At 44.7% G+C, this 231,511-nt stretch overlaps 2 protein-coding genes and 2 pseudogenes across 5 annotated transcripts; all 4 read left to right on the top strand.

Moving 5' to 3' along the window:
* Nucleotides 1-41,277: 41,277 nt before the first annotated feature.
* TGM3 (transglutaminase 3) lies at nucleotides 41,278-162,686 on the top strand. Of its 4 annotated transcripts, none has more exons than XM_037811501.1 (16): nucleotides 41,278-41,663; nucleotides 42,914-43,014; nucleotides 45,286-45,387; nucleotides 77,887-78,006; nucleotides 134,129-134,293; nucleotides 134,635-134,877; nucleotides 135,484-135,602; nucleotides 136,964-137,092; nucleotides 139,487-139,664; nucleotides 139,771-139,906; nucleotides 148,605-148,708; nucleotides 150,977-151,222; nucleotides 155,240-155,548; nucleotides 157,904-158,061; nucleotides 161,570-161,703; nucleotides 162,132-162,686. In XM_037811501.1, the coding sequence occupies exons 6-16, from the start codon at nucleotides 134,670-134,672 to the stop codon at nucleotides 162,277-162,279; spliced, it is 1,869 nt and encodes a 622-aa protein (XP_037667429.1). In that variant the 5' UTR covers nucleotides 41,278-41,663; nucleotides 42,914-43,014; nucleotides 45,286-45,387; nucleotides 77,887-78,006; nucleotides 134,129-134,293; nucleotides 134,635-134,669; the 3' UTR covers nucleotides 162,280-162,686. The 4 variants fall into 4 exon arrangements, with proteins under 4 accessions (XP_037667429.1, XP_037667428.1, XP_037667430.1 ...); XM_037811500.1 differs by having other exon boundaries at nucleotides 45,286-45,548; XM_037811502.1 differs by lacking the exon at nucleotides 45,286-45,387.
* Nucleotides 51,067-52,830, top strand: LOC119516142 (annotated as a pseudogene).
* A 17,757-nt stretch (nucleotides 162,687-180,443) lies between the features above and the next one.
* LOC119515265 lies at nucleotides 180,444-185,037 on the top strand (annotated as a pseudogene).
* A 12,545-nt stretch (nucleotides 185,038-197,582) lies between these two features.
* Nucleotides 197,583-231,142, top strand: TGM6 (transglutaminase 6). Its single transcript, XM_037811136.1, has 13 exons — nucleotides 197,583-197,589; nucleotides 209,578-209,751; nucleotides 210,287-210,529; nucleotides 211,271-211,389; nucleotides 212,685-212,813; nucleotides 214,199-214,376; nucleotides 214,933-215,071; nucleotides 217,248-217,351; nucleotides 217,430-217,672; nucleotides 224,575-224,916; nucleotides 228,278-228,432; nucleotides 228,693-228,826; nucleotides 229,668-231,142. The coding sequence occupies exons 1-13, from the start codon at nucleotides 197,583-197,585 to the stop codon at nucleotides 229,819-229,821; spliced, it is 2,121 nt and encodes a 706-aa protein (XP_037667064.1). The 3' UTR covers nucleotides 229,822-231,142.
* Nucleotides 231,143-231,511: the final 369 nt, after the last annotated feature.

The following is a 231,511-nucleotide window of genomic DNA, read 5'->3' as shown; positions in this document are numbered from 1 at the left end:
GCGCTGTCTCTCCCTTGAGACGCTGTCCCCCAAGGGCAGTCCCCTCTGCCCGCCTTGCTCACTGCTGATTCCTAGCACCCGGAGCAGCGCCTGCCGCCCAGTGGGTGATCCATAGAGACTGGTTGAGTGAATGACTCCAAAGCCGGGTTTCTGCTCTCCCTTGGACAGTAGCATGTATGTGTACATGTGCGTGTGCTGCTCAGGCCAGGAGTGGCAAGTCAGCTGGGTCAGTCCCCTGAGATTCATTTCCTGGGGTGCAGGCAGAGTTCTCGCGGGGTTGGATGAATTCCACATGCAGCATCAACACATTACATAACCTGGCACTGGTCAGGGGTGAGAGGGGCAGGCAGGGCTTTATTCTGTGTTCGCCCGGAGAAGCTTCCCCAGGCCACATCACATGCTGCCAACCCTTCAGCTTTGTGCTCCCTAATCGCCCTGACGGGGCCCACCACCCATTCACCCGGCCCACTGGCTCTGAAAGGAGCTGTGTGAATGCTTGGGGCCTGGGAGGAGCTCAGGCCTGTTATAACCTGATGCTTCAGCCCCACCTGGGTATTGGTGACCCTGGGAGGCCAAGCCTCACCTGTCCACCTGCCCACACATGCCCAGGGCTCCAGGGGCTCCCTTGGGGACACTGCCTGTCCACCTGCTGAGCTCTCCTGCACAGGGACTCACGGCCTGAGCTACCTCAATGGGCACAAGGCAGAGCCTCCAACCTTCCCTTACCCGCAGTGACCCAGGGCAGGTCACGTGGCTCCTGCCGGCCTTGGCGGCCTCCTCCATAAACCAGGGGACCTGCCGGTAACTCATCTCACAGAGTCCTGGGGAAGCATGCACGTCAGGGGCCAGACTCCTCAGAGGTCACCGCACAGTCACCGTCATTATTAACACAGTCACCGAAGCCTTCTCTCAGCCAAACCCGTGCCACCTGCTGGGGATTCTGTTCCATCCATTCATTCAGCTTCTGCTTTCTTGGCACTCAGAGCCAGTGCAGGGATTCAAATAAAACTAGGCAAATAAAAGCATATACCAGGCAGTGAGCTCTTTGAAGAAAAAGAGATCAGGGTAATGGGATAAAGAAGGTCTGGGTGGTCAGGGTGGGCTCCCCTGTAGAGGTGACATCTGAGCAGCGATCTGACAGCTGTGTGGATAGCTGGGGAGGAGGGAAGAGCCGGTGCAGATGCCCTGAGTGGGAGGAAGCATGGAGAGGAGATGAGAGAGGAGGCACCAGAATACGCTTTTCCTCGGAGTGAGATGGAGTGCTTTGGAGGGTCTTGAGCAGGGTGACAGCATCTGGCTTCCATTTTTAAAGGGTCCTTTGGTTTCCATGTGGGGAATAGATTGGGTGGGGGCTGGGGTCTTGTAGAAGCAGGCGGGTCAGGGGCCATTGCCAAAACCCTCATAGGGGCGGTGGTGCCTGGGACAGGCCAGTAGAGACGAAGGTGTGAGAAGTGGCCAGAGTCTGAAGGAAGATTGGTGACAGGTTGGATGGGGGAGGGGCATGGGGTCAGGATGACAAGATGCAGTGACGACAACCACTGACCCCTAACACCTCTGGGTGATGTCCTTGCATGCAGGAGATATCTCCGCTCTCCACAACACCCCTGGAAGCAAGCCATCCCTGTCCTCACTTTACATTTGGAGGACCTGGGCTCAATGAGGAGGCGACGTGGTCCATGGACTGTGTTCCGGTTTGCTAATGCTGCCGTTTTGCAAAACACCAGAAATGGATTGGCTTTTATAAAGAGGGTTTATTTGGTTACAAAGTTACAGTCTTAAGGCCATAAAGTGTCCAAGGTAAGACATCAACAATAGGGTACCTTCACTGGAGAAAGCCATTGGCATCCGGAAAACCTCTGTTAGCTGGGAAGGCACGTGACTGTCATCCGCTAGCTCCCAGGTTGTGTTTCAAAATGGCGTTCTCCAAAATATCAGTGTCAGCTTCCAACGGCCTTCAAAATGTCTGTCTCAGCTGCAGCTTCTCTGAAGTCCTTCTGTTTCTGAGCTTTTATAGGGCTCCAGTAATTAAATCAAGACCCAAGCTGAATAGGTGGGGCCACACCTCCATGGAAATAATCCCATCAACAGGTCATACCCTAATCAAATGTGTTACTAGCCACAGATTCATGGAAACAATCAAAAGGTTCCAACCTAATCAACACTAATACGCCTGCCCCCACAAGACTGCATTAAAGAACATGGTGTTTTGAGGGACATAATGCATCCAGACTGGCACAGGCTGTGTGCCTCTGTCTTGGCACGGACTCAGAGTGTCACCACTCACTTCTCAGAGTTGTCCCTTACAGAGGGTAATGGCCACCGCCGGTGCTCCCCTCTACCCCTTCAGCTTCTCAGACTTTTCCTTCTTGGTACATGCAGGACTTTCCTTTGAGAAAAGATGCTTTCTAATACCGTCTCCACCACACTACAAAGTTAGTGACATTCCCTGACTTAGGATGCATCTGTGCCCCTTCATCTAAACATGCCCATATCTCCATTCTGATGTCCCAAGAGCACCTCAAACTCAACAGGTGGAAAACTGAACTCAGCTGCCCTTCCTGCCCCCTCCTCCATGCTCTTCCTCCATCCCCTGATGGCAAGGACACCGCAAGCCACTCTCAGCACTTGGCATGTATTAGCTTACGCTTCACATCCACTCTCTGAGGCTGGCACCAGGGGGAACCGCATTGTACAGATGAGAAAACCAGGCTCCAAGAAGTTAAGGGACTTGCCTAAAGCCACCCAGCAGGTGAGTGGTGGAGCTGGGATTTGAACCCTGGCAGCCCTACTCCCAAGTGTAGCCCCAGGCCCAGCTGCCCACCAGGCAGGTCTGTGGGGAGGCAGAGGCCAGAGGTCCCCAGAAGGCACGCAACAGTGTTAGCTCTCTGACCCCTGCCCTCGCACCAGGTGCGGCTTCCAGGACGGCTCTGTATGACTGTCACTCCCGACTCGGCGACACACCGTCACTCTTCCTGTTTCACAGATGAGCAAACCAAGGCCGAGAGCCATGGAGTAATTGGTCATTTCGCACAATCAGAAAGCGGCCGAACAAGGGCTTGAACTTGGGTCTGACTGCTGCCATGCTCAGCTGCTGCACACCTAGAGGAAGACAGTTTCTTCAATGCCTTTTCTAAGTCGGGGCTGGTGGGCAGCAAACCCCGATGGACAGCAGACCAGGCTTTCGAGGAGGGGTGGAGGAGTCGATTCCAAGGCTTATTCAACACTTTGGGGGTTTCTTCTGGATGAAAAAACAATTCATTATTGAGATGGCCACTGTGTTCTGCCACCTGAAACATCGATAGCCGAGGTAATTGGGGGCCTCTGTCTGGCCACTCTGTCCCTGGAAAGGACTTTCAGGTAGATTTCAGCCGGCTACGCTGCTTTCTACTTAGAATGTAAAATGCATCTGTGAAGTGTTTTTGCTGAAGTGGGAATAGGTAATTGATTTTTTAAAGAAGACGACCTTTCTGGGCTCTGGAAAACGCTTTCAGGTCCCTTTCTTATTTTTCTGTGCATGAAGGCAATCATCAGTTCAGCCCACCACACAGGAAATGGGACTCACTAATTTTGCACAACAAATGTCTCACTGTAGCATTTTCCTCATTGCAAGAGAGATTATTGTATCAGCTTGTTTCACATCAGAGAAAGAGGAAAAACCAGGCCCTGACTTAAACAGGAGACTGGGGCTAGAGGTTCCACAGGGCTTGGGAAATTCCCGCTCTGCCTGTAGATCCCTGTGTGCCGCTGGGCTAAATCCTTTCCCTTTCAGCACTTTAGTTTCCTCATCTGTCCAATAGTGATCATTTCCACCAGTGGTAAGGGGTAAAACCAGCCACAAACAACCCCCTCCCTCCGTCCACGCTCTCTGGGAATCTCTCCCGCCCTGACTCTGGACTTGGCCATGCAACTTGCCTTGGCCAATGGGCCAATAGCAAACGTGATGGCGAGCAGAGGCCAGAAAAGCACGGGTGTGTTAGGACTCATCTTCCTTTGCTTCTCTTGGGAACTGAGACCACCTTGTGAAAGAGCCTCCTGCAGGGTGAGAGGCCACAGAAGATAGACATGATCCTTCCCAGCTGAGGCCCCCAGGCCACCCAGCCTGTCGACTGCCAGAGTGAGGACAACCGAGAACGTCTAGTCCTAGGCAACCAGAAGGCCTTCCCAGGAGACCCATAGAATTGTGAGAAATAATTGCTTATAATTTTCATGCACTGAGTTCTGGGGTGTTTTGTTCCACAGCAGAAGCTGATACCTTACCTCTTGGTCTTGTAGCTGTTAGATTCTTTGGTAGCAAGTATCAGATGCCAAGCCCCGTTCACTTGAGTTAAAGGAGAATTTATTTAGAGATTATTGGGGATCCCGGAATTGAGGTGCAGGCTGGAGAGCCTGGCCTGGAATCAGGCAGAAACCAGAATAGTAGTGACCTGACTGCAGGGCCCGCCTAGGGGACGGGCAATGCCACCAAATCTTCCATCCTCTCATCGTTCCACTCGGTTCAAGTCCCATTTGGCTGACTGAGGTGCAAGCCCGGCCTGTGATTGTATCAGCGTGGTGGGAAACAGGGCCCGAGGAGGAGATGTCCACAGTGCGGTGAGTGCACAGAGCGCCTCTGGAGCCAGCCTACCTCGGTTCAAATCCCAGTCCCACCACTTACCAGGAAGTTGGTCTTTCTCCGAGCCTTTCTTCTGCCCTCCATAAATGGTCTGGAGGAGCATGTCTATCCGGGTTTTCTGGGATGATGAAATGAGGTGAGCTGTGTAAAGTTCTTAGAACAGTGCCTGGCATCCAGAAAGCACTCCAACATTAATAGTGAAATTCTATATAAGGAGGGCAGAACTACAGAATTTAGCTTGGGAGATAAATCATTAAGACTCCATATAATGGACTAAAGGTAGTTCCCCTAGAGGAAATCAGGGCACCACTGGAGAGAGAGAGATGGATAGTGGGTGAGCAGAAGTGACAACTGTCCCTTCTAAGGGTGTGAGGGCTTAGCTCCATCCTTCCTGTAACTGAGCATCTATTGTGTGTCACGCGTTGTGCCCAGTGCAGGGAGGACAGCAGTCAACAAGACAGGCCTGGTCCCTGCTCCCCTGGAGCTGACCTTCTAGTTCAGGGGGCGGCTGATAATTAACACACGAATTAATAAAAAGCATGACGACTTCCGGGAGCACCAAGTGCCAAGATGAATGGAAAAGAAAGGGTCTGGGTGCTACATAGGTAGTGCATTTGGGTTGAAAACCACTCACAGTGCCAGTTTAAAGGGAGTGACTTAGCACTTTGACCAGCTGTTGCTTGGTGTGTGCAAAGTCCCTAACAAGGAGCCGGCCTCCTGTGGGCAGGAGGTAGATACTATTTCACATTCCCCTCCTGGGGCGCAAGGGAGCAGTGAGAGGGTGGGGGCCAGGACCCCTGGCTTCTAGTCCTTGCTGGCACCTTAGACAAGTCCCTGCCCCCTGTGAGCCTCGGGTTGCGCATTGATGTAATTATTGAATGGGTCAGCAATTTTTCAGAGACACTTTAGCAACTTGTGAGACCCAAATAAATTGAATGCAAGTGGGAAGGAGTAGCAGAGTCCCACTTGAGAGCTCAGCTTCTCTTTCCCCTCCCCTCCGAGGCCCCTGAGACACCGCTGCTGAAACCTGAGGCTCCAAGGAATCCCCCCTGCAAACCACAAGGGTAAATGAATGCAAGTGCCATCGTCTTGGAAGAGACAAGCATGGCTGGAATCCTAGCTTTGCCACTTCCTTGCTGTGTGACCTTGGGTCAGTCACTTGACTTCCCTGAACCCCCTGCATCATTCTCCAGTGGGGTGGGAACTAGGAAATAGGTCTGGGTACAAAAGCCCAAGCTCTGCCATTGACTTGCTGTGTGTCTTCTCTGAGCCCCAAACTTGATGACAGATTGGGATCCCCTATTCTGCCCTCTCCTGGGGCTGCCTCTCCAGGGGCATGACAACTTATGGAGTCCCAAAGCACAGGCCTACCCCCTCCTTCATCCCAGGCTCAAGTCGGGGTGAGAAATCCAGGAGGCCACTGGCAACCTCCACAGCACAGAAAGCAGGCCAGCTGGTGGGCGACTGACCTTGGAGCTCGGGCCTGAGCTGAGGCCTGTTGCCTGGCAACAGCCATCATCACATGCCGTGGGTGGTCAAGGGCTCCGGAGGTGGCCACATCCCCAGCCCAGATCAGCCTGGGCACAGGAGGGGGCTGGTGGGGAGTCCTTGAAGCCTTGGACAGGAATACTTCCATCTGTTGGGGTATTTGCATATGGTCCTCCCCACCTCCAGCCTTCTAACCCTTTCTAGAAGAGCCAGGTACTAGGTAGTTTCTACTGCATTAGTTTTGGCAAGAAAGAGCAAATAAGGACCGCATCCTCATTTTATAGGTAAGGAAACTGAGACAGCCTGGGGGAGGGCCTTGCCCAAGATTGGGTAGTGGGTCAGCAGCACAGTCTGTCAACCATGCTGATGACAGGGAAGGGTGGAGGGTCCCGAGGGCCTGGGCAGGTTGCAGAACAGGTTTGGTGGCAAGGCGGGAGGGAAGGAGAAGGTGAAGAGATGGTGCCTGTGGGTCTGATAAGCCCCAAGGCCTGGTGATGGCAGGTCCAGAGTATGCTTGCAGTGGAGCCCTCCGCTCCCCCAACCCAGAGGGGAAGTGGTCAAGGTGTTGAGCTCCTTGGGTCCTGCATGGCATGTGGGTTCAGGCTCTGGGAGGCCATTCCTTGGTGGACACACTCAGGAACATGGACTGAGAAGCTTCGAGCCTCTGGGTACTAACCCGTTTCTTCAGCTACCACCTCATACCTTTCTTGGCCAACCCACCCTGGATCATGAAGCTTCCTTAGTGCTTCAGGCTATTGGGCAAGATCACTGGATCATATATTTCCCATACCTCTCTGCTTGCTGTTTGTCTTCACAGATTAGTCCCCCTTTCTGGATGCTATGTGGATTTCTAACCCTCATAATGGGTATCATTATTCTTTTTCTACAGTTGAGGATAGATACTAAGGCTCAGAGAGGTTAAGCAACTTACCCAAGTTCACACAGCTTGGATGCAAGGTTATCTTACTGGAGTTTGTTATCTATTCTTATCTATTCCATTTATCTATCGCAGCATAACAAACCACCCCATAACACAGTGACTTAAAATTGCAACATGTCTTTTGCTCATGAATATACCATTTGGTGGGGACAGCTTACCTCTGGTCACATTGGCATTAGCTGAAAGCTGAGGGTGGAATCATCTGAAGTCCTTATCCGTAATTTCTTGGGGGGCTGGTGCCAGCCATTGGCTGAGACCTTAGCTGAGCGGGCTCTCCAGGGGGCCCCGGCTTCCTAGCAATGTGGTAGCAAGAGGCCCAAGAGTCCATTTTCTTCTTGCCCCATGTGAATTGGGGGTGAAGAGCTGCTTGGAGCTAACGGTCCCATATAGAGCAGAATGCTCTGTTTCTGAACCCTGCAGGGCCCTGGGTGAGCCTGGAGACTGGCTGATTCCAGAACTTTTCTTCCAAAGGCAGGGGAGGGAGGAGGGACTGGCCTCAGAGGTCTGAGCAGGTCAGACCAGCCAGGGGCCTAGATGGAGAGCCCCAGGCAGAAACAAGCCTTAAAAATGCAAAACGTTCCTGAACAGGACACCATAGCTGCTCCCACTTGGAATTCTAGCCCTGTTTAAGCCAGGAACCCAGGAGCTGCCTTTGCCTCCTCTTCTCACCTCCACTGCCAACCCACCTCCAAAACGTATCTGAGCCATCCCCTTCTCCCCAGCTCCACGTCCGCACCCTGGTACCTGTTACCACCTGCTCCTGCCTTCTCACTATCTACCTTGGCCCAGTTCCAAAACATTTCCCACCCAGCAGCTAGAAAGTTTGTAAATCTATTAATCAAACATCCATCACTCCCCTGTTCAAAAACCTCTGAGGGCTTCCCATAGAATTAAAACTCATTTTTGCTTGGCTGATTCCTTCTGGTCTTCTGGGCTCAGCTCCACTGTTACCTCCTTCAAGAGGCCGTCTCTGACCACCTGGTCTAAATTAGCGTCCATCCCTGTTAGGGATTGAATTGTATCCTCCAAAAAGACATGTTCGATTCTAACCCCTGGTCTCATGAATGTGGTCCTATTTGGAAACGGGATTATTGAAGATATTATTACTTAAAATGAGGCCAAATTGGATTAGGGCGGGCTCTAAGCCCATATGACTGGCGTCCTTATAAGAAGAGGAGATTTAGACACTGTTCCAGTTTGCTAATGCAAACACCAGAAATGGATTGACTTTTATAAAGGGATTTATTTGGTTACAAAGTCACAGTCTGAAGGACATAAAGATAAGGCATCAACAATAGGTTACCTTCAATGGAGGATGGCCAATGCCATCCAGAAAACCTCTGTTAGCTGGGAAGGCACGTGGCTGGTGTCTGCTGATCCTGGGTTGTATTCCAGCTTCTCTCTCAGCTCCTGTGCATTCTTCCAAAATGTTGCTCTTGGGGCGTTTTATCCTCTCATAACTTCTCCAGAGCAAAAGTCTGCTTTCAAAGGCCATCTTCAAAATGTCTCTCTCAGTTGCAGCAGCTAGCTAGCAGCGAGCTCCTTCTGTCTGAGCTTTTATAGGGCTCCAGTGAACTAATCAAGGCCCACACTGAATGAGCAGGGCCACACCTCCATGGAAACTATCTAATCAAAGTTATCACCTAAAGTTGAGTAGGTCACATCTCTGTGGAAACATCCAATCAAAATGTCAACAAATCAAAAAGATTAATCAATCTGCCCCCACAAGATTGCATCAAAGATAATGGCATTTTGGGGGCCATAATACATCCACACCGGCACAGAGAGAGCAGCAGCCATATGATGGGGCAGAGATTGAGTCATGCCGTAGATGGCCTGCAAGCCGCCAAGAACCCTGCAGACTTCAGAGGAAGCGGGGCCCTGCCAACACCTTGATTTGGGACTTACAGCCTCCAGAACTGTGAGATAATACATTTCTGATATTTTAAGCTCTCCAGTTTGTGATATTTAATGACAACAGCCTCAGGAAACCAAGACACCCCCCACCTTAGACCATTGCTATGTCCTATGACAGCACTTCATTTATTTGTCAGCTTGCTTTTTAATCTGTCTCTCTTCTACCCAACTCTGGCGTCACAAGAGCAGGGACCTCATGTGTCTTGCTCACCACTGCCTCCCAAGCATCTGGAACAGGGCTTGGCACAGGGTAGACACTTCATAAACATGTGTGAATGAGTGAGAGAGTTGAAGGAATAACCAGGCCCATAGAAACCTTTCCTGACCCATGTACGCTCCAGCCCATGATCAGACACTCTCCCTCACTTGCAAACACATGGACACACACATGTGCCTGGTTCACACCTTCTGACACTGCTAGATACATCCCGCCCAGAAGCTCTGAGAAGTTCCGCTGCTTATCACCACGGCTGCTGCTGCCCTCTGCTGGATTGGTTGGGGAAGTGCAGCCAGGGTCTTGACAAAACAGCTGTGAAGCTACATCTCAGGCTAACCCCAACCCTCCTTCTTTGAGAGAACCAGGGTGATTCCACGTCCTCTGCCCACTCCTGAGTCTGCGCTCCCCACCCTGGTATCTGGCCCAGGGCCTGGACCTTGGCAAGTGTACAATAAATGTTTTTTAGACACAGGGTTGAAATCAGATGTTAAAGGCTTTGAATGCCAGAAAGACAGGCTTGGAACTGTGCTTTGGAAGTGTTAACCAGAACAAGTCCATCCATCCATCCGTTTGTCCATCCATCCATCCTTCTGACTGATAGTGCTTTAAGCCTCTTTTCAATGCCAGGCTTGGTAGTAGGGCCTGGGAATACAGCAGTGACCAGAAGGAGGTGAGGTCGGCCTTCGTGAAGCTCATGGTCTGGAATAACATGGGTGGGAGGGGGGATTTGGACACAGGGACATCACCCCAGTCCTGGGTAAGGTGTGTCCTGGGGCTCCATCAAATAAGCCCCCAGGCAGAGCAGAGGTAAGTGTCTGCCCAGCCAGTGATGTGAGAGCAGGTGCTGGGGGCAGGGGCAAGCTTGGGGGTCCTCAGCCCCCTTTCCAGGTAATGAGAGGCCAGCTGCCTGACTCAGGAGATGCATCCGTTGATTTTTTTTCCAGTTCACTCAAATAGATGCAAATGGAATGCAAATGTATGCAAGAGGTCCTTAAGCAAGTTACGTTAAATAAATGTATTATGGTATGCCTGCTGCACTTACAGTCAAACTCAGCATTTAGGTTGTGACCAACATGAAATCCTGAACCGATTTTACTATCAGACAACATAATTGCTTTGGAGACAAAGTGAGGCAGAGGCCCAGGGACCCAAACACAGCGTATGGGGAGATGTGAACACAGGCAGGTGTTTGTAGAAGATAACTGCATTCGGTGTGTGCAAAAAGAGGAAGGGGAAGATTGCATTCTCAGCCAGAGCTGGAGCATCAGTCCTTCCTTTGGAGGAACAAGGATGAGAAGTTAGAGGTTCTGGGTACTAGTCCCAGCCTACTTTGGTAACTGTGTTACTCCTCTCTAGTCACCTTCCCAAGCTGTCTACACACCTTGTGTGATGGGTACAACAACAGGGAAGCACGAAGGAGATGATGTGTCTTGGTTTGGCCTTCCCAGAAGTAGACTCCGAGACAAGGATTCCTGTGAAAGTGACTTTCTGTGACGTGTTCCCAGGAGCAGCTGGGATGTGGAAGCAGGACAGGGGATGGAGGGGAGCCAAGCAAGAGTCTGTCACCAAAGTCCCACTTTGCTTCCGTCCTGTGGGGATGCATGGGGGAAAGTGTAGGTCACACCTCAGCGTGTCCCATTTGGGGGGCCAGGGAGCTGGGATATTTATGCTCCTACACTCATCATCCCCCACCCCTGGAGAATTTCCAGACTCTTCCAGCTCTCCATGCAGGCAAAGCAGGATCTACCTGGCTGACAGCAGCCCTCTGACGGAGATGCAGGTGCTGGCTGCTGGGAGGAAAAACAGACTGGGAGACAGCAAGCACAAAATGGGACTCAAGGGGTCATCTGTTACAGGAGGTGACGTGCTTTGTAAATTGTGACATGCTGCCCCAGGGCCTGATCTGGGCTCCCCACCGAGCTCCCTGATCACTCTCGGGCAAATCATTTCACCTCTCCAGGTCTATTTCTTCCTGGGCAAATGAAAGCCACCATACACGGGGATTGTCATGAGGGCACAAAGGGTTGAAAAATAGCAACTATTCCCAGGGGGAGGCTATGGGGAATTAGGCACCTTCACACCCTGCGAGTGGAAGTATAAATTAGCATAACATCTAGGGAGGGCCAGGTGGCAATATCTCCCAAAATTACACACACAGATCCTTCCACCCCACACTTTTATTTATAGATTTTGTCCTACAGATAAGCACATACACACATGAAACACCATATCTGCATGTTTTATCCATTGCAGCACTGTTTGTAATAGCAAATAAATTAAAACAACCTAATTGTTAAATAAATTATGTACATTCTATATAATGGAATACCATGCCAAAAGAATAAATAAATAAAGGAACAAGGAAGCACTCTCTGTACTGTTATGGCATAATATCCAAGTCCTAAATTAAGTTAAAAATTAAAAAGCAATATATATATATATATATATATATATAAGATACTTATTTAGCCAACTCTTATATAGTCAGGAATTGTCATGGGTGCTGTGCAAAAGTGAATTCCCATTGTCCTCCGACCAATCCTATGAGATTGTCATTACTATGCTGTCCATTTTACAGATGAGAAAACCTGAGGCACAGAGAGGCTAAGTATCTTGACCAAGGTCACGCAGCTGGTAAGTGGCAAAGCTGGGATATGAAGGGGGAGGGGCTCCCAAATCTGTGCTTTTTATCCCTGTGCTATATTTCCTCTCTATAGCCGGAGATGACTCTTAACCAAAAGTAGTAAATTTCTTCTCCTGGCTGGTAGTTGGTTTGAGAAGGGACAGGACCCGATTCTGGCCAATGGAATGTGAGGAGATGTCTGCTAGGGGACTTCAAGGAAGTGCTTTCTCATTGATCAAAAGAGATGTGCAGAGGAGACAGTCTCCTGTTTCCTGATGCTGTTGTGAGACAACAAACATCTTTACTGTTTGAGGCAGTACAGACAGTGGTTCTGGAACTTGAGCAGGCATCAGCATCATCTGTTAAAACACTGATTGCCGGGTTACACCCCCAGGATTTCTGATTCAGCAGGCAAAGCCAAGAATTTGCATTTCTAGCAAGTTCCCAGGTGATGCTTATGGTGGTTGGCCTGGGGCCCACACTCGAGAACCACTGGTTTAAGGCATTTGGAGTTAGGGTTTTGGTTCCTTGAAGGCTAAAGCATCCTGATGTATCCTGTGTCCTTGAGCTGCAGGTGCCTCCCAAATCCTTTAGGGAAGGGGAGGCCGAGAGGTGTGGGGGTCAGAGAGGCCACACAGGACAGTGGAAAGAGCAGTGGAATAGGAACCAGGAGTCCAGGATTCTCCCTCCTTCCCTCAGTGACCTTGAGCAATTTATTTCTTCCCTGCAGGGTCCGTTTCCCCATCTGTAAAATGGGAAGGAGGTCAGATGAGACTACCCCAGTGCTCTGGAAACAAACAGACTGCCCTTGGGGATTCTGACAGCTTCAAGTCAGGTCCCCTGCTTCCGTGCCATCATCTGCTCTCACTCCCTCTCTCAGACCCTGGGGAGGCCTCAGGCCCCTGCAGCATCAGGCGCTGGGAGGCAGAGACAGGCTCCACGGTCATTTTTAACATATTAAAGTTCTGAGTAGAAAACTCATTTGGAGCCTTTGTTTGTGCTGTGAGGAAAGGGGCCAGAGCCAAGGCTCTCCCTGCAGTGGTTTTGTCTCCCCTGCTGGAGCTGGGCTGCTTCCCAAGCCAGCATCTGAGAGGGGCGCGGTGCCCAGGCCCGCGGTGGGGGCTCCTCGGGGTTTCTGAGTGTGAAGGTGTTGAGTAAACACAACTCCTCCCTGGATGTTCAGTCACTCACCGGGTACTGGCCTCGTTCGAGTCTGCCAGGTTCTCCCTGTCTCTTGGAGCAGACTCTCTCTGGTCTCTCCGTGTCCAGTCTTGCTCCCTGCGCCCCGCTGCCCTATGTCAACACCTGCTGTGGCCTTTGGATAAAGTGTAAACTCCTCAGCAGGGAAGACCCACAAGGTCCTTTGCAATCTGGCCTCTGCCACCTTCTGTGGCATCCTTGTGCCCTCTACACTCCAGCTGGACCAAAGCTAGTCTCCTGGGTGCTCCAGTGCCCTCGCCGCAGAGCCTTGGCATGAGCTGTGTCCCCTGCCCGGAGCGCACCACTTTCCATCCTCCCTCCCTCCACGCAGTCCCTCCAGGTCTCGGGGTAGAGGTCACTCCAGGCGGAACGGGCTACAGGACTTGTGGGACCCCTTATTTGGATATCCTGAAGAATTTCAAGATGGCAACAGCCACGCATTAAACCAAGCACAGGGCCCTTCTGGGCCCAGGGTCGGCCCCAGCTGTCCCCCACCCCCAGGGCCTCCTCTATGCTCCACAGCCCCCTGCATGTCCTTCTGTCTCCCAACTGATCCCCTGCGCTGGAGAATCTGTTTATTCCTTCTGCTAGACTGGGAGCACTGGGAGGCAGTACCCACCTCCATCTGGTTCCCTGAGGATCCCAGACGCCTGGCACAAGCTTGGCAGAGTAGGCACTCTGCAAATACTTGTTGAATTGTCATTCAATCATAAACAATGATCTGCTCAACAAATATTTTTCCAGAGCTTCTGATGTGCCAGGCCCAATTCTAGGCCCTTGGGCCACATCAGGGAACCAAAGAAAGACCCCGGCCCCTGATGAGCTTACATCTAGCGAGGGAGAAACACAATAAGCCTCCTAGGCTGAGCCCACAGAGGCGGCCAAGGCGAAGCTGTGTGTGTAAGGAGACCACTTGGGAGTGGCAGGAAGCACCAGAAGGGGCGTGGGGAAGTGCAACCAGAAAGGGAAAGAACCATACAAGGATGTGAAACTGAGCAAATTACTGCTGTGAGCAACTGGGGTGCAACACCACAGGGGAGTTCTGGGGGACAGCATCCCTTTGTGGGCACTGGCCTGGCCTCTGCAGGCCCAGCTCACTCCTACAGCCAGCTGGAGTCTCCAGGCAGAGTCGCAGGGGAAACTAGGGGCAGAGAGAAGGACAGGAGGGTACTGAGGGTGTATGGACATGCTACAATATCAGGCATGTGGTGTGTGAGACGGTGGTAAGCAGAGCAGGGTGGGGGGATCAGGGTGTGGGTGGGGGAGGGGTGGCAGAATTCCACCTGCTGGCCTAGAACTGCACCCACCTCTTCAGCCCACACCCGGCCCACCACCCACCTGTCAGGCCCATCGTCCCACGCTCCAGTGTTTTCCTTTAGCCTTCAATTTTGGCAATAAATTACAATTTCACAGGCACCGATAACATGAGAGATGAAGACTAAAATTGCCAGAGACTTTTAATTTGGCTTCTGACACTTCCTCCACTGGCCCAGCTGATTTCCTGGAGAGCCCTGTCTACTTCTCCCTCGGGTCTGGGGCCCCAGAGCCGAGTCTCCCTGCGCCCCCAGGGAGCAGCCTCCAGGAGGCGCGCCCCCACCTTCGCTGCCAGGACCTGGCCCCACATGTTCCTCTGCTCAGCCCGGCAGGTGGCGGAGGGAGGGCCGTTCACCCTGTGACGTCATCGCGGCGGCTGTCAGTGTCCGCAGGGAGCACAGCCCCCGGGACCGTGAAAAGTGGCCGCTCCTGCAAATTCCGCTTGTCTTGATTTTGCGCTGATTCGCAGCCCTGGGCAGAAGCAGGATTTGGAGGTTCATCCCAGCTGCCGCACAAGACCAGGGTTCTCCCTTGCTCCTGAAGCACCGGAAGGGACTGAGTCACCGGTTCCCCTTGAGCCGGCGCCTTGACCCCTCCGCTGCCCCCACGCAGCAGGTGCACAAACCAGCCGTTCACAGCGGAGCGCGTGGAGCCCTGCCACACACAGCGGGGTGTTTTCCAAGCCCCGTCGTGCCCATGATCTCGTTTGCCCCCAAAACAATCCTACAAGTTTGTCAGGAGAAGCATTAATATTCCTCTTTCAGAAATAAGGAAGTGGATGTTCAGGGAGGTTACGGCAAGGTTACCCGGCTAGCAAGGGACTAGCTGGTCTAGAAGCCAAATTTCCTTAGCTTTAATGCAGGCTTTCTGCATCATGTCAAGCTGTGTCTGCCTTCCATGAGCCTTCTAGTGAGGATAAGATCTTGGGAAACCGTTTTTTTAACTTTTTTTTATTGAAGTATAACAGATTTTTTAAAAATACACAAATCCTAAGTTTTCAGCTCAGTGAGTTTCACAGAATGTACACTTATATATTCCAATGTCCAAGTCAAGGAACAGATCATTTCCCCCATAAATTCCAAACCTGTGCCTGTACCCATTCACTATCCATGATCACATCTTTAGCCTCAGAGACTAACCCTCCTAGAGTTTTCATTCTTACAAAACAAACAAAACAACAATAACAACAACAACAAAAGAACAAAACAGACCAACCACAGTTTCCAGGATGCACATAATTTAATGAAAAGAGCACTGGGCTAGGGGTCAGGAGAGTTGGAGTCTGGTTTTGACTTGGTCCCAATCTTGCTGGGTAACTTTGGGCATGTCACCTCTCTTCCCTGGACCCCAATTTCCCCATCTGAAAACCTCTGATTTCCTCAGACCTCTCTGCTTGGAACTGGAGCTGGAATCCCTCTCAGTGGGCTTGCTGTTGTCAGTGTCCTCAGTTTCAGGTTCTCTATGAGACTCGCACCCTGCAGCAGTGGTGGCCTGGCCACCTTCCATGCTGACCCCTGGTAATTGGCCTGGAAGGCCTCTGCAGGGCCCAGGCTCCGCCTACGTGTGCCCCCTGTGGCAGTTGCTAACAGAAGTCCATACTGGGGGTGAGTCATGCTCCAGACGAGAACTGCTAATGCCTTTTAAGGATGAGACAGCGCTCACAATCACCAATGCCTGCTTACTTTTACTGAGTGCTCACTTAATCCTGGGAGCTCTGCATGTCTCATGTATATCTCATTTTGTTTCTCAGCAATCCAATGAGTAGGTATTCCTCTTATCCCAGATATAAGTTAGGGATCCCTTTGGCTGCAAGTAAAATAACTCAATTTAAAAAAAGAAATTTGACTGTATCATACAATGAAGTGAGGAAGGCAGTTCTGTATCTTTGCAGCAGCTGAAGGGTGTCATCTGTGACCATACTTTTTGTCTTTCTGCTCAACCATCCTTGAGCTGTTGTGGTCAGTTGCAAATGATCCCAATTATTTTGCAATTCTTCCTGCCAAGAGACGGAGTCTATTTCTACACCTCTTGAATCTGGGCTGGCCTTGTGACTATCTTTGGTCAACAGAATGCAGTGGAAGTGAGGGTATGAAAATTCCAAGCCTAGGCCTCAAAGGACGTGGAACTTTCTCTCTCATCCTCTTGAAACAAGCCTGAGCTAACCTCCTTAAGGACAAGACACCTTACGGAGCGGGAGGCTCAGCCCTCCCAGCAGAAGCTCCAGACATAAGAATGAGCCCAGGCAACATTATGTGGAATGTGGAGCAGAGATGAGCCATCCCCACAGAGCCCAGCCCAAATTTCAGACTGATGGAATCCCAAGCAAATAAATGAGTGTTGTTTTAAGCCACTAAATTTTGGGATGTTTTGTTAGTTAGCTAAAGCTAACTGATAAGCTGGTTTGCTTTTTGTCCTTAGATTTGTCATCTGTCTCATGGTTGCGCAATAGCTGCTGCTGCAGCATAGAACCAAAGTCAAGGCAGGAAAAAGATCACAAAGGGACCGTTTTCTCACATTGCTCTTCTCTTTCATCAAGGACAAAAATTTTACTCAAGAGCCCTCACACTCAGGTCCTAAGCTCACTCCTCACTGACCATTGGCAAAGGGACACAGCACCGTGGTGGATACCCCCACCATGATTCATCTCAGAGGGGCTCACTGTCCGTGAACATATTGCTGCCTGTCCCAAAGCCAAGCAAGTTTGGGCTCTGCTGGTGAGGAAGAGGGGAGGGACAGAAGAGTGTTGGTGGGTGATCAATAGTGACTGCCACACCCATTTTACAGGTGGAGGAAACTGAGGCTCAGAGAGGTGCCACACAGCTGATGCATGGCAGGGTGAGTTTTGAACTCAGGACTCTCTGCCTTTAGGGCCCAGTTTCTTAATCACCAGCTCACTGAGTTGGAGAATGACAGCTCCAGAAGGATCCTCAGAGAACATCTCTTTCTGAGGGTTTCAAACTCTGCTCCACAGTGCCCTGGATTCTGTGAAGGCACCTCAAGGCCACCATAAGAGGTGCTGCCCTGATCCATTATACATATTGGGGATCCTATGGAAATTTGGTTTGGAGAGGAGATTCCAGGCCTAAAAAGAGATCAAAAAACACCAATCTAGGCCATTCCCTTTATGTGACAGCTGGAAAGATTGAAGGAAAGGTCCAAAGTCACCCAGGTAAGATCAGGTTTCCTTGATGTGCATCTTCAACACAGCTTGCCTGGAAGTCATCAGTTTGTAATGATGTGTTTGTGAGATTATCTGATGAGCATTTATCTCCCCCAGTAGACTCTGAGACCCAAGAGGAAGGACCACCTATCCCTGGCTCACTGTTGTAACCTCAGAGCCTGGTACAGCCCTAGGCTCCTGCAGGCTCTCAATCAGCACTTTTTAGATATCTGCTGAATGAGTTAAAAGCTGAGGCAGGACAAGAACCCGGGTCTTTGGTCTTCTCACTCTTTCCTCTGACGAAGATTTAGGATACGATGGATTCAAGAGGACTGAAGGAATGGGATGTTCTTAAATGTTGGCTACAAAGGGAGGCTGAGCCCGATTTTCTTCATCAACCAGTATTTATGGAGGGTGTGCTGGTTTGAAACAATTATGTACCCCATAAAAGGCCATATTCTTTTTTAATTCTTTCTTGTGGGGGCAGACTTATTGTGGGTGGGACCTTTTAATTAGGTTGTTCCATGGAGATGTAACCCTGCCCATTCAAGGTGGGTCTTAATTAGTTTACTGGCCTCCTCTATGAGAGGATAAAAGGCAGAGACATTTTGGAGAGAGCTGAGAGATGCTTAGAAAGAAAAGGACCAGTGACATTTTGGAGACAGCCATTGAAACTTGAAACAGGAGAGAAGCTAAGAGATGAAATCCCGAGTTTGCCCCTGCGAAGCTAAGAGAGGCTCCACAGACGCTTAAAGAGAGAAAGCCATCAGAATCAGAAGTTGAAAGCAATACAACCTGAGAGCAAAGGACCAGCAGACACCAGCCATGTGCCTTCCCAGCTGACAGAGGTGTTCTGGACGCAAGGTATCCTCTTGTAGATGCCTTAGTTTGGATATTTTCATGGCCTTAGAACTGTAAATTTGTAACCTAATAAACCCCCTTTATAAAAGCCAATCCATTTCTGGTATATTACATTTTGGCAGCTTTAGCAAACTGGAACAGAGGGTTTTATAATAGATAGAGGAAAGTGTGTGCTCCTGGGATGGTTTGGGAAGCATGGATGGAGGAGTGAGCACTGCACAGGGAGTCAGGAGCCCTGAGCACTCCTGAATAGCTGCTGGAGAATTATGTCAAGATAAGGAAGTTCTTTAGCTGCTCTGGGCCTTGGTTTCCCCACCTAACAAATGGAGGTTTGGAGTAGACAGGGTGGTTTCTAAGTCCCTTACAATTCTGATATCATGGAATGATAAAAATAATGGCCTCCATTCCCTGGGCATCACATACCATACTAGGAGCTAGGTACACAGTATCTGCTTTAATCCCCCCAAAAGCACAATTTTAGATGAGGAAATTGAAGGTTTAAGAGGAGACAGGACTCTGTCCTGGTCTCTAGTGTGGCATTAGCAGATCTAGGATTTGAACCCAGGGCTGTCTGACCCAACACCTGTGCTCTTTGCTCTCTGTGTCTTTGTTCCATGAGTCTATGCATCTAGTCAGGGCAGAAGGAGAAAATAGGTATGATAACCTCAATCTCCTTGCCACCCTACTGCATCCAGTTTCTGGGGTGAATACTCCTTATGGGATACCCCAGAACCAAGGACACAATGAGCCATAGGACTCAGGTGGTGAGCTAGAGCCTCATGGGACATATGGTGACGTATAGTTGCAGGTCCTGCCCTGAGAGAGCTCACAGTCTCAGCAAAACAAACTAACCACACAAGGGGGCTTGCAAATGCCAGATGAGAGGCCTAACTGGGCAAGTCTGCCAGAGCTCAGTGGAGTGGGCCTCCCTGAGGGGGATGAGTAATCTAGGAAAGCTTCCTGGAGGAAGCAGCCTCAGAGACTGAGCCTGAAAGATTATGTCTTTGTCAATTTCAGAGAATGGAATCACTCTTGCTAATTTCTAAAGAAAGGAATTTATCCTAGAGTATTAACTGGCTTACAAATTGTTGGAAGAGTTGAAGAAACTGCCTTTTAAACTCACCTTCCAGGAACAACTCCCAAAGCCAAACCACAGAACGAACTGGTTACTGTCCCAACCACAATAAGGAAGTCTGCCAAAGTGAGAAACAGCTGCTCTACTTGCCTCTGCTGCGACCGGCAAGGCAGAGTGAATGCCTTGCATCCTGTCCCTCTCCCAACTTAAATGAGTTCTAATTGCGTCCGGCACAAGTGTGTCCGATTGCTCAAAGGGTAATTGCATCCAAATCCCTAGCTGCAGGGGAGTCTGGAAAATGTGTTTCTAGCTCTCCATTCTCTGCAGTACAGAAAGGCCCACTGGAAGGAGGTTCAACTAGACATTGATAGAACTTACCAGTGAAACCTCTTGGGCCTATAGTATTCTTCGTATAAAGGTTTTTAAAAACAAATTCAATGTCTTCAATAGATATAACACTATTCAGATTCTGTGTTTCAACTTGTGTCAATTTGGAAAATTGTATTTCCCAAAGAATTTGTTAACTCTGTCTAAAATGTTGAATTTGTTAGCTGGTCAAGACTGAAGCCAATCTCCTATGTCTACTATGCGTGAGTAAACTATGTTCTCCTCACTGCTGAGAGATGCTGGGATGGTTTTCACATTTTTGAATCAAACTAGGTCAGCTGCCAAGATGTTGACAAGGTACAAACGGTTAAGGAGACAGGCCAGAGGCCTCTCTGTGGCTTCCCAGACCATTACCAGCTCCCCATATTCATCCATTCACAACTGCAGAAGCTAAAACGTCTGATGGGTTGGAGGGCCTTAGTGTTTCTTGAGTGTGGTGGACACCTTTGGGGACGATTTCCCTAATATTCTCTGGAAACTGCTCAACCACCTAAACCATGGGATAGGACCCAGGTTGTCGTGTTTAAGCAATGTGACCCCATCCCACCCCCCACAGCTGATTGGACCAGGTGTAGGCACCTGATCCTGGCTGAACAATGAAATTCTTTCCTGGGAATATTGGTTTGGGATTAAGAGTTAGTTTGGGCTGTTCTATTAAATAAAAGAGCTATAAAAATCTTTGCAGCTCTTGGTGGCCATGGTAGAGAATTAGAGAAAGCCAATTTGCAGAGAAAGGAGAGGACAGTAGACAGGCAGAGATATATGATGCGTGACATGGAGAGAGGTTCTTGCAAACCTTGTCCTCAGAGCTTCAGGTGAAACATTTCTATCCCTGTAATTCCTTTTTCCCTTAAGCTACTTTGCAAGGGGTCTCTGTTATTTGCAACCAAGAATCCTAACTATTGTAATGAGATACTGTAAGACAGCGGGTTGGAACCAAATGCTTATGGCCCCAAAAACACCTTCACAATCTTCCTTAATTCAGATATTAGAACAAAGTGCAAATGACGTTCATGGCAGAAAGAGAGAGGCCAAGAACTATTTCCTCTGCTGGGCACTTTCACATCTGTTATCTTATTATATCAGAGTTCAAAGTGAAAAATAGATCCACTAGAAATGATACATAACAGGGATTTATCATAGTGAGTTGATCTTACATAATTTTGGGAGTTGGCTTAGTTTCTACATAGTTGTTGCTTTTGTGTCCAGAATTGGGCCTGAAGTGAGCAGGGCAGGCAGTTGGGAAGGAAAGATAATCACAAAGTGGGGAGGAGAACAAGGAAAAACTGGAATGCACAAGGATGAGCTGGAATCCATGTCAGTCTCTCACCATTTCCAAGCCCCGAACTTTAATGATATAGGCAATCCACAGGAGAAGCTGGTCACTTTGCCACAGAGCTGCCCAGGAACATGGCCCCAGATTCAGAGAAATTGAAGGAGGAGATCCAGGAAGAACTACAGGGCTGGCTGCATCCCAAGGAGATCCACTGGAAGTGGACCCAGCTGGTGCCCCATGATGACAGGGCGAGCCGGAAGATCTGCTCACAGTGCATGAGCTGCGGCAGCATCCGAGTTTACACCAACCTCTCGAGCATGAACAGGGCCGTGGCTCCACACCCACCCTTCACGTCTCACACGAACTATGGCCAACCTTAACCCTAGAAGTGGGAAGGAAAGGAAATGCTGGGAAATGAGGCTGACATCATATGGAGCTACCACATTAATCCAAACCTGGTGGTTATGGATTACTCTTCTATTTAGTGGAGGGGAAACTGAGGCCCATAGAGGTGAAATGGCAAAGGCCATATAGTGGGAGGCAGCTGCGTTGAGAAGCAGGTCACCTGTCCCAAAGTGTGAGCGACTGAGGGGTTTTCCTGGAGAAGAGACTCAGACTCAGGCAGATCTGGCTGCAGAGAGCACCTTCTTGCAGCCACCTCTTGGGATTATTGGGCAATCAAGTGAGAGGACAGACGGAAGCTGGTATGAAGTTAAATAGTACATGTGCAAGTTTGGATGTGTTGTGTCCCCCCAGAAGCCATTATCTTTGATGTAATCTTGTGTGGACAGACCTATCACTGTTAATTAGATTGTAATTCTTTGAGTGTTTCCATGGAGATGTGCCCCACCCAACTGTGGGTGATGACCCTGATTGGATAATTTCCATGGAGATGTTGGCCCACCCATTCAGGGTGGGTCTGAATTAAGTTACTGGAGCACTATACAAGATCAGACAGAAGGAGCAAGCTGCTACAGCCAAGAGGGACACTTTGAAGAAAGCACAGGAGCTGCAGATGAGAGACAGTTTGAAGATGGCCATTGAAAGCAGACTCTTGCTCTGGAGAAGCTAAGAGAGGACAAATACCCCAAGTGCAACTAAGAGTGGCATTTTTGAGGAACTGCAGCCTAGAGAGGAACGTACTGGGAGAAAGCCATTTTGAAACCAGAACTCTGGAGCAGACGCCAGCCGCATGCCTTCCCAGCTAACAGAGGTTTTCTGGACACCATTGGCCATCCTCCAGTGAAGGTACCCGATTGCTGATGTGTCACCTTGTACGCTTTATGGCCTTAAGACTGTAACTGTGTAACCAAATAGACTCCCTTTTATGAAAGCCAATCCATCTTTGGTGTTTTGCATTCTGGCAGCATTAGCAAACCAGAACAGTATATATATTATATTTTCAAATTAATGGGCTCATTTATACATGCTCTTTGTGGATAAGTAAAAAGAAGATGAAAATCCTCTGCACTCTCACCCCGAGTAGGTATACATGTAAAGACGGATGTGTCAAAGGGGAGGCAAGCTAAGACTTTACGGTTGGCTGAGCTTTGCCCCAAATATCAATGCAGAGGATCTGGTAAGTGCTGTTGGACCATGGGGAGCTACTTTTCTCTCAGGCCAGTCAGAACTAAATAGCTTCAAACTAATGTCTAATGGTCCATCCTCACCCGGCCCCCAATCAAGTGCCCAATCTCAAGAATTAATCGAGTTAATGAATTCCACCACTCCACAACTAAATGTGCACGTAACAAGGTGAAAACATATTGTATGAATACTTGGCATCAGAATTTTTCCAATGGGGAGTAGAAGTGGGGAGCTCTGTTTCTTGGGAAAAATACCTTGAAAAATCGTTAAAGGTGGAAGATGAGGGCTCCAGAGTTAACAAGAGTCAGAGCACCAAGAAGAGAAAGCCCAATGGCTCTGCCTCAGACATTCACTTGGCTGAGAATTTTGTTTTGCTCCAGGGAGGGAGCAGGAGAGGCAGGAGAAGAAAGCAGAGAAGGGAAGGGAACAAGGGGCCCAGAGATGGTGGGCTTAGACTGGGTGGGACAAAGGGCTTGTAGGTAGCCCCTGGACTGGGAGGCTGGCTGATTTGAAGAACAGGGAGGAGTGATGTAATTTGACATTGCTTGCAGGATGGCAGACAATGCAACTCCTCCCTGCAACTCCCACACTTTAGTTAAGTCTGCCATTTTCACAAAGGCTTTATGCGAATTGAGTTGCTTTTCTTCATCAGGGGGTGGTGGTAGAGAGGACAGAGCAGTCTGGGGGAGGCATAAAGAGAGGAAGAGGCTGCATGTCACATTTGAGACGACTCATGCGTAACAGGGATACCACTTGAGGGAAACAGAAGACCTAAGCCAGAACTGACTTTGAGGGCTCCGGCCATCCCCCTACCCTGCCCTGGAAATTCGCAGACACTGTAGGGAAATCTTTAATAGAGCTTGGAGCCAAGGGTTCTTCTAGTCAATCTTATTTAGGTCTGAGGAAGTAGGGAGGCCCAGCTAACACAGGAGTCGGATAAAAACATGATTCACAACTCCAAGCCCCATCCTCCAAACAAAACAGCTGCAGCATCTGAAGAAGTTTGGGGTAGACATACCCAGGAAGACTACATGCCCAGATCCATGGTGTAGACCCCAGTTTGTCTAAGCCAGTCTCAACAGTTCTGTTCCCCCACTTGCCTGGCTAATGAGGGCCTTGTGACCCAGTTCTGGCTGATGAGCTCTCAGCAAAAGTCTGCTGAGTTGGTATGGAATGGGTGTGGGGGTTCCGAGAGCTTTTGTTTTCTCCTTTCTCCTGTCTTGAACACAAATATGCTGGATGGTGTGGTGGCAGCCATCCTGGTACTATGAGGGTAAAGTCAAAAGAATCACAGTCATGTCTCCTGACATAGTTGAGCCACTGAACCAAAACCAGCAGCTGCCTATCTCTGGTCTTGTTATATTAGAAATATAAACTCCTACTGGTTTATAGCCACTATGGTCAGATTTTCTTTCTTGCACTGAACACATTTCTAACTGGTACACAGGTGGATGAAGGAAACTGCTCCCCAAATGGCTTGGTTTCACTCATGTTTGAGAATTAAAGACAAATTCAGAGAACAATTTAATCAGATGCCTGGAACCAACAGGTTCAGCTCCAGTCCTGGTGGAGAATAGAAAAGAACTGCCAAATCTCATTACCGAAGGCACAGAACAACCCTCTAGTGAAGCATCAAAGTTAATGGTGTGTCTCAATCTCATCCACCAGCAAAGCCAAGGCAGCGAAATGAAGCCAGTGATTGATGCCACCACATCAGCTGTTAGCTTGCTATGGTTTTAGTCCCTTAATCACCAACGGCTTCAGGATCCCACTGGAGAAATGGACGCTCAAACAGGAGACGAGAGCACTGAGAAAGGGTATGCAGCCTCTAGCTTGCAGGCACAGGAGCAGACTTTCCTGGACAAGAAAAATCAACAAGAGCAGGAGACTGTTGTACTTATTTTACATATGAGAAAAGACACAGTATGAGAGTTCGATGGGCTTTGTGCTTAAATTAATTGATTCATCCATCAAACACTTACTAAGTGCTTACTGTGTACCAGGTCCCATGCCAGGTCCCAGTGAGATGCTCTGTCTGGGTCTAGTGGGGACAATAAACCATGGATTCAAATAACTGCAACATAAGCCAAAGGCATTCTGGCAGTCTTGATAGAGGAACAAACTGCACAGCAGTCTGGGGGAGAATGCTAACTTTGACTTTGCACTTCCAGAAGATGGGAGGAAATTATTCAACTCAGTTTGGCAATTACTTTTGGGGCACATATGAAGTGAACATAAACAAAATAAATGGAAAAAGAGGGAGGGGAACTGATTTATTTACAAGAACAGGGACTCTGTTTCTGACAGGTCCCCCAAACCTAGAACATGTCGAATAAATACATTTATTAGGCACCGACAGGGTTTGAGAGGCACCAGGTTGGAGCTGTTTGGCATATGGATAGGGAGGTTATTGCCATTTTTCAGAAGAGGACCGAGACCCAGAGAGGAGAAGCATTGCCCAAGGCTTCATGGGAGTGCTAAATCAGGATTTGAACCCACGTGGGTCTCAATCCCAATCCAGGCTCAATCCACGACGCTACATACTGACTCCTTCTACCAGTCAGGACATGTTCAGGAAAATGGATTGAAACTGGCTTAAGCAGAAAAGAGGATTTACAGGACCTTGTAACCAAAGAGTCACCCAGACCTCTCAGCTGCTCTTGCCTGGAATTTAGCCTCTGCAACATAGAGCTGGGAGTGGAGGATGAAAATGTGCTAGACTGTCTTTCCTGGGAGTTTCTGTGCCCCTACGCTGTGGTCTGTGGGAAGAAGGAGCCCATGTTCCTGGCTGCACCCACCTGGGGCAAAGCTTCATCATGCTGAGCTGGGAAGCGGAGATGAGGGAGCCAAGCCTCCAATGGTCCTCACCTTCTGTGAAATGTTTCTTCATTTGCTGTAAGTCCATAAGACAACCTTCAGAGTCTTGAAATGGTTGGTTTATGAAAAATAATTGTTGCCAGTTATAGCTGTTTCACTGAGGAGAGGGTCTGCAGAACTCATACCCTCCAACATGGAACTTGGATGTTCAAATTAGCCAGTGCTGGAGATTCCCTGCTTATGACTATTCTCCTCCCCCCACCGCTTTCTCCTCCTCCTCCTCCTCCTCCTGAAGCCTTAAAAAAAAGATTTCTGCATTTTTCCCCCTTTCCCCACCTTCCCAACTTCTTTGACTTCTTTTATGTGAGGTTAAAAAAAAATCCTCATTGTTGTATGCTTCTATTACTTGTAGCTTTCCTGAACTTGAGGCCTAAGCCAAGGCTAGCAGAACTTTTTCCATGTACAAAGGTGACAACAGGTAATGCCCAGCTTAAAAGGCAGTCAATCGCAATACCTATAACACTCCAGTGCTTTTTTCCTGTTTAATGGCAAATCTCTCCCACTGGACTGTGATCTCTGTAAGTAAGGATCCATGTCGGATTTCTTTCTGTATTCCCACTGTCCAGCACAGGGCCTGGTGCTTAGCACAGGCATGGAAATTTAGCAAATGAGCGAATGGCTGTTGTCAAGGCAGCTTAAATACTTTAGGACTATACGCCCTTTAGCCTGCCTTCCACAAACTTCCCAGACCCATTTTGGAACTTTGCACAAAAACCGACCTACCCAGCCAATCCTATTTATTTCTGCTGCTGAAATGTCTGATAATGTAGGGGTTAGACAGGGTTTGAATATTTTTTCTACCACTTTGACTAATAACCTTGGGCACAGGGGTAGCTTCTCTGCATTACAGTTTTTTATCTGTGCAATGAGAGCTACCAGTGCATTAAATTTTATAATAATAATAGCTAATATTATTGAGTGCATACTGTGAGTCGGACAGAACCTTTGCATGGGCCATTCCCCTGTCTAGAAGGTTCTCCCTCATCATCTTTCCTCCTCTCCACCTTTTAACTCCTGCTTGTTCTTCACTTCCTTGGGAAAACTCTCCTCATCATCCCAGACTAGATCAGGTCCCTCCATTCGAGGGATTTGGGGCACCAGGTAGCTCTCCTTGCTGCACATTTATATTTTGCTTGTATGATTATTTGGTAGTATTTGGACTTCAAGCTTCAGGATAGATAAGGGGCATTGCTTGTTTTCGCTAATCATTGTCTCCCTAGTTCCCACTTTAGAGCCTGGCACCTAGTAGGGACCCACTTCATATTTTTTTGAATGAATGGATGAGTGATTGGTAAGTGCTTCTGACCTAGATTACAGCCACAGCCATCATCCTTGGCCCAACGACAAGCATCTCTAAGCTGTGTCTACTCAGTGCAGCTGGTTTCTTCAGCCAAATATGTCACGAAGCCCTCATTCATGTGATTAATTTAATAAAGATTTATTTAGTTCCTCCCATGTGGAGGAACAAAACAAAGTGGCGAACAAAACAAAGTCTTTGTTCCCTGGTACTTACATTCAGATTGGTCAGGAGCATGAAATAAATAGATAAATATATTGAATAATGTCTGATGAAAGGAAATTAAAACAGTAAGTGTAGAATTGGGTGGGAGTGGGCAGCCACTTTAGCTAGAGTGGCCAGGGTGGGGGGCCTTCTCTGACGGGGTGGCATTTGGGCAGAGACCTGGATGAAGTGACGGAACAAGTCCTTGCAAAGCCTCGAGTTCAAGCCCTCTGGGCAGAGGAAAGTGCTGCTGCACTGGCCTGAGCAGGGAGTGGGCTCAGCGCCTCCAGAAAAGGGCAGGAGGGGCGAGTGTCTGGAGCAGAGGGCAGGGGGATGTGGAGAAGGTGAGGGCCGCTGACAGCCAGGAGGCTGACAGCTGCACGCCTTTGTCACTGCACATAAATTGGTTTGGAGTCCTTCCCTTTGAGGTCCTGCCAGAAGCCTGCACTGGGAGACAATGGAGCTGGAAATGAGTGTGTTCAAGAGGCCACGTGTGCCCACTCGCCAACACCCTCGGGATGGGTCAAGCAGGCCCACGCCGACACGATCACTTAGGACACACTTCTGTGGAAGCGCTTCTGGCTTCGGAATGATTGTTTTCAAAACAGAAGCACTTTTTGAAGCAGCTCCTCCTTCACTGCCTTATGTCAACCCATTGATTGAGTGCACGGGCTGAACTGGAGAAGTCAACCAGGAGATGAAGAAAATTCCCCAGAAACTTCGAGGCCAAGAGGAGTCTTGCAGTGGAGTTTGCACCAGGGGTTACAGGTAACTACACCTCCCCCAACACCCCCAACCTTGGGTAATCTAGGTCGGTGGTTCTCAAGCCTGAGTCAGCATCAGCATCACCTCGCAGACTTGTTGAAACACAGAATGCTGGGCCCCACCCCCAGAGTGTCTGATTCACAGCAGGTCTGAGATGGGACCTGGGACTCAGCATTTCTTATAAGTGACCAGGTAGTGCCAGTGCCACACTGTGAGAAGCACTGTTCTAGCACAAACATTCACCACCAGCAGGGTCCTCCTGGATCCTTCGCTGGAGCCAGTTTCCTTTCCTGGGCATGCCTCCGCACCTGGACCAGTTTTCTGGAGTTTCTTCCTTTCTCCTTTGGAGCAGAACAATCAGATGAGATCACAGGATCAAATGTTTAGTTCAGGGCCTGGCTCAGTGAACATCAGTTCTCTTTCCCCTGGTCTCATGGGATTTCAGAAAGGGCTGAACTCAGATTCAGCAGTGGGGTGGGCTCCAACGAGCCACTTTTCTCCAAACCTCAGAGTTTTCATGGGAAAAACAAGGGTGGCTGGGCCTGATTTCCCCAAGGCCCTCCTTTCAGAGAATCTGAACTCAGAGCGACCATGGGCGGTTTCACTTTAGCTAGCACACCGCCCAGCAGGGACCTGGGTCCCGACCAGCCAGGCCCCAGCCCTCCTCTCCAGCCCCTCCTGCAGCCACCACCTCTGCACACTCGCACGTGCATCTGCACGCCCCCTCTGTTATCACTATCTGCAAGGCCCTTCTCACCTCCTCCACAGAGATGTGGACACTCATATGTCTTCCCAAAGCTCTCTCTGACCACCTCCTCCTCTCTGTAGCCGGACCCCCAGGTAGCATCTTTCATTCCCTTCAGCACGTTCTGAGAGGCTGCTGAGCGAGATGGGTCAGAGGCCTGGTTCCAGAGGTGCAGAGCCACATTCGGCCCCTCAAAAGCCCTGCGGCATTGGGCAAGTCATGCAGCCTCTCCAGGGCTCAGTTTTCTCCTTTCTAATATGTAGGTAACAATAGCTCCCACCGCGTGGACTGGCTAGGAGGATTCCAGGAGTTAATCTGCCGTCAGAACAGTGCCTGGTACAGAGAAGGCATGGAATCGATCTCGGCTTTGCTTATTGGGGGGCCATTCCGGAGCCTGCTCAGGAGCCTTAAGCCTCCCGCAGCACTGGGCACCCGAGGCAAGGAGGACTTCTGTTCCCCACCCAGACCTCCGGGATCACAGTCTGAGGGTGCGGGCGAGGCTCCAGAAACTCCATTTTCCACCAGCGCCTCTGGGTGATTTAAAAAAAATTTTAGAACAGTTGTAGATTTACAAAAAAATCATGCAGAAAGTACAGTTCCCATATATATGCCCCACCCCCACCCCCAGTTTTCCCCATTATTAACATTTTGCATTAGTGTGGTGCATTTGTTATAATGGATGAACCAATATTATATTAACAGAAGTCTATCGTTTACATTCAGGTAACTCTTTGTGTTGTACAGTTCACTGTTGTTTCCTTTTTTTAAAAAGATTTAATTGTGCTAACATATATACAATACAAAATTTCCTATTTTAGCCACTTCCAAGTATACAGTTCAGCAGTGTGAACGACATTCACCATGTTGTGCTACCATCTCCTCCATCCATCGCCCAGCACTTTTCCATCTCCGGATGATGTTTTAGGCACAGAAAAGCTTGAGAACAAGCACTTTGGGGTCAGGGGAGCCCAGGTGTGAATCTGTCTGAAGCACTCAGTTCCAGCCAAATGTCAAGCAAGGGAGCCTGGGGTGCCGCCCTGATAAAGGGGGTACATAAGCCCTCAGTCCAGTGCCCGTGGCCCCTGACTGCTCAGTGACTGTGGCTGTGCTGTTTCCACGGCCCCTGAAGGCTGAGCCCCCCACTCGGCCGGACTCCAGACACCTCCTCCACACAGTAAGAACCGGCCTTGGATTCACCCAGACTCCAATGGGCTGGCCTGTGGCTCTGTTCTCTCTCTTTCTTCCTTCAGCCCAGGTAATTGAGTGTCCTGCGCATGAGGAGCCGGGATGTGGGCCTAACAGAGGGGGACAGAGCTGACCCTAGTGAAGGAGACAGAATCACACGGATATTTTATACATGTAACCTCCCATTTTAAGAGCCTTCTGAAGAAAAACATTCTTTCTTTCTGTTTGAGCGCAAGGTCTGGATATAAGAGAAATGGCGGAAGTGAATGAGTGAAGCCTTGGACGATGACTGGTGGAGGAGGTGGAAGTGCTGCTAAGGGGTCTGCAGTGATAATTTCTGCCCAGAAGCCCCCCGTGGACCAGTGACAGGGAAATGCTCTCTTCCTCCTGCCTTCACTGACCCGTCGGCCACCTAACCATCCACCAGGCTTAAAGGCCTTTAAAAGATGGGACCTGAAATCTGCCTTTGGTAAGCTCTCTTATTTCCATGTTTTGTTTTTTTTTTTTTTTTGAAATTATTTTTTTTCTTTATCTTCTCAGTTGATGTTCTCTTGGAAAAATTTCAACCCAGTCTCAGGCTACTCTAAGAAGAGGGTTCTTCTCTACATTTTCATGGGATAATAATATTCACTTAGTAGTTAACTTACCTTTGAATTGTGCTTAATGGATTAGAAACCACTTGCATGATCAGCCCCGTATGCACCAGTGTGAGACCCTTTGCTCCCTCAGCTTCCACCCAGTAGAAGGCTCCACTGGCAGTAGGGGCTTGGGCCACGGTGCTGGGTGGACCGTGGTGGGATGGGAGCCTATGACCATGACTGTCATCTTACTTTTATAGTTGGAAACTGAAGACAGAGAGATAAAGTGGTCTGTCCGAGGTTGCCCAGCCAGACCCTGGCATAGTCTAGGCCAGAAGGCAAACGTGGAAGTCATATCTTTGATGACCCAACCTGGAAAAGAGCATGGGGCAGGGGCCTGGCACTGGGAACGTGAAGAGTGGGGATTCCCGGGAGAATGGGATGGCTTTAGTCAGGGGACTTGCTTTGAATCCAAGCTCTGGGTCCTGGCTAAGTTGTGTGACCTCTGGGCTTCTCATTACCCATCTGTAAAATGAGGGGGGTGGGGGGGTGGATTACAGCTATTGAGCAGGACCATTTGGATTAGAGGAGACCACATGTATAAAGCCCTTGGCCTACAGGAGGAGTTGGTACGTTACTGCCTCCACCCCCCACTCCCATCCAAGGACACTCTCTGTCCTCGCCAACCTCACGTGGGCTTTGGTGGTGCAATGAACATACTCTTCACTCTGTATTGAAGAGAGTGACAGGTATCAAAGAGCATAACACAGTTTCTTTGTTCTCCAAATTTTGAAAGAAAGAGACATCAATTTCTCAGTTGCAGTCTCCCTGGCACACCCTGGCTGTTTTCCTGCAGAATGAATGACAAAGCTGATTGCTACTTGACTGAGAGGAGGTGGAAAAGGAAAAATGGGGTGGAAATTTTGTTAAGGAGCAAGCTCTTTGAATTTTAGTACCAGGATGACTTAGCATCAAAGAGCTGCTGGGTAGGAGGCCTATTGGGAGTCTGCTTCTGGGAGCTTCTGTGCTGTCATTTTGCTCGCTTAAATTCTGCATTTCAGCCCACTCTGCCTCTATTGATCTGCCTCAGTCTGACACTCCTAATCCCAGGAGCTCTAATTGACTCAGATGGATGAGTGCAAGGTAAAAACTCTTCAGGCATGGTTTGGGGACTGTTTATAGTGAAACTGAACGTGAACCAGGGATAGCATAGAAAGAGCACAGTTTTAGAGACAGACAGTATGGTCATTCTCTGCATGACCTTGGGCAATAATGGGACACTCCAGGCCTCAGTTTTCCTGCCTGTAAAATAGGGTTTATGCCTGTGACTTCCTAAGGTCATTGCAGGGATAAACGAGGCCAAGTGTGTGCAGTATCTACAGCAGTGGCTGGCTTTGGAGGCAGAAATTTTTGACAAGAAATCTCTGCATTCTCACAAACATTTTTATCACACCAGAGAAAATGTCTGAGTGCTGAAATGCCAGGTAACGCCCATGGCTCTGGGAGCAACGCAGCACTGGTGACATCTGCTGTCAAATTTCAGATTCACCACTTCCTCCAGGGCATTACAAATCTAGCCTTTGTTCCTGCAGTCTGCGATCTAAATTGAGAAAATAAGTTATGATCATGATGACTGGAAAACGACTTTGTATTAAGGCACTTAGAATGTGGGTTCGATTCTCTGGCTTTAAATGCTGATGTTTCCATCAGTGATAGCAAATAAACATGTGGAGGCAAGAGCTGATCAATCGTTTAATTCCTTTAAAAAGCAACAAGACAAACAGCTTCCCTAAGTCAATGTGGCACAGCATTTAATTTGATGATGTTGTTTAGAGACTCTATGCGTTGTATTGTGATCTAAAACATATCACCCGTTTATGAGAAGAAAACCGAAAGACAAACTACCAGTTCCCAGGAGAGAGGGAGGTGATGGTGGGGGTTGATAATAAACACAAATTCTATTCCCAGCAGAGAAGGGTGCAGAGGCCCTTGTATGATTAGAGAACCCTAAAGAGAAAAGCCTGGTCTGCTCAGGCACTGAGATGGACTCAGAAGCCCTGGATGTCAAGACCTGCTTCTGCCACCCATTTGTTGCACGTCCTGAGGCAGGTCTCCTCACCTGCCAGGGCCCATCTCCTCCTCCCTAACTGAGGAGCAGTCATTCCTTTTGTGCCTGTTTCCCTGGGCTGGGGCGAGGGTCTGCCGAGAGAGGGCCTGCCCGGTGACGGACAACCAGAATGGGCACTTTATACCTCTGATTTCATTTAATCTTTACCAACCCCCAGTGAAGTTTGTGACTAGCCCAAGGTCACAGAGCTAAGGCAAAATGAAGCCAGGATTAGAACTCTAGTCTGCATGCTGTCACCATGAACTGCAAAGGAACAAAATACTATAAATATTGTGGCTGTATGTGGCCGCCATGAGGTTGGAGTGAAAAAGAGAAAAATATTTGGTAATTCACTTGTTAACAAACAGTGATCTAGGCATCAGGGTCACGGTGACATATGAGCATCGTGGAGGACAAGTGCAATAAGCAAGTAAGTAAAACAACTTTAGAGAAGGGTGGTTGCTATGAAGAAAGTAAAACATGAATTTTCAGTGATGGGGGTGAGGGGGAGCAAATTTCAATTGAGGCCAGAGAATACCTGTCTGAGGAAAGGACTTCTGAGCAGAGATTCAAGAACCAAGTGGGAGTCTCTGGGGAGGTCAAGGGACAGCAAGAGCAAAACCTCCAAGAAGGGTCTAAGCCTGGCTCATTAAGGATCAAGAGGAGGCCAGTGTGATTGGACCTCAGCCAGCAGGCGACACGAGACAGGAGCAGAGGAGGAGGCAGGTCGGTGAGGGGCCCTTATAGGGCTAAGCGAGGAAACTAGATTTGTGTTAGGGGAGGGGAGGAGTGAGAGAGGAGGGTTAATGTTTTAGTTCATGTGAATTCTAAAACTTAATTGATTTATTGTTGAACAGATAATATAAATTCAGAAGTACCAAAAGCTAAACAGTCTCTTTCCCACGGTATCCCCCACCTGCCCAGCAATTCTCCCTGGAGGCAATCTAGGTGCCAGTTTCTTTTGTTTTCTTGGGCTATCGCATGCATGCACCATCATACACACACAGGCATGCACACACACAGGCACGCACACACACACTTCCTCCCCCCCCCTCCCCTTTTAAATGGCAGCACAATATTCACCCTATTCTATGCCTTGCTTTTTCTCTATCTTTCCTGAGGATCATTTCCATCTGTACTGGGAGAACATCTCATCATTATCTTTTTTGTATATCTGCATAATATTGCATTGCATGGGTGTTCTGTTTATTTAACCAGTCCCCTATTGATAGTCATTTAGGTTATTTCCCTTGAGGGTTTTAAGAGGAAGTAAAAATCTGACTATTTTAGAAAGCTCTCTCCGGCTACTGGAGGAAAACAAGAGTGAAAGTAGAAGCCAGATAGGAAGTGATTGCCATTGTCCAAGAAAGAAATCTGGTTTGAAGCAGGGTGATGGCACTGAGTGTGTGAGAAGTGAGTGGATGTGGGCTTACTAGCCGATGGGTTGAATATGGGGGGTTAAAATGAGATTGAGGTCAACATCTGGGCTTCAGCTATTGGGGGGATGGTGAGAATCCCTTATTCTTTCAATAGCATTTCATGTCTGACTTCTGCAAACAGAGCAGGTGGTAAAGGCAGGGGAACTAACAGTAAAACATGGATTCTTTGCATGAGACTCTTCCTTTATGTGGCAAAAAAAGAGTACTATATGTACTAAATGTAACATAACACTTATTTGGAGTTTTCTACCCTCCATATTTGAATGGAGTCAGTCCCTCATACTGACTGGGAATTCCCTCTGGTCTGATCTCACCAGCTGCTCAGTGACCATCCTCAGGAATCAGCCCTGGGCCCTTGGTCCTCCCCACCTACATTGTCTCCCTGAGCAGGGGTGGGGTGGGGCGGGGTGTTTTATTCTGCTCTGTGGTTTTTGTTGTTGTTGCTGTTTTAATTTTTTTTTTATTGTAATAACATATCTACAGCATGACATTTCCTATTTAGCCACTTACGAGTATACAGTTCGGTTGTGTTCATTATATTCAGTGTTGTGCTGCCATCACCATGCCCTGTGGTTTTCAATGCATCTATATGCTGAGCCACAGATTCCTGTCTTCAGCTAGACCTCGTCCCTGAGGTCTCCCTGGAGACTTGTATATCCAACTGTCTCCTCGACATCATCACTTGGCTGTTTAATAGACATCTCACACTTAACATGTTCCTCCACTCACAACTCTGTCCTTCCCGGGTCTGCTGTATGTCGATAAATGGCAGCTCCATCCACCATCCACCAGCTGCACAAATCCAAGATAACATATTTGATCTCCCACCTTCTCTTCTACAAATGCTGTGAATTCTCACTAGAAGTATCATCTCAAATCCATCCATCTCTCTTCATCCTCACTATCCATACCTATTCCAAACCTCCATCACCTCTTGCTGGATGAGGCTACTCCAGGAGCCTCTAATCTACTCTCTCTGCCTCCATTCTTGCCTTCCTGCACATATCCGCCAAATAGGTCTTTTCTAAGGTATGTCAGCTCATGCCAGTCCCCTGTTGAAAACATCAATGTTTTCCCATCACAGCTCAAATGACAGTAAAAGTCTACCCAACTACCTCCAACTTCCTCCCCTCTCCTGGGCTCTTTGTGCTCCAGCCACAGGGACCTCCCTTCCATTCCCCAAAAATGTTCCTGAGTCCCTGCCTCAGGGTGTTTGCACTCGCTGTTTCCTCTGCCAGGGAGGCTCTTCTCTTGGCTCCTTGCATGGCTGGCTCCTTCTCAACCTTCAGGGAGTCTCAGCTTGAAATTTGCCCCCTCAACTTGATCTAAAGCTCCCCCTCCGACCCCCTAACTCTCTGTCACATCACTCAAATGTGCCTCCTACACTGGTAGGAGTGGACCACTTTTCAGTTTGCCAACTCTGAGGCAATCAGTCCTGCGTGAAATTCTGAAGCAATTGGCACCATGTTTCCCATTTGTTCCCTTGCTGTTTTAATCCACTTATGGATTAGCACTTTGATCTGACTCTGCTTGGCACACACACAATAAATGTCATGATAAATGTCAGCCAGCTTTATTCTATTTCCTTCACAGAGGGTTTCAGTAAAGATTGTTTGATTGACTCATTAACTTTTTCTAATTCTATGCCATTTATGAGAAAAGTGCCATGAATTTCATTTTGATAAACAAAATAATTTCTCCCAAATGTACACAATCAGTTTGGTGATACGTGATCTTTCTTTCTCCATTTCTACTTCCAGCAGAAGTAGCTAAAAGGCCGAAAAACAATATTTCCATGTATTTTAAGGAGTTAGTTATTAAATTGTTTTATCAAATTCAAGTTTCTAAAAACAGATCCTCTTTGATGTGGAAGAAATACACAGAACCACACAGAACCACACTAAGTGACTTTAAATACCTTGACTTCAAAGACTACCACATATCACACTGCTGAGTAGTCTCAGGGGATACAGTTTCCTTCCAGAACACCATTTCATTTCAGTACCACCACTTCAACTCCTTAATCAACAGCCAGAGATGTCCAGGAGATGCGGTGTCAGTAGGAAGCCGTCTTAGAGATCAACAAAATCCATCTTCCTCCTTTGTCAGATAAGAAACAAACAACTGCAGTGTTGGCACTGTGCCTTCCTTCTCAGAACAGTTATGTTCCCTGAATCATGCATGTTGCATGTTATACATAAAGTTCTATGCTGATTGCATAAGCATGCTGTTCTAATGAATCATCATCTACTCCATTTGTAGAGTGCTCTACCTGTATAGTATACAAATATCAGTGTTCTCTAAAGTAGGGTACATGGGGTATGTAAGATGATCCATTAGGTGGGAGAAGAGAATATTAGGATTTATATTTCTGGTTATGTTCATTTAAAAATAAGACAGACATTAAGTTTTACTAATATTTACTATATGGCTGGACCTGAAGCCACCTTTGGTCTGTCTGTCAGTCATGTGTCATGTACAGTAAATGGAGTGCTCCCTCTCAATCATTTCTCTTTTTTTGCAATTTTACTGAGATATAATAATATAACATACAGTCATTCAAAATGTACAACCAGTTGTTCATGGTATCATCATATAGTTGTGCTTTCATCACCACAAACTTTGAACATTTTCATTACTCCAAAAAATAAAATTACAATTAAAATAAAAAAGAACATCCAAAACATCCCATTCCCCTCCTCCCCACATTGTTCATTTACCTTTTAAAATACAGTTTAATTGACATATATTCACACACCCTATAGTCATCCACAGTGTACAATCAATTATTCACAGCACCATCATACAGTTGTGCATTCATCACCAGAATCAATTTTTGAACCTTTTTCTTACTCCAAAATAAAAATAAAAGCAAGAAAGGACCCCTAACTCTTTCCATCCCCTCCATCCCACCCTATTCTTTAGCTAATTTTTGTCCCCATTTTTCCATTCATCTGTCCATACACTGGATAAAGGGAGTGCAAGCCCCAAGGTTTTCACAGTCACACAGTCACACTATGCAATCTACATAGTTATACAATCATCTTCAAGAATCAAGGTCACTGGGTTGCAGTTTGACAGCTTCAAACACACTTAGCCATTCTAACACACTAAAGACTAAAAGGTGATATCTATGTGGCGCATAAAAATACCCTCCAGAGTGACCTCTCGACTCCATATGAAATCTCTCAGCCACCAGAACCTGATTTTGTTTCATCTCTCTTCCCCCTTTTGGTCAAGAAGACCTCTCAACCCCGCAGTGCTGGGTCCAGACTCATCTCCAGGAGTCATTTCCCAGGTTGCCAGGGGGATTCAGACCCCTGGAAGTCACATCCCACATCCCAGGGCAGTGAGATCACCTGCCGAGTGGGCTTAGTGACCCCTCTCACTCATTTCTTGACCTTCAGCATATTGTCAGGTGTTCCTACAGATCACCAACAGGATTAATTTGATGGAACTTAGATATTTAAATGGTAGAATTTTTTTTACTGTACTTTAAAAGTTGGCTGTATATGGTTCCATATTTTTTCCTAAGCGTCTACTATCAAGTGAGTATATTAAAAATCAAAAATAAGTTTATACTATTTTTTAAACATAACCTTATGGTTTGCATATATTTTCATTCTGGTATATGGAGCTCCACCTCATTTTTCCAACCTGTTCTTTTTAACACCCACATAGAATAGTCTTAAAAGTAATTTGTTCCTAAAAAATTCACAGGGTGAATTTTCATAAATAGAAAAAATATTATTTAAACTGATGGTTCACAACTACTGCAAGAGTTAATAAACAAAACGTATCTATGATTCTCAAAGTTATGAAACAATTTTAAATGGAATAAAGAAAAAAACAGAATAGAGACAAAGGAACATGATTGCAAGAGATTTGCCTGGGATGTCACTGCTATAAACTAGAAACTTAACTACAACCCACACTAACTATACCTCTGTGGAGATGACTGTGTGATGGCTGCCCCCAAGGCTCAAAACTGGTCCTTGTCAACACAATGGAATTCCTTGGAAACCAAAGAGAGGGTATTAAATGCAACTCTTCAAAATGTCAAAATCTTGAACTTGCTTGGGCATATTTTGGGGTAACACTCTTCTCCATAATATGGATGTACCATAATTTATTTCCCAACTGCCCTATTATTTGGGCATTTGGGTGTTTCCGTATTTTTTTGCTAGATTTTTCCTTGCATGCTCCTCCATCCACACCCATCTGATTTCCACTCTCAACACTCCACTGAAGACTTTCCTTCCTCTGAATTCCAACATGATCTTTGCTCCTTGGACAACTGCGATAGTCTCCTTCTAACTGGTTTCCTGGCACTTACAATCCCCCTTCCAATCCATTCTCCATGCAGACACTGTACAGTGTATTCTTAATCTAATCACCTCACTCTTTATCTTGGTATTCTTCCCTGGCTTGTTGCTTTAAAGTTAAGATGCAAACTCCTTAGCATGGTCTGCAAGGCCTTGTAGGACCAGGCATATACCTGCCTCATTCATCTGCCAATATCCTCCCATAACCCACTTCATTCTGGCTGCACTGGCCTGCTTTCATCCCCTCAGAAGAGGCAATGACTTTTCTCATTTCAGGGCATGGGTTGATCCATCTGCCAGAACACCTTTCCTCCTCTAGGCCTGGCAAACTCCAATCCATCCTTTACATCTCAGATTAGAAATCACTCTCTCAAAGAAGCCCTCCTCCATGACCCCCACTTGTCAGGTTGCATTGTCCCAGCAGAAGCCTGAGGTTTTCTTTGCAGTGCCCATCACCCCTGTAGTCATCAGCATGATCATTTCATATGCATCTCTCCCCCTAGACTAAGAGCTCTGAAAAAGCAGAGGCCACATGGAACATGTTTATCCCTTGTACCCCCAATGCCTAGCCCAGTTCCTGGAGTAGAGTTGGCACTCAATAAATATATTACTGAAAGAATAAACACCTTGCATTTGGCTGTTCCCTCCATCTGGAAGGCCTTTTACATTCTCGCCATCTGGCAAATTGAGGCCAGCCAGCTCCCATATCTCCCTGATTAGACTGTGAGTTCCTTAATGGCAGGCCTTGTCTTCCCAGTGCCCAGTAAAGGACACAACGAGGACACACGCACACCACAAGCCTGCCATTTGAAGCAGTACGTTTTTATTTCACTGTGTATCCAGGTTCTGCCCTGCTAATGGTTCTTGAGGATAGAAACAGATAAAAAGTATCACTCTTCTGTCCCATACATAATAACTATTACTAGTAGAAACAAGTAATACAAAATAAAACTGATGATGGTTAAGATGGAACATGCTAAATTTGCTATTTAAAAAAACCCAGAAGTATCACATCTTGAGGGTAACAGAAAACTGCAGAAACTAAGGCTCATCAGATCTGTATGAAATAAACAATACAAACTAAAACAGATTGCCCATGTAAATTTTTTTTCTTTTTTTATTAAACATTTATGGAGGACTGCAACTGGCAAATTTGAGACCTGCAAAATTTTACCAAACAAAATTGAACTTGGTGGTGTCAATGCCCTCCAGTAAAATACTACCAGGAACACAAGTGTAGTTGAACATGTTGGGTTTATTACTCATTGCAGCAAAGTGAGAACAGAAACCATGAGGAACCACAGGTGTTTCAGTAAGAGGGTGTTAGAAAGCACCTTTTCCTATAAGATTTGAACTGTGTTTTGGTGATTTGGGGAGGGTCTATAGAAGCAGGGGTTCACTCTAGTTGGGATGCTGTCAGAAATGGGGACAATTATATGACTGAGTATCTCAATAAACTTAATCTACAGGGTGGACAGACAAGAATGAGGATAAAACTGTAATTGGTAAAGAAATAGCAGTCCCTCATTTTAGTCAAGAGACAGGGATGTGTGGTATTTTGTGGGTGGTACAGTGACCTTGTCTTTGTCTTAGACAAAATTAAGAAATAGCCTTGCTTTGTCTGATTTTATCACGCTCTCAGAGAGAGTCTGTGAAATTATTATGAACAATAGAATAATATGGCCTTGTCTTGAGTGCTAGGCCAGCTTCTGGATGTCAGGGACTGATTTTTTTTTTTTTTTTTTTTCAGTAAAATAATGGTGATCTAAGAAACCTTACAATGACAGAAACCAAAGTAAAATTTGACATAAAAATATTAAATAAGTCAAATCTTTATTATGAAATTTATAAGTAAAGAAAACCACTCAATGAAAATAATTTCCGTAAAATAAAAATGGGACTGGATACTGTTTAACTATACTATACTAAAAAATTGATCAAAGAATTAAACCAGCTTAATGGCATTGGCTCTGGAAAATTCTTTTGCAGCAATTCATCACTGTTGATAGAATCCTAATTAAAATTACTGGATTCCAGTTTGGGTAGAGACACAAATTGCTGGTGTCTTTGGAGAGCAATTTGGGCACATCTATGAAAATTAAAATTGTATTTGGCTTTTAACACAGCAATTTTACTTTAGGGATTTATTCTACAGGGAAAACTGCACACGTACACAGAGGCATATACAAGGATATTAATATTACTACAGTATTGTCTGTAATACCAAAAGATTGGGAACAAAAATAATGTCCTCCAGAAAAGGACTGGTTAAATTGAGTATGGCACATTATGGTACACCCATGGTACCGAAAACTAGGCAGCTATGGAAAGGTCAAAAAAAACGCGCAGCGACCTTCGAACATCCTCACCCCGCAAAGAGGACAGGAGGGTGAAATCAGGAGGGGTCCCAGGAAGAGTGTCCAACGCCGAAAGCAGTCCCCCACCCCTACTGCCCTAAGTTTCCTAGCGCGCTCTGGTGTGATTCCTTCGCTGCAGTCTACCGACTCGTTCCTCGGCCCTCTTCTGCTTTCCGCATCACCATGGCAACCAGGGGCTACCGGGCACTTGTGGAGAGAATATGCGGACAAGAACTGAGTAGCTTCGGCCCTGTACACCCTTGGAACTCGGAGCGCCCGGCGGAACCTGTGCATCCCCGAGGCCCCGCTCCACTTATTGGTCGGTGGCCGCAAAGCGGCGGCGCAGGCCGCAAGGACTTTCTCCCGGATTCTAGGAGACCGGAAGTGCCTTGGCCGGGGTAGAGGGAAGACCCACGCATTCTCCCTTTTCACTCGTTTCCTCGATCCTGGGCGCACGCCTGCAGCTACAGGACCCCCTTCTTTTCCCGCGCTTCTCTCCGCGCCGTATCACCATGGCAACCTGCGGGCTAGCTGCAGGCTTTCCGGACACACCGCGTGCGCCCACAGCCACCGGGCCCCGCCCCTTCCGGCGCTTTCCCCGGGATCCCGGGGGTCCTTCACCATGGCAACCAGGGCGGAAGGGATGTGGAAGGCTGGAGTGTGAGCGGGAAAGTAAGGGCGGAGAGAAGTGTGCCAGAAAGTACAAGGAGACCGACTTCTGTTTTCACTAGTGGTGGGGGTTTGATGGGTGCCCGTTTGTGGTGAGGGGGCAGGGCCTGGCGGCGGAGCGCCCTCCGCTGTGGCAGAGCCCTTCCCTGGAGGGATGGTGCTGGTGGGAGCTCGGGCTTTCTGTCTGGCCGCCAGCAGGGGGCAGTAGCGGCTCGCGGTGCGCGGGGGATCCTGGCGCGGAATCCAGGGATGGGACGCCGAGGTCTGGAGACGCGAAGGGCCTTCCATGCACTCAGATCCAACTTCCAGCGCGACCCTTGGTGCGGACTCTGCCTGACACTCTTTGTGAACATTGCCCAGGTGCTGGCCCACCTCGCGCCCAGGCTGTGTCTGCAAGCTCTGCACCTAGCAGCGTAGCTACTGGTCAAGAGCACGGGCTCTGGTTTCAGACTGCTTGGGTAGGTTACCCCCTCCGAGCTCTATGGGCCTCATCTGAAAATGGCCATAATGATGGCCATTATCTTAGGGTCGCTTTAAGTATTCAACGACGTAATGGGACTTAGTACAGTTTATGGACTAAGTTTCTACACATGATAAATGCTCAATAAATGTTAGCTGCTATTAGGCAACCTTGGGCAAGTTAAAAATCCCAGTGCTTCAATTTCCTCAATAGAAAGTGAGGATAGTCATAACACCCACCTAACACAGTTGTTAGGATTATAAGAATTAATATGTGTAAAGGGCCTAGAAAGTTGCTAGCCACTTTGTATTTTAGTGCTTTCTCTTATGGTCATGATTAAATTATTATCACAATTATCGCCTGTTGCTTGTGAAGTTGGAAAGGATTGCTTTTGTCCTGCTACCAAGGACTTTTAGCCTCCAGCTGGACTGCAGGTGTATTTGCTCACATTATCTTCCTTTCCTTCTCAAAGTTTTTCAGCTTTTCATGTGGTCAAAAGAGGCAGCATGATTAACTTAAAAGAGCGCTGGGCATGGGAAAGACTTTGATCTGGAATATGCTACTAGTTATTTGTGTGACTCTGTAAAGGGCCTAGAATGTTGGTAGCCACTTAGTGTATTAGTGCTTTCTCTTATGGTCATGATTAAATCATTATCACAATTATCACCTGTTGCTTGTGAAGTTGGAAAGGATTGCTTTTGTCCTGCTACCAAGGTCTTTTAGCCTCCAGCTGGACTGCAGGTGCATTTGCTCACATTATCTTCCTTTCCTTCTCAAAGTTTTTCAGCTTTTCATGTGGTCAAAAGCGGCAGCATGATTAACTTAAAAGATCGCTGGGCATGGGGAAGACTTTGATCTGGGATATGCTACTAGTTATTTGTGTAACTTGGGCAAGTCACTCACAGTTTCCTCATCTGTCTCTAGGGCTCTTTCAACAAAGGTTGCCTGGTACTGTTATCTGTTTATTATATATGTTTTTTAATGTGTTCAGTAAAAATTAACTAGCGCTGAGTATGTCAATGAGTCTCTAAAATAGTAAGAGATAGTGACATGCTATGAGGAAGTTATACATGAGATGCTATTAGGATTCTGAGAAGGGAGAGGAAGTTTCTTCATTTACACTTTATATTTGTAATAGGTAGAAATGCCAAGAAGTTTGGGGGTGAAATGAGAATATTTCCAACCCCTACCCTCCTAACAAAAAGTCTAGAAAGATGAATTTTCCTCCTAAGGCTTTTTTATTTCTAGGTAGATAGCATGCACCTAAATGCATTGCTGGCTGCTGCTGTGAATTCCCAGACTTGAACTCCTGGACTGAACTTTTCCACCAGCTGAAGCAGGAGCATCTGGTAATAGTAGTTTTCCTTTTATTTTGTTTCCAGAAACCCACCCCTAACTCACCAGAGGATAAGGTCCCGACTCATCCTGTGTGTTAATCAACTAGGTTCAGGGGGAGCAGGATTTCATGGAGATTACAAGCGTTGGCTTTGAAAGTCAGAGGGGATTTGAGTCTCTGTGTGACCCTGGATAAGTCTCGAAGCCTCAGTTTCCTCATCTTTGAAACGAGGATAGTAACTCAGGGCCTTTGTGAGGATTATATGAGATATTGTGCGTAAAGAGTTCAGCAGCACTTAATGCATAGAAAACGCTCCAAAAGTGTTAGCTGCTCTCTTTGTAATCATAATTGTTATCATATTGTTAACTCACCAAAAGCAGGGTAATCTTTTGTAATTTTTTCTTCTCTGTATTGCCTGACACATCTAGGCACCCAGTATATGTGTGCTGAATGAATGAGTCCACACAGAAAACAGAGCAAAAGTGAATTTCACATTGACCTAACAGAAGATAACATTTCTTGAACACTTGCCATGTGTCAGAAACTGGGTTACATCTCATTACCTTGTTTAATACTCAAGTTTGATGTCCTTGTCTAGACTTTGGATTTAACTTCTAAGCATTGGCGTCACCAATTCACAGTCCAGTAGCCAAGAGTGACATCTGCTGGGGATTTACGTCTTATTTCCATAATGAGGCTGACTGCAGCATGATTTCTGTATCTACGCTAAGATAGGAGTCTGGTGTCATGCTGACGTCAGGCCCTGTGCTCTCATCTCCCTGGGGATGAGCTGGCTTCCTTGATGCAATTTCCTCGTGGCTTTTTAGTGGATTGCTTGACATTACACTCCTGAGACAGCAGGGCTAAATGGGAGTTTAATGCTGCAGCCCCACAGTTTGAAAGGGCCCGTTTATCACAGCGATAATGTCACATTGGATTCTGCCTCTCTGTAGCCAGTTTCAAAGGAGTGCAGCAGCTGTAAGCAAGAGAAAGACCAGGGAAGGTCTTTTTGCTGCTTCTGATCCCTTCACTGTATTTGAGTTTGGGGCTAAAGAAGCCTTTAAGGATCATCTAATCCTTTGTTTTGCATTCTGTTCTATGGGGATTTTAGGATTCAAAGCAAACCCCAGGGGTGCTATTTGGGAGAAGTACCTGAGCAGGCAGAACTTGGAGCATCCTACCTCTGGCTCAACCACAATGCACTCAGGAACATCTTTGGAACGCCAAGAGGCATGTTTCTCTCTATTCTACAGTAGAAACTTTGAAAGCAAGTCAACATGATCTTCAGAAGCTTTGAGCAAGACGTCTGTGCCCTTATTTGTTCACTCATTCAGCACACTCAGCACATTCCCTGACACTGTACTAGGTGCTGGGGATATGACATTGAACAAAATGAAGATCCCATGGAAGCAGCTTACATTCTATTTTGCTGTCATCAGTAAAAATATATACAATGTAGTGCCTCTCTGAGAAGGTGACCTTTGGCAGGGACCTGAAGGAAGTGGGTGATAAACGGTGAAAGAGCTGTCTATGCAGAGGGAATAGTATGTTCAAAGTCCCTGAGGTAGGAAGCCAGAGTAGCTAGAGAGGAGGGAATGATGGAGGCAGTGGAAGGAGAGAAGAGGTGGTGGGAACTAGATTAGTAGGACCTTAAGCACCTGGAAAGGACTTTAGATTTTGTTCTGAATGAGGTGGGAAGACATTGGAGGGGTGTGAGCAGAATGGCATGACCTGACTGATAGAACCATTCTGGCTACTGGGTAGAGAACAGATTTGGGGGGGCAAGAGTGGCAGTAGAGGCCAGTAAGGAGGCTAGTGAAAGAGTCCAGGTGTGAGATGATAGCTTGGACTGGGGTGGTCGAGTAAAAGGAGGAGAGAAACAACTGGATTTGGGGTGAATAGTGCTGATAAGTTTTGCTGCAGAGTTTCATGTTGGGTGGGAGAGAAAGAGAAATCAAGAATGTCTCCACGACATTCATCCAGGCCCGAGCACCTGGATGACAGGTGCTATTTACTGAGGTAGGGAAGATGGGAGGAGCAACTGCAGATATTAGTCAGTTTGCCAGTCTATCTGCTTTTCATGAGAGAGAAGGAATTGAAAACATGGTGATACTGGAGGGTCTGAGACGGGAAGAGTATTATATCTGAAATTTTTCCATAATGGTGATTTGCCCAAGGTCGCACAAGCTAAATCTAGAATCTAGATCAACTGATCCCAGCTGCCATGAACCCCCTAGTGCCTGCTAACTTGAACAAACTTTAATTTCTTTTGGCTCTACTTTAGGTCCAGGCAGCTGTGACAAGAGACACTGGGCTGCCAGTGGTGTTTTTTGATGCCCAGGTGTTTCCAGTGCTGTGACAGAGTTTGTGTCATGCAAATGAACAAGTAGGTCGGCTTTTCCTTTTCTCCCAGTAGCACACTGGAAGCAGAATTAGAAACTGGCATACATTTGGAAGAGGATGTTCAGAATGGCCAGGGAACTGAAAACCATACCCCAAACAGGGACAGCTGATGGAACTGGGAATGTTTACCTGGAAAAGACTCAGGTGAGACTTGAGTGTTGTCCTCTGATGACCGAAGGGCTCTGTGAGACCACCTTCCTGCTGCTGTCTGTCTGCTAGTTCCAATTACGTAGGATTTGTGGTTGTCCTATAATTAAAGTATTATCCTGTGGCTCTTGACGGGTTTGATTGTATTTCCCTTTGGAGGAGGAGGCATCTGATCTGAGATGAGGTCAACATTCCTTGTTACCACAGTTTTACCAGTGTCTGATTGATTTGTTTCCCAAACTGAAACCCGAAGCTTCCTAGGGGGTCTAAAAAGTTTTAAACTGGGTCTTTTGGGACTTGACCTGCAAGGAGATGAGATTGTTCCCACATGGGCACGAAATAATGTGGGGACCTTGCAGGGCCTGGAGAGGAGCCGAGAGGGAAGAGAGCTAGCTAGATGAGGTGCCTGGGAAGCTAATGCCAACCATGGAGGCTCCATGCTGGTAGCTTAGGACAAGATCTGTCCTTTGGATGGTTCTGTCAGTTAGGAACGTGTACAGCCACAAGTAACAGAGTACTACTTCAGGTGCCATTTTATTTTTTTAAATCAGGAGTTTATTTTTCTCACATGACAAAAGTTTTGAATTAGGGCATTGCTGATACTGATTCAGTGACTACACAATGCCATCAGGACCTCAGACCCTTGTATCCCTTCTGTCCCTTCTTCCTTGGCAAGTTCTCATGGCCACTAAGTATCTGCCTCAGTTCCTGCCAAGGAACCTTTGTTCAAGGCAGGAAGAAATGGAAAGGGGGGAATGGGCAGCACCAACTGGGTCTGTCTCTTTTTATCAGGAAAGCAAAAGCATTCATAGAACCCCCACCATCATCCTGATCCCAGCAGCCTTCCACTTGGTCAGAACTGTACCCCATGACCATACCTGACTGCAAGAGAGGCTAGAAGAGTGAGTATTTAGCTTCGCCACCTCTCCAGTGGAGGCAGGCAAGGGAGAAAGGGGTAGGGCAGCCCTGTCCAGTAGAAATGTAATGCGAACCACATTTGTAATTTTACATGTTCTAGTAGCCACATTAAAAAATATGTAGGAAAAAAACTGGTGATATTAATGTTTAAAAATGTATTTTATTTAACCCAATACATCTAAAATCACCAGCATGTTATCAATATAAAGTTGTTAACTTTTTTTTTTCTGGTACAAAGTTGTCAGAATCTGATGTATATTTTATATCTACAGCACATCTAATAGCCACATTTCAAGTGCTCAGTAGCAGCTTATGGCTCAGGGCTACTGAATTAGACAGTCCCGGGTAGACAGCCTTGCTGCAGCTACTTTGTGGCTCTTAGTGTTTTCTGAAATTTCTTTCTTATTCTCCCAGTTGAATTTGGAGAATACCACCTTGTCTCAGCCTACTGAAGAGAAACAAGAAAAGGGAATTTTGATTTGTGTTAGGGCTAGAGTAATAAAGTAGGGGCAGGAACATCTTGGAGCCAGGCAAAGGTGAGAGAGAGTAGAATTCAAACTTTGAGAGCCTCCAGGGGAAGACATCATGGATGGATGGAAGGAAAGGGACAGCAGGAGGTGGGCTGATTGCTGGAGTGATGAACAGGAAAACTCCCAAGGCAAAATCAAAATAAAAACTCTACTTTTTTCTGATTGCAGAAGTAAAATTTTTGTAGAAAATGAGGAAAACCAAAGCACCCAACATAAAAGGTATCCATAATGCCAGAGTTAGCCCGGTTAATAGTAGATTTTTTGTTAATTTTTCCATCCTTACATATATACACACACACATAGACACCTATAAATGTACTTTTGAACCAAATTGAAATAATTCTTTGTGTCATATTTTGTAAACTTTTTTCATCTTAAAATACGTTATGAACTCTTCCCTGTATTGTTAAATATTCTTCTAAAATAGGATTTTTGATAATTGTGATTGTCTAGGGTTGTACAGTTTGGTGTTTATAAACAATGTTACTTTAACATCTGTACATAAATCTTTGTGCACCTTTCTTATTTTCTGGTTCAGGGCATATTGATATTTTAAGGCAATCCATGCATGTCATCATCTAGAGGGTTTGTACTAATTGTGACTACAAACAACAGTGTAGGCCAGTGCTCATTTTAGGAGAAAAACCTTTCTAATGGGTTATCCAGACAAAAAACTGGAGGCAGTGAACTCCGTTGTGAGAACTGTTGGAGCATAGGCTAAGCATTGATCTCAGCTCTTTTCCTTACCAGCACCCAAGCAGCAATTATGATGGCTTATAAAAGAAGTGATTGTCTCTCCCTTGTCCCCTGGCTGGACATCACAGGGCTGGGTTCTTTGGTGGAGGAAACACTGTAGAAAGAGATACTGCACTAGGGCCAGGGCTGGGGTAAATGACCTTTAAGGTTTCTTTCAATTCTAAGGATCTATATATGATACTTTTAATTTTCAGACCAGTTGTCCGTATGAAGTTTCTGTGCTGATTCTGAAATATGGTCTATATTCTGCTTGTGCGTGCTGTCAGGAAAAAGGGGTATGGTGATTTCCTCAAGAGCTTTTCTCAAGATATGAATCCTTTTGAGGTAGAAGAGTTTCTCCCAGAGGATGGAAATTGTGTGCTAAAATCAGCATCATGTTGTTCAGATCTTCTATACCCTTGCTGATTTTCTGTCTATTAGTTCTATTATTTGCTGAGAATAATGTCTGTTTCTTCTTTCAGATCTATCAGTTTTTGCTTCATGTATTATGAGGCTCTGTGGTTTGGCATATACAGATTTAGGTTCATTATATTGTCTTGGTGGATTGATCCTTTTATCATTATGTAATGTCCCTCTGTGTCTCTAGTAATTTTCACTACTCCAAAGTCTAGTTATATCTGATATTAATATAGCCACTCTGGCTTTTTTAAAATTAACGTTTGCATAGTATATCTTTTTACATTTTTTACTTTCAGCTTACTCATGTCAGTGAATTGTAAGCAGACGGTATTTGGAGTGTGATTTCTTTTTTAAGCCCACTCTTCCGATTTTTGTCCTTTGATTTTTGTATTTAGAGCACTTTATATTTAAGGCCATTATGTTAGAGCTTAAGTCTGACATTTTATTATTTGTTTTCTGTTATTTCTGCTGGTTCTCATTCCTCTGTTTTCTCTTTCCTGCCTTCCTATGGGTTACTAGAACTTGTTTAGGCTTCCATTTGATTTTTGTACTGTTTTTGAGAGTATCTCTTTGAATCGTGTTCTTAATGGCTGCTGTAGGTTTTATACTATGCACATGTGACTTTACCACTTCATGTGGTAAAACTTCCTTCCATTTAGGTACATTTCTCTTAATTTACCAAGTTTCTCTCTTTTATAATTTCTTTTCTATTTGAAGAACTTCCTTTTGCCAGTCTTTAAGGGTAGGTCTGCTATTGTCATATTCTCTTAGTTTTCTTTTTATCTGAGAATGGCTTTATTTCCTGTTTATTCATGAAGGATAATTTTGTCAGAAACAGATGTGCTTGACAGTTCTTTTATTTCAGCACTTGAAAAATGGTGTGCCACTTCTTTTTGGCCTCCATGGCTGCAGATGAGAAATCTGCTACCATTCAAATTGGTGTCCCCTATAGGTAATGTGTCGTTCCTCCTTGCCTGCTTTCGAGACTTTTTGTTCATCTTTATATTTCAGAAGTTTAATTATGATATGTCTTAGCATGGATTTCTTTGAGTTTATCTTGTTTGGGGTTCGCTCAGCTTCTTTAATCTGTGCATTTGTGTCTTTCACCAAATTTGGGGACTTTTCAGCCATTATTTCTTTGAATACTCTTTCGGCCCCATTCTCTCCTCTCCTACCAAGACTCTGATGCTATGATTATTGGACATTTTTTTGTAATTTTCCCATAAGTCCCGGAGGCTCAGTTCATTTTTTTTTTCAGTCTAATTTCTCTCTTTGTTAAATTTATTAAATTTTTTTGATCTGTTTTCAGGTTCACTGGCTCTATCCTGACATTCTAATATTGAGCCCATCCAGCAAGTTTTCATTTCTGTTACCTTTCAGCTCTATATTTTCCATTGTTTATTTTTAAAACAACTTCTATTTATTTGCTGAGATTTTTCTAATTTTCAAAATTTGTTTGAAGAGAATTTTTGTAACTGATTGTTAGGCTGTTTTGAATCTTTTATTTACCCCATAAAAGACTGTGTTCTTTAATCTAATCTTGTGGGCACAGGCCTATTGTGGGTGGGAACTTTTGGTTAGATTATTTCCATGGAGATATGACCCCTCCCATTTAAGGTGGGTCTTAATGAGTTTACTTACATCCTCTATGAAAGGATAAAAGGCAGAGATATTTTGAAGAGAGTTCAGAGACACTTAGAGAGAAAACACCCAGAGACATTTTGGAGACAGTTATTGAAACCAGAAACAGGAGAGAAGCTAAGAGATGAAATCCAGAGTTTGCCCCAGAGAAGCTAAGAGAGGACTCCCAGATGCTTAGAGAGAAACGCCCTGGGAGAAACAAGCAAGGACGCTCAGGAGCTGAGAAAGAGAAACTCAGACAGAAGCCAGGAGACATTTTAGAGAAAGCAACAGAAATGAGAAGCTAACTCCAGGAGAGGCCCAGCAGACTCCAGCCATGTGCCTTCCCATGTGACAGAGGAACCCCAGAAGCATTGGCCTTTCTTCAGAGAAGGTATCATTCTATTGGTGCCTTAATTGGGATATTTTCATGGTTGGAACTGTAAATTTGTGATCTAATAAACCCCCATTGTAAAAGACAATCCATTTCTGGTATTTTACATTCTGACAGCTTAGCAAACTGGAACAATTTTTGAAACATTTTTTAACAACTACTTTTAAATTATAATGTCAGATATTTCCAATATCTAATTTATCTTGGTGTTGGTATCAGCTGGCTGTCCTTTATCATTCAAGTTGTGATTTTCTTAGTTCTTGGTATGATGAATGATTTTTTTATTGCATTCTGGACATTTTGTCTATTATGTTAGGAGACTCGGGATCCTATCTAAATCTTTTCTTTTAGCAGGCATTCACCATGCTTAGGTTTAGCACACAGACCTTGTCCTTTTTTGTAGGTGGCAGTTTCAATAACCCTCTAATTTCCAGAATTTTGTATTGTTTTTTTGGTCTGTTAGGTTTATCTGATGCTGCTGGGGCTACACCTGTCTCTGCTGGTTCTTCTCGAGGGAGTCTCAGGACTGTGGGGACAAAGAGGCTTCCTGGGCCAGATAGTTTGTTATGTCAGGGTCCTGGGTTACCTTCTGTCATGAAGACATGAACTGTCTTCAGTTAACTTTTTTTTAAATGCAATTTTATTGAGATATATTCACAGACCTACAAACCATCCAAAGTACACAGTCAGTGGCTCCCAGTATCATCACATAGTTGTGCATATATCACCCTGATCAATTTTAGAACATTTTCATGAAAAGAAATAAAAATAAAAAAAGAAAACCCAAAACATCCCATATTCTTTATCCCCCCATTTTATTGACCCATAGTATTGGTGTGGCATAGTTTTACCATTGATTAAAGAATATTAAAATAATACTGTTGAGTCAGCTCACGTGCTCACCACAGCAAGGAAGTGTCTTGGGCTGTCCTCCCCTCCGCCAAGGGTGCCAGGCTGCCTGCCTGAGCTGGTACCACTCCGCACTCTTCACCGCCTCCACCTCTGGGGCCATAGCTCACCTCGCAGTCCTCATACACACCATGACTAAGAAGGGCAAGAAGTCCTTAAATGAGAGCCTGGCTGAGTGAAGCTCTTCGACTACAGCCCAACCACCGGAGAGTTCCTGGGGTGCACTAACAAGAACTGGGTCCATGAAGTGCAATTTTCTAAGAATCACCTGCTCCTATTCTGGGTCATGCCTCAGCAAATGCTCTGCTTGGAAGACCCCACTCCATCCCACTTCATCCCAGGGGAGAAGGTTTGATCTTGCTCTTCTACCTAGTCTTCTCTGGATTCCTGGCTGCACTCTTCACATTCACAATGTGGTTCATGCTTCAGACTTTGAATGATGAGGCTCCAAAATGTTGTGACCAGATTCCTAGTACAGGACTTACGGTTTTTCCAAAACCGTTTACTGCATTGGAATATACAGTCAGTTTGTCTGATTCAGGTTCCTATAAAGCATACATTGAATGCTTTACTAATTTTCTAAAGCCACATGATTTAGAAGAACAGAAGAATTTCACAATCTGTCCTGATGGAGTACTTTTTGAACAGAAGGGCCCAGATTATCATGCATGTCAGTTTCCTGTTCACTTACTTGAAGAATGCAGTGGTATGAGAAATCCTGATTTTGGCTATTCCAAAGGAAAGCCTTGTGTTCTTGTGAAAATGAACTGAATAATTGGATTAAAGCCTGAAGGAGAACCAAGGATAATGTGTGTTCCTAAGGACAGAAGCACGGCAGTTTTATCAACTTATCCTCACAATGGAATTGTAGACTTAAAATATTTTCCATATTATAGGAGAAAACTGCATGTGGAATATTTACAGCAGTAGTTGCTGTCTAGCAAGACTTTAGCTCTAACAGTACCAAGAAAGAGATGACAGTTGAGTGCAAGATTAATGGGTCACCCAACCTAAAAAGCCAGGATGATTGCGTTGAGTTGTGTTCAAAATCACAGTGAATGCATAGTATTAGTAGGATATTTCCACAGAGTAAATTTCATGTTGCCTTGTCTTCATTTTGTATCAGTTGGACCTGCCATTCTAGAATTATGATACCACCTTGGAGAAAGGTGGGTTGGTACATGACACTGGGGTAATATCATAATGTACTTCTAGATCATAATGTTCAGTGTCCTCTGAAGTAACTGCTTGTTGCCTCTGCTGCCCTGTGGACCAGTGTAAAGACGCCGTGTTAGGGACTGGTAAATGCCTGATTCAGTACATGTATGATGGGGGTCTTGTCCTGTTTTTATGTGGTTTAATTGCCAGGTGTCTAAAGCTTAATGTGCTGTGCCCTGTAAATATTTTATGGATTTAACACTGGTTAACTGTTATATTTTGATGCCAATAAATTTTAGGGATAAAATGATAAAAGAATAAAAAGTACCTGAGCTACATCAAGTGGCTTTATAGCTGCAATAAATGTGGTTGTGTGGAGACTCCTGAGGTTCTGTATGTTAAGGAAGATAAAAGAAAATAAAAATCATTTGAAAGTGTTTTCTTGGAAAGAAAATATTACTGTTAACTATAGCCCATGGTTGCAATAGGTACATCTTCCCCCATATACTCCTCTATTATTAACTCCTTGTAATAGTGTCATGCATTGGTTCTAGTACATGAAAGAACTTTTTAATGTTTGTTAGTCACAGTCATCATCCACCACAAGATTCAATGTGTTATACATTCCTATGTTTTAACCTCCAACTTTCCTTCTGGTGACATACATGACTCTAAACTTCCCCTTTCCACCACATTTACCCACAGTTCAGTACTGTTAATTATTCTCACAATAACGTGCTACCATCACCTCTATCCGTTTCCAAACATTTAAGTTCAACCTAGTTAAACATTCTGCACATTTAAGCAACTGCTCCCCATTCTTTAGCCTCATTTTATATCCTGGTAACCTGTATTCTATATTTTATGTCTGTGAGTTTACATATTATAATTAGTTCATATTAGTGAGATCATACAATATTGTCCTTTTGTGTCTGACTTATTTCACTTAACATAATGTCCTCAAGGTTCATCCATGTCTTCAGTTGCTTTTTGTAAGGCCACCCAGTCCTCCTCCGCCTTCCCTTTCTTTGCTGCTGGTGCAGTAATTGCTTGCTGAGTGGCCCTCACAGTTAACTCATTGTTGTGTCTGGCTCTTTACCTATCCGTTATGTACTGTAAAATGCATCTTCTTATAATGGGTTGGAGAGCTAAGCCCCATTACTCTTTTCAGAGCTCATGACTGATTGTTGTGCTGTGTTCAGTCAAAAGTCTGTATTTGACAGTGTGCCAGTTTGAATGTATTATATCCCCCCAAACACCATTATCTTTGATGTAATCTTGTGTGGGTGGACCTATCAGTGTTAATTAGATTGTAATTCTTTGAGTGTTTCCATGGAGATGTGCCCCACCCAACTGTGGGTGGTAACTCTGATTGGATAATTTCCATGGAGGTGCTGGCCCGCCCATTGGGTAAGTCTGGATTAAATTACTAGAGCATTATATAAGATCAGACAGAAGGAGCAAGCTGCTACAGCCAAGAGAGACACTTTGAAGAAAGCACAGGAGCTGCAGATGAGAGACATTTTGAAGACAGCTGTTAAAAGCAGACTCGCTCCAGAGAAGCTAAGAGAGGACAAATACCCCAAGTGCAACTAAGAGTGGCATTTTTGAGGAACTGCAGCCTAGAGAGGAAAGTCCTGGGAGAAAGCCATTTTGAAACCAGAACTTTGGAGTAGACGCCAGCCACTTGCCTTCCCAGCTAACAGAGGTTTTCTGGACACCATTGGCCATCCTCCAGTGAAGGTACCCGATTGCTGATGTGTTACCTTGGACACTTTATGGGCTTAAGACTGTAACTGTGTAACCAAATAAAACCCCTTTTATAAAAGCCAATCCATCTCTGGTGTTTTGCATTCCAGCAGCATTAGCAAACTAGAACAGATAGCTAGGCAGTTCGCATTTGAAAGCATACCAAGAAAGCAGAAAAAATGCAATTGAAAGCTTCTTCTCTATCATCCCATAGTTCCACAAAAGTTCTGGGCAGCACACTGAGTGGGATCCCTTTTCCTCCTTATTGTGAACATTTCTTAAGAATATTCTGAGTTCTTATGGAAACAAATAGGGGTATGTCACACAACATCTTGACAGATTCCTGCCATGATTTTTGACATATTTTTATTTCAAATATAAGGTCTAGTTGTCTATTATTTTCCTTTTGTATCAACACAGAGATTCTTTCCTGTAAAATACTTACTTTTACAACCCATGTGTCCATTAATGGATGAATGAATAAAGAAAATGTGGTATATTCATAAAATGGAATATTATTCAGCTGTAAAAAGGTGTAAAGTGCTGTACATGCTACAGCATGGAGGAACCTTGAATATATCATGATGAGTGAAATAAGCCAGCCACAAAAGGACAAATATTGTATTATTTTGCTTATATGAAATTCTTAGAATACGTAAATTCATAGAGACAGAAAGCAGAAAAGTGGCTACCAGGGATGCGGGGAGGGGAGAATGGAGAGTTATTGCTAAATGACTATGAGTTCTGGTTTGGAATTGAAATAGTCTGGAAACAGATGGTGGTAAAAGTTACACAGTATTATTGATGTCCTTAATGTCAAAGAATTGTTCACTTAAAGTGATTTTTATGTTATACATATTTACTACAATTAAAAGTAAATTAATTATTTTTAAAAAAATTTACTTTTAAGGAGACGCTTTTGGGTTTGGTTTTGTTAAGGGCCTGTGGCAGAGCAGGCGTCCCCTGCCCAGCATGGCCTGTCTCCTCTGAATTCTCCCCGTCCTTTGGGTTCAGCTTGCATGTGACTGCTCCTGTAAAGCCTTCCCTAACTGCTCCTGCCCAGTGTTCTCTCTTTTCTCCAAAGTCCTAACCATAATATCTGAATCATGCAATTATATACTGCTTTAGTGTCTCTCTTGCAAGGGCGTTTATTTAATTCTTGCTTAGTGTTTTATTTAACTCTATTTTAACTCCATTTAGAATAAAATCCAAAATGTTTATCATGCTGTACAAGGCCCTATACAACCCTGCTACCCTCCTACCTCCCCTCCTCTGCCTTGGACACATTGCCCTTCCCTGCCCCTGAGATGCCAAAGCACACACACTGATGGAACTCCAGGGCCTGGAACAGCGCCTGGCATAATAGGCACTCAATGGATATTTGTTGAATTAATTAATAAATGAATCTAAATAAAGTCTGTTATCTTGCCATCAACATGTATTTTGTGTTTATTTTAGAACTTTGGGAAACAAAGTAAAATAAAAAAGGCCCCACATAATTCCATATTTGAGAGACAAAACATAATTTATACTTTTTTGTTATTTTTTGGATTTCCTTTTATTATTTATGGTATTCTGGTTGTTTTGTTTTATATGGTTAGGTTCACAATATGTTTTGTGTAGAATTTGATCTTTTTATGTGCATATGCCTTGCTTTTCCTGTTATATTTATTTATTTACGCTGCTCCTTATTCCAAAAAGGATCTGAAGCTCCATGAGATATCTGTTTACAATATTTCTTTTGCCTGCAGCATGCTTACTCCCACTAAGTGGTTATGGAGTGAACGAGCAAGGCTGGGGAAGCTGGGTTTCTAGTGGCGGGCAGATGGCTGTGTGACTATGTCCCATTCTAGGAAGCAGCTAGTAACTCCCAGCTGTGTCAGTGGCATAGTGCCTTTCAAACTGAGTTATGTCTCTGGTGGTTTGTTTGCAACCATCTGTCTTTGCCTCTCCTTTCTGGAAGGGAACACGTTTGAAGGCCTGGTCACAAGGAGTGGCTTCTCTCTAGACCAATTGAGACTCATTCCATACTGCAGATGTGTACTGGCCAAAGAAGCTCTTTGCCTGAGAAGAATGTTAAATCCCAGCCCAGCAACTGGGATGTATCTTTTCCTCCCTCCCTCCCAAGCGCTAGAGGCATGCACTCCTCACTTGGCCAAAACTGTCATAACCCTCCGCCCTACCAAGCTCCTGAATCCTCTGGCTAGGAGGTTGCAAAAAGGATGACACGTGTGGGCTTCTCTGAAGCCAGGGCCCTAAAATGATGCTTGGAGTTACTGGCATAAGTGATTACACTACACTCCCTAGTCACAGAGTCCTTACCCAAGCTATTCCCTTCTCAGATACATTTGTCTTTGTCTGTCTAGCACACACACCCCCTTGCCTCAACCTGCTGTCCCATCAGATCTCAACTCAAATGTTACTGTTTCAGGGAAGCCTTTCCCATACCCTGGAATTCATTATGTTACCTATTAAATGTTTTCATAGCAAAGCACTGTATCCTTTCTTCCTTGCACTCACTACAGTTTAATAGAGTTACACATTTTTGGCTGCTTTTACTCTCCATTAGACTGTGAGCTCAAGGAGGGCAGAGACCATGTCTATTTTTTCTCACTGTGTTTCTGGTGCTTGGCACAGTGCCTTGAACGTGGTAGTGTTCAATAAATATCTTTTGGATGAATGAGTGAATAATGGACATTTGGGTTGATGTAGTGAGGAGTACTGGTTAAGAGGGTAAACTTTGGAGTCAGACATCCAGAGTTTGAACCGAGCTCTGTGACTTTTGGATAGCAACATTATCTCTCTGTGTCTCCATTTCCCTCTCCATAAAATGAAAAAGATAATACTTCCTATCTCGTAGTGCTGTTATGAAAATCAAATGAGGAACCTGTGTAAAGAGCTTCAAGCAAAGCCAGACTCATAATGAATCCTCAACATACATTAGCTATTATCATGACTTACATTTTCTGCTTTTGGGGGAGGGGTCATAGAAATACTGCTGTAATGAATATTTTACAAATATCTCGATGCACTTTTGTGAGCATTTTGGTAAGTGGGGTTCCTAAAAGTTGAATTGTTGCATCAGAAGGTTAATCTATTTGTAACTAATTTTTGTGTATAGTGTGAGGGAGACATCTAATTTTGTGCTTTTCCAAATGAAGAGTTACGGGAGGCTGACACCCTGTTGGTTTCAGGATCTGCAGCAGTTAAACACTTAGGCATGTATTCAGTGGTGGCAAGCATTCATTTAAGGCCATTAGAGGATACCTTGATGGAAAGTTGTCTCAGCTCCCTATGGTGCACTTTATCCCTCCTGAGGCTCACTCTGAGTTGCAGGGATTAGGGGTTCAGACTGGATTAGAGGGATCTGTATCTCCCCATGCTTGAGCTTTTATTACCAATCATGTGGGGAGTCAGGTCATTAATACAATAGCTCCCATCTCTGCTTTACACAGTTTGCTCTGTAAATGCCTTATAGCCTAGGTTTGATGTCTGGGTTCTTGTTATCAGGATTTTAGCTATGCCAGAGGCTTGCCATGCAATGGAGAAGCTTTCCAGTCTAGGGCCTCCCCAGCAACAAGCTCAGCCATGGCCTCTCACACTAGCCAGTTGTCCCAAAACCATTTACTGATTTCTTATAAATTTGGGGCAATTTCTGGACCCTATTCGGTTCCTGTAGGTCTGTAATAAATGGTCCCTCATTCCACCCGTCATTTCTGTTGTTCAAGAAAATTTGGGCTATAGTCTCATCCCAGAAAACCTGAGAATCAACCTGTCCAAACTGTGCCCCCGACCCCTGCCAAACATGCTTATCTACATGCATGTGCACCATCCCCACACAGGCATGCACACACACACACTCTCACATACACACACTTCCCCTTGGATTTTATTGGAATTATATTGAATCTATGGTATACTTTGGAGAGGATTGGTTTCTTTCCAATGCTGAGTCTTCCCATCCTAGAACATGGAACATCATTCCTTTTATTCAGGTCTTTTCTTCTATGTTCTTTTTTTAAATACATTTTTTATTGTGAAATTTAACATATATACAGAACAGTGATAACATTCAAAGTACGATTTAACAAGTAGTTAGCAAATTTCAAAGACTGTTATGGGTTATAGTTCCACAATTTCAGTTATTTCCTTATTGTGATGTATAACATATATACACAAAGGTGATAACTTTCAAAATATGATTTAACAAATGGCCACATAGGCAATCTCAAAGAATGTTATGGGTTGCAGTTCCACAGTTTCAGTTATTTCCTTCTTGTGAAATATAAGATCTAAACAAAAAGGCGATAACTTTCAAAGTACAATTTAATGAGAAGCTAGTGAGCAAATTTCAAAGACTGTTATGGGTTACAGTTCCACCATTTCAGTTATTTTCTTCTAGCTATTCTAACACCCTAGCATCTAAATATATATATTATTTTTATCAGTAAAGTTTTATAGTTCCTGTATATAGGTCTCAACACATTTTGTATTCCTTGTTGCCATCGTCAATAGTGTCCTGTTTTTTCCCCAGGTACTCAGATCCACCAATTTTAATGTTTTGCCACATTTGATGAATCATTCTGTCTGTCCATCTATCTGTCCATCATCTGCTTGTCTATCAATTTATCTTTCTATTTTCTAAACATTTGAGAGTAGGTTGTATACATCATGTTTCTTGAACACATAATACTTCCATGTATATTTCCTAAGGATATTCACTTATGTAATCACCTTAAGTACATTTATCATGTTCAAGAATATTGTAATATAATATAATAATATAATATAATATAATATAACAATATATATATAAAGCCTATAGTTTATATTCTAGTTTTTTCATATGTCTCAGTAATGTCCTTTTGGGTCTTTTCTCCTCCGTTATTAGATCCCATCCAGTATTATGTATTGCATTTACTTTCGCTGTCTCTTTAGTTACTCTCTCTTTTTTTAAAATTGTGAAAACATATATACAACATAAACTTTTCCATTTCAACAACTCCCAAGCATACCATTCAGTGGGATTAATAATATTCCCAAGGTTGTGCTATCTTCACTGCTGTTATCAGAACTTTCCCATAACCCCATTCAGAAACTCTACATCTGTTTATTATTAACTACCCATTTCTCCTCTTCCCCATCCCTGGTAACTTATAGTAACTATGAATTTACATATTCTAGCTATTTCATATAAGTGGAATCATATATCTATCTCTTTGTGTCTGACTTATATCACTAAACATGATGTCTTCAAGGTTCACTCATGTAGTAGCATTTATCAGAACTCCTGTCCTTTTTATGGCGGAATAATATTCCATCAGATGGATATACCATATTTTATTTATCCATTCATCCATTCATAGACGCTTGGGTTGCTTCTACCTTTTGGCTATTGTGAATAATGCTGCTATGAACATTGGTATACAAACATGTATCTGAATCCTTGTTTTCCATTCTTTTGGATATAAACCTAGACGGTGATATGGTAGTTCTATGTCTAACTTTTTGAGGAACTGCCAAACTGTTTTTGACAGAGACTGCACCATTTTACATTATGACCAACAATATATAAAGGTTCCTATCTCTCTACATCCTTGTCAGCACTTGTTATTTTCTGTTTTTAAAATAATAGTTATCTTAGTGGGTGTAAGGTGGTATCTCATTGGTTTTATATTTGCATTTCCCCAGTGGCTAAAGATGTTGAGCATCCCTTCATGTGCATATTGGCTATTTTTATATTTTCTTTGGAGAAATGTCTATACAAATTATTTGCCCATTTTTAAATTGCGTTGTTAGTCTTTTTGTCACTGAGTTGTAGGCATTCTTTATTCTGGATATTAAATCCTTATCAGATATATGATTTTCAAGTATTTTCTCCCATTCTTGATAATGTCATTTGATGCAGAAAAGTTTTTAATTTTGATAAAGTCCGATTTATCTATTTTTCTTTAGTTACTCATGCTTTAAGTGTAGACTCTGAGAATTCATTGCTTAATACAAGGGCCTGCAGATATTTCCTTATGCTTTCTTCTAAGAGTTTTATAGTTTTAGCTTTTATATTTCTGTTGTTGATCAGTTGGTTATTGCTGTATATAGGAACACCATCTTTTGCTCTTGCTACTCATGATACGAGGTGAAGTGAGAATGTCTAAGATGGATGGCTAAGCTGATTTTAGTTGCCATGTTACAAGCAGAGTGCTAAATAAGATACTGTAAACAAGCACTAATCAGGGATCAGAATGACCTCGGGGTTGTTCACAGGGTGTGGAGTACATAACTTGTCAATAACATCTTTACTTGGTTTGGTTGCTATAAAACATTGGATACAGGTTTATCTTTTACTTCACGAACATTATTCCTGAACAATGCAGGTTGGCTTACACAGTCATTTAAAATCACATAAGGAAGGTGGTACTGAAGTATCTTTTTAGATAATCCATTTTTATCTCTCTTTTTTTTAATGTTCAATTTCCTTAGAATGCTTTTCTTAAAGCATGCATTACCAGTTTTACCTAGGGATTTGCAATCACTCAAACTATCTTTTGACCTTTGGTCTCTATTATCAAGATAATATCCTGTAATGCTTCTGTTCATTCATTTATTATTTTTAATATAATAGCTTTATTAAGATATAATTCACATTCCATACAATTCACCCACTTAAGCTGTACAATTCAGTAGTTTTAAGTATATTCACAATATTATGCAGCCATCACTATAATCAATTTTAGAACTTGTTCATCACCCCCAAAATAAACCCCACACCCATTAGAGGTCCCTCCTCATTTACTCCCCAAATTACCTCCACCAGCCCTAGGCAACCATTAATTTACTTTCTTTTTATATAATTTGTCTTTTTTGGACATTTCATGTAAATGCAATCATAGAATATGTGACCTTTTGTGACTGCTTTTGCTTAGGATAATGGTTTTAGGGTTTATCCATTTTGGAGCCTGTATCAGAATTTCATTTATTTTCATTGATGAATAATATTCCACTGTATGGATACAAAATATTTTGTTTATCCATTCATCAGTTGATAGAAGTTTGGGTTGTTTCCACTTTTTGTCTATTATGGATAATGCTGCTGTGAACATTCGTGTGCACATTTTTGTGTGAACATATACTTTTAGTTCTCTTGGGTATATACCTGGGTTTATATGTGTGGTAACTCTATGTTTACATTTTGAGGATATGCACAACTGTTTTCCAAAGCAGCTGCACAATTTTACATTTCCATCAGCAGTGTATGAGGGCTCTAGTTTCTCCACATCCTTCCTAATACTTATCATCTCCTTTTTGATTATAGCCATCCTAGTCATCCTAGTGAAGAGGTATCTAATTTGTGGTTTTGATTTGCATTTCCCTGATGTCTATACCTGTACTACTTCTTTTTTTTTTTTTTTTTTAAATCATCATTTTATTGAGATATATTCACATACCACGCAGTCATACAAAACAAATTGTACTTTCGATTGTTTACAGTACCATTACATAGTTGTACATTCATCACCTAAATCAATCCCTGACACCTTCATTAGCACACACACAAAAATAACAAGAATAATAATTAGAGTGAAAAAGAGCAATTGAAGTAAAAAAGAACACTAGGTACCTTTGTCTGTTTGTTTGCTTCCCCTACTTTTCTACACATCGATCCATAAACTAGACAAAGTGGAGTTTGGTCCTTATGGCATTCCCAATCCCACTGTCACCCCTCATAAGCTACATTTTTATACAACTGTCTTCGAGATTCATGGGTTCTGGGTTGTAGTTTAATAGTTTCAGGTATCCACCACCAGCTACCCCAATTCTTTAGAACCTAAAAAAGGTTGTCTAAAGTGTGCGTAAGAGTGCCCACCAGAGTGATCTCTCGGCTCGTTTTGGAATCTCTCTGCCACTGAAGCTTATTTCATTTCCTTTCACATCCCCCTTTTGGTCAAGAAGATGTTCTCCATCCCACGATGCCGGGTCTACATTCCTCCCCGGGAGTCATATTCCACGTTGCCAGGGAGATTCACTTCCCTGGGTGTCTGATCCCACGTAGGGGGGAGGGCAGTGATTTCACCTTTCAAGTTGGCTTAGCCAGAGAGAGAGGGCCACATCTGAGCAACAAAGAGGCATTCAGGAGGAGACTCTTAGGCACAAATACAGGGAGGCCTAGCCTCTCCTTTGCAGCAACCGTCTTCCCAAGGGTAAAACTTATGGTAGAGGGCTCAACCCATCAAACCACCAGTCCCCTATGTCTGTGGTCATGTTAGCAACCATGGAGGTGGGGTAGGCGAATACCCCTGCATTCTCCACAGGCTCCTCAAGGGGGCACTACATCGTTTTTTTTTTTGTTTTTTTTTTTTTTCCTTGTTTGTCTTTTTCTTTTTTTTTTTTTTTTAACTTTCCCTTCTTTTTTCAAATCAACTGTATGAAAAAAAAAAGTTAAAAAGAAAACAAAAAAAAACAAACATACAATAAAAGAACATTTCAGAGAGACCATAGCAAGGGAGTAAGAAAAAGACAACTAACCTAAGATAACTGCTTAACTTCCAACATGTTCCTACTTTACCCCAAGAAAGTTACATACTATAGCAACATTTCAGTGAACTTGTTCCTACTACATCCATCAGAAATTAACAGACCATAGTCATTTCTGGGCATCCCCAGAACGTTAAATAGCTTATCTGTTCTTCTTGGATTATTGTTCCCCCTTCCTTAATTGCTCTCTACTGCTAGTTCCCCTACATTCTACATTATAAACCATTTGTTTTACATTTTTCAAAGTTCACATTAGTGGTAGCATATAATATTTCTCTTTTTGTGCCTGGCTTATTTCGCTCAGCATTATGTCTTCAAGGTTCATCCATGTTGTCATATGTTTCACCAGATCGTTCCTTCTTACTGCCGCGTAGTATTCCATCGTGTGTATATACCACATTTTATTTATCCACTCATCTGTTGATGGACATTTGGGTTGTTTCCATCTCTTGGCAATTGTGAATAATGCTGCTATGAACATTGGCGTGCAGATATCTGTTCGTGTCACTGCTTTCCGATCTTCCGGGTATATCCCGAGAAGTGCAATCGCTGGATCGAATGGTAGCTCTATCTCTAGTTTTCTAAGGAACTGCCAGACTGACTTCCAGAGTGGCTGAACCATTATACAGTCCCACCAACAATGAATAAGAGTTCCAATTTCTCCACATCCCCTCCAGCATTTGTAGTTTCCTGTTTGTTTAATGGCAGCCATTCTAACCGGTGTTAGATGGTATCTCATTGTGGTCTTAATTTGCATCTCTCTAATAGCTAGTGAAGCTGAACATTTTTTCATGTGTTTCTTGGCCATTTGTATTTCCTCTTCAGAGAACTGTCTTTTCATATCTTTTGCCCATTTTATAATTGGGCTGACTGTACTATTGTCATTGAGTTGTAGGATTTCTTTGTATATGCAAGATATCAGTCTTTTGTCAGATACATGGTTTCCAAAAATTTTTTCCCATTGAGTTGGCTGCCTCTTTACCTTTTTTTTTTTTTTTTTTTTTTTTTTTAATTTATTTATTTATTTTTTTTTTTTAATCATCATTTTATTGAGATATATTCACATACCACGCAGTCATACAAAACAAATCGTACTTTCGATTGTTTACAGTACCATTACATAGTTGTACATTCATCACCTAAATCAATCCCTGACACCTTCATTAGCACACACACAAAAATAACAAGAATAATAATTAGAGTGAAAAAGAGCAATTGAAGTAAAAAAGAACACTAGGTACCTTTGTCTGTTTGTTTGCTTCCCCTACTTTTCTACACATCGATCCATAAACTAGACAAAGTGGAGTTTGGTCCTTATGGCATTCCCAATCCCACTGTCACCCCTCATAAGCTACATTTTTATACAACTGTCTTCGAGATTCATGGGTTCTGGGTTGTAGTTTAATAGTTTCAGGTATCCACCACCAGCTACCCCAATTCTTTAGAACCTAAAAAAGGTTGTCTAAAGTGTGCGTAAGAGTGCCCACCAGAGTGATCTCTCGGCTCGTTTTGGAATCTCTCTGCCACTGAAGCTTATTTCATTTCCTTTCACATCCCCCTTTTGGTCAAGAAGATGTTCTCCATCCCACGATGCCGGGTCTACATTCCTCCCCGGGAGTCATATTCCACGTTGCCAGGGAGATTCACTTCCCTGGGTGTCTGATCCCACGTAGGGGGGAGGGCAGTGATTTCACCTTTCAAGTTGGCTTAGCCAGAGAGAGAGGGCGACATCTGAGCAACAAAGAGGCATTCAGGAGGAGACTCTTAGGCACAAATACAGGGAGGCCTAGCCTCTCCTTTGCCGCAACCGTCTTCCCAAGGGTAAAACTTATGGTAGAGGGCTCAACCCATCAAACCACCAGTCCCCTATGTCTGTGGTCATGTTAGCAACCATGGAGGTGGGGTAGGCGAATACCCCTGCATTCTCCACAGGCTCCTCAAGGGGGCACTACATCGTTTTTTTTTTTTTTTTTTTTCCTTGTTTGTCTTTTTTTCTTTTTTTTTTTTTTTTTAACTTTCCCTTCTTTTTTCAAATCAACTGTATGAAAAAAAAAGTTAAAAAGAAAACAAACATACAATAAAAGAACATTTCAAAGAGACCATAGCAAGGGAGTAAGAAAAAGACAACTAACCTAAGATAACTGCTTAACTTCCAACATGTTCCTACTTTACCCCAAGAAAGTTACATACTATAGCAACATTTCAGTGAACTTGTTCCTACTACATCCATCAGAAATTAACAGACCATAGTCATTTCTGGGCATCCCCAGAACGTTAAATAGCTTATCTGTTCTTCTTGGATTATTGTTCCCCCTTCCTTAATTGCTCTCTACTGCTAGTTCCCCTACATTCTACATTATAAACCATTTGTTTTACATTTTTCAAAGTTCACATTAGTGGTAGCATATAATATTTCTCTTTTTGTGCCTGGCTTATTTCGCTCAGCATTATGTCTTCAAGGTTCATCCATGTTGTCATATGTTTCACCAGATCGTTCCTTCTTACTGCCGCGTAGTATTCCATCGTGTGTATATACCACATTTTATTTATCCACTCATCTGTTGATGGACATTTGGGTTGTTTCCATCTCTTGGCAATTGTGAATAATGCTGCTATGAACATTGGCGTGCAGATATCTGTTCGTGTCACTGCTTTCCGATCTTCCGGGTATATACCGAGAAGTGCAATCGCTGGATCGAATGGTAGCTCTATCTCTAGTTTTCTAAGGAACTGCCAGACTGACTTCCAGAGTGGCTGAACCATTATACAGTCCCACCAACAATGAATAAGAGTTCCAATTTCTCCACATCCCCTCCAGCATTTGTAGTTTCCTGTTTGTTTAATGGCAGCCATTCTAACCGGTGTTAGATGGTATCTCATTGTGGTCTTAATTTGCATCTCTCTAATAGCTAGTGAAGCTGAACATTTTTTCATGTGTTTCTTGGCCATTTGTATTTCCTCTTCAGAGAACTGTCTTTTCATATCTTTTGCCCATTTTATAATTGGGCTGTCTGTACTATTGTCATTGAGTTGTAGGATTTCTTTATATATGCAAGATATCAGTCTTTTGTCAGATACATGGTTTCCAAAAATTTTTTCCCATTGAGTTGGCTGCCTCTTTACCTTTTTGAGAAATTCCTTTGAGGTGCAGAAACTTCTAAGCTTGAGGAGTTCCCATTTATCTATTTTCTCTTTTGTTGCTTGTGCTTTGGGTGTAAGTCTAGGAAGTGGCCTCCTAATACAAGGTCTTGAAGATGTTTTCCTACATTATCTTCTAGGAGTTTAATGGTACTTTCTTTTATATTGAGATCTTTGGTCCATTTTGAGTTAATTTTTGTGTAGGGGGTGAGGTAGGGGTCCTCTTTCATTCTTTTGGATATGGATATCCAACTCTCCCAGCCCCATTTGTTGAAAAGACCATTATGGCTCAGTTCGGTGACTTTGGGGGCCTTATCAAAGATCAGTCGGCCATAGATCTGAGGGTCTATCTCTGAATTCTCAATTCGATTCCATTGATCTATATGTCTATCTTTGTGCCAGTACCATGCTGTTTTGACAACTGTGGCTTTATAATAAGCTTCAAAGTCAGGGAGTGTAAGTCCTCCCACTTCGTTTTTCTTTTTTAAAGTGTCTTTAGCAATTCGAGGCATCTTCCCTTTCCAAATAAATTTGATAACTAGCTTTTCCAAGTCTGCAAAGTAGGTTGTTGGAATTTTGATTGGGATTGCATTGAATCTGTAGATGAGTTTGGGTAGAATTGACATCTTAATGACATTTAGCCTTCCTATCCATGAACATGGAATATTTTTCCATCTTTTAAGGTCCCCTTCTATTTCTTTTAGTAGAGTTATGTAGTTTTCTTTGTATAGGTCTTTTACATCTTTGGTTAAGTTTATTCCTAGGTACTTGATTTTTTTAGTTGCTATTGAAAATGGTATCTTTTTCTTGAGTGTCTCTTCAGTTTGTTCATTTCTAGCATATAGAAACATTACTGACTTATGTGCATTAATCTTGTATCCCGCTACTTTGCTAAATTTGTTTATTAGCTCTAGTAGGTGTATCGTTGATTTCTCAGGGTTTTCTAGATATAAGATCATATCATCTGCAAACAATGACAGTTTTACTTCTTCTTTTCCAATTTGGATGCCTTTTATTTCTTTGTCTTGCCGGATTGCCCTGGCTAGCACTTCCAGCACAATGTTGAATAACAGTGGTGACAGCGGGCATCCTTGTCTTGTTCCTGATCTTAGAGGGAAGGCTTTCAGTCTCTCACCATTGAGTACTATGCTGGCTGTGGGTTTTTCATATATGCTCTTTATCATGTTGAGGAAGTTTCCTTCAATTCCTACCTTTTGAAGTGTTTTATCAAAAACGGATGTTGGATTTTGTCAAATGCTTTTTCAGCATCTATTGAGATGATCAATTGATTTTTCCCTTTCGAGTTTTTAATGTGTTGTAATACATTGATTGTTTTTCTTATGTTGAACCATCCTTGCATGCCTGGAATGAACCCCACTTGGTCATGGTGTATGATTTTTTTAATGTGTCTTTGGATTCGATTTGCAAGTATTTTGTTGAGGATTTTTGCATCTATATTCATTAGGGAGATTGGCCGGTAGTTTTCCTTTTTTGTAGCATCTTTGCCTGGTTTTGGTATTAGATTGATGTTAGCTTCATAAAATGAATTAGGTAGTGTTCCATTTTTTTCAATGTTTTGAAAGAGTTTGAGTAAGATTGGTGTCAGTTCTTTCTGGAAAGTTTGGTAGAATTCCCCTGTGAAGCCATCTGGCCCTGGGCATTTATTTGTGGGAAGATTTTTGATGACTGATTGGATCTCTTTGCTTGTGATGGGTTGGTTGAGGTCTTCTATTTCTTCTCTGGTCAGTCTAGGTTGTTCATATGTTTCCAGGAAATTGTCCATTTCTTCTACATTATCCAGTTTGTTGCCATACAGTTGTTCATAATATCCTCTTATAATTTTTTTAATTTCTTCAGGATCTGCAGTTATGTCACCTTTTTCATTCATTATTTTGTTTATATGGGTCTTCTCTCTTTTTGATTTTGTCAGTCTAGCTAGGGGCTTGTCAATCTTGTTGATCTTCTCAAAGAACCAACTTTTGGTGATATTTATCCTTTCTATTGTTTTTTTGTTCTCTATGTCATTTATTTCTGCTTTAATCCTTGTTATTTCTTTTCTTGTACTTGGTTTAGGATTGGTTTGCTGTTCATTTTCTAGCTTCTTCAGTTGATCCATTAGTTCTTTGATTTTGGCTCTTTCTTCCTTTTTAATATATGCGTTTAGTGCTATAAATTTCCCCCTTAGCACTGCTTTTGCTGCATCCCATAGGTTTTGGTATGTTGTGTTCTCATTTTCATTCGTCTCTATATATTTAGCAATTTCTCTTGCTATTTCTTCTTTAACCCACTGATTGTTTAGGAGTGTGTTGTTTAACCTCCAGGTATTTGTGAATTTTCTAAGTCTCTGATGGTTATTGACTTCTAATTGTATTCCATTGTGGTCAGAGAATGTGCTTTGAATAATTTCAATCTTTTTAAATTTATTGAGGCTTGTTTTATGTCCCAGCATATGATCTATTCTGGAGAAAGTTCCGTGAGCACTAGAAAAGTATGTGTATCCTGTTGATTTGGGATGTAATGTCCTGTAGATGTCTGTTAAATCTAATTCATTTATCAGATTGTTTAGGTTTTCAATTTCCTTATTGGTCTTCTGTCTGGTTGATCTATCTATAGGAGAGAGTGTTGTGTTGAAGTCTCCCACAATTATTGTGGAAACATCAATTGCTTCCTTTAGTTTTGCCAATGTTTCTCTCATGTATTTTGTGGCACCTTGATTGGGTGCATAGACATTTACGATTGTTATTTCTTCTTGCTGAATTGCCCCTTTTATTAGTATGTAGTGGCCTTCTTTGTCTCTCAAAACATCCCTGCATTTGAAGTCTATTTTATCTGAGATTAATATTGCTACACCTGCTTTCTTTTGGCTGTAGCTTGCATGAAATATTTTTTTCCATCCTTTCACTTTCAGTTTCTTTGTGTCCCTGTGTCTAAGATGAGTCTCTTCTATGCAACATATTGATGGTTCATTTTTTTTGATCCATTCTGCGAATCTATATCTTTTAATTGGGGAGTTTAATCCATTTACATTCAACGTTAAAACCGTGAAGGCATTTCTTGAGTCGGCCATCTTATCCTTTGGATTATGTTTGCCATATTTTCCCTCTCTCTATTAATATCCTTTATTGTACCCATACCGAATCTCTTTAGTACTGAACCTTTCTCCAAGTCTCTCTGTCCTGTCTTTGTTTCTCTGTCTGTAGGGCTCCCTTTAGTATCTCCAGTAGGGCAGGTCTCTTGTTAGCAAATTCTCTCAGCATTTCTTTGTCTGTGAAAAATTTAAGCTCTCCCTCAAATTTGAAGGAGAGCTTTGCTGGATAAAGTATTCTTGGCTGGAAATTCCTCTCACTCAGAATTTTAAATATATCGTGCCACTGCCTTCTCGCCTCCATGGTGGCTGCTGAGTAGTCACTACTTAGTCTTATGCTGTTTCCTTTGTATGTGGTGAATTGCTTTTCTCTTGCTGCTTTCAGAACTTGCTCCTTCTCTTCTATGTTTGACAGTGTGATCAGTATATGTCTCGGAGTGGGTTTTTTTTGGATTTATTCTATTTGGAGTTCGCTGAGCATTTATGATTTGTGTATTTATGTTGTTTAGAAGATTTGGGAAGTTTTCCCCAACAATTTCTTTGAATACTCTTCCTAGACCTTTACCCTTTTCTTCCCCTTCTGGGACACCAATGAGTCTTATATTCGGACGTTTCATATTATCTATCATATCCCTGAGGTCCATTTCGAGTTTTTCAATTTTTTTCCCCATTCTTTCTTTTATGTTTTCATTTTCCATTCTGTCATCTTCCAGGTCACTGATTCGTTGTTCAACTTCCTCTAGTCTTGTACTATGAGTGTCCAGAATCTTTTAATTTGGTCAACAGTTTCTTTAATTTCCATAAGATCATCCATTTTTTTATTTAGTCTTGCAATGTCTTCTTTATGCTCTTCTAGGGTCTTCTTGATTTCCTTCATATCCCGTACTAGGGTCTCATTGTTCATCTTTAGTTCTTTGAGTAGCTGCTCTAGGTGTGTCTCTTCTGGTCTTTTGATTTGGGTGCTTGGGCTTGGGTTATCCATATCGTCTGGTTTTTTCATATGCTTTATAATTTTCTGTTGTTTTTGGCCTCGTGGCATTTGCTGACCTTGATAGGGTTCTTTTAGGGTTTGTAGACCAGTTGAAGTCCTTATCTCTAATTTATCAGATCTACAGCTTCGTGGAGTACACTTTCTCTAACTAACCAGCAGGTGGCGTCCACGAGCCACCTGTTCTCCACAAGCCAGATCTCCCCTGCTTAGCCTTTTTGGTGAGTGGGGGAGTGAGTCTTGTGGGGCCCAATTGGTGTCCCAAGCTTGCGTGTGTAGTTGGTGTTGCCTGCCCTGTATGTGGGGCGTGTTTCTGGGCAGTCGGGGAGGGGGGGTGGCCCTAACAATCAAATCTCCCTGATGATCCTAGAGTTTTAAAGCTACTGCAATAGTCTAATCCTTCTGTTCAGTCCTGCCACAGTTTGTCTCTGCCACTGACCCACAAGTCTTTGGTATTGGCGTATGGCTCCTGAGACTTGCAAGTGGGCCCCTCTTCCAGGCTGTGCACCCCGGGTCCTCTGTTGAGGGATGACTGTGCTATGTCGCAGGTGAGTGCCGTCCCCCCCAGGGCAGTTCTGGGCTGCTGGGCTGTGTTGGGAGGCTCCCAGTCTGCTCAAATGATGGCTGAATGGGGCTCTGTTAATTCACACTGCTCCCCCTTCCCAGCTCTGGGACATTCAGCTGAGGTTGCAGGGAAGGCTAATGTCCACGCCCAGTTTTGTGGTGTGTGCCTGTTATTTGAAGCACTTCCGTCACACTGGGTTGTCTGGGGCAGCTCTGGGCTATGGGGCTGGCGATGGGCAGGAGTGTTTCCTGTCCACCAGGATGGTGGCTGTGAGCGGACACCCCCCTTTTCTTGGGAAGTTGTGTTGTTTAGTGAATTTTCTCAGCCACTGGATTATTGCCTTTTGTCTCAGAGCTCTCTTAGTTCTGCTCTTGACTTGACGTGCCCAAATTTCAATTCTTTGAAGCTTTCTGTATTGAGCTTCTTAGAGTAATTGTTTTAGAAAAAGCAAAAAGGATTTAAAAAAAAAAAAAAAAAAAAAAAACGGCCCTCCTCAGAGATCTAATGGGTTATTGAAATGCTAATAGACAAAGCAACCAGGGCCATTAAGGAAAAGTGCCCAGGGCAGAGAGATCAGCCTTGCTTCGGGATTTGCATATGCCCTTCCCCTTTCTGTGTTCACCAGAACTCCAAAAATCCTCTGCTTTTATTTTGGAGTTTTTTCGTGTTGTTTTTTTTTTCTATGCCTGTCTCCTCTCTGCTGGGCTGGCTGCTCTCAGAGTCTCTGGTGTCTGGCCTCAGTCTATCTATGGTTGGAGTTTGAATCAGTAGAATGAGTTTCCGGTAAGAGCAGCCACTGCAATTCTCCCTTCTCCTTCCTGGAGCTGACAGCCCCTCCTCCCCCGGGACTGAGCCTGGCAGGGAGGGGCGCGGGTCCCCTGGCCGCAAAAACTTACAGATTTCGCTGATCTCAGCAGTTCCACGTTTTCATGAGTGTTGTATGAAGTATGCCCAAAGACAGATTGCTCTGTGGTGTCCAGTCCACTCAGTTCCTGGCTTTTTACCTACTTTCCTGGAGGAGTAACTAAAACATACAGCTCACCAGTCTACCATCTTGCCCCGCCTCTGTACTACTTCTTGAATCTAACATTTAAGTGCCCTCTTTTGCCTCTCCTTGGAGCTACCTGCGCTGGAATTGTGATAGGGGTCTCATACTTAATTTTTCTCTGCAGATTTCAGAAGTCCACACAACTAGGCAATTTGACATATGATTGTTGTTATTCTGGCAGAAGGGGGTAGGACCCAAACAGAACCTCAGGATGAATGAAGCGTCATATCCAAAAAAGATAATTGGTTATTTAGATATCTTAACTAACAATATACCCCCTTTAGAGTTATTTAAAAACTCAGCACTAAAACAAGAAATGAGCTATTTTTCTGGAAGCCCTCATTAACCATTAATTCCTAGTATCATAAGAAGAAAATTTTTTGTGTCCTATCTGACATGAAAATTCTGCTTGTAGACTGTAAAATTTTCCATGTACATGTACTAGTTGACTAAAATGGAAGTGTTAAAAGTAGATGGGTGAGGAGGAATTATGGAGAGTATACCTAGGATCAAAGTTGCTAAACCAAGGATACAGTGGCCTATAGGACTCAGATGTCTTAGAGAACAATCTCTAAGAGGAAAAGAAAAGGGAAAATGAGTGGCAAGTTAATAAAAGATAAGAAGGAAATGGGAGAAAAAGTCACAACTACTGTTGGTGGGGAACCTCTAAGACTTAAGCTTGGAGATTAAGGAGAATTAGAGGGTCAGAAAGCCTTAGCTGTGGTGAGAAACAATAATAATAATAATAATAATAGTAATGGCTGCCTTTATTCAATGCTTGTTATGTGAAAGGCACAGACTAAGTGTGTCATGTGAATTATTATATTTACTTCTCATAGCCCTCCTATTTTACAGGCCAGGAAATTGAAGCTCAGAGAGACTGGGTAACCTATTCAAAGTGCATCAGTGGCATTTGAAGCCAAGTCTTTCTGGCTTGAGAGTCCCGCTCTTAACCATCCAGGAAACCATCATTGTTTCCTCAGGGTAGTGAAAGGTAGAGGGAATATTCTAGTTTGGGTAGAAATAGAATTTAGGTAGAACTAAGATTTCCTGGTTATTTCTTAGTGAACTCTCAAGAGAAGGGCCTAGACAAGGCTAGATTCAGATAACTGAATCAAATAATTAAGACTAAGGATTGTCTATTGTATTTTTTGCTGTGTAACTCAACTTCTTACTTCACACAGGTGCTAAAATGCAAATGCATAAAAAGTACTGATAGATCTATGTTTCTAGATATATGAGGTACACTGTACAAAGATATAAGTGGTAAAAAGGATAAAAATGGTGGAGGGACAGAGGGGCATAGGAAAAGTATATGAATATGCCATCAAAGTTGGTATCAAACCAAATATGATTATTATATATTTAGGATGTTAAAATTTAACCCTATATTAACCACAAAGAAACTAAATGAAGAATATATCCAGATAGAAATGAAAAGGCACTCAATACGATGCAACACACGAAAAAGCTAATAAATACAAAAATAGGCATTAACAGAAATGAGGTACAAAAATGGCATAAGACTTACAAGGCTAAATAGCAAAATGGCAGAAGAAAGTCCTGTATTATCAATAGTGGCTTTAAATATAAATGGATTAAACTGTCCAGTCAAAAGGCAGAGATTGGCGGAATGGATAAAAAGGTATGACCCAACTATATGCTGTCTGCAAGAAACTCATCTTAAATTCAAAGATACAAGTAGGTTGAGGGTGAAAGGATGGAAAAAATATACACTATGCAAGTAGTAACCAAAAGAGAGCTGGGTTGGCTATATTAATATTGGATAAAATAGACTTTAATTCAAAAAGTTACAAGGGATGTGATGGTTAGGTTCATGTGTCAACTTGGCCAGGTGATGGTGCCCAGTTGTCTGGTCAAGAAAGCACTGGCCTAACCATTACTGCAAGGACATTTCATAGCTGTTTAATAAACCAGAAGGCTGGTTTATTAAATCATCAGTCAGTTGGTTGCATCTGTGGCTGATTACATCTACAATCAATTAAGGGAGTGTCTTCTTTTGCAATGAGAGAATACAATCAGTTGGATTTAACCCAGTCAGTTGAAGAATTTTAAGGGAGAAGAGAGAACTTTCACTTCTCCTTCAGCCAGCCAGCCTCTCCTGAGGAGTTCATTGAAGACCTTCATTAGAGTTGCCAGTTTACAGCCTGCCTTATGGAATTTAGACTGGTGCATCCTGCCCTACAGAATTTGGACTTATGCATCACCACAGTTGCATGAGACATTTTTATAAAATCTCATATTTACAGATATCTCCTGTTGGTTCTGTTTCCCTAGAGAACCCTGACTAATACAAGGGACAAAGACGGTCATTATATACTGAAAGGGGACAATTCAACCAGAAGATGTAACAATTATAAATATAAATGCACCTAACAGCAGAGCCCCAAAATAGATGAAGCAAATGCAGATATGAAGAGAGAAATTGATGGTTCTACATTAATAGTGGAAGACTTTAACATACCACTCTCAATAATGGATAGAACATCTAGTCGAAGATCAATAAGTAAGTACAGGACTTGAATGATACACTGAATCAAATAGACATATATAGAACACTGCACCCAACAAAAACAATACACATTCTTCTCGAGTGCACAAGGATTATTCGCTAGGATAGATTATATTTTGGGTCACAAAATAAGTCTCAATAAATTAAAAAATACTGAAATCATACAATGTATATTTTCCAACTACAACAGAAGGAAGCTAGAAATCAATAACAGGGAGAAGTGGAAAATTCACAAATATGTGGAAATTAAACAACATACTCTTAAACAGTCAGTGAGTTAAAGAAGAAATCAGAAGTGAAATTAGGAAATCTCTTGAGGCAGAAGAAATGAAATGAAAATACAACATACTAAAACTTATGGGATGCAGTGAAGGCAGTGCTGAGAGGGAAATTTATAACTCTAAATGCTTAAAAAAGAAGAAAGACTTCAAAACAGAGATGTAACCTCAAAACTGGAAGAATTAGAAAAAGAAGAGCAAACTAAACCCAAAGCAAGCAGAAGGAAGGAAATAGAGATTAGAGATAAATGAAATAGAAAACAAAGCAAAAGAAAAAACAATAGAGAGAATTAAAAAAAAGTTTGTTCTTTGAAAAGATCAATAAAGTTGACAAACCTTTAGCTAGACTGACAGAAAAAAAAGAGGATAAAATAACAAAAATCAGAAACGAAAAAAAGGGACATTACTGTGGACCCTGCTGAAATAAAAAGGACTATAAGAGGATACTATGAACAGCTATATGCCAATAAATTAGACAACCTAGATGAAATGGACAAATTCTTAAAAGCAAACTACCTACATTGATTCAAGAAGAAATAGGAGATCTCAACAAACCAATTACTAGTAAAGACATTGAATCAGTAATAAAAAACCTCTTAACAAAGAAAAGCCCAAGACCAGATGGCTTCACAGGGGAATTCTACCAAACATTCCAAGAAGACTTAACTCCAATTCTTGTGCAAACTCTTACAATAAATTGAAGAGGGGTGATGAGATGGTTTGAAGAAAAGATCATATTCTTAAAGCTAATCCATTCCTGTGGGTGTGGACCCATTGTATGTAGGATCTTTTGGTGAGTAGGATTTTAACTTGAGATGTGACCCACCTCATTCAGGGTGGATCTTAATCCTCTTGCTGGAGTCCTTTTATAAGAAGATAAAAGAGAAAAGCTCAGAAAGAAAGTCACAGATGGGGCAGCAGAAGCTGAAAGCAATGAAACCCAGGAGAGAAGGACTATTAGACGTCTCCATGTGCCTTGCTATCTGACAAAGGAATCCCAGATTGCCAGCAGCCTGTATTCAAGGGTTATCTAAAAAAGACTACAGTTTACAAAGACTTAGATGGTCTTTATAATTGTATATAGGAAAATCAATTACCTACTTTTACATACATGTTTGAAATTGTGCGTGAGTAGCACTCTTGCTATGCACTTTGTATCCCAATAAGCTCGCATATCTGTAGCTGAGTAGAGTTATTACTTTCAAGATTGGTGATGTTGTATTTTCCTGGAAGGAGTGACGAGTATTCTGGAAAAAGTAAAAAGAAAAGACTATGTAGCCAATGTTAAAGCTCTAGCAAGGAACTCAGTCTCTTAGATGATGAGGCATCGACAGTGAAGGGCTTGCTAGGTTTTGTCTTTTACCCCAGCTCATGATGATGTCTTACAAGGAAGGTACAGAAGCAACAAAAACTATGACTTATAACACAGAAAGGCCATCAAAACCCCACATTTCTTAAAGAAGCATTGGGACTTTGGCAGTTTTCAGAGCAGATCCAGCCCAAGGAACCATTGCTAGTCTGAACAGCTCCTCCCAGAGACACACCTTTATGACTGAGAATCTCTGGAACCAAGGCCTGGCTGGGAGAGTGGGCAGATTCCTGAACTGGACAGCTGGGGGATAATAAAGATCAAAAGTCCGTATGCGTCACTCTTTACTTTGAGGCCACTTTAGATTCTTGAATCACCCTGCACTTCCTTCTACAGGCTTGGTGACTTTCAGCCTTTGTTTCGTCTGTTGCGATTTGTCTCGGGAGAATCCCAAGCCATTCTAATATAGAACAAATCACAGAGTCACAGACTGTCAGAATTACTAGGCATTCCAGGTCATCCAGTCATCACCAAGCATTTTGTTAAAGCTCTCATAGATGAGTAGCTTGGTTTTAGGCACGCTACAGAGCTAGTAAGGACGTAGTCACGAGACAGGTGTAGCTTTAGGGTCACACCTCATTTGTTCCACACCTTTTTACTAAGAACCTCCAGGCTTTTTAAAAAATTAACTTTTAGAGTTATCTCTTCCTTCTGAACTGTGGCAGAGAGAGATTGAGGATGGTGAGGAGTACAGAAAGGTCATGTTGATTTAGATTTTGAGTGTATCTTCCAGGTTGCCCCCACATGAGGGAAGATGTTTCAGGGGTCCCCAAGACCCACCTCCAGTTTCAATGATATTTTAGAAGGACTCACAAAATTCAGAATATACTTGTACTCATGGCTAAGATTTATTACAGCAAAAGGGTATAAAGCAAAGTCCGCAAAGCAAAAAGGCACATGGGGGTAAAGTTTTGAGGAAACATGCCCAAAGTTCCAAGCATCCTCTCCCAGAAGAGTTGCTGAATTCCTCCAGCAATGCATTGTGACAATATGTGTGGAGCACTGTCTACTGGGGAAGCCCATGACAGACTTGCACCCAGGGTTTTTACTGAGGGCTGCTTATGCCAGCACCCTCTGCCTACCACATACCAGAATTTGAAGGAAATTCCTAGAAGGAAAGCATGTGTTCATCATAAACCATTTTGTTTCCACAAACATTCTAGGCAGAGTGAGCCACTCTTATCATTTAGGGAAATTTTCATATCAATGTAGGGAACTGTTTATCAGAGTTCCAGATGCCAGCCAAGGGCTGACCTTGAAAGGAGGCCTTTCTAATGATAGCAATCTCAGCTTGCTATGTGAACTTTTCTGAACAGCAGAGTAAAACGTTTCATTATTTATTCTGTTACAACTTATTAGGTTGCCGGCAGTAAGGTAAATGTGATGGTTTATCATCATCACTGTAAGTCCTGGACTCATATTTCTAATAGGTCATTCATCACTACCTGAATGCCCTAAAATACCTCAAACCCAGTATGTCCAAAACTGAATTCATTCTCTCTCCCCATGTTCTAGCTCCTTCTTTTGTGTACACTTCACTAGTGAATAGCCCCTCCATCTCTCTTATCAATGACGTTATTCTTAACTTCCACCTTGTTATAACTTCCATAACTAATCAGTTGCCAGGTCCTGTAGATTCCACTGCTTAATTATCTCACAAAGTTCTTCTTTATTCCTTAGTTCAACTTTTGTCATTTCACTCTAGGATGGTAACTTTTTAATAGGTCTTTCTCTATAATCACTCACTTTTATTCCAGTCCTCTTCCATAAAGTCCTGCCACCAGAGTTCTTTTCATTTTTTCTTTTAAAAAAAATAATATTTTTAACTTCTTATTTTGAAACAACTTGAGACTCACTAAACTATTTTCTTTATTAGAAAAAGCAATATGTATACTTTGTCAAAATTCAAATAGTACCAAAGGGTATGCAATGAAAAACAAGTTCTCTCTTTCCATATTCTCTGTCTCTTCCCCAGAGGTACTCATTGTTGATTGTTTGTCATCTACCTTCCAAAATTTTTCTCTGCCTGTACAAGCATGTGTATGTAGATATATTCTTAAAGCACACACACTCTCTATACCTCATACAAAGTGGAAGTATACTGTACACACTGGTTCACACCTTGCTTTTTTTCACTTAATTTGTTACCTTAAAGATCTGTTCCTGCTGATCTTTCTCATATTTTAAGGAAGGTACCATAGCATTCTATTATATAAATATGATTCTAATTTAGTCAGTTCCCTCTTGATGGCTATTTAAGTTATCTCTAGGATCTTGCTATTCTAAAGAGTTATTTTTGAAAAACATGGATTTGATCATGTCCTTCCCTAGCTCAGACATCTTAAATGATTTCTCATTGTTTGCAGCCATTCCTGCAGCTGGGAACCAGGGGTGCAAGCAGGTTGCCAGGGGTGATACCTGAGGCCACAGGAGGAACAACGGCTTATCTTCTTGGCACTCCTTTTACAAAAATGGTCATTGAGCTGGTAAGTTATTAAAAACTCTATTATAGTGTAGAATATGGAATTATCATGAATTTTTCTGATGACAGCAGGATACTTCCAAGAAATTCATGGAGGATTCTTCCAGCTATACTCCTAGATTCTCCTAAAAGCTCATGTTTTCCTTTCTTGCCTAGAGGACCCTAGTGGAAAGTTTGAGGAGCTGAGTCTACAGGATACAGTCAGAACTTCCTAGCATAGGTTTGAGACTCCTCACAATGTTTTACTTTGGTCCCATACTATCTTTTGGTCCCATCCTTACCTGATGTTGCTCCCCATGTGCTGTTTCATGCACATAGAACTACTTGCTGTTCCCTGATTCCCTTTGCCTAGAAGGCTTCTACTCTAGTCTTCTATCCATAAAGTCCTGCCACCAGAGTTCTTTTCATTTTTTCTTTTAAAAATAATATTTTTAACTTCTTATTTTGAAACAACTTAAGACTTGCCAAACTATTTCCTTTATTAGAAAAAGCAATATGCTCATCCCTGACAGGCAGTACAGCCTAGAGCTGAAAACCACGGACTCTGGAGCCAGGCTACCTGGGTTTGAATCCTTCTGTGCCATGTTTCTAGCTGTGTGATCTTGAGCAAGTTACTGAGCATCTCTGAGCCTCAGTGACCTTGTTTGTAAAAAACAGGTACTACAGGTACCTGGTAAGCTTATCATGAGATTTAAGTGGGTCAATCCAGGTAATGTACTTAGAGCACTGTCTGGCACATAGTAAGTACTATATAAAGGTATTGTTAATACTATATCATTTTTATTATTTGAGGTTCCGTTTCTATAATTCTCCCTGGTACCTTCTTCTGCCTTCCCATAACACCTGCTTATAGTACTTAGCACATTATTTTGCAGTGACTTTCTTTGTCCCTTTAGGCAGTTCTCTTCCGTAGAGAGGAGACCTTGTCTTATTTATCTTTATATCCCCAGAATTTAATAGTAGATATCAGTTGATGTTGAGCAAATGTTAACTGAATGAGGTAATAATTATGATAATAATGGTCTGAATTCTTACATCTGTTCTTATTTCCGTGTCTTGTCCATTGGTTTGGGCAATAACTGGTGATTTTTGTCCTAGAGGGGCTTTTAACAGCCTCAGCAGGGTTTGTAAGTGAAAACATTACTGCAGAAATAATTTACATTAAACTGTGTTTCTCCAAAAACAGTAGGTAGTCTCCAAAAACAAGTTCCATGGATAAATAAATTTGAGAAATTCTGGGTTATGCAAAATTAAACAGAAGTCTTTAACATAGGACTTACTAAAAAACCTTTACTGACATTTTTGGGGGAGATGGGCGGAGTGTAGGGTACCGTTAACAAATTTTTTAAACTTTTTTGACCAGAAGACCTTTTTCTCACAGAACATTTATCAACATCTAGTGGAACTAGTTCTATGGAATGTAACTGATGAGAAAGGACACTAACTTGGCCTTATTCACTCTGTAGCTGACTAGCCTGGGGCATGGGAGTGCCGCAACTGTGGCGCCATGTGATTGCCAGAGTCCCAGGCCTGTAGAGCCTCTCTAATTCCCTTCTAAAACACTTGTCGAGGAATGGATGTGGCCATTAACATGCTCAGGGATGACATAATGAGTTTCTGTCATGTATACTGACCAAGAAAACAAGATTCTTGCCCTCAAGGAACTAACTAGGGACTCAGAACACATAGCAGCACACAAAGCCTGGTGTGTTTGTTATAGAGAATGTGGGGCCCTCTGCTGGCTGCAGGGAGCTGGGAGTCAGAACATTCTCAAGGAGAAAGGGACTTTAGTCTGGTACAGAACTCTCAAGGTCTAAGTGGAGAGATAGCAGTCCAAGCAGTGATAATTATTATTATTATTATTATTTAGATCAAACAGTTAATGACAGACTGGGAGCAGTATTTTCCATTACTTTTCACTACCTCTGAAGCTCAGGTCTCTGAATCAGAAAATGTATATGCACAGAAAAGTGAAACTAGGGAAGAATTTATTTCATGTAGCTGCCTGAGGTTCCTGGATTTGTTCAGAGCATCATGGTTTGGATATTTTTTCTGTTCCCATTTTCCAATCAATGGCCCCAGACATGTTTCTCTCTCAATCTCTCTCTCTCTCTTGCTCTTGCTCTCTTTCTTTTTGTTTTTTTTTTTTTAAATCTATCTTCTTATAGCTTCTGTCTTTGACCAGTCTTGACAAAGATGTTTGTGTCTTGAAACATGCTGCTGTTTCAAAGCATAGCACATCTTTAGAAGCCAGAGGGCCAGATTCACTTACCTGTGGTTTACCAGCCAAGTAATTGCTGCTGGGAGGAAAGTGACATGGTGAGAAAGTGCCTTCAGAATGAGAGTTTGCAGTCCTGTGGTTCCTGGTGTTCCATGTAAACACTAAGCAAACAGGAATGTAATAAATGTGCAGCAGATTAGAATGAAATAGGCCACCCACTCTTGCTCCAGGCTCCTCTCAAGCCACCCAGCCTGCTCATCCGGAGCATAAGGCACACTGGTGCTGAGTGCCAAGGAACTAACATCAACTCCCCAAGAACAGTGCTGCCCACCTCGCTCTCCAGCTTGACACCCCTCAACAATTCCTCTCTGCTTTCTGAATACTCTGAACCCTGCTGATGTTCTATCATGGATTCCAGCCTGCCTTAGTCAACTTATCTTCTGACCTCTCTATGCTCACCCCTACTCTGCTAAGACCATGCACCATGCTTTCCCCATCTTGGAGTGTGTGCTACACCTTTCTTGGTCTTCTGCCTTTGCTTGTGGAAATCCTATGACTTTTCCAAGACTCGTGAATCATTCAGGCTTGGGTTCAGCTGCATGTAAGAGAAGTTCCTCTATATTGGCTGAACCAATAGGGATTAATTTGTCTCATGGAACAAGAAGTTCAGAGGCAGGCAGTCCAGGGCAGATATGGCTGCTCAGGTACTCCATCATACTTCCTACTCCATCATACTTTCTATTCCACCTTCCTTCGTGGAGTAAGAAAAGCTTTATACAAGGAAGAAATAAGAATTGGAAGAAGCAGCCCTAGAAGAAACTTGCATATATCTCATTGACCAGAAAGAAGTTATCTAGCCACCCCAAGCTGCAAGGGAGTCTAGGAAAGTTTTTAGCTTTCCAGCCCTACTAAAAGCCAACTAGAAGGGAGTTGGAAAGAGTGTCAGATGATCTAATATGTTTTAAATGCTACCTCCTCCCTGAAGCCTTTTCCAAACATTTTAAAACTTTCTTTGCTTTAGTCTAACATGAGTCTAACATGTAAACCCTTTTCAGACACTTATACTTTGCCTTGTGTTATCTACTTGTATTCTCTTTTCTTTAGGATTTTAAGTTTCTCAAGGGTGATTATTGCATCTTTCACATGCTTATTTCCCTTGCAGATTCTTTTAGATTGACCCATGATTTTTGCTTCTTTTTTGTGTGTCCTTCCTCCTCTTCTTCCTTTCCTAAAATGCACATAGTATATACATCCCATAAGCATGTGTTAATTTAAACTGAGTTGAACTAAATAGGGAATGATGGCATGATTATTGGAATGGGCACTGGGTTTAGAATTGAATTCTGAGTTTATTGTGTGACTTTGTGTGAATCACATGACCTTGGATCTCAATTTCGTCATCTGTAAAATTAAGGGATTAGATTAGATTGTCTCAGAACTTTCTTCCAGCTTTAAGAACCCAGGGACTTTTATGAATGGAATTGATTAGCCATTCTAGGAGGTAGGTACTCTAAGGAGATGGAGCCCATTCAAGCTCATTGAGAATGGAGGAGGTGGAGTGTGTCTCACCTGTCTTGGCAGTTTATGAGCACAGGCCAAGTCCAGAGGGACAGAAGGTAAGTGGCACTGAGGAGACTGGCCCAGAACAGCATGGATCAGGGGGCTGAGAGTAAGAGGCCTGTGCCATTATAAGTAGGGAAGAGCAATCTTAGAAGGTCATGTTTCAGGAAGAGGAGACCTCAGATCACCAATCTTGAAGCCCTCTGAACCTTACTTCCTAATAACAAGAGGTGGGATCTCACTATACTTCAAGCAATGTATGTAAAGCGGAATGGGATTGCCAGTGTGTCTCATATTCCTACATGGAACAGGGAAGCAAGACTTACGGGTTGACTGTACTCTGCCTGTGAACGGGGATTTAGATTCCAATCTATAAAAGATAGGCATTGGCATATATCACTGGAGTTTTTGTTGTTTGTTAAGTATAAAAATGTTCAAAAATTTGTTGTGGTGATAAATGCACAATTATGTGATGAAACTGGGAGCCAACACTGGTTTTTAAATCTTTAGCACTAGGACAAAAATAGTTTAAGAGCTTGAATGGTTTCCTCAAGCAGTAAGCCTGATCTTGGTGAGAAAGACTTGATGATTCATGGAGCTCCTGAAGCATCTGTATCTCTGAATACTCCTGTAGCCACAGTATGAACATCACTAGACTAGGGCACCTCTAAGTGCCCTCCCTGCTGTCTGACCCCAGGCCTTTTGGGGCTATTGTTACATTTTCCCCCAAGTTTTCCAAGTATTGGCATTTTTTTAGAATGAAATTGAATTAATAAGGTATCATCAGGACCTGTGATCTCAGACTGACATGTTTCATTCACCTCTGTACATTGCTTGTTTCAGATCATTCCTTATTCTCTTAATTGAAGTTTTATTTGCTCTTCCCCACCCCAATACAGGCTTTGTTCTTCTTTTGTGGCCTTATACACACACTCATTCACGAGACGCTATGACAAATACAGCCACTTCTATCCCTTGTCTCCCAGTTTTGTGAGTCACAGGTGGTCAGTGAAGCTGCTGCTGAAAAGAAATCTCACACCTGGACTCTACTCAATGCCTTGCCTCAGAGGTGGAAGTTTGCTGACTTAAATACTTTGTTTTTGTGGTCTCCTGGGGGAAAGACCTTTCTTTGTTGGTTTCACGAGTGACCTGCCAGGCCAGTTTCACAGGGGTTCACCAGGTAGTAAAATGGCCATAACCTGTGGTTCTTCCTCCTACTCTTTCAACTTAGTAATAACAACAACAGCAGGAACGACAACTATGATTACGACGACACTCCATATTTAGAGAGTGGCTCGTTTGTAGCAGGAATTGAGCTAGATGCACCACATATATTACCTTTAATCTTTATAACTTTAAAAGGGAGATATTATGGCCCCCATTTTGCAGATGAAGAAAGCTCATGGAAATTAAGTCCCTGTCCGAAGTGGCCCAGCTAGGACAAAGTAGAGCCTGGATTCAAACCTAAGTCTGTCCAATTCCAGCACTCATTTTTTTCTAACTCTCCATAAAGAGACAGTATGCCTTTTGGGGGTGTTGAGTGTCTGTTTGATAAATAAAAGGAAGAAAGCAGAGAAAAAGCAATTGATAACTTTGAAACTATTAAAACTTTACTTGGAAATTAGGTGAGACCAATTTTAAAGTCAAATCTTATTTCTAAGGAGAAAACACAGGTTGACATAGGTACAAATGCATCCATGTGACCTTGTATAAGTCTTTGTAACTGTCTGAGCCTCAGGTTCCTTATCTATAACACGGAAGAAGCAAGGCCTGTGTAAAGCTGCTGTAAGCAATGGATCATCAGCTCCCCTGGAAAACCCAGTCATTTTCTCAGAGATTTTCTCAAATGAATATTAAGTCAAGGACAGATAATTATAATAGCTAATTTAGAGCTACAAAGTGCTTTGCAGTTTACGAAGTTCATTTCTATCCATTAGCTCATTTAATCCTCCAGACAGCCCCATGAGGCAGGTGTTGTCATAACTGGAACCTTTAGCTAACAACAGATCAATGAATGTTGATTGAACACCCACTGTTTTGCCCGATTATTCTTGGATCTGAGTGGGATACAGATATACAGAGATGACTAAAATGTGGATTGCATGTGATTTTTATTTTGTTTTATTTTCATTATCTTCCCACAATGAACTAATCATTAGAAAAGATTACTCCCCACCAAAAGAAATACAAGGTAAGAAAAAAAAAAGAGTCCCCCTAAAGAAGGAAATTAAAGTCTAGTGGAAGAGACAGATATGCACAGTGAACCAAAATAGATGACAGATCATGGTAAGTTTTATCAAAGAAGTACAGACAAATGGGGCAATTAATTTTGACTCTAGGAGCAGGGGGCTTTTAAATGCTCTGTGAATAATAATCCTAGTCCAGTCTACCTCACAGAGTGGTTATAAAAGTTCAGCAAAATGGAAAAAAGCTCTGAAGTCCTGTATATCTGTAGCCAATTATTATTATTTCTGCTCATGTTTTCCAGTTGAGTTGGGAATGTTAGTTATTCTGTGCCCCTGGGGTAGCTGTGCTGTGCCAGGGGATGTTTGAGGATTATCCACCGAGCAATTCTTTGGACCCTTGAACTCATTTTGGGCATGGCACCCCAGTAGCTACTAAGTTTAGTCCTACTACTTTGACTCTTAACCCCATTTCCTTTCTTTGTCTCCAGCTTTTTGCATCTTCTCTCTTCCTTTTCCTTCTTTTAAACTTCTTTAATCCTTCTCTTCCTTTTTCCATAATGTTTTTGGGGTCCCCAAGACCACCTCCAGGTTCAGTGATTCAGGAGGAGGTCTCACGAGGCGCAGCATATGGTTGTACTCACAGCAATGATTTATTACAACAAAAGGATACAAAGCAAAATCATCAAAGGGAAAAGGTACATGGGGGTGAAGTCTGGAGGAAACCAGACACAAGCTTCCAAGAGTCGTCTCCCAGTGGAGTCACATAGGATGTACTTAATTCCTCCAGCAAAAATTGTGATAACACATGTGAAATGTTATTGACCAGCCAAGGGCCAACCTGGCCAACAGGTATTTCTAGGGAGAGCCGTCTCAGACCTGCTATGTTAGCGCCTTTCTGCACAGTCTATCCCCTTGACCCTTGGTCAAAATATCTTTATATCAAAATCATTATACTTGGACCCTTTGCTAATTTCCTAGAGCTGCCATAATAACTTACCACAAATGTGGTGGCTTAAGACAACCCAAACTTATTCTCTCCCAGTTCTGGAGGTTAGAAGTCCGAAATCAAGGTGTCAGTAGGGTGCCCTCTGAAGGCTCTAGGGAAGATTCCTTCCTTACCTCTTCCAATTTCTGGTGGCCCCAGGGTTTCCTTGGCTTGTGGCAACATAATTCCACTCTCTGCCTCCATCTTTGCATGGCCCTCTTCTTTCTGGGTGTCTTTGTCCTTTCCTCATCTTATAAGGACAACAATAATTGGATTTAGGGCCCACACAATCCAGTACAATAACACCTCAAGCTCCTTAATTATATCTGCAAACATCTTATTTCCAAATAAGGTCCCATTACAGATACTGGGGGTCACGACTTGGGCATATCTTTTTTGGGTAAACTATTCAACCTACTATAGACCATTCAGCAGCGTGCCCTTTAGGGATCCTGGTTAGTTAAAATAAGTCCCATTAACCTTAAAGGTCTATGTTAGAAAGCCTAGTGGCTTTCTTCTTAAGTTTCTGTATGAGTCTTTTTACCCAGCCCCAGGCATCAATTCAGGCACACACAACTCTGGCCAGTAAGTTGAAGTTGACCTAAAAGCCTTCCAGGGCTAAGGCAGTATCACGACAGTTAGGGCACATATATAAGAAGTTCCAGATGGCACACACAGTATGCAAATTGTTGCAAAATACAGTATGCAAATTGTAAACAAAGAGTTTATGATTGTTAGAGCACCCCAAGCAGGGCATACATTGGTCAGGGAGTACAGGTTAGCAGGGCCTCCAGTGTGGCCTTGACATTCACCCTAGACTTTCCACCCTAGACTTTTCCAATTCATTCTGCCCGGTTCTTAGTTTCAGAGGTTCTGCCTGGTCTACCATTTTTAAATTCCATGGGTAACTTTTGCCTCTCACAACAGACAGTAAAATCAGCTGCTGTTTCATATCATGCATGACTCCATAGCCACCAGGCTCACATGTTCATAATCTGCCACCCCTTCAGCTGTCCCTTCCCAAACATGTGTTCACCATATCTCAGAGTCAGGGTCATTCTAGCAAATTCCACTGCTGACACCCTGTGGTGGGGGTCCCCTAGACTACCCCCAAGTTCAGTGATTCACTAGGAGGACCCACAGGATTCAACATGTAGACATACCCACAGCTATGATTTATTACAGCTAAAGGATACAAAGCAAAATAAGCAAGGGAAAAGAAAGTGCAAAAGACGAAGCCTGGAGGAAACCAGGTGCACACTTCCTAGAGTCCTCTACTGCAGGACATGCTCAATTCCTCTAGCAAAGACTGTGACAACATGTGTAAAAGGTCGTTTACCAGGTGTGCTGGTTTGAATGTATTATGTCCCCCAAAACGCCATTATCTTTGATGTAATCTTGTGTGGGCAGATGTATCAGTGTTGATTAGATTGTAATTCTCTGTGTGTTTCCATGGAGATGTGCCCCACCCAACTGTGGGTGATGACTCTGATTGGATAATTTCCATGGAGGTGTTACCCCACCCATTCAGGGTGGGTCTAAATTAAATCACTGGAGCCATATAAATGAGCTGACAAATGGAACTCAGTGCAGCTGTGAGTGACATTTTGAAAAGCAACCGAGAGTAACATTTTGAAGAGGGGCTACAGCCAAGAGGGACACTTTGAAGAATGCACAGAAGCTGAGAGAGTAGCTGCAGATGAGAGACAGTTTGAAGACAGACATTGAAAGCAGACTCTTGCTCTGGAGAAGCTAAGAGAGGACAAACACCCCAGGAGCAACTAAGAGTGACATTTTTGAGGAATTGCAGCCTAGAGAGGAACGTCCTGGGAGAAAGCCATTTTGAAACCAGAACTTTGGAGCAGATGCCAGCCATGTGCCTTCCCAGCTAACAGAGGTTTTCCGGACACCATTGGCCATCCTCCAGTGAAGGTACCCGATTGTTGATGACTTACCTTGGACACTTTATGGCCTGAAGACTATAACTGTGTAACCAAATAAAACCCCTCTTATAAAAGCCAATCCGTCTCTGGTGTTTTCCATTCTGGCAGCATTAGCAAACTAGAACACCAGGGGAGTTCACCTGAACCTAGGAGGGCAAGGTTTTGATCTGGAGTTGGTCACGTAGACACCCTCTGCCCAGTACGTATCCAGACTCCAGACCCCCAGAAGGAATGCAGGTGTGCAGCATAAACCACATTGTTTGCAGTTTAGCTCAGGGAGCCACTCTTATGATATAGGCAGTGGTGGGAACCCTGCTTTAAGGTAAGTTCCCAGATGCCAGTCAGGGTCCAGTCTTGCAAGCAGGCCTGCTACATTAGCTCTTTTCTGCACACACACTTAAGAAAGAAGGAAAGCAAAATAGAACACATTTATCTGGAGTCCCAGCTTGTTTTGTTATTGTTGTTATTTTCAGTAAATTCTATTATATGCCCTGGAAGAAAATGGATTCAAGCCAACATTTTCTAGCAGTGTCTCTAGAATAAGTCCACTTATTCTCAAAACACATATACACAAAGCCCCACAAATGGTCTGGCTTTTGGAAAATTCTCCAAAGTGTGCCATGCTGTTGCACTTCATCATGGATAATAGCATAAGCAGCCCATTCTCCTTCTAGCCTTTACTACTCTGGCCAGCATTTCATCTCTTCTACTCTTATGGGAGTTTGTGCTTTTCCTCCATTATAACCTTCTAGGCTGGTTTGGACCGAGGTTGTGCTCACATGTATTTCTCTTTGAAGGCAAGAACTGCAGCTCGTTCATGTTGTATCTGGTGCAGTGCTTAGCTGAGCAGCTTGGGAGCCCAGGTAATGCCCACTGGGTTATACTGAACTGGCTGGGGTTCTCCAAGTCCACTGTGCTCATTGGAGAAAGGAGGTCAGAGTCTTAAAGAGTGCTGAGAAGTTGTCTTAAAAATCATCTCTTCCACTTCCTCCTAAATTCACAGGCTGGAAATGTTTCAGAAAATTGATGAGGAAAAAATTATAGCTCATTGATTTCTAATTATAAGTGTTTCATGCATTTTTGTTATTTTTCAAAAAGCTTCTCTAGTTTGAGTTTTATCCCCTCCTAGTAGCAGAAGATACTAGTCTTGCTGCAATGGATCTGTTTTGACAAATGTAGTTTTTTGCTTTATCTTAATGTTAAAAGTATCTGTGATTTGTTTTAGAGCCCAGTTGAGTATAATGATATATTAGATTTGGAATGGACATTAGAAGCTATTGAGTCCAGTTTCCTGCCTCAGTCCCCTCTCTGACACCTTGATGGTTAGCCATATTGCCTTTCTGTTTGTCCATCTGGACAAGTCTCTGTTTGGGTTCAGGACATTGCAGCTTTGGGAGAAATGTTATTTCTATTAAGCTGCAGACTGCCTCCCCTGCCACTGCCCCCTAGATCTTGTCTCTGTCCTCTGGGGCTACGCAGAGTACACCTCATCTCTCAGGCAACCCTTCCTTGGCTTTAAGCTGTGCGGCTTTCAACCAGCCAATTTTGTTTTAACATATAACAATCATGAAGAGTCCATGCATTTTGCCAGCATAGATTGAGTGGTGTTGGCGGAAAAATGCAGTGTAACACATTTGGTTCAATCTAATTGTAACCTACTACACGTTGTCATGGTTGAAGAAAATCATTTTAAAGAAAACATCCTCTGTCTCCATTTATGTGAAATTCTAGAAAAAGCAAAACTATGGTGAAAGAAAGCAGACTGGTGGTGGCCAGGAGTGAGGGGAGGGTATTGGCTGTAGAGAATAAGGGAACTTTTTGGGGTGATGGATATATTCTGTATCATCACTGTGGTGGTGGGTATACTACTATACACATTTGTCAAAACTCATCAAATTATACACTTAAAATGGGTGAATTTTATTCTATGTAAATTGTAGCTCATTAAATAATATGACATCTCTAAAGAGAGAGAGAGCAAGTACACCCCTTTCTCTTCCCTCTGCCATAAATTGTTTTTGTATTGATGGAAATGAAGATATGGAACCAAAACAAGTTCTGATCTGCCTTTTTTAAAAAAAAAAATGTAAAATGTATTGAAGTATAACATGCATCCAGAAAAGTGCCTAATCACTAATGTACAGCTCAAAGAATTTTCACAAAGTGAACACATCTGTGCAACTACCACCTAGATCAAGAAAAAATATTACCAGAACCCCCAAATCTCCCCCTTGTTTTCTCTCCCAGTCATTAATCCACTTCTCTAAGGGTAACCATTCTTCTGATCTCTAACACCATTATTTGTTCTGCCTGTTCTTGAACTTCATATTAATGGAATTGTGTAGCATATTCTCTTTTGCGCCTGGCTTCTTTGTTCATCATTATGTATGTTCATCATTATGTATGTATCCATGATGTTGTGCATAGTTGTAGTTTCTTCATTCTCATTGCTGTGTAGTATTCTAGCTGTGTGAATAAACATCTAAAGTTGATGGAAATTTGAGATCTTTGGTTTCTTGATCATTCTTGTACATGTCTTTGGGTGAACATATGTATGCAGTTCTGTTGTGTATACCTAGAAATGGAACTTTTGAGTCATAGGGTAGGCATGCATTTATTACATGCTGCTAAACACTTTTCCTAACTTCCATTTTACACACCCACAGCAATGTGTGAAAGCTTTAATTGCCTCACATCCTTACTAACACTTGGAATTTTCTATCTGAAAATTGTAGCCATTCTGGTGGGTGTGCATGGTATAACACTGTAATTTTATTTGTATGTCCTGATGACTAATGAAGTTGAGTGTCTTTTTAGATGCTTCTTTGCTGTTTAGTTATTCTCTTTAGGAAGGGTTTGTTTAAATCTTTTTCCCATTTTATGTTGGGTTGTCTGCTTTTACTGATGTGCTTTTTAAAATAGCAATTTTCCCCTAAATGGTAATATGGTAGTGATTTTTATAAAAAGTCTTTTCGGGCACAAATCCACAGCTTCTTTATTTCTTTTTTTTTTCCCCAGAAAAATATAGTGGAGTCCTAGAAAATGATGAAATATCAATCTTAGAAGGAACTTTGGAGAGCTGCTAACACTCCAATTATAAATTCCATCTAGAAGACTTTTGTGGGATACCTACCAATCTTGTGTTAGGTTCTTGCCTCTAATTAGGAAAAAAGATAGGAAACGAGGAGCCAGGCACACAGCTAAGTTAGATAATAATAAACCAAGAGGAGGAAACTGAGACGTGGAGAGAGAAGGTGGTTTATTTAAGGTCACACAACCACAGCAGATCCTTTTACTAAAGCATCCAAAACAACCGTAGAGACTAGGAACACATTTTGCTGGAACCCGAAGAGGTTTTTCCAAGTCAAGCTGACCCAGACTTTCTCAACAGAGCCAGTGAGAAAGCCTTTGCTCATTAAAATTCCACTCTTCCTCAGGGTCTAGCTCAGATGTAGTATCTCTTGTGAAGCTTTTCTGATGTTTCCATCAGGAATCAGTCTTTTCCCATTATCTCTGTTCTGGGTTGGGTTGTAGCATTTACTTAACTCTGTCTTGGACTATTTGTATATATGTCTTATTTCCTGTTCTAGGTGGTAAGCTCCTGGGAAGGTAGGCTTGGCTTGTTTCTTTTTGTAGGAGAGGAATGGGGTTGGAAGGAAGCTAGCATAAATCACTTGCACAGTAAAAGTTTGAATTGAATTGCATTGCCTCCAAGAAGAGAGGGCCTCAGGAACTGTGTATTTTGTGAAGCAGCTGACAGACATGTTCATATTGAATTGATAGATGTCTTTATTTTGGAATAGCTACTCTTGTGTTTTTGAGGATGGAATCACGGGCCCCAGAGTCTCAGTAATCAGAGGAAGAAAGAAGCCCTAGGGTGGACTTTCCTTGGTAGAAAGGGCTATGAGAGCTGCTTGGGAGGCCCTGCCATGCTGAGAGCTGGCAGCTAACCTCTTTCATGCTCCTACACCTGCTGTGGTCTAGTGTAGACTCAAGAGGCTGCATCTGGGGCAAGACTGGAGAAGACTGCCTTGGAATTCCTAAGTATGCTGACACAGGCCAGTGAGGATTAACTGGGAGAGTAAGAAGAGCATAGTGAGGGGAGACTGAGCCCCTCTCCTGCCTCCTTCCTTCCTGCACCTTGCTCTAGGGCCCCAGGTCCCCAGTTGGCAGCCAAGAACTGCCAGGGTGTGTGCAGTCATCTTTCTTCAGCTTCCCTTGTGGTCTTTCCTGCTCTGCCCACTGCTCCACCCCCAACCCTCCCAGCACTCAGGGTGACTGTATGTGGTGAGGCACAGGGTGTGGGGGAAACTTGCCCTGTCATCACTCAGGCAGGGCTTAGCCTTGGAACAAAGAAGTACTTGGAGTCCCCGGGACTGTCATGTGCCAAGATTCCCATTAAGGAAACAGGCCTGACCTCAGAAGGAATTTCTTTGGACTTGGGAGTATGGGTAGACTAAAACCTTTTCTAACAGCCTGATAAATCCCTGCAACAGACTTAGAAGGCCTGGGGAGGAGCTGTGGCCTGCGTCCTTCTACCTGACTCCTGGTTCTTAGAGGGAAAGCTGCTGAGTAGGGAAGGGATAAGGGGAAGAGGAAGGAGAGAATGAGGGCTCACAGAATCCTAGGTTTCTTTTTTTAGCTGATTAATTCCTTATGGTCAAAGTAATTGAAAAGAAACAGAAAACCAGAGAAGTCAAATAACTGACTAGTGACAAAAGTTGGGCTAGAACCCAGAACATGAGATATGAAAATTGGTAGGGAGCCAGGGATGGAGAAAAGCAGATTATTGATAATGACCACATGTCAGGCACTGTTAGGATTTTGCATGCATCACCTCATGTACCCTGCAACCATCCTGTTAAATCAACTTCACATCATTGTACAGATTGAATCACATAAAAAAAAAAAAATAAGCACCTACCATATTGCCTGGCAGTGTCCTCAGCACTGGGAATATAATGAGGATTAAATAGTTGTGGTCCCTGCCCAGAGAGCTTAGTGTGGAGGCTAGAGTTACCTTGAGAGGCAATTATAATGCATTATCTGGTTACAAGAGGAGTAGAGTACAGTGGGAGCACTTGGATGGATCCTAACTTAGACTTTGAGGAAGTTAGGGAGGGTTTCTTGAAAGAACTGGAAGAACCTGGAGTAACTGGAGAGTGGTATGTCAGAATGGAGGTGGGTGGGGAGGGAAGATGAAAAATGAGGCCAGAGTAGGAACAGGCACCCTAGAGGACCTCATAAGAAGTTTGGATTTATCCTAATATCAGTGGAGGCCAGTATTGAAAAGTTCTAAGTGATGAGATGACAGGATTGGATGTCCCTGTTCTCAAGATGACTCTGGCTTTGGTGTGGAGAGAGGACTGGAGGGGACAGGACCAGAAGTAGGGAGATAAGACAGGGACTACGGGAGCCATCCACAGTAGCAAGAATAGTAGCCTAATCTAGGAGAGTGTCAGAGTGGATGGAGAGAAATGGATTAAGTCAGGAAATACATTTAGGAGACAGAATTGACAGGACTCAATGATTGATGGCCAACGGGTTGGGAACTAGAAGAATCCAGGGTGACTCCCAGGTTCTATCTTGGCAGCATTGTCAAAATGGTGCCACCATCTACCCGACCACCCAGATGAGAGAAACGGAGCTACAGATGTTAAGTAACTTATCCAGAGTCAATCAGCTCATAAATGGTAGAGCTCAAATTCCTACTCTGTCCCTGATTGACACCTTCCTAATTCCACTGATTTCAGAATTTTCCTATTCATAGTTGCTGAGCCAACAGCCATGAACTGTGAATGGGGGGTACTTTCTGGAGCTGTGGGATCCTGAAATGGTTAGTATAGGTTGTTTCAAGCCTCAGTCATTCATTTGAAAGAACAGTTTGGATCCTCCCCACCTAATTCCCTGGTGTGGGGAGCTATGCACTATTCCAAAAGTCAGCTTGGGTTAATGGAAGAAGCACTAACCTGGGTTAGGAGACCTGGATTCAAGACCTGTCACAACATATTCCTTCTCTGGTTCTCAGGTCTTCACCCAATCATAGGATGATGAGGAGGTTGGGCCAGATAACTCTAATAGCCATTTTAGCATTAACTACTAAGATTCTACATGTCTGGGGAGCAGGGAATATGCTTACACATGTAGGGTTACAGGCTTGAGGCATTTTGGAGCCCATTTAGTTCAACTTTCTAAATGATATGTTTTTCTCCTCTCAAATGGTCCCACCTGTGATCTCTGTAGGTTCAGGCATGCACAAACCCCTAGCAGATTGGGGTGTGGCTGGAGATAAGCATTTGCAAAATCTTTATAGGGATCCCAGTGTGCAGTGAGGATAGAGAACCAATGTCTAAGAGGATGCTGGGAAATCACTGAGGTGTGTATTACCCACAGGAAGCCAAGGAGCTACAGTTCTCAGAGAAAAGGTCTGGGGGCCTCCACGAAATTGAAATCAAGTCCTGAGAAGAGTCAGGCATACCAGAGCAAGGAAGGAAGTGAATGCGTAGCTGCGAGTTAATCCCAACTCAGTCCTAGTGCCACAGAAAAAGACAGGTAAGGAGTTTTAACTTTTTCCCCCTCAGTAGCTCCTCTTCTTAAATTCCCTTAAAGCACCTTCTCATTTCTTGGCTCCTCATGGCCTCAGGGTTGGTATTGTTGCTCACCGCTGAAGGTGAAGTGATTCCTACAAATCCTGTGAGAGAAGAAGACATAAAATACTCTAGGTTGTTCAGAGTAAGGTGAGATTATGTCCAGTCAAGAGATCAGGGAAGACTTTGTGAAAGCAGGATTTTATGAGTGATCCCTCTGCTCTTAATAATGACTTCAACTTCATCAGTGAGAATCTGTCAACAAACATTTACTGCACGCCCACTGTTCTAGTTTGCTAATGCTGCTGGAATGCAAAACACCAGAGATGGATTGGCTTTTATAAAAGGGGGTTTATTTGGTTACACAGTTACAGTCTTAAGGCCATAAAGTCTCCAAGGTAACACATCAGCAATCGGGTACCTTCACTGGAGGATGGCCAATGGTGTCAGGAACACCTCTGTTAGCTGGAAAGGCACGTGGCTGGCATCTGCTCCAAAGTTCTGGTTTCAAAATGGCTTTCTCCCAGGATGTTCCTCTCTAGGCTGCAGTTCCTCAAAAATGTCACTTAGCTGCACTTGGGGTATTTGTCCTCTCTTAGCTTCTCCAGAGCAAGAGTCTGCTTTCAATGGCCGTCTTCAAACTGTCTCTCATCTGCAGCTTCTGTGCTTTCTTCAAAGTATCCCTCTTGGCTGTAGCAAGCTCGCTCCTTCTATCTGAGCTTATATAGTGCTCCAGTAATCAAGGCCCACGCTGAATGGGTGGGGCCACACCTCCATGGAAATTATCTCATCAGAGTTACCACCTACAGTTGGGTGGGGCACATCTCCATGGAAACACTCAAAGAATTCCAATCTAATCAGCACTAAAATCTGCCCCACAAGATTGCATCAAAGAATATGGCTTTTTCTGGGGGACATAATACATTCAAACCGGCATACCCACTCTGTGCCAGGCACTATATCTCCTATGAGATGCAAGCAGGAAAGATACAGACTGTATCAGTAGGGTTCTCCAGAGAAACAAAACCTTCACGATAGACAGACAGATAGCTAGCTAGACAGGTAGGTAGTAGGTAGGTAGGTAGATAGATAGATGGATAGATAGATAAAGAATTGGCTCACGCAACTGTGGGAGCTGGCAGTTCTGAGCTCCATAGGCAGGCCACAAGCTGGAAACTCCAATAAAGGTGATGCTGAAGTTGAGCCCTGATTCCCCAGAGGAAGCTAACAGACTGAAATTGAGGCAGAAATTCTTCTTTTTGATCTCTGAAATCCTCAGTTCTGGTTTTTGATTGGATGAGTCATCTCCGCATAGCTGAGAGCAATCTCTTTTGTTGATTGTAGATGCAGTCAACTGATTAGAGATGCAAATCAGTAACAATCAGGACAGTGATTGCCTGACCAAACAAGGCAACACCATAGTCTAGCCAAGTGGCATGCAAAATTAACCATGATACAGACTTTGCCCTTCAGCCTCCAAATTAGAGGAGGCAGCAGACAAGCAGATATGCAAGCACTGTGCAGAAGCTCTGGGAACCCAAAAAACAGCCACTGAAGCTCCAGTCACATAGTCTGTGAAGGCTTTCCTGGAGGAGATGGCACTTGAACTGTGTTTTGTGAATTATGCACGTGGAAAGTTGTGTGTGTGTGTGTGTGTGTGAGTGTACGGAGGGTAATAATGATACCATTACCTTCCAGATGGTCATATCCACCCATTATTTCATTTGGTATTAAAATGGTGGTTGTTGGGGAGCTCACATATTGGTGTTTTGTTTTGGTCCTCCTGACCCTTTTATCTTGGAGGGCCTAGTATGGAAGGCTGTCCTCATCATTACAGAAGGAGAGTCAGAGGATTCCGATTGACAATCTCAGTGTTTATTGAAGGAATCTTTTGTATGGAGGGCATCTCCATCCATTATCGTACTCAGTGTATCCAGTAACCTGGGAAATAGATGGGATTTCCTCCATTTTATAGAAGAGGAAGCCCAAGGCATGGGCAGATTGACTTCTCCATCAATACTGATCTACTTAATGGCAAAGTAAGGGCTCATCATCATTAAGTGGTTTCTGAATTAAAGTGAAGACTAGATTAATAAATTATCCTCCCAAATTAGGCTTTCTTTTACCATATCTGCTGTTATATACAGACTTAAGGGATTATATTATTTCTTTCAGTATTATCATTATGTACCTCACCCACTCTCTGCTTAGTCCCAAATGTTTGGCCATCACATGGGTAATGACACTTAGATTGCTTTAGTTGGTTTGTGGATAATTATAATCATGTCATCTTAGCAAGCTTCTCTTACAACCACTTAATTCCAACTTAGAAGATGTCACAGCAGAGCCAGTGCTGTCCAGAGTTTGTACATAAGGTCAACTTGACTCATAAATAGGAAATACAGGAATTTCAGAGCTGCAGAAGCTTCTTTTCAGTTGGATTTCAAGCAGTGGCTCAGAGAAGTGGGCACTTAACTTTGTCAGAGCTCCCTAAGTTTTCTAGCAGTGTTAATAGATTTTAACAGGTATAGGGGTATGTGTGTTCAAGGTAGTTTGCTCCCAGTGAATTTGAGTAGAATGTAGAAATTTGTGAAAGATATATCCTAGTTCAAAATACTCTACTGTGAACCAGCTTTCAGAAAAATTGGATAATTTTAGATGTTTCTTTGTAATAACAATAGAGGTTGCTCTGCTATAGGGAGAAAAATCATGGCTGCAAATTTTAGATGAAAGGGAAAGCCACCATTAGATTATTGAAGTCACCAGGATTTCCTAAGAAAATATTTCTTTTCTCTTTGCAGACCTTGTCTTTTATTTCCAAATATATCCTGTAAATTTGGTTCTTAGCAAATGTTCATGAAGTTCCCTCAACCATAAGTAAATACACATGATCCTGTTGGCCAGTATGCCCTCTTCTGGCACTGATCCTGTGCTCAGCAGACATTTGAAGTGCCCACTCTATCTCAGAGACTATGTAGAACCTGGAAATAGCAAGACCAGGCCCTCACCCTGGAGAAGCTCAGCCTAGGGGTGAACTATGTACAAGATGATAAGTGCTGTGATGTAAAGAGAACACCAAAGAGACAGCAGAAAAAGTCACTATGGAAGTTCAGGAAACCTCTCATGGGAGGTGATCTTTGAGCTGGGGTTTGAAGTTTATCAAACAGAGGAGCTGGAGTATGTTCTTTAACTATAATGCAATAAAATTGGAATTGGAAAAAATTAGTTAAAAACTTAACCATAGAACCATAGTTAACATCCTCAACAGTGAAAGATTGAAAGCTTTTCCCCTAAGATCAGGAACAAGACAAGGATGTCCACTTTCACCACTGCTACTCAGTTGGCTATAGAACTGGAAGTTCTAGCCAGAGCAATTAAGCAAGAAAAATAAATAAAAGGCATACAGTTGGAAAGGAAGAAGTAAAACTTTCACTATTTGCAGATGACATGATCCCATGTATACACAAAATCCTGAAGAAGCTACAAGAAAGATACTAGAGCTAATAAATGAAATCAGCAAAGTGATGGGATATATGATCAACATGCAAAAATCAGTGGTGCTTCTATAAACCAGCAATGAATAATCTGGCAAATAATAATCTGAAAAGGAAATCAAGAAAACAATTCCATTTCCAATAGCAACTAAGAGAATCAAATATCTAGGAATAAATTTAACCAAAGAGGTAAAGGACTTGTACACAGAAAACAAGAAAACATTGCTGAAAGAAATTAAACAAGACCTAAATAAATGGAAAGACATCCGGTGTTCATGGACTGGAAGACTAAATATTGTTAAAATATCAAAATGACCCAAAGCAATTTAGAGGTTCAATGCAACCCTAATCCAAATTTCAAGAGTCTTCTTCACAGAAATGGAAAGGGCAGTCATCAAATTCATGAGGAAGGGCAAAGGGCCCTGAATAGCTAAAAAAAAATCTTGAAAAAGAAGAATTAAGTTGGAGGACTCACACTTCCCAATTTTAAAACTTATTACAAATCTACAGTAATCAAAATAGCATGATTCTGGCACAAGGACACACATATAGACCAATGGAATTGAATTGAGAGTTCAGAAATAAACTCTTATAACTATGGCCAATCGATTTTTAACAAGGGTGTCAAGTTCACTCAATGGGGAAAGGATAGTCTCTTCAATAAATGATGCTGGGAAAACTGGATATCCACATGCAAAAGAAAGAAAGTGGACTTCTCCCTGATACCATATACAAAAATTAATTCAAAATGGATCAAAGATCTAAATATAAGGCTACAACTATAAAACGCCTAGAAGAACACATAGGGGAATATCTTCAGAACCTTGTGGTAGATAGTGGATTATTAGACTACACTGAAAGCACAAACAATAAAAGAAAAAATAAGTTGGACTTCATCAAAATTAAAAACTTTTGTGCATCAAAGACATTATCAAGAAAGTGAAAAGACAGCCTACAGAATGGGAGAAAATATTTGGATACCATATATCTGATAAGGGTTTAATATTCAGAATGTATAAAGAACTCCTACAACTCAACAACAAAAGACAAATGACCCAATTAAAAAATAGGGCAAGGACTTGAATAGACATTTCTCCAAAGAAGATATACAGATAGCCAATGAGCACATGAAAATATGCTCAACATCATTAGCCATTAGGGAAATGTAAATCAAAACCACAGTGAGATACTACTTCCCATCCATTAGAAAGGCCATTATAAAAAAAAAAAAAGGGGAAAATAACGAGTGTTGATAAGGATGCAGAGAAAAAGGAGCCCTTATGCATTGTTGATGGGAGCGTAAAATGGTGCAGCCACTGTGGATAACAGTTTGGCAGTTCCTCAGAAAGTTAAATATAGAACTACCATAGAACCTAGCAATCCTACTTCCAGATATATACCCCCAAAATTGAAAGTAGAGACTCAAACAGGTATTTGTACCCCAATGTTCATAGCAGCATGCTGCACAATAGCCAAAAGGTGGAAGCAATCTAAGTGTCCATCAAAGGATGAATGGGTAAACAAAATGCATGTATGAAAAGGAATGGAGTTCTGATTCATGCTACAACATGCATGAACCTTAAAGACATTGTAGTGAGTAAATGAACAGACACAAAAGGATAAATATTATATGAATCCACTGGTATGAAATAACCAGAATGTGCAAATAATAGAGATGCAAAATATATAACAAGTTACCAGGGCTGGAGGTGGAGTGGAGAGTTGGGAGTTGATGCTTAATAGGTACAGAGTTTCTGTTTGGGGTGATGGAGAGGTTTTGATAATGACTGGTGGTGATGGTGGCACATCATTGCAGATGTAATTACCATGCTGAATTGTATACTTTAAAGTGTATAATGGGAACTGTTATGTTGTATACATGTTACACCACAATGAAATTTAAAAAAAAATTTGCCGTAGAAAATATCTTCAAGATACTAAGTTTGCAAAAGAGGTGCGGAACCATAATTACAATACGTTACCATTTGTTTCTAAAAAATGATGAAAATGTATAAAATATCCCTGGAATAATTTAGAAACTGGTGACAGATATCTGGGGTACCAGAGAGAGGAGAAATACTTTTTTAAAAACTTGATTTCTAAAATTAAGGTTTATTTTACGTTTAGTGGAATATTCACCCCTTTTCATATAAATTTCTTCAAGTTTTGACAAATGCATATAACCATGCAACCACCACCAATGAAGATACATGCATACATACATACATATGTTCACATGTAAAGAGATTTATTATGAGCAATTGGCTCACTCAACCATGGGGACTAATTAAGTCTAAATTCTGTAGGGCAGGCTGCAAGCTGGGAACTCTGATAAAGGTGATGCTGAAGTTGAGCCCTGATTCCCCAGGGAAGCTGGCAGATGAAATTGAGGCAGAAATTCTTTGAAATCCTCAGATCTGGTTTTTAAGACTTTCAACTGATTGGACAAGGAGACCCTCCACATTGCTGAGGGCAATCTCTTTTGTGGTTGTAGAGGCAATCAACTAATAAGAGCTACAAGGCCATTTGTGAAATACTCTCACAGTGACAATCAGGCCAGTCCTTGCTTGACCAAACAACTGTACACCATAACCTAACAAGTTGACACATGAAATTAACCATCAGAAGTTGCTGGAGAGAAGAGGGAGGGATGTTTATTGTTGTGAAGAAAATTATTTGTTACATTACCTTTGCTCCCTAGGTTCTTGGCTAGATATCTTCAAAAACTTCTATGGAACAGATCACACTAGTGTTCAATAGAAATATAATGCAATAATACAATTATAAAAATGTTCTTTCATGAATTGTCACCAAGGTACCACACTAATGCAAGATATTAATAATAAGGTGGTAAATGGGAACTCTGTATTTTATGAATCACTTTTCTGTAGGCCTACAACTTCTCTAATTAAAAAATGAATAAAGAAAAGAAATATAATGTAAGCCATAAACGTAATTTTAAATTTTCTAGTAGCTACACTGAAAAAGTAAAATGAAATAGGTGCAATTAATTTTAATCAAATATTTTATTTAAGCCAGTATATCTAAACTGTTTTCATTTCAACATGTAGTCAAAATAAAAAATTACTAACAAGATATCTTACAATATTTTCTTTCTCACTAAGCCTTTAACATTCAAAATACACTTGCAGTCCATTTTTTGGAACAGCCAGATTTCAAGTGCCAGTAGCCACATGTGGCTCATGGCCATCATATTGGACAGTGCAGGACTAGAACTTAGTTAGGCTTGAGAACAGGCACTTCATTTCTGAAGAGTAAAACAGCTAAAAAATTGCAGAAATCTAAATTGCTTCTTGCAGAGTATAGTGAGGGAGAAAAGTGAACATCAGAATTGGATTCATTCAGCCATTCATTCAGCAAATATTTATTGAGCACATACTCTGTGACATGTGTTTTGGTGTATCCTCTGCAGCCAACACCTTAGTGACTTTGGGCAAGTCATTTCTTTTCTCTATCTTGGAGAAAATTAAGATACTCATACGGGAAGAAATGTTTGCACCAGCTGGAGGAAAATACAATTATTGGCTTATTGTTGGAGTTTTGAAAGACCATCAGTGCCAGTCACTTTCATTGATTCAGTTGATGAAGCTCTTACAATCCCTTTATTATTAATATAAAAAAACAACCAACCCTGTAGGATTTTACTGGGAGGAATAAATCACATGAGTCTTACCCATGGAAATGATGATTTGTCATACTGATGGTGTCACCCAGGACTCCGATTTCTTCATCAGTGTCTTATTGACCATCCTTTTAGGGAGGTTATAAAGGAGAAATTATAAACCAAGTCATAAATCCCTTTGTGACTCTAGGTGCTTTGTAAATGCTAAGTAATCATTACTGTCCATCAAAAGATGTCTACGCTGTATTGCAAGGAGTGGTTCTGGGACTGTCTCTGTACTGTCATTAAGGCTTGGAAATGTCACACTCATTAATTTGTAGGTGGTTATGATTTATCAATGACTGCAGCTTAAACAGGAAAAAAAAGGAAGTTGAGTTACACTTCCTGGGAATAGGATGACATTAGCAATATAGACAGGCTATTAGGTGATATAAATTTACAACTTCTGTATCAGGAGAGTGACTTTACACAGGTATTTAGAAAAGAGAGTGAATGACACTTGGAAGACAGAAGTGTTGGAAACTTATTAAGTAGATAATGATCAGAAAATCAGATACTATCACTTGTGGTTGCTGTCCAAACTAGCATTAGTAATTGGGATGTATGGGACAGGTAAAGACTCGGCAATTGCTAACCCATGTTCAGGTGATAAGCACCAAAAAACAATCCCTGATGTTGGTACCTGGTCTTTTAGCTTTAGAAAATGCTTTCACAAACATTGTCTCTTCTGAGCTTCACAACAGCTTTGCATGTTAAGTAGACTGTGGCTCATCAGTTAAGTAATATGGTGAAGGTTATGGGACTAGTGAATGGCAAAGATGAGCAGAGTTTTTGTTTTTGTTTTGTTTTGTGTTTGTTTTTTCTTCGCCACACCTATCTGCCTTCCTAAACTGCCCCAGAACAGAAAAGTGGCCCTGATGCCTTATATAACTTAGGGCATGTGTGGTGCTTCTTAGAAGAGTGTATAGAAGTCCTAGCAGTAAAGCATACTTTCATCAGGTTGAATAGAATTGAAGCATTTAAGGAGATTAGCCTCCACTCTCCCACAAATGCATAGACTTCAAGTTGGACCATTTTCCTGTAAAAGTTCTCCCTTGAGATCTTGTTTCTGGACATTCACCATTTAATATTACTGGGGGAAATAATCACACTTTCCTTGTATGGGTTCTCATGAAGTGGGGATTTGGGGGGTATCTCATGTCTCTCCAATCTTTCCAAATCACTTACATTTCTGGAAATCAATTTGTTATTCACTCTCCAGAAGAGCTGGAAAAACTCCAGATTGGCATTTTGCTTCCTAAACAGCCCAAGGCAGAATGAAGACAGAAGTGAACAGTAGCCAAATTTCTAATCATCTACTCAAGGAACCAACTCAAAAGGATTAGTCTGTGGGCCTCCAATCACATGTCTAACATAATGCCAGCTTGGCAAAGAAAATGGGAAAAGTATATGCACTGAAAAACCCTAAAGGAACACCTGATATTGAAATCACAATCTATGGGCCAGATGTCTCAACAGAGAAGAGAGCGCTTATTTATTCTCAAGGGATTCCAAGACTGAAGAGAGAAATCTGTATCTTAAGAAATGGCTCCACAGAAGTTTAGAACTCCAGGTGTTTATTTCTAAAGACCAAAAGGAGGAATGACAGAGCCAGTGGTGAAGGACAGGATGTACTTTCTGTGAATTCAAAGGTGTCTGGAGAAAATGTATAGATCATTTTCCTTCAGTTAGGATTCAGGCACTGCCGGTTAACCTCTGCCGAGAAGGGCAAACATCTTATCAGGCATTTTTCAGAGTACAGATTTCCAAATTGAAAGAGACCTTAAGTGACCATCTAGTATAACACTCCTGAACCAGGCCAACTCTCTCCAAAATATTTCTGTCACTGTCATCATGCTTCCATTTGTGGTGGGGAACTCACCATCCTTTGAAGCACTGTCTCCCTTTATCTGAGTTCTGGAAAGTGTTGCCATTATGTTGAGCCCATACTTGCCATTCAGGTATGGGAGCCCTTTCCAAACAAAGCTAATCCCTTTTTAATATGGCAGTCCATCAACTACTGAAGACTGCAAAAGTGATGCTTCTGACCCATGCAGCTAAATATCTTTAAGCTAAATATCTCCATCACAGAGTAGTCCTTAAAACATTCCAGAGAGGATTGGGTTTCTAGACCTGAACCTCCTGGCTTAGTTCCAGGAGTGAAAGCAGGACTTCAGAGATGGTCTGAATGGCAGAGGACCCTTCCTCTAAGGGTGGTTACTTAACACGACCTCTGAGCTCAGAAAAATGACCTCTGGGTGGGAGGGAGGGCAGAGTGGAATGATGTTCTCTGACCTCAAGGACAGAAGCTTGAGAACTGGGAGGGCCCGCAGCCCACAGAAGCTGGTCCAATGCTGAGTTGCCAATGCAATTGGCAGCACCGTTTCAGTCAGGGCCAGGGCCTAGCTCCTCACTTGCAGCTGTGGGCCTAGTAAAGGGTGAGGGGCTGCCTTCTCCAGAGGATCCCTCAGGGGCAGACAGCCTCTCCCTCCCTGCATGTCAGGCAGCAGCCCTATCAGGCTCACTCCTGCCCCAGCAAGTTAGCTGTAGTTTACACTCTGCCAGCAGCAAGGCCCGCCCATCCTGGGCTTCAAGTCTCTTGAACACAGGTTTTATAACTTCAAGAGAGAAAATGTGCCTGTAAATCACCAGGGACTAAAAGGGGCAGGGGCATTGAGGGGTAGTCCCAGAGTTGGCAGTGCTTTGACCTTTGACTCCGAGCTCCCTTCCATAGAGCATCCACAAAACTTTAGAACTAAAAGAAGCATCACATACCTCCTTTTTTGTAGGATGTGATGTAGAGGCAGAGGCTAGAAGGGAACCTGGGACTCACATCGTAGAATCTGGAGCAGGCAGTCTTGTTTTTTCTAGTATCTACTGTGAAGGCTCCATAGCGAGAGGGCATTTGGTAAGGGTGCGTCCCCAGTACAAATAGCTTAAGAATCACATTGAACACTAGCTCGGGGTTAATAGTTAGAGCATGCCCACCATGTTAACCCATGTTAACCCATGTAACATGGGTTAACTTGCCACTGAGATCTCTTTCAGCTCAGACATTCTGTGATCTAGGGAACTGCTGATGGTCAGGCACCCTGGGAATTTATTTAGCCTATGTTACAGAGGGACTTTAACCAGGATTAGCAGAATTAAAAAGGCATCTAAAAAAAAAGGCATCTAGGTGCCAATTGCTTCTTTGACTATCACAAGAGAAAGAAGAGTTTTGAGGATGGGACTGGAGGCAGAGTCATCCCCCCCACCCCATGGCTCTGCTGTTGACAATGGACGTGTGGGTAAGGGGGCAGATGCCAAGCTTCTCATGACGCGTGCTGTGTGTAGCAGGAGCAAGGGACCTTGGAGCTGTTCTCCATCCAAACCGGGTTCAGGTATTGTCCCCCGCCCCAGCTGCCTCAATCTCATTAAGCCACACCCCCTGCAGTGTGGTTTTCTCTCCACTGTGTCCTGTTACTGTGTCTTGTTTACCCTGGTGCTTGGAACATGGTAAATATTCACTTCCTTCTTAACCACTGATGAAATGGGCAGAGCTACAGGTTTGGAGGTTGCAATGTGTTTTGAAATAACCCTGCTTCAGCTTGTTGTATTAATTGGGTAAGTGTCTGGCCTCCCTTTTTATGCTTAAAATAAAGGAGCCAGATTACATGAGTATTTTCCAAACTGTTCTATAGACACTGATTTCTTTGGTATTTTGCTGGAACACAAACAAAAAAACCAGTCTCCTTGGGTAATATGGGTGATGTGGCATGCTACAGCTCCCTCTTGGAGAGTCACATGCACCTTAGAATATTAAAGTCTCTGAGAAGTCCTACAATAAAGACATTCCTTCTCCAGACCTTTTACCTACAAAGGGGGGAGTCAGATTAGATAGTCTGTGAAGTTCCTTCTAGTACCAGTTTCCCCACTATTCTGACTTCTCTGAGTGAAGCCCTTGGTTGACCAAATATGTAACTCAGACATGAAGTAGATAGGGGAGAAGGAAATGGCTTTTCCAGCTGATGTTTTAAAAAAGAGACAGTGAGTGAGAGACTGAGCAAGCTGAGGTATCTCTACATATCATCAGTTGATAAATTTCAGAGTCAGCAGGGCCAAGCCTTTCAGATATTTAAAAAAAAAAAAACAAATTTATTCCTTGGGTGTCTGGTTAATGCTGGCCTCATGGAATAAGTTGGGAAATGTTCTCTCTTATTTTTTGGAAGACTGTGAGGGATTGGTGTTAATTCTTCCTTAAATATTTGGTGGAATTCAACAGTGAAGCTAGTGGAGCCTGAACTTTTCTTCAAGGAAAGTTTTAAATTACTAATTAAATTTCTAAACTTATTATTACCCTATTCAGATATTTTATTTTTCTCTTGAGGCAGTTTTGGTAGTTTATATCTTTCTAGAAATTTGTCCATTTCATCTAAGTTATCCAATTTTTTTGGCATACAGCTGTTTATCATATTCCTTTATAATACTGATTATTTCTGTAGAATCAGTAGTGATGTCCCCTTTTTATTCTTGATTTTAGTAATCTGAGTTTTCTCTCATTTTCTCTAGGTCATTGTTGATCAGTCTAGCTAATGCTTATCAATTTTGTCAATCTTTTTTCTTTAATTCATTTTTATTGAGATATATTCACACACCATGCAGTCATACAAAACAAAGCATACATTCAGTTGTTTACAGTGCCATTATATAGTTGTGCATTCATCACCAAAATCAATCTTTGACATTTTCACCACCACACACACAAAAATAATAAGAATAAAAATTATAGTGAAAAAGAACAATTAAAGTAAAAAAGAACACTGGGTGTTATTTTTTTTTTCTTCCCCCATTTTTCTATTCATCCATCCATAAACGGGACAAAGGGGAGTGTGGTCCATATGGCTTTCCCAATTACAATTGTCACCCCTCATAAGCTACATTTTTATACAGTCGTCTACAAGATTCATGGGTTCTGGGTTGTAGTTTGATAGTTTCAGGTATTTACTGCTAGCTATTCCAATTCATTAGAACCTAAAAAGGGTTGTCTATATATATATTTTTTTTAATCTTCATTTTATTGAGATATATTCACATACCACGCAGTCATACAAAACAAATCGTACTTTCGATTGTTTACAGTACCATTACATAGTGGTACATTCATCACCTAAATCAATCCCTGACACCTTCATTAGCATACACACACAAATAACAAGAATAATAATTAGAGTGAAAAAGAGCAATTGAAGTAAAAAAGAACACTGGGTACCTTTGTCTGTTTGTTTCCTTCCCCTATTTTTCTACTCATCCATCCATAAACTAGACAAAGTGTGGTCCTTATGGCTTTCCCAATCCCATTGTCACCCCTCATAAGCTACATTTTTATACAACTGTCTTCGAGATTCATGGGTTCTGGGTTGTAGTTTGATAGTTTCAGGTATCCACCACCAGCTACCCCAATTCTTTAGAACCTAAAAAGGGTTGTCTATATTGTTTGTAAGAATGCCCACCAGGGTGACCTCTCAGTTCCTTTTAGAATCTGTCTGCCACCGAAGCTTATTTCATTTCCTTTCACATCTCTCTTTTGGTCAAGAAGATGTTCACCATCCCACGATGCTGGGTCTAGATTCCTCCCCGAAAGTCATATTCCACGTTGCCAGGGAGATTCACTCCCCTGGGTGTCAGGTCCCACGTGGGGGAAAGGGCAGCAATTTCACCTGCCAAGTTGGCTTAGCTAGAGAGAGAGGGCCACATCTGAGCAACAAAGAGGCACTCGGGAGGAGGCTCTTAGGCACAATTATAGGGAGGCCTAGCCTCTTCTTTGCAGCCACAGTCCTGCCAAGGGCAAGTCCTGTGGTAGGGGGCTCAGTCCATTAAACCATCAGTCCCCTATGTCTGTGAGCACATCAGCAACCATTGAGGTGGGGAAGCCCAACATCCCTGCATTCTCCACCAGCTCCTTAAAATATTTTAACACTCTAATCATAGAACTAACTATAAAGGATAAACTGGAATACATTCAAGTTAAGTTATAATTACAAAAATTCTGTTAAGAAACTGAAAAGCAATATTAGTTTGGGAAACAACATCTGCAACACATATAATTCATTTAAAAAAAACTTATATACAGAAATATAAAAATAAGTCTTTCATATCAATAATAGGAAGACACAAAACCTAATAGAAAAATGGGCCCTTCGTAAAGCAAGATATTCAGATTGCTCACAAATATATAAAAAGGTGCTCAACCTTGTTGTTTTAAGGGAATCTCCATTTCTGTGAACTTGTTCCTACCATACCCATCAGAAATTAACAAACCATAGTCATTCCTGGGCATTCCCAGAATGTTAAAATTACCCACAATAGCTTATCTGTTCTTATTGGGTTATCGTTCCCCCTTCATTAATTGCTCTCTATTGCTAGTTCCCCTGCATTCTACATTATAAACCATTTATTTTAGGAGTGTGTCGTTTAACCTCCAGGTGTTTGTGAATTTTCTAAGTCTCTGATGGTTATTGACTTCTAATTGTATTCCATTGTGGTCCGAGAATGTGCCTTGAATAATTTCAATTTTTTAAAATTTATTGAGGCTTGTTTTATGTCCCAGCATATGGTCTATTCGGGAGAAAGTTCCGTGATCACTAGAGAAGAATGTGTATCCTGGTGATTTGGAATGTAATGTTCTATATATGTCTGTTAAATCAAAATTCATTTATTAGATTGTTTAGGTTTTCAATTTCCTTATTGGTCTTCTGTCTGATTGATCTATCATAAGAGAGAGTGATGCATTGAAGTCTCCCATAATTATTGTGGAAACATCCGTTGCTTCCTTTTAGTTTTGCCAGAGTTTGTCTCATGTATTTTGTGGCACCATGACTGGGTGCATAAACATTTATGATTGTTATTTCTTCTTGTTGAATTGCCCCTTTTATTAGTATGTAGTGGCCGCCTTTGTCTCTCATAACATCCTTGCATTTGAAGTCTATTTTATCTGAGATTAATATTGCTACTCCTGCTTTCTTTTGGGTGTAGCTTGCATGAAATATTTTTTCCCATCCTTTCACTTTCAATTTCTTTGTGTCCTTGTGTCTAAGATGAGTCTTTTGTATACAACATAATTGATGGTTCATATTTTTGTATCCATTCTGCCAATTTGTATCTTTTAATTGGGGAGTTTAATCCATTTACATTCAACATTATTACTGTGAAGGCATTTCTTGAATCAGCCTTCCTAACCTTTGGTTTATGTTTATCAGATATATTTTTCCCTCTCTCTCTTATTGTCCTTTAATGAACCAATATTGAATCTCTTTAGTACTGAACCTTTCTCCTTATCTCTCTCTCCTTTCTTTGTTTCTCTGTCAGTAGGACTCCCTTTAGGATCTGAAGTAGGGCAGGTCTTTTATTAGCAAATTCACTCAGCATTTGTTTGTCTGTGAAAAATTTAAGCTCTCCCTCAAATTTGAAAGAGAGCTTTGTTGGATAAAGTATTCTTGGTTGGAAATTTTTCTCTCTCAGAATTTTAAATATGTCATGCCACTGCCTTCTCGCCTCCATGGCGAGTCTTAGTCTTACATTGTTTCCTTTGTTTGTGTTGAATTGCTTTTCTCTTGCTGCTTTTGGAACTCGCTCCTTCTCTTCAGTATTTGACGGTTTGATCAGAATATGTCTTGGATTGGGATTATTTGGATTTATTCTATTTGGAGTTCACTGGGCATTTATGCTTTTTGTATTTGTATTGTGTAGAAGGTTTAGGAAGTTTTCCCCAACATTTCTTTGAATACTCTTTCTAGACCTTTACCCTTCTCTTCCCCTTCTGGGACACCAATGAGTCTTATATTTGGATGTTTTGTTTTATCTGTCATATCCCTGAGGTCCATTTCTATTTTTTCTATTTTTTCCCCATTCATTCTTTTGTTCTTTCATTTTCCGTTCTGTGAAAATGAAAGAATGAAAGACTGATTCATTGTTCAGCTTTCTCTAGTCTTGTTCTATGGGTATCCAGAATCTTTTTAATTTTGTCAACAGTTTCTTTTATTTCCATAAGATCATCTATTTTTTTTTTTATTTACTCTTGCAATTTCTTCTTTATGCTCTTCTAGGGTCTTCTTCATGTCCTTTATATCCTGTGCCATGCTCTTGTTGTTTGTCTTTAGTTCTTTGTTTAATTGCTCCAAGTACTGTGTTTCCTCTGATCTTTTGATTTGGGTGTTTGAGTTTGGTTTTTCCATATCATTTGGTTTTTTCATATGCTTTAAAATTTTCTGTTGTTTTTGGCCTCTTGGCATTTGCTTTACTTGATAGGGTTCTTTTAGGATATGTAGGATTATTCAAAGACTAATCTTTAATTTGTCAGATCTACAGCTTGCAGCGTACAGTTTCTCTAACCAGCAGATGACGTTCGCGAGTCACCTATTTCTCTCAAGTCAGTTACCCCCAACTTTGTCTTTGTGGAGTGTGGGGGTTTGATTCTTGTGGGGTCCAACTGGTGCACCAAGTTTGGGTGTGTTGTTGGTACTGTCCGCCCTGAATGTGGGGCGTGTGTCTGAGTGGTTAGGGAAGCAGGGCAGCTTTAACAATCAAACCTCCTGGAGATTTAAGGCTGTTGCAAGAATCTAAACCTTCGTTTCCATCTTGCCACAGATTGTCCCTGCCGCTGACCCACAAGTCCTTGGTATTGGCGTACGGTCCCTGGGATTTCCGAGTGGGTCTCTCTTCCAAGCCGTGCCCTTCTAGGGCCTCTGCTGAGGGAAGGTTGTGCTATGTTATAAATGCACACCATCCCTCACGGGAAGTTCTGGGCCACCAGGGCATGTAGGTGCGTTCCCAGACTGCTGTAAGGATGGCTGTATGGGGCATGTTAATTTCCCACCTTTTCGCACAACTCCGCCTTCCCAGCTCCAGGACAATTAGCTGTGGATGCGTGAAAAGCTATTGTCCACGCCCAATATTGTGGCACGTGTGTGTTGCTGGAGACACTTCCTGTCACACTGGGTTTTTTGGCACGGCTCTGTGCTGTGGCACTGGCACTGGGCAGGAGCGTTCCCAGCCCACCAGGAAGATGGCTGCAAGGGGCGTGGTTATTTTCCCCTTTCGGCTCTCCACTGCCTTCCTCGCTCCAAGACAATTAGTAGTGGGTACACGAAAGGCTATCTTCCATGCCAGATATTGAGGCATTTGCACAGCCCATTCCTGCCACACTTCACTGTGCACTTCTCGCTGCCATATCTGCAGCCACTTTTGGGTTTTTTAAAAAAGAACTAGTCCACCTCCAAACACCAACCCACGGTTTTCCCATACCACAGCATGGCTGCCGGATATTCAGCAGGCTTACTCACTCGTTTCAGAATGCAGACTCCTGGTTTCACCAAATGCACAGTCCCTGTGGATTTAGCAGACCTTGTCCAGCTGGTGCATCACTGGAACTGGTATTCTAGGTCACTTTCTAGCTTTTATCTAGTATTTTTCACGGAGGTGTTTTATTGCCCTCTCTCTCCTAGCCACCATCTTAGGTTCTTCTCTGTTAATCTTTTCAAGTAACTTTTGGATTCATTTCTTTCTTTATATTGTTTTCTATCCTCAATTTTTTTTATCTATGCTCTAATCTTTGTTATTTTCTTTCTTCTGCTTGCTTTGGGTTTATTTTGCTCTTTGTCTAGCTTTTTAACATGGAAGGTTAGATTATTGATTTGAGATCTTTCTTTTTTAATATAGACCTTTACAGCTATAGCTGTTTTCACTGTATCACATAAGTTAGGGCATGTTGTGTTTCATCTAAAGTGGTTTCTCTTTTCTCTTGTGATATCTTCTTTCACCTATTATCTATTAAGGAGTGTGCTGTTTAATTTACACATACTTGTGATTTTCCCAGATTTCCTTCTGTTATTGATTTCTAGTTGATTCCATGTGATCAGAGAATATATTTTGTATAATTTCAGTTCTTTTAAATTTATTGAGACTTGTTTTATTGCATATGTGTTGTAACCTGGAAAACGTTCCATATGCACTTGAGAAGAGTGTATATTCTGTTGTTTTTGAGTGGAATGTGCTATGTATGTTTGATAGGTCTAATTGTTTTATAGTTTTGTGTTGTCTTCTGCATTCTTGTTGATCTTCTGTCTAGGTGTTCTTTCCATTATTGAAAGTAGGATATTGAACTCTCCAACTACTATTGCTGAATTATCTATTTCTCTCTTTAATTCTGTCTGCTTTTCCTTCATGTATTTTGTGGTTCTGTTATTAGATACATATATATTTATTTATTATGGTTATATGTTCATGACAGATTGATTATTTCTAGTAATATTTTTTGTTTTAAAGTCTATTTTGTCTGGTGTTGGTATATCCTTTCAAGATCTCTTATGATTGCTTTCAATCTGTTTGTATCTTTGAATCTAAAATGAGTCTACTGTGGAAAGTGTATGATTGGTTTGTGTGTGTTATCTAGTCTAACAATTTCTGCCTTTTGTATTTGGATTAATGGGCTTAATCTAATTACATTTAATGTTGTTATTCATGTGGATTACATCTGCCATTTTGCTGTTTGTGTTCTTTATGTTTATGTCTTTTTTTGTGCCTCCTTTACTGCCTTCTTTTTTATTAAGTGGATATTTTCTAATGTAACATTTCAATTCTTTTAATGATTTTTAAACCATTTTTAAAAATTCATATTCTTAATTGTTGTTTTGGGACTTACAATATACACTGTAACTTACGAGAATCTACTTCAAATTTATACTAACTTAATTCCAGTGAGATGTAGAAACTTTGCTCATATATAGTTCTATTCCTTCCCCTCCCCTCTTTTTTGCTATTATTGTTATATTACATACTGTGTCTGTGTATGTTGCAAATCCAAGAATACACTGTTATATTTATTACTTTATATACTTTTGTCTTTTAAGGAAAGTGAGAGAAGATATGAGAGCAGGCATATATTTATAGAGTTTTTTTTCAAATAATCTTATTTACCATTTCTTTTTATTTTCATTTCTTACTGTGAAATTGAGTTACTCTTTATTGTCATGTTATTACTTCAATACAGCTTTGTTCCCCCCTACCTCCTTTGTGCCATTATTGTCAAACATATTACATTTCTATATGTTATAGGTGCAAAAATACAATTATATGATATTGTTTTATGCAATTGCTTTTAAAATCAGGCAAGAGTAAAAAAGGAGTAGAACTATGTGATTATACTGTATTTTATATTTACCTACATAATTACATTTATCAGTGCTCCTTGTTTTATTTTTGTGGATTCAAATTACTGTCTGGTATTACTTGTTTACAGCCTGAAGAACTTCTTTTAGTACTTCTCTGAAGTCTGATCTGCTGCCAACAAATCCTCTCAGGTTTTGTTTATCTGGAAATGTTTTTAGTGCCATTCAGTGCCCAGAGACTCCTTCTCTATAGAGGCTTTAGTAACCTTCTTCAAGGCTCCTGGAGTGTGTGAACCCATCTTGAATGGCTTTTAGTTGTCAGTGTACTTCCAGTGCGAGAAACTGCTCTTCTCAGCTCCATGCTATTGCCATTAGAGTGGAAATTGCTGGCTACATACTGGGATTTACAGGAAATAGAGGCTTTCCCAGGCCCTGAGGCCATCACCCTCTGTACCCAGCTACCTTAGGTCATGAAAGCAGTACCCCACAAGCTTGGCACAACCACCAAAGCCTTCTTGTTAAAACAGAAATGGTACCTACAGGACAGAACCAAACCTAGTGTTTGGGCAAATCCCACCCGCAAGAGGGTCTGGCTCCCCCAGTCCTCAGGCCCTTGCCTGAGGTACTAGAGGAAGTCACCACTCTCCAGAATCCCTTGACTACCTGGGGAGTGTCTTGGGATCAACTGAGTGAACAGCAAAGGGAGTTCTTATACTTTACAGACAGTATATATGCAATACAAGGCTCTTGAACGAGGCATTCAATAGCACTTTTACCTTCCTTACCAGCCTCAGGCTACAGGTCTCACAGCACACTCTCACAGAGTGCACTTAAACATGTTCAAATCCAATTAAATAAAACATGGGACATATCAGTCATCAGTCATACATCAAAGAAAAAATGTAATGAAAAGTCTGATTTCTTTTCTATTATTTGACTACTGACAGCTCCCAACTCCCAACCCTCCTTCTTCCCCTCGTTCCCCACATTTGGGCTAACGTAAAGAAGGCCTGCATATCCTTTCTTTTGGGGCTGGTGGGAAGTTCAAACCACACAAGCCCTAGCCACCTGTGGGACCTTTTACTCCAACCCCATCTCCTAACCCCGTAAAATTCTGTCAGTCATCCTTTCTTGCTCTCTCTAACCATTTTTGGACCTACCTAGGACCATGCCCTGCTCTCCCCAGAGAGTCTCATTATGTGAGTAATAAATCTCTTCATACCTTCCTGGAGTGTGTGTGGCATCATTAGTCTCCATATATAAACCAGTTTGGAGGGGGTGTGGTCATTCCTGCCTTCAATGGGTTGACGATGATGGTAACAAATTAAATATGGACTATTAACACCCACAGGATCTGGATATCCTGTATATTATGTAGCATATTATGAACTCTCTGGTTTATGGACTTCCCCTTGACTGGGAAATCTGTTCCTCATCTCTTACCATCAGTCCTGTGCAGTCACGGAGAATGAAAGCTGCATCTGGGTTATTACGAGGGAATCTGATGAAAATGGTGATGTTTTATATATGCTGTGTTTCCTGTCCTTTATTCTTTCACAAAGCTGAAAACATAGTTCTTGGTTCAGTTTATTATGTCCTAATGAGTTTATCTGATAATATCTTTATTTTGCCTTCAAACAGTTTTGCTACATAAAAGATTCTTGGTTGACAGTTTTCTTTCAGCACTTTGAATATATCCCCCCCACCATCTCCTGTACTCCACTGTTTCTGATGAAAAGTTAGCTGTTAAGTTTATTGGGGTTCCTTTATACTTGACAAATCTTTTTCTCTGGTTGCTTTTAATATTTTCTCTTTGTCTTTGTCTTTCAACATTTTGAGTATGATGTGTCTGGGTGTGGATCTCTTTGTGTTTATCCTGGATGTGTGAGTAAATATTTTTCATCAAATTTTGGAAAATTTTGGCTATTATTTCTTTAAATATTTTTCTCTTTCTCCTATCCCTCTGGTACTTCCATTACATAAATCTTTTGTGCTTAATGGCTACACCCACATTTTTCTTAGGCTCTGTTCATTTTCCTTCATTCTTTTCTCTCTATTTTTTCAGGTCACATAATCACTATCAGTGTATCCAAGTTCCATAATTCTTTCTTCTGTCGGCTCAAATCTACTGTTGAGCTCAACTAGTGAATTTTTCATTTAGATTATTATAACTTCTCAACACTAGAATTCCATTTTGTTTTTTTTTATAATTTTTATCTCTTTACTGGATATACTTTATTCAATGAGACAGTATCATCATGCCTGCCTTTAATTCTTTAAAGCACGATTTTCTTTGAAGTCTTTGCTAAACTCCAACATCTGGGCCTCTGAAAGGCAATTTCTGTTACCTGTTTTCCCCCATGTATGTGTCACATCTTCCTGTTTCTTTCCAAATATTTCTTTTTTTAAAAAAAATTGGACATTTTAGATAAAATATCATAGCACTCTGGATATGGAATCCCCTGGGCTTGTTGTTTGCTTATTTATTTGTTTAGTGACTTGACTAGACTAGTGAAGTCTATTTTCCCCCACGCAATGCAAGCCATCTGATGTGGCTCCTTAGAGGCTTAACTTTGGGCCTATGCACATCACCCTCTCCCACCCTCAGTAATGACAGTGATTTTAGCCAGATTCTCTATTTCTGTCTCTTTCTCTGAGCTGCCTTTTAAGTTTCTCTCATGTCTGCCTCTGTTGTTATCACTCCTAGACCTTAGCCTCCTCTAATTGCTATTTGATTGCTCTTTTGTCTTTTGACAATGCACTGGGCATATATTGCTCCACAATCTGATCCATTTAAAGGTAGGTCCCTTTGCAGGAGCAGGATGTTTCCAGACTTGAGGCTTGCTCTGGCCCCAAAGGGCTCTTCTTAGCTGTCTCTTTCCCTGGTTCTCTCTGTTAAACTCCTAGCTGGTCCACTGCTCACTCCTCTTAATTGCTCACCATCAAAATCTCTACTGTTTTTGACAATACTGTAGGCATGAACTTCCCCATTCTCATTTCCAAATAAATCTCTTCTTAGGGAGAGCTGCAGAGCTCTCTGTTCTCATAGCCTGCATCTCCTCTTGGACAGAACCTCTGTGCCACTGCATCAGAACAAGAGGTAGGAGCAGTGACCCACTTCTCCCAGAGTGATACACCTGCTCTACAAGTAAGATGCTGGTCAGAGATGAGAGCATCTGGCCTTCTCAGCTTGCTTCTCCTGGCATGGAACCTCTGCCTTATGAGGAAGCTGGGGCAAGGACAGTCAGGACCCAGTGTCTTGCCTGCTGTACCTGGCATAGAGCTTTCATCCTACAAGTGGGGGGGTGACTAGGGGAAGAGAGCCCAGCCTCTTTAGCTGTGCCTGCCCAGAATAGAGCTTCTGCAACTTAAACTTGGGAGTGGGGGGATGAGAGAAACTGGTGGCCTACCTTTCCCAGGATGAAACCAGAGACCCTAGTCTGGGAGTTGGGGGAAGGGAGCCCCATTTTCTTGGGTGCTGACATAGAGCTTTCATCACACTGAGCTGGGGTGTGGGTTGGGAGAGGGACATGACTCTTGCTGTTCTTACTGGAATTTAGTAGATTTTCATTTAGCAAGAAGAATAAAATCCCTTGTTTGTTTAAGTCACTGTTCCTCAGGTCTCTGTTACATGTAGCCAAATGAAATTCCCAACATAATATGTATTCAGTTTAAAAAAAAAATCAATGGATGTAGAGAGAAAAGTCAGTCTCTTTATTTCCTTATCCATCAGGCTCAAAAGTCCCCTCCCCAGAGAAATACCACTGTCAGCAACTTTCTAGATATTGTCTAAGCATATACAAGTATAATTGTGTATATGTCTATTTTTTTCAAGGTTTCATTGGTGATAATTTAAATCTAGAATCCTAAAATTTAAGAGTTGGAGGAAAAGTGTATTAAGATAATCTTCAGAGATTCTCAGTGAAGATCATAGAATAGGTGGAGGTGGCTACACTGGTTGACAATCACTGGGTGTAATGAGAGGTGGTTTTGATGAGAGTTTGTAGAACATGTGATGGTATGGAGGCTGTCTAAACCCCTCATTTCACAGAGGTAATGTTCCCAAAGTCTCCAAGTTAAGTTAGTGACAGCACCAGGACTAGACTCCAATTTTCTAGGTATCTAATTTAGTTCTCCATTTTCACCCAAATGTAATTTTTGAGGACAGAAGCTCTGAACCAAAGGAAGTCCTGCTAATTGCCTTGCTGCAGGGCAGATGACCAAGATAAGGCTAAGCATTTGGGGCTTGTTGGAAGCAGACAGTGACCAGGAAATTCCTGAGTTGCGTTGACGCAACTAAATAATTCCATTTTCTACCCCCTTCCCTGTGCATGAGTCCTGTGAATATTGCCACATCACAAAGAGCCAGTCTTGTTTGGACTTTCCAGACCTTAACGTTCCAGAGAGGTGAACAGAGCCATTTCCCAGAACTTCCCTCCCTTCTTCTCTTCCGGACTCTCTTCTAGTAGGGAGGGTTCTAGCATCATTTGCAAGTCACTCTTCCAGTTTAAAGCTATTAACTTCCTTGCTATAAAGGCCTTTGTTGTGCCAAGACAAGCCCTGGCCCTCTGCAATTTATAGCTTTCTTTATAGATGCATGAAACTAAGATCTAAATCTGCAGTATAGGGAATTCGTATCTTGGCCTTAAGAATTAAAGAAACTTTAGTATTGGATAAATTTGGTCAAGAACAAAATTTCTAATCAAATCTATTCAATAGCCAAAACCCAGACTATAAAATAATACGTTGATAAGTCCTCTAGTACTGAGTCCATTTTTAATAACCTCATTCGGTATGTAATAAGATCAATTCAGAATGGAAAATGCACCCTTTGCACTCTTCCGTAGCTACTTTATTTGAAAAGATTGAAGAATAGATGACTAAGCATGATGGTTAGATAAGTATGGCAGGCTGGGCTAATAGGAAATTGTTGATCATTTGTGATCAAGCCCCTTCCAATGTGCTGCTCCCTGAAAACACTCACTCTTTGCTGTTTCCTTTTTCTGCCGAGAATGCCCTTTCTCCCAATCATTGTTTGTTCATACTTATCTTTTAAGGCATGACTCAAATGTTGACTCTTCCATGAATTTTTTCTTGAGGTTTCCTCCCATTTTCTTTGCCTCTTACAATATTTATACCTTATTTCGTATTATAGTCAAGTGCTTTCTACTCTCATCTCTGTTAGATTGTCAACTCTTTAAAGGCAGGGACTCTATTTTTTAATACTTTTTAAAATAAAATAAAATAAAATGTTTTTCTTTCTTGTTAGATAATTTATGCATTCTCATTATAGAGACTAGAAAATACAGGCAAAACAAAATTAGAATATACAAACTATTTGTATTTTTGTTTGTTTTAATTCTTTTTCCTTAGAGCAGTTGTATGTTTATGGAAAAATCATGCAAAAAATAGAGTTCCCATATATAACCCCCACCATTCTAGTCTTTAAAAATTCCTATATTTGCTATAAAGATATAACTTCTACCAAAATTGGATCATACTATACATAAAGTTTGTTTGGTTTTTTTTTTTTTAAGCCTATAGCACCCAGTATTCCCAGGCCGTCTCCCATCCAAGTACTAAACCAGGCCCAACCCTGCTTAGCTTACAAAATCAGGTGCATTCAGGGTAGTATGACCACTGACTACATGAAGTTTTCACATCTACTTTTTATATTGCAATATATCATTAACATCTTTGCTAATATATGTTGTTTTTTGTTTATATAAATATATGCTCATTGTAAAAGATTGAGGAACTATAGATTTACATAAAGATTCAAGTAAAAAATCCTTTAATTGCACCACCCAGACCATTTTTAACATGCTAGTATATAGTCTTCCAGATTTTTTTCTATGAGAGCAAGTGTGATCACATTCACATATATTTTTAATTAAAATATGTTCCTTCCTACACACCATTTTGTTTTTTACTTAATGTATCATGAACACCTTTTAATGTCAAATAATTAAGCTAGCTATAGCATCCTTTTACAATCCTGCATAAATAATGTGTGGATCTACCACAATTTAATAAATGTCCTATTATTGAACATTTATATTTTTTTCCAAAATACTTCTTTGTATTAACAAATTGTATGGATCCTCCTGGTACATGCATTTGTATATGTACACTTTTATGGATTTTGATGCAAACTGCCCTCCATACAATGTTTATTTTTTAATTTCCAAAAATGTCTAAAGAGAGCCTTGCACATGGTGGGCATGATAAATATTGGATTGATGGATAAATGGATGAATGGAATCTGGACAGAAAATTCCTCCCCCACCTAGTCTTTCTTCTGTTCCTTCAGGACATTGGGGGAAAGTCCGTTTAGTCTTCAGGCACAGTGGGAGGGGCACGGATTAGAGGCAGGATATGTAGAAACGAATCCCCCCAACTCTCTGGTCACATTAAAGCTGAGAGGGGTTTGAAGATGCTGGGTGAGGAAACAGGCCATGAGAGGGAGCACCTTGTCCAGAGGCTGCCTGTTGGTGGGCGGCAGGGCCGGGGCCAGGGGGGGTCCTGTGAGTTGTCGGACTCCAGACCAGTCAGTACCCTTCCCCACTGACCACACTCCCCTGGAAAGCCCATCAAGCCTGTCCAAACTGGTGGGTTTCTCAGTAAATCACATTTATACTCAAGAGGCTTATACTTTGTCAGAGGGAAGAAATAAAGCAAAGCACTGCATCTACAAGTTATGATAAAGCATGCAGCACACGTGATTTTGAACTTTTTTTCCTGAAACCCACTTGTTATTAGAGCTTAAAATGAGGTGGAGAAGAAGGAGCTTGAGATTTAGAATCCAAAGTTTTAGATCTGAGTCTGACCTCTGCTAAGATGCACAACCTATCTGGGCATTCAGTTTCCTCCCCCTGTAAAAATGGCAGTTGTACTGGCATCTACTTCATAGAAGCCTTGTAAGGACCAGGTGAAATGGTAAATATAAAAGCCAGTCTTGTCAATATATTATACATGTTCCACCATGTTAATAATATTTGCTGCTATTGATAACATCAAAAACTATTTCCTTAATCTTGCATGCCCAAGCCCATCAGCCTTTCTAAACTGAGATGGTGTTTCTCAACCAAGAGAGGTGACTAAAATGGCAGAGCAGAAAAAGCAGGGTTCGGGGAGTTGGAAAGCCTACATTCTAGTTCCAGGGGCTTTGAGCCTCAGTGTTTTCATCTGTAAAAGGAGGAAGTTGGACGAAATGCTCTCTGCACTCTCTTCTGGCTGTGGAATTCAGGTCAGTTAGTCTGTGACCTTAGGCAAAACCGTTTCCCTCTCAGGCCTCAGTTTCCTCATCTTTAAAGCGAAGGGGTTGGGCTGGATGACCTTTCTGGTCCATTTCTTTTCTGAGAAGTTATAAAATCACCGTGACCTGCCCTTTGTCATCCCCATTCTTTAGTGCACAACCCTTGCTGGTTGTCATAGCATGTTCCCATGTGCAGGTGGTGGGCTGTGGTTTCTTTTCTTCTCTCTGTTTGGTTTTTCAGCTGCATGCTCAAAAGTGGCCGAATGACCGCATGGCAAAGAAAATTAATACTTCCTTCAAGAGGCCGCAGGCGATTTGCCTTTCCCATGCTGGAGGATTAATGGTCCCCATCTGTGTATGGGTGGAGCCAGGCCTGTCCAGCCTTTGCCCCCACTGTCCCCAGGCGCCCTCTGCAAATGATCTGATCCACAGTCTTCCTGAGGTGAACTGCTCTATTCCCCATGTTTTCCTCCTGCCTGGAATGCCTCTCTCCAGGATCTTTGCCTTCAGGGTTTATCTGCATTACCTCCTCCTCAATAAATAGCCCTTCCTTATCTCCATGACAAGAATCAAACACTCTTTTTGAACTCTTTTGACACTCTTTTTAGTTCTTATTTGTTTCTGTCTCTTTTTTGTTGTTGTTAAAGTTCCCTTGCTCCCTGTCTTCCCCAGAAAAGGGTAAGCTTCTGAGGCTGGGGTCCCCTGGCGCTCGCAGTGGGCCTTACGCAGTGCAAGCAGGCATGCAGTGAAGGTGTGCCAGCGGGGAGTCTCAGGGATTTACAGACGTCTCCTCTTCCTTCAGGGTTTCCTTTTGTTTGCTGGTTTTGGGGAGAGTGGAAGATTTGGGCCTAACCAGATTAAAGTCAAGCCTTCGATATTAGTCCCCGAGGGGTGCTGCCTTCCTGTTCAGCCTGAATTACTAATAGCGTCACAACCAGGGTCACTAACAACAGTCTCCTGAACAAAGGACCCAGTTGCGAGCTTCGCGGAGGCTGAGATTTCCTGAACCTGAGGGTTCATCAGAGCATAGTAGTTCCAAGTGGGGACTCTGCAGGATAACAGATCTGGATTCAACCACTAGTTTTACCACCTCTTTGTTGAGTTATCTTGTCAAGTTACCTTCCCTAAACCTCTGGCTTCTAATCTGTAAAATGGAAATAGTGATACCTATCTGTTAGGGTTGCTATGAGGCTTAAAAGTTAACTGATGTAACACTCTTAGCTCCGGGCCTGGCATCTCCACAGTGAGCCGTCAGGAAAAGGACTAGCCACATGGATGAGCACACTCCCCTCCTGAAGGGCCCGGCACTCACAGATTGAGCTGCTTGCACTGTCAGGTGCCTGATGCACGGCACAGTGGGAAAGTCGAGGCACTGCGTCATCTGCAGGGGGCTTGTACATATGCCATCTCATGATTCCTCACCATACCCTGGTGGGTGGCAGTGTAGGTAGCATTAAACTCATTTTTCAGAGGAGAAACCTGGCGTTCAGAGAGGCTAAGTGATTTGCCCAAGGTGGTTCAGACAGTTAAAATGTGTCCCTGAGACTTTCTCCTAGTTTTCCGTGTTTCCTTATGAATCCTCTTTCCACCTTACACTGGAATGATCAGGAGGGGAGGCTTGCTTTGGCCTTGATGGTGATGGGACCTGGACACATAAGGAATAGGGAAGGTGTTCCAGGCAGGGGCACTTTATGAGCAGGTGTAGAGGGAGGGGCAATCATGTGGGGCTCTAGGAAAAAATATTAGACATATTCTTCTGAATAAAAGAGTCCATGTAAGAGGAGTAAAAAATAATGGAATCAAGGTTCAAAATGTTCTGGAGGGCCTTGAATGCCGGACTAAGCATTTGGGGCTGAAATGGCCCATGAGGAGCCATTAAGGATTTCAGAGGAGGGTAGTAGCCTGATCCACTGGGACACAAACATAGTGAGAAGCCTCCAAATTGTGACTTGTCAGGAATGGGTGAATAAGCTGATGTTTAACCTAGAAAACAGAAGACTCGTTGGGAGGGAGGAGGGTGTTTGCAAGACTTGGGGGAGAAGATGGTCATTGTGGGGTGAAGGAAGAAACAGAAGGGGTTGGGAGGCAGTGAGGGTCAGGGCATAGGAAGCTCTAGCAAGACAAATTCCAATTAAAATGAGGAAGTTTCTGGTGCTTTCAATGCACTCTAACCCAAGTTTATTGAGAGTCAGTTTGAGAATGGAGTAGCGATCGGTGTGGAGGAGGCCTCTGCCCTCATGGAGCTCATATGAAACAGGGAACGATATACCTTAAACAGAATCACCCCCAAAACTAATGTTATAGCCAAAGCTGTCTGCTTCAAGAGATGAAAATTCCCTATCTTTGGAGTTTTTGAGAGAAATGTATCAGGAAAGGGTATTCTTGTGTTGGGGACTTCTCAAGTTCCTCCAAGTCTAAGATCCTGTGCCACTACATTTGTTGTGAAATCCTTAGCAATCCTAAATCCCTTCTTTGGAGGGAGAAAAAAGGCAAGTGATCCATTAGCTTCTCCTTTGAACATTTGCATGTTCCATCTTAACTAGAGTCTGAGGCACAGAGTATAGCCAAACAAGAATTTCATCCTGCAAGCAGCTCGGTGACTCCACCCAAGAACTGAAAATCATTTAGCCGAAATTGTGACATCGGGTGCAAATTATAGTCCGCCTGCAGGTTAGGGCTGTGACTGCAGCTGTGGTGCAAGCCACGAGCAGCTAACATTAAGTTGACTCAGGGCAGGCTCAATGGAGGCAGTTCCTGCTGAGTGTGAGTTAACAGATGCAGGCCAGGCTGGCTGGAGCAGCAGTGGCGGGAAGGAGAGAAGCTGGCCCTTGTGTTTGTTCAATGCTTCCCTGTCTACAGAGGGGCTTCATAGCAACAACTGCGTCCAACTGCCTCATTACAGTCCTGTGAGGTGAATGCGTGGGATGGATAAGGAAACTGAATCTCAAAGAGGTTGAAAGGATTCGGCCAGGGTCACATGGTGGGCAAGCCACAGAGCCTGGCTTTGAACCCAGGTCTTCTGATTTCAACTCAGGACATCTTTCTATGACACCACAGTGGGCCCAAGACTGAGCAGCTACAGACCCCTCCAAGGGAAGACCAAGTGGCCTTGCAACCCTGTTCAGACTTGTGGGTCGCATTTCAAAATCTGCAACACTTGGGGCTGTCTGTACGTTACAGATAATATAGGTACTATCAATATGAACGTGTAACACTGAGCTGGGCCAGATGCTGTGTAAGCACTATACATTCGTTATCGCCTTTAATTCTTACAGCAATTCTATCCCAATTTTACAGATGAGGACACAGAAGCTGTAGAGGTGAGGTGACTTGGCAAAGCCGTAATTTGGGCCCAAGTCTACATGACCCCAGGGTTCCTTTCCAAAGGCTGCACTGTCTCCTGGCACCTCTGCAGGTTGCTTTGCCCAGTTCACTGAAAGGAATGCCCAAGGTCCAATTCTTTGCGACTCCCAGGTCAGTAATAATGAAAAGCAAAACCCTTCTTTTCATTTACACTACAGAGCACGTGCACATCTGTTCATCACATTTGATCCACACGGCAGTGGTCCAGGCTTTCCAGCATGCCTGACTCAGCATAATGAGGGTCTCGCCCAAAGTCACAGCTAGTGCTGCCACAGGGGCCAGGACCCACACTCGCACCTCCTGATGGTGGCCAGCACCCTGCACCATAGTGTCTTCTTGGCTATCTACCAGAACCAACCTGGCTTGCATTCTGCCTTGCACAAGTGCAGCCTCTGTCTTATTGCCACCAGAGGCCCGGGGAAAGCTGCATGCACACCACACGTGGAAGCAGCAGGCCTTAGAGAAGAAGTGAACAGGCTCTGGAGTCACTTACAGATGGGCATGAATCTCAAGTCTTTCTCTGGTTGCATAGACTTGGATAGGTTAACCTGTTGCTCCTCACTGTAAGAAAGGAATAAAAATAGTACCTGAGTTGTAGTGTTGATATGAAGATGAAAAACGGTAATATGTATGTAAAGTGGTTAGCCAGTACCTGCCCACAGTGAGCACTAAAGTAATCTTTCCATCTTTACCCTGACTGATTGATTTGCTTATCCAAAAATATGTGTGTTCCTGCCAAGTGCCAAGTCCTGTGCTAGGATCTGGACGAAGATATGGATCATATGTAGCTCATGCCTTCAGGGAGCTCACAATCTAGGAATGGGGACAGATATAAACAGATAGCTACAGCACAGCATGATACAAGGAGTAATAGAGATTCTAAAAAGTGCCAGGTGCTGTGGGAGTCCAGAGGAAGAAAAGTTAATTCCTTTTTTCTAATCCACCTTTCTGTTCCATCTCACCTTTCTCAAGATCCAGCATTCCCACCTTCTCCCTAAAGACCCAACCTTGTCATTATGGTGCTAAGTCTTCATTGCCCACCCTTGAGAACTTTCTGGTTTGCCATGAATCCTTGAAGCATGACTTTAAAACAAAACAAACAAAAATATCAAGATCTCTCTTGCTAATCACAGGAAACCTTGATATTTATAAATATCCACAATGGGATCTTTTGAAAAATATATTTCTTTAAATCTAACAAAAAAACAAACAAACAAGCTAAAAGTGTAGAATATCAGAGCCTGCTGATACCAACATTTTTTTTTTTTGAGGGGAGAAATGGAATTTTATTACTGAAAGTATGTCCTTCCGCTTGTATAATACACACTTACCCCCTACCAAGGCTTCTAAAGTCACATCCCATTACAGCATCAGCTGAAGTCCAGAATCTTGTCATTTAAACCAGGTTTAGGTGCATATGAGTCCCTCAAGTATAATCCCTCGATTATAGTTCAAGTACCTTTCCTCTTCATCTGATAACTTTGAACTAAACATACTCCCCATTTTTTTTTAACCAAGAGGTTCAATGAGTTACCCTCCAGTGGCAGACAGAGTATGTGACAGACCTGGGATGAAACCATGTAACAACTACCAGTTTAGCTCCAGTTCCTGCTGCCTCATTAGAAAGAACTGATATCACACACACACACACACACACACACACACAGCCCCCTCAAAACTGGACTCAAACTGACCTTTGATCCCAGATGATATCTGGATTTAACCCATTGTGGCACACTTACAAGCACTCTCCATTTGCATCATCTCACTTGATTATTCCCCCAACTTGGTGAGTTGAGAAGGGTAGGCATGATTATCCCCAGTCACAGCCAAGGCTGCCGTGGCTTCCAGATTTCGTGATGGCCAAGCGCCCAGCCAGCATGGGAACCAAGGGTTTCTCATTCCAAATCGCACATACTTTCTGCTGTGCTGCCACCCTGAACAGTAAACTGTGATGAGCAACTCCGTGTCCCTTCTGCATGTGGCAAATGCTAAAATGTGTGTATGGTGAGGAAGGACTTCACAATGTTCTGCTTCTGGGCTCTGCTGAGACATTTCTTTGACCCAGACAGGACTTCTCAGCTTCAGCTAGGGACGAGACACATAGAGAAAAGCATGGCATTATATCCTAAACCCTGAGTTCTGGGAAGTCATAAAAATGAATTATTTGAGTATCTCACCAGCCCTCAAGTCCCCGAGCTGGTCTTGCATAAGCAGGATGACCTTCCATTGGGTGACAAGTATGTCGTAAGTGAAACGTTGACAGGTGCTACAGGAATGACTTGGTGCCTCGCCCACCTCATTAGAATTCTAATTGGGGTGTGTAGGAGAGGCCTCTATAAATGGTAAGGCGCTCCCAACAACCTGTCTCCCCTGTCTGTGCCATTCTCAGACAAGCCCAGAGAAGAGGCAGAGGAAGGTGCAACATGGCTGGTGAGTGCAATGAATGGCATCTTCTCTGCAGGATCCCAGCCTGGAGCCCATGCTTCCCCTGGGCCAGCCCAGAGGGAAGTGTCCAGCCCAGGACGGCTTCCCTGGGGGGCTCCAAAGGCTAGATTCTGGTATCTGAGGGTTCTGTTTGGAGGTGGTTCTTTCTCAGTGGTTTCCTAGTCCCTCTAGCACATTCCCAGTGGGAGGGAAGAGGCTCTGTTGTTCGCAGAGTGGACAATGTTTAGACCACAGTCCTGAGTGATGGACAGGATGTTAAACGCAGCTGGAAGTTGTGTTCCCTTGGATAGACAGACAAGTTTGCCCTGTTGGTTTTTGTGTTTTTTAAACACACTGTTCACCACCCATAAAGTGAAGCCAGCTGGCACTTGCTTCCTGTGATTCTCAGTGCACCTTTGCCCAGCTGTCAGTAACATAGGCAAAGAAAAGCACATCTCAGAGCTATAATAAAGGAAGGGAGTGAGAGTGACAGCCTGCAAGTGGAATTAAAAGAAACCACTGGCATCACCGGAATGCTCCTTGAGTAAACTGCACATCCGGAAGCCCCAGCAGGCTCATTTGAAAGCAACTTGATGAGCTGAAACCACCCAGTAGCAGAAGGAACAGGTGTGCCACAAGATTGTCACGGTCCTTAACAAGCAGTACCAGGGAAGGAGGATGAAAAAGAACAAGAAATGCAGGTTCTATAGCTCTGCGGTTACTGCTGAGGATCTGGGCTCTTGTTAGATAGCACCCTTGCGGAGAAGCGTGCTAATTAGTGCCTGTCACGGGTGCTTAGCCCTGATGGGATGATAGTGCCGCCGAACCCAAACAAGGCATGAGCCAAACAGGTGAAATATTGTGAATGGCAGTGAGGACCTCTGGAAAGCTTGCCAGAGGAATCTCTGAGCAAGATGCAAAAGGTGAGCAATGGCCACTTTAGAAATCACAAAGACCAGGACAGGCTGGCTGCCAAAGTGGATGCCCTGCCCTTGCTCCACATTTCTTGCTGTGAAAACACAGCATTGCTGGGTTCCTAAGAAGAGGAGCTCTGGATCCTGTAGACTTTAGCAAGAGGGGATGGATGGTAGCTGTCATCCAGGCCATCCTTCCTTCTGTACCCTCCGCAGGACAAGGAGGCTAAGGCCCAGGAAGGGGTAGAGACTACCACAGTCACACAGCAAGCTGGTAGCAGAGCTCAGACTAGGTCCCAGGAGTGCCTTTCCACTGTGTCCTGTCACCAGAGCTGAGTTCCAGTTGAGTCCATGTCACATCTAGGCCAAAGGAAAGTGGTGTTGAAGCTGGTTTCTCTTTTGAGCTCTGTTATCAACTGCTTTGTGTTTTCCAAAACAAGTCCTTTCCACTCCCCAAGGCTCAGGTTCCCATTTGCAAGATGAAGGGCTTGAAATAGATGAACTTTCAGGCTCCCTCCAGGACTAGCTTCTCTCTTTCCATGAAAAGCAACCAAGTACAGAGAGTGGGTGGGCCAGCATGTACTCCCTGCTGGTGGTGAGCAGTGGGAGGTGCTGTGCACCCCCATCACTCTACAGGTCCCACATGACCAGCCCACCTATTGTGGGGCCTGCTGTACATTACTTAGGGGTCCACAGTGTGTCAGGTGCCTGGGATTCATGGAGACGTTGAGTTCTCATATCTCAGCCAACCAATGATATTCTAAGATGACAACAGACTGTGGACAAAGGTGGGGAAAGACAGGTGAATGCATCTGTTACCTTAAATTTGTCACTTCTGCAGTTCCTAGCTTAGCTCCTTGTCTGTCAGCCAGTAAGGGCTCAATAAATGTTTCTTGAATGAACGAATTTACTTATCAGGGACCCAAGTGAAAGGGCTATTCTAGGTGCAGTGGGGAACATGGAAATAAATGAGATGTGGTCTCTGCCTGCAGCAAGCTTACATTCTGATGGTGCTTGATAATGCCAGTTCCTAGGTAAGTAGCCTACAAGGTGGACTGTGATTGGGCTGCATTAGAAATATCAACCAAATGCTATGGAAGTAGAGAGGAGGAGGGGAGCAATCTTGGTTGGGGTTTGGGATAGGGAAGACCTGAGGAGTAGATGGCATAGGGTCATGGGAGAAGAGCTGGACTTGGTCAGGAGTAGTTTTGTGGGGTGAAGTGTGATCTAGGCAAAGGGTACAGGAAAATGAATGTGGGGAAGTAGGCAGGTGTGATCCGGGGAATTATCAGGGATATATGTGTGCTGGCTGAGCACAATAAAAGTTTGGAACTGATTTGAGAGGACTCTGTTCCAGCTCCTCATGTAAGGTTCTTGTTGGAATCAGCTGGGGTTCAGTTAGTCCACCTCTTGGTGGAGCAGCAGCCTGGGCTGAGGCTGGGAATGGTGGTGGTGGAGGAAGGCCTGGCAGTGTCCCGCACAAAGTGGCATGGCTTCCACTGCCTGCTGCCCATCAAGGCTGGAGCCCCAGGGGACACAGGGGAAGGGGATACATATTGGGCCCAATGTGGAGAGGAAGTGTAGCTTCCCATCCTCAAAACCACTTGGAGGCCCTGGATTAGGAGACAAGGGTGTAGGCAAACACCTCTGCCTGGGGGAGACCAGAGCCCCTGTTTTGTGGACTAGCATCTCTGTCCAGCTGAGTGGTGAGTTTCTTTTCTGGGCAGGGTGCTGTCCTAGGCTTCAGGCTTCAGGGCCTTACCTTCTACAGGCCTCATTTCCGCCGTCTCTAGAGGACAGGTAACATTCTGGGCAGGTGGGTCTGTCACAAAACATGTTTCACAGGAGCTGGGACATCAGTGGCTCTTTCTACTGAGAAAGCAGTCAGGAATTCCTCCTGGCTTCCCATCTCCTTCCCTTCTGTAAACCTTCTAGCAGCTTTCTGGGCTTTCCTCAAGCTTGGTAGCAGCCTTTTGTTTCTGCCACCTGGACCAGAGCAATATCTGGGCCTTTCTGGAAAGCAGATCACCCCTCTGGGGTCAGAGGCTTGTGGCTGCAGCTGCTGAGTGACTGAAATGAGGAGGAGCTTCCTTCCGCTCCTCTCCAGCTCCAGCCACATTCTTTCACTGGCAGCAGAAGCTGCTCCCTGTTTATATAGAGAGATCTGCCAGCAGCTTCATCCCGCTTGGAATAAGCGCTGCCCATATTTCAGTTTCTTGTGCTGTTGAATGATATACAGGTATGGGGTGGCAGAAGAGTGACGAGTGCAAGTCCAGAGGCAAACTCTTGGATTGCATCTCAGCTCTACCCCTTACTAGCTCAGTGACCTTGGGCAGCTGACTAAACCTGTGGCTTAGCCTCCTCATCTCTAACTTGGGGTTGGTTGTGGTAGCCACCTCAGAGGTGCTTGGTCGGCATAGCATTTTATTACCTGGGAACTTTCATGAGCCTGTTTTCTGCTTACTTTTGGGGTCTTAGGAAAATCCCTATCAGATTAAGTCCATCTTCTAACCAAGGACCATTCCAGTGTTGCTAAGAGTCTCCCTAGCCCTCCAGCCCCACACATACATTTCCAGGCCCCCAGTTCTTGTACCTGTGTGCTCCACTTGTTAATCTCAGGTGACTTCTCGGCTCTGCCTCCATCCTACTGGGCTGGGCTCTGCAGATGGGGCAATCGTCTCCTCCCGAGGGCCCTCATGCCAGGCTGCGGTGTGCAGTGGAGTTAGGAAAGTATTTCCACTGTTAGATTTGGAGGGAACAAGACCCTGGAGTCTCTGGTAGGGGCTGAGGGATGAATTCAGGAGTCTGTGTTCCCTTCTTAGCCTCAGTTTCCTCGTTTGTTAAAAAGGAACAGTGATTCCTCCCCAGCCTCCCTTCCAGAGCTGCAGTAGAGCACGAGTGAGACCATCAGGGTGAAAGGACTTGGACGGGTGTAAAATGAGATCTGGGCCTAGTCAGTCCTGGCTGCAACTGTTTTTAAAAAGTTTTCTCAAAAGAATAGAAAACAGGTATTCAAACAAATACTTGCACACCAATATTCATATCAGCATTATTACAATAGCCAGAAGGCAGAAACAACCCAAATGTCCATCAACTGGTGAATGGATTAAAAAAATGCAGTATATCCATACAATGAAATATTCAGCATAAAAAGGAATAAAGTACTGATTCATTCTACAACATGGATGAAACCTTAAACACATTATGCTAAGTGAAATAATCCGGACACAAAAGGCCACATATTGTGTGATTCTGTTTATATAAAATGTCCAGTATAGGAAAATCCAGAGACACAAAGTAGATCAGTGGTTGCCAGGGGCCAGGGGGAGGAGGAAATGGAGAGTGACTGATAATGGGTGTGGGGTTTCTTTTGGGAATGATGAAAATGTTTTGGAACTAAATTGTGGTAATGGATGCACAATTGTGAATGTACTAAATGCCATTGATTGTTCACTTTAAAACGGTTAAATCTATGTTATGAGAATTCTGCCTTAAAAAAAAAAAAGGGCAGTTTCCTGGAAGTTAATATATACAGCCTCAGCCTGCAGTTCCTGGCCAGAACTTAGTCACATGACCATCGAGCTGCAGAGGGCCTGGGAAATGCAGTACCTGTTAATATCAGGGGGATGGAGTGGGATGGGGTGGGTATTACCAAGGAAGAAGGAGCACATGGAGCTGGGGATAGGCACTCAGCAGTCTCTGGCACACCAGGTTGCTGGTGGCACTAATATCCTAGAGCAACAAATCTGAGAAATTGCCCCAGGCCTGGCACCAAAGATGAAACAGTAATGGACAGGGAATTGCAAGAACACTGAAGCACGAGTCCAGCCATGTCTCCCTGTAGGTGACTCATGTAACTCTTAGGGCCTCCCTGTCCTCTCATCCAGAATGAAGGTTAGGAGTGTGTGCTCTGTCTCTCAGGTTCTTTTTCACTCTGATGTTTTTTGAAATGTGTAAGTTGGTGAATCAGTTGTAGGGACGATGCAACTCCCCCTTCATCCCTCCCCATCACCCAGGCTGGTGCAGAAACGGCCTCAAGGCTCATAAATATACACAAAGCCTGAAGACTCCAGAAGAACCTTAGATGGCTATCTGCCTTTTCCCTTCTAGAACACCTCTGGCAGAGTGACTGTAATTAGTACTTTATCAAGGGGTAGAGGGGCAAAGGGCCCTGGGCAAGCCACAGGCAGGATCCTTGGATCCTAGATCTATGGGCTGGCAGAGCCAAACTTTGGTCAGGGTGGAACAATGACTGAGGGAGGCAGCCAGGGGAAGATGAAAGGTTTAGGAAACCTCACCGGAGGCTTTATAGGCATGCATTCAACCACTCCTGCATCAAAAGCAGGTCGTCCGCCTTTATTCCCCATTCCTGCAGTTGCTCTTTTGAGACACATTTCCCCCTTCCAGGTGCGCTCTCTCTCCTATTTGTCAGGATGCAAATGCCAGGGCAAGGGCAACACATAGTGAGAGCCCCTCCCCACCTAGAGTACCATCAGGACTAAAGGTCCTAAGTGGGACCCCCTTCCAGAAGGAGCACTGGGGACAATGGTGACAGGATAGGGCAGGAGATTTGGAGTCTGTAAGATCTGGATTCAGAATCCTGGCTCTGCCAAGTACTAGGTTTATGACCTCAGACAGGAGGCCTCTTTGAGCCTCAGTTTCCAGTTTTTGTAAGGAATTCATCAATGAATTCATTGAAGGAAATTGTGCACTGTGTACTCTTAATGGTAGTTGACATACAAAACACTGATGACAAGTGTGAATTCCCCTTCTCTCCTTTCTGGCTCAGAGAAGCTTTACATATCCCATCACATCCTAATGGGAGCAAGGCTCCTTCATGCCAGGGCTTGGGTCTGGTGGTAAAAGAAGCAGAGACACTGAGGGAGGACTCTGGGAGCCAGATTCTCATGAATGCACATCTGGATTCCTCCATGTAGGGTCTGTGTGACTTTGACCAAGGCACTTGGCTTTTCTATATCCTGTTTTTCTCCTCTATAAAAAAGAATAGAATATTAAAAGTGCCCACTCCCAGGATTGTAGTAAGGATTTAATGAGCTGATACATGTAAAACACTTTGAATAATGATTGGCACCTATTAGATGCTCAGCAAACATTAGCTGATATTGCAGTCATCACCCTCTCAGTCTCCCCAGGGCCTGACCTTGGCAGGGGCATAAAACGTGCCTGCATCTCCTTTTTGCAGGCCAAGCCCTACTGGGAGGGAAGGTGCCTCTGTGGCCAGGGCATGTCACAGCTCAGTCTTTTCCTTGTCGTTCTACCTAAGGACCAGCCATTGGTCTCTGGGATGGAAGGGAGAGGCCTCTACTAGTGACACACTCCCAGCAAATAGTGCAAAGGATGTGAGCCTGTTGGAGAGAGTGCAGGTGCTGGCTGTAGGTGTGACATCCTCCTGCCCCTCTTTCCTCACCCTGGCCTTGGCAGCGGGATGTCTGGAGACATAACGTGTGCTCTTAAAGAGCTCGTGGTCTTAAAGAGCTTCACCTGGGGGAGAGGGGTGTGCATCCTTTTAGGTGGGGGTGAGGGCGCAGTATCCCTGGGGAGGTTCATGGGGTCTCATATTCCATAGAGCCCTTCATTGTTCTAAAACAAATGGCAGAGAGTAAAGCTCTACCAAGCCTCCACTGGCAGGGATGCCCAGAAGGGAGTGAGCAAGGTTGGTAGGAGGCAGTGTTGGAAACTGCTTGGAACCATTGCCCTAGAGAGCCCTAGCATCTAGCAAGCGAGCTCTGCACACGTTGTTATTGAGTGCGATGTTTACCAGAGTGCCTAAGATCTGGGCTGTCCCCATCTGGTGTTTGTGAGCTTACACAAGAACGTTCATCTTCTTTCCTCCCTCCTTCTGTCCCTCCTTTCCTCCCTTTGCCTTTCCCTTAATTCAGTAGATACTTGTTGAATGTATGACTGTTGGGTTTCCCTGAGTTTGTGCTGAAATTTATTAATTTATTCCTTCAATAACTAGTTGAATGGATGGATGGATGGATGGATGGATGATGGATGGATGGATGGATGATGGATGAATGGATGGATGTTTAGTACTCTGATGTGGTGGCGGAGTCACCTGCTGAGCCCCTCTCTCCAGTGCTTGGCTTATCACACCAGGGAGCCTGTACTTCACCTGACAGAGTCTGTCTGACAACCCTCTGCCTGGTCTCCAAAGCTACTTGGGTAGGAGTCCCCACCCCAGCCCTGCCCTGCTGCCACACTCTCTCTCACTTCCCTTTCTCTATTCTCCTGTACAGAGCTTCTCCTCTAGCCAAATAGTTTACCCCCCTTTCCCAAGCCTTTGGGGCCTCTCTTTCTACTATCTGGAATGCAGGCTGCTCCATTTGCACCTGTCACAATTCTTTCTTCCTTCAGGGACCATCTTGGCATTTTTAATGAAGCTTTACCTGATCCCTGTGCCTGACTGTGATTCTTCCTGCCTGGGTCTCTCTTATACCTTTTATTGGGGGAGATCGGGTTTACCCAGTTCCAGCATTCATTAGTGTTCTATGCTCATCTTACCCGCTGCTGAAGTTCTTTGATAGTGAAAACTACATTCATACATTTTTACACCCCCAACATTGTACCTAGCATAGTATCCTACAAGTAACAGGTACACTAGGTGCGCTTACTGAGTGAATGCCCCACACTCATCTTTCCTTATGGACTGAATCTTGAGTTGTAGCCTTGAAGGCCATTGTGTGACAATTTTTTAAAAAAACTTTTTAAGGTAGTAACATATGCAGTTCAAAATTTCCCATTTTAACTACTTTAACTGTACATTGTAGTTGTATTAATTATATTCACAATATTGTGCTACCATCACTCTGCACCTATTAAGTAATAACCACCTACCCCCTACCCACACCCTCCTACCCCTCAGCCCCTGGTAACCTATTATCATCTCTAGAAACTTGCTTCTTCTAGGTATTTTGTATCAACGAGATCATACAGTATTTGTCCCTTTGTGTCTGGTTCATTTCACTCAATATAATGTCTTCAAGTTTTCTCCATGTTGTTGCATGCATTAGAACTTCATTCATTTTTACAGTTGAATGATATTGCATTATATATATATATATACACCACATTTTGTTTATCCATTCATCTGTTGACAGACCTTTTGGCTATTGTAAATAATGCTCCTAGAAACATTGGCATACAAAGTGACATGAGCTTTGTGTTTGTTTTGGCCATTCCTTTGTTCTTCCATTCATTTATTCATCTAGGCCCCTACTGCCATCAAGCAATGTGCTAGATATCAGAATATAAAGATCAAGAAGGCACAATCTGATGGGAGTGACACACCTGTATAGAGGAGATTGAGTCTTGCACTTGGACATCTCACCACTCTCCCCTCAGTAGTTGGGGCCTCATTGCAAAGACAAAAACCAGTTTGGTTGGCAAAGGAGTGTGTGATGTGACATCACAAACATAACTCTATAAGGACAAAAATTTCTCAAAAGGTTTATGTAGACTAAACTCCTCATACACCATAGCATCTCTCAGAGTCCTGTCTCACTTCCAAAATCATGTGCGTCTCCTAACAAGCTGAGAAGGAAGGGGCAGGAAGGTCTTTGTCCTTGGGGTCTCATGGGCCTTTGATCTCCTGTATACATCTTTCACCAGTGAGCATTTGAAAGTCTTCTCTGGGCCAGGGATTTCCCAGTCTCTAGGTCTTGAAATGCTGCTCAGAATCATGACTGTCCTTCCCAGCAAGAGACGTCAAGGCCAACATCAAGGTATTGCTAATACAGAGCAGGTAAAGGATACATGGACAAACATTTGCTGTGTGTCAAAGTGATAAAAGATACAGGGTGGAAAGAATGCAAGCCGCCAGTGCAGTGTATTTGAAAGAAGTACCCTCCTTTCCAGTTTTGTTCAAGTCCCCCTCCACAAAAGTAAAGAGCAGTGCTCAAAGTGCACAGAGCTTGGGTTCTGTGGTCACAGAGATGGGGTGACCAGTCCTCCTGGTGGGTTGAATGAAGTCTCAGTGAGCATTGGGCTATTTGCTGAGGGCTAAGTGTCAGTTGACTGGGTAAAGGGGGAGAAAACCTTCTCAGCAGTGGGAAGAGTATGTGCACAGGTTTGGCTGTCCAAAAGGGCAGGGCATTTTCTGTGAGCTTAGGTTATGTCAGCTGGGGGATCTGAGCCTGGAAAGGTTGAATGGGAACAGGTTGTGAAGTTCTTGCTATGCGGGTGCAAGTCTTTGGTTTTTAATGTCATAATTCCAAGTTTGGCTCTGCCCCAACTACCCCCTCCTCAAAAGCTGTCCCTTTGGCAACTTATACCTTTCCACATGCCACTGTTCCTCACCCCCTCAGGACTTCAGGTCCTTCTTTCTGTCTCACTGCTTTAGAAATCACGGGTGTTGACTGGCAGACGAACTCCAACCGGCAGGCGCATCACACCAACAAGTTCTATGGCCAGGAGCTGATCTTACGGAGAAGCCAAGAATTCACTATCACATTGAATACTCAAAGCCCTATCTCTGAAGAAAGTCTGAAGTTCACAGTTTCCACAGGTACCTACTTACCCACCTGAAACTTGAGTAGCCCTTGGGGCTGTGCATCTACTTGGTGGTGGTGGTGATACTGGGGTCACTGGGCCTTGGGCTACAGGCCAACTCTGCCATCGACTCAGAGTGACCTTGAGCACATTGCTGCCCATCTCTCAGCCTCAGAGACATCATCTTCAAGTCAAGAGGGTTTTGGCCTATGTGGTCTGTCAAGTTGCTTCCAGTGCTACCGCATGCTGCTTCATTGGATGACATCTCTCATAGAGCCCCTGAGGTTGTATTGGAACTGACCTCTCACAGCCTGGCCAGCACTCCCTGGTTCCCATTGTCCTCTGTCTTCTTAACAGGGCCTTCCCCCTCAGAGTCTGCCAGGACAAAGGCCATGTTTCCACTCTCCAATGGGAATAGTGATGGAAGCTGGAATGCAGCACTTAAGGCCAGAGAAGAAAGCTCCCTGACCATTACCATCTCCACTCCTGCCAGTGCGCCCATAGGACAGTATCTGCTGGAAGTTCAGACCTCCTCCCGGGGCAAGGTCTACTCTACGAAGCTTGGGACATTCATACTGCTCTTTAATCCCTGGGTGCAAGGTAGGCATTTAACCACCACACTTACTATCAACCAAGCAGAGCCCATGGAAAGGAGAGGAGGGCAATGACTTGCACAGGTTCAGGTTTGATTAGAGAATGTTTGTGGGCTGTGGAAAGAGCACAGAAGCTAGAAGTCAGAAGCCGTGGGTTTGAGTTCCAGCTCTACTGCTGAGGAGCTATTTCACTCTGGGCAGTTACTCTGAGTGTCAGATTCCTCACCAATAAATGGACATATCCTCTAGAGCTATTATGAGGTGCTCTTGGGCTTTATCAAACTTCTTAGTATGTTGTAATTATAAGGGACAATTACCCAGTAGAGTTCTCCCATATGGAGAGAGCTTCCTGCTTGAAGGAGCAGTAAGCAAATGTCTCATCCCTGGGGCCTTGTTTCCAGATACTCAGGTCATCCCAGCTTCTCTTTCCAGCTCATAGTTCCCATATTCTGAGTTAGAGCTCTTACAACCCAATACCCCATTTCTAGGTAAAGGTTGGGGGGAAGGCTGAAGGTGGTGCTTGCCCCCAAGTCAGTCCTCAGGAGTGGGAAGAGGACTGATGTCTCTAGTCCTTTGTAGAAATCTCGTCTGATATTTTTTCTATGTTAAACAGCTGACAGTGTCTTTATGAATAATGAAGCTGAGAGACAGGAGTACATTCAGCAAGATTCTGGCGTCATCTTTGTAGGAAGCACAAATCGAATTAACATGGTTGGCTGGAACTTTGGACAGGTAAAACGGTGATAATGAGGCTGGGGGTCCTGTCCCTATTTCCCAAGGAGCTCAGCAGCAGGCCCCACCAATAAGCAGAAGATCCCATTATCTGTCCATCTGCCTACCCTTCTATTCATTTCTTCCTTCATTCAGAAGACAGTTATTGACCACCTACTATGCATCAGACCCCAAGCTCACACTGAGAATACAAGAGACGAATGAGGAGTTAAAGAACTCACAATCTGGTGGGCAAGGCAGACATAGAATTAAATCAGTGCAATGAAGTAGTATTGGTGCCATGACACAAATAAGTATTATGGCCAGTGGAAGCACTGGAGACAGACAAGAGTAGATTTGGTGTCTGTTATCCATTCCATGTAAAACTGTGGTGAAACTTCCTTGATTGGGCGCTCAGCCTATCAAAGTCATACTTTCTTGGTCTATACCTTGAGGTCTGTACCTTGGCTCCCATCTCAATCCACAAGATCCCAGGTTTGCTTAGCCTAGAAAACTTACAGAGATTCCCTCCACCTTTTCTTCTTCCTAGCAGATGAATAAAGTCACTAGAGTGAGGTACCTTGGGCAGGTGCCATGGATAACCAAAAGGGGGTGGGCAGGTGGGCGCTCTACATATTTTCAGACCCCATTCTCTAGTCAACCCGAGAAATTCTGCATTCATCATTTCTATGTTGGGTTTCTGTGTCAAATTTCTTTGGAAGGAAGAAGAAAAAGTAGTAGAATAAAGGCGTATAGTACACCTAGAGATGAAAGGGGTGCTATTTTTTATAGCATGGTCAGCGAAGGCCTCTCTTAGGAGGGGTCATTTGAGCAAAGACCTGAAGGAGGTGAGGGGGAGCCATGTAGATATCTTGGGGAAGAGCATTCCAGGCAGAAGAAACAGCAAATACAAAGGCCCTAAGGCAAGTTGAGAAGCATTGACTCAAAAGTCTTATTTTGTGAAAATAGCTTCAAATACCCCTTAAAGTGAACTAGATCTTTATAATTGGTGCCCAAGGAATCTAAATAATGTGCTCAAGATCATAGACTATCAGAGCCAGAAGGAAACTTTAAGATCAGCTTGGCCGGATCCCTCATTTTAGAGATAGAGGCACAAAGTCCAGATAGGCTAAGCCCCTTGCACTGGAGTCTGCGTCAGCAAGAGGGGCTTGGCTGTGCCAGGCTCCCTCTGCTCTCTCTGGGAAGTCAGAACAGCGCATAGGGAGAGCTCTGTTGGCAGGCTCCTCCTCAGCAGCCGCCACTCAGTTTGGAAGGCCACGAGATGGAGGGACCCAGGCTGTTCCTGCCATTCCCGTACCTTTCATTAGCCTAGACTACTTGTCATTTCCTTCTTCCCAACAACTGGTCCCATTTTTGAACAGTTTGAAGACGACATTCTGAACATTTGCTTCTCGATCCTGGATAATAGTCTGGATTTCCGCCGTGACCCTTCTACAGACGTGGCCCGCAGAAGTGACCCCAAATATGTTGGCCGGGTGCTGTCTGCAATGGTGAGTAGTAGGAAAACGATAATAACTAGTTGTTACCAGTGATCAAGCACCAACTATGGAGTAGGCACCTGCTCTCCTTAATGTGTCATCTCATTGAAGTTTCACAAAATCCAGGTAGCAGCTCCAGGCATCCCACTTGGCAGGCAAACATGGAGCATGAGGCTCCTCTAAGTTCAAGGCCTTGTCTGAGACATGTGGTAAGTGGCAGAGACAGAGCTGGATCCAGACCCACCCCTCCAAGCCCAGGCCCTTTCCAGTCTGTCATGTGGCCTTTCTCAGGAAGTGCTGGGCATCCGGGAAGGGGGCCGTAAGGGAAACTTGCAGCATTAACCTCCTTTGCTCTGCTCCACCAGCGTTTCCGGTCGTAGGATCAACCTGTCACAAAGTTATAGGTTAAAAAAACTAAAAACCAAAGAGAGTTCTTTAACTTTTTCCCTTTAAAACTAAATAATTACACAGAAGTGTCTAACTTTTTCTTTCTTTTAAAATACAATAACTGGCCAATGAACTAAACATTTCTTGGTCTCTTTACTTTCAAGTTACATAATTTGCAAGCTAACAAACTAGCTCCCTGGTTAGAAATTTGAACCACTCTTAGACTGCATGATAAATATCTGGAGGTAATTAGAGAGAGCTTCTGGTAAGAGCTGAATCTTAAACTGGGCCTTGAAGGAAACGACTAGGGTTGGAGTAGGTCGGTCCATAGAAGCTGGAGGCACTGGGCTGACCAGTGAGGATCAGAGCAGCCAGGGAAGTGCAGGGAGAGAAAGTGGAGCTTGAACTGAACCTTCAAAACCAAGTGGCTGGACAACCATGTGGCCTGGGAGAAGCACGATTAAAACCAAGGCAAAGACAAGTGAAGCTGGGCGACTTCTGAAGCTGTGCCACCCCAGCCCAGGAGAGAGTGGGTGAGGCAGCTGGCTCCTGCAGCTGCTGACTCATCCTACCCTCAGGACAAACCACTTCATCTGGGTGCCAGTTTCCTCAGTTGCACCTCCCTGATGCTCTCTCCAGACCTCCCGCTTGGGCTGGGCCCTGAGCTAATGATGACATGTGCAGGGCTTTGAAATGCTCAGCTTTCAGCCAGAGATGACCCTGCTGATTACCACTTTGGTGCTAGAGCACTGGTGACTCAGGAGCTGGGGATGGGCTGCTCCATCTTCCACCTCAGGGAGGCGGCATCTTGCCTGATTCTGTGATTACAGCCCAGGCCCTGCTGAAAGGGGGCACAGAGTTCACCCCCAGACTGGGGAGCCTGTCCAGTCTCTCTATGCTCACAGACTTTGCCACTTTTAGAGTCTCCCAAAGACAAGGAGTAAGCATCACAGACTCTCAGGCTGGGGAGACTTGGATAGCGTCACCCAGCCTCTTGTTATACAATTGGGATAAATGGCCACCAAAGTTTCTTAGACTCTGAAAACTTGACGACTGGGAGACACCTTGGAGGTCATTTGTTTCTAAACTTCCCTGTACTGGAAGATGAAGAAACAAGGCCCAGAGAGATGACTTGACTTGCCCACGATCCTAAGCTGACAAGTGGTGAGGCTGGGCTGGTAACATAGACTTCTTCTTTCTTTCTCTTTTAACATTTTGTCATGGAAAAGTTTGGACATACACAAAAATGGACAGAAAAATATAAAGAACTCCTATGTATCCATCACCCAGCTTCAGCAATAACCAACTCAAGGCCTGTCTTGTTTCATGTCTGACCCCTCCCCCCACAGATTATTTAATAAATCCCAGGCATTACATCATTTTACCTGTAAATATTTCAATATGGATCTCTAAAAAATAATGGAACTTAGACTTCTTCATTCCCAGTCCAACATTCTTTTCACACTGCATCATGGTTGTGTTAATTATGCTAAAACTGTGCCCCAAATTGAATGAATGGATGAATGCATGCGTGCCTGAATGCATGAAAGAAAAGCAATGTTCCATCTTTATTCTTTCCAAGAAGTTAGTTGCTAAAGTTCTAAAGTGATCTTTTTAGAAGACCAGTATACCAAAAGAGAGTTCCAAACTATGGACAACCAAGTTGGACATCTGTGATGGCACAGGAGCTCTGGGGAGAAGTCCTCTGCCAGCTGGATTTCCAGCCCTGCTCTGCCACTGCTAAGCATGTGAGCTTCCTGCAGGTGATTGACACATAGATCAAGGGCATTCAAACATGACCCATTAGTCAAAGCATTTTTAAATTCAGAAACATTCGATACAATTAAGGGATTATTATTATAATTATTATCCCCAAATCATCTAGAAAGACACAGAAAAGTCCATCTGATGGCTCCCTGGCTTTGTTCCTCATCTCCCCACCTTGTCCCCTGAACTCTGCGTATCACTTTCTGTAGGAAAGGTATGGTGCTGACTCATTTGGGGTTTTATCCTGCCCAGATCAATGGCAATGATGACAATGGTGTGGTTTCTGGGAACTGGAGTGGTGATTACACAGGTGGCCGGGACCCAAGGAACTGGAATGGCAGTGTGGAGATCCTCAAGGAATGGAAAAAATCTGGCTTCAGGCCTGTCCGATTTGGGCAGTGCTGGGTCTTTGCTGGGACCCTCAATACAGGTACCTGGGGTGTGATATCTCTGTTGGGTCAGGGGGAAGCAATATGGCCAACCAAGGGACCCCCTCTACCACAGTCCAAGTCCTCAGACTGGCCCTTGATTTGCAGCGCTGCGGTCTTTTGGGATTCCCTCCCGGGTGGTCACCAACTTCAACTCAGCTCATGATACAGACAGAAACCTCAGCGTGGATGTGTACTATGACGCCATGGGAAACCCCCTGGACAGAGGCAGTGACAGTGTGTGGTAAGTATCTGACACTTTCCCTGAACCTAGGACAGCAAGTCTGAGCAGCATCTTGCTCTCACTCACCATTCCCCAGGGACCCAGCTCCAAACGAGAGTTGGGAAGCAAGTAACATGTCAATTCATAGTTTAGAATGGAAATGCCGAAAATGCCAATTACACATTGAGCAAGACCAAAAACACTTCTCAGTGTTTTGCAATGTCTGATGGTCTGTTCTATCTTGCTGTTGGTTAAGGGGTCTAGTACCAGTGAAGGATACAGTTCATGGGCTCTGCAAAATTGTCCTGAATTTATGGAATCCATTAGGCCCTAAATACTTTGGAAGATAAAAGTTAAAACTTGATTTTCCAGTAAGAAATATAAATTTGTCTCATTCCAGGCCTTGCATATGATTTATAGACTTTCTTAAAGAGTAAGAAAAGCAACACATTTTCTATTATGCATATATCCTTATTATGTACCTTGGTTGATAGAATGATAAGATAGAAGTTAATACTGGGATCTAGCTGAAAGTAGAAAACTTCATATGTAATTGGGTATATATATTGCTAACCATAAATATGCCACATGCATGTGTGTTTATACTAATGCATGCACATATATAATTTATAACTGATGCCAACCGGAAGTAGGTTATGTAAAACCTGTAGACATATATCTTAAACTGAATATAGCAGTATATGCACACAAAAATATATGTCATTTCAGCTATTTAAGGTTATACCAAATATGAAGCTATTACAGATGACATCTGAAAATAATTTTACCTATGTATACACATAGATATCTTTTGTGCCCATATATATGAAGCACCGCAAGCTTATGTCAATAATCCATTGTTTTAATCCATTTCAAAGGATATACACAGTCACATAATCATTCCCACACATATATATGGCTAAATAACATTATAGCAGGCATCACCTTATTTCCAGATGTTCAACTTTGAGATAGCTTATATAAAATATTCTTTGTTACTTATTCCCAGAGTAAGTAGATCTAGCTTTTCTGAAATGTGCTTAGTATAACTAATAGAATAAGATAAAAGGAAAATAAAAATCAAGAGAAAAAGCTGTTAAAAACTATGCCAACAAGTGAACTGAATTCTATAAGCATCCCCCTTCTCGGAAAGGGAACAAAAATTATATAATTCACCCAAGGTCACACGGATTCCAGGGCTTAATGAGGAAGAAAAGGCTTATGTTAGGATTTCCTTTCTTGATCTGTACATACACAACTTTCTCCCTAATGACATTCCTCCTTGTGGCAAGGTTTTGTTTTCCAGCTTCTCATAAATGAGTGTCTTTTCTTCTCCCTGTTTGTTTTTTTGTTGTTGTTGTGCCTGAAATCCCATCACAGCCTGTTCTGATTGTTGGGGCAGGGCCATTCCTGGCCTTAGTCTCCTCCACAAAAGAAGGGGATTGGTCAAATGAGACGACTGATCTTTGGGGTGCCTTTTGGTGTCATCCTTCTGTGATTATCCTGTGCACTAGGGACTGTGGGTGGCAGGAAAGCTGAAGATTCAGTTTCTCCACTTAAAGAATATATGGTGCTATGAGGTGGGGGCAAGGCGGCACCTTAGTAGAGGCTAATTTGCGACACAGGCTGGTGTGCCATGCACCAGGTGAGTGATTCAGACAGTCAGCGCCTTGGGCAGTCAGGGAGGCAGGTGTCAAGGAAGACTTCCTAGAATCAGAGAGGTAGGGCCTTTAAGCAGAATTAGACCCTAGTCTCTTGGTTGCCAGTTCAGGCTACCACACCCACATCAGCATAATAATTCACTCTAAATATAACAACCTCTGGGGCAAGTATGGGCTGATGGGGACATTCCAGGGTGGTTCCACTGCCACTTCTGTTGGCCTCATGGGAGAATGCCAGGCCCAGAAGTTCTGGTTGTTCCTGAGGGTCCCTGTCACCCATCACTCTCTCACTACCACCCCCTGCCAGACTTTTGTGAACCCTTCTCATAAAGTAGTAAGAATTGATGGCCCCTCCCTGCTCCAACCCCTACAAGCTGTGGGGGTTTAAGGGGGACTGGGGAAAGGACCAGCACTGGAGGGTATGAAGACAGGGAGCCCTGAGCCCCATTTCCAGTTCCACTGCCATCTTGCTGTGGGGCTTGTGCAAGCCACTCCAATTTTCTGGTCTCAAGTTTCTCCATCAGTGTAAATCTAACAGTTGGCCTAGACTAGATGATCATTTTAGTCTCTTGCCAGCTTGAATTTTTTGACTCTCTGCAGCCTTCAGCCCACCCCATTTTTTGTCTGAGAGCTACCACCCCCCTAAGGGAGCCATGCCGACTCTTCTACCTAAATCCCATCCATGGAGAACCTAAGAGTCATTTTCTGCTTTGAGTGAAAGAAGTCATCTGTTATTATAAGGACACTTGAGCATAGTACTATCTGGGTTTGAATAGGAAACCTTAGTCTGAAACTCTGTATGTTGCAAATGTCGATAGAACACTGTCCAGATTTGCCTAAAGTAACAGCGTGTGAGGATCAAGTATGGTAAAGCACCTAAAAGTGCTGAATAGTAATAATAATAACAGCAACTAATAATTCTATTTCTCGATTGATGTGTGCCAGATACTATTCCAAGTGCTTATATCTACTCCTCAAAAATGATGAAGTAGGCACCATTATTTTCATTGCATTTTATAGATGAGGAAACCAAGACACAAAAAAATTGAGTAATTTACCTGAGGTCATGTAACTAGAAGGTGGAGCTGAGATTTGAACCCAGGTGGCTCTGTACATTATAAAGCATCATAGAGAAAACAAAAAATGTTATTAATACTGGCTGATGTTTGAGAAATCTGACAGCTCTGACCTTGAGATGTCCCAGAGGAGGTTGGCTGGACTCTATCCAAGGTTCTGCCCTTTCAGGGGCTGAATGAAAGGATCCCTTGGAAGCCAACTCAAGTGGAGAACCTGGGTTCTTTGGTTCACACTTAGGCAGCAAATACCACTTCTTTTTAAGTATAAACACTGTCAGGAGGTCAGTGGAGAGAAATGACTCCGGCACAATGTGAATGACTTTCCAATAGAGGTGGAGCACAGGTCTCCTTCCACAGGTCTCCTTCATACTTGGGAAGGGCCTGGAAGGGACCTTGGAGAGGGACCTGCTTATTTTATAGATGAGAAAGCAGAGGTCCAGAGAGAAGTAACTAGTCTGAGGGCAACCAGCCAGAGACACATAGGCACTCTAAGTGTTATGTCATCACATAAGTGCTTAACTTCTCTGCACCTGTTTCCATCTGTAAAGTGGAGGGCTAGATCAGGGGACCTCAGCAATTTCTTGCAGGTCTTTCTTTTAATCACATTTGCAGCATCTACTGGGGTAAATTTTCTTCTAAACAGCTTTGCTCATGGCAGTGGTTTGACTTAAGAGGCTCTTCTTCAGAGTCAGGAATCTTTTGGAGGAGCTTAGTTTGGGGTACTTCTACTCAATTCCCTTCTGGACTTCTATGAAGAGGTCTCCAGGGCCTGTTCATTCACTAAGCAGCAACCTAATGATTTGGAAAAAATTGGCCAAGGTTATCTTTATCTTGACACTTCTGGCTTATTTTCTTAATTCATGTGGCTTGATCCCCAAATTTCTAGAATCACAAACCTAATTATTTACTTCCAGGTTTTATAGGGCTCTGAAGTAGAAGGCATGTGGGGACTGCCCAGCCGTGTGGACAGTGTATCCCCAATACGGCCTGAGCCCCTGGCTCCTAATTTAATCTCACCACAGTCTCTGCCTCTAAATCCCAGCCTCCCTTAATACTTAGCCAGCCTCCAATGTACTAGAGCAGACCCGTAGTGAGGAAACTGAGGCACCACGTGTGCCTAGGCTGCCGAATAGTTCAGTCCAAAACATGATTAAGCACATACCATGTGCCGACCCCTGCACTGGGCCCTGGGCAGCAAGAGGAGGAACCATGCTGGAGAAGCTCATAGCTCACAGCTGCATAACAGATGATGGTTATGGGAGGGAAGAAGAGAAATAGTAGAATTATAAACGAGACTCCGAGGTAGCACCAACGTATGATTGGCACTCTCTGGGCATGTCAGGAGAGATTTGGAGGTTGCAGGGACATAGTATCTGAACTGCATTTGGAAGGACAAATAGGAGTTCACTAGTGGAAGGGGTGAGGGGTTGGAGTCACCTTCTAGGCAGGGTCTTCTGACTTTCAAGTCCATGACTTCAAGGGTAAGCTTAACCCAGTCACTGTCTTTAGGGCAGCTTCAGAAATTATATTAGAGTTAATTTGGGTGGGGGGAGCTAGGAGAGGCAGCAATCTGTATCTTTTAATAAAAGCCTCGGGTAGTTCTGATGCCTACAGCCTACGCTTTGTCTGAGCTCCTACTCCTGAAACCCTCTAGACAAGAACAGAGCCCAAGGTGGGGGCAGGGGCTGAGGTGAAGGAGATGGAACCAACCAGGCACTTAAACTAGAATTTCCATAGTGGTACCCTTGGGCACTTGAAAGGCACACGCCCCAAATACTGTGTGAGAAAACCAGCTGACTTCCAAATGAGGGAGGAATCAGGATGTATTTGTTATCCTCTTAAATTCCCACCTTGCGAATAAATATGAACGTATAGCTATTTAATAGTATTTTCCCAACCCACTCTTCTCCCAGGGTTTACTTCCAGGAACAAAATGGATGTAAAATTTGTTGTTCTTACCACTTTGTCCTCTCTTCTATGCTGCTTTCTCCCACCTAGGATCATCTAAAGCCACCTGTAATCCCATCATTCACCTATTTTAACAGTGGATAGTTTGCTATCTGATTTTTTCTCTATTAGTGGTTATTGTTTATAAAATTGGGATTATCCATTTTACAAGGTATAAGTACAAGACAAAGCATATGATAGATTCATCCTACTTTTTCCCACACCTGGAAACCAGCCACTTCATATATTTTGAATCAGGCGTTGATGACTAAATATTATCGTATGAGCGTTTTCCCCACGTCATTAAACAATCTTCAGAAACATGATGTTAGATGCATCATGCTCCATTGTATGGTTGAACCATGATCTCTTTCCCTGCTGTTACCAATTTTATCTGTTTTCCTTTTTTTTCTATTATAAATAACACAGTAATGATCATTCTTATATGTAAATCTTGGGCACATCTGTGATGAGTCCCATAAGAAAAATTCCTACAAAATGCATATCCTGGGTCAAAGGGAATAAAACTGTTAAGGTTCATAACATTGCTAGCTGTTGCTTTCCAGAAGGGTTGTAGTGATCTGTTTTCCTCTAGCAGTGAACAAGAGCTCTCTTTCTTCCCATTTGTGTCATTAGCTGGTACTATTTTTAATATTTGTTTGTTCACCTCTTATGACCTCACCACTTTCTTCTTTTTTTTCAAGCTGTCTCTTTATATCTCCCCTTGTTCCCTAAAGGGTGTAGCAGGGTCACATGGAACATGATGAGGACTTGAGGGGTGCTTCTAACTTCTGACACCCACACAGCATAGAGCCCTCTCGTATACACACACCTTATCTGGGCCCTACAGGAAGCCTCTTACAAAATACAAAATTAAAATAACTTTTTATTGATTATAGAAGTATACACTCATTTTATAGCACTTAAATCAGAAAATAAAGAAGAAGAATCATTTGTAATCTGGCTACCCAAAGGGAAACACTACTAATGTGCTGGAATAGATCCTTTCAATTTATCTGTGTGATTTTTAATTATCCAAATGAGATCAAATTATACAATCTATTTTATAATGTTTTAGATCCTTCTATTTCAGTAAATAAAAATTTAGACAGACAGTACAATTTGGTAGTTAAAAAAATGTGAACTCTGGAGCCCTTCTGCCTGGGTTTAAATTCCACTCTGCCTGTTTACTCCCTGGGAGACCTTGGAGAAGTCACTTAACTTCTCTGTGCCTCAGTTTCCAGATTTGTCAAGTGGGCATAGTGATTATTCCTATTTTATGGGGGTGTTGCCAGGATTAAATGACTTAATATATATGGCAGTGAAGACACTTAATAACATAGAAACGCTGTGTTAGTGGTTATTATTTACATAATATACATATTTTAATATATTCATTTATTTTCTAATCATAGAATTATAGAACTATTGAGTATAGCTCATTATAGAAAGTGGGAACATTACAGAAATAAATAATGTAAAATGTTAGTCTATATGCACCAAAATCTGTCCATATACACAATATCTACACCAAATAGTTAATAGTGGCTAAGACAACACAGTTATTGGAGACCAACTTTCTATGGCTTTTTGTGTATAGTATTTTAAATCCAAATGTGTTCATTATATATATATATGTATACACACATACACACTACTTTGCAATTTGCTTTTCTTACTTCATGATATATTTTAGATATTTTTCCATCTAAGTACTAGATTTCCTCATTTTTTTGACAGCTGCGTATTTCATTCCATGACTGTGCCACAATCTATCTATTTCCTCATTGATGAGCTTTTCCCCCAATATTTTTGCTATTACAAACAATGCTGCAGAGAACATCTTCACATGTATATCTGTATGAAGTATGAGCTTTTCCATAGGAGAAATTTCTAGAAATGGAGTTTCTGGCTCAGTGGGTATGTAGATTTTTAAAGGGTTTTCATACTCATTGCCAAAATGCCCTCCGGAAAGGTCATACCAATTCAAACTCCCACCAGTGGTGTATGCTAGTGCTTGTTTCCCCACATGGTTTCAACAATGAGTATCATCGTATGTATGCTTTAATCTTTTTCAGTCTAAGTGTAAATGGTATCTCTTTGTCATTTTTAATTTCCTTTTAGTACTCATGAGGTAAAACCTATTTTCGTATGTTCATCGATCTTAGAAATTCCCTGCTCAGTGTTCTTTACTGGAATAATTTCTACTGTTATCAGTTTACTGACTGTCATCAAGTTTATTGACTCTTTCCTCTATCATCTCAATTCTGCTATTAAGCTTATCTATTGAATTTTTTATTTCAGATATTGTTTTTTTTCCGGTTAAACATTTCCATTTGGTTCTTTTAAAAAATATTCTCTATTTCTCTGCTGAAAGTTGCTCTCTTTCATTTGTTTCAAACATGTTTTCCTTGACTTCAATGAGTACAGTTATAATAGTTGCTTTAAAGTCTCTGTTAATTTCAACATCTGCATTATTTAAGGACTGTCTCTGTTGATTGTCTTTTCCCTTGAGGATGTCATGTTTTTCTGGTTATGTTGTATGTTGAGTAATTTGGCTTCTCTCCTGGACACTGGGCAAGTCTGGATTCTGTTCTTTTGTTTTAGCAGTCTAACTTGGGTAGCCGCGGACTGCAAACTCATCTCACCTGTGGTGGACAGCCGCTCACCTCTCCGTTCAGGTCTTTTATCTTTAATGGGCTGTCAGTAGTCTGCCACAGACACACGGGATTCAGGGGTCTGCCAGAGGTTTGGACAGAGTTTATATATGAATTTGGGGTTCCCTTTCTCTAGCTCTTTCCTTTCCAGGACTCACCTCTCATTCTCTAGTGACCCTGGTTGGCCCAAGCTCTGTTCCCAGGCTCCTCAGGTGAGAAAGATGTGGGCTCTCTGTTGGAGTTTTACAGCCCTGCACTTTACCACACCTGTGGCCTATCCTTAGGGCCAAGTCACGAAAAGCACGACTCACTCAAAGCTAGCCACTTCCTTCAAGTTTTGACTCCCCTCCAAAATCTTCCTGCTTTGTTGACTGTCCAGAGCCCTCGGATTCTGTTGTTGTTGTTTTGTGTGTGTGTGTGTGTTTTTTTTTTCAGAGTGCGGTGTTGTTATCTAGAGAGGGTACATCTGTTAAAGAGCTTGCTTCTCCATATCAGAAATTTTTTATGTATTAATTTTTGGGATGTATGTAGGTTTAGTATTTCTACCTAGTCAGCTTTATCAGTCTTTTCCATTATAGCTTCTGAAGTTAGTATTCTGCCTAGATCTGTTTTCTCCACCTCATAAGGATAAGGACTTTTTTTTTTTAAGTTGGATAGAACTCAGGTTTATGTTGGACTTGTAGTTTCTTCAAGTTGAACTGAAAACTGCCAAAGCCAGTGCTGATGATTGACAGTGGGCGTGGAGAGGAGGAGAGAGGAGGGCCGAATCGAGGGATGGAATGACTAAGACTTTGGCTAATTGGCCCTGGTGAGGGAGGGGAGGAGTGACAGTGACTTCCAGTTTGGGAGACAAGGTGAACAGTGATGAAGGACATTTTAGGCCTGGTATTTATAATTCTTCACTTGAGATTCCAGTCCAGAGTCCTGGTGGCTCTGAGCCAGACCTGTCATTCCTGCTGCCACCTCATTCATAGTTAGTTCACACCAAATGCGGAGGTGTCTCCCCACAGGATACTGAAGGGAAAGCCGTGTATGTTTGCCCCCTGAGTAGCTGGCTCAAACCTAGATTAATTCTGCTCCTCAGAAAGGCCGTCAAGTATGATGGCCAAGGTCCTAAGCTTTGGAGTTAAGTATCTCTGGGTTCAAAGTTTGGCTGTGCCACTGTTAGCTGCTTCACCTCTCTGACCCTCAGTTTCCTCTTCCTAAGGCTGTGAGGATGTGAGGTGATGCTCACAAAGGTTTAGCACAATAGCTGGCATGGAGTAAACTTACCTGATGAGTATTGGGTGCTGAACTATCAGGTCAGAGACACGGTGCTTTGCCACTCACTTGCTGTGGGGCCTTGGGCAAGCTCTGCATTCTGTGGTTCTGTCTTCAGGAATTTCCATGTCTGGAATGAAGGCTGGTTTGTCCGGACTGACCTGGGCCCCTCGTACAATGGATGGCAGGTGTTGGACGCGACTCCCCAGGAGAGGAGCCAAGGTAACCCCTCTGCCGGCCTGCTGACTCCTGACCCTTCTCTGGCCTTGTCCCTAAGTCGTGGGCCTCTCTTAATTATTTCCAGCCATGGACAGCAGCTCAGGGAAGTAATCCAAAGTCCTCTCTATCTCTGGAATGCACAAGGATTAAAACAAAAATATTTTTAAAATAGATTTTCCACCTAAATTGGTTTGGCTTGGGCTGCTATTTAAATGCCTTCCCTGCACCCACACTGGCATCTCTGGTGATTGGTGCCGTGTAGGAGGCCCTGGCACCTGCCAGGCAACAAGGGAAAGGAGCCTTTGTCTGCCAACAATGATACTCCTGAGCTGCCACCAGTAACCTCTCCTGCACAGACCTGATTCTCCATTGCCCTGGGGATTTAGTCCCAATTCCCCGGCTCAGCTCAAGGCCTTCCATGCCAGTGTCCCACACTGCCTCTCTCATCTCCATGTCTGTTCCTCTGCCAAGCTGAGCTCTCCTGCAGACAGGCTGCCTCACCCCACCCCAGGCTGTGTGCCCAGGATTTCTGCTCTCACCCCTGCCCTCTCCCCCTCCTCTTCCACCAGGACTTGGATCCCAGGCTCTCTGAGAGCTTTTCCTCTTCCCTCTTCTGACCTCTGGAGCATGTATTGTCTGTTATGCTCACTTTGAGTTGTTTCTTTCAAACTTAAAAAAAAAAAAAAAGAAAGAAAATTAATAATACAAGAAATATGTGCACAATGTTGAAAAAATTCAAGCAGTTCTAAAAGGACATACAATGAAAATCATGAATCTCTCCCGTCCTCAACACCTAGTCCCTCTATTTCAAGCCATGCATGTTACTAGATTTTGAGGTAGGTGGGATAACCTTCCAGATATTTTCTAAGCCACTGTTTTTCAAACTTTTAATTGCAACCCATTAGTGAATGATAGTGGGTTGTGACCATCTTTTTTTTTTTTTAATGAAAGAATGGAATAGAAATGAAAATTAAAGAAAAAATAAAATAGCAGGATACCTTGTACATAGTAAGAACAAATATTATTCCATGAAACTTTTGTTGCAGGGTAATATATGTGTCATGACGTAAATTGTATTTCTTTCTGGGATTGATGGTACAAAAGATGTTGAAAGTCATTGTTCCAAGCATATAAAAATGTGTGTGTTTGCATCTTTTTTATTGTTTTGTAAACAGGTATGGGATCATACTCTTCTTTCTATTTTGTATCTTGCTTTTTTTTTTCAGCTGGATACTTCATGAATGTTTATATATATATGTATGTATATGTATGTGTATTATACACACACACATATCTGAGCATATAGATTATGTGCTAGAGGAGGGAAAGTGATGCCCAGTGCTTGGGGAGCTCAGAGGAGTAAAAGACCCCTGTAGGTTGGGTTTTCAGGGAAGTCTTCCAGGAGTAGGAGGGCAATGAGTAAGAAGGTAGAATGATTTACAGAGGCAGAAAAGAGGCAACAGCCCTGAGCAAAAGGCAGCAAGATTTTCCTCTTTAGGAAACAGACGGAAGTCAATCAGTCAGTGCGGATTGCACACCCATGGAATGCGGGATGGACGGTCCTCTGTGCAGGTGGAGTTTGGCCAGGGTGCTCTTGCAGGGAGACAGCAATAGCCCAGGAGCATCCGTGCTGGGTGCCAAACAAGTGGGGCAGACAGGCAGCACCGAAGGAGCCTGGGCCGTGTATTCATTTCCTGGGCTGCTGTAGTAAGGACCACCAACTGGGTGACTTAGAACAATAGCAATTGATTGTCCCAAGTTCTGGAGGCTGGAAGTCCAAAATCAAGGTATCTGCAGGGCCATGCTCCATCTGAAATGTGTAGGGGGAGAATCTTTCCCTGCCTCTTCCTAGCTTCCGGCAGTGCCTGGCCATCCTTGGCGTTCCTTGGCTGGCAGCTGCAGCACTTCACTCTCTGCCTCTGTCTTCCCCTGGCCTTCTCCCTCTGTATCTGTGTCTCTGTGTCCACATTTCCCTCATCTTATAAAGACACCAGTCATTGGATTTAGGGCCCACCTAATTATACCTAAATTGATTACATCTGCAAAGATCCTAGTTCCAAACAGAATCACAGTCACAGGTAGTGAGAGTCAGGACTTGAACAGATCTTTTTTGGGGGCCACAATTCAATCCACAACAGGGAGGTCAGAGGCAAGTGGGGTTGGGGGTGTTGTGGAAGGCTTTCTGGAGGAGCAGGCCCTGGGTGGGCTGTTGTGGATGGGCAGATGGGCCTGGCCTGGGCATGCCCCCAACCTCTGCATCCTGGCCACCAGGGGTGTTCCAGTGTGGCCCCGCTTCGGTCTTCGCTATCCGAGAGGGCGATGTGAACCTTCCATTCGACATGCCTTTCACCTTCGCGGAGGTCAATGCCGACCGCACCACCTGGATTTACGATAAGGCCACCGGCAGCCAGAAGTGGAATTCTTCCGACACTCAGTCCGTGGGCAAGTACATCAGCACCAAGGCCGTGGGCAGCTACTCTCGCGTGGACATCACGGAGAAGTACAAGTACCCAGAAGGTAAGAGGGTCACCTGTCCCAGCCAGGCCTTAAAGGTGGGGAGGAGAAAAGGCCTCATCCTCCTCCTGCATTCTCAGCCAGTTCTGCCTGAATGGTAGGATTACTTTCTGGCATCTCACAGCCAACTCTCCAGACTGTTTCCAGTGGGGTCAAAGGCGTCATGGCAGATGTGGTACAGTCAGCCTGGCTGTGTCCCTTTCCACACTGGATGTCTGGTGTGACAGCATCACGGGGGGAAATATTGGCCCCCACAGGAGGCCCCAAGAAGAGTCAGTCCACTGTCCCGGCCACGGAGAAACAGGCAGGAAACCCCATCTGAACAAAGAAATAGGCCAAGAACCCCAAATACGGGGACTGTGCCCTCTAAGAACTCAGATATGGGGTGACCTCGCTGTAAAGTGATTGCCTGAGTCCCTGAAATCTTCAGCACCCATGTGTGTGCTAGTTCCCCTAAGGTCACCTTAGAAGACTGGTTGCTATGGGGCTGCCTTTACTCAAATTGCATCTGTTGCTCTATTTCAGAAGTTGTTTTCAGAGCCAGCAGCTTACCTCTTTGAAGAGTCCCATTGGTGACAAACGGTCTCTGCATTTGAGTGCAAAGCTCATTTTTAGAAATGGCCTACAGTAATTTAGAGCTGACTCAACCAGGCCACAGTCATTAACAGGGTCAGCATTTTATGCCTAATGAAATGCTTTGTCGATTCAGTTAATCCTCACTGTTGGTTCTGAGGGGTCAGGAAAAGTGTTCCCATAAAGAACCCTAAAGCACCGTGCAACTGCCAGCTGTTGGCAATAGCCATGTTTTACAGAATAGGGAAACTGGGCACAGGAGATGGGGTCTGACTCCACAACCAGGTAGGTGGTTCCTCTGGGTAGTGCATTCGTGGACATTTTGAAGACCATCTCCAGGTTAATGAGACTGGGGGCCTCAATATGGCCCCCAATCTGGCCCTGCAGGCGATTCCCAGGGTTTGCAGTCTAACAGACCTTCTCTCAGTTAATAAACATGTACTGAGGTCCTACTGAATGCCCGGCTCCATGCTGGGCCATGGGGATGCAGCAGAGAGCACTGCAGAGGGGAGCCTTTGCCCTCAGGGAGCTTACAGATCCAGGAGGAGGTGGAGGAGGCAGATGTATCAAGTATTTCAACAAGTGAGGTGCTGTGGGAGCAAGTATAGCGTTCCAGAGAACGAATCACCTGGGGCAGACAGTGAACTCCAGGCAGGTTTCTTTTTTTCTCTGATTCCTAGTTTCCCCACTGAAATGAGAATAGCAATGTCTGTCTTCAGTAGGGTTGAAATAAGCTAATATACATACAGTGCCAAGTCCAGTGCCTGGCGCATAGTAAGACTTAATAAATAGTAGTGGTGAATTTTATCAGTTTGAACATCTGCAGCCTCCTTGGAATAATGACCTCCCAAGATGACTGTTTTGCTGTGCACTGCTTATGTGGATATATGATTCTGTAAAGTTCCTTATCTTACCTGACCTTCCTGCTTTTGGGGGGCTCTTGCTGTTCCAGCTAAAGTCCCTAAGCAATGGAGAGAGGCCAGGTTGGGTCAAGTGTGAGGGTGGGGGGCAGTCCCTGCAGGATCCTGGCAATGGTACAGCCCCTGCATGACAACAGTGCTGATCACTCTGCCTCTTGTTGTCCACTTCTTACCCAAGGACACCAACTTGTGTCTCAAGGCCCCTGGGGAAGGGTGGTGTGGGAGAAGCTCATAAAACAGGTTGCTAAGCATTTGCAGAACAGCAACACCAAAGAGAGAAAACAGGAGCAGGAAACTTAGTCTTGAGTAAGCCCAGCAGGTGACCTACTAAGCTCTGAGCCTCATTCTGCAAACACACCTGCTTTGAGGTCCTGGACAAGAAAGACTCTGATCCCTGCACAGTCCTCAGTTCTGGGTGTGGACTCACAACTCAACCAGGAATGGGAAGGAAGGCACCAAAAGGAGCCCAGCCCATCGAGGGAGCTATCTGCTTGGGTAATCTGGTTGCCTGCTTCCTTCAAAGTAGAATATTGTGGAAGAAACCTTAGGCCAGGGCTCCGGACACCTGGGGATACTTCTCCCCTAAGGGCCTTAACTCTAACAATGGACTTGGGTGAGTTGGGCTCTAAGGTCTCTGCCAGTTGTAACACGTAACTTATGGGAAAAGGCTCACTAAGTTGTAAAGTGCTTATAATAGGTCAGCTGGCACCCTAACAATTTTACAGGTTTGTTGGGGAAAAGTTGGAGTGGGGGGCATTGCCATAAGTGTGGTCTGAAGATATCAACACAGTCGTCCTCTGTGTACTTCTGTCTGTGTTTCCGGAAGATCAACACCTTTCCCTTCTTAGTAGGCCACAGCAGGGGCCGTACATGAACTGGGAGATCAGCTCTGGCTCCAACGCTTGGATATGGTCACTCAGCTCTCAGCTCCAAGGAGCAGTGGCCTTTCACCTCACGCACGGTCATTTGCCGCCACTTTCAGCAGCAACCGTGACCCTAGTTAGACTCAGCAAACCTGTGCTTCCCTTCAACCCAGATATTTTTGAAACCTGAAGTTTCTTAATCATTTAAACTAATCATGACTTGAGAGCCATCCCAACCATGTGAAGTTTTCTCTCTCATAGACTGATGGACAAAAGTCGCTACTCCCTCAAAGTGACATAAGTCGGAATAGCATGCTGAAGCGGTTTTAAAGATTTTTTTTAAATGAAATCAAATCCTAAACTGTAAACTCTTTTTTTCCCCCATAAACTCATTTCAGCCTTTTCAGCTCTAGGTTTTGTCATTTATTTTTAAATGATCTTTGTGTTCTTTAAGTCTTACAAAACACTTTTGTCAAAAAAAAAAAAAATGTAATTAACCTACTTATAAAAATAAGCAAATCTAACATGACCACAGACATAGGGGACTGGTGGTTTGATGGGTTGAGCCCTCTACCATAAGTTTTACCCTTGGGAAGACGGTTGCTGCAAAGGAGAGGCTAGGCCTCCCTATGGTTGTGCCTAAGAGCCTCCTCCCGAATGCCTCTTTGTTGTTCAGATGTGGCCCTGTCTCTCTAGCTAAGCCAACTTGAAAGGTGAAATCACTGCCCTCCCCCCTACGTGGGATCAGACACCCAGGGGAGTGAATCTCCCTGGCAACGTGGAATATGACTCCCGGGGAGGAATGTAGACCTGGCATCGTGGGACGGAGAACATCTTCTTGACCAAAAGGGGGATGTGAAAGGAAATGAAATAAGCTTCAGTGGCAGAGAGAATCCAAAAGGAGCCGAGAGGTCACTCTGGTGGGCACTCTTACGCACACTTTAGACAACCCTTTTTAGGTTCTAAAGAATTGGGGTAGCTGGTGGTGGATACCTGAAACTATCAAACTACAACCCAGAACCCATGAATCTCGAAGACAGCTGTATAAAAATGTAGCTTATGAGGGGTGACAATGGGATTGGGAAAGCCATAAGGACCACACTCCACTTTGTCTAGTTTATGGATGGATGAGTAGAAAAATAGGGGAAGGAAACAAACAGACAAAGGTACCCAGTGTTCTTTTTTACTTCAATTGCTCTTTTTCACTCTAATGATTATTCTTGTTATTTTTGTGTGTGTGCTAATGAAGGTGTCAGGGATTGATTTAGGTGATGAATGTACAACTATGTAATGGTACTGTGAACAATCGAAAGTACGATTTGTTTTGTATGACTGCGTGGTATGTGAATATATCTCAATAAAATGAAGATAAAAAAAATAAGCAAATCATCAAGCCATACAATAATTTTATGTAGGTTCTGATAAAGCTTTGCCTATAGCTTCTTCGTAATTTATAGCTGATGGGAAAGGCACCAGCTGATCTGTGCACCTCATGTTAAAGAAGGTGACATGGAGACCCCAAGAGTCTGGACACTTGCTAACAGAGTTGTTGGTACAGCAGCAGAGCCAGTAGCCACCCCAGACTGCCCTTCTAGGTGAGGCTCTGTTCTCTATATCAGTTGCTCCCACCTCCCTAAGATGGAATCTCCTTTCCCTGCACACAGGTTCCAGACAGGAAAGACAAGTGTTCCAGAAGGCTTTGGGGAATCTTAAACCCAGCCGAGAGTTTGGCCCAACATCTGCAGGGGCCTTGGGAGCAGCGGACCGGAATCCCAGCATCTCTGGGAGGTTCAAGGTCGTTGGCATTCTGGAAGTGGGCAAGGAAGTCAACCTGGCCTTGATCCTCAAAAACCTGACCAGTGACTTGAAAATGGTGACAGTGCACATGACAGCCTGGACCATCGTCTACAATGGCACACTTGTCCACGAGGTGTGGAAGGATTCCGCCAAGATAGCCTTGGACCCAGAAGAAGGTAACTCATCCTAGATTTGTTGGGGCACTGTGCATCCAGGCCTCTAGATGTTCACTTGCACCGGATCGTTCCTGTGGGCTCAGTGCTAGTCAGCTGTCCAAGGACAGAGCAGCGAACGACTTCTGTGTTATGCCTCGGGTTGTGATGCTTTGAAGTGGCTGTCCCTATGAACAATGCAATTCAGGGTGGTGCCGACCAAAATCTTTTTACTCCCTGGGGGAGGAAGGAGGGAGGTGTCTGCGGTTAATGGCCACAGCAGCAGTGCACCTTAAAGGCATATACCAGTTCACACAGTTTGCTCTTCATTTGACCTTCTAAATAAGGCAGATTTCAGTATCCCCATTTTAGAGGCAGAAACTGAGGCTTAGAGAAATTAAATGACTTGTCTAAGAGGTTAAGTGTCACAGGTAGTGAGTGGCAATGCTGGGCATTTGGTCCTAGTTTTCCTGATACGAGCGCCAGTGCCACCCCCTTCTTTTCCATGTTGTCTTGCTGCCACCCCTCCATAGGCCACCCTCCCTCAACCCCCATCTCACTCTCTGCAACCAATCATTTTTCAGGTTTGACCCTGGAACGAACCACAGGGTCTTGAATCCTTGGCCCACCTCCCTCCAAAGCTGCCAGTGGTGGGTGGAGTTTCTTGATTCCTGATGACAGTGACAACTTTTCTCGGAAGTCTGAGCATTTGGGAGGAACAGTGACTCCTTGCCCCTGGGTGGCACGGGTGGGAAGGGATCAGGGTGGAGCAGAAAAAGATTGGTGCTGGGGAAGGATTAGAATGCAGGTGTGCACACAATAGCAAAATCCTCCAAGCGGTTATGAAAAGTTGGGAGACTTACAAAGCAGATTAACAAGGGTGGGTGGTTATTTGCATCCCATAACAAACTAATAAAAAGTTGATTAATTATACAGCCCATCTTGAAAGAATTCTTTCTGCAGAGAAACTGAGCTGTGTGACATCTGTCAGAAGGCAGCATCCCCTCGCAATCTGTCTTCTGGCAGACTCTTAGGAGAAATCTTCTCAGTATCAGAAGTAACTGCCTGCTGCTATTTACCTTCAGAGCTCAAAGGAGGAGCTATTTTCATAAGCCAAAAATAATTCTCATGAGGGAAATGGTTAAGAACATAAACGTATGCAAGAGGTAGCAGAGGGAGAGGGGAAGGGGCAAGGAGGCAGGGGAGCGGGGTGCGTGGTCCTGACGCTGCCCCCAGCCGCAGCGTGACCCTGGGTAGGTCCCCTTCCCCTTCTGAACCCCAGCATTCTCTGGCCAAGAGGGTGGGACCAGCTCCCCAAAGAGCCCGTTGATGCCAACTTTCTGGCAGGCTTGGCAAATTCCTCCTGTGCAAAAAGCAGAGGCAGCGTCCTCCTCGCAATCTTACCTCAGCGTACGTGACACTAAGTGCCAGGGCACCCCAGGCCACCCCACAGACGCGTGACCGTGTCGGGCAGAGGCGGCGATGACACACATGAGGAAAACTGTTGAAAGGCAGCCTTGTCCTCGATATGAGTGGGGGGGGGGGATCCCCGTGGGCTGCGTTGCCAGAAGAGGGGCCTTGAAGCTTGGGGAGGAGCCAGGTGAGTGGAGAGAAGCTGAGGGGGGTGTCTGCATCGGAGGGAACCGTGTGAGTTCAAGCATGGAGGTGAGAAACTTGCCTGTTTCGTTGAAGAAACTGGGAGACAAGCTGAAGGTTCTTTGAAGGGAGCAGAGGGTTGGGATGAGGTGAGGCAGGCTCAGGTAGAGGGGTCTGAAGTCTATTCTGAAGACAGTGGGGAGCCACAGAAGATTTTTGAGCAGAGAGTCATGATTTAGAAGGAAAAAAAAAAGTCTTAGAAAGCCTTGTGGGACTGGAAGCAGTGGAGACTAGAGTTGGGGAGGTAGTTTGGAGCTCTGCTGCAATAGAATCCGAGGTTATTAGATGGCCTGGTAGGAGCCTAAGCATTTATTTAGCCAATACCCTGGCTTCTCTTCGTAGTTATTACTGTTGTTGTCAGTGTTATGATGATGATGATGATGATGATAATGATGGAGCAATCAGTTAACATTTGTATACTTCCCTTGGCCCTTTGAAGGAAATTTGCCCTTTAACACTTGTTAGAATGGGAAGGAAGCAGCAGAAGCTTCCTGGGAATCTGCCCATCCAGACTGAGTCCTGTCTCTCTCTGGTCCTGCTCTGGGGCCCACATGGAGCAAGGGGGTGTTTCCTACAGGGCCTGGCCTGTGGGGGGCTCAGCCATGCCCTGGCTTACAGATACCCTTGATCAGCTCACATGACATGACTCAGCAGCAGCTTTTGAAGACTTTAGAAGCCAATCCCCCTCTCTCTGATCTCTGCTGCCTTGGCTTCTCTTCCCAGAAACACAGTACCGTGTGAAGATCCCATATGCTCAGTACGAGAAGTACCTGAAGGCAGACAACATGATCCGAGCCACGGCCATATGCAAGGTCTCTGATGAGAGTGAGGTGCTGGTGGAGCGGGACGTCATCCTGGACAACCCCACCCTGACCCTGGAGGTAAAGGCCCACCAACGTGGGCAGGGATACAGGGAGCCTCCCATAGCCAGTCAGCCCCCATGAACCCCACCAGCCTTCTGTGAGCTGCAGGCCCCACCACCACCACCACCCCGTCCTCACACACACAGACACACAGACACACACACAGCACAAATGCAGGTCCTTTCTTGCTGAGAGAAGCCAAGAACCAGCTCAACTCAGGTCCAAATGATCAGCCAAGCACTCCCACTCGGGCCAGTATTCTTGCTCCCTGTCCAGTGAGACAGGTGAGCACATATGTCTGGCAGCTTCTTGGTTCTGGTTCCAGGCACACTGGGGAGATCGCATGAGGAGGGGCTGGGGGACACACTTCAGGTCACTCCCTCACACACTCACTCAAATACTGAGCACCTGCTGTGTTCTGGGCGTGCCAGGCTGTGGAATCACAGAGAGGCACAAGCCATGGGTGCTGCCCTTGGGGAGCTGATGTGTCCTTTGACAGCCCAGAGCCCAGCCCTGGAGGCGTTTGTGTCACAGACGGGAAACGGACATGGCTCTACCCTGTAGACCCCAGAGTTACCGAATCTCAGATTCTTAGGAGCCCAGTCTCCTGCTCCCTTGCCCTGCCATTTCATACCTGGGTAAACTGAGACCCAGAGAGGAGAAGCCAGTTACTGCCAGAGCCAGCGCTGGGCCTCAGGTCCTAGGACCACAAGTCATCATAGCACATCAGTAGGCAGCAAGTGCATCTTCAAAATGCATCAGAGCTCCGGTTGAGAATGAGGACTCCCTCTTTCTCTGCTTTTGAAGGACTTTCTTTTGTCTGCGGCCTCCCTCCCAGGAGCCCAGGCATATAGGGGCTTGCAGGACTATGGGAAGCCCTGGGCGCCACTCATCCCTTCCTTAGCACTGGGCTGGGAGCATCTGTGCTGACTCCAAGCCTGTAACTCCCTTCCAGCCCCTGGGCCCTTCCCCTCAGTTCAGGGTGGAGGACGCCACAGGGAGGCAGCACAAAGCTGAGGGACAAGAGGCTCGGCAGGGACAGGCGGGGACAGGCAGGGACAGGCAGGGACAGGCGGGGACAGGAAGAGCTTGTGGATCAGGCCCCTCCCTCTTCTGCTGAATCTACCACCTGCCCCAGCTGTCCAGGGAGTGATTGCATTTTCCTGTCCAGTCACAAGTGGCTCCAGCTTCCTAAGCCCCAGACTTTTAGAGGAGCCAGATAATTGTAGCTGCCCTACCCTGCCCCACCCATCCCTAAGCTGCACCCCAGCTGCTGGGGTTCTTGACCTCAGAGTGAGGACAAGGGAACCAAGGATCCTCGCCAGGCTCTCGGCCCCAGGGCGCTTCCTCTGATGTAGGGTGCTGGTTTTCCCACGCAGCGCACCTCCACTTGTGCCTTGCACCATCCTTGTTGGTCTGGATAGTGCTTCAGAATGGGGGTGGTCCCCTACTTCAGAAGCTAGGGAGTCCATCTGGGGGAAGCAGAGGAGGACAGTAGTTCAGACTGGTTGGTGTAACCCAGCAGACCTGGCCTTGTATCCATGCCACCATTTACCAGCAGTGACATTGTGGGGGTCCCTTAGTCTCTGAGTCCCAATTGTTCCAACTCTGTCATAGAGGTAATAAAAGACTTCCCTGCAGGGTGATTGGATTGACAGACTCCAGAGCGTTGGCGCAGGACTGGGCAAATAGTGCTAAACCCTCAGTAGATCTTTTGACAAGGCTGAGGATTATGCTCAAGGCCATTCTGGGAGTTTTAGGGAGTTTAAAACAAAATATCCACTTGGAGGTAGGACTTCTTAATTCCCTTCTGAGTAAGAAATTCCGTACTGCCTCTTGTGTGTGTGTGTGTGTGTGTGTGTGTGTGTGTGTGTGTGTGTGTGTAGCTGCTTTTTACAAGGTACACTCAACAATTCAATGAACAAAAAATGTTTTGGTGGCCATTACTGTGAGATCCCCTGTTTGTGCTAAAGTGTGAGAAGGACAACATTGAAAGTATGTATAGCCCAGAGATAGACCAGGAAAGAGAGGACTTGTCTCTTTCTGGAGGTTGGGAAAGAATTGCAGAAGGAGGACATCAAAGCTAGGCTTTGTAGGATAAATAGGAGTTTCATAACAAGACCGTTTATAGTTAGGCAAGAACTTGTGCTTGCACAATTTTAAAGCAATTACCTTGGGAGGCACTAAACAAAGCTTAACTTTTACAAACGCTTTTCTTTTTGGGAACTATCCACAGGTATAGACTTATACTTCACCCTCCAAATCACGGCATACGCTTATAATGAGTTCCATGGGAGAAATTACGGATCGTGTTCTCCTAAATGCTTCAACTATTCACAAATAATTGGTATTGCAGGGCCTAGTGAAAAGAACAGACTTTGGAACCAGCTGTTTACTAGTGTGCGAACTTGGCCAAGTTACTGAATTAGTCTGCACTGCAATGTATGACTATAAAATGGCTGCTGTGAGGATTCATGACAAAAATAAAAACCAAACCAACAAAACAAGCAACCTCCAGTGATCCTCAAAAGAAGAAAAGAAATCCACCAGACATACAATTGGAATTTATTTCCAAAATGCTTTCTTCCCCATCCACAATCCCCTTTGGTCCCCTGCAGTCCAGGGAGGAAGGAAGGGTAGAGAGGATTGGTGCCCTTCATCAGATGAGGAATTTGAGCCCAGAGAGATGGCATGTCCTCCCAGGGTCACGGCTAGTTCCCAGCAGAGCACAGCAGCTTGCATCATTTAGAGTGAATAGTCCAGGTTGTTTTTCTGACCTGAAACCCAGGCTTCCCCTTCTCTGACCCCTGACCCCTGACCCCTGAGCCAGGACGATGCTGTGTTGCAGCCCTGCCCAGAGCACACTTAGCATGCTGGGACCCTCTGGGCTCCAGAAGTTTAGAAGGCCGTTCATAGACTGGAGTGCAAGCAGAGAAGAGTAGCCCAAATCGAGCCCGTACCGCATCCAGTGAAGAAGAGTAGAAGGCACTAAGGCTGCCAAGCCGGGTTGCGCAGGCTCAGAGGCCTGTGGTCACCATCTTCAACGCCTGTAGGACCTCCCAGGGAGGCAAAGTCAAGGCTTTAAGGGAATAGACAGGACCAATGTGTGGGAAGTTCAAAGAAAGTAATGTTATTAAAGTCATTATAATTTCTTAATACTCAGCAGTGGCCTGCAGTGGAACTGGGCCGTCCTTGGAAGCAGGAGCTCCTCCTCCCCTCGCTGGATGAACTGGAGGAGGGGTCTGGGCTCCGCTCCTAGCTCCTGGCCCCTGCCCCACGTGCTTCTCTCTGAGTGCCTAGGAGAGGACAGTCATTTCCTGGTGCCACCTCGCCTGCATGTTGGGAAGCCTCTGCCACCACACATGCCTGGCACTTAGTGAGGACAAATAAACAGCCCTCCCTTCCTTCGTCCTCAGGGACATTTTCCCCATCACTAGCCTCCCGGGCCAGCCCCTTCAGTTCCCACCGAGTGGCAGGCAGGGGACAAGAAGCCAGTGTCCTGACCCGGCTGCCCTCTTCTCCACAGGTGCTGCAAGAGGCACGAGTGCGGCAGCCTGTGAACGTGCAGATGCTCTTCTCCAACCCCCTTGAGGAGCCAGTGAGGAACTGTGTGCTGATGGTGGAGGGCAGCGGCCTGCTGCGGGGCAGCCTCAAGATAGAGTGAGTCCCAGGCCTGAGTGGCCAGGGCAGTGATAGTGGGAGGGGCTGCAGGGCCCACCCAGCCGCCCCTAGCCTGGGGTTCACATCCCTCGGAGGGCCTGGGAACTGGAGAATCCGGTGAGAGCAGAAAATGCAAATATGCACACGCACACGCATTTGCATTTGTTTCAGGGTTCACTAAATTTGAACTGGGGAGGGCTGGGGGCTGGTCCTCAAGGCTTGACTCATTTTGGAGATAATAAGACCCCAACTTCTGCTGCTGAGATGTCCACAGGGCTGGAGGGGCACAGTGACCCAGGGAAGCAGCTGGAGGGAGGAAGGAGTGACCTTGACCAGTGCCCCACCCCCCAGAGTAGGACATGAGGCCCCCTGCAGCCCGAGGTCTACATACCTAACCACAAATGCTGACTCATGCCCTTCCCCATCAGTGTGCCAGCGCTGCGCCCCAAGGAGCGGTCCCGGATCCGTTTTGAGATCCTGCCCACTCGGAGTGGCACCAGGCAGCTGCTTGCCGACTTCTCCTGCAACAAGTTCCCTGCAATCAAGGCCATGCTGTCCATCGACGTGGCCGAGTGAAGGGCCCCGGTGGCCCCCCACACAAACTCGGGTAACAAAGAGCAGGGAGGGCTCACCTGTGGCATGAGTCCCCTGCCCATGCGGTCTAGCCTGGGAGGCCCACTCCACCCCCCAGGGCTGCCTGGACAGGGACCTCCAGTCTCCAACCCCCACAGCACCCCCTGCACCCTCCCAGGCTGGGGCTGGCCCCCCTACCACACAACTTGATCACGTTTGCACATTCTCCAGCCACTTGACCCAGGGTCTCTCTGAATGGAGACGGGGGAGAGAAGACTGTCTGGACTGTTTGCTGCCCCAGCCTGCAGTTAGGACACACCCGCTCCCCCGTCAGGCCGCTGCGGAGACGGGAATGGCCAGTCACCCGCCATGGCACTCACCTCCTTACCCTCAAAATAATAAATGTTAAAAAGTGAGAGATCGCACAGCCCGGATTCCCACTGACTGTTCTTTCACCTGAGGTGGTGGAGAAGGAGGGAGAGGGGCTGGGGCCCTGTCCTTCTGGAGAAGGAATGAACGTGCAGAGGCCTTGTTCTGCCAGTTCCAATAGCCAAAGGAGTGGGCTTGTTCTATGTGGCCCAAGTGCAAAATAGGGAGACAGGTTTCAAGTCAATTTAGAAAAATTCTCTAATGTGCTATCCCAAAATAGGTCAGGCTGGTTGGGAGGGAGCACCCTGCCATGACGGGGTTCAAGCACTGGCTGGGGGGTCGGGCAGGCTCCCTGAGGCCCTCCCACAGACATCAGCTTCAGGGTTTTTGCTGGAACCTTTTCAGAGCAGGCTGTCCGCTGGTGGCCTGGCCTCAGCTCACCCGGGCTCGTCCTCCCCATGCTGCTCTCCTCGGCCTCTGCCTCCCACAGCCCAGGGCAGGGGACGTGCTGCCTCAGCCAGCCCACAGCTTGTTAACTCAACTGGAACCTTCTCTGCCTTCAAACATGCTCTGCTGGTTTCTCATTCTTTGTTCCTTAAAATAACCCCAAGCAGATACCATAGTTTTCCTGTCGCTTGTACTAATTCCATTTTGGCAATTCTAACTCACTCCCTGCACTTAAGAGACCAGGCAGCTAAAGGAAAACCTCGACCGCACATCCAGCTCATCGTTCCTCCCCTGCACGCAGCTCAGGCCCACCCCGTGCTCGCAGAAGGAGGCACAGCCTATTTCTTGTCTTCCCTCTCTCTCCTCCCCTCCTGTTGTTCCATCCTTCTGGGTTGGAGCAGGGAGACAGAATTAGAAGAAAAGTGACCACAGCTCCATTTCCAGTGCCCTCTGTAGCCAGCGTTCAAATGCAGGTTTTTCTGCAACCCCCCCACCGTGTTCCCTGACATGGGCGACATGCCCCTTAGCTTCTGTCCCTGGAGGTACCCCCACTATCTCTCACCACCCTGGGAGGAGGGGGGCTTGAACCCAGTCCCCTTTCATGGGGTCAGCTGGCCCACAGGAAGCTTGCCCAACATCACCCCCCAAGCAGTGGTGAGCCCTGGTGAGCCGCCCCGAGCTGCCTCCTCTCCTCCTCCTGCCATCTTGAGTTTCTCCTGCCCCAGCCTCCCACCTCCAGAATTCTCCCAGGGGCAGCTGACATCTGTCCACTGCTGCTCCCAACATCAAGCTCTCCCAGAAATCCTCCCCAGGCCCCACCCCTGGTGGCTGAGTGCAGCTGGGCCTCTGAGTTCTGCAGCACAGCAGACTTCTAGCTACCCAGTAAGAGGCCTTTCTCTCCTCCCTGCAGGCCCCGCCACTCTCTCTGAGGAGATCCGTGGGGCCTTGCCCTTGACTCGGCTTGGGAATAGGGGCATCCCATTTCTCCCCAGAGACCCTACCCCAGTCCCAAATGAGGCAGGCTGGGTGAAATCGACAGGCATCTGCTCTGGTTTCCAATGGAAAGAAAAGTGTCCAGAGATATCCATTTGCTCTCATTTATGATTTACCTGAGGCCTGCCCCAGACTCTTGTCCCCTTAAGCATCAGCCTCATCAGCAAATATTTCCTGAGGACCTACTTGGTGCCAGCTCTGGGCTGAGCCCTGGGTCCAGAGAAATTAAAAACATGGCCCTACCGTCGGGTCTCCACCCTCAAGAGAGACTCACAAGGTAATGCATGCACCAGCTGTAACATTGACCAAACTCAACTGAGCTTCAGCTGAGTGATTCTATTGCATGTAAATTATACCTCAATAAAGTTATATAAAAAGCCTAGAAGAAAAACCCATGTAGAATTTCTATCCAACCCCAGCATATGTGTCTTGTTAGAGTTGTATCTAATAAAACCCTACCACCTCACGTGGTTTCTGAACAGTCTTAGCAATAAACAAGGGGGAGCAGGCAGAGGCTACAACACTACATTTATTTCTGGTAAAAATGAAGCTGGAAGTTGTAGCTTAGTATGAGATGCACGTGGGCCTGTCGGTAGACCCCAGATGCAAATGGGCCTACTAGCTGGACCCCACAATCAGATGGTTTGCTGTGTTGGTTAGGGTATGTACTCAGATGCCATAGCAGAGACACCCCAAGTACCAGGTCTTAAACAAGGCAGACATTTCTTTCTCCCTTATGTAAGAGCCCAGGCAGGCAATTCCGGGACCCAGCCTTCTTTTATCTAATGCCTCTGCGACCCTCAACATGTAGCTTCTACTTGGTGGTTCAAGCTGGTTGCTCCAGCTCAAGTCTTCAAGTCCACAGGCTGTCCATCAGGAGGGGAGAAGAGGGGGACAGCTGGGTACCCTTTTCCCATATGTGAAAGTTGCACATATTACCTCTGCTCACATCCCCTTGGCTGGCACTTAGTGACAGGGCCACAGCTAGCTGCAAGGCAGACTGGGAAATGCAGTCGCTAGCTGGATGGCCATTTACTCAGCCAATATTCAGAATTTCTATTACCATAAAGAGACGAGTAATAGATATTGAGGTAAACAGCAGTCTCTGTTACCCTTCCTCACCAAGACACGGGCAGTGCTGGACTGGGGCTGGGCTCCCTTCCATGGGGACAGGGGGACAAGAAACCCGGAGGAGCCACAGGGAAACCTCGAGCCAAGAGGAATAGTGGATAGCTGAGTAGAACATGCCTAGTTCTTCCCCAGTTTATCCAGTAAGTGAGCCCCGCTGCCGCCCAGGGGCAGGGGGAAGCTGCGAGTGTGCCTGCAGAGGATCTGTTCCTCATGGAAACCAAGAGCGGGAAAAGGCCTCTTTCCAGCATCCTTTCTCCTTAGCTCCTTCCAAATCTGGACGTCCTTGAGGGTGGCCTCAAGCACACAGCCTCAGGCATGCTCTTTTTTTCTTTTTTTCAAACTTCTTTTGTGAAATAGATATACAAGAAGGTGATAACTTTCAAAGTATGATTTAACAAGTAGTTAGAGAGCAAATTTCAAACAATGTTATGGGTTACAGTTCCACACTTGCAGTTATTTCTGTATTGTGAGATGTAACATATATACAGAAAGATGATAACTTTCCAAGTACAATTTAATGAGTAGCTATAGAGCAAATTTCAAACAATGTTATGGGTTACAGTTCCACCATTTCAGTTATTTCCTTCTAGCTATTCTAATACCCTAGCACCTAAAAAAATAAAAAATAAAAAAAGTTTTATATAAAGTTTTGGTATTCATAATCCTTTATTAAATTCTATCTTTTCTGTTGCTACCCCTTCCTATAGTTTAATCCCTTTCCCTTTCTTCAGGGATGTCTAGGCAGTGACCAATCTCACTTGTCTATGTTAAAAAGGGGTGTCAACATTATGGGAAAGGGGGAGGCATCTGGTTGATGTTCTTGAACAGGCTGTTGCCTCTGGGTTTTGGGACTTAGCTGGCATAGGAGCTCTCTAGAGGATTTAAGTTTCTGAAGACTAAACTTAGTGAGTGAAATTTTTATAGCATCTCAGATAGGGAAAAGAGTATATTCTTTAGGGTTTTGGGGACTGCTGTTGATTTAGACTTGTCCTACTATGGCCATTTGGCATATCTACCTGAAGCTCGCACAAGTGTAACCTCCAGGTTAGCTTCTCAATGCTATTTGAAATCTCTAAGCCACTGAAACCTTATTTTGTTACCTTTCTTTTCCCCCTTGTGGTCAAGAAGAGATACTCAATCCCTTAATGCCAGGGTCAGGCTCATTCCTGGAATCCATGTCCCATGTCACCAGAAAGACTCACTCACCTGGAAGTCATGTCCCACATATTGGGGAAGGGTGATGAATTTATTTGCAGTTAGCTTAGACAGAGAAAGGCCACATCTGAGCAACAAAAGAGGTTCTCTGGAGGTGACTCCTAGGCATAATTATAGGTGGACTTAGCCTCCCCTTTACAGCTCTAAGTTTCACAAGAGCAAGCCTCGTGATTGAGGGCTTGACTTATTAAGTAGGGGATTCCTAATTTCACATACCATACATTCTGTCCAAGACAATGTCTCACATTATCTTCACTTAGTTATACAATCATCATCACTCTCAATTTTAAACAATTATCATGACACAAAACACCCCAAAGCTCTTATCAACCCCTAATTTTTTATCCCTACTATTTGTGTGGTACTAGTAAGGTATTCCTATTGAATATAATCCCTAGTAATGCAATAGGCAGTTTTTCCCATATACCACTCTGTTGTTAACTCTTTGTACCAGTGTCATACCTTAGAAGAACAACATGCAAGCACTTATTTATATTTGTACTGCTAATCTGGGGGAAACATGCCTTTAAAAACCATTTTTGATCATGTTTGTCAGGTGTACTCTTTTGAAAATATCCTCCCTGGACAGATCTCTGCCCTTTAAAACTGGATTTAGTGTTCAGAATCAGACAAAAGCTACCCAGATCCCACCTGGTGGGAAATTAAAATGAGACTCAGTTGAAGCAAAAAAAAAAAAAAAAAAAAAAAAAATACTGGAATGCATCCAGTGGGTTCATGGCAAGCAGATGCCAAGATGGGGTTAAAAGTACAAGAGATTTATTGGGGGTTATGCCTATTTTTTTAAAAAAAGAGTAAATCTTCAGGCCATGATGCAGGTCTGAAATCTATGAAAAGAGAGGCAGAAGGAAGGGCTTGGAATAGCCACGGGGCAATGCCTAGAAAATCTCAGCCAGCCCATGGGGAGCTCAAGTGCAACGTCTTTTCATAGAGAGCCCCCACATGGGGCAGAAATGGCCATGCTCTGCCACTGACTGAGGCTGCCCTGGAAGGTCCTGGCCTCAACTGGAAAACTGAGGCAGGTCCCAAAGGCACTGCAGCTGCAAGCTATCAGTGACCTGTGCGTTCGTTGCTCAAATGGGTGCATTCATTGTTGAAGGGAGAGCTGAGTGTTGCCCCTCCATGGCCCGTATGTTGACTCTTAAAGGCAATTCTGATGCATTTGTAAACCCCTCAAAGATGGAGACCAGAGTCGATTCATCACTGCATTCTTTACCCAGGCAAAGAGACCTTACCAGGTGCACACGGGAGACCTAAGGCATGGATGAGTGTGAGTGTTCAAGGGCGCATTTGCTCTCTGCAATGCCTTTCTTTGAAGGGAGCAATTCTGATTCATGTGAACCCCTCTTAGTATCATTTGAATTGTCACTTATTGAGTCCCACCCCTTACATATTTGGAGACAGAATGTTCATCACTGCCCCTTGAGAATGCTTACTACGTATGAAGCCGCAAGCCAACCACTTTCCCTGCAGTATCTCATTTAATCCTCCCAACAAACCCATGGGATAGGTCCTAATATACCCTGTGTTACCTTTGAGGAAGCTTAGGCTCAGGGATGTTAAGCCATCTGTGCAAGATCACAGGGGCATGAAGTGGAACATTAGAGCTTTTCTGTTAGCACAGTGCTCATGGGTCAGAAACTTTTGGCCTACGGTCCTTTCTCCTTCTTTCTTGCTAATTGAATCTTGATTTTGTCAAGAGTCCAAAACCAAAGTGACCAACCTTAGAGGACGAGCCCTGATTCTTCTAAAGCCACCATGATAATCCTATTCCCTTTTGCCATGATTGCCTCAGAAGTGGACATGAGGCCCAATTCTAGCCAGTGGGATGTAAGTTTGCTGACAAGCTTTTGGGAATGATTTTCCTTCCTGATAAAATAGAAATATAGGGAAGGGAAGCCCTGCCCCTTTGTTTCTTTGAATGGAGTCCTATAAGGATAATGTCTGGCACTGTGGAAGCTATTCTGAGAATAGAGAGACTATACTCCCAAGTTCCTGCAAAAGTAAGTCCCCATGTGCCAGCAGAATCAGGGGAGGACCGATGGGAGTGGTTTTCGATGCTGCTTTATCAAGAGGGTTGCAACATTAGTCTTAACAAAGAAGAGTTTATTGACTTGGGGACATTATTTTGTGATATAGGATTTAGCCGCTGGCGAGGACCCTGGGGGGATGGTGCAAACTTGCAGCATGGTAACTCCAAAAGTCTGGAAAAAGTGATGACTTATGCTGAGTGAAAGTGAAATGGCTGGATTACCATGGAAGATGATAGAGGAAGGGAAATGGGCATGATGGAGTGGACATATTATGGGGCGGCCAAGATATCTACCAGAGGATTTTGTTCCATTGGCAGACCCAGAGGACACACCCACCATTCACTAAGGCCATCAGGAATGGCTGGTGACATCAGGGTCACTATGCAATTCAGTGGGCCTCCTCTGCAGGCGAGGAATGGTGGGAAGGGAGGCAGGCCCAGAGCTTGGCTCATTGACAGTGACAGGGTGGATGATGGTGCTCTGAGGAGCAAGGGGGCAGTTCTTAACCGCCAGAGGCCAGATCATTGCAGTTGTTGATTACTGTAACAAATGGCAAGGAACAGAGTGACAGTTTAGGGGGCTTGAGCCTTAGGGAGTTGTAAAGCTAGTTAAGAGACTATGTGTCTCTAAGGGCAAAACAGATGGACAGGGAATGAGTGTAACCTTCCCACATCCCTCCCACCTTGCTGCTTCCCAAGCACGGTTGGGCCCTCCTTGCTCCGTGCTTCCCTCGCACTGTGCACGTCTTTGTGAGAGCACATTGTCTTAAAGTCATCTGCGCATACTTTTATCCTTCTCCCCCCACAGACAATATACCTGTCATAGGCAAGAACCCTGTTTCCTTTAACCCTACATCCATCCGCAACACTTAGCACAGTTTCTGGTGTAGATTAAGCACTAATAATATTCAGTAACATATTCATGAAAGAACCAAGAAGTGAATGAGATTGTAGATGAATAAATGAATGAGTGAACGAAGTGGCTGGTTGGAATGACTGAATGAATAGTAATAGCTAACATTCATTGAGAGCATACAATATGCTCATCACTGTTCTAAGCATTTTATAGGTATTTACTTATCTAGCAGCCCTGTGAGGGAAGCACTAATATTATCCACATTGTACAGATGAGGGAACTGAGACTTAGAGAATTAATTAAGTCAAAGGAGAGCTAGTAAATGGCAAAGCTGGGATTCATACCCAGGTGTACTGACTCTAGTGCCTAACCTCCATGGTTTGCAATTCTACCTATACAAATCCTGAAAAGGTATCAAGTAATAAATGGCCATTCAGGGGGGCATATGATGCAGAAACGCAAGGAAGCATGTCCTGCCGTGACAGGGAGGCATCTTGGGTGCCTCCTCCTGCCCTCCTTTCCCACCACTACTTAGGGATTTTTCCCATGCTAAAGAGGTGGTGTCAGGAGGGGAGCTGGAGTCCATCTTCCCAGAAGGAGCCTCTTACCCTCCCTGTTTCTGGCTCTTGGCCACTCGTCCTTCAACGTTTGATCACATTTGCCTTGGGAAGCTTCAAATGGCTGGAGTCAACCAGCTTCTCCCAGAGGCTGCTCAGCCCTGGGTGCTCCCCCTGCCATTATGTCATTGCCCCTCCCAGCAAACTTCAAGACAGACATTATAACCCCCTGTACTAATGGGGAAACCAAGGCTTAGAGCAATTTTTCTCCATTCTTTGCACTCATACTACGCCATCCTTTGTATTCCTTTATAATTGCCTACAGGACTTTATTGCAATCATTTGTTTACCTGTCAATGGTTGCCAATCTACAGGGTGGAAACTTACGTGAATGTGAATTAAATGGTTTGATATTACATTACAATATCTGATATGTTCAGTGACATTACATAAGTTCAATGTGTTGTCCTTCCTCTGGGTGTAATTCACTGTGCTGTGCAAAATTGCTATGAAAGTGGGGTGTTAACGCAGCAACTCCACTCACCTGCGCATTGCTTTGGATGATCCTGGCTGATTTTCACTGAACAAACATGCACCTTTAGCAAGCCTCAGAAGCAATCAAGGAGGCTCAATCTGGAGCAAAATAATATTACTTATGTCTTCAGACTTTATGACTACTTTGTAGTAAATTAGCTTCCTCCCATAAAATTAGAATTTTAAAATATATACATACATGCTTATTAAAACATTTTTATACAAATTTATTCTCAGTATAAAAATCCCTTAAATAAATAAGTACATAAGAGAGAGAAAGGAAGGAGGGAAGGAAGGAAGGAAGGAGGGAGGGAGGAGGGAGGGAGGGAAGGAGGGAGGAGGGGAGGGGGGAAAGAAGGAAGGAAGGAAGTTTTCTGTCCCACCCCCCACCCCCCCCTCCACAGACACGTACACTCCTCTTCCACTTCTTCCCCCAGAGGAAATGCTTTCTGTCAGTTTGGAGAATATTCTTCCCAACCCTTTTCTATACTCACGCAGAAATACATAGCATTTTTTACATAACTGGAAATCTACTCTACAAATGCTTTGCAATTTGCTTTTATCAATTAATAGTAAGTCTTGAACTCTGCCAATCCAGTACATGCAGGACATTGCCTTAACTTCTTCATGGGATTCCTGCCTGTACCTGCCCCGGAGTTTATACAAGCATTCCTAATGTGATGGGAAGACTTCGAAACAAATATTTAGTGAGCACTTACTATGTGCCAGACAGTTTTCTGGGCACTGGGGACACAGCAGTGGACAAAATAACAAAAAACTTTGCTGACCTTGTGACGGTCTAAGTACTAGGTTTTAATCATTAAAGATTTTCTTCAACGGGCAGCAGGGACTCCGAAACCATGTTCCAATGTTTCCGAGCCTTTGAGAGGTGAGAATGCAGTACCTTCTCCTTGTCTGTGAGGAAATTCCAGGCATTTGTAAAGTTATCTGCTGGCCAGTGCTTCCGATTGAAGAAGTCCCAGCTTTCTGTCTAATCACAAAATGCCCATGGGGACTGGGGGCATAACTGTACAGAAAGATTTTAGTGTTTTTGTGCACATTTAGTGGTCCAATTCACCCGACCTGGAAAGACGTGGGCCCCCAGGATCACCAGGATATTAAGATCCACGGCCAAGATTTCATTCATTCACAGATGGTTAATGAGCTCGTACCAGATAGTCCAGGCTCTTGGGGAGTCAGCACAGATAATCTGTGTCTTCTGGAATTTCATCAGCTCAGGGTTGGAGTCTGGGAGACAGATGATAGAATGAGTAGACCTACAAATATGAAATATAAATTTAAGTGACGCTTATAGTTCACTGATGAGGAAAAGGCAGGGTGTGCATGTGGGAGGGGCCAGGCGGGAAGGCCCTCCGCCAGGTGACTGGGTAGAAACCTGGCGTGGCTGTGAGGACAGCCACCTGAGGACCTAAAGCAGGTGAGCCCCAGGCAGGGGGAGCAGCAAGGGCAAGGCCCTGCCATGGGGGTCCCCCTGGCAGGCAGGTGAAACATAAAGGAAGCTATGTTCTGATGTTCCCGACATGGAGAAGTAAGGGTGGGTGTAATCAGAGAAGAGGAGGGGTGGGAGGATGGGGGACACGGGGCCTGAAGGAGCAGGGTGGGGGGGGGGTCGTTGAGCAGAGAAGTGACAGGATCTGACCCGTGTTTTAAATGAAACCCTCTGGCTGCTGCAGGGAGGTTGGTGAGAAGGTTCCTGCCATCACCCCAGTGAGAGAGGACAGTGGCCTGGACAAGGGCGATGTGATGGGTGGGGCGAGATGTGATGGAGCACAGGATCCGTTCTGAAGGCAAGGGCACCCCAGACATGCTGGGGTGGATGTGGGAGGGGAAGGAGAGAGGCAGACGACCGAGGCCAAAGGCTTTCAGCCTGAACATCCAGGTGACCCCAGGGTTCCAGGAACGCAGCTCTCTGCTCCTCCTCCCCCAGGAGGGCCCCGGGGCTTGTCAGTGGGAAGCTCTGCACCTCCCCCCTCCAGGCTCCCTCTGCCTCCCGCTCTGTGTCTGACCTGGGCCTGACCCCCTCAGCACTGGGCTGGACCCTGGCCCAAGCCCGGGGAGCCAAAGCTGCGTCTGCCTCTGCAAGGCCCCAGGAGCTCTGTCCCAGCAAGAGTAGCCAGTTTCAGAGGGAAAAGAAAATGCGCGGGAGCTGGAGCAATCAGGGAGGACTGCTTGGAAGCGATGGCCTCAAAAGATGCTCAGGCGGCTGGGGAGACATGGGAAGGGACGATGTGTGGCCACACCTGAGCGAGATGAGGCCAGAGAGGCAGGTGGAAGGAACTGCAAAAAGCCTGACGCTAACTGGCCGGGGTTAATTCCAATTTGATGGGACAGAGCAGGGGAGGGGCCCTGTAGCAGACCGTATTTTCCAAAAATGGCCCCAGTTACGTTTCTGATCCCATATGTTCTTCCAGACCCTATCAAAAAGGAGGTGTCTAATTCCCACCCCACCCCTTGGAATACAGTTTGTCCTCTATGACTGCCTCAACAAATAGAATGCGGTGGAAGTGATGCTATGTGGCTTCTGATAAATCCCCAAAGGCAGCACGGCTTCTGCCTGACTCTGTCTGTCTGTCTGTCTCTCTCTCTCTCTCGGGACACCCACCTTTGGAACCCACCCGTCACCCTGTGAGGACGCCGTGGCCGCGTGGAGAGGCCTCATGCCGTGCTGCAGCCGACAGCCCAGCTAAGGTTCCAGCCGACAGCTGGCATCAACCACCGAGCGTGTGGGGGAACAGCCTCCAGACATTGAGTTCCCTCGGCCCCTGAGTCTCCAAGATGAGACCCAGGCTTTGTGGAGGCAAGCCAGCCCCTGTCTGAATCCCCAACCATGAGAATAACAAATGTATGTTTTTCACCACTAAGTTTTGGGGGCGTTTGTTATGCATCAATAGAACTGGAACAGGCCCCATTGTCAGCCTGGGGAATAATTTCCCAGGCTCATAAATGCCTGCCCATCATTTCCAGGGTTATCGATGTCCAACGAAGTGTGATGCACAGACATGAGGGCCAGTCACAGCCTTTATCTAAACAGTATTTTGTTACTGCTCCCTGTAGTGCTTGGCTGGTGCTTGTTTGCTGGGGTGGTGGGCACCCTCCCCAGGGCAGGTGCTCCTTCATTATGCCCATGGGCTTGCCCGACAGGGATGAGCAGACCCAGGAGCCTCCAGGGGACTCGAGGAAGGAATGTGACCGAGGTAAGGGGCTTATCTGCCCATCTGGTGACTCCCATGTGATCCCTTCTCAAAACAAGCCTCTTTAACCAGCCATGCACCCATTCATCCATTCGGTCAATCAACTGTATTTTGGACACCTACTATGTGTCAGGCATGAGAGCAGCATGGTCCATGCCCTCGCGGAGCGTACATCCTGGTGGGGAGCCAGACGGAAGCAAGTTAACAAACAAAATGCTGACAGGTCAGGGTAAGTGTGAGGAAGGAACGTCACAGGTGTCCTGCCGCAGAATAATCAGCAGGGTAGCTCACTCTGAGGAGCTGCGTTTCCAGCACGGCAGATCAGTCTGCAAGCAGTGGAAACTGACTCTGGCTGAATAAAGGAGAGGAGAAAGTATTGAAAGGACAACAAGGAGCTCACAGACAAGCTGGAGAAGATGGAGAACCAGGCTTTAAAAAATGGGCAGCGACAAAGGGTGGCCACACGGCCAGCAGCACAGTCACAATTGCATCACAAAACCAATCAGGTGGGGACACCTCTGAAGTCACCTCTGGACACTGGACATTATTGCTTGATCTAAGAATAGTGTGGCACTACACTCCATTTTGGCCACCCCCCCACTATCCCCCCTCCCCCCAAGAATGGAGTTCCCGTTGTCCTAGCTTCTTCGGCCACCAGTTCCCAATTGGAAACTCCAGGTGAGGGCATCCAATTGGTTAAGCCTAAGTCATGTGACTTACGCCCTCGATGCAACAAAGTCTGGGAAAGTATTTGCACAAGATGCCTGGATCTGCAGCAGCCATCTTGTGACTGTGAAGCAACAAGCAAGAAGAAGGAAAGCCATCAGCCGAGGGTAGTGGAGCAGAAAGCTTGAAAGAACAGGCCTTTGATGGCACCCACCACTGAGCTGTTTCACCAGCCTTGTGTCTAAATCTGGGCATTTTATCAAGTGAATAATAGTCTTTATGATTTAAGCCACTGTTGTCAAAGAGTCTGTTATTTGCAGTGAAAGCATTTTTAACTTATAATAGGAAAGAGAGATGTGTTCAAGTTATTATCTAAGATGCTTTGATGGGGGTTGGGGATAGGGTTCTCAAATTTTCATGTGGGTCAGGATCAACTGGATGCACTTGTTAAAGTGCATATTCTCACAACCCTTCTCCAAACTTGCTGGCTCAGAATCACTAGGAATATGGATTTTACGGCGTCCGGGTGCATCTGGTGCCAGTGGTACACAAGTGCACTTGGGGAAGGTTCCCACAGAGGCACCTGGTGGAGGGCAGCACGGGGCCAGGCAAACCCATGTCTACTCCATTTTCTTACTTCTCTCCGAGTCCCAATTTCTCGTCTGTGAAAGTAAATGTGATCATGAGCATCATAATGCCTGGGCACAGCCAGAATGCCCGGGTTGATGGCTCTGCCACGTAAGTGACTTTGGGAGAATTACTGAAGCTCCCTGTGCCTCAGCTTCCCCATCTGTGCCAGGCAGGTGATAGTGTCACCCAGCTCACAGATGTGTGATGGCTAATGAGTTAGAACGGTGCCCAGCAGAGAGTAACAGCTCAGGAAAGGTCAGCTTTAATTATTATTGCCAAGGTCAGGCATTGGCCAAAGCCTCATCCTGGTCAAAGAGGTCCTCACTCCCACCCACCCCCTGCACTGGAGGGGCCCGGGAGGACTTCCTGAAAGAGGTAGATCAGACGTGGTCTACTCAGGGCTGAGTCCGAGGCACCAGGGAGAGACCTAAACTGAGGCTTGGCTTAGCCCTTTGAGGCTGTAGCTAGAACAGAGCAGAGGCCCCTTCTCTGGGGAATCCCAGGGACAGCCACGGATGGTTGCAGCCTGGGTACTAAGGAAAGACCCAAGGATGCTGAGGGCTAACAGCCCAATGCAATCTTAAAGATGACCAGCAGAGGGAGTGCTAGAACAGGACCAGCCTCCAAAATTTAACTGGCAAATGCCAACTCGGATGAGCTAGCAGCCCCGGCTGACGTCTTGGTTTCTTTCAGCCATGCGAGGCCCTCAACAGAGAACCCAGCTAAGCCAAGCCTAGACTTCTGACCTGCAGAAACTGTGTGATTATAAAGGGGTGTTGCTTGAAGCTGCTAAATTTGTGGTGATTTGTGGTGATGTAGCAGTATAAAACTAATGCATTTTTTACCTGATTACATGCTCTGAATAATATAATTGCTGCTTCTTGATTTTTCAGAATTATAGTGACAACTGACCAGTGCCCTCATTTCCACTATGGAAGATGAGGCCCAGTTCTCTTACATCACCACCACCACGGCACATATGCAACCTTCCCATCTCCCATGGTCCCATTTTTGTTGTAATTTTGGTTAGATTACTATTTGCTGTTTGCCTTACTATAACTTTGTAAATTCAGGGTTGATTTGTGTAGTTACACAGGTTTACATATCCTTTCCTGCACAATTTTTTGTTTACCCTAGAGGTAATGATTTAAAGTCTAGGCTTTATAAGTTGCTTAGTTTTCTATGCACTTATTAATTCAACAGCAAACACTGTGCCAGTTGTTGAAAATCCTTTATGACTTTTAGACACACCAGGTAGTCCATCAATTTTAACATCCTGAGGAAGTTCCCCTCAGACCCCTCTGACCTGCTGTATTCTGGACTGGTTGATTCTGTGTCTAAAGCCCAAAGATTCCCTTTGGGATCATAATGGAACCAGTCTCTTTTCTATGTCAGATCTTTTGTTACCTGTATCACATATTTTCTTCCTGTTGGCTTACTCCCTCTTTTATATTGCAGGATATCCTCCAGTAACTTCCCAAGGAAGGGTCCTTGGAGGTAAATCTTCTGAGACCTCACATGGCTAAAATGCCTTTATTTTACTCTCACACTTGGCTTATAGTTTAACTATGTATAGAATTCTAAATTGGAAATTATTTTTCCTCAGAACTTTTTGCATTCTGGTTTTATTGCTGAGAAAATTGAAACCACTTTGATCACAGTCATTTGTATGTAATCTTTTTTATTTTCCTCTCGAAGCTTTTCTGTGACTCAGTGAGTGACGATAGTCATCCATTCTGCTGGGCACTCAATGAGCCCTTTCTATCCAGAAAGTCAAGCCCTTTGGTTTTGAGAATTTTTCGTCAAATTTTTCATTGGTGATTTCCCCCTCTTCTCTTTCTCTCACGCCCTTTCTCTCTCCCTTGCTCTTCCTCTGTCTTTATATTTTTACTTTTGTGCTGGTCAGACTCCCAAGATTTGTTTCCTCTTGGCTGTCAGCAGTACGGGTGGGAAGTGGGAGAAAAGCTGGAGGTGGAGAGGGCCTGGGTTGCAGCATCCGGCATGTACATAAATGTCCCCCTAACAACCCTGTTGCCAGTGCAGTGACACAGCCCTCAGTTCTACTTGCTTTCCTTCAGCTGGGATACCTCTATTTTACTCTCTCCAAAGAATAAAGCTCCAGATGTTTGCTGGGCACAGAAGGGGGAGCCATTCAGTTTATAGAGCGAGGGGGGATCTGGGGATCAACTAAATCATAAACAGACTCTCAAGCAGTTCTCCTCATTGTGTTACCACCGGTGCCTCCCTCCCTTTATGGATGTATCTGGTGCTGTCAATTCCAGAGCTTTCGGGGGATTCTGCAATGAACACTGGGTTGGTTTTCACTCGTTGCCAGGTTAGGAACAGTGTTTGTTTGTTGGTCTGTTTGTTTTTATTTCAGATCTGCTAAGTTATTTACCACTCTTCTCTCTGCTTTCCAGCCTTCAAAGTTTTGCTGCTGCTATCTCCTCCTTAGTTCTCCCATCCTTGTGCATTTATGTTTTTTGCATGGAAACTCTTCCCTGCCATTTTGGTGAGGTTTCAGGAAATGATGCACGTGTTCACTCCGTCTTTACCTGGAAGACCCCTTTACCCCTAAGTTCTGCAAAGCTCTCAGTAAGATATTTCCGTCTTCGGGGAGGAGCATTCACGTCTGGCTTTCTGACCCGACTGGCCTGAGAGGTTGTGCTGACCCGAAGAGTCAGCTGGAAGACTCTCATGCCTTGTCGTTCCATCTTTTATTCCTTTTCTATCTCCTTCAAGAGTCTGAAGAAAGCCTTGGGGGCAGAAAAGATTGGGAGTTAGGTTGTGAGAGTATTTTTTCCAACTGGAATCATTTGAGATTTAATTTAAAAAAAATACTCAGGATTCATGAGGAAAACATCATTTTCTCTGTAGAATTAATTTGCTTTTATTCTGTTCCCCAGGAAAATTTTCCTGGAAATGAGTCTCCCAGCTCTGAGCCCACATAGCTCTTGTCTATGTGCTTCTTGGGAACCATCAATTTCTACCATGTGTTATCATAATTCATTTCTGTATTTTTGTCTCCCTTATGGACAGTGGGTTCCTTTGAGGCTAGGGACTGTGTCTTATTCATTTTCATTCCATACCTTCTATTATCACCTCATTAGGTGCGGGTGTTAATGAACATTTTATGAATGAATGAATGAATGAATGAATGAATGGAGGGATTCTGAATAAGGTGACACCTGGTAGCAGGAGGGTGTCTAATTCCTTCATCTTCCACAGCGCTTTGCCCAAACCCAGCACTAAGATATGTTTGGTGGCCAACAGGATGAAGTTCAGAAACTTGAACAAAGTGATAACTAGACCAGAGAAGCAAAAGCATGGCAAGCCCTCACCTCCTTGTACTTCTGCTGTGCCTAACCTGCCATGGTAGCACTGGCTATTTAATGAAGAAATAAAGAAACAAGAGACTAGCAGTGGAGAAAGTCAATTCATTGCATAACACCATGGTTAAGACTACAGGCTTTAAACTCAGACTGCCCAGGGTCACATGTCAACTCCATCAATTGTCAAATTTGTAACCTGCAAGGTATATATTTCCTTTCTGAGCCTCGGTTTCCTATTCTGAAAAATGGGGACAGCCCTGGAAACTAATAATAAATAAGAGGCAGATTAGAACAGCACCTGGCACATAGGAAGTACACAGTAAATGGTAGCCAGTATAATTTCTCACAAGGGTAAACAAAATTTGCTATTTAAAATTTCTATCACTGCTATCATCTTTATGACCCCAGGTCCTGCTGGGTCCCAGGAAGAACAGATTTTAACCTTGGGTCAATCACACCTGGAACTCTTCTAGTCCAGGTCTTTAGTGTTGATGCAGCCCCTACTGGGTGAAGGCTCAGACCCTCAGATCGCCTTCCCCTGGAGGGCTCAAGTGAGGGAGTCAGGACCCCGTGTGTCCTGCCTGCTCTGGTCCTGGACTGGTGATGGTTGACGTGGGCCTGGTCCCATCCTGGACATCTGGGCACAGGGTCGGCTTCCAGAACTGGGGGCTATGGTGCCAGCCAAGTGTCTCCAGTTGAGAAGTTCTTGCTCTTTCCCGCCGTTTTGGTGAGGTTTCAGGAAATGAATGCACATGTTCATGCCAGCGTCTTTACCTGGCCATCAGAAGCTGGAGGAAGGAAGGAAGGATCCTCTTCCAGAGCCTTCCGAGGGAGTGTGGCCCTGCCGACACCTTGCATTCAGATTTCTGGCCTCCAGAATGTTCTAATCCACATCACATCCTGAGTTACTTTTGAGCAGATGTCTTTTCTGTTCTGTGCTTCAATAAATCCCACCATAGGATTGGGTTTACAATAGAAACAGCTTGAAAGAAGAAATGAGTTCAAAATGTCAACTAAGTTTCCTCAACACCCATCCTCAGGAGTAGACGCATTGCTTCTGGACTCACCCTGAGCGGAATTCATCTCTGTTTCTTCCATGTTCACCCAGAACTTTGCACATTACTTACATTAAGGATGCAAGGAGATGAAGCAGAAAGGGTGTGGAGTTTGAAGGCAGAGAGACGTACTTTAAAGTTCTGTCTCTGACACTAACCTTAAGACAGGGTAATTTCTAAGCTTCATCAGCAGATCAGGGACATGATAGCTTCTCTTGGGCTTGGTGTGAGAGTAAACTGTGCCACTGAATGTAGACCCCCAGTGAAGTGTCTGCCATGTGGTAAGCACCCGCTCAACAGCAGGGTGTCACATCTGAGGTGGGATGAGAGAGGGAAGTTGAGTCACAACCTCCCTCCAAGTAGCTTGGAAGATATGGACAGCACTAGATGAGAACCTGCTGCTGCACCAGGCAGAACCAAGCACACAAAACGGCACAGCTTCGTGCAACAATCTCTGGAAAGGGTAAGCTAGAGAAAGAAGACTGCAAGAATGCCCAAGGCTCAGCTGGGAGTGGCAATGCTCCTAGTGACACTCTCACCTCATAAGCAGTACAAAGGGAAACATGAGTGAGACAAATCTAGAGGAATCGTGCCCATGTGCTCCATGAGAAGTAGATTAAAGTCAGAAGGATGTCAAGGAGACCAGCTGTCATCACTATCATAGCTCTGGAAGTGTTCACTAGAGCAGTTACATAAGAGTAAAGCACAAGAACTGGGAAAGTGAAAACAGGACATTATTGTTATTTGCAGATGATGTGATTGTGTGTCATTAAACCTCAGCATGAGAGTTGTCTGAAAAACAGAAGTAAAAAGAAACTCAGAAAATTTCCTAGTTGCAAAATACATATCAAAAGCATTAATTTTCTTAAATACCAACTATAAACAGAAAATTTAATGAAGAAAACATCCCTTTTACAATACCAGGGAAAGTAGAACAACAACAAAACAACCACCTAGGAATACATGTTCCCAGAAATATCCAGGGCAGCCCGGGTGCCCTGGGCAGGTGAAGATGGTCAGAGGAAGATGCAGCTGCGGAAGGGGATCGGGGTGACTGCTTAGAGAAACGTCTGCACGGCCCCCCAGTGTCTGATGAAGTTCGTGACTAAGCCCATCAACCATGTCTCACCCTCCGGGAATTGGTGGCGACCCTGCCCGGTGGCCCAGGCCATCTCTTCCAACACCCAGAGATCACACACTGTTGTAATACAAAGGACCCCGAATCAACGTGGAACACCCCAAGCTTCTCCCAAGTTGACGCAACAGCTGTCACAGAAGCAGAAGTGCATAAACTAACTTGCCAAAGAAACAGAAACATGCACGGAAGAGTTGGGTCTCTTCCCACCCAGCCAACAGTGGCAAAGTAAAAGACAGACGGAGAACTCCGTGGCTGAATTCACAACCTCACTGATGAGCTTGCAGAAGGTCCAGAGGCCACCGAATGAGAGAGAGGAGGAGTCCGTTGCTCGAGAAAGAGCCAGCTCCAGAGTATCTGGTGGTTTTCCAGGAGACAGTCCAAAAGAAAGGAATCTTGTCTCCTGGGAAATCCAAACTCAACCTCAAGTGCAGGTGCCAGATGAAGAAATTACAGAGGATCACTCCACCTCATTCACGAGAGAGGGTCTTCTATTAGGCAACTTGAAGCTGATATTGCGGCTATTAATGCAATATTTAAAGATTTGGGAATGATGATTCATCAACAAGGAGATGCAACAGATAGCACAGAAGCCAATGTAGAAAACTCTGAGGTGCCCGTTCAACAAGCAAACCAACAGCTATCAGGAGCAGCAGCTTACCAGTGCAAATCCAGAAAAACCCTGTGTAATTGTGCATATTATTATTATTATTATTATTATTATTATTATTATTATAAATCTATTGAGTAAAGGATGGTTCCCATACTTTCTTATTTGTATTGGGGGGGAAGTTTCTTTCAAATTAAATCTGGTATTTCTGAGAGTTTTTCTAAATATCACTTCTGGCATAACTCCCATGCTTTTCAGTCTAATAATTTCTAGGTTTTGCCCACACTGTAGATCCCTTTCATTTATAATTTATCTACCTGTTGACATAATCTGTATGTTTGACTATATATTACTGATTGGAATTTGTAAATTTAAAGGTGTTTATGCTCATGCCCATCTCTGTTTCACTATTCACATGATTCCAGATTTGTGTTACTTCAATTAAAAAATCTCAAATTTAATTTTGATTTTTGGACCAGCAGAGAAAATATTCCAATAACTTTAAAAATTAATATACCTGTTTGGGGTGTGTGTGTGTGTGTGTGTGTGTGTGTGTGTGTGTTCATTTCTGGTTCACAACAGCACAAATTAACTATTTAACTATTATTGTTGATTTCCTCTTCAGACCCTTATGAAATAAGTGAATAATTTCCTAATATATCTCACATTCCCGATGTGCATATATTATGCATGTGCCATGGATTGCCTGGTAAAATACTAAAGATGGATTGTTTTTACATAAACTCTAAGTCTGACGTATACTGGAGAAAGTGTAGTCACTATAAATGTTTATGGTAAAATTTGGAGGAAGAGTATGAAAAATCATTACCGGTTATGTTGGGACTCTAAAGATCCCAACATATTCCACTAAACTATCCTAAATAATGCAGTTCGATTTTATGGGCCACTATGTACTTTCCTTTATATCCTGTAGAACAACAGTTGCATATGTATCCATGGTCAAAATTACTTTGGGGAAATAACTTTCCCATAATACGTTTTTGAACACTTAATACTTAACATTTAGTGTTTAACGTGTGTGCTGTTTTGTACCATTTTTCATTAGAAAAGGAATTGGATGTTTTGCCAATTAACTCACTTGCTTTTCTTGGGGGGGGGGATCAAGTTGGGTGATAGTTTTAATATTTCATAAAAATAGTGCCATCATTTACTTGCAGTGACAGGGGAGCAGGGCAGGGGTGTCGGGAGAGGATTCCCTGGACGTGTGTGTGTGTGTGTGTGTGTGTGTGTGTGTGTGTAACAGAACATATTTACATAGAAGTGATAACTTTCCAAGTGCAGTTTAACAAGTAGTTAGAGAGCAAATTTCAAAGAATGTTATGGGTTATAGTTCCACAGTTTCAGTTATTTCCTTATTGTGAAATATATACACAAAAAAATGATACCTTTCAAATTTCAATTTAACAAGTAGCTATATAGCTAATTTCAAAGAATGTTATGGGTTACAGTTCCACCATTTCAGTGCTTTCCTTCTAGCTATTCTAATACCCCAGCAACTAAAAAAAAGAAAATTATTTAGAGATACAGTATTCATAATCCTTTGTTAAATTGCATCTCGTCTGTTGCTACCCCTTCCTCGAGTTTAATCACTTTCCCGATCTTCAGAGAGTCTAGGCAGTGGCCACCCGACATTGCTCATGTTGAAAAGGGGTGTCAATGTTATGGGAAAAGGGGACACATCTGGTTGATGTTCTTGAAGAGCTGTTGCCTCTGGGTTTGGGGACTTAGCTGGCATAGGAGCTCTCTGGAGGATATAAGTTTCTAAGAATAAACTTAGTGAGTGAAACTTTTATAGAGTCTCAGATAGGGACCCGGGTATTCTTTAGGGTTTTCAGGATGACTGTTGACTTGGGCTTATAATACTGTGCATTTGGGATATCTAGCTGAAGCACAGGAGTAACCTCCAGGACAACCTCTTTACTCTATTTGAATTCTCTTAGCCACTGAAGCCTTATTTTGTTGCCCTTCTTTTCCCCCTTCTGGTCAAAAGGCATTTTCAACCCCTCGATGCCAGGGTCAGGCTCTTTTCCAGAATCTGTGTCCCACATCGCCAGGGAGACTCACTCACCTGGGGGTCCTGTCCCACGTCGGGGGAGGGTGATGAATTTATTTGCAGAGTTGGGCTTAGAGATAGACAAAGTCCACATATGAGCAACAAAAGAGGTTCTCTGAAGGTGACTCTTATCATAGATGGACTTAGCTTCCCCTTTACAATCATAAGTTTAACAAGAGCAAGCCTCAGGATCGAGGGCTTGACTTATATAGTGGGGGTTCCTAATTTCACATAGCATATGTTCTGTTCACAATGATCCATCCATATCTTACATTATATCACTTAGTTGTACAATCCTCATCACTCTCCATTTTAAGCAATTCTCATGTCATTTGCCTTTTTAAAATCAATATTGTTTTAATGTACTAATCTGAATACTGTAAAAAGTACTATCTTGTTTATAATTTTATAATGTTCTTGAATAGCAATTTGGTAGTGAAGACAATGTTTTACATGGCAAGCTATGAGACTTCAAATGGGAACAAATAAAATATGAAGTAACTAAGTAAACTGTATGTTTGCAATCAAAATAAAGATGAGTTCAAAGGAAAAAAGAGGACTATTCAGGGATTATACAAAGGAACTTTTAAAAGTCTTCTGAGGATTATGAAAAATAGTCATAACTTACTCTAAGAGATGGGAAGCCTCAATATCGTGATGTTGTCATCTTCCTAAATTAATCTATGAAACCTGTGCATCCAAATTTAAAATACCAATGAGATATTTTGGGAAAAGCTTTCCAAAATGACATATTTCTTAGGAATACATGTACAGAATTGCAATGATAATTCTGAAAAATAAGAAGCAGGATGAGTGAAACAAAATGCAGAATCTAGAAAAAATCCATCCAGATATACACGAATATATTATATAAGATAAAGATGGCATTTTAGTCAGTGGGAAAATATGGATTAGTCTAATAAATGGTGTGAACACTAAGTAGACATTTGTAAAAGAATAAAATTGGCTACATCATTCAGTTGTATAAATGAAAACTATAAGACTTTAGAAATATTACAAGAAAACATCAGTGGCAAAAAAAAAAAATCACTGCAATTGTAAAGGAAAGATTGATACCTAAAAATCATAAACTAGCATATAGTGAAAGCATGGGGTTGTGAAAAATCAAAATAAATTGCACTAGCTAATTACAACATGTGCAATGGTCTTGTAAAAACAATAAGCAAGCCAATATTCCACTTATAAAATGAGCAATCATTTTACTGAAAAGTAAAGACAAATTACTAATAAATATTTGTATTTAAAAAAAAGAAAGAGATCCTATCTATGAGTTCACACCCATAGGAATTAAGATGAAGAACATGTGTCTTTCAGGAGGTGCCATAATTCAACTTACCACATGCCCCATCCCAGTCAATCCCTGTTCCCACCTCCCCCAAAAGGCAAACACTGTTCTGATTTTTCCCACAATTGGTTAGTTGGCAAAAGCCCTTTTAATTTTGTCTTTCTCCCTAAACTAGGTAGCTAACACCACCTCCTACCTCTGGAAATTTGGTCCAGAGAGGTGAGGTCAAGTTGAGCATCTGTCTGTTTCTCGTCCCGTGGTCTTCTATCTCCTTCCCACAATGCACTGGTCAGCAGAGGTGGGCTCCCCTCACTTCTGGGCTGGAAACGATTTCCCCTGAATGCACATCCAGAGATCTCTGGCCATGGCTTACAGTAAGCTTGGTGGTCAAGTCCAGCATCCAGGCTCCCGATCATTAGTGGAATTTTAAAAGTTTACTGGGAGACCACCCCACCAGAAACATGAGGTAGAATTCCCAGTTATTGCCCTGCCCCACCCAGGGTCGCGTGCTTACTGTGGCGGCCCTCGGGAGCCCGAATTCGCCTTGGCTCCCCGCGAGGGAGTTGGTCCGGTCCCCTACCCTGAATAACCCCTAGTTCTACGATACAAGAGTTTTGGGAAAAGCCTATGTACCCTGTATCCATCCCATTTGTTACTTATAGATTTTTACTATGTCCCTTTTAAGCCTTCATCTTTCTGGTCTTTCAGCGGCCATCCGTGCCAAGAAGGAATAGTTAAGTCATTGAACGCATCAGGCTCTCGGTTTAGGCTCCCGACAGGGAACGTTTTAAGAGCACCTGGTTTCTACCCTCCAGGGACTTACAGTCGAGGAAATGCACAATTACAAGACAATGTTCTTAACTGCTAGCATTTCTACAGAAGAAGGTGTTTTGGTCTACTAAAGCTGCTAGAATGCAATATACCAGAAATGGATTGACTTACAAGGAGGATTATTAACTTGCAAATGTCCAGTTCTAAGTTCATGAAAATGTCCAAATTAAGGCATCAACAGGACTGATACCTTCTCTGAAGAAAGGCTGCTGGATCCAGGGTTCATCTGTCAGATAGCAAGCACATAGACTATGTCTGCTGGTCCTTCGCTCCCAGCTCTTGTTGATTTTGGCTTCTGGTTCCAGTGGCCTCCTCTCCGAGCTTTGGTGTGTGTTTATCTCTCTGAGCTCTTATAAAGGACTCCAGTAAAAGGATTAAAACCCACCTTAAATGTGCTGGGTCACATCTCAATTGAACCAAAAGGTCCCACCCACAATAGATCCGCACCCCCAGGGATGGATTAAAACAACATGGCCTTTCCTGGAGTATATAACAGCTCCAAACCAGCACAGAGGGTTTCTGCACTGGCTCAGGCTGCCATGCCACTGGAACTGGAAGACTCTTAAAGAATGACCTTCTAATTCTAAAATATCAGGCATCATTGGAAGCAAAAGGGAGCAATTGCAGGCAATTAAGAGCTGTCTTAGAGTCCCTGAAATCAGATCACATAGGTAGCCATTGGTGATGCCTAGCTAAAAGACAACATTTATTTAGTGATTAAAAAATGATTTAGGAAGGGAGAGACCTAAGATGGCAGCTAGGTGAGACAGAGCAAAAATCACCTCCGTGGAAAACACTAGATAAAAAAATAGAAAGTGACCCAGAACAGCACTTCCAGAGTAGCACCACCTGGACAATGTCTGCTAAAGCCACAGGGAATGTGCGTTTGGTGAAACCAGGAGTCTGCATTCTGAAACGAGTGAGAGAGTCAGCTGAGTCCCTTGGCCACACTGCAGTGTGGGGAAACGGTGGGTTGGTGTTTTAAAAAAAAAAAAAAAGGAGCCCGGGAACAGCTGCAGATAAGACAGGAGCGGTCTGGACTAACGCCTCGGTGTCTGGGGTGGAGGATACCCCTTCCCACACCCACTGCTGATTGTCTCGTGTCCAGGGGAGCAAAGGGGAGCCAAAAGGAGAGAAAAAAAAAAAAACAAAAAACACACGACTTGCAGCCATCTCCCCAGCGAGTGGGGCTACTCCCGCCCGGGGCCGAACACACAGCACAGAGCTGAGCCAAGAAACCCAGCCTGACAGGGAGTCTTTCCCGCAGCACCACTCATATGACACAACATTGGCCGTGGACAGTGGCCTTGAATACACCCACGGCTGATCATCCTGGAGCTGGGAGGGCGAAGCTGTGCGGAAAAGGGGAAGTTAACGCGTCCCATTCAACCATCTTTGAAGCGGGCTGGGAACGCCCCTGCACAGCCCGGCGGCCCAGGGCTTCCCTGGAGGCCGGCGAGCACTTGTGACGTGGCACAGCCCTCCCCCCTCAGCAGAGGTCCTGGAAAAGCACAGCAGGGAGGGGGGAGCCGCTCGGAAATCCCAGAGAACCTACGCGAATACGAAGGACTTTTGGGTCAGCAGCAGAAAACAGCCTTAAATCTCTGGGAACACCTGGGAGGTTTGATTATTAAAGCTGCCCTTCCTCCCTAACCACTCAGGCACACGCCCCTCATTGAGGGCAAACAGCACTGACAACACACCCAAATTAAGTGCACCAATTGGACCCTAAAAGAATCAGATCCCCACACACCACAAAGCTGGGGAGAACTGACTTGAGGGGAATAAGTGACTCACGGACACCATCTGCTGGTTAGTTAGAGAAAGTGTATGTCACCAGGCTGCAATTCTAACAAATTAAAGATCAAGTAAAGCAAATGCCAAGAGGCCAAAAACAATAGAAAATCTTAAAGCATATGATAAAACCAGACGACATGAAGAACCCGAACCCAAACACTCAAATCAAAAGATCAGAAGACACACAGTACTTGGCCCAATTAATCAAAGAACTACAGACAGGCAATGAGAGCATGGCATGGGATATAAAGGACTTGAAGAAGAGCATGGCACAGAATATAAAAGACATAAAGAAGACCCTAGAAGAGCATAAAGAAGATATTGCAAGAGTAAATAAAAAAACAGAAGATCTTATGGAAATTAAAGAAACTGTAGGCCAAATTAAAAAGACTCTGGATACTTATAATACAAGATTAGAGGAGGCTGAACAACAACTCAGCCCCCTCGAGGAGCACAGAACAGAAAATGAAAGAACAAAAGAAAGAATGGGGAAAAAAATTGAAAAAATCGAAACGGATCCCAGGGATATGATAGATAAAATAAAACATCCAAATTTAAGACTCATTGGTGTCCCAGAAGGGGAAGAGAAGGGTAAAGGTCTAGAAAGAGTATTCAAACAAATTGTTGGGGAAAACTTCCCAGACCTTCTACACAATATAAATACACAAAGCATAAATGCCCAGCAAACTCCAAATAGAATAAATCCAAATAAACCCACTCCGAGACATATTCTGATCAGACTGTCAAATACTGAAGAGAAGGAGCAAGTTCTGAAAGCAGCAAAAGAAAAGCAATTCACCACATACAAAGGAAACAACATAAGACTAAGTAGTGACTACTCAGCGGCCACCAAGGAGGCAAGAAGGCAGTGGCATGACATATTTAAAATTCTGAGAGAGAAAAATTTCCAACCAAGAATACTTTATCCATCAAAACTCTCCTTCAGATTTGAGGGAGAGCTTAAATTTTTCACAGACAAACAAATGCTGAGAGAGTTTGCCAATAAAAGACCTGCCCTACTTCAGATACTAAAGGGAGCCTTACCGACAGAGAAACAAAGAAATGAGAGAGAGAGATAGAGAATTTCAACAGACATATATAGAATATTACATCCCAGGTCACTGGGACACACATTCTTCACTAGGGATCATGGATCTTTCTCCAGAATGGACTGTATGCGGGGACATAAAAACAAGCCTCAATAAAACAAAAAATTAAAAAATGAATTTGTTCAAAGCACATTCTCTGACCACAATGGAATACAAATAGAAGTCAATAACCATCAGAGACTTGGAGAATTCACAAACACCTGAAGGATAAAAATGAGAGGGAGATGAAAACATTCCCGGATAATCAAAAGCTGAGGGACTTCATCACCAGTAGATCAGTCCTAAGCAGGCTGAAAGGAAGGGACACTTAACAATTGACTGAAACCACATGAAGAAATAGATTTACAGTAAAGATCACATGGTAAATATAAATGCCAATACTACTGTATTGTTGATTTATAACTCCATGTGCCGGTTTGAATGTATTATGTCCCCCAAATGCCATTATCTTTGTAGTTTTGTGGGGCAGAAGTTTTGGTGCTGGTTGGATTTGCTTGGAGTGTGCCCCACCCAACTGTCGGAGATGATTCTGATGAGATGTTCCCATGGAGGCATGGCCCCACCCATTCAGGGTGGGCCTTGATCAGTGGAGCTATATAAATGAGCTGACTCAGACAGAGGGAACTCACTGAGTGCAGCTGGGAGTGATGTTTTGAAGAGGAGCAAGCTTGCTAGAGAGGAACGTCCTGGGAGAAAGCTGTTTTGGGACCGGAGCTTTGGAGCAGACGCCGGCTGCCTTCCCAGCTAGCAGAGGTTTTCCGGACGCCATTGGCCATCCTCCGGTGAAGGTGCCCGGTTGCTGATGTGTTACCTTGGACGTTTTGTGGCCTTAAGACTGTAACTGTGTAGTGAAATAAACCCTCATTTTATAAAAGCCTATCCATCTCTGGTGTTTTGCGTTCTGCAGCATTAGCAAACTAAAACACTCCACTATTTACTTCCTACAGGATTAAAATACATAAACTGTAATGGTAAATCGGTGGTTTTGGACTCAATGTAAAATATATAATTTTTGACAAGAACTACATAAAGGTGGGGGAATGGAGGAGTATAGGAACACAGTTTACGTGTCCTATTGAAGTTAAGTTGGTATCAAAGAAAAACAAGATTGTTATAGATTTAAGATGTTGAATTTAAGCCCCACAGTAAACACAAAGAAAGTATCAGAGAATATGACCATAGAGATGAAAAGTAGAGTAGGGGTTCCAAGAAGTGGGGGAAGGGGCAATGGGGAGTTAAGAAATGAGAGTAGGGGTTTTGTTTGGGGTGAAGGGAAACTTCTAGAAATGGATGGTTGGAAGGTGATTGCATTGCAACATTCTAAATGTGATTAATACCGCTAAGGGAATGCTAGGGAGGGGGTGGAATAGGAAGATTTAGGCTATATATATATCTTTCCACAATTGAAAAAAAAAAATAAGACAGTCTAAATAGATGACAATTAAATGCCAAGGATGATCCTGGATGGGATCTGAGTTCGGAGGAGAGGAGGCTCAAAGGGACACAGATGGGACACAAGAAAAAAAAAAAAAAGGAAATATAGAATGTAAGCTTTATATCAATGTTTAATTTCTTGAACTTCTTAGCTGTTTTTAATGAGATTGCATAAAATAATGTTCTTGCCCATAGGAAAGGTATATGTAAATTATATTGTTTGTTCAAAGATATGTGCAGCTTGCTCTCATACGTTCAGAGGACAGAGCAATAGATGATGGGTGTGAGGGAGGGAGGGAGGGAGAGAGGGAGGGAAAGAAAGAGACGGTGGTGTGACAGGATCTTAAAGGTGACGGATGGGGATATCGGGGGAGGGGGGTCGGGGTATGATGGAGTTCTATGTATGGGGTTTGTACTGTTTTTGCAACTGTTCCTGTAAGATTGAACTTACTTCAAAATAAAATTTATAAAAAAAAATAAAAAAATAAAGTTTACTGAACTCTTTCTTGGCAATGCCTAGCTTTAAAAGGCTATTGCCTTTCAGGGTCCAAAACAAAATAAAACCCCAAAAACCTACTCATGCCGTCAACTGTGGCCCCATTCTTATTGTTCCTGAAGCTCTGAGTGGGTGGGGAGTACCAGGGCAACATAATTTACAGGAACTACAACTGAAAAGGTTTCCAAAACATTATCCCTCTTATAGAACTAGTGAGCCAAGTTGAATAAAGGGGAAGATCTAGAATCAGAGGCTATCTAGACATTGAGAGGAAAAAGCACCACAGCCACTGACTCCTCTGTAGGCTCCTCAGTGATTTGCCCTTTAGTAGGCATGAAGAAGTATTTGTTGAATGGGTTTTGGAAGGAATGAATGAATGGAGAATGAATGAATGAATGGTGGAATCATAAGAAAGGTGACTGTTGAGCACCCAAAATACAGCCAGCTCTTAACCATTTGTGGCTTCATACCACCTTGTACATCCTCATATGGAGAGATGGTTGAACGGGCAATACCTGAGCACTGGCAGCAGGAATGAAGCCACGTCGAAGGTCCTGACTTGCCCCTTGGCTTCTGGCCCGCAAGAAATAGCACTGAAGTCTGCTGGCGACGGTAGAAGAACGTCTTGCCTTCTGCTTGGGCAAGCACCTCCCTCCCAGAGTTTGAACGCTGGCTGCCTGTGAAACCGCAGGCACTGCTCCCAAGGCGAGTAGGGATGAGTTAGCACTTCACCGTCCTTTACCGGTTGCCTGATGGCTTCGCCCAGGAGGGGGCAGGGAGCAGTGTCATCTTCCATTTTACAGCCTGGGGAAACAAAGGCGCAGGGAGGGAAGGGACGGCCAGCACCCTGCCGGGACTTCTGACTCACTGTCCTGTGGGGTGAAGTCTCAGGAAATTGTCAGGGACTCCCCCTCGGTGAGCACACGGGGGATCACGTGTCCAGCTGGCTGCTGACACTTTGGAATTTGCCCATAGGCGACTCAAGGGCTTCATCTTTATTTGCGACAGCAGCCACAGGCTCCCCTACGGTGTGATCTGGGTGGGCCTGTGGTTTTCTCTTGAAGGACAGAACTAAAGTCCCAGAAGAGCACACTCGAAACCTGCCTTTCACAAACACTTTAGCCTCAAGACCCCTTTGCACTCTTAGAAATCTGTGAGGCCCCCAAAAGCTCTTGCTTGTGTCAATTATATCTATAGATATTGACAGATTTTGATTTTAAAACGGAGAAAGTTAGAAAATATTTGTTCATCAACTCATCTAAAAAGTAATAAACCCATTACATCTTAACACAAATGACGTACATTTATGAAAAACAGCTATGCTTTCGAAAACAAAAAATATTAGTAAATGGCATTGTTTTACATTTTTTGCAAATGTCTTTAAATTGATGGTTAATAGAACACAGCTGGATTCTCATACCTGCTTTGCATTCATTCTTTTGCAATATCCCACATCATGTAGCCTCCGGAAAGCTCCACTGCGCACTCATGAGAGGATGGAAGTGAAGTAGCAAAGAAATATCTTCATAGTATTATGGAAATAGTTTTGACCCCTGGCCCAAGCTTTGGGAACCACTACTCTAGAAAGTGCTTCTTCAGCTTTAATGTGCATGTGAATCACATGGGGAGCTGTGGTTCTGGGGATCTGGGATGGGCCCAACAGTCTGTGCTTCTAACAAGTTCCTGGGTGATGCCAGCTCTGCCGGTGCAGGGGCCACACTCCGAGCAGCAGTGTTCTAACTCCTGGATGCACAGCTCTGCCTCTGACGCCACCCAAGGCAGGGCCAGGGAGATGCCCTGAGCCCCAACAAAAATGATGGCACCCTCTGAACCCCATATAATTAAAACAATAGCAACCTTGAAATTAAGTAACCCCAAGACAATTCTTGTTTTCCCCAAGATGATTACTTTGATTTTGTAAAAATTTTTAATTAGTTTTAAAAACTGTTTTTGGAGTCTGTACCCACCACGCTAGCACCTGATGTGTGTGACGAACCCATCACACCCAGGCCTCTGCCACTGTGCCCCTGGAGAGTGTTCTGCTCCCTGTGCACCACTGCCCATCGAGATGCCCCCTTTTTCTCTCTCAAATACACCCCATCAGAGAACAGGGCACTTTGGTATAAACTCCTCTCCATCAGATCCAGGGCTGGGTGCTGGGGAGCCGGTGGGAGGACAGAGAGGTCTGAGTATTGGCCCTAAAGAATTTTTCAGCCAAGGAAACTGAAATGGGGAGGAAACAAACAACCTACTGCAGTCCAAGTTGCACTGGACAGACAGAAAGAATGACAGACAGACAGAATGACAGTCTGGGTGAGATCCAATAGGCAAGACCCCTGGAGGCTGTAGTAGCCTGGCGAGGTTTCCTGGGAGGGAGGGAAGCTGGGATTCAGATTGTAGGACAGGAGTGACGCGGCCTTCCAGGCAGGGGCCTAGCCCTGGTAATGACAAAGCTGTGGGCAAGATGGAGGAGCAAAAAGCTTTACTGGTTTGTTTTTTCCCCTGACTTTAAAAATATTAAAGATTCCTGGAGAAAAGGTGAGCAATACAGAAAATAAAAATAAAAAAGTTGTAATGACAACTAATACTTGCTGACTCTGTGCTAGACACTATTCTATGTGCTTCACATGTACTAACATTTAATTTTCGCAACAACCCTATGAGGTGGGTGCTACTTTTATCCCTGCCTTACACATGATCAAACTAAGGCACAGAGAGGTTGAATTATTTGCCAGTAGTGAACTAAGTGGTGGGGCTAGAATTTGACTCCAGGGCCAACTTCTTAACAAAACCTGTGATGCAGGGAACCTTGCTAAACATTCTTTCTGTATGGAGCATCTCCCGGGTGCTAGGCATCCACTTAAAGTCCAGACTCTTGAATGCAACCGTTGGCCGTGGTCTCCCACCCGAGCACTTGAGATCAGAGAATGGGATCCCTGGAAGCAGCTTGCTCAGCGTCTCCACACCCTGGTGGGGCTGGGGGTGGGCTGAGTGCTGCTGCTGCAACTGTCTGAGGCGGCGCACTCACCTAGAGAAACAAAAAGGATCTGGGGAAATAGGTCCTGTGTCATGAAGGCCCTGAAGGCCGTTGTATTTATTAGTTAGGGTTCTCTAGGGAAACAGAATCAATGAGAGATAGCTATGAATATAAGATTTGTAAAAGTGACTCACGCAACTGTGGGTATGCACGAATCCAAATTCCATAGGGCAGTCAGCAAACTGGCAACTCCAATGAAGATGCTCGATGAACTCCTCAGGAAACGAATTGGCAACTTTGACGAACTCCTCAGAAAATGCTTTGCTGGGCAGCAGAAGAAGAAGTGAAGGTCCTCTATCTGTCTCACTTATAAGTCTTCAACTGATTAATTGGATTAAATCCAGCCAATTGCATTCTCTCATTGTGGAAGGCATGCCCTTCACTGAGTCATCAGTCACAGCTGCAGCCAATTGACTGATGATTTAATAAATTCCTGTTGGTTTATTAACCAGCCACAAACGTCCTCACAGCAATGGTTAGGCCAGTGCTTCCTGACCAGACAGCTGGGTACCATCACCTGGCCAAGTTGACACATGAACCTAACCATCACAGCCATGATAAAGAGTTCAAACTTGACCCAAAGGCAGCAAGGAGCCACAGGGTCTCCAGGATCAGGGGCATCACAGAATAAAAACGGTGCTTTGATATTACAACATTCTAAATGTGATTAATCCCACTAATGGAATGCTAGGGAGGGGGTGGAATGGGAAGATTTAGGTTGTATATATGTTTCCACAATTGAAAAAAAAAGACAGTCTAAACAGATGACAATTGAATGCCAAGAATGATCCTGGCTGGGATCTGAGGATGGAGGAGAGGAGGCTCAAAGGGGCACAGTTGAGACATAAGGTAAAAAAAAAAAAAAAAGAAGAAGGAAATATAGAATGTAAGCTTTGTATCAATGTCGAATTTCTTGAACTTCTTAGCTGCGCTTATGGGATTGCATAAAAGAATGTTCTTGTTCATGGGAAGTGTATATGTGAATTATAGTGTTTGTTCAAGGATGTGTGCAGCTAGCTCTCATATGTTCAGAAGACAGAGAAACAGATGAAGGATGATAGATAGGGAGGGAGGGAGGGAGGGAGGGAAAGGGAATTGGCGATGTGATAGCATGTTAAATTTGGTGGATCGGGGTTTCAGGGGAGGGGGGTCAGGGTATGCTGGAGTTCTGTGTATGGGGTTTGTATTGTTTTTGCAACTGCTCCTATGACTTTGAACTTATTTCAAAATAAAATTTAAAAAAAACAAATGGTGCTTTGAGAATGTGTGTAAAAAAATATGCCATAATTTCATTATTTTTTAAATGATGTTTTTGGAAAGGTAATATATACCCACAGTAATAAAAAGTTCTGAGTTCAAAACTCAATTTTCTCTCCAACTTCTGGTCTCTATCATCCACCTTTATTACAACTTACTTTTTGTTTTAACATACTTTTTCACATCAGTATGTATCAATCCGCCTCTTCCTTTTGATTGGCTGCCTTGTATTTAATTGCAGGGAGATGCTGTAATCTATTCAATCCATTAATGGAGATGCCGGTTGTTTTTTACTATTGTCCTGTTACAATTAATGTTGCAATCAATGTCCTTGTACACATGTCTTTGTATACTCGTGTGGGTCCATTAAATTCCTAGATGGGGAATTGCTGCCTTGAAGGACACATTCAAATATCAGCATTTTATAGGTTTCAATTCAACAATTTCATGTCTCAGAAATTATCCTTTCAGAGAAATACACAAAAATATCTGCAACAAATCAGCACATTTCCTTATAAGGTCAACAAACTGGAAATAATCTAAATTCCAATCAATTTGAGAAGGATTAACTAAATTATGATAAATTCACATGAGATGCCACAAATAATGATAATGCGTATCTGTGTCCTGTACTATGAAAGGTGGCCCGTTATGGGGTTAAGCGAAAAGGGCAGGTTACAAAACAGCTTCTATGTACCATGTAATTGATGTAAAATTATTTCCATGTTTGCAACAACAAACAGCCATGCCACGCTCTCCAACTTCCTTGAATTTTCTTCATAAATATGTATTATCTATATAGTCAGAAATACAGCTTTTAAAGCATTTGTGTATTCTACAGACATGATTTTAATTTGTGGAGCACCCCAGACATCTGACACTAGGCGAGGAGCCAACATTGGGGTGTTCTGAGTTTGCCCCAGCATTTGACTCCTGCCTGTCATCTCCAGCCTGAGCATTTACAACCAGACAGTGTTGGAACCTGTAAGACCTACCCCACACCCTCAATTCACAGATGAGGGCACTGAGGCCCAGAGAAGGTAAGTGACTTGCTGAGAGTCACACAGCCCTTGTGGCCCAGAGATGATGGAGCTCCAGACTCCTGGCTCCTGGCCCAGGGCTTTATTGCTCCCCCCTAAATCTGAGTATAGATTGTTGTTTGGAGTTGAGAGGAAAGGGCTTTTGAATGCCCTGTCTTCTGAGCACTCCCATCCAAGAAACTCCAAGACAAGAGATAAAAAGGCTCTGGATAAGTCTGTTATTAGTGGGGAGGAGCCTTACCCCGCACAGGCGGAAAAGCTGCTTCAAGAGGACCTGGGGTCTGCCTGGCCATCGGAGCAGCAGGCTGCAGGGCAGCAGAGGGGGGTGTCCCTGGGCAGGTGCCAGACTCAGTAATTATAAGGCAATGTGAGTCTGAAAATAGCTCATTAAAGACGTTTGCCCTGCCTCAAACCAGCAAGCAGAACTCAACCCTTTTGCCACTGTCTATAAGAAATCCAACCACATCAAACTCTTCTGAGTTTTTATATACTCTCTTGCCTGTTGGGGTGACCACAGGGAGTGGTCACATCCCATAACACACAGCATGCAGATATCTGCTTGCCTCTCCCTCCTGGACATACAGATTCAGACCCTCCTGCTTCCCCATCCTTCTCTGGCCCAGTCCCCACCCAGCCCTGATACCCCAAGGCAGCCCGCAGAAGCATTTCCCCAACAAAGAGGGACTTTGCTACCAGTTCCCATAAGAATACAACTCCCTCTATTTCATAGGAAACACTTAAATTCCACAGTCTCTGAGTCCTGGACTCTGAGCTAGAAGGGCCCATAAGAATAATTCAGTCTGACCCCTCTAGTTTCCAGGGGGAGAAGCTGAGCTTCCGAGGAAGGAGGTGCCCAAGGTCACGGCTGCAGTGCTCTAAGCTCCGGGCTGACCTGGCTCCCGAGTCAGAGGGCTGGGATTAGTCTTGCCTTTGCATCTAGGAGCCAGGTCCTTATATTTTTTTGCCTCCTCCCACAGAGGCTAGGCTGACGTCACTCCTGGCAGTTGGGTTGTGGCAGGGAGGCCTTGAAAGATGTCCAACAGAGGAGCCAGGCTGAGGGCCGTCCCCCAGTTTCCGGGATAGAGGCAAGAGAGCATGACATCCCACTGCCTCCCCTGGAAGCACAGGAGAAGCTCTGAGCTGGGAAGTTTGCACACCTGGAATGGGATGGACACGCTCTGAGGAATGGTCCAATTCCCGAATTATGAGTGATTGCAGAGTGTGCAGGGTCTGTTCAAGTGGGGGGTTGCGGGGGAGTCAGGCTCAGGAGGTGCCTGTGGGGTGCCAGGCTCTGTCCCTGAGGGAGTTCAAGCCCCCCGCCCCCCACCCACAATGGCCCTGTGAAGGGGGGTCACTCTCTTGAGTTTGCTGAGACTCAGGGAGGACCCGCAGCCCAGCCGGGGACACAGAGAGAACCAGGAGAGGATTTGGTCTTCAAACTCAGGCCTGAGGGCTTAAGGCCGTTCCTCAGAAACTCGGGGCTCCTCAGTCAAGGCTGAGCCTATTGGTGAGTGTGTGGGTGTGCAGGAGGATGGGGGTGGGGGGGACATGCTCCTGGAAGAGAACCAAAGGCCTTTGCCCTGGAGGTGCCTCTCTGGAGCCCACGCAGAAGAGACAGGAGCTGTGGGTTCTGGGAACTCTTCTCGTCTCACCCAGAAGGGGAAAAGAAAGTCCAAGACTAGACGTCAGCGGCCTGGGTCTGCAGCCTGTGGCCACACACTCGAGGCTCACCTGTCTGAACTTCTGTCTCCTCATCTCAGGGTTGTTGGGGAGCTAAGAACGGCTGACCTTAAACCACAGTCCCCCACACACACACCTTCTCCCTGCTTCCCCCTCTGCTTCTTGTGACATTTCTGGGCCTCGGATTCCCTCACAGCTCTCAACACGGTGTTCCGACCTCTTTTTTGCTGAAGCCCTTCCACCTTCTAGAGGCAAACCAGGGCAATTATGGGGTGATTATGTGTTTCGTAGGTGTCATCACTGGGGTGAGGAGGGCCACGCCTCCTATTTTGAATTCTTACTACCTGCCGATGAGATTTTCCTTGTTAATATGGGTCTGTCTGGCTGCTCTGACACATCGTCCCGACCGCCTGTCTCCCACAGTGCTGAGGAAGCAAGGAGACCGGCCTCGGCATGGCAGGTGAGTGGGCAGGGGCTTCGGGCCTCCGGGCTCAAGGGCCCCCGAGAGGTGCTTTGAGAGAAGGGGTGTCATCTGAGGAGGGCAGCTTGGGTCGTTGATTCTTAGGATTTTCGAGCGGAAGGCGTGAGCTCCTGCTCATGAGAAAAAGGAGGCCCAAAGATGGAAAGGGAGGGTCCCAGACCACCCAGCCAGCCCGTGGCCGAGGCCACACTCACGTGCTCCTTCCTGGGCTCGGGGCCAGGCCTTTCCCACAGGCCTGGCTGGACTGAAGGAGGTGGGAGCAGAAATGGAGGCGGAGAAGAACCGGAGTCTTCTCACACACATGACATGGATCCAGAAATGTTTCTGGGCAGAGCTGGGGCTTGTGGCTGGGTGGGAAGGAGAGAGAGGCCCATGGCTTCATTGTCTTCAAACTCCCAGCCCACGGTGCTTGGAGGCAAGCACAACTCTGTCTGAGGGAATGAAAAGAGAATTTGCCCCTGCTGCCTCAGTTTTCTCTTCTGTAAAACGGGGGTTATGGTACGAACTATCTCACAGGCCTGGGGTGAGGATTAAATGAGAACAAGTATGTTATACCCCACACAGCATCTCATATGGGGCCTTGTAAACTGTTGATTCAGAAAATGTGCCCCCCACAGTCTCATTATAGGAAGTGTCTCCCTTACACACATACACACACACACACACACACACTCTCTCTCTCACTCCAGGAACTTGTCTATTAACTAACGATCATATATTTTAAGCCTACCATGTGCTAAATTCTGGGATACAGTGTGACCAAACCAGCAGAAGCAGGGGTCCTGAATTCCGAAGTCCTTAAAGTGTAGTTCTAATTCTATGTCTGTTATTTTCAGTTGTTCATTGTCATGTGATAATTATATGAGTCAAATCTTGTTTACGTTTTGGCTTTCAAATGCAGGTGCTTTAACCTCCTTGTTATATTTTAACTTCTTTTTTGTCCTGGTTTCCCCTGGCAGTTGATAACACTAAAGGGCATCCTGGGCCTTTCTGTCTCCTGGGATGGGTCTGCTCCCCCAAGGACCAGGCCAACTCCAGCTCACACCCCAGATGGCCGGTTTCGAGAGCTGAGGTCTCTTCTCCCCTCTTAGCCTGATTTAGAGGGGACTGGTTTGGGTTCCTTCAGGATCTGCTTTTGGAAGCTCACCTAGATGGTCCTTCTTCCCTAAGCATTTGATACACTAGCAGTCTGTGAGAGTGCCAAGCTCAATCTCCAAGGAAGAATCCTTCTAGGAATGAAGTTGGTTATGGGGTATCCAATCCTGGGTCTGTTACTAACTTACCAAGAGGGTGGCTGTTCCTCTCCTTGAGCTTCAATTTCTCCATCTGTTAAGTGTCAGAGTTGGATCATCATGGCTAGCATAGAACCTGATTATTTGTTGGATTGAATTCAATCCCCAGGTCTTCTGCATCCTCCTGGCTTCTTGGGAGAACCTGCTCCTCAGAGCAGTAGGCTAGGCCTACAGCGTTACCTGTGCAAGGACAAGTGAAAGCCCAGGTGCTGAGTGGACACAGGGGCCGTGAGCCGAGTGCAGCTCTTCTCTCCCTCCTCATGCTGTTCATGGCAGACATCACTAGTTGATGTCTTTCCTATAGAGCTTGGACATGGCCCAGAATTCTCCTCAACATTTTTCTTCAAGGAGCCCTTACCAGTTGTGTGTTAGCAAATGAGATGAGACTCATTTGCCCTTGTTTCTCAGAAGTTCTAAGAATTGAGCAGAACATTCCACAGGGTTGGCGCTGGCTGGGAACTCGGGTTGGAGCTGAAGGGCTACTGCCTACTAGCGAGAGACCAGCAGCTTCCACAATGAGCAGAAGGAAAGGGAGATTGGGCAGTGGCCCCAGGAAAGCCCTAGGCAACTCCCCAATTAATATTTTGCTCTGGAGGTCAGGTGCCCATGATGCATACTAAGGAACAGGCCATAATGGGGCCCATTAAAAACCAATTATGCTGAGTCCAGAGTCAGGGAGGTGTCACTAGTTTTGGCAGAGCTTCAAGGGCTCAGCCCCACTGGGTGCTTTTCCTGGGCCAGGACCGAGATTCAGGGAGGGAAGTATCATCCAGCTCTTCGCTGTCACCCAAGGTCAGGAGGTAGACAGCCGAGATGGGCTGGGGCAGAGGGCAGGGGATGGTGTGGGGTGGGTGAAAAGCAATCTTCTGCAAATATACCTTCCCTCCAAATAGGACTCTTTCTTACACCAAACCCTGGAGCCAGGTGGTGAGCAAGGGAGCTGGAGAGACCAGGTTGGCAAGGAGGGGAGGGGTGGGCAGGCCAGTCTGTGAGGGACCTTGAATGCCAGGGTACTGGTTGTAGATTTGAGGGTTCTTGATCAGGGAAAGGACATGCTGACCCCTGTGCCAATAGGAAAAATCCCATCCCCTCTATGAACTGCAGTTTCTCCATATTAACATGATGGATTGAACAGGATGAGCTGGAAAATGTTCTTGTTGTTGAGGCCATGCAGTCATTCAAGCAAGAATTGTGTGAGAATTGAGGAGGGGAAGACTGAAGTGGGGGAGGGCGAATTAAGGAGGGGGTTAGACATAAAAATGCCCATCCATTGAGCAACTACCTGGGAGCCCAGCAGTGGGCTAAGCACCTTGTAAATGGGGAGACCCCTCATCCTTGTATAAGCCTATCATCCTAACATGTTTACACATAATCATTCCCTCACTTAGTCCTCCCCCAAATCCCAAGAGGAAGGCCAGTTTCCAGGGAAGGAAATCTGAACCTCTGAGAGGCACCATAACTTGTCCAGGACCCCACAGTCAATAAGTAGAAGATTCAGGATGACATGCACCGAAAGGACACTGGCATGGCAACTTGGAGGTCCTGTAAAAATACTAATGATAATAACAGTATTTAGAACACTTGCATTTACTGAGTACCTAACAGGGATTGTTCTAAGTCCTCTAGGTGAGTTATTTCATTGAATTCTCACAACTCAAGAAGCCAGGTCCTCTCAACACCCCCATTTTCACCAGGAGACTAAGGTTCAAAGGGGCCAGCCACCCTTCTAAGGTCACACAGCCAACAAGGGCCAAAATCCAGATCTGAACTCAGGTGTGTGCCTGCAACACCAGGGCTCCTAATCGCTGTGCAGAATGGGAAGACCAAGAGAGAGAGGTGGGCAGAGAAGGGAAGAAGGGCAGTGAAGGCCAAAGAAGCTGTGAGACTTTGGGGTGACTGGGTAGGTGGAGGGAGGGGTAAGAGAGGCCACACTCTCTCTGGTGGGTACACCCTCAGGCCCGGGGTCCCTGGGCCCAGGGTCAGGGCTGGGGGTTCACCCTGCAGTGGAGGCCCAGGGGCTGACCACTTGCCCTCCATTCTGTCCCCTGTCTACCAGGGGGTCCCAAAATCGGGGCCATCCCTCCTGGGGTGCCCTCCAAGGGACAGTGTGACAATCTTCATGTAAACCCGCCGTTGGAAGTGAGGGGATGGGGTGCTGGGGATGGAGGGATCAGAGTCACTTAATTTGACCAACTACAGGCTCTCCAAACTGTAAGAGTCCTTTGGGACCATTTTACAGAAAACCAAGGCCCAGCGAGAGGAAGTGGCTTGCCCCGGGGCACACACGGGTTGGTAGCAGGTCAGTGGCCCATGCAGAGGCTCACTCGCCACCCCCACCTCCTGCCCCGTGGCTTCTGTGGAAGGAAGGAAGGACAAGTTTTGGAATGTGACAGCTTGAGTGGAGAGATTATGGGGTGGGTGGGGAGGCTGGGGGAGATTTGGCAACCGGGAGAAGACTGGGGCTTGGCCAGCTGATGGGCGTGGGTGCTGACTTCGAGGGTGGGTCCAGGAAGTGGTGAGCATCATTTCCCTTCACAAACCCTCCTGCCAAGGGACAGGGATGGTCGTTCATTCATTCAACTAACGTTTACTGAGCATCTCCTATGCCCTGAGCCCTGAGCCAAGCTCTGTTAACCCCAGGAGAATGAGACCCCTCACAGAGCTCCCAGTTCAGTGGAGGAGAGACGTGCAAATGAACAACCACAACACAGCATCCTCGAGGACTGCTTAGGGACAGAAGCCTTAATCTCACATGGAAGAACTGAGCTGAGCCCTTGGAGGAGGTGAGGTCTGGTTTATTTCGACGGATTCAGAAACCATCCATGTGCACATCCATCTCCCGTCCTGGGGCTGCCCTATCTAGGATCCCTTGCCTTTGCAAAATAGCCTCCTCCTCGCTATGAGGGCTGGAAGGGACAGTGATTAGGGCAGAAATGAACCTGTGATCTCCAGAACTGTTGCTTTCCCCCTGCAGAATCATGGACCCCCAGCCCTAACCATCATCCTTCAAATGCTAAGTCATGAGGGTGTGAGGCCGACAAGTGTAGATGACTTCAATCACCAAAGAAACAGCTCCAGGGACAGACCTCAAAGGGATCGGAGCAGCCTCCTGGGTTATAAGGCAAGGGTAGAGCTGGGGGTGGGTGAAATGTTTGTGATTTTTCAGAGTACGTCTCTGCAAAATCACCACAGAGCAAAAGGAACAGATGTATTCTGTGGGGGTGATGGAGAGGCAGAGTGGGGACAAATGGGGGGAAGGGAAGTTGCAAGAAAAAAGACCTTGGTTCTGTAGAAGGAAGGACTTTCGAACATACGGAGAGTGGATGAGCTGCCTCTCAGGGTGTGCAAGCAGGGACTATGATAAAGCATCCCCAAGAATTTACCTAGGGAATTTGACAGGCAGGAAGTTGTAAGAGAGATGGTCTCTGATATTTGGGATATTGATGATAATGGCAGTTTTGACTCATCCCATGCCCTCTTGCTCCTCTGTGATGAGGATGAATATGGCTCTGAAAGTGGTGGGAGCTGGGTTGGGGCTGTGACAAGGAATTGTCAGGGCTTGAACCCATGACCCAGGGTCCAGGAACCCTCACCAAACCCCCCTCATTCACTGCCCTGGAACGTGCCAGGGCTGAGATAATTACCACCCAACAACCTCATCCCCTACTCCTGACTCATCCCCTAAAAAACAACCGCATCCTGTTCCAGACTGTCCCTGAATCAGTTGTGACTTGGGAAGGAGCAGCCTGGATTCATGGGCTACAAAATCTCTGTACCCTGGGACCAGAATTCACCTCTTCTCATCTCTGGGGCTCAGTTTCTATGTCAGTAAAATGGGATTCTTAGGGCCCTTCCAGTTCTTCTGATATTATACTTGACAATCCTATATACAAGGTAAATGGCCATTTCTGCCTGTGTTTTCAAACTCAGCAGAGGCCACCTGAGTTCAAAGTCCAAGGGCTTGAGTGGTCCACAGGGCTTGCTCCTGTCCACAGGGGCTAACTTGGTATAAAAGCTTCAGTTCTACTTTGAAATGTGAGGATGGGAAAGTCCAATGGGGAAGATCCCTGGCTCTCTTGTTCTGGATCCTGCCACTCAGGGACACTGTTGAACACAGTTCCACATGGTCATTGTTCACCAACTGGAGTACTGGCTGTAGGACCTCCTGAGTTTGGGACACAAAGTTTCAACTTTGTAAGTTTTTACTCACATGTTCAGTTATTTTTCCCAAATCATGATGCCAGGTTAGGGCTTCCAGCCTAGGCCAAGCTAGAATTAGCCTTTTCCATGAATTCAGACCATAGCCTCAGTCCAGTCTTCTCATGAGTAGAGCCCAGTTAGGAAGCTTTGCAGTCTAGATGAGAGATGTCAGTAGCTGGGTCCAGGTCGTAGTGGTGAAGATCAAGACAAGTGGATGGATTTGGGGCAGGTTTTGGAGGTGGAGCCATTTGCACTTGATGATGGAGTGGATAAAGAATGTGAGGCAAAGAAGAAAACAAGGAAGATTCCCAAGCTCTGTTCTTAACACCAAGGTAGATGGAAGGCCATTTATTGTAATGGAGGAACCAAGGGAAGAGCAGGGATTGCGGATGGGGTTAGTGAAGAAATCAAAAAGAGCTGCTTTCTCCAGGACCTGATGGCTTTACTGGTGAATTTTACCAAAAATTCCAATAAGAACAGCTATCCTGCTCAAACTCTTCCAAAAAATTGAAGAGGAGGGAACACTCCCTAACTTATTCTATGAGGCTCCTATCACCCTAATACAAAAGCTAGATAAAGAGATCACAAGAAAAGAAAATTACAGACCAATATTACTTATGAATATACATGCAAAAATTCTCAACAAAATACCAGAAAACTTAATCCAACAGTTCATTAAAAGAATTATGCAACTTGATCAAGTGGAATTTATCTCAGGTATGCAAGGGTGGTTCCACACAAGAAAATCAATTAATGTAATACACCACACTAACAAATAGAAGGGGAAGAATCACATAATCATCTTGATTGATGCACAAAAGGTATTTGACAAAATTTGGCACACTTTCTTGATAAAAACGCTTAGAAAACTGGGGAATAAAAGGAAACTTCCTCAACATGGTAAAGTGCATATGTAAAAAAACCCACAGTTAACATCCTTGATGATGAAAGACTAAAAGCTTTCCCTCTAAGATCAGGGGCAAGATAAGGATGCCCACTGTCACAACTGTTATTCAACATTGTACTGAAAACTCTAGCCAGAGCAATTAGGCAAGAAAAAGAAATAAAAATCATCCAAATTAGAAAGGAAGAAATAGAACTTTCGCTATTTGCAGATGACATGATCCTATGTATAGGAAATCCTGAAAAATCCACAACAAAGCTGCTTTACATCTAATAAACAAATTCAGCAAAGTGGCAGGGTACAAAATCAACATGCAAAAAGCAGTAGTGTTTCTATACACTAGTAATGAACAAGCTGAACAGGAAATTTTTTAAAATCCATTTATAATAGCAACTAAAAGAAACAAATATCTAGGTATCAATCTAACCAAGATTGTAAAAGACTTGTACGAAGAAAATACTAAACATTGCTAAAAGAAACTAAAGAAGACCTAAATAAATGGAAGGACAATCCATGTTCATGGATTGGAAGACTAAATATTAAGATGTTGATTCTGCCCAAAACAATTTACAGATTCAACACAATTCCCAGTCAAAATTCCAGCAGACTTCTTTGCAGAAATGGAAAAGCCAATTGTCAGATTTATATAGCCAAAATCTTGAAAAAGAACAAAGTTGGAGTACTCACACTACCTGATTTTAAAACTAATTACAAAGCTACAGTAATAAAAACAGCAAGGTATTGGCACAAGGACCGACATATAGATCAATAGAATCAAATTCAGTGTTCAGAAATAAAGCCTCATTTCTATGGCCAATTGATTTTTGCCAATGCTGCCAATTCCACTTAATGGGGAAAGAATAGTCTCAACAAATAGTTCAGGGACACTGAATATCCATATGCAAAAGAATGAAGGTGGACTCCTACCTCACATCATATTCAAAAATTAACTCAAAATGGATCAAAGAACTACATATAAGAGCCAAAATTATAAAATGCCTGGAAGACAACAGGGAAAGCATCTTCAGGACCTTGTGTTAGGTGATGCTTGCTTAGACTTTTCACCAAAAACACAAGCAACAACAACAACAAAAAATAGTTAAATGGGAATTCAACAAAATTAAAAACTATTGTGCATCAAAGGACTTCATTATGAAAGTAAAAAGACAACCTACAAAATGGGAGAAAATATTTGGGAATCACATATTTGATAAGGATTTAATATTTAGAATAAATAAAGAAATCCTACAACTCAACAACTTAAAGACAAACAACCCAATGAAAAATAGACAAAAGACTTGGATAGACATTTCCCCAAATAAGAGATACAAATGGCCAAAAGCACTTGAAATGATGCCCACATCATTAGCCATTAGGGAAAAGCAAATCAAAACCTCAGTGAGACACCATTTCACACCCACCAGAATGGCTACTATCAAAAAAACAAAAAAAAAAAGAAAGAAAGAAAGAAAGAAAAATAGCAAGTGTGGGAAAGAATGTGGAGAAACAGGAACACTCATTTATTATCAGTGGGCATGTGAAATGGGGCAGACCTGTGGAAAACAGTTTGGCAGTTCCTCAGAAAGTTAAGTATAAAATTACTATGTGACCAGGCAATCTTACTTCTAAAAATATACCTAAAATAATTGAAAGCAGGAACTTGAACAGATATTTTCACACTGATGGTCATAGCGGCATTATTCACAATTTCCAAAAGATGGAAGCAACCAAGTGTCCGTCAACAAATGAATACATAAACAAAATGTGGTATACACATACGATGGAATATTATTCAGCCATAAAAAGAAACAAAATTCTGTTACATGCTAATATGTGGATGAACCTTGAAGACATCATGCTGAGTGAAATAAGCCAGACACAAGAAGACAAATATTGCGTGATCTCACTGATATGAAATAACTAAAATAAGCAAATTCATAGAGTCAGAAACTAGAATATAGGCTACCAGGGGCTGGGATAGGGGTGGAAATGAGGATTTAATGCTTAATTGGTACAGAATTTCTGTTTTGGGGTGATGGGAAAAGTTTTAGTAATAGATGGTGGTGATGGTAGCACAACATCGTGAATGTAATTAACACCACTGAATTATATATTTGTGGTTAAAAGGGGAAATTTTAGGTTGTATATATGTGACTAGAATAAAAAAATTAAATAAAAAACAGTGGAACTGTACAATATAAACTGTAAACCCTAATGTAAACTATGGACTATAGTTATAGTATGACTATAGTAACACTGTTTCATCAAATATAACGTAGGTAGCACACTAACGAAAAAAAGGGAGAGAGAGCTCTTTTGGACATGTTAAGTTGGATTTGCCTAGGAGACTACTAAATGGGGATTTCAAGTTGATGGTTGAAAACATCATTTGGAGTTTGAAGGAGAAGTCAGAGTGGAGATACAAACTTGGGTGATATTGACAGCAGACCTCGGTCAAGACCACCTCATTTTATCAAAACCATCCAGCAATACTGAGCCTCAAAAGGCAATAGCTTAGGGACTCCATTATATTCCTCTTTATATAAGATTTTCTTTATGCAAATTTGCCCACCTTCTCTCCAGTTTTGCATACCAACCAGGGCTTTGAGGAGCTGCCTTTGCCAGGCCAAAAAGGGGTTCAGTGGTTTTCACATCATCTGGGACAGACTTACCCAGCCTCTGAGTTAGGGTTTGTAGATTGGAAAGAAGAACTGAATATTATTGTTGGAGATGGGTCCTAAAGGCTTATCCAAGTCACCAGAGTTTCATATTGAGAAGTTCAGCAGTCACGAATTGATAATCACAAACTTGGAGGCAAAACATATGTCACATTTTCTGCTACTGCTTAAATTAAGTTAAATCTAACTTTGAGTCATGATCCCACCAGGCTTTTCAGATAATTCTATGCCAGTTACTACATGGGGCTCCCATGCTGCAGTCATTTGACAGATCACCCCAACACTTACTGGCTTAAAACAACAGCAATCATTCTGTGGCCCACAAACCGGCCTTGAGCAGAGCTCAGCAGGGGTAGCGTGCCTGCTCCATGTGGTGTCAGCGCCAGAGCTCGACTGGAGGATCCGGCTGCGAGTTGGCTGCCAGGGTGGTGCTGGCTGTTGGCTGGGAGTGCAGCCGGGCTGTCGGCTGCAGGCCCTGGCTCCTCTCCACGTGGGCCTCTCTGCAGGCCATTTGGGCTTCCTCATGGCATCGTGGCTGGGTTCCAAGAACAAGAGAGAACCAGGCAGAAGCTGCAGCAACTTTTATGACGCAACCTTGGGAGTCATAAAGTGTCACTCTGCTTCAGTCATGAGCCCTCCTAGAATCCGGGGGAGGGAGCGTGCACCCCACCTCTCAGGGAGAGGAGTGTCGAAGTCATACAGTAATAAGAGGATGTGGGGTGAGAGATATTGTCACGACCCTCTTTGGAAAATACAACCTGCCACACGTCCCCGACCAAAAGGTCGTACGAAGGTGCTGGGGTCTTTAGAAACCAAAGCATTTTGACCAACCCTCTCAGGCCGGGGCCCAGACAAGTTACTGCTCTGATGCCATGGGCCAGGCCCAGGCTGATTTTTAGACTCTAGGACTGCTGGGTTGTGCTTCCTGTGGGCCGCAAAGTCAGGGCAGCATAGTGTAGGGGCTACAAGCACAGACCCAGGAGCCGGAATCCCACCTCCTTTGCTTACGATGGGTGTAACTCTGCCCTCCAGGTGGAGAGAGCAGCCAGGCAGAGGCCGGGCAGGATGGAGGAGTGATGAGCAGGCCAGTGTGGCCGAAGAGGAGTGAGGGAAGGGTGGAGAAACCAAGGACACCAGGAAGATATCAAAGGGCCCGAACACGAAAGGCCTCGTGGGTCATTGTAAGGACTTGAGCCACTGGGGAGCTTGAGCCAAGAGCTGTGATCTTAGATTTTAGCAGGAGCCCTCAGCTACCATGTCGAGAATGGACACTAGGGGCCAAGGGTAGGAGCAGGGAGCCGGGGATTGCATCTGTAAAGTGGGAATAGCTTGTTATGAAGCATCAGACTTTGAAAAATGCAAAGCTTTTCTCATTGTTATGTTTATTATTATTCCAGACTAGTAGCTGATCAAACGGGTGCTGAGCTCTGAACACAGTGGGGGAGATGTCTTCTCAGAAGGCACTGAAGGCCTCCCCCAACCCACCAGCCAGAAGGGGCCTTAGGAAAGGCACAGGGCGGGAATGTGCATGCTTGGGGCATGGGGAAGGAGTTTGGGGGGGGCAGGGTCTGACACAGTCAGAGCAAAGGAGAGATGAGTGTGAGGGGAGGGAGAGGAGTGGAGCAGTGGAAAGCAGACAGATCCTGCAAGGTCCTTTGTCCAAGACAAAGGAGTTTGCACAGATTGCAAAAGGCAATGGTGCATCCAGTGGAGGTTTGGGAACAGGTATGTGAGCAGAATGCCCCTTTGCTTCCTAAAGCACTAATATCACTGGATATTGCTAATTTAGTCTTCCACCCCGCACCACAGTGATTTCTGCAGGATACACATCTGATCACATCACACCCCCTCTTAGAACACTTCTCTGACTTCCCACGATCCTTAGAATAAAGGCCTGGCTCCTCATCCCCTTCCAAGTGCTGGGGGTTGCTCCTGCAGGACCCTCCAGCCTCATCAGCTGTCTCTCAGATTTGGGAAGTCCCTGTGTTCCCTCCCTCCTTTGAATCCACCAAGGCTCCAGCTTAGAGGCTGGGGCAGACAATCCCTGTGCCCGTGCTCCCGGCTCCCCAGGCCTTGCCCTTGCAGAACCTTGCAAAGTCTGCACTCAGGCACTTGAGGTATACCTAATTAGAGCTGATCTCCACTGGACTGTCAACTCCCTGATGGCCCGCCCATGTCTATTTCACAGACTATTACACGTAGTCAGGCTCCATAAATATTTATTGAATGAATGAACCCTGAATAGACCAAGGAAGAGGACGATTGAGGCTAGATATGCCACTCACATCTCCTCTGGTAACCACCCCCCTGCCATCCAATTTAATACTCAGCTTCAAAGCCACCTCCTCCAGGAAGCCTTCCTTGTTGCCCCTCAGACCAGGTCAAGTCCCTCTAGCATATGTTCCTTCAGCTCCGTGTACTTTTCTTTGACAGCATGTATCAAAATGGTAATTAGTTGTTTGTAGACACATCTGGGACATAATAACTAATGTTTATTAAGCTCTGTGTTCTGGGGATGCAGTTATCTTCGCAATCACCCCACAAGGTGTCATTATTCCCATTCAGTTGGGGGGAAGGCCAGGGGGAAGCTGAGGTACAAAGAGGTCAAGTAGAAGGTGGTTCAGCCCCTGATGGCTGAGTCAGGATTTGAAACCACATCAGCAGACCCCAGAGGCTGTGCTCACAACCATTGTTCCACCCAGTCTCACTGGGCACCTCTCAAGGGGAGACCCACATCTGCCCTGTTCACCAATACAGCCCTAGCCCAGCCCTATCGATCACATCAGTCTGTGATCAATAGTTCCTGGATGGAACCAATGAGAGTGCGAGCCGAGGGCTGGAGGAGAAACGTGCCCAGAACGAGGCCTCCTCTCTCTGTCCCCTCCCCACCCAGGGATCAGAGTCATGGAGGTGGACTGGCAGCGGCCGAGCAATGGTGCCGCCCACCACACCCAGGAGTACCCCAGCCCTGAGCTGGTGGTCCGCAGGGGACAGGGGTTCAGCCTCACGCTGGAGCTGAGCAGAACGCCGGACAGCGAGGAGACCCTCATCTTCACGGTGGAGACAGGTAACTGCGCCTCACCAGCGCCCCTGCTGGTCGGCTGTCAGAGAGCCTTGACTTGTGACCCCCGACCCCCGAGTGAGACCCTGCTGTCATCCGTCTGGCCCCAACTATGCGGGAAGTCGGACCGCCAGGTGGGCTGGACCTCGAACCCTGGAGGCTTTGATGACAGCCTTCTGGAGACAGTTGGAAGGTGCTGCCTGCAGGCGGGGGGGACGGACGAGATGATCTCTCTGGAATCCCAGGAACCCCAGGGAATCGAGGGCTCTGGGGGGACATGGGAAATCATCAGGCACTTTTGGAGCTCAAGTTTATCTTTCCTCTTCTGGCTAGACACGGGGAGGAGCAGCATCTCGTCCAGGGGTGGCTGGGAGCCAGGACGCCTGGGCTGCTCCTGCTCTGCCGCTGATGAGGTCCTTTCCCCCAGCACCCCCAGTTCAGGGGTGCAGATTGGACTTGCAGAGCCATAGCTTTTCCCTTTCTCTAGAGCTAGATTTCCTAGGGGCAACTGGGTCCCCAGATTCCCTCTCCTCTCCGCCAGGGCCCCAAGCTTCCGAGGCCCTCCACACCAAGGCCGTGTTCCAGACATCAGAGCCAGAGGCGGGCGACGGCTGGACCGCGGTGGAGGAGGCTCGGACGGAGAACACCGTGACCGTCAGCCTCACCAGCCCTCCCGACGCAGCCATTGGCCGCTACCGGCTGAGCACCAGGGTTTCCTCCCGCCGCAAACACAGCAACAGGAAGCTGGGCGAGTTTGTTCTCCTCTTCAACCCCTGGTGCCCAGGTAGGAGCTGCTGAGTCCAAGGCAAAGGGCTCCCTGAAGCTGTCCTCAGAGGCAGGCCTGCCCTGGGAGGGAGCCCGGGAGGCAGGTTAAGGGGTAAGGAGGTGGATGCCAAGAGCTGGGCGAGGGCCTGGCCTGGGTGGGGGTGGGCACTGGGCAGAAGCAGCAGGTGCTACAAAGCAGCCCAGGCTGGAGGGGCAGGAATCTGGTGGTTTCTAGTGCATGGAGGCCAGTGTGCATGAGGGGGGCCTGCTGGGCGGGAGCCCTGGTGTGGGGACCAGGCAGGCCCAGCTCTGCTAAGCCACTTCTGAGTCTCAGTTTCCTCATCTGCAATATGGGAATAATAACAGTGCCTCCCTCTTAGGTAAGAATTTGTAGAATTAATGCTTGTAAACTATGAGGCCTCTTAAAAGATAGCCAGGCTTGGTGCTCTTAGTAATACTTAAGAAATATGGGGCTGCTGCGGCCATCAAGGAGGGTCACCCAAAGGAGCTGGACTCATAAAATCCTTCCATCTTGGGCTGGGTTGGGATTGGTCCCCCCGTGGGATGGGGTTAGATGTCAGGGGCCAGGCAGGGAGGCAGTGAGGAAGCCCAGAGAGCCCCTCTCTCCCCTCCACCTCCCGAGTCAGCCTCCAGGCCCCGTCCTGCTGCTGATCCCATTGCTGCCTCCTTTCCCCGACTCCCACCCCAGGCCGGCAGGGCCAGAGCCCCAGCCCACGGGGGCCTCATGACTGCTTTTCAGAGGACGACGTGTTTCTGGCCTCGGAGAAGGAGAGACAGGAGTACGTGCTCAACGACAGCGGGGTCATCTTCCGGGGTGTGGAGAAGCACATCCGAGCCCAGGGCTGGAACTACGGGCAGGTCTCCAGGGGCAAGGGTCGGACAGGGGCTGGGGGCTGGGGCGGGCGGAAAGTCTGCCCAGGAGCCCTTCTGTCTGCTCACTTCTCCCCGGGCAGGGCAAACCGGTCTGGCTCTTAGAGCAAATCCTTCCATTCGTTCATCTATTAATTATGCCAGGGCCTGTACTGGGTCCTTGGGAAGGGGAGGTGCTTTGGATACAGTCTGGAAACAGAACAGATCAGTTCTGTTGTGGAAGGATAAGTAGCATAGATCAGTGGCTCTCAAATGTTAGTGCACATTGGAATCACTTGGAGGGCTTCACACACACTGCTGGGTCCCACTCCCAGAGTTTCAAATTCAGCAGGTCCTTTGGGGCCCAAGTACTTGCAGTTCTAACAAGTCCCCAGGTGGATGCTGATGCCACAGTTCTGGAATCACACTTTAAGAGCCACTGGTCTTGATGAATAATTACTAATGCAAGGCGTAATGGGGCAGGGAAGTCAAAGTGGTAGAGATGGGAGCAAAGGGAGTTCAGAAGTAGGTGAAGGAAAACTCCACCTTGGGAACCGTGAAAGGCTGCCCTGCATGATATTGGAGTTGGGTATCGAAGTTTGAGCAGACACAGCAGCAGGGATGTGGGCAGTGTAGGAGCCGTCTGAGGTTCTGCTGGAGGAGCTCTGCCTGCCTGCGCTCCAGCAGCCCAACGGGGGGGAGGTCAGAGAGGCGAGTGAAGACCAGCCCCCCTGCAGGACCTTGAATGTCAGGCTGAGAAGTTCAAACACTTCCCTGAAGGGCAGAGGTTGCAAGCATTTGGAGTTCAGCAGCTGGGCAGGGATGACATAATGGAATTTAGGGTCCATCTACAACATAACTCCTACTCAGTGCCCGCTGATAGTTGCTGAGTGGGAAAGTGAGCCCCAAGTTACCAGACATTCCAACTTTTCAGAAACCAGGTATCTTTATTCTTATGCAAAAGTCCTCCCATTTTTAAAACGGTGTCAACTAACTCAAACTTATTGGAAAACATCATGCAGACCAGGTGAGCACATCAGGGAGGTAGATGTGGCTTAAGAGCCACCAGTTTTTGTGACTTAACTGCGGGTAATGGGGAGTCATGGGTGGTTATTGATGGGGAGGGGCATGGTAAATGTTGAGTTTCTGGCTCCCAGGTGACTTCTTGAAAGAGAGTTTCTGAGGTGGTGAAGCCCTGTGATGTCCCTGGGGAGTGAGTTTAGGGTGAACCCCTCTACACAGAGTCACAGGGTCTGGGATATGGATGAGGCACTGGCCTCTAAGTACAGCCTCTCTGGGAGCAGTTTGAGGAAGGCATCCTGAACATCTGCCTCTCCATCCTGGACCGAAGCCCCAGTTACCAAGACAACCAAGCCACCGATGTGTCCCGCCGCCACGACCCCATCTACATCAGCAGGGTCATCAGTGCCATGGTGAGGAACCCCTGCCACTCCTGCATCTACACTCCCGGGTAGACCCCTGGCCAATCCCTATGGTTTTTCCCAAGTCATCTCTCATTTTGATTCTCAACTGCTGCCTAACAACTACCCCCAAACTCAGTGGTGTAAAACAGCCATTTATTGTACTACAATTTTGTTGATCTGGAGCTTGGGCAGGGCACTGTGAGGAAGGCTCATCTACTCCAAGGTGGGGTGGTGTGCATGGCTGCAGATGAGTGGGATAGTGTGATGGGGCCTTGGTTATGGCAGTCGACCTTTCCTTGGTTCTCTTACGTGTCGTGTCTGCTGCAGCTGGAACATCCCAGATGGCTTCTTCACCCTCTTGCCTGGCACCTGGGCTGGGATGGCTGGAGCGGCTGGAGCTAGCCAATCACCACTCTTTCTCTCCATGCAGCCTCTCCACGGGGCTAGCTTGGGCTTCCTTACAGCATGATTGTCTCAGGGTAATCAGCCTTGTAAAATGACAGCAGGCTTCTCCCCAGGCAGTTGTTCCAAGAGACGGAAGTGGGCTCCCAGTCTCATAAGGTCTGGGCATGCATCACCTCCACCATAATCACTGTCAAAGCCAGTCCCAGGTCAGCCCAGATGCAGGGGTGGGGTATCACATCCCCCAGGTCACAGTGCTTCCTCCGTGAAAGGCAGCCAGAGTGCCTGCTAGCTCCACCACAGGCAGGTGGTAAGGTCAGTGGGAGGGTATCTAAGATTCCAAAAATGAGTCAAGCTCTGTTTATCAAAACCTCAAAGATATGTTGGAGCACAGATAATTAAAAGCAGGACCAATCCAGAAAGGCAGAGCATTACAGCCCTGTGAATACGAACACAGGCTCCCAAGTCAAAGTCCTGAATTTACAGTTCACCCCTTCTACCAACTTGCTGTGTGACTTTGAGCAAGTCTCTTAACTCTTCTGAGCCTCATTTTCTCATCTGAAAAGAAGGTACCTAATAGAACTACATCATAGCCTGAAACAGCTAATATAGTATGCCCCAAGCCTCAGGCCGGTGCCTGGCACACAGCAAGCATCTAATTTAGATGTGAGCTGTCTCTATAATCTGTACCACCAAGAGTCCCAAAAGGTAGATCATTTAAAAACAGGAAGTGCTCTAAAATTGTATAGTTTTAAACAACAGAATATCCAAGCAGAAGATAATTGAAAATGATAAATGGTACCCAAAAGTAGGTATTTTAAGATGGTAGCTGTCCCCCAATTCTTAGACAATTCAAAAATAAGGGGTGGTCCAAAATGACTGGGTTCTCCAAAGCAGGAGCTGGTTGAACGATGGGGACGTTTCAGGAGTGGGAGCCAGGTGGCCCCGAGGGAAGCCGTGCTTGGTGGTGGACCGTGCCCCCCTCTGCCCAGGTGAACAGCAATGATGACCGGGGCGTGGTGCAAGGCCAGTGGCAGGGCAAGTACGGCGGCGGCACCAGCCCACTGCACTGGCGGGGCAGCGTGGCCATTCTGCAGAAGTGGTTCAAGGGCAGGTACAAGCCAGTCAAATATGGCCAGTGCTGGGTCTTCGCTGGAGTCCTGTGCACAGGTACCTGGGAAAGAAGGTCCCACACCCCACCCCCAGTGCTTGTGCCCTTGTTTGCATGTTTTGCATATATTTGCATAGACCCACCCCCGAACCCATTTTTCTTTACCTGTGATGGAGAAATAGAAATCCAGTTTGTGAAGAGAGAACCCAGGTAATTCATTTACTTGATTCTTTGTCTTTTATTTTGCAGAATGTGTCCCACCTCCCTCTGCTTCTCCCTTGGGCTAGTTCTGTGGACCCCCAGGCCATGTTTCCCTCTGGAAAGTGAAGGGCTGTATTATACACGACCTTGAAGGTCCTGCCAGCCTCAGAGTCCATTATATTGGAGGTGGCAGTAATGTCCCCAGAAGACCCCTGAGAGGAGGCACAGGAGGTGGTGGCATTTCTGAGAGCAGAGGCTGGAGGCTCAGCCCTGCCAAAGTCCACAGACAAGCAGAGACAGGGAGGGAGCTGTGGCCGGCAGTGAGCGGGTTGCCCGCTGGGGAAGTCCAGAGCCCTCTGCCCCAGCCTGGGGTCCCGGCCTGCTCCTGGAGCCACTCGGCCTCCTGCTCTTCAGTCCTCAGGTGCTTGGGGATCGCCACACGGGTCGTATCCAACTTCAACTCGGCCCACGACACGGACAGGAACCTGAGTGTGGACAAATACGTGGACTCCTTCGGGCGCACCCTGGGGGAGCTGACGGAAGACAGCATGTGGTGGGTCCTAGGTCCCCAGCCCAGGCCAAGGGGCTCCCCGAGGCCCAGCAGATGTAGTCAGGCCCCATGTTCCATTACACGGCCCGGGGCGTGGCAGCCCCAGATCTAAAACCCAGCTCTCCTGAGCCAGTCCTAGGAGGATTGAGAGGGGCCCTGCAGGGGAAGATCACAAGCAGCATGACTACTTTTTCTGTAGGAATCTGAGTCCTCCCCGAGAGTCCTAGGGGGCTTTCTCCTTGCTCCTGCTTCTCTGTCTGCTGCCGGTGCTCCCTGCTGTCTTTCCCAGGTTGGAAACAACCTTCTTCCTCTGTTACAACAAAATAAAACTTCTCACACAAAGCTTTAAACATTCATTTTAATTTAATTTTTAAAAATCAGGAATACATTCATGTGGTTTTGTAGCCAAAAGGTACAAAAATGGGTTATAGTGAAAAGTCTCTCCCACCTACGTCTCCAGCTCCTTGTCCTCCTCTCCAGAGGCAGCATGATGACTAGCTTCTTACACCATTTTCCAGAGAGAGGCTCTGCAGATACCAGACCATGCATGTATATAGCTCCCTGTCTTGACCTGCTTAAACAATATTGGCAGCATAATGTAACATGTTCTTCTTGTGTGCACATTTAATGGTATGGTCTGGAGATCACTCTATAACAGCATGTAAAGAGTTTCCTTACTTTTCATAGTGTTTAAAATATTAATACATAACACCACACTCACTGAGCCCTTACTCTGAGATCTAAGTGCTGAACATATTCACTTATATATTCCTCCAAACAACCTTGTAAGCAGGTTAGTATTAGTATCTCTGTTTTAACAGATGAGGACAACTGAGGCACAGAGAGATTAAGTAACTTGGCTAAGGCCACACAGCTACTGAGCAGAACAGCAGGATATGAACCCTGTCTGCCTCTCTCTCAACTGTATTTATGTAACCACCCCATCAGGGTGGACATTTAAATTGCTTCCAAACGTTTGCTTTTACCAATGAGGCTTCAGTGAATAACCTTGTCCAAATGTCTATTCACACACAAAGTATCCTTCAATAGTCAGCTTTCTAAAGAATCTAAAGAGGGAGAAGGTAGAGAGTAATACAGGACCAAAGTACAGACAGCCTCGGCATTCCTGTTCTTAGAATATGTGTCCTACACCCACACCCAGGGAAGCACATCCAGGGTCCTTCTCCCCATCTGGCTTCCAACCAACCATCCCCCTGCTTCTCTCCTCTCCCCCTTTCTTCTCTTCTTTTTGGTTCTTTCACTCCCTCTCCCTGGAGGAACACAGAAAAAAAAATCATCTTCTTTTCCTTTCCTCAGGCAGAACAGACACTCCTTTTGATGTCAGGGTCCCTGTCACCATCCAGGTTGCCAGTGCCCTCCCTTTTACCCCCAAATGCTTATCAAGGTATTCTCCCAAAGGCCGTTCCCTCCCTAAGTGAGTTCTTGGACCAGCTGTAAAGATGCAACATCAGGCAAACCAGGGGGGTGTTTCTTACTGTTGTTTCCTTACTGTGTGATCCTGGATGAGTGAGGGCCCTTTTCCTAGTTTTGTATTGTCATCTTTACTACAGATATTTTAAAATAAAACTGAGCTCCTTACCAAAGCCTGTAGAGCTCTGCATAATGTGAACCCTACTTAAGCCTGGTCATATCCCAGAGATACACGCTTTCTGCCCCTTACACGCTAAGCTTTTTTTGGTCTCTCAGGACCTTTGTACATGCTGTTCTCTCTCCTAAAACACTGTTCCCCTCACTCTTCTCACTTAGGTCTCACCTGAGATGTCATCTATCTAGAGAAGGCCCCCAACAGTTACTGTCTACCTCAAGCCCCTTCTTTCTCTTCACAGCACTAATTGTTGCTTGCACTGTTTTCTTTATCTGCTTACTTAATTATGGCTGTCTCCCCACCTGTCAACTTTTTTAGAAGGTAAGCTGCAGGACAAGAATCATCTTTCTTATTCATAATTGTATTTCTGGTATGTTGAACAGGTTCTTAGCAGATATGGATAGAGATGGATGATAGAGACAGACAGAGACACAGATAGAGACAGGTGAATGATGGGTGCTCATAAATCTGGCTGAATGAGTGATTCAGGAGGCTCAGCCGTGGCACTCAGGCCCAGGGCCTGACCCTTCACCGCCCCCCCATCTCCCCACCCCCGTCCTCCCTCTGTGGCAGGAATTTCCACGTCTGGAATGAGAGCTGGTTTGCCCGGCGGGACCTGGGCCCCTCTTACAGTGGCTGGCAGGTTCTGGACGCCACCCCCCAGGAGGAGAGCAAAGGTAGGGGCTCGGCCGGGCGGGTCCCCAGACCGCGGCTCCTCCCCGTCCCCGCTGCTCACGCCCGCCCCGCCCGCGCAGGCGCGTTCCGCTGCGGCCCGGCCTCGGTGGCCGCCATCCGGGAGGGCGACGTGCACCTCGCCCACGACGGCCCCTTCGTGTTTGCCGAGGTCAACGCGGACTACGTCACGTGGCTCTGGCACGAGGACGAGGGCCGCGAGCGCGTGTACTCGGACACGAAGAAGATCGGCAGGTGCATCAGCACCAAGGCGGTGGGCAGCGACTCCCGCGTGGACATCACCGGCCTCTACAAGCACCCGGAAGGTAAGGGCGATGGGGCCGCCTGCGCCGCCTGGGGTGGCTGATCGGCCGCGGAGGGGAGCTGTGCGCCCGGGGCCGCCCCTCGCACCTGCCGGGAGGCGCCAGCAGCTTCCCTCTAGCTTTGCTTTTGTGCTTTGAGCCCAGTGCCTTTACTTAAGTAATACTGCGAGCATCCTCGGTTTGCTAAGCACCTCCCTGTGTTAGAAGATTTCCACCTGCCAGGCACTGTATTGGGTATATTTTCATATGATAATAATCATTACTACCTATAATAACAGTGATGACAGTAGCAGGTATTATTTACTGAACACCTAGGATACCCTGAGCTAGTGTATAATTCAAAATTATTGTACTCATAGCAGCTCCTGTCCGTGTAGCACTTATTATTTGCCATGCCCTGTGCCATGGTCACTAAATTACGGCCAGTGGTTTATTGAAGAGCTTGTATTTATTGGGGTATTAACACAAGACAGTTACATATTTTTTCCAGTAGTTGCCCTAGCTGTACTTTAAAGTTTCCCTTTCTTGATGAGTAAGAAGTCCCTTAGCAGTGTCCATTTCTGCTTATTAGAAGTGTTGTTCCGGTAATTAAGACTTCAAGTTCCAACTGAGTCAAAGCTTGTCTCCTCCCCTCTGCTCAGCATGAGCTGGAGCAGCGGCCCTGGGAGCTGGCAGCAGGGGAAGGGGCAGAGTCTGCTCTGGATGCCCCACCCCTCCCTTTTCTACTGCTTTGCCTTCCACACAGTGGAATCCCCTGGGAGTTGTGTTCATTATATATATTAAACAGTGCTCGTGTATGTGCTCAGGAGTCTGTGGGTCAGCAATTTGGGCTGTGTTCCGCTGGAATGGCTCCTCTCTGCTGCACGCAGCCTCCCGTCCCCCAGCAGGCTAGCCCTGGCTGTCCCCAGGTGGCAGAATTCCCAGACGGTGAGGATGGAAGTTGCAAGGGTTCTCGAGGCCTGGCTCAGAGCTTACCCACCATCACTTCTGTCAAAGCCAACAAAACCAGCTCAGACGCAACCAGTGGGAAATGGATTCCACCTCTTGATGAGAAAAGTTGCGAAGTATTATGGCCATGTTTAACCTTCCACAGCAGCCCAGACTCCTCCCCTGGCTGATTAGATCACAGTCTCTAGACAGTAGCACTCAGGCATCAGGATTTTTTAAAGCTCTCCAGGTGGTTCCAATGTTCAGTCAAGGTTGAGAACCACTGGTCTAAGGGTCTAAGCCTTCTGGGGTGTTAGGTCATGAGGAGGATGAGAGAAGAGAGCAAAGGCCTTGGACTTGTCTGGAGACAAACTGCCGCCCCAGTTTACTATTGTGCTTGACAAGGCCAGATGCGGCTCCTTCACAATCTGCTGCCATCAGGGATCACTCTTGGGCTGTTCCCCCAAGCTCTGCTGATTTCTTGAGCCATTAGGCCCCCCTCTTTCAGCTGACCTCCCTCCCCCACCCCAGTTGGCAGTCACAGGGCTTCCTTCTGATGCATGGTGATTTTTGCCCCCACATTCTACAGTGGTTTTTCCAAGATTCATCTACATTCCATGTCCAGCTCCAAGGTTGGGGCCTGGGTCCTGTCCCTTGGGAGTAGGGAAGCAAGGTCTGACTGCCCATCTCCCACCTTTGGTTCTTTTCTTTCTGTTCCAGTGATATGTGGTTTGGTAAGCAAGGCAGGATCTGCTGACATCCTGCAGGGAATGAATTACTAACCACCCTTCTCATAGGCACCCACAAACTTTACCAGCAAACCCCCAAACTGTAAATGTTGCAGACATCCCCAGACTTTATACTGACTTTTGTGAAGGTCTCACCACCACCATTTCCTTAGTTCCTTTCTCCAGGGACATGGTGCATCCTTGAATGTTGATCGTCTCCTCCCCTTTTGTCCCCCCTTACATTCTCTTGAGGGGGGCTGTGGATGGGGGTGGTGGATGGGAAGCCTCTTCTGAACTGACACCTCTCTCAGAGGTCCCCCTGGTTGATGGCTAGGCCCTGTCTGCTGGGAGCTTCTGGAACTTAGAACATGGGGTCTTTGGAACTTTTTGCCCTAAGTTTTGGACATGGCCACAGGAGAAATCTACATCCTGTTACAGGATGACTATAATAGCCATTATCATTACTGCCTGCCTGCTGTGGGCTGGCTGTTTTCACATGTTATTTAGTGATTTCATTTAACAAGTGCTTGTAAATCACATACCATGTGCCTGTAAATCACATACCATGTGCCTGTAGGGTATAACATTCATTTTACAGAGGAGAAATGCAGTGAGGGAAGTTGACCAACTAGTAAGTGGGGAATCGGGCTCCAGAGTCCACACTCCTCACTCTGTAATTTGTTGCCAGTATTTTATTATAATAATATCCACTATTTATTGACTACCTATTATGGGCCAAGTGATTTCACCTCTAGAATAATAATAATAATAACAATAATGATGATAACAATGATAGCACCATCAAGCATAGTGGCAAGCACTGTCTATGCATTTCATTTATTCCTCATTTTAAAAAAGTCATTTCATAGATAAGCAAACTAAGGCACAGGGAGGCTGAGTAATGTCCCCAAGGTTCCAAAGTCTAGAAGAGCTGGGATTCCAGCCAGGCAGTCTACTCTCAGAGCCTCTGCCCTCCACCATGCTAGACTGCCCCTTCTCTTCTATGATGCCCATGTGTGCCCTATACCACACTAGGCTCTGAAACACTGCCTCCTGAGTGCCAGGCATGATTCAGGGGCCAAGGGTGCACAGAGACATTCCCAGAGGACTCACAGTCTGTTGAGCTGGCAGTATAAAGGCAGTACAGGGTGATCAGCACTAAGTTGGGGGAGACCAGAAGGCTGAAGGAGCACAGAGGAGCATGGGATGTAGGTGGGGAGGGAGACAAAGGGAACCCTGGAGGGAGTAAGTTTTAGCCAGGAGGGGAGGGGTTGGGAAGGCATTCCAGGAAGATGGGGTCCTATGCATCCTGATTCCAGACCCAGGTGCTATTCATCCAGGCCACAGCATTCTATCCATGAGATGACAAGGACTCGGGCTCTGTCTGCCTTACCAAGACACAAGACTAGAGCTCAAAGATTCAGAGCTGCTGGGAGCAGTGGGCTTTGCCCTGAGATGGTCCAGATGCCCAAGAAAGAAGGAAAGGGCATTCTAAGGAAGCTGTGTGTGCAGAAACACACTGCTGCCCTCAGCTTCAGGTGGGCATTCTACCAGGGACTGCAGAGGTAGGGTGGAGGAAGTCAGCTTCCCCCGCTGATCTGCGGGCCAAGAGACTGAACACAGAGCCAGAATGTTAGTCGGCAAAGCTGCTGCCAGTGGAGCAAGGTTGGCAGACTTGTCCAGCCATAGGCTTCTGGGCCTGTGTGGGAAGACTGAGCACCTGCTGACCAGGGCCTGGCCGGCCACACAGACAGTGAGCACAGCGGGGGTGGGGCTGGGGCTGAGAGGCGGGTCCACAGAGACCTTGTGGAAATTAAAAGATATTTTGTGCTGAATGAAAATGAAAACACAAATACACCCAAATTTATGGGATGCAGCTAAAGCAGTGCTTAGAGGAAAATGTATAGCTGTTGTTCTAGTTTGCTAATGCTGCCAGAATGCAAAACACCAGAAATGGATTGGCTTTTATAAACGGGGTTTATTTGGTTACAAAGTTAAAGTCATATGGCCATAAAGCGTCCAAGGTAACACATCAACAATCAGGTACCTTCACTGGAGGATGGCCAATGGCGTCCAGAAAACCTCTGGTAACTGGAAAGGCACGTGGCCAGTGTCTGCTCCAAGTTCTGGTTTCAAAATGGCTTTCTCCCAGAACGTTCCTCTCTAGGCTGCAGCTCCTCGTCAAAATGTCACTCTCAGTTGCTCTTAGGGCATCCTCTCTTAGCTTCTCCGGAGCAAGAGTCTTTCAATGGCCGTCTTCAAACTTTCTCTCATCTGCTGCTACTCTCTCAGCTTCCGTGCATTCTTCAAAGTGTCCCTCTTGGCTGTGGCTCCCCTTCAAAATATCACTCTCAGTTGCTCTTCAAAATGTCACTTACAGCTGCACTGAGTTCCTTCTGTTTGTCAGCTCATTTACGTGGCCCCAGTGATTTAATTTAGACCTACCCTGAATGGGCAGGCCAACACTTCCATGGACATCATCCAATCAGAGTCATCACCCACAGCTGGGCAGGTGGCATCTCCATGAAAACACTCAAAGAATTACAATCTGATCAACACTGATGTGTCTGCCCACACAAGATTACATCAAAGAAAATGGCATTTTGGGGGACATAATACATTCACACCGCACAGCTGTAATCATCTATTTAAAAAGAAGAAAGATCAAATTAATAACCTAATGTTCCACCTTACAATACTGGAAAAGGAAAAGCAAACAACACCTAAAGCAAGCAGAAGAAAGGAAATAAGAAAGATTGAGCAGAAGTAAATGAAATAGAGAATAGAAAAATTAGAGAGAAAATCAATGAAACCAAACATTGGCACTTTGAAAAGCACAGCAAAATTGACAAACCTTTGGTTAGATTGACTAAGAAAAAAGGAGGAAATAAAAGAGGGTATATCACTACCAACCTGGCAGAAATAAAAAGGGTTATAAGGAAATGCAATGAACAACTGCATGCCAAAAAAAAAATTGGATAACTTAGATGACATGGACAAATTCCTATAAAGACACAAACACTAAACTGACTCAAGAAGAAACAGGAAATCTGAAGAGGTCAGTAACAAGAGATTGATACGTAATCAAAAACTTTCCCACAAAGAAAAGGCAAGGCCCAGATGGCTTCACTGGTGAATTCTACCAAAGATTAAAAAAGAAGGATTAATACCAATCTCTCAAAAACTTTTCCAAAAAAATAGGAGAGAACACCTCCCAACCCATGCTATGAGGTGAGTCTTACCGTGATATTTAAACCAGATGATAACATCACAAGAAAATAAAACCACAGACCAATATCCATTATGAATATAGATGGAAAATCCTCAACCAAATACTAGCAAATCAAATCCAGCCACATTTACCAAAAATGATTGACACACCACAACCAAGTGGGATTCATCCAGGAATGCAAGGTTGATCAAATATCTGAAAATCAGCTAATGAAATATGCTACATTAATATAATAAAGGACAAAAAACACACATGACCATCTAATTAGACACAAAATAAAGCCTTTGACAAAATCCAACACCCCAAAAAGGATAAAAATGCTCAACAAATGAGTAAAAGAAGGTAATTCCTCAACCTGATACAGGGCATCTATTAAAAACCCATAGTAAACATCATACATCATGGTGAAAGATTGACTGCTTTGCCACAAAGATCAGAGAAAAAGTCAAGGATGTCCACACATGCCACTTTGACTAAACATACTGGAGGTTCTAGCCAGGGCAATTAAGCAAGAAAAATAAATTTTAAAAAGTTCCAGATTAGAAAGGGAGAAGTACACTCCTAGATTTCTGGCTTTTATAATTGGGCAAGTGGTGGAGGCATTTGATGAGATGGGAAATGCTGCAGTAGGTGGCATGTTTGGTTGAATTTGAGGTACCTTGGTGTGGGTGTGGGGGTGCTTTCCAGTTGTATATCCTGGTCTGGAGCTGTAAAGAAAGGATTGAGCTAGAGAGACATCCTAAACTCACACAGGTATGCTCACAGGTCTACAGGAAAATTGCAGAGAGCACTGTGCCAGTTTGGATGTATTATGCGCCCCCCCCCCCCCAAATGGCATGTTCTTTAATGCAATCTTGGGGCAGATGCATTAGTGTTGATTAGGTTGGAATCTTTGGATTATGTTGTTTCCATGAAGATGTGACCCACCCAACTGTAGGTGATACCTTTGATTAGATTATTTCCATGGAATTATGGACCCTGCCCATTTAGAGTTGGTCTTGACTTAATCACTGGAGCACTATAAAAGAGCTCACAAACAAAAGGACCTCAGAGCAGCTGCAGCTTAGAGAGACATTTTGGAGACAGCCTTTGAAAACAGACTTTTGCTGACACTTTGCCCCAAAGAAGCAAAGAAAGGACAAGTGCCCCAAGAGCAACATTTTGAAGAATGCACAGGAGTTGAGAGAGGAGCTGGAACACAGCCTGGGATCAGCAGATGCCAGCCACGTGCCTTCCCAGATAACAGAGGTTTTCCAGACGCCATTGGCCTTCCTTCGATGAAGGTATACTTGTGTTGATGCCTTAACTTGGACATTTTCATGGCCTTCAGACTGTAACTTTGTAACCAAATAAATCCCCTTTATAAAAGCCAATCCACTTTTGGTGTTTTGCATAATGGCAGCATTAGCAAACTGGAACGAGCACACTGCGAGTGCAGCAGACTGGTGGGCATTGCAGGGCTCGGTGGGGACTGTGGAGAACCAGAGAGTGCATCCCTGTCCAGAGGGGTCAGCCACTCCTCAGCCCCAGCCCGTTATTGCAATGTAGAGAGACGCTTCGAAAGCATGAATAAGAACATGGAATTTGGCCCCAGACCGCCTGGGTTCAAAGCCTGGCTCCCTCACTTACTAGCTGTGTGACGGACAAGTTACTTAACTCCAGTGTGCCTCAGGTTCTTCATCTGTAAAATAGGGGTGATAAGGGTACCTTCCTCAAATGTAGCACCTCAAGTTATGGTGCCTGGAACACAGGTGAGTCTATCAAAATGTTGGCCAGTATTATTTGGTGGGATTCAGGCTCACTTGTCAGAAAAGCTGGAAATGTGTATTTTTACGTGAAACTTCCTGATTTGCAGTTGTTGGCACAAAACTCTGGGGTCTGCACGTGGCTCTTGGGCTGCCAATTCAACAGCGGTGGTAAATTGAAGAGGGGGAGCGGGGTGCCCAGAGAAGCGCCGGGGCTGGGACAGGCGGAGGAAGAAGAGGGCCCCTCCCTGACGGTGTGCGGATGCCCTGCAGGGTCCCTCAAGGAGAGGCAGGTGTACAGGAAGGCGGTGCGGAGGCTGCTCAGCGTGGACGCCTGCGGCAGGAGGGCTCGGATCCGCAGGGCCGGCGGGCGCGGGCCGTGGCGGGATGCGCTCCTGGAGCCGGCCGCCAAGCCCAGCATCACCGGCAAGTTCAAGGTGCTGGAGCCGCCCGTGCTGGGCCACGACCTGAGGCTGGCCCTGTGCCTGGCCAACCTCACCTCCCGGGCGCAGCGTGTGCGAGTCAACCTGAGCGGCGCCACCATCCTCTACACCCGCAGGCCGGTGGCAGAAATCCTGCACGAATCCCGCGCGGTGAGGCTGGGGCCCCAGAAAGGTAAGAACAGCGCCGCCTGGTGGCGCCTGGTCAACCCTACCCTACCCTCGCCAGGAGGGCAAGGGGGGCTGCCCAGGATCCCCCAGTCCCAGGAAAGGGGGTGAGGGGAGCATTTTTGGGCATTGTGCTCAGTGCCTCGCTTGTGGGCCTCTTGTCCCCAATTTGAAGATGACAAAACTGAGGCACAGAGGGGCTAAGTTGATAACAGCGATTAAAGTCCACAATTATCTGGTGCTGAGGTGATTGATATTCTATCCCAATTAGTATGAATATTTACATGCCAAATAAACACCTGCTGGCAGCAGGTGTTTATATATTTTATAATAGGTAAAATATTATGTAATGTTTATATGAATACTTTATAACATTTATATAAATATTATATAGTTTATAATATATATGGAATATGCCTTGTGTTACCTTTCTAAAATCCAAAACATTCTGGAACCCACCTGGCTCCAGGTGCTCTGTATGAGGTGGTGGACCTGTAAGAGCTGTTTTGTTTTGTTTTGTGAAGTGCTTCTGTATGCCAGGCAGGCCCTGTCCTGAGAATTCTACATGAATGGCATAACCAGCTTCTGTCAGAAAGATGAAGCAGAGTCCAAAGACACACAGTGACTAGTGGCAGGACCCAAACCCAGGCAGGCTGGCAGGGAGGCTGCAAGACCAGGGTTCAAAGTGCATTTCCCCGGCTGATTCAGCCACCTGACTGCAGGCGGTGGCGTGAGTGGTCCGGTCAGCACACGCCAGTTTGCCTAAAATTCATCGTTAGTACAAAGCAAAATAGGATGGCTTCAGTCCTTTTGAAGGGGTTTGCATCATTCTAAGTGAATTTATTTCAATCATTTTTTTTCCTTTTAATATTTCAAGATCTTTTTCTCATGACCCTTGAACATATAGCACCTCATCTATGACTGACTAAATTTATCCCATTTGGATATTCTTCCTTTTCTAGTTTTTCTTTCTCTTCTCTCTTTTCACTCTCCCTCCTCTCCTTCTCCCCTCCCTTTCCCCTTCCTCCCTCTCCTTCCCCTCCCCTCCCCTTCTCCTCCTCCGTTTCCTTCTCCTCAACCTTCTTCTTTCTCTCCATCTCTCTCTCCCCACCTCTCTCTTTTCTCTCTCTCTCTCATTTCATATACCTTTCTGAACTCTAAAGACTTAATTAAACGGAGAAGTTTTTCCTCTGTGCCAGTTTCTGGCTAATCAGTGATGCGTGTGTATTTTGACAAGGTGTTAAAACATGCAGAAGAAGTGTCACACACATTTTTAGCATCTTTGTCATTTATTTTTCACAAAATCTAAATCATAGCATAACACTTTATAATGAAATTTTCATTAACATACACGTTCTCCTGATTTGTAGCAATTGTTTCACTTTAAGAGCAATACATGTGCGTTAAAGGTTTAGAAAGCACAAGGGAAAAAAAGAGAAAAATCGCCTATGATCCTACCACCCACTTACAAAATATATGTTTTTCTTCTGATATTTTTTGCATGCCTGTTGGCTTTTTTTAAAACATGGTTTTAATTATATTCAAAAACTCATTCATGCCCTGCTCTTTTCACATTACGCTGTAATTTATATATTTTTATAAACTCTTCATGAACATCCTTTTAATAGATGTGAATTCTTAAGCAAAATAGATGTATGGTGATTTGTTTCACATTTTCCCTTCTATTGGGTAGTTATCAGGTTATTGTTATTAAAATGACATAATGCAAACATCTTGGTATAAAAATTTATCTATTTTTTTATTCAGGATTTTAGACTATTTTCTTAGAATCAGTTCACAGAAATGAGATTACTGAGCCAAATAGTATGATTACTAAAATATGTAATTTTTTTGAACAATCAACCCATGCACATGGCACAAAATTTTAAAGGTGAAACAAGAGTTTGTTTAATAAAAAGTAATTCTTTTCCCTTGAGCCCTCCTGCCACCCAGTTCCTCTCCCTAAAGCAACCGTGATTACTAGGTTGTTGTGTGTCCTTCCAAATATTTTTCCATTCTTATAAAAAATGTATTTATATATATATTATAAATGCAAATATTTATAATATTATTATAAGTTGGAGGTAATAATAATACCCACTCATGGAGTCGTGAGGATTAAATGAGTTAATCCGTGAAAATGCTCCCAATGCCTGGCACCCTGTAAGCCCTCAGTGAAAGTTAGCTTTATAATTATTAATTATTGCTGTTGTTGTAGTAAGGATTCTTCCAACAGTGACCCACCAGACTAAGGAACCCATGAAAGAAAGCAGAGCCTGGCTACGTGGATCGGCCTGCTGACAGGGGGAACAGAGGTTAGGAGCCAAGTCCTTGCCTGTTAAGATCCCTTTTCACAGGCGGCAAACTCAGAGGCCTTGAGAAGCAAGAAGGAAACAGAAGTAAAGGGTGATGAATGCACAGCTATATAATGGTCCTGTAAACAATTGAATGTATGCTTTGTTTTGTATGATTGCATGGTATGTGAATATATCTCAATAAAAATGAATTTAAAAAAAAAGAAGTAAAGGAAGCAGTGGCGGTAGGACAGTAGGGGGTGGTAGGGCCTGGGGCAAACCAGAAAGGCTCCATTGCACCTAGAAGTTATTTTTTTTTTTTAATATACTGGTCAAAAAAGCCATTGACAACTGAAGCTATGGCCTATGGTGACCCACGCTCACAAGAAGAGACTACATAGACGGTGTTTGTGGCTGGTGCGAGGGAGAGAGAGAGGCCAGGGCCATGGGAGCTCAGAGAACGGAAGGCGTGAGGTCACTGGATGGGGTATCAGCAGAGACCTTCTGAAGCTGGTGGTCTCGCCGAGGCTGGGTCTTGAAGGAGAGGGGGGATTTGGAGAAGCTGAGAGGAAGTTGGGCCTCTTCACTGGATTGGAAGCATAAGATAGGCCCCTGGCCTCCCTCTGCTTTGCACCTGGCTCCATACTAGGTGCTCAATAAACACTTAGTGAGTGAATTCCTCATGGGAAGAATGATTTGATGGACTGAGAAGTTTCCACTTTGAATGACTAGTGAAATTTTAGACACCTCCCCGGGACATCTTGGAGAGACAGGTGCTGCAGTTGCTAACTGGTCTGAATTCAAATCCCACCTCATCTTGGTTCCTTGATTTACTTGTAATATGAATTTGGTAAGAAATTACCCTTTCTGAGCCTCAGGTTTCTTCATCTGTGAACTGAGGATAATAATGATGGCCTCAGGGTGGCTTTAAAGACCAGGGGTCTCTACGGCTGGCATATCAGGGAAGGTCCCCTGGAAGAAGAGAAACTTTCTTTGAATGTTCCCTTCCTCCTTCTGGATACTGTTGAAGAAGAGCACTGGACCCCCAACTCCCACCTCTGCTTTCCTTTCCAGAGAAAAAGATCCCAATCATCATCTCTTACTCTCAGTATAAGGAAGACCTGACGGAAGACAAGAAGATCCTGTTGGCTGCCATGTGCCTCGTCACCAAAGGAGAGAAGCTCCTGGTGGAGAAGGACATTACTCTGGAGGACTCCATCACCATCAAGGTGACTCTTGTCCCAACCCACCGCCTCATTCCCGGCAGGCCCCCTTCACAGCTGGGAGAGGTTTTGTGCTTTGAGCTCCAGCTCCAGCTCTTGAGGGTGGAGAGGAGTTGTGTGGAGGCAGGGGGATGGTGCTCAGTAATGAAGGTATGTGGAGGCCACGGGTAGATGTGATTAATGTCCTAACCTCTGACTGGGCCAGGGCCATGGGTTCTTTGGGCTCAGGGAGGAGGGGATGTGGCTCATCTGTGTTGTCCCTCCAGGTGCTGGGCCCAGCCGTGGTGGGGGTGGCAGTTGTGGTGGAAGTGATGGTGGTCAATCCTCTCTCGGAGGGAATGGAGGACTGTGTGCTGATGGTGGAGGGCAGCGGCCTTCTCCAGGGACAGCTCAGTATCGAGTAAGTGCCGGAATGGGGCAGGGCTGCCCTCGTTATGGGATGGGCCAGAGGGAAGCTGCTGGGATGGAGGAGGGTGGTGCAGAAGAGGTTCCAGACCCCAGGAACATATCACTCATTCACATTTTCACTCATTTATCTATTATTCATTCAATCAATCTCCCATTCTCTTGCTCACTCTTTCACTCTTTCATTCACTCTTTTATTCATTTATTTACTCTCATTCATTTACTTCATTTGTCTACCCAATTCAGTTTTTACTTGTTCAGTCATCCATTCATTCATTCAATCACTCGTTTACATATTCACCACATTCATTCATTTATGCATTCATTCACTCACTCAAACATTTATCCAGTGATTCATATACATTTATCCAAAAATTCATGTTCTCATTCATTTATTCATTCACTCACTCACCAATATGGCCCAGGGGAACAAAGTCAGCCTTTGGTTGGGGGTGGGGTCAGGGAGAAGTCCCAATACAGCTGACATTTGATTAGAGATTTTCAAGTATCAAGAAGGATGGCGGGCCTCCCAGTCAGGGGTCTCTATGGCTGGCGTGTCAGGAAAGTTCCCCTGGAAGAAGAGAAATTTGATCTGGGCCTTGGGTGTGACTGAGATGGGAAGGGCATCCTAGGTGGAAGGAATGGTGCGGACCAAGTTCAGAGGAGCCAAAGTTTAAGGTGCGTTTAGAGCACAGGAGGAGACCAGCCTGGCTGGGTAGGAAGACAAAGTGGAGGAAGGGGAGATTGCTGGAAGCAGACTGATGAGTTGTGAATGTCAAGGCTCAGGAAGAAGAGGCTGATTGATTGTACCTTTCTCCCTGTCTCCCGTCCTCCAGTGTGCCCGACCTGGAGCCCCAGGAGAGGGCCTTGGTCCAGTTCAACATCACCCCCTCCAAGAGTGGGCCCCGGCAGCTGCAGGTGGACCTCGTCAGCTCCCACTTCCCAGACATCAAGGGCTTCGTGATCATCCAGGTGGCCACGGCCAAGTGAGGGGCCACAAAGGACTGAGGGGGAAGGAGAGGGTCCCATTCCCAGGCCTGTGTTCCAGACCTGCTCCAGCCTCTGCCTCACTGTGATTCTGAGCAAGCCCCTTCCCCTCCTGGGCCTCAGTTTCCCCATCTGTAAAATCAGGATTTGGACTTGGGAAACCTTAAAACTTTCAGTTGGATGTTTCAGTATGGATGTTGTAACAACCTGGGGTGCCCCTACCACCTTCATCTCATCACCCTTGTGGCTGGGAGGCTGACACCAGAGCATTACAGCACCTGGCTCTCCCGGCTCTGACATCTCCTACACAGCCAGTTCACTCTCACCCTGGCTGAATGCCTGGGCTGTCCTTGCTTCTCTCTCAGCTCTTCAAATGAGCTGACAATATCCAGATCCAAGAAACCTCCCCTCGGCCCTGTTAGAGAATGCTAAATCGTTGGAGCTGAAACCTAAATATCCCTCACACCCCCATTTTATAGAGAGGGAGGACCTCCCCAAGGTCACACGGCAAGCTAGAGGCAGGTTTGGAGCCCATACAAATGCCATTTATGTCATGTGACTTTTACCCCAAAGTCAGGTTCCTACAGATCATTAGGGTCGAAGCAATGGGGGACAGTCCTCGTTGAAGACACTGGCCAGGCCTGAAGGGCTGTTGCCACCTGGAAGAAGCTGAAGAAGATAAGGGAGTGGCCATCCAACCCAGATTGCCCGCCCCTAAAATCTGCAGCCCTGAATCTGATCACTTACTGCCATCGGGGATTTCATGCCACCAGCCCAGCTACGCCCTGAAACCCTGGTGTTTATTTACTTATTTAGAACCTGCACTGTACGGACTTTGCAAAGCATCCTCCGCAGCTTACATGCTGTACCATGATGCACTGAGGATCAAAACAGGACAGAGACCCCAGCGCAAGGCCCAGAGCAGAGACCACCAGACCCTGAAGATAACTGCCCTGAACTTGAAATTCAGCTCTGAAATTTTCTAGGCAGCCAAAGAAATTATAATTAACCATTTAACTTAAATAATCTGAACAACAACAAGAAAGCAGGCTCTTCTGCAGAGGCACCCCTTGGACATGAGCTTGTATTGAGTCTTTGCAATAGGAGGGTTGGGTGAACCCACAGACAGTATTTGATGGCTGAGCCTCGTGGCAATGAGGGGCAACCATGCCACAGCGCCCTGCTGAAGTCGTTTCTTTGATGATTCCACACGATGCATGTGGGACCTGGAGAATGCAGATGGGGGGGTGCGTTCAATGAGTCAGGCCCTTGGGCTTCCTTAGGCCCAGGACCTCCTTTATAAACCTAGGTTTTTTGATGCTGATTCCATTTTTTTTTTTAATTCAGTTTTATTGAAATACATTCACACACCATACAATCATCCATGATATACAATCCACTGTCCACAGTATGATAACATAGTTATGCGTTCATCACCACAGTCTATCTCTGAACATTTTCCTTACATCAGAAAGAACCAGAACAAGAATAAAAAATAAAAGTGAAAAAAACACCCAAATCATCCCCCTATCCCACCCCATTTGTCCTTTAGTTTTTATCCCCATTCCTCCACTCATCCATACACTAGATAAAGGGGGTGTGATCCACAAGGTCTTCACAATCACACCGTCACCCCTTGTAATCTACATTATTATATAATTGTCTTCAGGAGTCCAGACTGCTGGGTTGGAGT

The sequence above is a fragment of the Choloepus didactylus genome, chromosome 19 (genome assembly GCF_015220235.1).
Source record: "Choloepus didactylus isolate mChoDid1 chromosome 19, mChoDid1.pri, whole genome shotgun sequence".
Lineage (NCBI taxonomy): Eukaryota > Metazoa > Chordata > Mammalia > Pilosa > Megalonychidae > Choloepus > Choloepus didactylus.
This window is presented reverse-complemented; position numbering and strand designations above follow the sequence as displayed.

Bases quoted from the DNA above. Each gene is read 5' to 3' on its own strand.
- TGM3 (XM_037811499.1), top strand. The intron at 139,907-148,604 runs GTAAGTATCTGA...TTCTGTCTTCAG, and splicing joins AGAGGCAGTGACAGTGTGTG to GAATTTCCATGTCTGGAATG. The intron at 158,062-161,569 runs GTAAAGGCCCAC...TCTTCTCCACAG, and splicing joins ACCCCACCCTGACCCTGGAG to GTGCTGCAAGAGGCACGAGT.
- TGM6 (XM_037811136.1), top strand. The intron at 214,377-214,932 runs GTACCTGGGAAA...CCTGCTCTTCAG, and splicing joins CGCTGGAGTCCTGTGCACAG to TCCTCAGGTGCTTGGGGATC. The intron at 228,827-229,667 runs GTAAGTGCCGGA...CCCGTCCTCCAG, and splicing joins CAGGGACAGCTCAGTATCGA to TGTGCCCGACCTGGAGCCCC.